Consider the following 205,049-nt stretch of genomic DNA (forward strand, 5'->3'; position numbering starts at 1 on the left):
ACAAATACCAAATAACCTATCAATTTTATTCACACAAACTAACAAAGATGCAGGGAATCCAATTAGACGTACGACAGGCATTTTTAAATGCATTTACATTCAGCTTTAGGTGTATAGGTGTTTTGGGTACTTATATTTGATCGTGGATACGCCTACTGTTCTGAGATTTTACCTCAAAATAAACAGAAGCGTTGTGCGCATTATCCCCCATTCTTCCATTGAAAAGGAGCAGGCTGGTTCTTTCATATCAATTGATGCAAGGTTTGTCTTCCCTCTCCCCTGCCCTGAACCAAAGGAGATACGTTGAGGGGGAAACAGAGGTTTAGTGAACTTTTCTACTTCCTCAGTGCCACTACTATATCTGAGTACATTAGCTCTAGCTGTTTTATTCTTAATTTTTAAAAGTTAAATACTCACTACAAAAAAAAATAAATTATAAACAAGAAAAAAAGAAATGCTAAAAACCTGTAACCCAGCCTCAGAGGAAAAAAACACTGAAAATTTTGGGGTAACTTACTATAAGTGTACATGTATGTATTAAAATTAACACATACACACACACACACACACACACGGTGAATATAATTACACTAACATGCTGATTTTTTTCCCTCACTTAGCAATTTTGAGCATCTTTTCATATCAAATATTCTTTCCTATTATTGCAATTTAAATCCAATTTAAATTGCATATTTTAAGCTTCCTTGAAAATAAAGCAGATGTTCCAGTTTAGAATCGTTGTAAACCATATTATTTTTCAGGTCTAGTTCACTTATTTGTATACATTGATTGAAACCACAATTCACATGCCATGCTATTCACCAATTTAAAGTGTACAATTTAATGATTTTTAGCACATTCACAAAACTGTGGAAACATTACTACAATATTTTAAATATTTTGATCACCACCAAAAGAAACTCTATACCCATTAGCAGTAACTCCTCATTTCCCCCAACCTTCCCACAAAGCCCTCAATAACCACTAGTCCACTATTTTGTCTCTATAGATTTGCCTCTTCTGACACTTCACATGAATGGGATCATACAATATGAGCCTCTTGTGACTGGCTTCTGTGAGTTAGCATAATGTTGTCAAGGTTCATTCATGTTGTAGCACGTATAAATCCTTCATTCCTGTTTATGGCTGAATAATATTCCATTGTATGGATATATCAAATTCTGCTTATCTATGCATTTGTTGACAGGCACTCGAATTGTTAACACTTTTTGGCTATTAGCAATAATGCTGTTATGAACATTCATGTACAAGTTTTTGTGTAGACATGTTTTCTTTTTTTTCTTTTTTTTTTTTTTTTTTGCGACGGAGTCTTGCTTTGTCGCCCAGGCTGGAGTGCAGCGGCGCAATCTTGGCTCACTGCAAGCTCTGCCTCCCGGGTTCACGCCATTCTCCTGCCTCAGCCTCCCAAGTAGCTGGGACTACAGGCGTCTGCCACAGCGCCCAGCTAATTTTTTGTATTTTTAGTAGAGACGGGGTTTCACCATGGTCTCAATCTCCTGACCTGATGATCTGCCTGCCTCGGCCTCCCAATGTGCTGGGATTACAGGTGTGAGCCACCACGTCCAGCCCTGTGTAGATATGTTTTCATTTCTTCTGAGTATATACCTAAGAGTGTAATTCCTGGGTCACAAGGTAACTCTGTGTTTAACATTTTAATGAATCATCAAAATGTTTTCCATAGTAACTATACCATTTTACTTTGCCAAGAGCAGTGTAGAAGGGTTCCACTTTCTCCACATCCTTGCCTAATATTTTTCATCTTGTTGATTATAGTCATCCTAGTAAACCATTTTGCATATAGTATGAGTTAGGGATTCAACTTCATTCTTTTGCATGTAGATATCTGATTGTCCCAGTACTGAAGGCTATTATTTTCCCCCTTTGAATTATCTTGATACCATTGTCAAAATCAATGACCATAAATGTGAGTTTATTTATAGACTCCATTTTGTTACATTGATCCATATGATAGGCTGAATATTGGCCCCTCAATTATGTCTACTTCCAAGTTCCCAGAAATTATGAATATGTTACCTTGTATGGCAAAAGAGACTTTGCAAATGTGGGTAAGAATCTTAAGATGGGGAGATATTCCATAATTATCCAATAGGCCCAATGAAATTATAAGAATTCCTATAACAGAGAGGCAATAAGATCATACTCAGTAGGAGATTTAATGATAGAAGTAAGAGTTTGGAGTAATGCAAGGAAGGGGCCATGAGTTGGAAATAGTGGCAGTCTCTAGAAACCAAAAAATGTGAGGAAATGGAATGTCTACTCTGTTCTTTCAGAAGAAACTAGCCCTGGCAACACCTTGACTTTAGTCCACTGAAATTGATTTTGAACTTCTGACCTCCAGAAGAAGAAAATAATAAATTTGTTATTTTAAGCCACCAAATTTGTGGTGCTTTGTTACCACAGCAACAGGAAACTAATATAATCTACATGTCTAGCCTTATGCCAGTACTATACTCTCTTGATTACACTAGCATTGCTATAAGTTTTGATGTCAGAAAACATAAGTCCTCCAACTTCCTTCTTCTTAAGTATTGTTTTGGCTATTCTGGCAAACCATAGTATGTTAATGGATTTATATTCTATTGTTTGTTACCATAATTTATTTGAATGATTCTTATTGTTGGATATTTGGGTTGTTTGGAAATATTTTGCTATTATAATGACTGCAATAAATATCCTCCAAGATATTTTTTGTACTTTTATAATTATTGCCTTGATTTTTATGTCAAAAGGAGTACATTTTTGAAGTTTTTGGTATGGCCTCAATGATCTCCAGAACTTTATACTCCAACCAACAGTATATGAGAGTGCTCATTTTCCTACACTCTCATCAACCCTGTTATCAAATTATAGACAAATTTCACATTAAATTATACATTTAGATGTGAAAGATAAAACTATAAAGTTAGTATAAAAATTTAAGAGAATATCTTTATGACCTAGAAGCAGTGAAGTACTTCTTAAATAAAACTTTAAAGACACAGACTATAAAAGCAAAAACTAATGAATTTAATAAATTCCAATTGAGAGCTTCTATTCAACAAAGTATAAGAAAAACACAGACAAAGTTAATTGACATGTGACAGATTAGGAAACATTATTTGTAATGTCTAAAACTGACAATGAATTAACATCTGGAAAACTCAAGAAAAGCCTTCAAATTAACAGCCCTGGTAGAAAATTAGGCAAAGCCTGTGAGCTGACAATTTACAAAAAGAGAAACCCAAAATTCTGAAAGGCCTATCAAGATGTATTCTAAAATGCAATAAGGGGATATCATTTAAAACAGATTGCATTTTACTTATGTTAAACTAGCAAAACTTATAAAGGAGGATAATGCAAATAATTGACAAGAATTACAGTACAGAAATCTATATGCACTACTGGTGGGAGTGTAGATTTGTGCAGCCAATCTGGAGACAAATTGGCGGTGTCTAGACAAATCAGAGATATGAATACCCCAACATCATGGTATTATGTTCCTGTACATAAATCCCAAGTAAGTTATCACACCACTCCATAAGGGTACTGATAAGAAGGCATTATTTGTGGAAACAAGGTGATTTAGGCAACCTGGATGTCATTTACTAGGAAAGTAGTTAGGAAAAAAATGTGGTAAATGCACACCAGGCAGCAGTTAGGAGCACTAGACTGGATATGTCTAAGGCAATAAAAATGTATCTTAAAATTATGGCACTGATTTTAAAACTTAAGAAAAACAATGAGATATATAATACCATCCCATTCTTATAAATTAAAATATATGCCAGCTAAACAGAGTGGAGAGTTCAGAAAGAAATCCACATGTACAGAGCCAATTGATTTTTGAGAAAAGTGGCAAGGTAATACTAGGATCAAAAGAAAGACTTATCAATTAATAATTCTGGGAAAATTCCAAATCCATATAAAATTAAAAACTTCAACTATTACCTCATTTCATATACAAAAATTATTAAAGATATATGATAGTCTAAAACATAAATGCTAAAACTATAAAGCTTTTATAAACTTGATTAATGTTCTAAAAGTGGTATGTGTTGGCCCTCTCAGAGGCATGGACAATTCAAAAACATTTCAGAGAGAAAGCTAAGCTTAGCACAACTTAAACACTAATGATGGAGTAATAGTTTTCTATTGCTGTGTTCTGTAAGTTAGAAGTATAAGCTGGCTCAAGTGAGAGCTTAGCTTAAGATCTCACAAGGTTGAAGTCAAGATGTAAGCCTACTGGGCTCCTGCCTGGAGGCCCTAGAAAATAATCCACTTTTAGGCTCATTAAGATTGTTGGCAGAATTAAATTTCCGGCTAGCTGTTAGCCAGGGGTAGCTCTGAGCTCCCAAAGACCAATCTTCAGTCCTTTCACATGGCCCCCTCCATCTTCAAAGTCACATATGCTTTACCAAATCCTTCAGGTACTTTGCGTGTCTCCGACTTCTCCTTCTGCTATCAGCTGTAGAGAGCTCTCTGCATCTAAAGAACACACCTGATTGTGTCGGCCCACATAGATATTCTCTATATCATAACATCAACTAACGTGGAATTATGGCCCAGAAAATTAGGCCAGGACCTGTGTGTTAACCCTAAAAAGGGTTACTGCCTGCTAAATAGGATCCAGAGTCTGCTAACATACTTTACAAAATGTCCAGAATACACATAAAAACCGCCTTTCATATCAAGATGCAGGAAAATCACAATTGTAATAAACAGAGATAGTAAAGGAGAGTCAACTTTGAAATATCAGATGTCCAAATGATCTGCAAGGATATTAAAGCAACCATCATAAAAATGTTTCAATAATCAATTACAAATTACCTCAAAAATTAAAAAACTGGAAACCTCAGCAAAATGTAGAAGTTGTTTTTTTAAAAGAAGAAAATGGAAATTATAAAACTGTAAAAACAATAGCCAAATTTGGAAAAATCTCTGCATGGGCTCAATATTATAGTGTAGCTAAGCAAGGATACAATCAATGAACTTAAAGAGAGTTCAGGACAAATCTACTTAAGTGTTGGGGGAAAGGCTTTTGGGGTGCCTGTATAAACTGGCCATAAAAATATGGGACAATAAGTTGTGGAAAGCCACAAGAGGCCTCTGAGGAGGAAAGCCTCCTAATTGCCATCATGTTTCCATGGTCAGAGTGAGACCTGCTCTCTTATCTGTAAACACTGTGTTCAAGGAGAAAGACACTCCTTTAAAGCATTGGAATGTGGACAAATATGCAGGCTCCTAGGCAAGCCCGCTCCCACCAGCTACTCTCTGATAAGTTAAAGATATACTGTTTGAACACAAAGAAGATTCACTTAAACCACCACTGCTATAAATTACGCATATGACACACTGCCTCCCTTTCACTGTCTTGCCCTGAACATCTGCTTCTTAAATCTAAGTAATTGTACTGAATAAATAATGTGGAGACCAGAGCTCTGAGCCTTTTGCAGCCTCCATTTTACAATTGGCCCCCTGGCCCCCACTCTTTATGTACTCTTAACCTGTCTCTTCTCATTCCTTCATCGCCACCGGACTTTGGGTACCCTACGGGTGGTGTTGAGGCTGGTCCCAACACTTAAGAACAGAGAAAAAGATAATAAAGACTAATAAAAATGAAAGAGACTAAAGAACCTGTAAGACAATAAAATAGATGCAACATTTATATCATCAGTGTCCCAGAGGGAGAAGAAAAAGAAACTAGGGGCAAAGAAATTATGCTGAAATTTTTCAGTTTTGGCAAAAGACACAAACTTAAAGACTCAAAAAGTTTAATAAACCCCAAGTAGTATAAACACAAATAAATGCATACCAAAACACATGATAAGTATGCTTCTGAAAAGTCAAAAAAAAATCTTGAAAGCACTCAGTGGAAAATGACACATTACCTATTTGAATTTGAATGAGTATCAATTTCTGATCTGAAATCATGGAGGTCTGAGGGATGTGGCACATTTTTCAAGTGCTGAAGAAGAAAGAAGAAACTATCAACCACAAATTATATGTTCAGTGAAACCAATCTTTAGGAGTGAAAGGGAAATGAAACATTTTCAGACAAAGAATAATGAAAATAATTTGTTGCCAACAGACTTATCTTTAATGAGTGGCTTTAAAAATTCTTCAAAAAGAGGCAAATAATAAAAGAAAAAATCTTGGAGCATTGGATAGGAAGATGGAATGAGCAGAGGTATAAATATAAATTGTCTAAATGCACCAATCAAAAGACAGAAATTGACAGAGACATTAAAAAAATATGACTCAGCCATATGGGTGGCACATGTCTACAGTTCCAGCTACTCAGGAGGCTGAAGCAGAGTGGTCACTTGAGCCCAGGATTTTGAGACCAGCCTGGGCAAAAAAGCAATTCTCTACCTCCAAAATAAATAAATAAATAAATAATTTTAAATGAACATAAGTGGGATGAAAGCAAAAGGATAGAAATAGAAAAATATACATTATGCAATCATTAATAGTAAAACAAGCAAAACACAGAAGTAGCTATATTAATATCAAATAAAGTCAACATAAGAGCAAAGAAAATTACTAAAAACAAAGAGGGACATAACAAACATAAAAGGATCAATCTACCAGGGAATTATAATGACCCTAAATGGGTACACACTAAATAACAGCATTTCAAAATACATGAAGCTAAATCTGACAGCACTGAAAGAATAAATAGGCAAATCCAAAATTATAGGTGGGAATTTCAACACTGCCCTGTCAGCAACTGATAGAAATACTAGATATAATATTAGCAATACAGAAGATATGAATAACACAATCAACCTACAGGAGAGAATCGGTATATATACAATGCTCCCCCACCCGCCCCCCAACAGCAGAATACACTTTTTTTTCAAGAGCCACATAAGATTCACAAATACAGACCATATCCTAGGCCATAAAAGAAACTTCAACATAATGAAAAGAACTGAAATTATAGTGTGTTCTCTGACAATAATGGAATCAAACTAGAAATCAATATCGGAAAGATGAAATGAAAATATCTAAACACATGAAACTTAAACAACTAACTTTTAAATAAGCCATGGGTTCAAAAGGAAGCCTCAAAGGAAATTAAAGAAAACATTGAACTGAATAAAAATGAGAATAGGACATGTCAATTTTGTGAAATGAAGCTAAAGCAATACTGAGAAAGAAATTTAGAGCAGTTAATGCTCACATTAGAATGACAGAAGGGAGGGAGAAAAGTGTTGAAAAACTATTGAGTACTATGTTCACTAATTGGGTGATGAGCTCAATAGAAGCCCAAACCCCAGCATTACATAATATACCAGTGTAACAAACCTGCACATGTACCCCCGAACCTAAAATTTTTTTTAATGCTCATTGTATTTTTAAATACCTCATTAATTACTTGTGAAGGACATTGGCAAAACATACCATGAAAATGGAGAGTTATAGGACAATCGGTAAATCAGAACCAAATGAACACTGATTGGATATTTGATGGTATTTTGGAATCATTTTCAATTTTTTTACAATTTCAACTTTTATTTCAGATTCAGGGGGTACATATGCAGGTTTGTTACATGGGTATATTATGTGATACTGAGGTTTGGAATGCAAATGATCCCACCACCCAGGTAGTGAGCATAGTACCCAACAGGTGGTTTTTCAACCCTTACCCCCTTACTCACCCTCTAGTAGTTCTCATTACCTATTATTGCCATCTTTGTCCATGAGTACCCAATGTTTAGCTCCCCCTTATAAGTGAGAACATGCGGTATTTGGTTTTCTTTTTCTGCATTAGTTCACTTAGAATAATGGCCTTCAGCTATATCCATGTTGTTGCAAAGAACATGATTTCATTCTTTTTATGGCTGTGTAGTATTCCATGGTGTATATGTACTACATTTTCTTTATTCGATCCATTGTTGATAGACACTTAGGTTGATTTCATATCTTTGCTACTGTAAATAATGCTGCAATGAACATGCAAGTGCATGTGTCTTTTTGGTAGAAAGATTTATTTCTTTTGGATATATATCCAGTATCAGGATTGCTGGGTCAAATGGTAGTTCTGAGTTCCTTGAGAAATCTCCACACTGCTTTCCACAGTGGCTGAACCAACTTACATTCCCACCAACAGTATATAAGTGTCTCCTTTTCTCTGTAGCCTCGCCAGTATGTGTTGGTTTTTGACTTTTTAATAATGGTCACTCTGACTGGTGTGAGATGGTATCTCACTGTGGGTTTGATTTGTATTTCTTTGATGATTAATGATGTTGAGCATTTTTTCATATGTTTGTCAGCTGCTAATATGTCTTCTTTTGAGAAGTGTCTGTCCATGCCTTTTGCCCACTTTTTAATAGGGTTATTTGGTTTTTGCTTGTTGAGTTGTTTAAGTTTCTTATAGATTCTGGATAACCTTACTTGAATGCATAGTCTGTGAATATTTTCTCCCATTCTGTAGATTGTCTGTTTACTCTGTTGATAGTTTCCTTTTGCTGTGAAGAAGTGGATTGCTCCTGCAGGACCTTGGGAGACAGCATTAAACAGCCAAAACTAAGGACCCTCATAGTGACCATTTCACTGTCCTGCCTCCTCCACCAGAGCAGGTGCTGGTATCCACGGCTGAGAGACCTGAAGACAATTCACATCAAAGGACTCTGTGCAGACAATCCCCAGACCCAGCCCAAAGCCTGGTAGCCCTGCTGGGTAGCTAGATCTAAAAGAGAAATAACAATCGCTACAGTTCAGCTATCAGGAAGCCACATCCCAGGCAAAAGGGGGAGTGTACTACATCAAGGGAACACTCCATGGGACAAAAGAATCTGAACAGCAGCCTTGAGCCCCAGATCTTCCCACTGACATAGCCTACCCAAATGAGAAGAAACCAGAAAAACAATTCTGGAAATATGACAAAATGAGGTTCCTTAACAACCCCAAATAATCACACTAGCTCACCAACAATGGATCCAAACCAAGAAGAAATCCCTGATTTACCTGAAAAAGAATTCAGAATGTTGATTATTAAGCTAATGAAGAAGGCATCAGAGAAATGAGAAAAAGGCACAAACAATTTAAGGAAATTAAAAAATGATACAAGGTATGAGGGGAGAAATCTTCAGTGAAATAGATAGCATAAATAAAAAACAATCACAACTTCAGGAAATAAAGAACACACTTAGAAAAATGCAAAATGTACTATAAAATCTCAGCAACAGAATTGAACAAGCAGAAGAAAGAACTTCAGAGTTCAAAGACAAGATTTTCAAATTAACTTAATCCAACAAAGACAAAGAAAAAAGACCAAAAAAAACTGAACAAAGCCTCCAAGAAGTTTGGGATTATGTTAAACAACCAAACCTAAGAATAATTGGTATTCCTAAAGAAAATAAGTCTAAAGTTTAGAAAACATATTTGGGAGAATAATCAAAGAGAAACTTCCCTGGCCTTGCTAGAGACCTAGACATCCAAATACAAGAAGCTCAAAAAACACCTGGGAAATTCATTGCCAAAAGGTCATTGCCTAGGCACATTGTCATCATGTTATCTAACGTCAAGATGAAGGAAAGAATATTAAGACCTGTGAGGCAAAAGAACCAGGTAACCTATAAAGGAAAATCTATCAGGTTAACAGAAGATTTCTCAGCAGAAACCCTACAAGCTAGAAGGGATTATGGCCCTATCTTTAGCCTCCTTAAACAAAACAATTATCAGTGAAGAGTTTTGTATCCAGCAAAACTAAGCTTCATTAATGAAGGAAAGATTTAGTCTATTTCAGACAAACAAATGCTGAGAGAATTTGCCACTACGAAGTCAGCACTACAAGACTGCTAAAAGGAGCTCTCGATCTTGAAACAAATCCTGAAAACACACAAAAAACAGAACCTCTTTAAAGCATAAATCTTACAGGACCTACAAAGCAAAAATACAGAAAAAAAACAAGGTACACAGGCAACAAATAGCACAATGAATAGAATAGTACCTCATATCTCAATACAAGCATTGAATGTAAATGGCCTAAATGCTCCACTTAAAAGATACAGAATTGCAGAATGGATGAGAATTCACCAACCACATATATTCTGCCTTCAAGAGACTCACCTAACACATAAGGACTCACATAAACTTAAGGTAAAGGGGTGACAAAAGACATTCCAGGCAAATGGACACCAGAAACGAGAAGGAGTAGCATTCTTATATTAGACAAAACAAACTTTAAAGGAACAGCAATTAAAAAAGAAAAACAGAGGCATTATATAATGATAAAAGACTTTATCCAACATGAAAATATCGCAATTCTAGGCCAGGCGCAGTGGCTCACGCTTGCAATCCCAACACTTTGGGAGGCTGAGGCAGGCAGATCATGAGGTCAGCAGATGGAGACCAACCTGGCTAACATGGTGAAACCCCATCTCTACTAAAAATACGAAAAATTAGCTGGGCATGGTGGTGGGCACCTGTAGTCCCAGCTACTTGGGAGGCTGAGGCAGAAGAATGGCGTGAACCTGGGAGGCGGAGCTGGCAGTGAGCCAAGATCGTGCCACTGCACTCCAGCCTGGGTGACAGTGTGAGACTCCATCTCAAAAAAATAATAATAATAATAATATATATATATATCACAATTCTAAATATATATGCACCTAACACTGGAGCTCTCAAATTTATAAAACAATTACTACTAGACCTAAGAAATGAGATAAATAGCAACACAATAACAGTGAGATACTTCAATACTCCACTGAGAGCACTAGACAGGTCATCAAGACAGAAAGTCAACAAAGAAACAATGGATTTAAAGTACACCCTGGAGGGGGTGGAGCCGAGATGGCTGAATAGGAACAGCTACAGTCTACAGCTCCCAGTGTGAGTGACGCAGAAGATGGGTGATTTCTGCATTTCCAACTGAGGTACTGGGTACATCTCACTGGTGAGTGTCAGATAGTGGGTGCAGGACAGTGGGTGCAGCACACCGAGTGTGAGCCGAAGCAGGGAGAGGCATCACCTCACCCGGGAAGTGCAAGGAGTAAGGGAATTCCCTTTCCTAGTGAAAGAAAGGGGTGACAGACGGCACCTGGAAAATCAGGTCACTCCCACCCTAATACTGCACTTTTCCAATGGTCTTAGCAAATGGCACACCAGGAAATTATATCCTGCGCCTGGCTCAGAGGGTCCTATGCCCATGGAGCCTCGCTCATTGCTAGCACAGCAGTCTGAGATCAAACTGCAAGACAGCAGTGAGGCTGGGGGAGGGGCGCCCACCATTGCTGAGGCTTGAGTAGGTAAACAAAGCAGGCGGGAAGCTCGATCTGGGTGGAACCCAGATCAAGGAGGCCTGCCTGCCTCTGTAGACTCCACCTCTGAGGGCAGGGCATAGCCAAACAAAAGGCAGCAGAAACCTCTGCAGACTTAAATGTCCCTGTCTGACAGCTTTGAAGAGAGTAGTGGTTCTCCCAGCATGCAGCTTGAGATCTGAGAACAGACAGACTGCCTCCTCAAGTGGGTCCCTGACCTCCAAGTAGCCTAACTGGGAGGCACCCCCCAGTAGGAGCAGACTGACACCTCACACGGCTGGTACTCTTCTGAGACAAAACTTCCAGAGGAATGATCAGGCAGCAACATTTGCTGTTCACCAATATCCACTGTTCTGCAGTCTCCACTGCTGATACCCAGGCAAACAGGGTCTGGAGTGGACCTCCAGCAAACTCCAACAGACATGCAGCTGAGGGTCCTGACTGTTAGAAGGAAAACTAACAAACAGAAAGGACATCCACACCAAAACCCCATCTGTACATCACCATCATCAAAGACCAAAGGTACATAAAACCACAAAGATGGGGAAAAAACAGAGCAGAAAAACTGGAAACTCTAAAAAGCAGAGCGCCTCTCCTCCTCCAAAGGAATGCAGCTCCTCACCAGCAATGGAACAAAGCTGGATGGAGAATGACTTTGACGAGTTGAGAGAAGGCTTCAGATGATCAAACTACTCTGAGCTAAAGGAGGAAGTTCGAACCCATGGCAAAGAAGTTAAAAACCTTGAAAAAAAATTAGGCAAATGGCTAACTAGAATAACCAATGCAGAGAAGTCCTTAAAAGACCTGATGGAGCTGAAAACCATGGCATGAGAACTACGTGACGAATGCACAAGCCTCACTAGTCGATTTGATCAACTGGAAGAAAGGGTACCAGTGATGGAAGACCAAGTGAATGAAATGAAGCAAGAAGAGAAGTTTAGAGAAAGAAGAATAAAAAGAAACAAACAAAGCCTCCAAGAAATATGGGACTATGTGAAAAGACCAAATCTACATCTGATTGGTGTACCTGAAAGTGACAGGGAGAATGGAAACAAGATGGAAAACACTCTGCAGGATATTATACAGGAGAACTTCCCCAATCTAGCAAGGCAGGCCAACATTCAAATTTAGGAAATACAGAGAACGCCACAAAGACACTCCTCGAGAAGAGCAACTCCAAGACACATAATTGTCAGATTCACCAAAGTTGAAATGAAAGAAAAAATGTTAAGGGCAGCCAGAGAGAAAGGTCAGGTTACCCACAAAGGGATGCCCATCAGACTAACAGCGGATCTCTCGGCAGAAACTCTACAAGCCAGAAGAGAGTGGGGGCCAATATTCAACATTCTTAAAGAAAAGAATTTTCAACCCAGAATTTCATATCCAGCCAAACTAAGCTTCATAAGTGAAGAAGAAATAAAATACTTTACAGACAAGCAAATGCTGAGAGATTTTGTCACAACCAGGCCTATCCTAAAAGAGCTCCTGAAGGAAGCACTAAACATAGAAAGGAACAACCAGTACCAGCCACTGCAAAAACATGCCAAATTGTAAAGACCATCGAGGCTGGGAAGAAACTGCATCAACTAACGAGCAAAATAACCAGCTAACATTGTAATGACAGGATCAAATTCACACATAACAATATTAACCTTAAATGTAAATGGGCTGAATGTGCCAATTAAAAGACACAGACCAGCAAATTGGATAAAGAGTCAAGACCCATCAGTGTGCTGTATTCAGGAAACTCATCTCATGTGCAGAGACACACATAGGCTCAAAATAAAGGGATGGAGGAAGATCTACCAAGCAAATGGAAAACACAAAAAGGCAGGGGTTGCAATCCTAGTCTCTGATAAAACAGACTTTAAACCAACAAAGATCAAAAGAGACAAAGAAGGTCATTACATAGTGGTAAAGGGATCAATTCAACAAGAAGAACTAACTATCCTAAATATATATGCACCCAATACAGGAGCACCCAGATTCACAAAGCAAGTCCTTAGAGATCTACGAAGAGACTTAGACTCCCACACAATAATGATGGGAGACTTTAACACCATACTGTCAACATTAGACAGATCAACGAGACAGAAAGTTAACAAGGATATCCAGGAATTGAACTCAGCTCTGCACCAAGCAGACCTAATAGACATCTACAGAACTCTCCACCCCAAATCAACAGAATATACATTCTTCTCAGCACCACACCACACCTATTCCAAAACTGACCACATAGTTGGAAGTAAAGCACTCCTCAGCAAATGTAACAGAACAGAAATTATAATAAACTGTCTCTCAGACCACAGTGCAATCAAACTAGAACTCAGGATTAAGAAACTCACTCAAAACTGCTCAACTACATGGAAACTGAACAACCTGCTCCTGAATGACTACTGGGTACATAACTAAATGAAGGCAGAAATAAAGATGTTCTTTGAAACCAATGAGAACAAAGACACAACATACCAGAATCTCTGGGACACATTCAAAGCAGTGTGTAGAGGAAAATTTATAGCACTAAATGCCCACAAGAGAAAGCAGGAAAGATCTAAAATTGACACCCTAACATCACAATTAAAAGAACTAGAGAAGCAAGGGCAAACATATTCAAAAGCTAGCAGAAGGCAAGAAATAACTAAGATCACAGCAGAACTGAAGGAAATAGAAACACAAAAAACCCTTCAAAAAATCAATGAATCCAGGAGCTGGTTTTTTGAAAAGATCAATAAAATTGATAGACCGCTAGCAAGACTAATAAAGAAGAAAAGAGAGCAGAATCAAATAGATGCAATAAAAAATGACAAAGGGGATATCACCACCGATCCCATGGAAATACAAACTACCATCAGAGAATACTATAAACACCTCTATGCAAATAAACTAGAAAATCTGGAAGAAATGGATAAATTCCTTGATACATACACCCTCCCAAGACTAAACCAGGAAGAAGTTGAATCTCTGAATAGACCAATAACAGGATCTGAAATTGAGGCAATAATTAATAGCTTACCAACCAAAAAAAGTCCAGGACCAGATGGATTCACAGCCGAATTCTACCAGATGTACAAGGAGGAGATGGTATCATTCCTTCTGAAAGTATTCCAATCAATAGAAAAAGAAGGAATCCTCCCTAACTCATTTTATGAGGCCAGCATCATCCTGATACCAAAGCCTGGCAGAGACACAACAAAAAAAGAGAATTTTAGACCAATATCCCTGATGAACATCAATGCAAAAATCTTCAATAAAATACTGGCAAACCAAATCCAGCAGCACATCAAAAAGCTTATCCACCATGATCAAGTGGGCTTGATCCCTGGGATGCAAGGCTGGTTCAACATACCCAAATCAATAAACATAATCCAGCATATAAACAGAACCAAAGACAAAAACCACATGATTATCTCAATAGATGCAGAAAAGGCCTTTGACAAAATTCAACAACCCTTCATGCTAAAAACTCTCAATAAATTAGGTATTGATGGGACATATCTCAAAATCATAAGAGCTATCTATGACAAACCCACAGCCAATATCATACTGAATGGGCAAAAACTGGAAGCATTTCCTTTGAAAACTGGCACAAGACAGGGATGCCCTCTCTCACCACTCCTATTCAACATAGTGTTGGAAGTTCTGGCCAGGGCAATCAGGCAGGAGAAGGAAATAAAGGGTATTCAATTAGGAAAGAGGAAGTCAAATTGTCCCTGTTTGCAGATGACATGACTGTATATTTAGAAAACCCCATCGTCTCAGCCCAAAATCTCCTTAAGCTGATAAGCAACTTCAGCAAAGTCTCAGGATACAAAATCAATGTGCAAAAATCACAAGCAGTCTTATACACCAATAGCAGACAAACAGAGAGCCAAATCATGAGTGAACTCCCATTCACAATTGCTTCAAAGAGAATAAAATACCTAGGAATCCAACTTACAAGGGATGTGAAGGACCTCTTCAAGGAGAACTACAAACCACTGCTCAATGAAATAAAAGATAATACAAACAAATGGAAGAACATTCTATGCTCATGGGTAGGAAGAATCAATATTGTGAAAATGGCCATACTGCCCAAGGTAATTTGTAGATTCAATGCCGTCCCCATCAAGCTACCAATGACTTTCTTCACAAAATTGGAAAAAGCTACTTTAAAGTTCATATGGAACCAAAAAAGAGCCTGAGTTGCCAAGACAATCCTAAGCCAAAAGAACAAAGCTGGAGGCATCATGCTACCTGACTTCAAGCTATACTACAAGGCTACAGTAACCAAAACAGCATGGTACTGGTACAAAAACAGAGATATAGACCAATGGAACAGAACAGAGCCCTCAGAAATAATGCCACATATCTACAAGTATCTGATCTTTGACAAACCTGACAAAAACAAGAAATGGGGAAAGGATTCCCTATTTAATAAACGGTGCTGGGAAAACTGGCTAGCCATGTGTAGAAAGCTGAAACTGGATCCCTTCCTTACACCTTATACACCTTATACAAAAATTAATTCAAGATGGATTAAACACTTAAATGTTAGACCTAAAACCATAAAAAGCCTAGAAGAAAACCTAGGCAATACCATTCAGGACATAGGCATGAGCAAGGACTTCATGTCAAAAACACCAAAAGCAATGGCAACAAAAGCCAAAATTGACAAATGGGATCTAATTAAACTAAAGAGCTTCTGCACAGCAAAAGAAACTACCATCAGAGTGAACAGGCAACCTACAGAATGGGAGAAAATTTTTGCAATCTACTCATCTGACAAAGGGCTAATATCCAGAATCTACAATGAACTCAAACAAATTTACAGAAGAAAACAAACAACCCCATCAAAAAGTGGGCGAAGGACATGAACAGACACTTCTCAAAAGAAGACATTCATGCATCCAACAGACACATGAAAAAATGCTCATCATCACTGGCCATCAGAGAAATGCAAATCAAAACTACAATGAGATACCATCGCACACCAGTTAGAGTGGCGATCATCAAAAAGTCAGGAAACAACAGGTGCTGGAGAGGATGTGGAGAAATAGGAGCACTTTTACACTGTTGGTGGGACTGTAAACTAGTTCAACCATTGTGGAAGTCAGTGTGGCGGTTCCTCAGGGATCTAGAACTAGAAATACCATCTGACCCAGCCATCTCATTATTGGGTATATACCCAAAGGATTATAAATCATGCTGCTATAAAGACACATGCACACTTATGTTTATTGAGGCACTATTCACAATAGCAAAGACTTGGAACCAAGCCAAATGTCCAACAATGATAGACTGGATTAAGAAAATGTGGCACGTATACACCATGGAATACTATGCAGCCATAAAAAAGATGAGTCCATGTCCTTTCTAGGGACATGGATGAAGCTGGAAACCATCATTCTTAGCAAACTATCGCAAGGACAAAAAACCAAACACTGCATGTTCTCACTCTTAGGTGGGAATTGAACAATGAGAACACATGGACACAGGAAGGGGAACATCATACACCGGGGTCTGTTGTGGGGTGGGGGGAGAGGGGAGGGATAGCATTAGGAGATATACCTAATTCTAAATGACGAGTTAATGGGTATAGCACACCAACATGGCACATGTATACATGTGTAACAAACCTGCACGTTGTGCACATGTACCCTAAAACTCAAAGTATAATAATAAAAAAAGATCATTCTAAAATTTATACAAGCCCTTAGAACAGTTAAAAATATCTCACCAAAAGAAGAATGAAGTTGGAGGAATCACTCTACCTAATATAAAGTCTTACTACATAGCTACAGTAATTATGACAATGTTATATTGGCAGACGGATGAATACATCAATGGCGCAAAAAATAGATAGAGAAACCGGAAGTAGACCCAAAACAATATGGTTAACTGACTTACGAAAAAATTTCAGAAGCCATTCAATGGAGGAAGGATAGGGTGGTATTTTTGTTTTTTGTTTTAACAAATTGTGCTGGATAAATTGGACATACCTATGAAAAAAAAAAAAAGAAATGAAGTTTGACCTAAACATCATACTTTACACAAATATTAACTCAAAATGGAGCACGGGCATAAATCTAAAACTTCAAACTGTAAAACATTTAGAAAAAAAATAGGAAAAAAATCATCAGGATCTAGTGTTAGTGGAAGAGTTCTAAATGTGATCCATAAAACAAAAACAAATAAACTGGACTACATCAAAACCAAAAAATTCTACTCTGTGAAGGACCTAATTAAGAGGACAAAAGACAAGCTACAGGCTGGAGATAATATATTTAATCCACGTATCTATGAAAAGACTCATATCTAGAATATATAAACAACCTTAAGAATCTGACAGTAAAAAAAAAAAAAATCAAATCAACTAACTGGACCACTCATACATTGCTGATGGAAATGTAAAGTGGTACAGCCATTTTGGCAAACATCGGTGCTCTCTGACAAAGACACGATGGGTCCCACTGATGAATTGTGCTGCCACAGTAAATGTAGCCACTGTGCCTATCTCCATTCTGAAGATGTGTCACTTCCTGTTTCAGACTCAAATCAGCCACAGTGGCAGAAGCCCGTGAAATCAGAGGTGAAATTTAATAATGACACTGCCCATTCTCTTCACTTGTCCAAAGAGGCCATTGGAAATAGTCCAAAGACCCATTGAGGGAGATGGACATTATTTCCCAGAAGTAAATACAGCTCAGCTTGTACTTTGGTACAACTAATCGACCTTACCACTTTCACAATCTGCTAGCAAAGGTTATGCAGCGCGTGAACATGATCATGGCAGAATCACCAGGCCTCATCACCATCTGCCTTTTAGGATATCTACTCAGTGCTGAATGTACAGGTTTGTTTCCTTTTTTAAAATACATTGAGTATGCTTGCCTTTTAGATATAGAAATATCTGATTCTGTCTTCTTCGCTAAATTTTGATTACATGATTTGACAGCAATATTGAAGAGTCTAACAGCCAGCATGCAGTTGGTAAGTACTGGTTCTTTGTTAGCTAGGTTTTCTTCTTCTTCATTTTTAAAACTAAATAGATCGACAATGCTTATGATGCATTTATGTTTAATAAACACTGTTCAATTTATGATTTGGCCATGTAATTCCTGTTAGAAAACATTCATCTCCTTAGTTTAAAAAAATTAAAAGTGGGAAAACAAAGAAATAGCAGAATATAGTGAAAAAAAATTAACCACATTATTTTTGTTTGGACTTACCACTTTGAAATCAAAATGGGAAACAAAAGCACAAACAATGGTCTTATTTACACAAAAAGTCTGATTTTAAGATATATGACATTTCAAGGTTTTAGAAGTATGTAATGAGGTATGTCTCTAATTTTTTAAATTATAAATCTTCAATTTAAAGTTTTAGTTAAAACATAAAGATTAACTTTTCATTAGCAAGCTGTTAGTTATCACCAAAGCTTTTCATGGATTAGGAAAAAATCACTTTGTCTCTATGCCAGACATCTTGGAGTTAATATTTGGAGAAACACAATACTCAGTTGAGTTCCCTAGGGGACAAAAGCAAGCTTAAGAATTGACATAAAGAGTAGGAAGTTAGCTAATGCAACATATATCACTTTGTTTTTTCACAACTACACTGACTTTATATATTCCCCAGAGGAAGACATACAGGGAAGAAATTATCCCATTTGGACAAACAGCATGTTCTCACAGGAAGCGTTTATCACACTTACTTGTCAACCTTCTAGAATCAAATCTAGTAGCTGACAGTACCAGGATCAGGGGTGCCAACCCTAAGCACCCCCAGAAAGCTGACTGGCCCTGTGGTTCCCACTCCAGACATGATGTCAGCTGTGAAATCAGACTGAAATGCTGAAATAATGATAAAAAAAAATACAGAGGTTAAACTAGCAAAGTGAGTAAAGTCAAGGGATAAAGAAAATTTGTTGGAAAACTCACAAAGCAGGACATAAAGCAAGGCCATTAGACATATCTCATTAGTGTGACATCTGGGAGGACAAAGGATCCAAACCTTTTCTTCTATATAAGTGGTGAGATGATGAAGGTTGTAAGAGGGCTTCTGCCCCCTTGAAGACTTCAGATGCTGGGAAAAGGATAGATAAGAATAAAGATGAACCAGGCTTTTGGAGCCTGGGAAATAATGACTAGCGATAAACCTGAAGGGAAGTTAAATATATGATCCCCAGATAATACTAAGGAGAAAGGCAATGTGATTCTGCAGCCATTGTAGCCAGAGATAATAAGCCCTTGAGGAAGGGGCCAGGGGAATTTTTCTAAGGATGGACAGTATTAATGCGGCACTCTTTTCTGCTATTAAACTCTCATTGGCTTCTAAAAGGAGTTTCTGTGAGTGATTTGCTGAGATGTTGCATTTTCATGGCTGCTGCCTTTAGGTATTATTGCAACAGTTTGGAATTTTGAAATTAAAACAGTTCTGTAAAACCAGTTTAGTTTTGTAAAGTGTATGCATCAAAGATGTCCTTCATTCATTCAAACATTACTGAGTTACAACTACGGTGCCAGGTACTGTGTCAGGGTACTAGGGGTATGGGGATAAACCAGACTCCCTCTTTGATCTAAAGCACCATGAGGCCAGGTGACAGGTTTCAATATAATGTGATAAAATGTGCACCAGGTACTAAGGGATCATAGAGAAAGGAACACATTAAATGGGGAAACAATTGATAGAGAGATAATATTTTCATCTGGGTCTTAAAAGAATGAGTAGGCGTTCTCTCTCTTTAAATGTCTGATATAAGGGCGTTTTATGCAAAGAGGATCACTCATGTGCAAAGACTCAGATTTGCAAGAACGTGAGGTATTTCAGGAGTTTTGTGTGGTTCCATATGGACTATGACAAGTGAGGCAGGTAAACTAGGCAGAGCTGGTCATCAGATAATGAAGTCATTAACCTAAGGAGATTGGACAATAAAATGCAATATGGAGGTATCAAAGTATAAACATAAGGAGTACCACTGATGGCTGATTTAGGATGCCCAGTCTGGCAACACTCTAATGAGATGATAGTGGGGGAGGGGGCCATACCAAGACTAGGAGAGAGCAATCTTGAGACTATTGCAATTATCTACGGGAGACATAAAGGCTAGAACCTGAACAGTAGCAGTACAAAAAAAAGAGAGGAGTTCAAATGATGTTAAGGAAGTAGAAGTGGTATGACTTAACCATCTGGGTATGGAAGGGGAAATGGCTAGAGTCTTGGGGACTTTGTGTTTGATGTCATTATGGGCCACAGCATAAAGTCTAAGAGAACTGGCTCTTTAGTCTGACTGCCAGAGTCTGAATCCTGGGCCTGATGTTTTAGTATGTTACCTTGGGCAAAGCCCTTAGCCTCTATGAATCTGTTTTCCTCATTTACAAAAATAAGATGACAGTGCCTATCTCGTGAGACTTTTGTGAGGATGAAGTGAGACAATGGATGCAAAGTTACTGAGCACAGTGTCCAACGCAGCAGAAGCATTACATATACATCAGCTATTACTGGCTACATTATGATATACAGTTAGGGAGTTGGAAAGATAATCTGAAATTCAGGAGACATATCTGACTATAGATGAGTATTTGGAACTCATTGTTCTGTAAACAGTAGCTACAGCCACGTGTGTGGGCATCTAGAGAGTGAGCATGGATATTGTGATGCCTAGTACAGTGCCTGGCAGTAGTGGTTGTATGCTCAGTAAATTTTGTTGATAGGGTCAGGGCCGGACTAGACTGTGGTAAGCAAGGCCTGTAGGGCATAAATATACTTATACGCCCCGAGAAGTGAGGACCTCTTAAATATTGTGCCCTACATGCCTTGTTTGGTTCACTCTTGTCCCAGCCCTGGTAAGTATATATAAAGTGAAAAAGGAAAAAGCTGAGGCTGGAGCCTGGGAGAACCCTGGACATTTAAGGGCCATGGAGAGGAACAGGAGTTAATCAATTCAAGTGCTGGATGGACAACAGGAGTTAGAGCAAAGAGGGGAATCAGAATAGAGTGATTATTATAAAAAGAGTTTCCTAAAAAAGGAGAGATCAACAATGAGAAATTATTTAGAGCAGCCAGTAAATACATAAACTCAAAATTATTCTTTAGGTCATTCCTGATCATGACAATAGTCATTTCATTATATAAATGTGATTAAGGAAGGAAAAGAGCTACGCAAAAGTTATTAAAGAGCTAAAGAGAATTGAAACATTTAAAACAGAAGAAGGTAGGGCCAACATGAAAGGAGTAGGGAGAAAAAGAGATAACCAGCTTATTGTTTCACTGATCCTGTCAACACCTGTGAGGTAGATATTCTTATTATACTACTGTTAAACCTATTTTACATTTGACAAAGTTAAGGTTCAGAGCTTATGTGACTTGTCCAAGGTCACAGGTCTAGAGGAGGCAGATACTTGATTCAAACCTATTTCTGTCTGATCTGATTCTAAAGTCTGTTTTTTCACTCAACCACACTGTACAGTCAGCTCTCCCTGTGAGTTCCATAGCCACAGATTCAACTAACTGCAGATCAAAAATATTCAAGAAAAAAATGGATGGTTGCATCTCTACTGAACATGTACAGACTTTTTTATCTTTCATTATTCCCTAAACAATACAGCATAACAACTATTTACATAGCATTTACATTGTATTAGCTATTAAGAGAAACCTAGAGATGATTTAAAGTATAAAGGAGGATGTGTTTAGGTTATATGCAAATAGTAAGCCATTTTTGTATCGGAGACTTGAGCATCCACAGATCTTGATATTTGCAGGGGGTCTTGCCACCAATTTTCCATGGATACTGAGGAACGACTGTAAATGCATGCAGGTATGGATGCTATTTAGGAGTGTCCAGGGCCAAGTAAATGAGTTGCTGAGCAGACAGGTGGGTGGAGGCTGTGAGGCATCAATATGTGGTGGCATCCATCTGCATTTTGGTGATTTTTTCCTTCACAGTCCTTGGCTGTCTGGGAAGAGAAGGATGAAGGCAGATGGCTGCTCTGATTTAGGGGCTAGGATTGCAGGGTAGGCACAGCATTGCAAAGGAGTGAAGGAAATTGGGAAATTTGGCAAATGAAGAGTTGAAGAGAGGCCTGGCATGGTGGCTCACACCTATAATCCCAGCACTTTGAGAGGCCCAGGCAGGCAGATCACTTGAGGTCAGGAGTTCGACACCAGCCTGGCCAACAAGGTGAAATGGTGAAACCCCGGCTTTACTAAAAATACAAAAATTAGTTGGGCATGGTGGTGGGCGTCTGTAATCCCAGCTACTTGGGAGGCTGAGGCAGGAGAATAGCTTGAACCTATGAAATGGAGGTTGCAGTGAGCTGAGATCACACCACTGCACTCCAGCCTGGGCGACAGAGCAAGACTCTGTCAAAAAAAAAAAAAAAAAAAGAGTTGAAGAGAAAAAGTCTAGGCTAAATTCAAAGAAAAAAAGTGAGCCCAAAAAGAACTTGCAGAGCAAGGGAAAAGCAGGGATGTCAAGGGACTAGAACACTCCATAAAGTGAACAGCTGCAATGAAAATAAGGGAAGAAAGTTTAGTTCATCTCCGTTCCTTTCCTTTCCTTTTTACTTTCCTTCCTCTTCCTTTTTGGAGTTAATCAGGAAGTAGTCCCAAATACCCCAGAAAGTTCATCTTATAAGCCCTTGGTCCTCTTGAGATGGTATCAGATATATTGGTAGACCCTTGAAGAAAGGAAGAACTCCAGGCAACTTCTTGAGTCCCTGTTATTAATTTTATACATACATACACATATATGTATATACATGAAAACACACAAACACATGTGTGTGTATACAGCCATGCATTCCTTAACAATGGGGATATATTCTGAGAAATGTGTCATTAAGCAATTTCATCGTTGTGCGAACATAATAGAGTGTACTTACCTAAACCTAAATGGTATAGCTTACTACATACTCAGATTGTATTGATGTGGCTTATTGCTCCTAGGCTCCTGGGCTGCAAACCTGTACAGCACGTGACTGTACTGAACACTGTAGGCAATGGTAACAGTAGTATTTGTGTATCTAAACATATAAAAGGTACAGTGAAAATACAGTATTATAACCTTATGGGACCACTGTCGTATAATGTGGTCCATCATTGACCACAATGTCATTGTGCAACAAATTATTATCTCATATATATACATGATATGATATATATGTGTGTGTATATATATATGTATATACAGATATGTGTATATATATGTGTGTGTGTATATATGTATATACATATATGTGTATATATATGTGTGTGTATATATATATATATATACACACAGAGAGAGAGAGAGAGAGAGAGGAGAGGAGATGAAGGAGGGAAGGAAGGAAAAAGATAATTCAGATAGAGACATCAATCCTCCAGAGTTCAGGAGTGTCTCTACAGACTAGGTAGATGTAGCTTAAAAAAACCATATCCTGAACTCTAGAGAGATGCTTAAATCACTGCAATTCCTATAACACTTGCCAACCAAAGGTGCTGTTGATCTGAAATTGCTTTTTTAAATTAATGCAGTGATTTTTCTTTAACATCTAGTGACAGACACTGGGGTCACATTTGCAGCTGGACCATAAATAGGCTTCTGTTCTTCAGGAGACATTTGTTCAAAGTCATTTGGGCAACCATATTCTGAAAACAGCCCAGCCAGGGTGATGGATCACCTTGCAAGGATCCACAATGAGCTATTTTCAAGTGATGACAAAGTGTGAAGTTAACTGCTCATTTGAGAACTTTCTTTTTCATCCAAAGTAAATTCAAATATGATTAGAAATCTGACCTTTTATTACTAGAACTCTCCTGACTAAAAGTAAAATTGAATTTTAATTCCTAAATCTCCATGTATATACAATACTGTGGGAACATCACAGATTTTGTCTCCATGCCCTAAAGAGAAATTGGCTTTCGGATTATTTGGATTAAAAACAAAGACTTTCTTAAGAGATGTAAAATTTTCATGATGTTTTCTTTTTTGCTAAAACTAAAGAATTATTCTTTTACATTTCAGTGTTTCTTGATCATGAAAATGCCAACAAAATTCTGAATCGGCCAAAGAGGTATAATTCAGGTAAATTGGAAGAGTTTGTTCAAGGGAACCTTGAGAGAGAATGTATGGAAGAAAAGTGTAGTTTTGAAGAAGCACGAGAAGTTTTTGAAAACACTGAAAGAACAGTGAGTATTTCCATATAATACCCTTCAGATGCAGAGCATAGAATAGAAAATCTTTAAAAAGACACTTCTCTTTAAAATTTTAAAGCATCCATATATATTTATGTATTTTAAATGTTATAAAAGATAACATTTAAAATGTTATAAAAAGATAACATTATAAAATCAATACCAAAACACTTTAAATATTACCATTAATTTGTCTTCTTTTATTCTTTATAGACTGAATTTTGGAAGCAGTATGTTGGTAAGCAATTCATTTCATCCTCTAGCTAATATATGAAACATTTGAGAATTATGTGGGTTTTTTCTCTGCATAAATAGATAATATATTAAACTTTGTCAAAAGGACTCAGAAAGATCAGTCCAACCCTCTAACCCATATTGAATGGTGATATACTACAGGGTTATGCCAGTGTGGGAACTATTGCTGGTAAATAAGTTTAATCCTCCCTAGGGCTTCACAAAGAACATTGATCCACCCCAGGAAGGTGGAAGGAAGAAACTGAAATGATTGTGTCTTAGGACCTAATGAAAGTTTGCATTCCTCAGTAAAATCAGAGAATGCTGACTGACTTAAATGTTTATAGCTTCAAAGTCCTCCTCATTATCATGGCCCACAAGCCCTTCCATGATTATTCTTCCCCACCCTCCCCATTACCCTTCTTGCCTCCTCTGCTACTTCTCTCCTCGCACACTGGGCTCCAGCCACCCTGGCCTTCCTGTCACTTCTTGCACACTCTAGGAATGCTCCCACTTTAGAGGATTTATCTGGCTGTTTCTCTTATTTGGCTGTTCCCAACTTCCTGTGGGCTGGCTCCCTCACCTCCTTCAGGTCTTTGCCCAAATGTTACCATCTTAATGAGGCCTACCTTCACCATCTATTAATATTTCAACCTGCCCCAGTAGCCTTACCACTCTAGACACCTGTACAGAACCCCACTCTACTTTTTAACAGAGCTTTTCACCATCTAATGTATCATATAATTTCTTACTCATACTATTTATCATTTATTTTTTCCTACTCCACTAAAATGCAAGTTTCATGTTGGCAGGGATATTCAATTGTTTTGTTTACTGATATATTCCTAGCACCTAGAACAGTATCTGGAAAAGAGGTATTCAGTAAATATTTATCAAATGAATTGACCAAAAGAAGGAAAACTCAAAACTTTAATGACAACTAACTTTAAAGCTACAATAACTTAAAATTCAGCAGTAGGATTTTGAGGGAGGGTAAGTTTCAAAGATTGACTTACCTAAGACTATCTGCATAAATAAAAAGAAATTAATCCAGACAACAAATTCACCAACTTCCATCAGTTGGAAATCCAATTCTATTTTCTACAGTTTATGTTCTGGAGACACTACTGGGCACTCTTTTACTGTCATAACTCATAACTCCTCCACTTTTGTTTTTAAATCATGAGAGAAAAAGAGTTGACTCTGTTATATTGTTTTATCTACCTTTCCTTGATCTTAGAAATGAATACTACCATACCAACTTCTACTGAGGTGCCCCCTAAAGTTAGTCCAAATAGGTCTTTGTAATCTCCATTCCTGCAGAATTGAGAACTTTGAATCACATGATTTATTTCTAAAAGTAAATCCATGCCTATTTTCCCCACCAAAAAATTCCCGACTATTAAACTCCTACAATCCCTTCATTGCTCACTCCCCACCCCCAGGATCATATTTTAAAGTTGGGCCCTTGCCTTTTGGGTCACATAGGTACACTGTTTGCTATACCACAGGTATAGCTATCTGGAAAATATGGAGGGCATTACTCTGTTACTACTGCTTCGTCAACCAAAAAATAAAACAACAAAAACAAGAACAAAAAAGAAACAAACTCCCTGCCTCTTTTCACTTGCAGATGAGATTCCTAACCACTACAAAATTAGCCTATGTTTCTTCTTGCACATAGTAAAAACCCAAGCTTCTCACTGCTGTGCTATTCTGTACCATCAACTCATCACATAAAGAGCCTGGTTGAAGAAGAATGATTGTCCAACCACATTACTAGCATCGGTCAAGACTTTCCAGTTTACAAAAGGCCTATCACATTTAACCCTCACATCATCCTTGTGACCAAAGCAATATTAACTCCATTTTACAGGAGAGTAAACTGAAGCTTAGGGAAGTTAAAAGAACTGCCAAAGGTCTCCCAGTTAGGGAGTCATGAAGCCCAGAAGAGAAGCCAAATTCTCTGCTGCTCAACCCCTTGCTTTCACTATTACACCTCATGGCCTTCAAATCTAAATGCAGTTATTCATTAAACAGGAACCTGGTAGTCTTAAACAGGAATCTCTCACTTGGTAAGGTCTTGTCTCTTGTTGTATTTGACCCCAACTGTCTATGGCTTTGCCTGAACCCAAAGTACACACAGCCAAGAAACCAAAGAAGAACCAAATGTGGGATAAAATGACACTCGTTTTAACGACATGTCTCAGCAAATGAGTTCCTGTGTAGCTGGCTGAAAGCCCAGACCCTTTCAGTAAAACGTCCTGAATAATTCACATTTGTTGGTCTATAATATAAAGGGCAAATGCAGCTCATTTCTAGACCAGTTCTGAACATCAATAATAATAAACCAGAGATAACAGATTTTGTTTTCATAGAATTGGAACAAATTAGAGTATCTGTGCAAAAGCATATCAGATCTAGGAGCAGAGGGGACAAGGTCTAATTTTTAAATAAGCAAATTTTCCAGGGAGGGACTATTTATGATAAAGGGATATTAGTCTCTTAGTCAACGGAACCTGGATACACGCTTCTGACAGAGAAGAGGGAGAACAGGCAGGAATCTACATACCAGATGTCAAGGAGATTTGCTTTAAAATATGACTGATAATTAGAAATTTCTCAGTTTCCCCCTTTTCCCTCATTCTTTGATTCTTATTGTTATCTTTATCTCTTACTCCTTTGTTTCTCATATATTGAGTCTTACAGATCAAGCTCCCATTTTTTTCTTCAGGGGTATTTTTCTAGTTCAAAGTGCCTACCATCTCCCTTCTGGTTCTATTCATCCTTCTCTCCCAAAGCTCCTTTAGAAGTATGGATTAAGGCAGAGCACTAAGAAACCAGACTTAAAGATTCCCTTCTCATTCTGACTTTTCTCCTTTCACCTATTCCTTCCTCCTGTTTTCTTACCATCAGTGTCTTCAAAGGCTTTCAAGTACACGGTAAATGCAGAAACTTCAAGAAAGGCAGAATGGAAACATAACCAATGCATACATAAATAAAGCACACTGTAGAATCTTTTTAAATTCTGTATGATATATCGAATGCTGTCTCTCACATTACCTAGACCATTTGAAACCGAATTTGTAAAACATAGTAACAGATGCTTCTGACATGTTTTCTATTGTCTTGAACCATTACTGCATATGATACATCAAAGTTAAGTGACAATACAAGAAAGCAGATTCATTTGCTCCCTGCCTAGGCCGTCAGTTCCTAAAGTGGAAACGCCATATATTATCTAGCTCAGTTTGCTCTACAAGACCTGCAATAGAGCCTTGTGTGACATAGAGATAATATTTGTTGAAGCAATTAAATTTGACTTGGAATTAACTCTGCCATCATTCTATAAGGAAGGATTGAAAATCCTTCTCACCCTGTGCTGATAGAGTACATTTCTACACAAAAACGTCCTTCTCCCTCTTCCCTTGGATTGCATAAACTATGTACATGCCTTCCTCAGGGCACTTTTCTAGGACGGTGTCAGCCTAAGGATCTTTGTTTGGGTGGCTTTTAGAAACTCAGGAAGACAGGAGCATCATATGCCTATAGGCAGCTGGCTTCCAGGTCAGCAGTTTTGCTCCAACCCTAAAATCAGACTCCCATCCCAATGAGTATCTACAGGGGAGGACTGGGCATTCTAAGCAGTTTATGTGCCAATTCAATTTCTTAACCTATCTCAAAGATGGAGATCAGTGTGAGTCCAACCCATGTTTAAATGGCGGCAGTTGCAAGGATGACATTAATTCCTATGAATGTTGGTGTCCATTTGGATTTGAAGGAAAGAACTGTGAATTAGGTAAGTAACTATTTTTTGAATACTCATGGTTCAAAGTTTCCCTCTGAAACAAGTTGAAACTGGAAAATGCAATATTGGTGTATTGTAATTTTTCTTAAAAACTTACTTTTGACGCTTATAAACATTTCATTTGTAGTTATAGTTTTCAGGATATGAGTTCAAGAAGCTACATTAAAATCAATAACAATATTTGGTAACTAATATTAAGTAATAATGATGTTCCACTCACTTATTAATCTTTAATACAACCATATGTGGTTAGTACTATCATTATGTCCATTCTATGCAGATGAGAAAACTGCAACTCCAACAGCCAAAAATTACAGAGGCATAAATGGTTTAGACAGGACTTAAATTTCAGTGTGACCAAAACCCATGCTTCTAACTACTATATTCAAAACTCGGAGAAAACTGAACCCAGAAAATTGAAATCATGACTAAATTGCTATCAACATAGGTAGTGAAAGTCAATTAAGTACAGAACTGGAGTATGACTGGCCAATTATCCCATATAATGGGAATTCTCCACATGTACAAACCACTTCATATGCTAAATTTGTTGACAAAATTCAAAGCTCATTCCTGAATTTGACTATATTGATTACATCAAAAATGTTACATAGCAAACTTAGGATCCTTGTGTACCTTTTCTTCTCAAAGCCTAGATTATTTCTTTTTCCAAGGTTTCAGTAATTGGAGCAGTAAACCCCAGTGTCCTTTACCTACTTGTTTATTACCTCCAGATGCAATATTACTGGTACTGTGATTGAGAAATGCACACAGTGCTAATGAGGAATTCACTTTCTACTCTGACACTCCAGAAAAATAGAGATGCAATCCTAAGGAAGAATTTAACACCACAGGCTACATGACTAAGGATAAAGAGTAGAAAATTAGCAGGACTCTATTAAGGCATTATAGCAATCCACCTGACAAATGAAAAAGGCATGAAATGAAATGAAATGTAGCAGCTGCACTTGTCCTGTTGAGAAAGGAAAAAAGTCACCTGTAATGTTGTTCAGAAATCCTTTCACTGCTAAAAAGAAATTCATTGACCGTCTTCCTTTAGGCTCGAAAATTTCTTAGAAGGTAAAAAAAGGAAAAGGTGACAGGGCAAAGACATTTGAAAAGAAAGAAAAGAGTGAATGAACTTGCACACCTGACTTGGACGCCCATTCCCTTAGGTTTCCATTGTGGGGACAAACTAATGCCTGGGTTACCTTTCTTGAGAGTGTGTTAATTGATTCAATATCTCTGAAGTGCTACTTTCATCTGAAAGGTTATAATTTGAAATTCAGAATTACCTGGATAAAATTGATCTTGCTATTATGGAAACCTCTAGAAATCCTTGGAGTAGTTACTCATTATCAGCTTAAATAATATAGCCGTTGGAGCTGAGGGAATGAGTAACTCAATTAGTCTCAGTTACAACCGAAGGGCACATTGTTGTAAACTATAATTGAAAACATAAATATCTTTACCTAGTTTAAAAATAAGATGCTTTAAAAGGAGGAAGGGAATAGCCCTGAGGAATGTAAATATAAGCACAAAACTTCTACAACAGAGTTTACTACATGTGTGGCTATGTTCCACACAGCAAAAATGCTAAGTCTACAACTGACACAACTTGGATACTCTCATGTTCCCACATTTTGGTTTGGTCAGGGCTGTGCAGTTGTACTGCAGCCACCACCACTCCTGGCCTCTACGGTATATTGATCTGACCCACCAATCTGATCAAGGTTTAGAAAAATATTTTCAGCCCAGTTAGCTCACAAACAAAATGAGAATTCCCACAAATTGCTCTTTATCTCAGACAATAGAGGAAAGCTACAGCAAAAGCATAAACAAATTACCATTTAAGTTTGTTGCTTCAAATTAAAGACTAATTTCAACAGCCACTAGATAGCACAGTTTATGGGGCATCTCGGCCCCAAGTCTTTTGTCTTATAAGGTCTTGAAAAAAAGAAAGGAGATTTTCATCAATAAGAGTTTTTTGTTATCTTTTTCCCTTGTTCATCAGGCCCTTCACTGTGAGAGAGAGGTGTAAACATTCAGGGCATGCATTCTAGTTAAAGAATATTAATTGGCTATTGGGTCCCTTTGGTTAGAATAAAGACCTCTGTATGATGTCCCTAGCTGTACATCAAATCCAAATATCTCTCAGATAAATGAAGGTCTGTTAGAATTTGGTCATTCCTGTCTCTTCTAAAGAGTAACAGAGGCATTTTCCCACAGTAAAGTAGAATGGAAAGAAATAAAATCACAAGCATATAAACACCTTTTTCAATTTTTCCAGCATGTCACAGACACTACTGTCTTATTTACTACATATTTCTGAGGAGTAAAAAAAGGAAATAAGTTGAGTTTAGCTGAAGCACAGCATATTTTGTGGTAAACTTGTTAAATAAAACATCTTTTGTCCAAGCTTTGGTTGTCACACAAGTGGATATATCAGGAAATATAAAGGCAGAATAAAATAAAGCAGAACATGCTAACATTTGTAGTAGGCATGAAGGGAATTAGAAAGTGTTTGTGTTAACATGGAGGGAGAGAAACAGATGCTTTGAGATGTTCTTCAACAGATATTCTAGGCACTGAGACCCCCTTCAGGACAAGAGAGAGCCGATATCCACCACAGTACCTAACATATAAATGCTCAGTAGTTGATAAATGAGTCCCATTCTAACTGTTCCTTAGCTCTGCTCTATGGAACTCTCCCCTGGAATTCCTTGTGCCATCATTTTATTTCTGGAATCTTCAGCCTTTTAGCTGAGGGCAAAAGATTGCTGATTAGGAAGCAATATTTCCCACCTCCTGCGCACCACAAGCCAAAGATCAACAGCAGCAGCAACAACATACTGGGCCCTAAAGGGCAATGACAAATGTGGAGAATGATACAGAGGTTTGGTTACTTCTTAGCCAATGACACAGAATCACAATTGAGAAAACACAGAGTTTATTCATTCCCATTGTGCATGCCCTGGACAAACCAAGCTGCACCTTTCGTAACTTATCACAATCTCATATTGACGGAACACTTTCTACAGGTAATGTTTGATTTGGCTGAACACTTTAGCATTGCTTCGTAGCAACAAAATGATAGCTAGTAACAAAAAAAGATCCAGGGATATTACCACTGTTAGTGAGGAGAAAGGCCTTTAAATTAATTAATTAATTAATAGGACCAAGTGCCATCTTTTTGGATCATGGCCTTAGTGCATTATTGGTAGCAAAGGTTAAAGCTCAAGCTGGTTCCTTTGTCCGCCTGGCAACAGTTGATTTGCCTCCCTTTATTTCCTGAAGTATCAGTAAGGACTAAGAGCTAATTATTACATTTGGCTATGCTAGCATATGTAAAATAGAGTTTAAAAGTTTAGATTCGTCACTCAAAAATTCATATTCTCCAAAACCATACAGTCACTCTGTTAGCCTGTGTTCCCCCAGAAAAAAGTCACAAGCTTATTTATTAACATGTGTAATCCCAGGGGGCAAGAAAAAGGCACTGAAGAGTGAGGCAGAAAGGAAAAGAAAGCCAATAAGAGGATGAGTTATCAAACTACTCGTTTCTAACAGCAACTGATTGCTTAACTTCTTGGGACTGTCTCCAATAAGTCAAATTGGCCTCAGGTTAGTCCACCTGAGTGGGAAGAAGAGGTGAAAGAATTTGTCAGTATCTGTCTCTCACTGGTTAGAAGTTCGACTTATGGGGAATTAACTCCCTCACATTTCCTAGTTGGATATGCTTGGGTACCCAGAGGGTCATATGGCATCCATGCCTCAGCATTAACAGGGAAGCTTCAAGGCAAAAGACACATAGTGCAGCTATGAGCCAAGGCAATTCAAGGATACACCCATAGGAGGCTGGTTGACATCCGCCCAGAGCTAATCACCACCATGCTGGAAAAAGACACAGGTGAAGCTGAGAAGAATGAAGGTGGTGCATAGGAGGTATCTAATACAGTCACTCATTTTCAAACTTTCCATGTTATGATTGCACTGACCACTGAGGATTTCTATTGAAAGTTTTACTGTTGTCAAACATGTACATAAGGGGAAAGGTGTCTTACATTGTTTATGTTCCTGTGCTGCTCTAGAAACAGAAATAGGCTCAAGAGCAGAGCCTGTTTTTCTTAATTCAGCAGGTCTAAGCTAACAAGTCCTGAAACATGCTACTTCTTGTTATTGGTATTGCATAGGAGAAACAAAGGGAAAGCACAGTAATTAGAAAACACAAAACAAGATGGCAGGAATAAACCAAATATATCAGGAAACACAATTATTGTGAATTGGGGTTAAACTAATCTATTAATAATGACAACTTTCAGCTTGGAGTTAAAAATTTAATTGTATACTGTTAACAAAAGTGATACGTAAAATAAAATTACACTGGGAGGCTAAAATGAAGGGATGTGAAAAGAACTATCAGGTAAAAACTAACAAAAAGAAACTAGCAAAGCAATCTTAATGTCAGACAAAATAGAATCCAAGAGGAAAGTCATTTCAAAAGACAAGAGTTTTTTTATTAATAAGGGGAATTGCATAGGAGAGTAAAGAAAATGTGGGCCACTGGAATGCTTAGCACTAATGACATATTGGTCTTTGGTCTTCAGTTACCTTACAGGACCCTATTTCATTCTCTTATGTTTGATATGTAACCACCTCAGCCAGCTTCAAGTTGCTTTTTGGCTCTAATGGACTTCCTAGCACTATGATTTCTTTTTTTTTTAAATGTTTTATTTTAGGTTTAGGGGTACATGTGAAGGTTTGTTACATAGATAAACATGTGTCACAGGGGTTTGTTGTACATATTATTACATGATGCAGACATCAAGCTCAGTACCAAATAGTGATCTTTTCTGCTCCTCTGCCTCATCCCACCCTCCCCCCTCCCCCCTCAAGTAGACCCCAGTATCTGTTGTTTCCGTCTTTGTGTTTATAAGTTCTTATCACTTAGCTCCCACTTACCAGTGAGAACATGCAGTATTTGATTTTTGTTCTTACGCTAGTTTGCTAAGGATGATAGCCTCCAGCTCCATTCATATTCCCACAAAAGACATAATCTCGTTCTTTTCTATGGCTGCATAATATTCCATGGTATATACGAACCACATTTTCTTTATCCAGTCTGTCATTGATGGGCATTTAGATTGATTCCATGTCTGCTATTCTAACACTGTAATTTCTTTTTTTTTTATTGATAACTTTGATTTTATTTTTGCACTTAATCTATATTTGACAATTTACAATATTGGCTTATTTAGGTTGGCCTAATTCTTATTAATGACAGCATAGTATTCCATTAAATGGATATATAGTAATTTACTTAGCCAGATCCCTACTGATAGTTCTTACTTTTTTTCTCTAGATTTTTGTGATTACAAATAAACTGCAATAAACCCTATAAAATACTTTGGTATATTTGTGCACAAAATTTCTAGAGACAGAGTTGCTGGATCAGTGATGGAAGACTGATGTGTCTTTAAAATTTTGACAGATCGATGTTGTTTGGCACTATTCTGTCTCATCAACTTGGTATGAGACTGAGTTTCTCCATGCTTTGACAACACTTTCCTTACCTGTTTGAGGAAAAAATGGCATTTCCCTGTTGTATTAGTTTACTTTTCTTTACTACTTAGTAAATTGAAAACTTTTTTCTATATATTTAATAAGCCATTTGAACTTTCTCTCTTGTAAATTGCCTGTTAATATCCCTCTGCATTTTTTTCTGGGGTTTTTTCACCTTTATTGATTAGCAAATATTCCAATCAATATATTATGAAATGTAGTCTTTTCTAGGACATATTTTGTACAAACAGCATTTTCCTTTTGTCTCCTAATTTTAATTTTTATAGTGTTTTGTCATATAGAATTAATTTTTTTATATTCTGATTGGCCAATCTTTTATTTTATAGGCTCTGGGTATTAATTATTGTAAGGAGATTATCTAATATGATACTTAAACAAAAGGTCACAAAGTATTTTCAATGAATGTTCTCATTAGGTAGGTGGCATTATGGGTCCTGAAAATGACCAATAAGGCAGATGACTTAGGTAGACTGTATAGTGAAGTCTAGTCTCAAGGAATGGCATAAAATGTTGAATTTTACAATTTTTTTTTTCTTTTTATTATTATTATTATTATTATTATTATTATACTTTAGGCTCTATGGTACATGTGCGCAACGTGCAGGTAAGTTACATATGTATACATGTGCCATGCTGGTGCGCTGCACCCACCAACTCGTCATCTAGCATTAGGTACATCTCCCAATGCTATCCCTCCCTGCTCCCCCCACCCCACAACAGTCCCTGAAGTGTGATGTTCCCCTTCCTGTGTCCATGTGTTCTCATTGTTCAATTCCCACCTATGAGTGAGAATATGCGGTGTTTGGTTTTTTGTTCTTGCGATAGTTTACTGAGAATGATGATTTCCAATTTCATCCATGTCCCTACAAAGGACATGAACTCAACATTTTTTATGGCTGCATAGTATTCCATGGTGTATATGTGCCACATTTTCTTAATCCAGTCTATCATTGTTGGACATTTGGGTTGGTTCCAAGTCTTTGCTATTGTGAATAATGCTGCAATAAACATATGTGTGCATGTGTCTTTATAGCAGCATGATTTATAGTCCTTTGGGTATATACCCAGTAATGGGATGTCTGGGTCAAATGGTATTTCTAGTTCTAGATCCCTGAGGAATCGCCACACTGACTTCCACAAGGGTTGAACTAGTTTACAGTCCCACCAACAGTGTAAAAGTGTTCCTATTTCTCCACATCCTCTCCAGCACCTGTTGTTTCCTGACTTTTTAATGATTGCCATTCTAACTGGTGTGAGATGGTATCTCATTGTGGTTTTGATTTGCATTTCTCTGATGGCCAGTGATGGTGAGCATTTTTTCATGTGTTTTTTGGCTGCATAAATGTCTTCTTTTGAGAAGTGTCTGTTCATGTCCTTCACCCACTTTTTGATGGGGTTGTTTGTTTTTTTCTTGTAAATTTGTTGGAGTTCATTGTAGATTCTGGATATCAGCCCTTTGTCAGATGAGTAGGTTGTGAAAATTTTCTCCCATTTTGTAGGTTGCCTGTTCACTCTGATGGTAGTTTCCTTTGCTGTGCAGAAGCTCTTTAGTTTAATTAGATCCCATTTGTCAATTTTGGCTTTTGTTGCCATTGCTTTTGGTGTTTTCGACATGAAGTCCTTCCCCATGCCTATGTCCTGAATGGTAATGCCTAGGTTTTCTTCTAGGGTTTTTATGGTTTTAGGTCTAACATTTAAGTCTTTAATCCATCTTGAATTGATTTTTGTATAAGGTGTAAGGAAGGGATCCAGTTTCAGCTTTCTGCATATGGCTAGCCAGTTTTCCCAGCACAATTTATTAAATAGGGAATCCTTTCCCCATTGCTTATTTTTCTCAGGTTTGTCAAAGATCAGATAGTTGTAGATATGTGGCATTATTTCTGAGGGCTCTGTTCTGTTCCATTGATCTATATCTCTGTTTTGGTACCAGTACCATGCTGTTTTGGTTACTGTAGCCTTGTAGTATAGTTTGAAGTCAGGTAGTGTGATGCCTCCAGCTTTGTTCTTTTGGCTTAGGATTGACTTGGCGATGTGGGCTCTTTTTTGGTTCCATATGAACTTTAAAGTAGTTTTTTCCAATTCTCTGAAGAAAGTCATTGGTAACTTGACGGGGATGGCATTGAATCTGTAAATTACCTTGGGAAGGATGGCCATTTTCATGATATTGATTCTTCCTACCCATGAGCATGGAATGTTCTTCCATTTGTTTGTATCCTCTTTTATTTCCTTGAGCAGTGGTTTGTAGTTCTCCTTGAAGAGGTCCTTCACATCCCTTGTAAGTTGGATTCCTAGGTATTTTATTCTCTTTGAAGCAATTGTGAATGGGAGTTCACTCATGATTTGGCTCTCTGTTTGTCTGTTATTGATGTATAAGAATGCTTGTGATTTTTGTACATTGATTTTGTATCCTGAGACTTTGCTGAAGTTGCTTATCAGCTTAAGGAGATTTTGGGCTGAGACAATGGGGTTTTCTAGATATACTATCATGTCATCTGCAAACAGGGACAATTTGACTTCCTCTTTTCCTAATTGAATACCCTTGATTTCCTTCTCTTGCCTAATTGCCCTGGCCAGAACTTCCAACACCATCTTGAATAGAAGTGGTGAGAGAGGGCATCCCTGTCTTGTGCCAGTTTTCAAAGGGAATGCTTCCAGTTTTTGCCCATTCAGTATGATATTGGCTGTGGGTTTGTCATAAATAGCTCTTATTATTTTGAGATACATCCCATCAATACCTAATTTATTGAGAGTTTTTAGCATGAAGGGTTGTTGAATTTTGTCAAAGGCCTTTTCTGCATCTATTGAGATAATCATGTGGTTTTTGTCTTTGGTTCTGTTTATATGCTGGATTACATTTATTGATTTGCGTATATTGAACCAGCCTTGCATCCCAGGAATGAAGCCCACTTGATCATGGTGGATAAGCTTTTTGACGTGCTGCTGGATTCTGTTTGCCAGTATTTTATTGAGGATTTTTGCATCAATGTTCATCAAGGATATTGGTCTAAAATTCTCTTTTTTGGTTGTGTCTCTGCCCGGCTTTGGTATCAGGATGATGCTGGCCTCATAAAATGAGTTAGGGAGGATTCCCTCTTTTTCTATTGATTGGAATAGTTTCAGAAGGAATGGTACCAGCTCCTCCTTGTACCTCTGGTAGAATTCGGCTGTGAACCCATCTGGTCCTGGACTTTTATTGGTTGGTAAGCTATTGATTATTGCCACAATTTCAGCTCCTGTTATTGGTCTATTCAGAGATTCAACTTCTTCCTGGTTTAGTCTTGGGAGGGTGTATGTGTTGAGGAATTTATCCATTTCTTCTAGATTTTCTAGTTTATTTGCATAGAGGTGTTTGTAATATTCTCTGATGGTAGTTTGTATTTCTGTGGGATTGGTGGTGATATCCCCTTTAACATTTTTTATTGCATCTATTTGATTCTTCTCTCTTTTTCTCTTTATTAATCTTGCTAGCGGTCTATCAATTTTGTTGATCCTTTCAAAAAACCAGCTCCTGGATTCATTTATTTTTTGAAGGGTTTTTTGTGTCTCTATTTCCTTCAGTTCTGCTCTGATTTTAGTTATTTCTTGCCTTCTGCTAGCTTTTGAATGTGTTTGCTCTTGCTTTTCTAGTTCTTTTAATTGTGATATTAGGGTGTCAATTTTGGATCTTTCCTGCTTTCTCTTGTGGGCATTTAGTGCTATAAATTTCCCTCTACACACTGCTTTGAATGCATCCCAGAGATTCTGGTATGTTGTGTCTTGGTTCTCGTTGGTTTCAAAGAACATCTTTATTTCTGCCTTCATTTCGTTATGTACCCAGTAGTCATTCAGGAGCAGGTTGTTCAGTTTCCATGTAGTTGAGCGGTTTTGAGTGAGATTCTTAATCCTGAGTTCTAGCTTGATTGCACTGTGATCTGAGAGATAGTTTGTTATAATTTCTGTTCTTTTACATTTATTGAGGAGAGCTTTATTTCCAAGTATATGGTCAATTTTGGAATAGGTGTGGTGTGGTGCTGAAAAAAACGTATATTCTGTTGATTTGGGGTGGAAAGTTCTGTAGATGTCTATTAGGTCTGCTTGGTGCAGAGCTGAGTTCAATTCCTTGGTATCCTTGTTGACTTTCTGTCTCGTTGATCTGTCTAATGTTGACAGTGGGGTGTTAAAGTCTCCCATTATTAATGTGTGGGAGTCTAAGTCTCTTTGTAGGTCACTCAGGACTTGCTTTATGAATCTGGGTGCTCCTGTATTGGGTGCATATATATTTAGGATAGTTAGCTCTTCTTGTTGAATTAATCCCTTTACCATTATGTAATGGCCTTCTTTGTCTCTTTTGATCTTTGTTGGTTTAAAGTCTGTTTTATCAGAGACTAGGATTGCAACCCCTGCCTTTTTTTGTTTTCCATTTGCTTGGTAGATCTTCCTCCATCCTTTTATTTTGAGCCTATGTGTGTCTCTGCACGTGAGATGGGTTTTCTGAATACAGCACACTGATGGGTCTTGAGTCTTTATCCAATTTGCCAGTCTGTGTCTTTTAATTGGAGCATTTAGTCCATTTACATTTAAAGTTAATATTGTTATGTGTGAATCTGATCCTGTCATTATGATGTTAGCTGGTTATTTTGCTCGTTAGTTGATGCAGTCTCTTCCTAGTCTCGATGGTCTTTACATTTCGGTATGATTTTGCAGTGGCTGGTACCGGTTGTGCCTTTCCATGTTTAGCGCTTCCTTCAGGAGCTCTTTTAGGGCAGGCCTGGTGGTGACAAAATCTCTCAGCATTTGCTTGTCTGTAAAGTATTTTATTTCTCCTTCACTTATGAAGCTTAGTTTGGCAGGATATGAAATTCTGGGTTGAAAATTCTTTTCTTTAAGAATGTTGAATATTGGCCCCCACTCTCTTCTGGCTTGTAGGGTTTCTGCCGAGAGATCCGCTGTTAGTCTGTTGGGCTTCCCTTTGATGGTAACCCGACCTTTCTCTCTTGCTGCCCTTAACATTTTTTCCTTCATTTCAACTTTGGTGAATCTGACAATTATGTGTCTTGGAGTTGCTCTTCTCGAGGAGTATCTTTGTGGCGTTCTCTGTATTTCCTGAATCTGAATGTTGGCCTGCCTTGCTAGATTGGGGAAGTTCTCCTGGATAATATCCTGCAGAGTGTTTTCCAACTTGGTTCCATTCTACGTACACCAATCAGACGTAAATTTGGTCTTTTCACATAGTCCCACATTTCTTGGAGGCTTTGCTCGTTTCTTTTTATTCTTTTTTCTCTAAACTTCCCTTCTCGCTTCATTTCATTCATTTCATCTTCCAGGGCTGATACCCTTTCTTCCATTTGATCGCATCGGCTCCTGAGGCTTCTGCATTCTTCACGTAGTTCTCGAGCCTTGGTTTTCAGCTCCATCAGCTCCTTTAAGCACTTCTCTGTATTGGTTATTCTAGTTATACATTCTTCTCAATTTTTTTCAAAGTTTTCAACTTCTTTGCCTTTGGTTTGAATATCCTCCCGTAGCTCGGAGTAATTTGATCGTCTGAAGCCTTCTTCTCTCAGCTCGTCAAAGTCATTCTCCGTCCAGCTTTGTTCCGTTGCTGGTGAGGAACTGCGTTCTTTTGGAGGAGGAGAGGTACTCTGCTTTTTAGCGTTTCCAGTTTTTCTGCTCTGTTTTTTCCCCATCTTTGTGGTTTTATCTACTTTTGGTCTTTGATGATGGTGATGTACAGATGGGTTTTTGGTGTGGGTGTCCTTTCTGTTAGTTTTCCTTCTAACAGACAGGACCCTCAGCTGCAGGTCTGTTGGAGTACCTGGCCGGCCGTGTGAGGTGTCAGTCTGCCCCTGCTGGGGGGTGCCTCCCAGTTAGGCTGCTCGGGGGTCAGGGGTCAGGGACCCACTTGAGGAGGCAGTCAGCCCGTTCTCAGATCTCCAGTTGCGTGCTGGGAGAACCACTGCTCTCCTCAAAGCTGTCAGACAGGGACATTTAAGTCTGCAGAGGTTACTGCTGTCTTTTTGTTTGTCTGTGCCCTGCCCCCAGAGGTGGAGCCTACAGAGGCAGGCAGGCCTCCTTGAGCTGTGGTGGGCTCCACCCAGTTCAAGCTTCCAGGCTGCTTTGTTTACCTAAGCTAGCCTGGGCAATGGCGGGCGCCCCTCCCCCAGCCTGGCTGCCGACTTGCTGTTTGATCTCAGACTGCTGTGCTAGCAATCAGCGAGACTCCGTAAGCGTAGGACCCTCTGAGCCAGGTGCGGGCTATACTCTCCTGGGGCACCGTTTCCTAAGCCCGTCGGAAAAGCACAGTATTTGAGTGGGAGTGGCACCCCTGGAAAGGGAACTCCCTGACCCCTTGCGCTTCCCGAGTGAGGCAATGCCTCGCCCCTGCTTCGGCTGGCGCACGGTGCACTCACCCACTGACCTGCGCCCACTGTCTGGCACTCCCTAGTGAGATGAACACGGTACCTCAGATGGAAATGCAGAAATCACCTGTCTTCTGCGTCGCTCGCGCTGGGAGCTGTAGACTGGAGCTGTGGAGCTGTTCCTATTCGGCCATCTTGGCTCCTCCCCCTGAATTTTACCCTAACACTGTAATTTCTAAAGACTTCCAGACTGTACTTTTATAGGTAAACTGTTAAACAGCCTAGCTCTGGAAGCCAAGCAATTTCCAGAATAACTAACCAATAGAAATTACACTTCAATGCAGAAAGGCAGTATCTACATGAGATTATGGAATTGCTGTTGCTTTTTGTGTTCACTAAAAAAAATAAGTAAAACTGTAACTTTCAGAAAAAATGATGGTACATATAGAAAACCCAAAGCATCTAAACAATTAAAATAAATAAATAAGTATAGAAAGATTACTGGATACAGAGTCAACATACAAATATCAATTGCATGTCTATATGCCAGCAATAATTCAAAAATGATTTTTATAACAGCATTAAAAATTAGACGCTTAGTAATAAATGTGAGAAAGATGTGCAAGAACTCTACATAAAAAATTATGAGACGTTATTGAGAAAAATTAAGGAAAACATAAATAAATGAATGAATAGGCAATGTTTATCAATTAAAGGATACAATATAGTAAATATATGAAATATTTACTAATGGATTCAATGCAATACCAAAGTGCCCAGCAGGCTTTTTTTCGTGGGGGGAGGTCCAGCAGGATTCATAAGCTAATTATAAAATGCATATGGAAATGCAAAGAGCCAAGAATAGCCAAGACAGTTTTGAGGAAGAATAAACTTGTACTACTTACACTACCAGATGTCAAGACTTATTATCGAGTTACATTTATTAAGACAGTGTGGTACTGACACAAGGATAGACAAATAGATCAGTGAAACACAATAGAGTGCTCAGAAGCACACCTGTACATATATAGAGGCTTGATTTATGATAGAGGTGTCAGTGCAGTAGAGAAGGAAATTGTTGGTGTTTTCAATAAAAAGTGATAGGTCAATTAGATATTCATATGGCATGAAGTATGAAACAATAACATTTTATATTCATAACTTGCAGAAAGCAAAAATTTCTTAAAATACAAAAAGTGATCACCATAAAGGAAAAGATTGATAAACTGGACTATATTAAAACTAAGAACTCCTGTTCAGCAAAAGACACTACTTCGACTGAAAAGACAAGTCACAGAGTGAGACAAGATATCTGCAATACAGATACCTAATAACTGAACCCCATACAGTGATGGTGGGAATTTAAGTTCGTACAATCATTTTAGAAAATTGCTTGGCAGTATCTACTAGATCTGAACATGTGATCCAGTAATTACACTCATAATTATAAGCCAGTAAAAAGGCATGTTTATGTCACGAAAAGATATATACAAGAATGTTCATTACGCTATTATACATAAGAGCCAAAAACTGGAAACAAACCAAATATCCATTAACAGTAGAATGAATAAATAAAAGCTGTAATAGTAATACAATGGAATACTACACAGCAATGTAAATGAACTACTGCTGTACAAAACAACATGGATTAATCTCACAGGCAAAATGTTAAATGAAAGACACAGATGAGTACATATTGTCAACTTCTGTTTATAATTCAAGAACTGGCAAGAACTATTTACTGTGTTAGAAGTCCAGGTAATGGTAACCTATAAAAAGGAAAAAGGGTGGAATGATTGGGAGGGGGCATCTTCTGGGGTATTGATAATGTGCTATGTATTGGTCAGTTTAGTGTTTAAATAGGCTCATTTACTTTGTGAAAATTTACACTAAAATTTTGTGTATTTTTTGAATATATGTTATACATTAATAAATAGGGTTTTTTAAACCTGTAGTTCATAATTTAGTGAAAGTAGAATATCCAAACATTTAGTTTTAAACCAATCAGTTATAGTGCTACCATCATTTTTATGCCTTATTGAGAAGTTTATTTTACCTTTCTTTCCACTTTTATTTCAAGGCTCCAAAATTTCTCTCCCCAACGTATATTGGGGGCAACATGAATGACCCCAATGTATATCTGACCCATACATAAGTCAGTAGTTCCATGTACTTTTTAGAAATGCATGTTAAATGATGCTGTTACTGTCTATTTTGCTTCTTTTAGATGTAACATGTAACATTAAGAATGGCAGATGCAAGCAGTTTTGTAAAAATAGTGCTGATAACAAGGTGGTTTGCTCCTGTACTGAGGGATATCGACTTGCAGAAAACCAGAAGTCCTGTGAACCAGCAGGTCATAATCCGAATAAGATTTTTTAAAGAAAATCTGTATCTGAAACTTCAGCATTTTAACAAACCTACATAATTTTAATTCCTACTTGAATCTACTTCCTTTCGAAATCATAGAAAATATCAGTAGCTTGAATTAGACCAATTAATTTTCTAGATTGCATCACCTTTTAAATATAAACTATGTAATCATCTACAACCTGAATTCTTTTCTGTGTCCAATTTGTCCAATTTTTTTCTCTAACATTTATATCACAAAGCAATTAATTTGTGTGATTTCTGCATATGTATTTGTAATTCATCAAGTCAAGTCAATGTAGTAATACTATATCATAAAATATACACAAATAATTGAGTGATAGGCTTCTAGTACATGGACGGTAAGTTTGAAGCATGATTCTATCTGGGCTGGCTAGTTTACTCTGAGAAAGTTATTTTTTATTGTTGAGTCTTAAGCTGAGTTTACACACTTGGTGTCAGAATGATTCCGACAATGAACTGTTTTAAGTTCTGCTAGGTTGATCAGCACAATCTATATGGCTGTGAACAAAACAATGGTTCCCAGTCATACCAACCATGCCACCATTTTAACAGCTGATTAATGTATTCAGAACATCTCCACTCCATGTTCGTATGGCTCTTATCTAAAGATGAAAGCAGTAGACACTTTTATTTTTTGAAAAATTTAGGCTCTGCAGGGTCAATTATATTTGATAAATGAAGGGCTTTTTTGAAGTAAACTAGATATAATTTCTTTTGCATTTCTAAAGCCTGATATCTTATTAATTGGTACATTAAATTGTGTACCATTTCTCTGTAACTGGTTTCAGTACCTATCTCAGCACTATACCAGGCAGAAGAAATTAAAGAAAGAACCAGTGCTGAGACCAGCTTGGTCAGGGAGACCCTAATCCTGCGGCACTAGAGGAATTAAAGACACACACACAGAAATATAGAGTATGGAGTGGGATATCAGGGGTCTCACAGCCTTCAGAGCTGAGAGCCCCGAACAGAGATTTACCCACATATTTATTGACAGCAAGCCAGTCATAAGATTTACTAAAAATATTCCTTATGGGAAATAAAGGGATGGGCCTGGCTAGTTATCTGCAGTAGGAACATGTCCTTAAGGCACAAATTGCTTATGCTATTGTTTGTGGTTTAAGAACACCTTTAAGCGGTTTTCCGCCCTGGGTGGGCCAGGTGTTCCTTGCCCTCATTCTGGTAAACCCACAACCTTCCAGTGTGGGTATCAAGGCCATCACGAGCATGTCACAGTGCTGCAGAGATTTATTTATGGCCAGTTTTGGGGCCAGTTTATGGCCAGATTTGGAGGCCTGTTCCCAACAAACCAGAAGCCAGGAATATATATCCTGCAACTAAAATGAAGAATCTCTAAGGCTTCAGGGCCTGCCCACTTGTCCTTCTGCCTGGTTCTTCACATACCCTGTCTCAAAGCTAGTCTACCTTGAGAGGAGCATGAATATGTGTGTGGGTATGTGTCTGTGTATTTTAACCTTAAAAACCTAACTTCCAGTATAGACAGATGGCATAGTAGCTAAACCCTTACAAGTTCTTCTATGCTATAAAAGAGAAACAGAATTGAGAACCACCTCCAACTATTAAGTGTTATATTTGAATATAGCCTTAGCTTTAGCAGAATAAGTAGGCCAAACTTAAAATAAGCTTTTCTGCCTTTTCAATGATAAAGGTCCTTTTCTGTAGCCATTGTTGATTATGTACATTTATACATAAGTATTTTGAACTAATTTCCTGTTTTCTCAACCACTTGCTGTCTTCATGATACTTTGTCACAGCTGGTTGCTATAGAAATATCTGTTACAAGGAATGTGGCTTGAAGGAAAGTGATAAATGAAAATGAAATGTGAAGTGACTTTGTTTGACTACAGATTCCCATTCTGGTAGTCCCCAGTGTATCAATACATTATTTTTCTTCAGAAAATAAACCAATACAAGGAAAAATGGTGGGCAGGTCCTGGTGAATATGGCTGTGATAATTATATTAGCAATCTCTTTGGCTAATATTTGAAACCCAAATAATTGAATCACAATCATCTCTCCCCAGAAAATATGTAAAATGCACCTTGGAATCTAGAAGGCCTTTTAGTCTGCAAAAGAAACCTTCTTAATCATCAGCAGCAGAAGTCCCATTTACCAAATTGGAAAGTTAAAGTTACAAAGCATCAATCATCAGACTTCCACTCAGGGATGGCAAATGGGAATAAGACTTTTTAGTAAAGAAACTAAACACAAAGTCATTAGACTCTATAAAAGTCTTACCAAATTTGATTCTGGAACACCTATTCTATTTCCGTAAAGATGATGAATTCTGGAGCCAAATGTTCTTTTCATGAAGGATTTGAAAACTGTCCATGAAAATAATGCAATCAACATTTTAGCTTGAGACTCTACTCACTGATTAGATTTTTTTAAATACTGATGGGCCTGCTTCTCAGAAGTGACAAGGATGGGCCTCAATCTCAATTTTTGTAATACATGTTCCATTTGCCAATGAGAAATATCAGGTTACTAATTTTTCTTCTATTTTTCTAGTGCCATTTCCATGTGGAAGAGTTTCTGTTTCACAAACTTCTAAGCTCACCCGTGCTGAGACTGTTTTTCCTGATGTGGACTATGTAAATTCTACTGAAGCTGAAACCATTTTGGATAACATCACTCAAAGCACCCAATCATTTAATGACTTCACTCGGGTTGTTGGTGGAGAAGATGCCAAACCAGGTCAATTCCCTTGGCAGGTACTTTATACTGATGGTGTGTCAAAACTGGAGCTCAGCTGGCAAGACACAGGCCAAGTGGGAGACTGAGGCTATTTTACTAGACAGACCTATTGGGATGTGAGAAGTATTTAGGCAAGTTTCAGCACTAACCAATGTGAGAAAGCCTCCAGAGATGAGCAGCTGGTGAAAGAGAGGCCCAAAACCAGCTACTATACAGGTCAAGAATTTGGCATTAAGGAAATAGCATAGCAAGATTCCAGACAGGCAACTGGTCAACAACATGAAGGTCTGGAAGAAAGGTCACAGGTACTCAGGTTCAGGTCACTACTTCAGCTTCAGCCCTTGCAAAAACTGCTGAGAGTTGGAAAGTCTTTAGGCCAAGAAAAATCGGATTATTTAAAAGGGGATAAAGAAAGGGACTCAAAGAGGAAGGATTAAGGCAAGAACTAGGTTCCAAGAAACAGGGCATGAGAGAGAGTTTTGATCTACAGCTATAGTTCTCGTGGTAGCATCAGAATCACCTGGAAACGTAGAAATGCAAATTCTCCTGCTCTACACTAGACCTACCAAATCAGAATATCTAGGGGGTGGGGCCCAGCAATCTGTGTGCAAACAAGCACTGCAGGTGATTTTGATGCACATTGTAGTTTGAAAACTAGGCCAGGTGCAGTGGCTCATGCTAGTAATCCCAGCACTTTGGGAGACTGAGATGGGAGGATCGCTTAAGCCCAGGAGTTTGAGACCAGCCTGGGCAACATGGCGAAACCCCACCTCTATTAAAAAAATACAAAAATTAGCTAGGTGTGATGGCTCCCACCTGTGCTCCCAGCTATTCAGGAGGCTGAGGTGGGAGAATCACCTGAGCCTGGAAAATCAAGGCTGCAGTGAATTGTGATCACACCACTGCACTTCAGCCTGAGTGACAGAATAAGACCCTATCTCAAAAAACAGAAAAAGAAAAACACTGGCCCAAAGGAAATGAACTTGTTACAGAAGCCGGGGTTCAAAACACCAAATAATGGACTTGTTGTACCTAGTCCTTCCCGGGTGCTCTGCAGACATTTCTCCAAGCGTAGTCTGCAAACAACCTACATATGTAGAATTACCTATGCACATTTTTCATTTAACAACCAAGAGCTACATTTGTAGCAAAATCTGGGTTGTAACTTAGCCTACAGCTGAAGCCTAAGAGATTCCATCTGTGAGAAGGAATAACCCACCTCTTTGGCCCCCCTCCCCAGGCAGGAAGCCAGGATGGTCCTTATATAAAGTTGTGCTGTCCAATAGGTAACCACTAGCCACATGTGGCTATTTAAATTTAAATTAACTACAATTAAGTGAAATTAAAAATTCAATTCCTCAATTGCACCTGCCAAATTTTAAGTGCATAACAACCACATGTGGCTACTAACTACTGTATTGGAGAATGCAAGTGGAGATAGAACACTCTACTACTGCAGAAATTTCTATTGGATAGCACTTATAATAGTTTAGTCTAACTTAAAACTCCCTAGTTACCACAGTCGTGATTTGGTAGTAATTTCATGGATTTCTCTACTGAGGTTCGAATCTCTGCCATTAGAGACAGATAACTTTAAAGACTTTGCAATTATCAAACTGGTGACAATTTAAGCCAGAATCAGGTAGATGTCCTCAGTTTTAACAGCACTGGAATTTTCTGGGACTAGCTGTGTATCTATCCAGGATTCTTGAGAATGCCTGCCATTTTTCAACATAATGGATATAAAGTATTACACATATACCTGGGGATGGGGTGGTAGGTATAATTGCACAAGCATTGTGGAGAATGGTATCAAAGAGTGGCAGAATATCACAATCAAGGTTTTCCCTTTCTTTTACCTTTGCTTTTTAAAAAGACAATATTTGCTGGACCTGATCTTATAACCCATAAATGGGACACTGTATGTTCCTTTTTACCTCCTCTGTTTCTACTTAATTGCACCCTATGAGGGCTGCTTCCCTTACCCACCATAACCCCTTCCTTCACTCATCCATATCTTTACTATTCTTCACAACCCTGTAATATTGACCTTCTTTATGAACCTTTCCTGGAACAATCCCTCTTGAGTGCAAGCACTGTTATTATGCCTTCAATGTATTTAATATCCATATATCTATTCTCTCTAATTTTGTCATTTTGTGTTCTCATGTATTTTCATTCATTATGTATTTTCATTCATTATTCACTTTCCATGGATAACATGGTTACAACAAAAGATCCTACTTTATGACAATTATCTTCCTTGGGTTTGTGGGACATAGAACAGTGCTTAGAGTAGGGGATCCAAGAACCCAGGAGAATATATTAGCTAAGAAGATAACTTCTGTTTTTAAAAGTCCAAGATTCAGGAGATCGAAACCATCCTGGCTAACACAGTGAAACCCCGTCTCTTCTAAAAATACAAAAAATTAGCCAGGCATGGTGGCGGGCGCCTGTAGTCCCAGCCACCCGGGAGGCTGAGGCAGGAGAATGGCGTGAACCCAGGAGGTGGAGCTGGCAGTGAGCCGAGACCACGCCACTGCACTCCAGCCTGGGCGACAGAGCGAGACTCCGTCTCAAAAAAAAAAAAAAAAAAAAAAAACAGAAAGTCCAAGATTTAAAAAAAAAAAAAAAAAGGATGTCTGCTTTGTGAGTTTAGCATTGTCTCCTTGTCATTCCAGAAATGAAATGGCAAATACATTTAAATCAGAACTAAAAAGGGGAACAGGGTATAAAGGCTCAATTTAGTCACATAATTTCTGTTTCTCACCCACCCACTTTAAACCAGATGTTTGCCAATGCGTTAACAATGCAGATGTTTCCTGAAAGAAAGTTTAGTAACTCAAGCAGACACCTTATTTTCTTTTCAAGCAGAAAAGACTATGAGATGGTGGTTGTGGTTGTTCTGGGAGGGAGAAGATATGAATGATACACATCATTTCAAATCACTTCATGACCTTCTCACTGCACACTTACAGTTATTGTACCTGTTGTCTTTTTGCTGTCAAGCCTAGCTAAGATCATTTGGAATGTTCAAGATCACTCATACATGCATGTGCACACATACACGTGCACATATGTTCACTCCCTATTTCATCCACATGAACTAAGATTACTGACGTGTACAGATTCAAAGCACTAACTTTTATTCTTTTCCAAAGGCAAGAAGCTGAGCTACTTTCCAGAATAGTTGTGAAAGACCCTGTCATACTTCTGCATTGTTTCCTCCACACCACCTCCATCCAGTTCCTTATGAATGGTTACTGGTTTTCAAACATATGAGATAAATTGAGTGTATAAAAGTCATTTTTAGACAAAATGAAACAGGAAATGAAAGTAACCAGAATCTGTCCTCATTTGTGGATGGGCCAGCTCCACCATGTCATGGTTAATCTGCAGGGAGGAAATACTAGATTTGATTGCAGATCAGACTGCAGCAAACCTGCTGTGACTAAGGCATCAAGAGAAAGCAAGCAACAGCTGGGGCTTCAGTGGTGAAAACATTATATATCTAGCTTTGAAATATGAAGTACTATTTAGCAATGTCACCTAGAAAAGAGTGTTTCAAAATGCTGATGCTTCATAAGAACCTCTCTCTTCAGAGTTGTTTCTTTTATCTTTCAAATTAGCCAGGGTGGGAAATAAAGTGATCACTTGGTGAAGAAATCTCACAAAGAAGAACATAGAGAGTTCACTTTCATCCGGAGTAATGAACAGATTGAACAAACTAGAAATGTTTAGCCTGTTAAAGAAAAGGTGTAGGTGAGCTGTTTGCAAGAGCCACAAGGGAAAGGGGAAGACAACTTCTTTGTGGACTTAAGGGTGAAAGTTGCAAGCAGGCAAGACGATTCTGACCTCCATTAAGAAAGCCCTTTCCAACCAACAACCACAGGGTTGGTTACGCAGGTTGGGCAGCATTGGGAGCAAATGTTGATTGAACAAATGTTTGTCGGAATTGTTGACTTAAAGAGCTGTTCTGTCACTGGGGACAGCAGCGGCTGGATAGCCCCATTCAGGGAGAGGGCATTTGTTCACCTGGCGAGAGATCAGAGCAGGCTAAGGGACGACTGGGTTCCTGTCCAGCTTTGAGACCCTACAGAGCCATGTTCACCTAGCACGTGTTCCGTCTGCGGTCGCGCTCATTTCTTACCTTATTCCAGGGCTTTCATCTCAGTTTGCCAGGCTGGAGCCAAGGGCCAACGCAGCCGCGCCTTGTTCGCGATGGTAGCTTCCCAGGAGCCCCCTATGGTTCCGGAACGGCGCTGCCGGCCCCATCCTCTTTGCTACCTCCTAAAGCCAAAGGCACTGGCGGGCCAGGCCAGCTTCTAAAGTCGCGCAAGGTTAGAAGGTTCCCGACAGGAACGGCGTGAGGCCAATGGAAGGGGGTACTTCAGTTTCCCTCCAGATGCCCAGCGACGGGCTCAGAGCTCCTTGAGAACTCGGGAAAGGAAGCAGGGTCTCTGAAGAAATACTTCAGGAGTAGAAAGAGGAAGCTAGAGGGTTAAATGCACTACACAGGAACAGAAATGAGTTTTTCTCAGACTAAGTGTATGTCTAGAGGTGTAGTAAACTAAAACAAGTCTTGAATTGCATACCGCTACGTAGGGAAGAAATGAAAACCTTTGAATATTAGTTAAAAAAGGGAAACTGCAACGCCTGTATTACTAGATAGCTTTCATCAACAGCTCAAAAGCGAGAGATTTAAAGAGGCAACACCGTATTTTGGCTTTCTAAAGCTTTAATTTGGTTTGGATCCCATGCCCATGACCCTGCCAGCTGACAATTCTAGGCATGCGCAAACTGGCCCCAAAAATTCCTCCCACATTTCCAAAGAACTATTTGGCCCTTTATGTGAAGCACCTGGTTTTTCCATTTTCTGTTTTACCATAGGCTTCAGTTCGGTGTGGGGCATATTTATTCTACATTTAACAATTTGAAGATCATTCTATTAGATTAAAAAAAAGAATACAATGGAAGCCAAGTGATTAAGCTTTCCTTATGCTTATATTAAGTTGTAGCATATGCATTTACCGATAGTTAACCGTATTAACCTACAGAAAATGTCCAGGGAAACGGTCTATTTCTTATTCTATTTTTGACCTAAAAAAAAATCTTTAAAATGTCTTAGCATTTTCCCCAGTCTCCACTTCCCTCAGCTTTGGCCTGAAGCTATCCTTAAAGGTACCCTGTACAGCTCTTGCCCTGTACAGCTAGCTACAGAGATTCAATCCTTTCTGTTCAATTAGGACACATCTCAGTGGCAGATAACATGCAAAGTTATTATATGTATGAACCAGAACTTGTTTTTCCTTAGGGGCCAGGATGTTACACTAAGGTCTTAAGACTATAGTAATATCTTCACTTGAAAAAGCCCTCTATTATTCCTATCTTAGATGATAAAAATTCAATTAAGAGAAATAAGAACGTGGCATGTGTAATCTCACCTGGCTCAACGAAGCTAGTCTGGACAGACATTTAAACAATTATCCTCTAAGATTATTTGATGAAATGCATTTCAATGACAAGTTAACCATTAAAAACCAAAGTGAGCATCCCGTCTGTTCCCAGCCAAATGACCTAGAGCAAAGGACTAGGCAAACCACATCTGTGGGCATAGCAAGCTGTACATCACAAAAAAATGAATTTGCTTTGTATATGAGTGAGAGCAAACACTCTTTATTGTAAAGCTTGGGTGGGTAAGTAGGGAGAAAAATGGTTTTACTGAAATCACAGGGAACGGTTATGTTGGAGTTAAAGGTCAGGAAGAAAACAAAAGGGTAAGAGCTGTTGTTCTGGGCTGGCATCATCAATGAAGAGCACAAATTCAGATGTGAATGTATATTTTGTAGAAGCATGTGTGTGATTGGTGTGTGTGTACGTGTGAGTCTGAAAGAGGGAAAACAGGCTCCCTTTAGACTATGACTAACAAAAATGTCTGACAGATTATAACTCAGATGCCTTACTCAGAGCATATGCCTTCCCATTTTCCCATTATTCCCCAAAATGATGTCTTTTAAGAACTTGTCCTTGACCGAGCAGACATCTCATACCCCAAATAGCTAATATTTTGATAGCTATGATCCTGAATGGCCAAACATTCCAAAACCAAGTAGTTTGTAATATCTTTAAATGCAAATATATTTTAGGCCTTTTCCTTGGCAAGGTTGTTTGGTCAGGGGTTGGCAAAAATAATGCTCTTCAGGCTTAAAAGAACACAACCATATTTCTTAGCCATCCACCAGAAAGTAGTAGAAGCTCCAGGAAGCAAGTCTTTGTCAGGAGTCAGACTAGCTACATCATAATCTCTCTGCCCAGGGGCTGTGGATGTCATTCACCCTGGCCTAACTAGCCTACTGGGCTGAGAGATGTCCAGTTTCACCCCTAATACACTAACCAGAGGAGAAGCACCGTGCTATCATTGCATGTGAATTCTTAATTCCAATTGCTTAAACAAATATGTTCAGTTGTAACTATCAATACCACTATATAACAGTGTTGGCCAAGTTTTATTGATGCTGAAAATCAATTGGAGTTACAGCCAGACACATGGTCTTATGACCGGCGTACTTACACAGGGCTTTGCACTGAGACAGATCATGCATCTGGGGTTTACTGCTTTGCATTTTTGTTTTGTAACTGAAGTCTGATGAGACAGCCAGAGCATGTGCTACCTAGGGACTTGAATCCCTGCAGCCCCACTTCACTTCTCACCACCTTCCGGGGTGGTTTCTAGACCTCCCACTCCCCTACCACCTGGTGCCTTAGCCAGCCCTGGCTCTCCCTCCAAACACCTGCCCAATGACCACTGCCACCCCATGGTGCCCGGACATACTCTCCCTCCTCATCCCTACCTAGCTACCATTGCCACTCCCCTCTCCCAGTGGGGACATGGGCATAGGAGCAGGGAGAGTTAAGGTTGGTCAGGTGCACGTGCCCTATGCTGTCTTGGAAGGGGGCTTGGCCATGTGGCATCTCTGGACCAAGAATGTGCCACAGCACATTTGGAGGGTGAATGATGGGGGCACACCCCTTGTCCACCTCCATTTCAGGCATGGAACACATCCTGGCATGAAAGTTGCAGTCCCTTGGGAATCACCTCTCCACCTTGATTGCCACAGTAGGCCAGTGACAAGGGAAGATTGACACATCATCCTCTGCTGGGGCCCAGCGTCTTGTGGCTGGCAGGCAGGGGATCCTAAGGACATGTGGGTGTTAAATTGTAGGGTGCACTTCCTGGGCACCTTTGAGGGCCTGCACTGCCCCAGCAAATATCCCCATGCTAGAGGGAGCAAACTATTAAATGGCAAATTTTAAAAATGTAACATGATGGGTTGCAAAAGAGACTACAGAGGAAAGCAAAAAGTTTTGTATTTTAGTATCTTCCATGGCACTTTTCTTCCTAGCTTTTGAACAAGGGGCCCCACATTTTTATTTCTCACTGAGCCCCACAAAGTATGTAGCCATTCCTGCCCGGAGTGAGGACTTTTAAAACATAAAGATTATCAAGTCTTGGAAATTCTGATTCAGTAGATATATAACAGGTCTCAAACTTAATTATGTAAAGAATATTCTGGAGAGCTTCATTTTACCCAGTCCCACCCACCAAATATTCTGATAAATTAAGCTTGGATTAGCCCCCAGATCTGCATTTTATAAGGATCCCCAGATGATTCTACTGCAATTGGTCCACAGACCATGCCTGGACCAAATTTGGGTGCTTACGAGCACAAATTCTGGAGCCGGGCAGACTTGAGTTTGCTTCCTAGCTTTACCAACTGATCTCAGGGGAGTTAATGTTTACCTCTGAACTTTAGTTCATGCATCTATAAATAAATATATTAATATCATGTCATAAGGATATTATGTTGTATTAAATGTCTATAAAACACCACAATGATTAGCCCAAAGTAAACACTCAATAAATGTTCAAAAATTTAGGAAAATTTTTAAGTCTGGATTGTATGCACACTGGTGTTTATTATATTATGTAGTTTTTTCTGTATTTTTACAACATTTCAGAATAAAAAGCAACAGCTAGAAAAAGAGGGAAATGGCCGGGCGCAGTGGCTCATGCCTGTAATCCCAGCACTTTGGGAGGCCAAGGCGGGCAGATCACGAGGTCGAGAGATCGAGACCATCCTGGACAACATGGTGAAACCCCATCTCTACTAAAAATACAAAAATTAACTGGGTGTGGTGGCATGCGCCTGTAGTCCCAGGAGAATTGCTTGAACCTGGGAGGCAGAGGTTGCAGTGAGCCAAGATCTCACCATTGCTCTCCAGCCAGAGCAAGACTCTGTCAAAAAAAAAAAAAAAAAAAAGATAAGAGAGGGAGAGCCAGAGTATGAAAAAGGAAGTCAGAGCCCTTTAATGAGTCAGCTCTGTAGGTCTCCAGGTAGGAGGCTAGTGCTTCAGTGTCTAGGACATAGTAGGTGTTCAGTAAATTAAATTCAGGACAAAAAGAACATGCCCCAAGGACCATCTGATATCCACTTAAAATGATGGACCACGTCCTTTCCCTTGTTTATGAATGGGTTTATGCCTAAGACTGTGTGCACTTTAATACAAGGGCAGTCGTTCAGAACTAGGCAGCGCCTGAAAAGAATTTACCAAATGTTGAGTGTGCCCTCTAGTGTTCACACTTCCCAGCTTTCTTCCTGTAAAGGTGGATCCAGGCACTTGCTTACAACTGGAACTGAAATCCTCCAAGTCGATCTAGGCATTGAGATGGAGAAAATATTCATTGTCGACTGTAATTATGCAATGAATATCCAGTTGAAATAATGGACTTGCCTCTTATCTAATAATACCCAGGCTCGATGCGTCACTCCTTTGTCCACTTTGCCCAAAATTCAAGCACAGCTAAGTTGATATTTTAGGACAAAGGCAGCTTACTATCCAGCCAGAGGGGAGTAGAATATGGTTAAGAGAGAGTGGAAAGAATGAATGAGCCCTGCTATTCCTCACTGCCTGGATGGCTATAAGCACAGCCCTTATGGAGGCCTTAGGTCTTGTTTCATAATATTCCAGTTTGGAAAGGGTTTGAAAAGACCTCCTAGAAAAATCAGTAGTTTTTCTCTGAGTAACATGTAGCAAAAAAATTTCATCATGGAGGTACAGGGAACACCCTAATAACTATTAATCTCAAGAAGTCAAGTCAGTGTGTTTCCTAATGTATCTGCTGTATCCCCATGAATCAAATTTTGCCATCAGAGAAACTGACTCATGGGGAAAAAATCCAAGGACCTCAAATCACCAAAAGAAGCCATTCCTCAGATTTGCCTTAGCTTAAGCTTCCCTGTCTCTCATTGTGTGTTGCTTTCAATGCAGTTACATAAATGGCTTTTTTGTTTATGCACCAAAAACACTAATTCATCTGCAAAGCTCGCATTTCCAGAAACATTCCATTTCTGCCACCACCTGGAAGCCAATATTTTGCCTATTCCTGTAACCAGCACACATATTTATTTTTTTCTAGATCAAATATATTATGCAGTAAGAGCCTTAATTTTGTTTTCACAGGTCGTTTTGAATGGTAGACGTGATGCATTCTGTGGAGGCTCTATCGTTAATGAAAAATGGATTGTAACTGCTGCCCACTGTATTGAAACTGGTGATAAAATTACAGTTGTCGCAGGTAAATAAACAGAAAGAATAATAATCTGCCGCACCACTAGCTCTTTAATGTGGTTGGTACACCATATTTTACTAAGGTCTAATAAAATTGTTGTTGAATAAACTGGGCTAAAGGTAGAAGGGTCATAATTTCAGAACCCACGTTTCACCATCCTCCAAGCATCCGTAGTTCTTTTGATGTACCCATATTATCACTCATTTCAGTGAGGTACAATTAGTTCTTGATGTAGCCATTTCCATACCAGAAAGCCTTCCCAAAAATCAGTGTCATGTCACCGATCCTTTTATCTCTGGTGCTTGGCACAACCTGTAGCAGGTCTTTAGAAAACAAACATTTGAATTAATGGCCAAATGAATTTGTGCTCAAAAAAGGGGTGAGGATACTTGAAATTTGGAAAATCTAGGATAATTCATGACTAGTGGATTCATTATCACCAATGAAAGGCTTATAATAGCATGAGTGAACAGAACCATCTCTATGATAGTCCTGAATGGCTTTTGGGTCTGAAAAATATGCATTGGCTCTCATTACATTTAACCAAAATTATCACAATATAAGAATGAGATCTTTAACATTGCCAATTAGGTCAGTGATCCCAAGTAGACACTTAGAAAATCTGTGTATGTGAAATACTGTTTGTGACTTAAAATGAAATTTATTTTTAATAGGTGAACATAATATTGAGGAGACAGAACATACAGAGCAAAAGCGAAATGTGATTCGAATTATTCCTCACCACAACTACAATGCAGCTATTAATAAGTACAACCATGACATTGCCCTTCTGGAACTGGACGAACCCTTAGTGCTAAACAGCTACGTTACACCTATTTGCATTGCTGACAAGGAATACACGAACATCTTCCTCAAATTTGGATCTGGCTTTGTGAGTGGCTGGGGAAGAGTCTTCAACAAAGGGAGATCAGCTTCAATTCTTCAGTACCTTAGAGTTCCACTTGTTGACCGAGCCACATGTCTTCGATCTACAAAATTCACCATCTATAACAACATGTTCTGTGCTGGCTTCCATGAAGGAGGTAGAGATTCATGTCAAGGAGATAGTGGGGGACCCCACGTTACTGAAGTGGAAGGGACCAGTTTCTTAACTGGAATTATTAGCTGGGGTGAAGAGTGTGCAATGAAAGGCAAATATGGAATATATACCAAGGTATCCCGGTACGTCAACTGGATTAAGGAAAAAACAAAGCTCACTTAATGAAAGATGGATTTCCAAGGTTAATTCATTGGAATTGAAAATTAACAGAGCCTCTCACTAACTAATCACTTTCCCATCTTTTGCTAGATTTGAATATATACATTCTATGATCATTGCTTTTTCTCTTTACAGGGGAGAATTTCATATTTTACCTGAGAAAATTGATTAGAAAATGGAACCACTAGAGGAATATAATGTGGTAGGAAATCACAGCCATTTCTAAGGGCCCAGCCCTTGACAAAATTGTGAAGTTAAATTCTCCACTCTGTCCATCAGATACTATGGTTCTCCACTATGGCAACTAACTCACCCAATTTTCCCTCCTTAGCAGCATTCCATCTTCCCGATCTTCTTTGCTTCTCCAACCAAAACATCAATGTTTATTAGTTCTGTATACAGTACAGGATCTTTGGTCTACTCTACCACAAGGCCAGTACCACACTCATGAAGAAAGAACACAGGAGTAGCTGAGAGGCTAAAACTCATCAAAAACACTACTCCTTTTCCTCTACCCTATTCTCGAATCTTTTACCTTTTCCAAATCCCAATCCCCAAATCAGTTTTTCTCTTTCTTACTCCCTCTCTCCCTTTTACCCTCCACGGTCATTAAAGGAGAGATGGGGAGCATCATTCTGTTATACTTCTGTACACAGTTATACATGTCTATCAAACCCGGACTTGCTTTCATAGTGGAGACTTGCTTTTCAGAACATAGGGATGAAGTAAGGTGCCTGAAAAGTTTGGGGGAAAAGTTTGTTTCAGAGAGTTAAGTTATTTTATATATATAATAGATATATAAAATATATAATATATAATATAATATATAGTGTGTGTGTATATGTGTGTCTGTGTACACACACACATACACACATATAATGGAAGCAATAAGCCATTCTAAGAGCTTGTATGGTTATGGAGGTCTGACTAGGCATGATTCCACGAAGGCAAGATTGGCATGTCATTGTAACTAAAAAAGCTGACATTGACCCAGACATATTGTACTCTTTCTAAAAATAATAATAATAATGCTAACAGAAAGAAGAGAACAGTTCGTTTGCAATCTACAGCTAGTAGAGACTTTGAGGAAGAATTCAACAGTGTGTCTTCAGCAGTGTTCAGAGCCAAGCAAGAAGTTGAAGTTGCCTAGACCAGAGGACATAAGTATCATGTCTCCTTTAACTAGTATACCCCTGAAGTGGAGAAGGGTGCAGCAGGCTCAAAGACATAAGTCATTCCAATCAGCCAACTAAGTTGTCCTTTTCTGGTTTCGTGTTCACCATGGAACATTTTGATTATAGTTAATCCTTCTATCTTGAATCTTCTAGAGAGTTGCTGACCAACCGACATATGTTTCCTTTTGTGAATTAATAAACTGGTGTTGTGGTTCATACGTTGGCTTTTTGTGGATTCCATTGATGTGAATCAGTCACCCTGTATTTGATGATGCGTGGGACTACTCACAAAATCACTCTGACCCCGCCAAGCTGCTGCCTTCCCCTGCCCCCACCTCACCCCCAGCCAGGCCTCACTCTTGCTAATTCCTTTAGTTCTTTTAGTCAATATATTTTTGTCTTCGCATATAAGTATAAATAAACATATTTTTAAATTTCTTGGCTGGGCCCAGTGGCTCACGCCTATAATCCCAGCACTTCGGGAGGCCAAGGTGGGCGGATCACCTGAGGTCAGGAGTTTCAGGCCAACCTGGCCAACATGGTGAAACCCTGTCTCTACTAAAAATAGAACAATTAGCTGGGCGTGGTAACATGCACCTATAATCCCAGCTACTGGGGAGGCTGAGGCAGGAGAATCACTTGAGCCTGGGGAGCAGGGGACGCGGGAGGTTGCAGTGAGCCAAGATCGCACCAGTGCACTCCCCATCCTGGGTGACAGAGTGAGACTCTGTCTCAGAAAGAAAATAAATAAATAAATACATTTCTTGAGGAGTTTCTTGTTAAATCATTCATGGAGAGGTATCCCAAACACTACATTCAACAAAACACTCTGAAAAATGTTTTCAAATGCAATATAACACAGCAGAGATTTGGTGCTCTGTTATCCAGTTTTCATATAAGGCAGTGTGAGCTGTGTCCCAGAGAGGACAGTGGTCTGAATCCACCTGAGGCAGAATTGGGTCTAACTAGCTGTGAGAATGGCCTTCAATAAGTCACTCTCCATTTGGGAATTTGATTTCTCCACTTGTATAATGAGAGTGTTTGACAGGATGCTCTCCAAAATCCCTTGCAATTTTGTTAGTCTGTGATTTCATGTTTTTATTTTTATTCCTTCATTCGACAAATATTCAAGGAGTAATTGCTGTGTGCCAAATACCAACAGTGTTCATTAAATTGTAATTGAGATTTTATATATATATAATGTATAATGTATATAAATTGCTTTGTGAGTGCCTACTACACTGCTAGACAGTAGTTGCTCAATAATTGTTAGCTGAATCAGAATCCATGTTTATCCCAGAGTAGCAATTAGTCTTGCGTTGAGTATCATGAAAGAAGGCCATACTTAAATAAGAATAATGCCTGGGGTTTAGGTTTTATGAACAAATGAAAGGAAATTGGTTCTGCTTTTGTTGACTAAAGGAAGGGAAAAGAGAAGAGACACTATAATTGTCTGCCTCAGATTTAAGGAGGATGCTAATTCATGCATTAAACATGTTACTTCAAATTTGAATGACCAAAGGTCTGTAGCCTCAGCACTTCAAAATTGGTAAAAGTAAGACACTCTGGCCTTGTTTCCATAGAGCCCACCCCTTACAAAGGCACCAATGGGAAACTGGCCTCAGGACTCCTGTGATTGGTCTTCTCTGTGGCAGAGAAAGGAGCTCTTGGACCCATAAATCTCTGAGCCACAGTTCTTTTTGCCATGGGCTCAAAAATGATTGAACTCATCATGAGCCACCTGTGGCATGTTGCCACCACTAAACATGTGGGACCTTTAAGCTCACTAAGAGCCAATGTCTTCAGAGCCAGCCTTGGCTGGATTCTACCTAGGGCATTTGCAGTTGCCATATAAGAATCATTAGTGCTTTCAAAATCACTGTAGCTACTTTGCCTAAATAGACTAAAACATGCTGCCATCATATTGGACGTGACAGATTAAAATAGAACTCTTGCCAAGTGAAGGAAAGTGTGCTAATATAATGCAGTCATTTTAACTTGCTGTTTAAGTATGATTGTTTTTAGTTCTTTTGAATATTATTTGTTTTATACTGACAGGAATGAAGTACTGTCCAATTTTCTCTGCCAAGGGAAAAAGAAAAGGTGTTCTTCCTTACTTACCTGAACCAAAACAGACCAGTTTACAAAATTGCCTAATTATAATTGCTAAACAAGTTCTGAATGCTTACAGTCTAATCCAAGAATGTCAGAGCTGCAAGGGCCCTTAAACACCATCCAATCCACTCCACTTATTTAGCAGATGAGGAGATTGAGGGCAACATAAGGCCAGGCCCAAGATAACACAATGACAGCCAGGACTAGAGCTCAAGTCTCCCACCCTGCACTTTGAAAGAATAATGCTTTCAACTGGAGTACATTAACTCTACTGTCTATATTTTTAGGGCAGCTGGGGCATTCTGCATTGGTGGCAATCCTCTCAACAACCCTGGGACTGAAAACTGCCTGGAATTCTTACTAACAATTCTCTAATTGACCAAAAGGTGACAAAATCAAGGAGACCAATAAAGTAGCTTGGAAAGCAGAGTGGCAGTCAGATAACAAACTGGAGATTCAACCCCTGTCTTATAGCAGGTTCTCAGTAAATACACGTAGGATAAACATGTGGTGCTGGTGTCTGGCGTTTAGCCCAGCTGTGGGCACTGGGCCTTCCAGATGTGACATTTGACTACTATAGCACATTCAACAGTGTCATCTGGCACACAGTTATTCCAGCAACAATTCAACTTTATTCACTGCAACTGTGCCAGGGAAGACGTGCGACACACGGAGACAGCAGGTTACTCCAGAAGCTGTTGTTTGAGGGTTGAAGGCAGGCTTCAAAGGCCCACCGAAGCTGAGATTCTAACAATGCATTGCACCTGCGGATGATTGGGAAACAGACTACAGATGCTGAAAGGCCCGTCTGAGTAAAGCAATCAGGAATCAGAGCTCTTTTTGAATCTGAGGCTTACGCCATCTAAAAAATCTCAGGGTTAAAGCCATAAAAACCAACATGTTCTGTAAACTGTGGAAACTACTGAAAGAATCACAGCAGGCGAAGGACTGTGGGACCCCTGCTCTTTTCAATCAATCCAGGCCCACAAATCACTCTACTCATTTTTTCCTATAGTAGTTTCGAGGCAAATCTTTTTCATCCTGTCTTTGGGGCTATGGACTGCCTTGAGATTTCTGAGTTAATCTCAACTTCTAATACAGGTATCAAAAGGGAAGAAGAGCAGGCAGATCTTTTCTTGCATATGTAGACAAAGAGGCAAAGACTTCTGTCTGGAAGAAGGCAGAGACATTTTCTCCATGCCTTCACAGAACTATTTCAAACTCCTGGCCAGGTCATTCCACTCTAATAGGAGAGCTATCCTTCTATTCTCTTGGTTAAGAGAAAGCTGGAAATAGAAACGGATATTCCAGGCCAGGCACGATGGCTCACGCCTGTAATCCCAACACTTTGGGAGGCCGAGGCGGGCAGATCACTTGAGGTCAGGAGTTCAAGATTAGTCTGGCCAACATGGTGAAACCCATCTTTACTAAAAATACAAAAATTAGCCGAGTGTGGTGGCACACGCTTATAATCCCAGCTACTTGGGAGGCTGAGGCACGCGAATCGCTTGAACCCAGGAGGCAGAAGTTGCAGTGAGCCAAGATCGTGCCATTGCACTCACATCTGGGTGACAGAGCAAGAAAGGAAGAAAGAAAGGAAGAGAGAGAGAAGGAAGGAAGGAAGGAAGGAAGGAAGGACACTAATGATTCCAAAGACTTTCATTCAAACAGTTGTTTCATTGTAATGCTAAATATGAGATACTAATTTATAAAAATTTACCACCATAGTAAATCTCCCTGATACCATCACTCTTAAACCTTTAGAAATGCTACAGTATCTAGCTTCTCTAGATCAACAATCACAAAGAGGCTTAAGTGCTGACCTCATAAAGATAAAGAGTTCCCATGATTTACACATTACGTGCTTTCATGAATATCTACATATAAAAGCCTATTTTCCTCGGACTATATTACAAAAATAAATATGCATTTTCATAAGATTCAAACCCAGCTCTAAATGTAAGAAGACAAATTAAGAATGTAGCAATGTATGAATGAAAAGGAACGAAAAAAGCCATTACTAACCACAACTCTGTGCAAAACTCCCTGTCATCTAAGGCAGGAATAAGATATTTATCTTGAACACATAAGGGAATATATCATAGAAAGGGAGACAGGGAGGTTGAGGCAGGTGAATTGCTTGAGCTCAGAAGTTCAAGAGCAGCCTGGGCAACGTGGCAAAACCCTGTCTCTACAAAAAATACAAAAATTAGCCAGGCATGGTGGCTCATGCCTGTAGTCCCAGCTACTCAGGAGGCTGAGGTGGGAGGATCGCTTGAATCTGGGAGGTTGAGGCAGCAGAGAGCCATGGTTGCACCACTGCACTCTAGCCTGGGTGGCAAAGTGAGACCTTGTCTCAGAAAAAGAAAAAGAAAAAGAAAGGAAGGGAGGGAGGGAGGAAGGAAGGGAAGGAGGGAGATAAGGAGGGAGGGAGGAAGGGAGGAAGGGAAAGGAAGGGAGACAGAAAAATACAAAAAAAAAAAAAAGGCCTCCTGCATTCGCTTTCTTCCTAGGCTATAAGGAAGTGTTATCATTAATTTCTAGGAAATGCAGAAAAGATCAGCCTAGGAAACTGTGGTTATAACCCTGGCCTTTTTATCTCCTGTTTTGTGTTTGTCTTCTCCATAAGCTGTATCTACCCCTCTTGTCTGTGCTTTCTGTCCTCATTTAGGTAGCTATTTTGTTTTTGTACCTTATTTTTATAGATTCAGCTCTTAGCTTTCATTTCAATCTCTTTCTCCCTATAGCTATTACCCAATCAAATAACCTTGTGATAAAGTTTAATATCTGAACAAAACTGCTGTTCTTGGCCACAGGGATTTCGTTTCTCTCAATATGCCTCCCATATTTTAGTTGTCCATGTTCTCTTCCATACACTCTGTTTCTAGTTCTAGATGAACATGCTTAAGATTAGAATCTCCACTTCCTTAGTTCAGAAAATCTAGATTTAAGTAACAGATATGCTAAAAGGACAGGTGCACATTACCTAATAGTGGGATTGTTATAATTCAGAAGCCTTAGTACACTCTAATAAAGAATTTTACTGTACACTTTCTATGTACCTAGCGCTGTATCTGTTTCCTAAGGTGCAATGAATGGTATGCTGGAACTGGCATATACAAACTAATTCTCAAAAAACAGTGTTAAAAGAAAAACTTTAGACAAAATAAATTCAACTGGAGGTCATTATATTAAGTGAAATAAATGAAGCACAGAAAGATAAACATCACATGTTCTAACTTATGTGTGAGATCTAAAGATCAAAATAACTGAATTCATGGACATAGAGCCTAGAAGGATAGTTACCAGAGGCTGGAAAGCGTAGTGGGGGGTTGGAGGGTAAGTGAGGATGGCTAATGAATACAAAAAAATAGAAAGAAAGAATAAGACCTAGTGTCTGATAGCACAACAGGGTGACTATAGTCAATAATAATTTAATTGTACATTTGTAATAACTAAAAGAGTATCATTGGATTGTTTGTAATGCAAAGCATAAATGCTTAAGGTGATGGAGACCCCATCTTCCATGATGTGATTATTACGCATTGCATGCTTGTACCAAAATATCTCATATATTCCATAAATATATACACCTACTATTTACCCACAAAAATTAAAAATAAAAAAGAAAACAAAGAAAAAGATTCAACAGAGTTTATTTGAGCAAAGAATGATTCATGAATTGTGTAGCAGTCAGAATCGGGAGGTTCAGAGAGCTCTGCTGCAGCAGCCTGAGCAGTGAGTTTTTAATGGACTGACAGAGAAGGAAGACAAAATATATTTGATTGGTTAGAGTGGAAATATCCTAGTTAGAAGTGAGTTGCTGATTTCTGATTGATAAAGTCTCTAGTCTCCTTTTACTGTTTACATTGGGCTTCAGTTTGCTTATGTAGGAACTTAAAGGGCTTGAGCGGTCCAAGTCGGGTGTCCAGTGGCTTCCCCCCTCCCCCCGCTTTTTTTTTTGAAATGGAGTCTCACTCTGTTGCCCGGGCTTGAGTCCAGTGGCCCAATCTTGGCTCACTGCAACCTCCACCACCCAGGTTCAAGCGATTCTCCTGCCTCAGCCTCCTGAGTAGCTGGTATTACAGGCGCCTGCTACCACATCCAGCTAATTTTTGTGTTTTTAGTAGACACAGGGTTTTACCATGTTGGCCAGGCTGGTCTCAAACTCCTGACCTCAGGTGATCTGCCTGCCTCAGCCTCTCAAAGTGCTGAGATTACAGGCATGAGCCACTGCGCCAGCCATTTTTTTAACACCAATTTTGCACATCACTTCCTAACTTCCAGTTCTGTGTTCTCATGTTGGTAGCTTGAAATCTGCCATGGTAGGAATCTTTACACCATAGAAATCAACAAGTGGTACAAATAGGGTTTTGGTGTGTCTTTTAAAGAGACTCAGTTGCTTACCATTTGCCAACATACAACTGGACACAATAAAATTGTTTGACTAACAACTCGTCATTTTTGCAGTACAGCTACTCAATTATTGCTATGACTGAGCACTAAATTCACATTGTAAATTAAAATATAAAGGTTGTTTAAGGAAGCAAAATGTTCGTGAAGTAGAAATATTGAGAAAACCAGGCCTTTAAAGATGTTCACAGATGGTAACAGATACTTTATGTTGTAAAATAAAATGTAACATTTCTTAAGTGCAAATATTTCTCCTACAACACATTCACACATTGTAATCCACCAAGGTTTATTTTATGGTATTTTTCTGCTGTGCCAGTATGTCAGTTCGTAGTAATTTGTAATATGCTTATAAAAACTGTGGAAAAGAGTTCTTGACTGCTATTTTTGGTAAGCATGTAAGAACACTAAAACTAAAAAAAAAAAAAATTTCCACAGGGATGTATGGAAGGTAAGTGTGATGCAGTTTCACTACATTTCAATCAGGGGGCGCGACATTTTATTCCACTTTTCCAGTACTGAACTAAAGTGAGCAGAATGTTATACAGTGTAAAATGATTTTGACATTTAAAAATGTATTCAGAATAATGTCTTGAACTCCCAAGTACCAACACCCATCCATTTCTCATCTTTTATTTCTCTCTCTCTCTCTCTCTTCAGAGGTAGCTATCTTTCTTAATTTGGTGTTCATCATTATCTAGCATGTTCATATACTTTAACCCTAAACTATCCATTAAAATATATATTTTGTTTTACATATTTTAAAACGTTATACAAATGCTATCATATTGTTTCTATCCTGCTTTTTTTTTTCCTGTGAGATTCATTTATGGTGATATGGGTAGCTCTAGGTCATTTATTTTAGTTTCTATATCAGTTTTATTGTATGATATTCAATAAACTAGTTATGTAACCTTCTGTTCATGGTAATTCATGTTGTCTCCAAATGTTTTACTCTTCTAAACATTGCTGCTATAAACATTCTGGCACATGTGTGAGCCTTCATGTGGGGTACATCCTTAGGAGTAAAAATGCTAAGCCATGGAGCATTCACTTCAACTGTACTTGGTATTAGCAGATAGCTCACCAAAGTGTTATCAGTGTATGCTCCCAGTAGTAGCATGTACAAGTTCTTGCTTCATGTCCTTCCCGACACTTGGTATTTTTAGAAATATGGGCAGATTTTTGAGCTAATAATATTCATACATAGAATGCCTACTTTTGCATTGAATCCAGGTAATTTGAAACTATTTGTAAATGTATGACTACAGCCCTATGTGCTTCTTGGAGTCAGTAAAGAAATTATTTTAGCCTCTAATATGAGATTACAAAATGTCCATTACGATATTTCTCTTTTAAGTCATTTTTATTATGGTTGTAAAGTTATGGCTCACTTAATTACTCAACATGTTATCATTTGGTTTCTTATAACTTCCCATGTAAAAGAGTGCATTCACTATCAAACTGTGCTATAAACTATCAACTAAGATAACTCAGCCCAAGTCCTTCTCATGCTTTAAATTTTTCTGACTTTCTCTTCTCCACTTCTGCTTCATTATAATTTTTTAAATGTACTTTTTTTTTTTTGAGACAGTGTCTCACTCTGTCACCCAGGCTGGAGTTCAGTGGCATGATCATAGTTCATGGCAGCCTCGATCTCCTGGGTTCAAGCAATCCTCTGCTTCGGCCTCCCAAGTAGCTGAGACTACAGGCATGTGCTACCATGCCTGGTTAATTTTTTTTTTTTTTTTTTTTTTTTTGAAGAGCTGGGGTCTCACTATGTTGCCAGGGCTGGTCTTGAACTCCTTGAACTCTCAAGCTTAAGCAATCCTCCTGCCTTGACCTCTCAAAGTGCTGGGATTACAGGTGTAAGCCATCATACCCGGCCATAATTTTTTCATTTGTTCTCCAGAAAGGTTGTGTTTGGCGCTTATTTTGGAAATAATCCAGTTAGTGAGTCTGACAAATTTTTAGATGAAATTTATCTTTGAAATGGTTTACATTTTGTTTCAGGTGGGTTTAAGGAAAGTTTCATTTCTCTTAAGGAACTTAATCTTCACAAAGTTCAACTTCATTGGCTGTTCTCAGTACACATTATGAGTCCTATTTGATGGACACATGCTTAAAATACCTCCTCAGAATTTAATGTGCTTATTCATCCATGCAAAAAATAAGGTGATCAATGTATAGTGGCAACTAAGCCCTCACCAAATGCAAAGGACAATTTAATACTTAACTATGTCATGAAATTTTTAAAAATGCATTTGGAAGTAAAAAGTAATTTTTTAAAAATCTGGTTGTCACTTTTACTAATGGCCCTTTGAACAGTATAAAGAGTTTAGTTTTTGTCCATAACACTGGTTTCTTCCCTTTTTTTCCCATAAAACCCCTTGCAAACTGACCAGTCGAAATCAATGTGAGGAAGTGTACTGAAATGTAATAAAAATGACTTGTTTTGATATTTTATTGCCTGAGACTTGACTCGTTAAACACCATAGAGTCTGCTGCCCTGCAGGAAGAAGGCTCCTGTGTTCTAATACTTACTAAATAATCAGCATTTTCCTCAGTGAAAGTCTGTTGAGTGAAACCAGGTTGATTTCTGACCAAACCCAAAACAAAATCACTGACCTAATTTCTCTTCAAGTTAAGTATTTCTTCTGCTCTCCTACACTTTCCACAATGTATTATGAAATTTTTCTCTTAAGAGAATGTAATCGCTTTGATGTCAGGGTGGCTTTTATAACAACCATGTATTTTTTTAGATTTTTTTTTTTATTATTATACTTTAAGTTCTGGGATACATGGGCAGAACGTGCAGGTTTGTTACATAGGTATACACGTGCCATGGTGGTTTGCTGCACCCATCAACCCGTCATCTACATTAGGTATTTCTCCTGATGCTATCCCTCCCTTAATCCCCCACCCCCCGACAGGCCCTGGTGTGTGATGTTCCCCTCCCTGTGTTCATGTGTTCTCATTGTTCAACTCCCACTTATGAGTGAGAACATGTTGTGTTTGGTTTTCTGTTCCTGTGTTAGTTTCATGAGAATGATGGTTTCCAGCTTCATTCATGTACCTGCAAAGGACATAAACTCATCCTTTTATATGGCTGCATAGTATTACATGGTGTATATGTGCCACATTTTCTTTATCCAGTCTATCATTGATGGGCATTTGGGTTGGTTCCAAGTCTTTGCTATTGTGAATAGTGCTGCAATAAACGTACGTGTGCATGTGTCTTTATGGTAGAATGATTAAATTCCTTTAGGTATATACCCAGTAATGCGATTGCTGGGTCAAATGTATTTCTGGTTCTAGATCCTTGAGGAATCACCACAGTGTCTTCCACAATGGAACAACCATGTATTTTATATTGTGAGACTCATGTGTAATTTTGGAAATATCACCAATAGCATTTTACTCCTCAAACAACACAGGAATAAAACTTGAATACACATTTTATTTTTCAGGGAGTTCTTTGGAGATGAATTTAATTTGATTAGCTAATTCACTGATAGTGCTGATATAATTTGGATGTTGTTCCTGCCCAAATCTCATGTTGAAATGTAATTCCCAATGTTGGAGGTGGGGCCTGGTGGGAGGTGATTGGATCATGGGGACGAATTTCTTGTGAATGGTTTAGCACCATCCTTTTGGTAGTGTCCCCACGATAGTGGGTGAGTTCTCACAAGATCTGGCCATTTAAAAGTGTGAGGCCCATCCCCCATCGCTCTCCTGCTCCTGCTTTTGCTGTGTGATGTGCAAGCTCCCGCTTGGCCCTCTGCCATGATTGCAAGCTTCCAGAGACCTCCGCAGAAGCATATGCCACTATGCTTCCTCTACAGCCTGCAGAACCGTGAGCCAACTAAACCTCATTTCTTATAAATTACCCAGTCTCACGTATTTCTCTATAGCAATGCAAGAACGGCCTAATACAAGTGTTTTCTCAAAAGACCTCAAAACAAATTTAAAGGCAAAAGAGGTAGTTATCCTGTGATGGGATGCTTATTAAGACATCTAAAACAATCTCAGTGTTCTTTTCTTTTAATGAAAGATTCAGTCAAACCAAGGTTATAGGCTTCTCTCCCCACTCTATATTAAGGCACATGTACTAGCTCCCAAATGGGCTGTGAAAGAGATCATTAGGTCTGGCAATTCCAACTAAAGAGTCCTTTGCAGAAGCAAGTTATAGATCAGAAAACAACTGCAGGTATCTAGGTGCTTTCCAGGATTCCTTGAGCTTCAGTATATGGAAGCAGACTTTTTCAGGGTATGGAAGCATGCACTCATAAACATGGCTATCTAACCTTTGAAACTGCTTTTATTGCTATCTTATAGATTTGAGTAAAGCAACTTTTTGAGCAAAACATTGTACTCTAGCTCTGGTCAGATCTCCCTCTTTCTCTCCTCTCTCTCTCAAAGAGAGAATCATGAAGCAAGGCTGAAGGTAAACATTAATCTAAAAATATTTATGGTGCCTTTAGGAGAGTATCACTGATAAATGAGAGGAAAGTTATTTTCAATGTATAATTGACGTTATACCAAACTGAAGAAAGTATATGAGTGAATTTAAGGTTGAATATTTTCAATGTGGAATATACACAAATGCATTTACATTGTAAGTACATTTACAATGTAATTAAACTTTTGAAGACCTTAAAGGGAAATTGCTGCTATATTTTAGAGTAATACACATTTATAGTCTAATAAAATTAAGACAGTACAGTTACATTTGTAAACATATACAAATACAGCATTCATGTACAGTTATTAAAATATTAAATGACTATAACAGAACTCAGCATTGTTTTAAATGATTAAAATCTCTAGTTTACTACCATGAAATTAAAACACTTTGTGCAGAGGGACATCATTACTCAAGAATTTCATTTCCCTAATTCTGTCTTCTAATCACAGTATTAGCACACAAAATAAATGTATTTTGATTTCACTCTGTTGTTTTTGCAGAAGAATTAAGTGAAATATCAAGCATATGGACACTTTAATGAGTAACTTATAAATCTACCGTTAGGAATTCCAGCAACTGGACATTAGAAGATTTATAATTTGCAAGTACCTTTAGATAAAATACAATTGGTTTGCCATACAGATTGTTCCATCAGATGATACCACTGGCATAATCTATGATCTTGATACAATACATAAAACTATTTGAAAGACAAATTACACGTTATATAGCTATTGTGTTTATTGTTTTTTATTAACCAATCACAGAAAAACATGCACCTAATATGCAACTTGAAAGTCCAACTCACAATTCATGATTCAAAAAGCAGAAGTTTCAAACCATTGTTTTCAGAAGTCCATAATATAAAATACTCCAAACATAAATTCAACATTGCATGCAACAACAGGCCATTTGCTTCAAAAGAAGTGATCACAGTGTTTATATATTTAAAAAAGAGAAATCTATATATGTATTATTTTTAAAAAACTAAGAAGAAATACATCTTCAGAAAATCTTTTCTAGAATAAATTTGTCTAGAAAATTGAAAAGTAATGAAAGACATTGAAAAGCAGAGCTTTATTAAGAAACATCTGTGGTGCAGATATGAATATTTAACTTAAAGCTGTGATGTGTACCTAAACTTCAATGCATAAAATTTAAAGTTTAACATATCAAAACAACAGGATTTTTAGCTTTGGATCATCTTAAAACTATAAGATAGCTCTGACAACCCTAAAGGTCAGTCAGCATGCAAAAGAGATCCTTCAGAACATATCTCTTTGGGGTATTATAATCACATAGATAGCACATAATTAAATAATAGACTATCAATTAACACAGGAGTTTAAAATCTCTGATTCTCTCTCTTCTCTCTTTGAAGTTTTGTTACCGAAAAGTTACCCAAAAAATACAAGTAAAACTTTTTATCTGTAAAAGTTCAAAAGAATTGATTTCAGATTTTCAGGTGAAATCTAAACAGATGTTGTAAAAAACTTTAATTGGCAACAAAATAGCACCGCACTTGTGTGTGGGGGTAATGGAAGATGCAAAGATGCTTCTTGCAAGACTGAGAAGCTGCGAATGACGAAGTTCAACTCCATACTGAGGAAATTTCTGTAGATGTCATGGGCAGTGTAGGATAACCTGACTATGGTACTGTTTACCTGTAACACTTTTAGGAAATATAATATAGTTCGCACCCTCAAAGAAAATATTATTTTTAGAAAGTCTGTTCAATCTCCTTGAATTCAAGGGGAACTTGGTTTCCTTGTGTTACTCAGAACTGCATCTCCAAAATAATTAAGAATGATGTTAACACTCAAATGACTTTTAAAGCCAAAATATTATCTGTGCTGTAACTTCTAAGGCTAAGTGTGAGGATTCACAAGGTCCATCACAAACTCAAGGTGATGTCTTCTGGTTATTAATTTTAATATGAAAGTTCTTCAGTTTCATAATTATTAAAGGAATCTATTTTATAAAAGAGATAGCTTCACTGAAAGCAAAACAAAATATATAAGATTCTCTTCTTCTACAATCAATTTTTATAAATATTGTACTAATTATGCCATATGCATGAAGATAATAGGAAACATGTTAAATGCATAATATCAGAGAGCTCTTTACATTCTATTTGCCAGATTGTATATGAAACTCTCTAACATATTTTTTAAACCTAATGCTGTTGATAGTTGCATAGTCAGTTATAATTTCCTAATCCACTGATGGACACACATCACAATGTATTTTTATAAGCCACAATATACTATTTCACTCTGTGCAATGTAATGAGAGGATAGATCTCAATCAAGACTCACTTGATATTGTAGCATTCAACCAAAATCTACCGTGAAGTATTAATTTGTCATTTCAACCTAAGTCATAAATGCATGTCATTTGAAAGTAATATATTTTAATAATAATCTTAAGTCAGGGGCTTCTAGAGAACACAGGTCAATGGGACCTTGTCCTCTTATCTAGTATCATGCCACACAATAATAAATGCTTAAAATGCTGATGATATAGCAATACATTACATTTCAACCTCCCAATAGCACTGCAAAAAAAGAATATTGAAAAAGTGCACCCACAGTAGAAATAAAGTGGCTAGAAAGGAATAATGTGAGTTTCCCCCCAAATAAAATGTGTTACATTGATAAAGGTATAGGTAAGCCCTTCACTGCCTGAAAAATAAGCACAGACCCAAAGTAGACTGAAATTGTTGTTTTTCCATATACTTTTCAAAGGGTGCTAATAAGCCGTAAATTTACTGGGATTAGTTAACAGTAATAGAATAATTTCAAATTAAAACTAATCAAATATATAATTTTATGTGTCCTGCATTACAATTAGCTGAAAATTAATGTAATTAACTTTGTCCTGAATTAAATGTGAGGAGATCTGGCTCTACTTAAAATGATGATGATAAGTGATGGACAATATACTCTGGGTCTTCTTAATGTTGAGTACAAATGTTTATGTGGAAGTTAGATGAGTACACTTTGTGTTTTCACTTTTGAATCTTGGAGATCTGAGCACAAGAAGTAACTTTTTTCTAGTATATACATTACAGTATTATTTTATGGCTTTATTGGGTTTTTTAAATTGCTTCATAAAAAACAATGTATTTAAAACACTGATTTATATGTCTTGATTCAAACAGTTCTTTGAGCACATATTTTAAGTGACCCATGTTTCTTATTTCTGTTCTCTCTTTCTGTGTCTCTGCCTCTCTCTCTCTCTTCATTGACCATTTAAATAAGCATGAAATAGTTGGCAGAAAGCTGGCTGTATTTATTTTCAAACTTAACAACTCTTCAATGCAATCAGTTAATTTTGATTAATTACAACTATTTGGCTTTTGAAAGTGTTCAAAATGTTACTGTCTTAGATTTTATCCTTTTCTAACATGTATATTTTTTTTTAAGTTGTAAACTGCTCAATTCAGCATGTGTAATGTTTCTTTGTATTTATCTGATACTCTTCTTTTATGGCTACCGCTTTTTGTCTTTTTTTCATAGGTTATTGGGGTAAAGGTGGTATTTGGTTACATGAGTAAATCCTTTAGTGGTGATTTGTGAGATTTTGGTGCATCTATCACCCGAGCAGTATACACTGCACCTTATTTGTAGTATTTTATCCCTTGCCCCCCTCCCACACTTCCCCCGAAGTCCCTAAAGTCCATTGTATCATTCTTATGCCTTTGCGTCCTCATAGATTTTGTCTTGTATAAGAAATTGTTAACTATTCAAAGTCATGACAACATCGTCCTGTTTGTTTTTAGGAGATTTATTATTTTAGCTTTTAGGTTTAGATCTGTGATCCAACTCAAAATAATTTTTGTGTATGAAGTAAGATATAGAGATGGAGGTTCACTTCTTTTTCTATATGGATACCCAGTTGCCAAGCATCATTTGTTAAAACAACCTTCCTTTCCCAGATCAACAAAATTGATAGACCGCTAGCAAGACTAATAAAGAAAAAAAGAGAGAAGAATCAAATAGATGCAATAAAAAATGATAAAGGGGATATCACCACCGATCCCACAGAAATACAAACTACCATCAGAGAATACTACAAACACCTCTACGCAAATAAACTAGAAAATCTAGAAGAAATGGATAAATTCCTCGACACATACATTCTCCCAAGACTAAACCAGGAAGAAGTTGAATCTCTGAATAGACCAACAACAGGAGCTGAAATTGTGGCAATAATCAATAGCTTACCAACCAAAAAGAGTCCAGGACCAGATGGATTCACAGCCAAATTCTACCAGAGGTACAAGGAGGAACTGGTACCATTCCTTCTGAAACTATTCCAATCAATAGAAAAAGAGGGAATCCTCCCTAACTCTTTTTATGAGGCCAGCATCATCCTGATACGAAAGTTGGGCAGAGACACAACCAAAAAAGAGAATTTTAGACCAATATCTTTAATGAACATTGATGCAAAAATCCTCAATAAAATCCTGGCAAACTGAATCCAGCAGCACATCAAAAAACTTATCCACCATGATCAAGTGGGCTTCATCCCTGGGATACAAGGCTGGTTCAATATGCGCAAATCAATAAATGTAATCCAGCATATAAACAGAACCAAAGACAAAAACCACATGATTATCTCAATAGATGCAGAAAAGGCCTTTGACAAAATTCAACAACCCTTCATGCTAAAAACTCTCAATAAATTAGGTATTGATGGGACGTATCTCAAAATAATAAGAGCTATCTATGACAAACCCACAGCCAATATCATACTAAATGGGCAAAACTGGAAGCATTCCCTTTGAAAACTGGCACAAGACAGGGATGCCCTCTCTCACCACTCCTATTCAACATAGTGTTGGAAGTTCTGGCCACGGCAATTAGGCAGGAGAAGGAAATAATGGGTATTCAATTAGGAAAAGAAGAAGTCAAATTGTTCCTGTTTGCAGATGACATGATTGTATATCTAGAAAACCCCATTGTCTCAGCCCAAAATCTCCTTAAGCTGATAAGCAACTTCAGCAAAGTCTCAGGATACAAAATCAATGTACAAAAATCACAAGCATTCTTATACACCAATAACAGAGAGCCAAATCATGAGTGAACTCCCATTCACAATTGCTTCAAAGAGAATAAAATACCTAGGAATCCAACTTACAAGGGATGTGAAGGACCTCTTCAAGGAGAACTACAAACCACTGCTCAAGGAAATAAAAGAGGATACAAACAAATGGAAGAACATTCCATGCTCATGGGTAGGAAGAATCAGTATTGTGAAAATGGCCATACTGCCCAAGGTAATTTACAGATTCAATGCCATCCCCATGAAGCTACCAATGACTTTCTTCACAGAATTGGAAAAAACTACTTTAAAGTTCATATGGAACCAAAAAAGAGCCTGCATCGCCAAGTCAATCCTAAGCCAAAAGAACAAAGCTGGAGGCATCACACTACCTGACTTCAAACTATACTACAAGGCTACAGTAACCAAAACAGCATGGTACTGGTACCAAAACAGAGATACAGATCAATGGAACAGAACAGAGCCCTCAGAAATAACGCCGCATATCTACAACTATCTGATCTTTGACAAACCTAAGAAAAACAAGCAATGGGGAAAAGATTCCCTATTTAATAAATGGTGCTGAGAAAACTGGCTAGCCATATGTAGAAAGCTGAAACTGGATCCCTTCCTTACACCTTATACAAAAATTAATTCAAGATGGATTAAAGACTTAAACGTTAGACCTAAAACCATAAAAAGCCTAGAAGAAAACCTAGGCATTACCATTCAGGACATAGGCATGGGCAAGGACTTCATGTCTAAAACACCAAAAGCAATGGCAACAAAAGCCAAAATTGACAAATGGGATCTAATTAAACTCAAGAGCTTCTGCACAGCAAAAGAAACTACCATCAGAGTGAACAGGCAACCTATAAAATGGGAGAAAATTTTCGCAACCTACTCATCTGACAAAGGGCTAATATCCAGAATCTACAATGAACTCCAACAAATTTACAAGAAAAAAACAAACAACCCCATCAAAAAGTGGGCGAAGGACATGAACAGACACTTCTCAAAAGAAGACATTTATGCAGCCAAAAAACACATGAAAAAATGCTCACCATCACTGGCCATTAGAGAAATGCAAATCAAAACCACAATGAGATACCATCTCACACCAGTTAGAATGGCAATCATTAAAAAGTCAGGAAACAACAGGTGCTGGAGAAGATGTGGAGAAATAGGAACACTTTTACACTGTTGGTGGGACTGTAAACTAGTTCAACCCTTGTGGAAGTCAGTGTGGCGATTCCTGAGGGATCTAGAACTAGAAATACCATTTGACCCAGCCATCCCATTACTGGGTATATACCCAAAGGACTATAAATCTTGCTGCTATAAGGACACATGCACACGTATGTTTATTGTGGCATTATTCACAATAGCAAAGACTTGGAACCAACCCAAATGTTCCACAATGATAGACTGGATTAAGAAAATGCGGCACATATACACCATGGAGTACTACGCAGCCATAAAAAATGATGAGTTCATGTCCTTTGTAGGGACATGGATGAAATTGGAAATCATCATTCTCAGTAAACTAATGCAAGAACAAAAAACCAAACACTGCATGTTCTCACTCATAGGTGGGAATTGAACAATGAGAACACATGGACACAGGAAGGGGAACATCACACTCTGGGGACTGTTGTGGGGTGGGGGGAGTGGGGAGGGATAGCATTGGGAGATATACCTAATGCTAGATGACGAGTTAGTGGGTGCAGTGCACCAGCATGGCACATGTATACATATGTAACTAACCTGCACATTGCGCACATGTACCCTGAAACCTAAAGTATAATAATAATAATAATAATAATAATAATAAAAACAAACAAAACAACCTTCCTTTCCCCATTCAAATGACTTGACCCCTTGATTAAAAATGATTATTTATATGTGGGACTATTTATGAAATCATTATTTTTCTATACTTACACTAACGCCATATTGTATTGATTACTGTAGTTTATAAGGGGTATTGAAATCAGGTGCTTAAGTCCTCCCAATTTTTACGATTCTTCTGTACTAGATCCTTTGCCTTTTTACATATTTTTCAGAATAAACTTGTCTTATAAATTTTCAAAAGGAGTTGCTGAGATTTTGATTTTGATTTCATTGAATCTATAGGACAATTTGGGGATAATGGGTTTCTTAACAAAATTGAGATTCCCAAATCATGCACATGGTATAGCTCTCCGTTTATTAGGTCATCTTAAATATATCTCAGCAATGATCTGTAGTTTTCAGTATAGAAGCCTTGTGATCTGTTATTAGATTTATTTCTATTTATTCTATATCTTATGTTGCTTATATAAATGTTCTTTTGAAATTTTATTTTTAAATTCTTTGTTGCTAGGATATAGAATTATAATTTATTTTTGTAAAGACTGCACATTGTGGCCTTGTAAAATTCACTTATTAGTTCTAGTAGGGACTTGTATGTAAATTCCTTATGGTTTTGTACATATACACGATCTGCTAATCATGACGGTGCGTCTTCTTTTTTAATCTTTTAGTTCTTTAATGTTTTCCTTGTGTTACGGAGCTGACTAGGACTTCCAGTATAATGTTAAATAAAAATGGTCAGTGAATATCCTTGGCTTGTTTCCAATCTTAGGGAGAAAGCTTCCAATATTTCACCATTAAGTATGATGCTAACTGTGGGTTTTCATAATGTGCTTTATTATATTGAAGAAACTCCCTTTATTCCTTGTTTGCTGATAGTTTTTGTCAGAAATGAGTATGAAGTTCTATCGATGGCTTTCTTGTATCTATTGAAATGATTATATAATTTTCTTCCTCATTATGTTAATATGATGAATTACATTGATTTTCAAGTATCTAATACAGGTATTTAAAGCCATACATTTGCCTCCCTCTTTAGCTGCATCCACAAATTTTTTGAAATTTTGAGTTTTCATTTTCATCCAATTTGAAATAGTTCTAATTTCCCTTGTACTTTCTTTGTCTCATGTACTGTATAGATGTGTATTCTTTAATATCAAAATACTTTGGATTTACTGATTTCTAAGATTACATCCTGAGACTATATGATTCCAATCTTTTGAAATTTATGAAGACTTGTTTTATGACACAGAAGGTAGCCTATCTTGGTGAATGTTCCATGTATACTTGAAAATAATGATGCATTCTGCAGTTGTTGGGTGTAGATTTTTAATAACTGTCAAATAGTTCAGGTTGTCTGTATACTAGATTTCAGATTACTAATTAAGTAATTCAATAATTATCTAAATAATTTAACAATTAGTGCAAAAAGCCTTTGAAAGATGACCCATATTAGAGTTCTCAAACAAACAAATGAGAAGTGACTCCATTTGAGCAGTTCCCATGTGACCCAGCATTTCTATTAAGCCTCATTATCCCTAGATTTCATTTTATGTTATAAATAAAATTTGGAACCAAATAAGTTACACCTAGTGTGTTTAAACAGTGTACCATTACCTGGAATTCAAACAAACAAAAGAACAAAACTAGGATTTCAGAGGAAGTGTGTGCATGCAAGAATCATCTTATTTAACAATTAATTGATTTTCCTTTTCTATGCTACCTTTTAACAGACAGCTAAGTGTCACTTAGAGGAAAAAACTACAAGAAAACGGGTTTATATACAGAAATGTTACATACTATGGGTTAAGTTAATAGAAATGAACATCAGATTAGCTCCCAATGCTTCATACTACCTTCACACATAAGTCTTGGGTATAGACACAAGTGTGTTTGTGGATGTGTGTCTGTGTGTGTGTAGCAGAGACCTACCATAAAGAAATAACATGCTCCTAGGACAGTATAGAACTACACACTAGTAAAGTATTCTTGGACAGTAAGGCAGGTAACTTAAAAGCATATCCTCAGTATTTAATTCTGAAGGGTATCTTACAAAACACCATAGTATCTTAAATCTCTTTCAAGACTATCAACTTTATAGGGAAAAGTCTAATGTGCCTTTAAAATTTTCATTCATAAATTTAAAACTATTAAAGAAAAAAAATAAATCCTAGCTAACATAATGTGTTTGCTGCTTTATTTCTAACTGCAGAGAGGTCATTACTCTATGCCAATGTCCTCTTTGGTGAAGCTTTAACATTTTTAGTCTTCAAATTGTGTACAGTTTATTCATATTATACCTGTAACTTTGGCATTCCGAAACCTACGGTCACCAATTAAAATATGTAAACTGTTTCCTAGAATCAGGCCTTCTTTTCTCCTGTTTAGGTTTTTCACCAACCTAAATAATAAATGAATGAGTAGCCAACAATGGTAATACTAAGTGAATTAAAACAAATACATTATGTTGCAGCTCAAACTTTCACAAAGCTATTGCATGTGTTGAAAAACCTTCATGACACTGTGCTTGAGTCCTTTGAGTAATCTACAAAGGACTTTGGTTATTAGAAAAAATTATTACTTTAATGATCCATCATTAACTTTTAACTCTCTGTGTACACTCTTCCACCTAAAGGGTTAGAGTACACAGCCAATGTAGCATTTCAGTTCAAGTTAATGACCCAATGAAGACAGAACTCTTACATTTAAAATTTCCAAAAGAATTATGGAAGTTTCATTCAATCCAAACAATATTTTCTTCCTGCTTTGGGTTCTCTCCTACCTAAACAGTATATTTGGCAGAGCCATCTTCACAATCAGTACTATATAAAGTTAAAGGCATAAGGGTAGAATGAGAAAGTCAATATTTGAACTGATAAACAGAAGTGTAGCTATGTTGTAAAGCAGTAAAGTGTGGTCTCGGGCACACAGTAGGCATTCATTAAATATGTGACTAATGAATGACTTAAATGACCAGATGGAATGTGACCTGTAGCCATTACAAAGCCAGACGTATCAGCTAAAACATCTGAGCCAAAGGTAAACTACAAAAGAACATGCAGACTCATAGCATGTCATTCTTTCAAAGCATTTTTCACTCACCAAAGGTTAATGTTCCTTTCAGTGAGCTTTATAGGCAGTGCTGAAGCAATGAAAATGAAAGCCATTGCTGTGATATTTCTGCTTTTGGAGACTGTATAACAAAGATACAGATAATGCAGAACATTTGATTAGCTATCTATGTGCCCCAGCTGGAGATCATCACAGGCTTTGCAAACACACCTACCATTGACCCTCAGCCTTCCCATGGAGAAGCTGAATGACATCTCCATTTCTAATCAGGAGGTCTTCTGAGCCTCTCTTCCTGCAGTCTGCTAAGGCTCTATATTTGCCTGGAGACTGTAAAGTTGTTTTAAAAAATTATATTACAAACTTGATTGCAAAACCACTTGCATAACTGCCTGCTCTGCAACATGAAGAATTAACTCTTTTCTTCACCGGTAAATGTGGTAGCTGCAGCAGCTTTGCAGGAACAGACAGACATGAAGCAGTATGTGATGGGGAATAAAATAAGGCAAAACAAGTTTATTTAACCTGAAGAATTAATTTTTATTTGAAAAAAAGAATTACAACATGAAATATACAGAAAATAGCAGAGCACAACTAATTTAAGTTACATTAATTATAAGCAGAAATCCAGAAAAAAAGTGTGAAAATATTAATTTTTAAATACAGCTTTTGTAAACTACTCTCCTGAAAATTTTATCTGGGCACACACAGACAGTAGCCCTGAACAAAATTTACTCATGCCCCAAAAAGAATTTCTGGGCTTTGTATTGTTTCACACAGGTTAAAATAATGGGCACAAAAGCTGTGGTTTCAACAAAAGCATATTAAATCATAATGTTGTGCTTTACTTGACCTTAGCCATTTTGCAGCCGTAATTTTAACTTAATTCATTAATAAACTAAATAATCCAAGGCACACCGATTGCATTTGGTTACAAAGTAGAGAAGAAATAATTTTCAAGTCCAAAAGTATTCTGAGATGAGAATCTTTCAAGCACAATATCTGACACATTAAATACATGATTTTAAAAAGACAGCGTACCATAATTAAAAGCTTTATTAAATGAAAGAAAAGAAGTATGTGCTGTGGTTTATTTGCGTGTCCATTAACCTGAAAACAACATCTGCATCATTTGAGCTGAATGTCTTTTGCGCAGTATTTTTCCAAATGGGCTGAGAAGCAGGCAGGAAAGAGCTACTTGCCATTTGACATAGTAGCTTCATCAATATAGGAGAGCCATCTCCGACACGGGTCTCTACAAGGGAAGCAGCACCCATTATTGCTCAGTTTACAACTTGACCAAGTGAAGCCAAAAGAGCAGGTCATTCCAGCTCCTTTTTTCGGCAGGGAAGAAGGGTGTATGGAATACATTGTGTTGCTCTTTTATATGTTTTCCTTAGTAGCACATCTCAGAGAATTATTGGACAAAGAGAGAGAAACTAACAGGCTTTTCTATATTCCCATCCTCTGTGATTAAAGCATTCTTCAATTTTGCATATTTACTTTATCTTCTGATACCATAGCTAGAAAAAAGAATGCCTACTTAAAACTGAGTTCTTTACAATGCCTTCATAGATCATCTACAGCAAACGGTTAAACACAAACTGGCTTCCTCTGACTTTTTGCTCACATTTAACAACTACTCCTATCCATTCCATCCCCAGCTAACATTAATTAAAGAAATTAAACTTCTTTTTATTATTAGTCTAAGCCTGAGATTCCCAAAGTGTGGGAGACAGACTGTTGTGAGTTCCTGAGACCCTTTCAAGGGGTCTGCAAGGTCAACCTACATTAAGACACTATTTGACTTTTTCACTCTCATCCTCTCACAAGTACACAGTGGAGTTATCTAGAGGATACTTGGTGTATGGTAGCACAACAAATTGAATGCAAAAGCGGATATGAGAATTCACCTTTTACTGAGCCAGAAGTTAAAGTGATTTACAAAAGTGTTTCTTTTGTAAGTATTTAAGTATTTATTTAAATCAGTCTTCTCACTGATTTTTATTTTGAAAAATGTAACTTTTTAATAAAAATCTTATTTATATAAACTGACAATGGGTTTATTAATATTTTTAAACAATTATTACATTCAAAATTTTGTATTTCTTTGTTTTATCACATGGTAAATATCAATAGATGTAACCTATATACCATGGAATACTCTGCAGCCATAAAAACAAATACAATCATGTCCTTTGCAGCAAGGTGGATGCAGCTGGAAACCATTATCCTAAGCAAATTAACACAGGAACAGAAAACCAAATACCACATGTTCTTACTTATAAGTGGGAGCTAAGCATTGGGTACATGTGGACACAAAGATGGGCACAATGAACACGGGGGACTACTAGAGGGAGGAAAGAGGGTTGGCAGAAGGGCTGAAAAACTACATGTTGGGTACTATGCTCACTACCTGGGTGACAGGACCATTCATACTCCAAATCTCAGCGTCATGCGGTATTCCCATGTAACAAAACCTTACACATGTACCTCCTGAATCTAAAATAAAAGTTGAAAGTTTTTTTTTAAAGATATAACCTACATAAACAAGAGTTCTTTGGGGTTTTCAATTTTTAAGGATGTAAAAGCTTCTTTCATTAAAAAGTTTGGGAACTGCAGCTATAGACAATTAACTCTGGACAAATATCTTACCAGATCTAAGTCTCAGTTTCCTCCTCTGTAAATTGAAGGTAATAAAGCCCGCTCTTTTTCATACTAATACTGTGAATATTAATTGAGAAATCATTTGGGAAATGGTAAACTATCACACAAATATGTATTATGGTCATCATAGTATTAGGAGAAACAATATCTACTTTTTTAAAGACTGCATTTCAGAGTCAATGCTGTACAGCTTTGTGATTATCCATGCCATTATCCTCCTTTTTTTTTTTTTTTTTTTTTTTTTTGAGACAGAGTTTCACTCTTGTTGCCCAGGCTGGAGTGCAATGGCACGATCTCAGCTCACTGCAACCTGCACCTCCTGGGTTCAAGTGATTCTCCTGCCTCAGCCTCCTGAATAGCTGGGATTATAGGCATGCGCCACCACAACCGCCTAATTTTGTATTTTTAGTAGAGACGAGGTTTACCCTCTTATACTAACAGTAGAACTGCCAAATGTAATTGATTCCTCTGAAGGGCACCAAGGAGCACTCTACCTCCAAGCATCACTCCTACCCTCCAAGCTGGTGACTTTAGAAAAGTAGGGATTTACTCCCAAACAGTCCTACCTCCTCTTTAATAGCCCACTAGTATCCTACCAACTTGCAAACTATTCCTTCTACAAACACTTTGACCTTAAAGCAACCTCCTTTAATTTTACAGGGTGCTCCCCTGCTCTAATATGCTGAGATTTTATGTCATTAGTGCATTTTTGAGAACACACTAAAATATATCCCCCAGATGTTATTAAATAGTTTTTAATGTATAATGCTTATTTCCTTTATTTTCTAATCTGGAATCCAAACTGGTTTTTAAAGTATATTTGAAGCCCCTTTGTTTTCTGATTTTATTTCACATGCCTGGATGGAAAACACAGTGGTGAAGCTCTACTAAAGATAAAACTGGGATTTTAGAGATTTGGAAAGATTGACTATTTATTTCATTAACATCAGTAGAAGCTCTATGTATAGGTCAAACAGGTTCTACTTAAAGATGGAAGTGCTTCCTGATGTTCATAATAAGATTTATTTCAACTATTTTGGCAATGGCATACTCCTAATGGCCTCAAGGATGCTGACAAAAGATTGCCCCTATGTGTTCCATCTGTATTTCGTCAGTAAAACTGCCTCAATAATTTTAATTTAATATATTATTACTAACCATGAGGGGCCTATTTTCTTCTTCATTTTCATCATAAGTAGGGTAGAAATAGTTGCTTGACCATTCCTCAGGTTCTTCAGAGATTTCTGCAGATTGTGATGCCTCAGTCCAAACTATAAGAAAAGTGTGGAATGTGGCAGTTACTTGATGGTGCTAATTTACCACAAGGTGAGAAGTAAAACTAGCTGTAATGCTTTAAAAAGTTCAATTTTAAAAAATGGATTAACCAACCTAATGTAAGCAGCAAATTAACAGATCTCATCCTGGCCACACTAAACTATTCATGCAACCTTGGAAAAGTCATTGTCACCTTTTTCTAACTTGGTTTCCTCACCTGTCAAATGAAGGCATTAGTACTATGTTCTCTCCTTACTTCTTTGGGGGCCACAGCATAGATGACCTGAGGGAAGTGACCTTTAATCGGATAACTGTAAACTCAACAAGGCTATCATTACCTTTTTCTCCTCAACCAGTAGAGAACTCTTCCATATTAAGGATCATCATATTAAAGTGTTGAGTATCAGGCACTCTGTTAGGCATTTCTCCAAAGAAGTCTATGCTGTTGATCCTAGAGTTGTTTAGGTGATCCTCATGTATGCTTCTACAGCACTTTGTACTTGCCTGCTGTAACACTCACCAAATTTACTTTTAATTGCTTGTTTAACTATCTTTCTAGTCTCCTAGGTTCATGAGGATGGCAGCTGAGTGTATCCTAATTATACTATATGCCTAGCACTTTGCATAACTCCTGGAATGCAGATCATGCTATGTCAATATTTGTTGAATTAAATAAAGTATTTAAAATCACTTCAAGTAAAACCATTCACAGAGGAAGAATAAATATTCCAGCTGTTAATGACTCTTCTCTATTCATTAAACCAAGGGTAAGTGAAATGCACATTCCTTGAAGCCAGTATATATGTTTTATTCATCACTATATCCTTTATAGCAGGGGTTCCCAAACTTGACCATGCATCAGAATCACAGAGAGAGCCTGTTAAAACTCAAGTGGCTAGGCCTTGTTCCCAGAGTTTCTGATCCAGAAGGTCTGAATAGAGCAAGAGAATTTGTCTTCTGTAAAAGTTCCCAGGTGATGTTGATGCTACTGGTCCAGGGACCACACTTTGACAACCAATACTGTCTAGTGCCCATCAGAGTGTCCTGCATATGCAAGACATGAGAGCCTTATAAAAATGGGTTAACTGTATTTTGTTTATACAAAAATACCAAGTGGGTAGATTTCCAAATTAATAATACAAGGTAAAAATTTGCACACCCATGAATCTCGTCTTAAGATGACCATGACACATACCTGTATTTGCTTCTGCCTGAACTGACGCAATTGCCTCACAGACCTCCACCATAGTGCTGGTGTGTTCCAATTCAGTTTCCTCAGTACTTATAAAAGCTCCCTGTTGCTTTCTGAAATAGTGATGTATAAAACTAAGTGAGCTTTTGTACAGTCTAAAAGTAAAAAGAAATTTAAAGTGGTATTTCTTCCATTGATACCAAGTGTTCAGAACATGCTGAGAATCCATCCAAACAGCCAATACTCCCTATTTAAATCTGTGTGGCAATAGGTTATAATATACAAAAGCTTAAATCTCAGATCCAAGCCAGCAGGTTCTCTATTATGTAAGGAGAAAAACTACTCCCTTCTAGACCCAAAGTAGGTGTATTGTATACAATCCCCGTTGCTCTGTGGACTTATAACATAAATGAATTAGGTAAGTTGTTGTATATGAATGAAGATGAAACCTTCAACTGATTCATATTGTTGAGTATGTACCAGCTACTATTAAGTCAATTACTGCATAAAACCTAAAGATGTTACTCCTATAATGTACGATAAAAGATTGAGTTTTTTGAACTCTGAAAGATAAAGACTTTCTCTGTAACTTTTAAATGGTTCTCCTAAATCTCCACGTGAACCACCATATGTTTCATCTGATTTTAGCTACCTCAGAAAGATGACATGCAGCGAAGGAAAAAACAGTATTTCTGATAAGTCATTCAATGATCACCACAGCATGCAGATGCTGCGTGGTGAATCTCTGTGCCAGGCCTTCAGAATCAATGAGAGAATTCTTTCTGCATATATGCAAATGTTCAGCGAGAACTCCACCTTTTGGAATTTCTAGAGGCAGAATACAATGACTACATCTCTAAACCCATACCAGTGTGCTGTCACACAGGACTGCCAGCTTCCTTAATGACTCCTGGTTGTGTCCAGCCTCAGTTCCCTCCCAGGATCCATAGCTTCTCTCTATGTAGAGAGAGGCCAAATCACCAGCAAGAGGTCCCCATCAAGGGACTGTAAAACTGTGAGCCAGTTCTTCATTTGCTCTATTCCCATATTCTTACAACCCTATTTTTCCAATCAGATCAAAGGTGACCAAAAATACTTTGAAAAAAAAAAAAGCTTATGAGCACAGCCTCCTTTCCTGTCAGCCTACATGTAATTCTTCCAATGATATATTAAAAATAAAGCATTTTCAATCATGTTTAGAAATCAAACCAAGGGATAACTATTAAGAACTATCAGCCTCCAGTATAAGGCTGGACCTGAGAAAATGATATGTTTATGGAATTTGATGAGTTATTGCTAAATTGGTGGATGGTTCTTGTCTGAGATACTTTAATTACATTGTTTCATGTTACATACAGAAAACAAAAGATTGCAGGAGTGATATTTCTTAAAGAATGATCACTTACTCATCATTCTGCTGAAAAGAAATCTGAATCTTATCCCGTTCTGTTAATTGATCCTGTTGCTTTCTTTTTTTAACTGAGAAATAAAACAAAGCATATTATCATTCAGAAGTCACACTTCTTCCTTGAAGGCCAATGACTTTCACACACACACACACACACACACACGCATCCCTGCCATTAGACTTAACCTTCACAGACTTGAAATAATCAGAGGGAAGGCCAGTCTCAAGTTTGAATTTGGAAAGGTCTGAACCATATAATATTTTATTCAAGAAGTTCAAGTTTAGAAGTAGAACTGGCTCCCATTCCATCATTATAGAGCAATGATTACTCGAGATATTAAGCAGAGTCACCTCATGGAAAGGACTGGGAATTACCACAATCAGTTCACTGTGTTGCTTCTCAACTGCTTCTTAAGCAGAAGGGTTCATTTTCTAGTGTAAAGTTCATTCTTCAAAATAGTTTAAACAACCCTCTGAATCTCAATCTCCTACTAATTAAATTAACAAATCTTCTCATTGTAATAGCATAAAGTAAATATCAGCCCCATTCTCTGGAAAAATAATTTAAAAATCTGAGTCAATAAGCTGTTACTATACTTCTGGTTCTGAAGAATGCATGCTTGAATTTACCTGTCAAAAGTTCCTGCTGCTTCAACAAAATATTTCTTATTTCTTTTAGCCACGTCATCTTCACATCTACATTAGAAGCCTAAAGATTAAAAAACAAGCGGGAGGGAGGTGGTACACATTTCCTTTTAAAAAGGATGTACTATAATAAAACAAATGTAATTGTATACATAAAATATGATCTACTCCCTATAACACCATACTCAAATCTTAACTGTTTGATTGTTAAAATTTTTATGAAGCAAATAATTCGCTATTTGCGAATTATTAGATGTATTAGATGAAATAATACAGTCAGAACCATTTTTGCTGTAATCCCAGGACTTTGGGAGGCCAAGGTGGGCAGATCTCTTGAGCCCAGAAGTTTGAGACCAGCCTGGGGAACGTTAGGGAAACCCCATCTCTACAAATAATGATAATAATAATAATAATAATAATAATAATAATTAGCCAGGTGTGGTGGCATGTGCCTGTAGTCCCAGCTACTTGAGATGGTGAGGTGGGAGAATCGCTTGAGCCTGGGAGGCAGAGGTTGAAGTGAGCTGAGATCACACCACTGCACACCAGCCCGAGCAACAGGGTGAGACACTGTCTCAAAAAAAAAAAAAATCCATTTTGAAATTGCCCTTAAATAATGGTATAATAATGCTTGGATGAAACTGTGAAATATAATTTCACTTATTTTGTCTTTACAGGAGGATTCTTTTTAAAATATAATATTTTGATGTTTAATTTTAGTAAAATAAAACAAACTCTACTATTTCTGAAAAGGCCATCTATTGCAGAATAACCTTGGTGACTGATGGTAACATGAAAGCCTCCTTAAATATCCTCCCATCACTTACAAGATGTTTGTTAAATGATACCAAATATTATATCTTAAGCAAGCCAAGAAAACATATTTTTATAGATTGTAGTCACCTAGTAAAGAATTACAACAAACAAAAAACACTGACCATTTTTAACAGATAACAGCACATTGACAAGTCCAGATACAAATATTTATTGCAATGACAACATCCTCTTGAAATGTTCTGATTCCTCTTCCCTTCCCTGAAACATGTTGGACCCTATACAACTGGCCAGGGCTTTAACCATGTTCTTTAGAAGCAGAAAGCAAGTCTGAACTGTCACATCCCCATGTCTCATAATCAGGTACCCCTAGAATGCTTAGCATAAGAGGAACTCAGAACTATTATAATTCCATAACTTGGAAATTTGATGGGGACAGAGAAGTACCTGCCAAGCTGTCAGCTCTAGTTGATAAGTCTCCTATGTAGTTGTGAAAACTTGAAGCCCTAGAGAACACCACAGGCATATCTCAATGTAACTACTAGAAAACATTTAAATACATCACAAAGAATATTCAAATAATATTTAACTGACCTACATGAAAGGAGTGGAAATTTTCAAATGCGACCAAAATTACTTTTGTTTATAAATTTGGGCTTTTGTATTTCAGTGCAGGTTTGGGTTTCTAGAAGAATTTTTAAATGACCAACCTGGACAATATAAACTTCTTCCTTTTCACCATACCAGATTTCAAACTTGCGGTTATCACCTTTTACATATTCAGTGATTCCAACTTCATCCATCTACAATAAATAAGTCAAAATTTTCATGAGCATTTTATTTTGAATATGAAATTACATTAAATCTACCCTATCATATTCTAAATGAAGCAGAATTTCTCTTGGGCAGAAAAATACATGTTATGTTAAATGAATATGAAATGATAATTACAATCATAGATGAGAGTATTTAAATGTTTTCATTGAACTATGCACTTTACAGTTCAGATTGCACGCTTCATTTCAGTGGTTGACACAAATGTTATAAATCTGAACATCCAAGTAGCCCATCTAAGATCTAATTATGTTATAAATTAATAGTACACTATTAAAACAAAACATTGGGTCAAACACAGAAGTAATTAAACATCAATACAGAAATGCCACTGAAAATTAATTTAAATGGTTATTTAGAATAATCATTTGACAGATCATTTAATCTTATAAATTATAATTTATTTTGATAGAAGCCCTACAAGTTATAAACATCTAATTTATGGGACAGGAGAGAACCAGCCAGGTACACAACGATCTCTCTATTTTCCACCAATCCCTTGGCCTTTCTTAAAAAAAAACAAATAATATGTAATGGGACATTGTTGTCTTTTTGTACCCAGTGAAACTTCTGTACACAATATCTCTTCCTTACCACAGTTTTTTCTTTTCCTCAACGTGATTGTGCAAGTCATAAACTCTTCCATTTTCTTTCATCGTTTTCTGCTAATAGCTTGGCTAATTGCATTTTGGGCAATCTCACTCCTTTGCACAAACATTCTTTTAGTTCCTTTCTGCCTTCCTCTTTTCTTTCAATTCTTAACCTAATTATCTAAAGGAGTATCTCACTCTCTGTTCTAGTTATGAGCCCCCCAAATGGCCCTTATTAGAGCTGATAAGCATTAAAGATAGTGCTAGGGAGATCGCCATACCAAGGAGAAGAAAAGCACTTATGCTTAGAAATGTAATTTAACATAACATATTAATGAAAGAACCTGTAACATCCACCCTGAACGTAGTAAGAAGTTATTTTCACAATGTCCCAAACTATCTTTATATTCTCACTCCATCATTCCAACTAACCTACTTCTGCTCGAATATCACAATTTAAAATGAATAGTAGTGTCATATTCAATATTTTTAAAAATTAATTTTGTTTCATTACATGGTTTTGTCTTAATAACATGATAAGCTGGAAGGCCCACAGGCTTTGAAGTTAGAGAGGTCTGGATTGGAATACATCTCTACCATTCACTAGCTATGTGTCTTGGTGCAAGTTGCTTAACTTTTCTAAACTTCGGTTTCCTCAACTATAAAATGGAAAGAACATCTATTTCATAGGGTTGATATAAGGACTACATAGCGTGGAGTAAATGCTTAGATCCTATAATGAGCTTTTTAAAATATGAGTTTGCTTTCTACTCTTTCCCCTATTTAAATTGCAATTGTTTTGTTTTGTTTTATTGCAAACATATAGTATATCATTATCGATTAAGTGAACTTTTCTGAGTTGCCCTGGAAATCTAACCATTATGTGTTGCACATAGTAAGGACTATGTGCAGTTTGTTAAATTTTTAAAAATCAATGATAATAAACACATGAACTAAGGAATCTGAAGGACTCAAATCTCCCCATCTGGTCAACTTTGACTTTAGATAGGGCCTTTCCTTGCATATAAGCGGCCAACTTAAAACATAACATATAAATAATTAGAAAGTACATGGTCAGGCCATGGGATTCCAGCTTTGTATGGTGCAGTCAAAACAAGAGTTCATTTAAAGTAAGAGACATAGACAAAGGCAACAACAGACACTGGGGACTACCAGAGGAGGGATGGAGGGAGAGGGACAAGGGTTGGAAAACTAACTCTTGGGGACAATGCTCAGTACCTGGGTGATGGGATATTTGTACCCCAAACCTCAACATCATGCAATACAGCCAGGTAACAAACCTGCAGATGTATCCCCTGAATCTAAAATAAAAGTTAAAAAAAAAAGTGAGAGAGAAGGTTCAGCAGTAGAATATCTGCAATGATCCTCTCTGCCAAGAGTAAGACTTTGAAACTAATAACCCAAATTGTTAAATAACACACTGACTAGCAATGCAAGCAATTGCTCAATGCTGGAATCTCATGATAAGCAGGCAAGCAGAAGTGAGCATAGTGAACCCTAAGAAATATCCTAATTTTTAGTGGTATCACCATTTTCCAAGGGATCCTGGTCTAAAGCCTTGTAGGCATCACTGGCTAATATATTTTATTAAGGATACTCGGCATTACTGGGGAACCAAAGAAGAATCAGAAAGATTTTCTCCCTTCAATGTCAGGTATTATTTAATTTTTGTAGCTAGTAAGTCATCAAGCCCATCTGTCTACCTTCTATTGAAATGTTTCTTGAATCTATCCCACCTTCTCTGTTTCCATGGTACCTATTGCAGTTTCAGTTTTCATGACTTAATCACCTAATATCCCCCTTACTTTAATGTACTCAAGAAACATTTTGTTGGCATTTCCATCATTGTAACAAATTACAGGTAAAATAGAAAATTAATATGAAATAGAAATACTATATTAGGTAGAAATTAGGTCACCTCACGATAAAATGTACATCAAATGGATTTGGGTCAAATATGCCTATGAAGGTAAAGTACCTTTCCAAGGAATAGGTATACAGACAGCAAGAGATTTGAACCCTCTCTGACATAGATTACAAATTCATGGTTCTCAATCAATGTTTATTAATTACTTAGAAGGCCCTTTGAGATTTGGGGGCTTAGAGGTGGACTGCTAAAATCAAAGGAGCAACTGGCCCTTTGTGATGAAAACAAGAGTTTTAAAGAAGCTGCTGTGGGTTCAGAGTGAAGCAGGGAAAATACACGATAGGAAGAACTACTTCTTTTTGACCCGACCCTGGGCAGGAACCTTGTTGGGAACAACTAGGGGCTGCTGATCCTATGGGAAGAATCAAAAGCAAGGCCTGCTTATAGGTAGTCTCCTAATACAAATACCTCATGCCTATCTCAAAACATATTGCCTGTCCTCTTTATAACTGCTACTGAAAATTTCATCAATTGTCAAATATACTGGTGATGAGAACTATGAAAGAACATGCTCATGAAAAGTAACTAATGTGATAGTGGTTGGGGAATTAAGGACAATCGTTTTCTCTGTTTTTGAAATTTTCTGTGACAAATGTTATATTGGTTTTAGAATTTAAAATTCAAAAGATGAAATGCATTAGATGTAAAAAAATTCAAATTTGTCAATTACGGGTCTCATGTGAATTGGAAGTTCTTCTTCTCTATTGGAGAAACCAGCTGTAAGTATCATTGGGTTGTCAATAACTTCCCCAAACAATACTGTTCTCATTTTAATAACAAACTAATATTAGGACAAAATGCGGATTTTGTTTATAGGAGAGAATAAAGTAATTCTGAAAGATGGAACAGGACAGATATGGAAAGGATTCAGCTATAGGTAGCTTTGAACACCCAGGAAGGGTGGAGCTAGGGAATGGAGGAGTAACACAGAAAGGAAGGTGGGGACATGCTAAACACAAAAGTTATCCATTTTTAAATTGCATTGAGGAAAAGGAGGAAACTCTTTCCTCCCTGTCTCTCCTGTAGCATAAGGCTCCTTTCTAACAAGACCAAGAACTCCACCCAGTGTCACTCGAAAGAGAGTGCTTATGAGGAGGCTGGGACACTCCTTATAATTTCAAACTGTGCTCTTCAGGATGCTAGGGAGCCCCCTTGGGGAATACCTAGAATTGTAGTGAGAAGAAAGGGAAGAATCAAAGCTCTGAATTCCCTCACCTTCACTTCAAGCAGAGAAGTTATGATTCATCTGACTTCTACATAAGACTTAAGATTTTTTTAAAAAAATACAAAGATGTGTAGCGAAAGTATAAAACCTACTCATTTGAAACAAAAAAAAATGTACAAACTGGGAGACACACACACAAAAAAAACAATACTACATTACCCGATACAAATTGTCTTACTTTCCAACAGTGTTTAAAACTGTATGATGGGTATCTATCAGAGCCTTCTCCACTTTCAACACGCCTTTTGCAAAAAACAATGGCTTTTTCATACAAGAAAAGGTGTCGCTGCATTGGTTTGAATCTAGCCAAATCCTTCATTTTTGTAGCACCTTTCTTGTGTCCTATCCAAACACTGAATCCACCTTGCACTATCATCTTGCCCAGTTCATTTAAGTTTCCCTAGAATGGAAAATCAAAACCCATTAGTAGAAAGCAAAGCTACATTCAGCTCTCTGACATCAACATGTTAGGGTTTAGCTTGAGCTACTAAAACCCTGAAGAATAATTTATGTTTTTTAAAAACTTAACTTTGTATGTTAAAACATGGCATGCAGCACATAAGTACAAAATTACTGTGGGGGTGGGGGACAAGAGAAACTTCCTTTTCTCTGGCTTCATATCATCTGGAGGTATTTCAGCTAGGGTAAGTCTCCCCATCTCTTCTTCAATCCTGATTGGTGCATGATATATACCAGTTCAAGTTTTCCCACTGGGTGGAGCTAACCTGTTAAAAGGCTACACAAGTGCTAAAGATTTGATTCTTTTCTTTCCTATCTATTCCTATCTATAGGGGCAAGCAGCAATTATGGAACAATACGTCTTCTTAGCTGACTCAAACATTCCTTAAGCAGGATCTCCCAGGTCTGGGATTGGGGGAAGACTGTTGGGGACAAGGGGGATCCCATAAATCCATTTGGCTGCTGATCTGAAGCCAATTCTCCACTTAGCATTATCAGTAGTAACATCAACATTTTGATCTCCATGTATCTGATTCTTATATGTTATTTCTCAATTGGTTCCCGGAAGGGAAAAGGGATGTTGAGATGCTGACCCTCTAAAATTCCAACAATTATTAAAATGTGCTTACAATATAGCCATTTATTGCAATCTGATGCATAGAATCATTAACTGACTTCAGTAAATCCAGCATTGCATCGAGTGCCTTCTTTAACAGAGCAGATCCTTCACAGTCTTTGCTATATTTTAATAGCTCCTGTAATTAGAAATCAGGAATTAATATTAGGCAGATATTAATATCTGGTTGAAATGAATAAGTTTTTGGCTAACATGCTTTCAAGCTGGAATCCAAATATAATGTCACATTTTGGAGTAATTCCTTTTACATGCTCTTTGCTGCAGTAATATTTTTAATGGCTGTCAAAATAGAGGAAGTAGAATAGTGACTGAATAGTATAAAACAAAGGACATTTAATGCTTCTGGAGTTGAAGTATAATAGCTATTAAGACACATCAGAGATCAATTTTTAAAGCCATTACACGTAGGGTTCTTTTGTCCTCTACATACAGTAATTTGTTTTAGCCATGATGCACTCATAATGCATATAGCACAGAATATTATGAAAATTCACTTTAAAACAAGCCGTATTGTATTTATACTTAACACAAGATTCTTTTTTTTTTTTTTAGGGTACAACATTTTAATATATTAACCATTTGAAAAAATTCCGGTTCCTTTTAATCTCTGGTATACTCTCACCATTCAAACTGGACTAGAGGTATCAATTTCCTCTGGAAGGAATATTACAGCAGAGAAAACAAATAAGAAACCAGTTCTCAAGTTTGAGGTTCAAAATGGGCTCTTGAGCCTCTTTACTATTTGACAGAAGAAGATTTGACTGCAAAAGCGTGAATTTTGAATATGAAAATCTAAGATTCTAGAGGACTCGCGGCATAAGTTTTTCCATTAATGTACTAGATTATGTGTAATGCAGGTGGATATCAATGCATGATTTTCCTGTTGGAGACGAGCTATGGATCCTATAGGTTAAGAGCTGGAAGGGGCTATGGTTTAAATGTGTTCCCTACCCTATGTTCATTGCAGCATCATTCACAATAGCCGAAATATGGAAACAACCCAAATACCCATCGACAGATGAATGGATACAGAAAGTGCAATATAAACAAACAATGGAATATTATTCAGCCCCCAAAAATACAAGGAAATCCTGCCTTTTTTTTTCTTCTTCTTCTTCTTCTTCTTATTATTATTATTATTATTATACTTTAGGCTCTACGGTACATGTGCGCAACGTGCAGGTAAGTTACGTATGTATACATGTGCCATGCTGGTGCGCTGCACCCACCAACACGTCATCTAGCATTAGGTATATCTCCCAATGCTATCCCTCCCCCCTCTCCCCACCCCACAACAGTCCCCGAAGTGTGATGTTCCCCTTCCTGTGTCCATGTGATCTCATTGTTCAATTCCCACCTATGAGTGAGAATATGCGGTGTTTGGTTTTTTGTTCTTGCGATAGTTTACTGAGAATGATGATTTCCAATTTCATCCATGTCCCTACAAAGGACATGAACTCATCATTTTTTATGGCTGCATAGTATTCCATGGACTTAACACAAGATTCTAGCAATCCTTTCGCATTATACTAGGGGAGTGCCATTTGCATTTTTCACTAGGAAGGCCCCTATGAAATGCAGCCTCAAAACTATAAGAAATATTTGCTTTGTTTAGTTCTTCTTACAAATATTTAAAGTTCTTCAGTAAAACATTGTGCGGAAATCAACACAACTTGTATGAAAAATTAAATAGCTAAGACCCCAGATATTCTGAGCCTGATATCTATGCCTATGGCATTTGTAGCCACAGTGAATTGATGGAGCACACTGCAAAATCTGCCAAATCCAGCCTTTCCAGTCATTGAGCCTACCTATTTCTAGTGCTTCCTAGTAAACTATATCCTTTTTAATGGCTCTGCCATATCTGACTCAAAAAGTAAAGAAACAAACAAATGCTTCATATAATTACCTTCAACAGTAACTGATATTTAGTGATTCGTTGCACTGGTTTGAGTAAATAGGAATCCAGTCTAAGTCTGTGTTTTAACTTCCTTTGACATTCCTGTCATTAAAAGATAAATATCAATAAAATTAAATTAAGACATGTACCTGTGAAAATGCCAAGTGTTCATTGATTAAACCTAATGCCCCAATGTTTCTTACATCTCAAAGAATATTTATTGGAAAAATCACTGTTATAGTACAGAAATTATAAGACACAATATATCTGAAAAACTACCATAAACACTATTTCAGGATTGGAGAGGTAAACAATTTCAACATTTCAAAGATTTAAAAGTTTTGAAATATAAATTCATATTGATGTAGAATGCTTAAAAGGTGTGAAAGCAGGGAATGACTATAGATTAACATGATTAAAACATTCTTTAATATATTCAAGAAAATTCACAAAAGACCAAGCTCTACAAGCCAAGGCTCAGAAAAGAAATTGGTTGTGCTGAATACAAATCAGACTGGATATGAGAACAAAATTTTTAATATAACAAGAAAAAGCCCTCATCAACTGGTGCTATACTTCAGTAATTGGCCCATTGCCACTATAAATATAAGGGTCATGACGTTGGGTTCTGGGAACACTGTAGGGTCCCATAGTTAGGGCAAGATGCAGATATTTAGGATAAAATGTGCACAGAGAAAGTACAGGACACAAAGGGATTGGGGAAAAATACGCCTGAATAAGAACCATGGCTCTCCTCTGAATATGGGTAAAATCCAACATACAATCTAATTCAAATGAGAGTTAAAGATGGAGGACTGCTATTAGGTTGGTGCAAAAGTGATTGCGGTTTTTGCCATTACTTTCAGTGGCAAAAACCGCAGTAACTTTTGCACCAACTTGATACATGCATTTAGATCTCCTCACTCATGACAATCAACTAAAATGATGGAAAAGTTATTTTACTAGGCAAAAATCACAAAGTTATGAAGAAGGTGAGCAAGGGGAAAACTTCCGCAAAATTTGGAAACTGGAAACCAAACTTATAAGTGGTCAACAACTGAGCACACTGGACAAAAGTAGATGTCAAGTTGGTGGAGGAAAAAGCCAAGGAACAACTCAATTTATGTTATAAACATCTCCTCCCTGCCCTCCACAAAGTCTCAGGGATTATAGACACCAAGTACCTCTGAAAGTGGGAGGTAAAGGTGAGGTTCAAGAAAGGATGCCTGTTGAAAGTCTTTTCAAGAAGTAATTAGATAATAACAAGTGTTGGTGAGGATATGGAGCAATTAATACCCTCATACACTGCTGTTAGAAATGTAAAATGGTGCAGTAACTTTGGAAAAGAGTCCAGCAGTTTCTCAAAAAGTTAAATGTAGAGTTACCACATGATCCAGCACTTTCACTCCCAGGTATATAGCCAAGAGGAATGAAAACACATGTCTACAGAAAAACTTATACAAAAGCATTCTCAGCAGCATTGTTCATAATAATCAAAAGGTAGAAACAAGCCAAATGTGCATCAATTAATGAATGGATAAATAAAATGCTATACATCCATATAATGGAATATTATTCAACCATAAATAGGAATAAAAAACTAATACATGCTACAACATGGACGAACCACTGAAATATTATGCTAAATGAAAGAAACAAGTCAAACACAAAAGACCACATATTGTATGATTCCATTTATATGAAATGTCCAGAATAGGCAAATCTATTGAAGACAGCAAGTAGATTAGTGATTGCCTAGGGCTGCTTAGATTGGGGAAAAAAGGGAGGGTAACTGCTAAAAGGTACTGGTTTCTTTTTAGTGATAAAAACATGGTTGTACAACCTTGTGAATATAGTAAAACCACTGAATTGTATACTTTAAAAGGGTGAACTGATGGCATTTTAGTTATATCTCAATAAAGCTGTTACAAAAAGAAAATAAATGGCATGAAAATCTAAACAAAAGCAATAAGGCTCTCAGATAACCATACCACTTTGCACAGCTGGGTGCCTTCTCTTCCCTTCCTTTGGCAGAAAAATGGATGTTTATCTAGAAAGAGTAAAACACAGGGTCTATGGACTAAAGGATACAAGGTTCAACTTAGGGCAGAGTACCATATTGAAAAATATTCAAGTACTCTCCATGTTATATCTCAAACAAGTGACCCTCAGCCTTTTCTCCCAACTTGGCTACCACAACACTAGCATCCAGATCATTATACACAAGGTAGCAGTTCAAGGAATCTGACCAGCCTAATATAAATGCTCTAAAGATACAGGTATTTGGGAATCCCTTCAAGCAAATAGCTTGAGACAAATAACTCAACAATGAGGATCATGGTCAATAAACCCACATATGCCCTGGAAACTTCCAATGAGCTTTTTAGTGTTTACTCCTAATGTAAGTGGACAGACAAGTATCACCAGACATTTGAGGAGAGCATCAAAGATGGGTAATAGGAACCAAACAAAGAGAAATAGAAGAAAAAAAGCAACACGAAGACAACAGAAGCTGTGCAGGGAGAAGAAAGCCATTTTTAAAAGAAAAATCTATTATCATCTTTGTATAGATGAATGAAGATACTGAATTCATAAAATGAAAATAGAATTCTATTAAAAGAAACATTGAAAAAGCAGAAAAAGGATGAGGGCTCTTCAAAATTAAAAACACAATGGCAGAAGTGGAAACCTCAATAGAAGGACTAGAAAGTAGAGTAATAAGACAAAGAATGGAAAATAGAAAAGATAAGATAATTAGAGGACCAGTCCAGGATATTCAATATCTGTACAACAGAAATTCCAAAAAGAGAAAATCGAGACAACTGGGTGGAGGAAATCAAAGAAAAACTCCAAGTAAATTTGGACAGGAGGTTCCAAATTCAAAGTTATCACCCTAATACTAGCATAATGGATAAAAATAGTACCAACACTTGAACACTGAAAATAAAATAAGTTTCCATAAGCTTTCAGAGGACAGAAACTAAGTCACCTAAAAAGGAACAAAAATTAAAATGGCATCAGATTTCTGAATAGTAACACTGGAAGCTAGAAGACAATAAAGCAATACCTTCAAAATTCTGAGTATAATTATTTCTTACCTAGAATTCTATACACAGCCAAACTAGCAATGAAGTCTTAGGGTAGAATAAAGATACTTGCAGACACATACACTCTCAAAAACTTTTATGTACTGTGTACACTTTCTCAGGAAAACTACTGGAGGATGTGTTCCACCAAACAAGGGAGGTAAACAAGAAAAATAAAGACATGGCACCTAGGAAGGAGGAGAGCCTATGCAATAGACAGCTGAGGAGAATTCCAAAAATTATGTTCACCAAGACCCCCAAATGACAGCTGTGCAACAGGCCTAGTGAGTCTAGACAAGCAAGACAGAAAACCCCAGGAGATATTTCTTTAATAATATGAAATTCAGAGAAAATAGAATGTGTTTAAATGTAATAAGAAGAGATTTTTGTAACTCCCACATCTGGGAGAGGTTGGGGTAGAATAACAATAAGTATCTAGAAAACTGAGTAAAAAGACCATTGCAAGACAAACACAAGGGAAGGAAAAGCAACCCTATTATACCACATGATTCATCTGAGCAAAGAAATTACGTAGTCTTAATTTAACACTGTATATCAATCTAACCAAAATTACGATATGACTATAGTGGAGATTTTGAACGAAAAGAAGTATATTTGTATATGTGGTAGTTGGGTGGGTGGGGGTGTGTGAAAGAGAGCTAAATCTTCATCTTCCATAGTATAAAGGATAAAGATAAGCATGTCATTTGGAGCTATGGAGGTAAATACCAAAGGACGTAGCTAAAAGTGTTGAAAGTGTTTGCCTCTGGGAAGTTATAAATGTGTTTGTGTGTGTTGGGGGGGAGGGTGGATTTGCTCTTTAACCCATATACGTATATGCACATGTAACGTACTTAAAGTAGAAAATAAATTTATAATTAAGAAATACCCCAATATCTTCCAGAAAGAGTATATCCAATACTTGAATAATTACCGTACCTGGAAAAATGCGCATTCTGAATACTTCCTCCAAATTGTTTCTGATCTGGGCTTATTCTGACAATATTTTGCATACATCTGAAAATCATCCTTCTGTGATAAAAAACAAATTCAAATGTATTACTAATTTGTGAATATGACTTTTGCCATCAAGAAAGGCTAAACAAGAGTGTAACCAAGCATCCTAGGAAATGTGGCCTAAAGGGCCTACTGTACTAGCAGCTGGTCAAAAGCCTTTTTTATATTCCAAGAACAGCATGCCCATTGCATCTGGTGGGAGGACACATAATTATCTAAGTAATATCAGAACTTCCACTTGCCAAGCTTGAGGCTTAGATGGAGCCTTCTCTGTCTGAACTATAAAAACCTACTTTTTGCATAACGATGAACTAATAGGGTGCCAAGAAATATATTCTGTTATTAGTCTCTTGATTCCCTAGTGAATGAACTTGTAGCTGACTTCCAAGTTAGAGCTTACAGTCCTAGGTTCATCACTGGGACTTTATCATTGTAGCATAATCCATTTAGGCACTTACGTAATTCTCTTTCCCTGGTATCCTCTTTCTCTGACCCTCATGATTGGGCTACCTCCTACTCATTATTTAACATTTATCTCATGAGTTATCTCTTCTATACAACCATTGTTTATACCCCCATTCTATGTAAGACGCCCCTCTTCTGGATTTTCCCAGGACCATTTGCATATTTCAAATCTAATGCAACTCATCTTCTACACAATTAATAATTTCCCTGTTTTTATACCTAAATAGATTTGGGCTTGGTATCCACATTATCTGGCACAATGCTTGGTGCATAGTAGGTGACCAGTAAATGGTTGTTGAATAAATAAACAATTCATCAATAAACATTTATTAAACCACAACTGGTTGCTAAGAATGCCGCTAACCTAATGAGAGATACAACAATATATAGGATATGGACTCTCGATCTAAGGGCTTTCCATTAAGTTTGGGAGAAAATTCACGTATACATGTAAAGGTGCACAAGCACAGTAAACATAAAATCTCCAATGAGTAGGATAGACATTATATACTATGGAGTCTAAAGGAAGGATAAACTGCTATTGCTTGAGGAGGTTGGGAAAGAATTTGGTCATAATTTAAATATGTTTAAAGTTAGAACATCTTAGCCGGGCACGGTGGCTCATGCCTGTAATCCCAGCACTTTGGGAGGCTGAGGTGGGCAGATCACGAGGTCAGGAGATCGAGACCATCCTCGCTAACACGGTGAAATCCCATCTCTACTAAAAATACAAAAAATTAGCCAGGCGTGGTGGTGGGCGCCTGTAGTCCCAGCTACTCGGGAGGCTGAGGCAGGAGAATGGTGTGAACCCAGGACGTGGAGGTTGCAGTGAGCCGAGATCGCACCACTGAACTCCAGCCTGGGTGACAGAGTGAGACTGTCTCAAAAAAAAAATTAAAAAATAAAAAAATAAAGTTAGAACACGTTGAGCAAGGTTGACACACAGTTCTTTCTTATCCTTATTCTCTTCTCATTTCGTAAACACTTTCTGGGATAAGACATCTATTTTGAAGCTTTCAACAATCACCTCTATTGAATTAACTCTTAAATCAAGACAAAACTGATCTTTCAGGAAGAAGAGAAACTACATAAGCAGAGAAGCATACACAAAAAATATTCTAAAAGAAAACTAATAGAGGAGAGTATGATCACTAACCTGGGAAGTCAATTGTATTAACCATACTCGGGACACAGAGGAATGGGCCTCCCTAAATGCCTTTGTTGAATGAAAAGAACTGACAGCTCTCTGTTTCTGTGAAGTTCCTGTGATAGATGCCTTGATGGCTGAAAGTCAGACTAGATCCAATTCTAAAACTTTACATGTATTTTAATAAGACAAATAATAAGGTGTTTTTTAGGCAAAAAAAAAAAATTAACCAAGCCCCAGATGGTTTTGTTATGATGATCCCAACTCTTACATCTTCATAGCCAGGATGGTCCCTGGATTACTAGGATTACCCAGGAGTCAGTGTTCAAGAGCTGAGCCACTGAAGCATTTGATACCACAGAACGGAATGGGTATTTTTATGCTCTGGATATCCCAGTGCATCCATTTCTGCAGCAAAACTTGGTTTGGTATTAAATACTTGCTGGAGTAATGTATCTTCTCCAAAAACATAAAGACATAAAGTACCTATCTTGTCTCCAAATCTGTTCTTATAAGTGAGTTGCTATTTTGGTGGTGCATATTTATATATTTTAAAAAATAATTTAACTAACCCTTTCCAGGAAACAAGGTCCCACTCTTTCTGGAGCATGAGCACAATTTTCCAGGCTGCTCAAGAAAATGCTGTGAAAATTTCAGAGAAAAAAAATTACATGATTTTATGTGAAATATAATAAACTCGTAAAGAGAGCACTTTAAATAGTTTTATAAAAAATAAATATTCAATTCAGCAATTACATACTTGTTATGGAATTCATATATTTCTGCCATGTTTCCAAAGAGAATGTCCTTTTTATTTCTCAGGAGAGGTGGCATAAGATCAAACATCTCTGGATTATCCATCTCCGCTCTATAACCCTACCCAAAATAAATACATTCATGCATTTTAAAATAATTACATGCACATTTGGTTGGGCTACTAATGGTGTAGGTACAGCAGAATATTAAGGGATTTGATGGTGAAGTTTTTTGAATTTTATTTCAATTTTAATTCAATTCAAATCTCCTACTTCCCAAAGTTATCCATGACCTTTTTTTTTTTTTTTTTAGAAGGCAGGACAAGGAAAGGAAGTCAAATTTTCCAGTCAAATAGGCAGAATAAAGTAATAGCTCTTTGGCCTTCAGAGTAGCTTGTAGTGTAGGAAACAAGATAGAAACCAAGATAAAAACATAGATTACAGGTCATCAGCTTCTCCTTAAATTGGCAATACGTGTTTAGGTTTTTTCAGACCAAATTAATATCATGACATTTTTGTCAAAAGAATATTTTATCCCATTCTCAGTTTTTTACATCACAATCTCTAAATAGCACCCTGGGAATAATTGCAACAATTGGCTGTATCCCTAAGAGTACATTTTCTCTTCTGTAATAAATTCTGAATCAATCATTCCCATTACTGAGGGAGAGCCTGAATGTGCACGTTTAACCAACATGCTGCATCAAACAATAAAAGAAATGCCCACTGCTGCCATATGACAACCAAGGAAGAAGACGGAAGTAGAAGATTGCCCCTAAACACTTTCTAATGAATGTAGCAAGGTATCATTTGGGAAAAGATAGGGCAAATACAATTTGAGTCGCTTACCAACAAAACAGTATACAGTTCTCGAACATAAACTCTCTCGGTCTGTATCAGTTCATTTAGTACGTGGCTAAAATGAAAAGACCATATTTATCAGTTATTTTATTACTGAGATCTATATTGCAATGTTTCAAGTATTATCATCATGAGAAGGTAAAAATAGCTAATGCATAGGAATTATCAATGGTTTTTGTTTTAGCATCAAAATATGAAACTACTTTTATGGTTCCTAGAATAAAAACTATATATATAGTCTTATGGGTGGTTTTTTATTCATTATATTTATATTCATTTTATATATAACATATATATATATACTGCTTTCTTTCATATATACATATACATACATATATATATATGCTCAAGGGTTACTATTAGCTTTAAAGAACTTTATTTCTAACTCACTGAGATTAGGAATAAATTTACTAAAGACTCACAATAACTATTCCTAAATGTCTGAGGTTTTTATTGTTTTGGGGTAGCACAGTTTATGAACTTTAATACGCTTTTTTTCCCTAAAAAATAAGTATTAGCATTTTAGGCACTATTTTTCCCTTTTCCCAGTAATGTTCTGAAATTTTCTAAAGAAGGCAGTAGATTTTTTTACCCTGGTCTCCCCAAGTGTAGGTCATATTTATATTTCCGTAATGTATATATATATATTTTTTGAGACGGAATCTCACTCTGTCACCCAGGCTTGAGTGCAGTGGGGTAATCTTGGCTCACTGCAACCTCCACCTCCCGGGTTCAAGAGATTCTCCTTCCTTAGCCTCCCTAGTAGCTGGGATTATAGGCGCTCACCACTACACCTGGCTAATTTTTGTATTTTTTGGTAGAGACGGGTTTCACCATGTTTGTCAGGCTGGTCTCGAACTCCTGACCTCAAGTGATCCGCCCACCTGGGCCTCCCAACATGCTGGGATTGCAAGCATGAATAACCACACCCCACCTGTTTCTGTAATAATTTTGTTTACTGTCTCTGGAAAATAAAGTATATTTTCCTTTCAATGTGATTTCCAATTGACATCATATTTAAAACTCATTTCCCTAGTCCCCAGTATAAGTAACCCATTTGATTTAACTTATACATTTGGCCTTTTTTTCTTTTCTTTTTGCATATTAAAGCATTTAACATTTGAGAGTCTTACAGTATATATATGTGTGTGTATATATATGTATCTCATACATACATATGTATACATACAACTTGCTGCAAAATGCTTGCTAATTACAACTGTAATATAAAATTAAAAAGATGAATATTCTTATGTCTAGAATATTAATATACCATTATAACAGTGAACAAAACAATTAACATCTATAAAATAACATCGTATCAATCTGTATAATCCTTTGTAATTTTTGATGTACCACTCTATTCATTTTGTATACCGAAATTTGCTGAGAATAGATCTTAACTGTTCTCACCACAAAAAAAATGGTAACTATGTGAGGTGATAGATGTGTTAACTAACTTGATATGGTAATCATTTCACAATATATACACATATCAAAGCATCACATTGTACACTTTAAATATACATAATTTTGTCAATTATATGTCAACAAAGCTGAATAATTAATAGATAAGCTAATTACCATGATTTGATCATTATACATTGTACACATGTATCAAAATCTCACACTGTATTCCATAAATATGTACAATGATTATGTGTCAATGAAAAATAATAATAAAGCTTTTTTTAAGAATGATAAAAACCTCCATTTTATTTCAGTCTGGGGGAAAAAAAAGAAGATACCAACATTCTGAAAAAGTTTAGTTAATTTTCTTCGAATCACATAAACAGGCCATAGGTTGGCCAGGCCTAAATCCTGGACTTCTGACACCTAAACTAGTGCTCTTTTAATCACACCCAGTAAAACCCCATTCTGTGAATTCAAATTTCTAATCACATTGGCCTTGAACACTGAACCAGACTCCCACAGTTAGATGTGTATGTGAGTTTATATTAATAAATAAAGGATACTTCTTTAAAACATCCAAGCTATTGCCATTGTCCAAACTGGAGGATTGACCAGAACTTCTCTTCTCCTGACAATCATGCACCACTTCAATCTGAAATACAGAAAATAAAAGTTAAATTAGCACCTCTGTAGGTATAATTCTTCTTCAAGGTGATCCAGCTCAAATTAAGTTTATTCTAGGTCCTAACTCTGAAGATAAACTGAAAAATAAAACTATGATTTTTTTCAAAATAACTTTGATACGTACTAGTAAAAAGTGATTTAAGTTGCCTAAGAAAACAGATTTAAGATACTAATTAGAACTTATTTTATGTATTAACTCTTTATTTATTTGGCATTCTTGGAAAATAAGGTTGATTCATAAAAAGTTAATTTTCTAGATAACTAAAGGGTATTCATTGAAGAACCAAACATCTTTTTAACCATAGTGATTTTTGATGGAAACCTTTCTAGAAAATATTACATGCATCCTTGAATTATTTAATCAAAGACACACGACATAACTGATCCTTTTCCTTTTTTTTTCTAAGATCTGGGGCAAGCTAGAAGATCCTTTTCTTAATGATTCGATGGCATCATCATAAGCTTGAATATGATAAAATCTAATGATGTGCTGCAGGGATACCTGCAGAACTCTATTCTTTCTTGAAATAACTGTAACCTGTACATCTCTGTCTCTACTCCCTGCCACATGTTAGTCGCTATAAGTTGCCTCCCTAATTCTAATAAAATTGCCTTATTTTACAGACTCTAAAGGACTTGGACTGGCCTACCGAGTCAACTGCAAAAGATTTGTGATGATTATTTCTTTTAAGAAGCATTTGAAGTGTATTCCTGGTATCCAATCTCAGCTGTATTGGACAGCTGAGCTTGCCAAAAGCCTGACCTCCAAGTACATGTAACATTTCTTTGTGACAACTAGAACCCAAAATGAAGTACAGTATCTATCAGCTAAATATTTCCCCAAAATGTGACCTACTTATTACAAATGAAAGAAACAAACATGTATTACGACTTTCTATATATTAGGCATCCACAGTCCTAGGTGCTTAACACATATTATATTTAATCCAAACAGCATTTAGCAAGCAATGGCATTCTTTTCCTCATTTTAAATATGGGAAAACTGAGGCTCAGAGAGATTTTACAACATGTAATACTACAGAATTTGGCATTCACCCTGTTTCTTTCTTGAAACCAGAGGTTGTGGCTGTACAAAATAATAACCAGGCCTCGTATATCAGTATAGACCATTCACTAGGCGCTATTAATTATATTAAAACTTAGAGCATTATCATATGCCACACATGTTCAAAGTGCTTCACAAATATTAGATTATTTTATCTTTAACTCCATGATGACAGTATTCTATTTTTATGCTCATTTTATATATGGAAACTGAGTTCCAGAGAACTTACCCAAGTTTATATGGCCAGTAAGTGATGGAACTGGGATTATAAGCCAGGAAGTCTAGTTTCACAATTTGTACCACTATGCTATATTGCCCCTTAAAAATATGTTCTCATCTTTATTTACCACAAAAAACACACGAAGAAAATGTGGGGTCTTGGGGACTGGGAGCAGTGGCTCATGCCTGTAATCCCAACACTTTGGGAGACCAAGGCAGGAGGATCACCTGAGGCCAGGAGTTTAAGATCAGCCTTGGCAACATAGCAAGACCCTGTCTATCAAAAAAAGTGTTAAAAATATTAGCCTGGCATAATGGCCCATGCCTGTAGTCTAAGATACTCAGGAGCCTGGGGTGGTAGGATTTCTTGAGCCCAGGAGTTTGAGGCTGCAGTGAGCTATGATCGCACCACTGTAGTCCAGCCTAGGCAACAGAGCGAGACCCTGTCTCAAAAAAAAAAAAAAAAAGAGAGGAAAGAAAATGTGGGATGTTGTAGCTATGATGAGTCTACTTCTTTACAGATATCAGATTATCATGGAAAACTGAGAAGAACAGAATCTTGTATCTAACAATAAGTAAGTAGATTGGGCACAGTGATGCACACCTGCAGTCCCAGCTACTCAGGAGGCTGAAGTGGAAGGGTGGCATGAGCCCAGGAATTAGAGGAAGCAGTGAGCTATGGTCACCCCTGTGAATGGCCACTGCACTCCAGCCTTGGCAACATAGTGAGACCCTGTCTCTAAAAAAATTTAAAAACAACAACAAAAAAGAATGGATATCTTTTTAGAGCTAAGAGTTAGCCTCTGCATGGTCCATTAGAACCTGTCCTGTGTGCTTCATACTTGTAGAACTGGAATGCTCATGAAAGAAAGTTTATTCTGCACAAAGGTGCAACGCTTATTCACGATTATTGAAGTGATGGTGGGTGGTGATAAAAAGAAGCTGGAACATATACAAGATGTTCTACAGAAATGATTCTAACCTTGAGCCAGGACTTGAGCAACAGCTCATACTGAGAAACCGGCATATCTGGGGATATGCCAGTAATGCAGTGAAACACAATGCAGCAGCAGCTTTTTTTCTTTTAAATAGTCTTTCAAAGACACAATATTTGTCCAGTGAATGAAAAATATGGTTTAAGGCTCATACCAACTCTGCAACTAAAGCAATAAAGTCAATTTTGAATTAATTAATGATATTTACTTTTAAGTTGCTCTGATTTTGTCTCCAAGTCTTCTTCCCTGGTAGAGAAATGTGAAAGAAGAATTTCAAACCAGAATTAAAGTCAGCACTTTTAATAGAAATACATATATATTTATTAAATAACTTGAGTTAATATTCCAATATGGTTATATTAGTATTTTAAAATCACACTACAGAAGATAATGTTTGGTTGGACTTACTCACATGATTTCAGCTTCTTATTGAGCATGATTTTGCTATGTATTCACCCATTCTCTCATTCATCAAACATTCACTTACTTGCCAAGCATTGAGGTAGGTGTTAGTGCTCATAATTATTTGCAGATTTAGTATTCATTCTGACACAAAAACATTTAATCAAATTGTAGCTCATTGATTAACTCAATCAAAAAGAATTTTGAAAAAAATCTAAGTTTAATCTACTAATTAGAGTGTCTACACTTATTTGGCACTTTCTACATATTGAGCACTGTTCTAAGAGCTATGCATATATCTCTTTTTTAATACTCAAAATCATCCTAAGAGGTAGGTAACAACTTCTATCCCTATCTTCTAGATAAGGAACTAAGGTTAATATCTTGTCCAAGAAGGAGAGGTGGTATTCAAATTCATATAATCTACTCTCAGAATGTTTCTAACCACCATATAAACATTTCCAAAGCATGATAAAATGTTAAACGTGTCATCAAAATTCAAAGCTTTCATCTTTATTTTTTAAATGTTTAGTTTAAAAAGGGTGAGCCACTGTATTACTAAGCGAAGAATCCAGATGTTCCTACAAAGCCAAAGGCATGGTCCAACCAAAGACTAGATTGTTTAGATCCTAATTCTCAGGGCTGCTGAAAAGGCCATTACTCACACAGGCTGCATAAGACTCCTCTCTCCACGAAAGGAACAAACCTTTTGTCCTTCCCTTCTCAGCAGGAGCCAGTGACAGGCACACTCAGGAAAATGAAGGGCTGCTATGTTCTCTAGACTCCATACTTCACTTTCACTTATTAAAATATATCTTCTATCTAAACTTCAAGTTTATATCATCATATATGTAAATATATATTAAACTTAGTGGGAATTATACAAAATTAATTTCTCAATGAATACTAATATGCTCCACTTCAAAGAAACCTGTTCTACAGAGATCCAAACTCATTTCTAAAGGTAACTTAAGAGGCAATTATTAGTTTTGCCAATTAATTATTTGCAAATACATTAAGAGATACAAAATAAATATATGCACAACTTATGAGAAACACATCTTATTCTTCAAAGCAAGGTAGATGTATTCATTTTTAACAATATAAATACATGCAAAATGATTGAGCACCTACACCATATGCTAAGCTCTGTGTTTGGGGATACAAAGATGAACTGCACACAGTTTCTGCCCTTACAGAGCTTAGTTTAGCAAGAGAGACAGAAAACAGGCAATTCCACTAAAGCCAAGAAGAAATTTGGGGGTACTTGTTATCACACAGCATGAACACCTAAGTAAACAGGGGTGCAGGGAAGGAGGAGATCTGGGGAGGAAAAGCTTACCTGAAGGAAGTGGCCTAGAAATAGGAAATCTGATGGAGGAGTAGAAGCTAACATGTGGGAAAGGGAGAGGAAAGGAAATAGTGTTCTAGAGAGAGAACAGCGTGTGTAATGTCCACAAAGTAAGACACCTAAGAAAGGGAAGAAAAAGTGGGCAGGGTAAGTGGAAGAGACAGAAAGACTGTCACAGTTGCCAAGGCCAGGATGGTGTTAGCTCGGATTAGGAAAGTGGCAGTAAGGATAGCAGTGGGGATGAAAAAAAAAAGTGAATGGATTCGAGAGAGATACTTAGTAGGCACAAATCCACAGGATATAGAATTTTTGACCAATTAGAGGTAGGGCATAAGTGAGGAGGAATCAAGGTCCCAGGCTGGGGCAACTGGGGAAATCATAGTGCCATTCACCAAGATGAAGAGTAGAAAGATTGCAGGAGAGATGAGTTAATCTGAGGTATGTTGAGTCTGAGTTGCCTATGGGAAATTCAAAAAGGCAAATTATAAACAGAGGTCCAAAGCTTAGAAGAAAGGTCTAGGCTAAAGATCCAGATTTAGGAGCTCAAGTCACATTTTACATTTTATTCCTTGCTGTCAATATCTCCCATTCTCAATAACTACACTCTATATTCAATGTTAATTCTACAAATATTTATTACATCTTGCTAAGTGTCAGGCCCTGTGCTAGGTGCAGAATTATATTTGATGCAAAAAGAAAAAAAAAACTAAAATAAAAGCAAAGAACAAAAAAACAGTTTGACTCATTTTTATGAGAAATTAATACTTACGTTTTGAGTTGACCAAATTTTATATATTGGGCTTAGCAATTAAAAGTCTTAAGAAATTGTTTGGAATGGATTGTTATAATCCCTATTACTCACAGAGCAATTAGGTAAAATGAACAAGGTTTGTAGCATAAATAATGTTTTGATTTAATTTACAAAGCATGATGTATAATAGATAAAAACATTTATCCATCCATGTCACTTATTTATTAAGCTGCCTTCAGCCTCATAAATACATTAGGCAGTCTCGAACTGAAGCAAATCCAAGCTACGCCTAACAAAAAGTTGGATCATGAAGTATCTTAAACAAAAGAAAGCCTGATTCATTTTAGCATCGCCAATTGTTTTTCTTTATTCTTTTTGGGGAGTCACTTTATGAAAGACATTGAGTTTAGAAGCATAATCTACATTTTATATAGTCATTTTCCAACGTAAGCATAATACAAAGAGAATAATGGATGGTTATTATGAAAAACAGGAAAAAGTTGCTTGCAGGTAGAATGCAAGAATGAACTGCTCCTGTTTTTAGATGCCAAACTGGTTTTTCACATGTACACAAACTCAGAAAAATGTATTGGCAAAAGTAATATAATAAAGATGGGTACCTTGTGAAAAAAGTTTACATGCTTGAAAGAAAGAGTATCCAACTCCCACTGCAGAAGGAAATTGTAACGCCATTAAATAAGAATATCAGAAATGAAACAATACAAAATAAAATATGCTAATGAGTGACTAATGACTTGCATGGATCTGTAACAGTCTCCTCAAAACTCCGTTCCTCAACCCAAGGTGTACCACTTTAAGAACCTCTAGGAGGAGTTGAGATTTTAGAGGACAATTAAGCAAGCAGCTTTAACCAGAGGAAAGGACTAGTCCAGTTTATCAAGTATTTTTTTATAGTCTTCAATTTTTTTCATCCTATCTTTACAATAACCTGTTGGAGTCAGTAGGTATTATCGTCCTTATTGTCCAGGTAAGGAAATTGAGGCTAAAGAGGCTAAGTGAACCATTCAAGGACACACAGCCAGCACATGGAGCCAGAAATCTAACTGAGATCTGTCTTCTGCTCAAGAATATCAACCTATTTCAGTTTTATTCTCATAGCTATCGGGTTTTATCCCCTTATTGTTTTTTATTTTGTTATCTTTACTCTTTTTCCAGTAGTTTTAATATTCCTTGTATCTTTGCTATATCTTTGATATTGTATTTAAGACATTGCTTATAGTTTTATTTGTAAATATATTTATATATTTCATAAGTATTAAACATGTAACTTTCATAATCTTAGCCTAGTTACCTGCTTTCATCACCTTTTGAAATTCTGATCCATGCTAGATATAAGCTATTATTTTTATGCTCATTTTCCTTGGCTCAAGCCTTCTCTGAATTCCAAAGCAGTTCTCCTACACTAATGAAGCTTCTGATTCTATTTAGATCAGACAGACCAAATTTACTCCCATCTTCACCCATTCTACTTACTTAGGGCCCTAAAGACCAAATTACTCTCCTCTAAGAAGCCCCAAAGGCAGCTCAAGGGAACCCCTGAGCCACCCATATCCAGAGTAGTTCAACACATTATAAGGATAATTATTATTTCCATAGAACTTAGAAAGGAAATAGATCTTACATGGATAAAACTAGGAGATTAAAACTAGAAAATGAACTCTGTAATAGTAAATTACCAACAGAATTATTCTATTTAACAGCATTTATTTAGAAAAGGCAATCCATTTTATTATCTAAGCCATTCACTTACTAGAAGCTTATAAGAACCAAGTCATATTTCACCACTATGCAATATATTCATGTAACAAAACTGTATGTACTTGTACTCCCAAATTTATACAAATAAAAAGGAACCAAATCATTGCTTATCTAGAGTAGCAGTAAATATGTGTGTGTGTGTGTGTGTGTGTGTGTGTGCATGCACACGTGTATACTAGCTTCATATACTTTCCTTCACCTGCTGAAAAAAAATGCAAGTTTGATGCTGGTAAAATTTTCATACTCATTTTCAAGGCTGGAGTACTCAGTACTGAGATGTTCACAATTCCTTGTACTGTACTATATTACTACTATGTTTTAGTACTGTACAATAACCTCAATCTGACTCTTGCCTTGCACAATATAAATATGACCAAAGATGCTAAAGTGAAATTTTCATCTATCAGCATTGAAGAATAAACTCAGTATTTACATCAAGAGTAACAATATAAACAATAACAAGAAAAAAAGAGACAGAGAAAGTAAGACATTTTACCTTGTTTAGATGAAAAAAATGGTGCTCCAGATGTGACCAAATTTTCAGGTGTGGGTACCACAAATTGGATTGGCCTCACATGCTTATCTGCCAGGTTCCTGAAACCAGCCTGCTGGTTCTCAAATATACTTCGAATGTTTTCAAGCTTGAGTTGTATAGTCTTCATTTGAACCTGCAAGTTGTATAAGAATTATAGGAAATATTTTCTGAAATGAGGTCATTACAAACCCCATTACATTTCTCAGACTCAGATGGTCAAAAAAATAATTTAGAGTTTAAAATATAACTACAAGACATTTAGAAAAATAACAAGACAGATTAATGTATTATGTTCACATGGATATAAAACCAAAATCTCAACCAAAACAACCTGAGGGAAAAAATTACCAAGAAGCAGTCATGAAATTGGTCACTGCATAGAGTGATTTGCCCTTCATTTGTTCATTGGCTGAATCGGATAATGGCTGGGAAAGAAGGCATATTGCTCTTTCCTGTTTAGCATAAGAAAGCCACCAAGTTATAAAAACAATCAAATGAATAACATCGGTATAATATTTTGTTACATTTTACCCTGTAGGACACTCTTGTTATAGTCTTCTATGTTGCAGCAGGCTCCTCAGAGCCACCAATAGATAATGCACCTTTGTACCTCTCCTAGATGCTTTGAGGCAGCTAGAGCTAAGCTTGGTTGTTTCCAGAGAATCACTTGGCTATTGCCATGACTACATTTCCGACTTCCTGGGGCATCCCCTAGGATATTCCGCTAAGCATGGATCTAGATACTGCTCCAATCTTAGAGTCAACTACACATTTTAGCAGCAAATAGCATCACAAATGCTCTTATCTACAATGTGGAAAATCCTTCATGTCATTTCCAAGGGGGCAGTACTGAACTAACCTATAGCTCTCCACCCTGTTAACACCAACTTCTGCCTGCTCCTCCTTCTCCAAGAAGACCCAAATCCTATCTTTATGCTTTCATTCTCAAACTGAGTAGGAAAGCAACATCATCCACAGAGCATCTGCTGATGGTCACTGCAGCACAAAGGAAAGATGTTTGGGGTAAAGTGCTCTTGACATGGACCCAACATTCTATTACAGAAGAGCTTTGGGCGTTTCTCCAGTGATACACAACAAAATATGTGTGAGAACACCTAGCACATAAAAGAGTTTTAAAATAATGGATTTGGAGCTCAAAAAGGAAATTATTCTTCATTATATAGCAAACATATGCCTTTGAATTATTTGATGCTTGACAGTGGCACTACTATCACCTCTAAGAGGACAATGTAAGTGCAATTTGACCTAACGTCAGCTGTGAGGTAGTAAAACTCCTCCTATCCACAGTACTGCAATTATAATTTTCTTTAAATATTTATTCGAAAATAAAAAAGTCTCTACCTTAAGCTCAGGAGATAATATTACATCAAATTCATACTGCAGTGTTTCAGGTTCATAATTTATAAAGGGTAGAGCCATTTCAAGAAAATTTTCAATGTCTTGGAGGGCTTTCTGAGCATCTTCTTTAGACTGAAACTTATCTATTTCCTGATTAGCTAGAAGACATTCCCCTTCATCACAGCATTGACGAGCCTGGTAAGAAAATCAAGAAGAAAAAAAAACATGAATTAATAAAGAGAAAACATATTTCTCCAATAAGTGAGTGGTTCTCAGCCTCTGGCTTCTGTGAGTCAGAAATGATTTCAGAGCTGTTAAAAGAAAATAAAGATATCTGGGTTCTGCCCCCAGAAATTCTGATTCAGTAGCTCTGGGCCATAAGTTGGGCATTTATACTTTTACAGAGCTCCACAGATATTGCTGACACACAGCCAAGGTTGGGAAACACTGCATTTATTTCACAACAACTAATTTATTCTGCAGCAGGAGTCCGACCATTTTCTCAACACTAACACTTTAGTTGCATGTTACTTTTCCAAAATCAGTAACTGAAATATGAAATTCTTAGAAAAATATAAAGTGTAATACAAATGCTTAATGATGGCTAAGGAGAAGAATAAAGTTTCCTTCCCAAAGAATGAGATGTAAAGATTAAAATGTTTATGTTCAGATATAATGTCTGTAAGTGATACCCCTATTTTATATTCCACTGCCAACACCAGGTCCATATGGCGACCTGTCAATTCATTGCCTAATCGTGAAAAGGGTCAAACCCACAAGCCATGGAGGAATATTTTCCAGTCACTGTTTAATATTTTATTTCTGTGCTATGAAATGTGAAAGGAGTTTCAGGCTTTAGCAAAATGCCCCCCAGGCTTTTAAAAATGTTCCAAGTACAAACCATCAACAGTGGAGGCTTCAGAGATGTACCCAAAATACAAAGGAAGCCATTACTCCACAATCTCAATATTTAGAACAAAGGGCAAAATTTGAACTGTATTGGATCTTTCATGAATAGTTCATTGGTAGATGGATGAAAAAATCATAATCAAACTCAGTCCTTCAGACTTCTTACAAATTTAATTCCAAAGCTATACCAGTCCCTGACCATATAACCTCTGAGAAGATAAAAAGTATTCCATGCAGCAGAAGGGCAAGGTGCTTCAGGCTAGCAGGACCTGGAAAAAAATGTGTGTTCCTTTTCAGAAATGGATCATTTCCCATTACACTACCTGCTGTAGGAGTTTATGCATTTTGAAGGTCCTGCTGAGTTGTATCCGTTTTGCTTTTATCTCATTAACCAAAATATCAGAAAGGTAACGTAGCTCATTGCACCTCTGGCAGATTAAATCAAGTGCATAATGGTGATTTGCTGCAAGCTTGTGTCCATGTAATATCACAAACTGGGCCTTTGATAATAGCTCCTGATTGTAACAAAGAAAAAAAAATAATGAATACATGACCTCTGTTCCTATAGAGTAAAAAAGAAGAAAATAATTAAGAAGCAAAATGTTTGAGCAAGAAGGATACATTGCCAAAAAATACAATTTGATGTCTACTTAAGGCTGCAAAAAAAAAAAAAACTCACAGTTATAATACTTAGCTGCAGCAGTGATGTCATTAGAAGCTCATGCGTTTCTGGTTATAGAAACTGAAAATTTCACATCACACCCAGAATGTGGATGAGATTTTTTCTCCTAATATGTATGGATTTAGAATAGAACCACCTATATTAAATGAGGTATACACACCAGCCAAATGTATTTCATATCATCTCAGCCTTAGAAATCTCATCAGAGTTGTCATGTACCTGGACTACTTCACATACCTGAAGTCACAGGGTTTCTATGTCAAAAAATGACCTTTAGTGGCCTTGCCTCCACTCTGTCAACTACTCACTCCCCCCAGTGTAGAGACTCGAACATAGTAGGGGTTCAAGAAATGTTTGTCAAAATAAAATAAATAAAACTGAAACCCAGAATGAGGAAATGACTGGCCTCTCTATCTAGTGGGAAAACCAGGTTTAAAATGGAGAGCTGTTGTCTAATGGGTATACAGTTTCAATTTTATAAGATGAAAAAGTTCTGGAGCTGTTGCACAACAATGCAAATTTACTTATCACTACTGAACTGAACACTTAAAAATGATTAAGATGGCAAATTTCATGTTATGTGTTTTTACCACAATTAGAAACGAAAAATTATTAAATGGAAAAAAATTAAGTCTCCCTTAGTTTCCAAACCAGTTTGCCTCCTCTTTCTACTATACCATAGGGATATGTAAATTGTCCCATGATCACACAGATCTACAAGCATAATTCCAGAACTAGCTATCATAACTGTTGCTTCTTCAGTATTTGTTTTCACATACTCATGGTTCACCCATAAATCTGTTTGTATGCTGAGAATTCATCTTAAAAAGCGTGGCCTTGCTCTCACATAAAAAGCATGGCCTTGCTCTCACATAAAAGCTAAGAGTTTTTTAAGTATTAAAGCCATTAGTCCAAACTTTAAGACTAGCAGGGATAATGAAAACTGCCCCTTTTGAGTGGTTACTATATAGCCCAGTGTTGTGCCAGGTGCTTTATATACATCTAAATGAATATTCACAATTGCTCTGCAAAGTAGGTCATTTTATCCCCAGTTTACAGATGAAGACACTGAGGATTAGAAATCAATTTACTCAAGGTCACAGATAGTAAGAATAAGTAGAAACGTCTATGTGAGTCTCCATTTGGTTAAACTGCATATATCCTAAAGTGGGCATTTAAGGAATTATGGTCTTGTATGTTCCCGTCATTTCCAAGCACCATATATCATTCTTGATACACATTTTTCTAGCTTCTCCAAAATAATTTATGCCCTTGTTCTTATTGGTGGGCTTGAAACAGTTCACGCCATTGTCTCAGTGACCTCCTTTTACAGCTAACTACATGATATATCTGTAGTGTCACCTCTGGCCTGCATTGAACAAAACAGAATATAGACCAATATAATTGTGCCTAATATACAGAATGTTGTTGGGAGGAAGGCAAGGGATAAAAGACTACAAATAGGGTACAGTGTATACTGCTCGGGTGATGGGTGCACCAAAATCTCACAAATCACCACTAAAGAACTTACTCATGTAACCAAATACCACCTATACCCTAGTAACTTATGGAAAAATAAAAATAAAGAGATTAATAATAAGGGTTTATACTACCCACTCCCGCCAAAACATGACTATTATACTGTACAATATAGCAAACATCTAAAACACAATCTTACCTGAGAATTTTCATCTAAGTTTTCCAATTTTTTTATTTTTTGTTTTACTTGAGCTATAGTCCCTGTTACATCAGCCAGTTCTGCTTGTTGGTTTAATAGAAATTCAACTTCAGTCACAAGCTAAAAATAGGAAACAAAGAGGTTTTAAAAACATAAAAATTATTCCCTTACGATCAAGTTTTATACAAAATGCTTTTAAACAAAAATATCGACATGGAGAAATTACACATATAAAGAATATTTGGTTATTTTATTCACAGAAATAGCTATAATCTGTTAAAATTTAACCTCATAGATATCAATGTGTACTCATGATGTATAAAAGATCACCATGTACATGTGTAGGTTTGTATATGAGGACATGTATTTGCATAAATGTATACGTGTGAAGTATGTATAGGTATATATACATTTGTGTGTGTGTGTGTGTGCGTGTATATATATATATATATATAATATATATATATATATAGCAAATATCTAAAACAAAATCTTACCTGAGAATTTTCATTTAAGTGTTTTTTTCATCATTCCCCAGCTCTCTGGTGAATTATTCTAAAAGCAAAAGCCCTCCGGAAGCAATAAGCATATCTCCCACCCAGACCTTCGTCTTTAATACCATTTCCCAGAAAAAGAAACCAGGGCTCCTCAAGGAAATAACTGATTCCAGGGTTGAGGCAGAATAGGTACAAGATGAACTTGGAATATATTTTTATGCCAGAAAGTAAGAAAGTGATTTATTTAAATGTTGGAACATGTCACAAGGACACAGCAGCAATTTGAAACACCAAAATAGTCAAGAACACTAATAAATTATAAACCATCAAAAAACTAGGAATCAGAAAAGAAGTCAAACCATCTTTCTTTGCTGACAACATGATTCTATACCTAGAAAACACTAAAGACTACCAAAAGGCTCCTAGAATTGATAAACAACTTCAGGAAAGTTTTACGATACAAAATCAATGCACAAAAATCAGTAGCATTTCTATACACCAATAATGTTCATGCTGAAAGCCAAATCAAGAATGCAATTTCATTTACAATGACCACAAAAAGAATAAAATACCTAGTAATACATGTAGCCCAAGGAGGAGAAAAATCTCTATAAGGAGACCTACAAACACTGCTGAAATAAATCATACATGACACAAACAAATGGAAAAAACATTCCATGCTCATAGATTTGAAGAATCACTATCATTCAAATGGCCATACTGTCCAAAACAATCTGCCGATTAAATGCTATTCCTATCAAACTACCAACAGCCTTTTTCACAGAAGTAGAAAAACTATTCTAAAATTCATGTGGAACCACAAAAGAGCTCAAATAGCCAAAGCAATCATAAGCAAAAAGAACAAAGCCAGAAATAACATATTACCCAACATCAAACTATACCAAAGCAACATAGTCCTGGTACAAAAAGACACTTAGACAAATGGAACAGAATAGAGAACCCAGAGATAAAGCCACGCACCTACAACCATCAGATCTTTTACGAAATCAACGAAAATAATCAAGAGGAAAGGACTCCCTATTCAACAAATGGTGCTGAGATAGCTGGCTAATCATATAAAGAAGAGTGAAACTGGACCCCTACCTTTCACCATATATAACAATTAACTAAGGATGGATTAAAGATCTAAATGCAAGACCTCAATATACAAGAATCTTGGGAGAAAAGCTAGGAAACACCAATCTGGACATTGGTCTTGGGAAAGAATTTATGACTAAAATTTCAAAAGCAATTTCAACAAATACAAAAATTGATACATGGGACCTAATTAAACTAAAGAGCTTCTGCATAACCAAAGAAGCTATCAACAGAGTAAACAGAGAACCTACAGAATGGGAGAAAATATTCACAAACTATGCATCTGACAAAAATCTAATATCCAGAATCTGTAAGGAACTTAAACAATTCAACAAGCAAAAAACTAATAACTCCATTAAAAAGTGAGCAGAGACATGAACAGATACTTCTCAAAAGGAGACACACAAATTGCCAACAAACATGAGAAAATGCTCAATATCACTAATCATCAGAGAAATTCAAATCAAATGAGATACCATCTCACATCAGTCAGAATGGCTATTATTACAGAGACAAAAAGGAACAGATGCTAGTGAGGCTATGGAGAGAAGGGAACGCTGATATACTGTTGGTGAGAAAGTAAATTAGTTCAGCCACTGTGGAAGGCATCCTGAATATTTAAGAACTTAAGACAGAACTACCATTTGACCCAGCAATCCCATTACTGAGTATATACCCAATGGAAAATAAATCATTCTATCAAAAAGACAATGCAATTGTATGTTCACTGCAGCACTATTCACAATAGCAAAGACTTGGAATCAACCCAGGTGCCCATCAGTGATGGACCAGATAAAGAAAATGTGGCACAAATACATCATGGAATACTATGCAGCCATAAAAAAAACAAAATCATGTCTTTTGCAGCAACACGATGCAGCTGGAGGCCATTATCCTAAGCAAACTAACACGGAAACTGAAAACCAAACACAGTATGTTGTCACTTATAAGTGGAAGTTAAGCATTGGTTACACGTAGACATAAAGATAGAACAATAAATGCTGGAGACTACTAAAAGGGGGAAAAGGAGGAATGCAAGGGCTTAAAAACTAACTATTGGATATTATGCTCACTACCTGAGTAACGGCATCATTCACACCTCAAATCTCAGCATCACACAGTATACCCACGTAACAAACGTATATGTGTATGCCCTGAATCTAAAATAAAAGTTGAAAGTTTTAAAAACCAATGAGTAAAAAATCTTTGAATCAAATAAAGAAATAAATGGAGAGAAGGGAAGGCTCTTGCTTCAGTAGAATGCCTAGTGTGGACTGATAAATGTGGACTGGACATGGGGGTTGAAAATAATCATTATTTTGCAACCATCACAGCAAAGATTTGTCCAGGCAAACATCATCAGTTGATGCTAAATTTACGGGGAAATTTTGATGAGAAGCAGGATATTTGCATAACCTTAAATTTTCTCCCCACACATTTCCTACTAGTTAGAAGGGGAGTAAAATAGCTTTACAGTGGAGAAATTCAACAACACCCTGAATAGGTAATCAGAATCCACATCAACAATAAGAGGGAGGTAGGCATCATTCACCCGCAGATATGATTCCTTAAGAAGGACACTTCACTAATGTGGTATTCTAGCTGGTCATATACACTAAATAGAATCATGAGAAGATGTCCAACAAACTCCAAATGAAGAAAAATGTATTTAAAAAGGGACTATGGCTGGGCATGAGTCCTTATAGCTCATGCCTGGAATCCCAGCACTTTGGGAGGCTGAGGCAGGAGGATTGTTTGAGCCTAGGAGTTGCAGACCAGCCTGGGCAACACAGTGAGACCCCATCCCTACAAAAATTAAAAAGTTAGCCAGGCATGGTGGTGCATACCTGTAGTCCCAGCTACTTGGGAGGCTGAGGGGGGAGGATGGCTTAAGCCCAGGAGTTTAAGGCTACAGTAGCTATGATTGTGTCACTGTACTCCGGCCTGGGAGACAGAACTGTCTCAAAAAAAAAAAAAAAGGACTATATTCTTCAAAATGTCAGAGTCATAAAAGACAAAGAAAGGCTGTGGAAATGTTCTACATTCAAGGGCACTTAAGACACAAGACAACTTAATGCAAGACTGGACCCTATATAGGATCCAATTCTGAAGGAAAAATAAATGCTATAAAAGACTTGACTGAGTCAACTGACAAAATTGAAATACCAATGGTAGATAATATAAAAGTATTGCATTGTTAAATGTACTGAATCTGATAACTGTACTATGGTTATATAACAGAATATCCCTATTACTAGAAATAATGGAAGTATTTGGGGGAAAGGGCCATCATGTGTGCAACTTACACTCAAATGGGTCAGAAAATATATTATTTGTCAGATCAGAAAAAAATATTATCTGTATATATATGAGGGAGGGAATAAAAATAATAAAGCAAATGGAGTAAAATCTTATCATTAAGTTAATCTGGGAAGAAGGTATATGGGTATTTTTATTTTTCTTATATTTGCAATTTTTCTGTAACTTTATGTTTCTACCTGTTTTTTTAAAAAGTCATGTTTCTAGACATACAGAACTTGTCGACATGTCTCTATGAGATACACCATGTCAGTGAGATTATAATCTAAGACAAACAACAATATTGATTAAAGACAGGAATTAATGACTTGGGGAAACAGAACATAACTACAGGACAAGAATTTGGTATGGATGCAAATTAATATGTAAGTATAAGCATAATGGGTATGTTCAGGAAAAGTGCTATTTTCTATGTATTCAGTTGGAGAGGAGGGAGAAACACAAATACCTAGAAGGACCAAGAGCAACCTGACCTATTCTTTCTTTAGGGAAGGTTTCATGCAGAACATTTCAAAAGATGTTTGAATCAAAGGAGAGAAAACGCTAGTGGTAAATGAGCCCTGTGTCCAGAGTACAGTGCTCCTCCCAAACTTAACTCTGATGAGCAAGTGAAATACAAAGCAAGTAAGCCATTCATGGGCAGAAAACAAGCTGGGCACATGCAAGAGCAACAAGTGAGTTTTCCTTGGATCCTCTGGTGAAGTATATACTGTGAGAGAGACTGTGAGAAGGTTGAACAAGACCGCAAAAGGAAAAGAAACTAAATCTATGCATCTTGACCATATATGATGGATTTTCCGGGAAGGTCCAACTGGAATGTGTTTTTAATTATTTATTAAACTTATTTAATTTCATCTCTCAGGCTTTTCACAGGAATAAACTCCTGGATCAGAAATAAAAGCTTGTTAGGTCATATTAAATATGGTCAGCATAGGTACATGGGATTTAAAAACCAAGAAGGAAGTTGGTATTATTCCCTTGGAAAGCTACCTCATAACCTTGAATACCTTTAGATCTAAGATAAATTTGAATAACAAACCTCAAAGTAAAGAGTAACTTTGTCCCTGTCATACATATTGGCAGTTTGATACTTTTTCAAAGGAAATGAGTAAGCTGAAAAAGTAGAAGTCTCAGAATTTTAGTAGAGGTTTTCTTCAGTCTAAGCCAAGGTTCATTTACATTTGCGTCCTGTTTTTTTCTTTGTAGGTATAAATGGGCATCTTGCAAGACAGGATTTCTCATGATTAAGGAGTAAAAACCTCTGGTGTAATGAAAAAAGGTGTACAAAGAAATGTTTTAACTGACCTGTTGAAAATCCTGCTCAAACTTCCATAGTTGCAGATACTGCTCCATTTTTAATTGATGTTTTTCCCAAAATCCATCAAAAGCTGTTTCCATATCACGTACTTGAGTCAGCAACCTTAAGAAAGAAAACTCCAATAAATTCCTAAAAGCAACTATCTGTTTTGTAAGTATGTAAATAAGCATGGTCTGGACATTAAGAATTATAGGCAAAGTCATAGCCCATGACACTTGGTTCTACCTATAGAGAAAACCAATGTCCACAGAATCTCTTCTACAAGCAAAATCATCTCTGTAGGACAACCTAGAAATAAGTTCTCAGATTTCCAGAGGTCCAGGAATACTTTAACACTTAACATATTGCAGCAAAAATGTATAATTGCCTTTCAAAAATATAAAATAAGTAACTCTAAACCAAAAAGAGAGTACTCACTTATTAATAGTTTGCCAGTCACCACTTATTTGCTGATGACATTCTAGTCTTGAACTGACAGCTCCTTCAGTGTCAGGCACTTCCAGATTTGTTAGCAGAATTTTTCCTTCTTTGGTTACAGCTGTAATATCATTCTGTCCAAAGACACAAAAGGAGTATCAGCTAATTAGTAATCTAACCTGAATGATGTGATGGGAAGGGAGCATACAACTATGGCATGAAGAATAGAAACAGTTAATTCTAGAATGGCCTTTGCTTTCATAGCTCTCTGAAAATTCACAAAATTTCAAAATCTCAATGCCACAAAATCTAAAAGCTGTGAAGATCCAAGAAGCCCTTGCCTTAGAGATGAATGTTGCAATTAATGTTTTTATAAGATCATCATGGGCAGAAGTACCATGTGCTCTATTTGTAGCCTCCTTCTCTAACTGGTAGAAAGTTCCAATCCAGTCCATCCTATTCTGCTAATATTTTATTTACTTTTATTTACTTTTTTAGAGATGGGATCTTGCTGTGTTGCCCAGGCCGGACACAAACTCCTGGGCTCAAGCAATTCTCCTGCCTCAGGCTCCCGCGTAGCAGGGACAACAAATATGTACCACTGCACCTGGCACTGTTCTGCTAACACTTTTAATGAGCTCAAATAAAGCAGTAGTAGCACAATAAAAACCATCACAGTAGAAAGCATACAATTGCAAATAATACTTAATGCATATTCAGATACAGTTAAATGCCTTTGCTACTAATCCTTAATTGTTACCAATCACTCCCTGCCTTAAGTCTTATTTTACTTCACATTTAGGTTTAATTAACTCATCAAGAAGTATATGCCTCTATTCAGAAGGGCTTATCCTCAGTGGGTGGTGTAACAATATAGACCTTTCTCAGACATCTAAGAGTGATTTAAGATTTCTTTCAGGTGGTCCAAGAGTCCCTTGAAATTGTAAGCAAAAGTTTTGGTGTACATTTATTCTGAGGACAGATTCCATGACACCATCACCAATATGGGTAATAATATCAACATTAAAAGCCAATATTTATGAAGTACCAACTATGTACCGAACATTGTTATACATAGATCACTTTCTTTGCCTCATTTCATCTTCACAACAATCCTACCAGGTATGATGCATCATCATCATCATCAACCTCACTGTAAAGATAGAGAAACTGCAACTCAGAAAAGGTAAGCAAATTGCCTGACAACATGCAGTTTGTGAAAAACAGAGCTTTCTGTCCTTGGACAGAGCTTTGTTTTTAGATTGTGATTCAAAAAGTCAGTTTCTTGCAAATCAAACCACAATGAGATACCATCTCACACCAGTCAAAATGGCTATTATTAAAAAGACAAAAAATAACAGACGCTGGCGAGGCTACAGAGAAAAGGGAACACTGACACATACTTGTTGGGGACGTAAATTAGTTCAGTCACTATGGAAAGCAGTCTGGAGATTTCTCAAAGAGCTTAAAACAGAATACCATTCAACCCAGCATTCCCATTACTGGGTTTATACCCAAAGGAAAATAAATTGTTCTACCAAAAGACACATGCACTCATATGTCATTGCAGCACTATTCACAATAGTAGAAACATGGAATCAACCTAGGTGCCCAACAATGGTGGACTGTGTAAAGAAAATGTGGTACATATACACCATGGAATACTATACAGTCATAAAAAAGAACGAGATCATGTCCTCTGCAGCAACATGGATCCAGCTGTAGGCCATTATCCTAAGCAAATTAATGCAAGAACAGGAAAGCAAATACTGCATGTTCTCACAAGTGGGAGCTAAACATTAGGTACACATGGACATAAAGATGGGAACAATAGACAGTGGGGACTACTAGAGGAAGGAGGGTGGGAGGAGGGAGAGTGTTGAAAAACTACCTATCTGGTACTGTGCTCACTACCTGGGTGACAAGATCATTCATACACCAAACCTCAGCATCCCACAATTTATCCACGTAACAAACCTGCACATGTACCCTCTGGACCTAAAATAAAAGTTGGAAAAAAATTCAGTTTATCTTTTTAATTTAAACACATATCTCTATATACAGCTTTAATCTTCTAATGCACACAGTATGTCTATTATCAGGTGAAAGAGACGAGTTATATGAATGCCCAGTGCTTGTTCAGATTATTCTTAAACTTTCTGAAGAAAGTGGATCCAAAAAATACTTGCTGATTATCTGAATTGCACTTCAGAATCCTTCACAAAACAACACTCCACAAAGACCTGGGTAGGAGAGCACAAACAATTTGCAACCCCTGGTCTCCTGTAGGAAACATCAAGACCTAGTATTCTGCAGAGAAGAGAACTTACAATCAATTGAGCAATGTTAGCTTTGGTCACAAGGCTAGCTCACAGCAGAGATGGGACTAGAAACTCGGCCTCCTGACTCCTCATCAAAAATAAAAAATACAGCCATGCATCACTTAATGCTGGGGATATGTTCTAAGAAATGCATTGTTAGGTGATTTCATCATTTTGTGAACATCACAGAGTGCATTTACACAAACCTAGATGGATAGCCTACTGGACACCTAGGCTACAGGGTATAGCCTATTGCTCCTAAGCTACAAACCTGTACAGCATGTTACTGTACTGTATACTGTACACACAGTATACAGTTGTAACACAACGGTATACATTTGTGTATCTAAACATATCTAAACATATCTAAACATAGAAAAGGTACAGTAAAAATATGGTATAATCTTATGGGACTACTGTCATATATGTGGTTCGTCATTGATCAAAACAACCTTATGCAGTACATGACTGCACATAGTAAAACAAAAGACTATATTTCTTTTTCTGAAGCATTTATAAGATGTTTTTAAATAACTTCTCAAATTAATGCACCATTTACGGAGGGGACTCTTAGGTCTAACACATCCAGGACAGTCTTCTCTTATAAAGTATAATTTTTTTAGTTTTTAAATATATTACATAAATGTCTTTTATCTCCCCTTATGCAAAGTCAGTGTAAAATGGAGATAATAAACACCTCTCTAGATAAAGACCATGGAAATCTTTTGTTTGTCAACTCTATCAGACATACCTTCAACAGATGATACCTTTCAGCACGAACTGCCAGAATTTCTTCTATTGAGGGAATATCATCTGGTAGTTCTGCCTCAGCCAGTTCAGTTCCAAAGGACTGTAACATCTGAGCCATTTCTTTCACTGTGAGGGCAAAATTTTCTATCGCCTGCAAAGAGCCGGTGATTAATTATATGGTAACTCTGTGAACATATCAAAAACTGGATCAGTAAATGTATTTGTTTTTATTGGGGGTATAACAGCAAACACATATACTATGAACTCTCCTCTGCTAGAGAAATAAGGCATTGCTCTTGGCAATCAACTGCAACTCTTCATCTAAAGCTCTAAGAAACTGAAGGAAGATTAACAGTCTTCCTGAATATCTTTTATCCAAATTTCTTGACTTATTTCTTGGACACTAATGAAAACTATTTCTTAAAGATGCCATGTATTGAGTAGTTTGTTTTATTTTCTTGAAAATTACAATGTTTTCCTTATTCTATAAACTCTTCAACTGGCAAAATTGCCTTATAATAACTTTACTTCTGAAGAGAGATGAGAACAGTAAAGTCACTTTATATTTGTTTATTATCATTTGTGAATAAGCATTAGCATTCCAAACAAGGTGATAATTGAAGGAAATGGGGGAAAAACTAGTCACAACAACTCATTTCAGGTACTATAGAATATTTGGAATGGTGGCCCCAAAGCCTTTGTTGCCATAAAATGGCAAGTAAGGTTTTGTTGTTTATTTTGTTTCTAAAATCAATTACTCTGAGAAAGAAGGGCAAAATGTAGAGACCATATGACCATCTGTTAACCATGCATATCAAAATATTTGCTTGTTTATTTATAGCATTACAGGTTATTAAAGGCTAGGCATTGCTAATTTTGGCAATACATCTTCATGTGAATGAATGAATTGTTGAATGAATGCATTGTTAAATGAATTAATGAATGAAATGTTGAGTGAAGAACAAGTATGAGGAAAATGAAATCCTAATTTAATGGGACATCATTAATTTCTTCAGAAGGTTTCCCCTATCTCTGGGATTAGAAGTCAAGATACTTATATACCACAGACATACTTGGGAGGTGCAGGGCCCTTGCCTATTTGTACATTTCTAAAACAGAAGTACACTCTTTGCTACAAATCTAAATGCCTCAGAAACATCACTAGAATAATGAGATTAATAATACTACTTACACTTATTGACGGTTTGCCATATGCTAGGCACTGTGTAAAACATTTTACTTTTGCTATATCATTTAGTCTTTTTAAGATCCCTATGAGGTAGGTATTATTAGTCCCATTTTACAGTTAGGAAAACTAAGACTCAGAGAGGTTATGTATATTGTCCAAGGTCATACAACTGAAAATCAGCAGGACCAGGATTTGAATCCAAACCCTTCGTTTCTTCAAGTTACTACATAGCCACAGGAGGGGATGGGCAGAGTACGATCTCCTTATTCCCTAGGATTCTCCTTCAATTGCCATCCTCAGTGACTGCTCATCATTTCTAGATATTGCCTATGGAAGAAAACCAAGATGTTGAATTTATATGTATGTGAAAAGTGAGGGCCCAGAAAGCTGGGGTTTTTTGTTTTGTTTTGTTTTGTTTTGTTTTTTCAAATAGGAAAGAATTCTAGAACTAGATTTAAAGGCTAACATGAAGAACTATAGGCTCTACAGTAAGGGCAAAGACAACATACATTTCTGAAGATGATCCATTCACTGTGGCAGTACTGCAAGGTGCCGCCTAACTCAGGGGTTAATTGCTTGTCATCAATGTATGTCAGCAAATCACTAACTGAGCTCAGCATAACAACCTATATAAATAAGCAAAAAAGATACTGTTAACTGCCCTTCATGCCATCCCTCCATTAAACTGTAAAATGAACTTTGGCATACATTTAGCAGAAAGTTACCTCTGATAAATGGTTTTAACAGTTCTCTCCTGTACATGCCCCCATACATGTATGCACTACCTTCTTCAGATAATAACAGTTTTTATTTACAAAACATTTTCTGTAAAGCTAAATCAATCTCCACAGAAACCAAAACGCCTAATTTTCCTCCATCTAAAAGTTTGCATTGTTAATGGTCCAGCTTCTAAAAGAATGCTATGCTCACAACAAAGAAAAGGACTTTATGTAGTAAGTTATAATTTATCAGGAGGGGCTGACCTTTTCAAAAGTATCAAAATTTATGAGCACCCTATTCCTAACCTTAAAAACATACAAAAATATTTTTAAAAAGTCATGGTACTCTGGACTAGCTCAGGATGTAAGTTCATGGGAGTTCAAATACATAAAACATACACTCAATTTTACTAAAAATAAAATTTCCTGCTTATATACACATACACACACATACATATACACACATGCACAAATACATATATACACATATATAACATATATGACATATATTTTTTGAAAAAGTAATTGCTTTGTTATAAATTGATGAATCGATTTCTTTTTTAAATGGTAGAAGTGAAAGACTTTTGGGCATTTCAAATGTATACTTTTAAAAGACAAATTTTAATTTTTTTCTTTTAAATGATACATGGGCACATGTAAAATATAAGCAGCATGGTACAAGTCTTCATGAGAATTAGAGGAACAAAACATTTAAATAATATACTCTTACTGGTAATTTAAGCATAAAATCCTCCTGACTAAATCGAAATCCAATGTCTGTGAACGTTCGTTGAAGAAAGCTGGTAGGACGTAAAACCAAAACCAAGTGCAAGTTCCCAGGGAAGGAAGCCTGTAGAAAGAAACAACAAAAGAAATTGAAAAAAAAATTGTCAACACACACTCAACTGAGCACATATCAGAAAATATGTAACTGAAAGAAACAAACTTTAAATTCATAAAAGCCAGTAAAAGGCCAACACTTTACAAATGGATATTGATAAAATCTAAAAACATGCAAATAGAAAGAAAAATAATGTAAGGCTTCAGGTCAGATCCTTGCAACACTTCTGGTATGGAATTTTCTCACACTAAAGAAGTAGATCCCACGTTACGAAGAAATAGACTCTAAATCTTTATTTTAGAGTTATTTGAACTCAAATTGCACTTATTTCCTATAAAAACAAATAGAATTAGGTGGCAGTTTCCTAGGATAATCCTAAAAGTCAAAGGGTTTTTGTCTGTGTATTTACACTAAACAATGAAAGAAAACTTTATTATGGGATTATATTTTTATTTTAATCCAATCAATATTTACTGAACATCTTCTATGTGTCTACTTCATGTATTTAAATGAATGATTATCAAGCTCTGTTAGGCATTGAATGTTCACAAATTAAGAAAATACAATCTCTACCCAACAGTTCAACTGCAGAGTCCATTACTAATCAGCAATTCTTTAACTAAGTTGATAAGTAATCAAAGGAATTAGAATAATATACAAGGGGAAATGACAGCACAAACTCTCTGAGACATAGGAAGGTCAAAAAGATCTTGAAGCATAACGAGGAGTTAACTGGATCAGAATGTTGTTCTAGTTCACCAAAGTTTCCCCAGCTTCTAGAACTTGCTGGCACATAGTATACAGTCAAAAATAATTGCTACACTAAAGAATTCAAAAGACAAAGAAGGAGGACACATTGCAAAATCAGTGGAGAATGGAGTAACATAGCCCAATTTTAATAACAAATCACCACGTACTAAATGCTTACTCTGTGCAAAGCATTTTGCCAATATTATCATAAATTCTTTTCATAATAATTCTACGAAGGAGTTAGGTTACTCACTTTTACAAATAAAGAAAGTGAGACTCAGAGAGTTTAAGTATACCTTCCCCCAGCTGGCAAAGCCTTGATTTGCCCCTAAGTCTGTGCTCTTAATCACTAAACTACTCCACCTCCTGAAAAGGCCCTAGTCAAGAGAGCTAGATGAAATGACGCTGGGGGACAATGGGAGATGGTGTTGGGAAAATTGGCCAGAACCACATCAGAAAGGATCATGGGTTTTTTTTCCTGGAGGTAAGGGGAGTCTCTAAAAGGTTTTGAGCATCAGAACAACATGGTCAAATTTGCATTTTAGAAAGATCACTTTGGCTTTGGGAAGAACTGGATTTGAACAAGAGTAGAAGCAGACAGATGAGCTAGGAGGCTGGTACAGTAATCCAAGCCAGGAATGATGAGTTTCTGAACTAAAGTAATGATACTAGGAATAAGAGTAGAATTTAGGAGGCACAGTCAGCAAGACATAACTACTTGATGTACTTGCTGAGAAAGGAGGTACTAGGAGGATCAAACTCCAGATTTGGGGCTCGAGTAACTGGTTGAATAGTACAACCTTCACTGAGATGGGAAACACAAGAGAAACAGGTTTTAAGAAGGGGAACAAGATTCTGATCTCCATTCATATACATGTTAGGTTGGAAAGGTCAGCAGGACATCCAGATGATGTCCTTCGGACAGCTGTTTGTACAACTAAGAAGGGAAAGAAGTCTAGGCTAAAAGTGCAGAATCAGGAGCCATCAGCCTCAAGATGGCAGATTAGAGCATAATAGAGCAAAATATATGAAAAATGTTCCAACTGCAATTATATTTCAGGCATATTACAATACTAGTAATTAAAACTATAAACTAAGAATAAGATACTGCGGGGCAAGGAGTTTATGGGAACTCTCTGTACTTCCTGTTAAATTTTGTTGTGAACTTAAAACTGCTCTAAAAAATAAAGTCTATTTTAAAATCAAAGAAAAAAGTAACTTCCACCAGGGTATAAAACATAGACTCTTTGGGAAATGATGCTCAAAACTGGGGATTTTCCTAATTCAATTTGAGATGGTGATAAAACATAAAATGTTAAGTGGCAATGAGAACTAGAGTAAATGAAAGAGAAATGAGCGTGATATGCACAAATAAGTAAATTAAAAGAGCATAAAATTAAATCAATAAATTAAACAATGATTATCAATGTACATAAATTGGGATGGCTGTCCAACTCATAATTCCCCCAGGAGGCCATGACTGTTACTCTCTCCCTTCATCTGAGAAACTACTTCCCCTTCTATTATTCTACACATTGGTTCCAAATGAGAACTCTTATTTTCCTACCTGGCCCTGCCCTTCCAACACCCAATGATTAATAGTGATTAGAAGTATGATTAGGGCCAGACATGGTGATTCATGCCTGTAATCCCAACAGTTTAGGAGACCGAGGATGGAGGATCACTTGAGGCCAGGAGTTCCAGAACAGCCTGGACAACATAGTGAGACCCCATCTCTACAAAAAATTTAAAAATTATCCAGTCATAGTGGCATGCGCCTATGGTTCCAGTTTACTTAGGAGGCTGAGGGGGGAGGATCACTTGAGCCCAGGAAGTTGAGCCTGCAGTGAGCCATGATGGTGCTACTGCACTCCAGTCTGGGCGACAGAGTGAGACCTCATCTTTTTAAAAAAGAAAAAGAAAAAAGATAAGCATGAACATTTGATGTAAGCGGGGCCAAAGAAGTCCTGCCCTAGAATTTTCAAATGAATACTGAATGAAGGAAACTTTGAGGATGCCATTTAAAAGCAGCAAATTGCCAAGAGCCCTGCTGCTGGAGAAACATTGAAAAGAATAAAGTTAACATGTATACAGAAACAGAGAGAGACAGAGAAACAGAGAGTTCCAATGGTAATATATATCCTACCTTCTATTATGTACATAATGTATATTTTATTTTATGTTAAGTATAATGTGTATTTTCCAACTGGGCACGGTGGCTCACACCTGTAATCCCAGCACTTTGGGAAGCTGAGGTGGGAGGATTATTTGAGGCCAGGAGTTCAAGACCAGCCTGGCCAACATGGTGAAAACCTGTTTCTACTAAAAATACAAAAAATTAGCCAGGTGTGTTGGCACATGCCTGTGGTCCCCGCTACTGGGGAGGCTGAAGCATGAGAATCACTTGAACCCAGGAGGTGGAGGCTGCAGTGATCTGAGATTGTGCCACTGCACTCCAGCCTGGGCAACAGGGTGAGACTCTGCCAAAAAAAAAAAAAAAAAACATGTTTTCCAGTTATTACAGGAATTAAAAGAAATAACGAATATAAAGGCACTTTTAAATTTTTTATTTTAGGTTTGGGGGTACATGCAAAGGTTACATAGATAAACACGTGTCACGGTGGGGGTTGTTGTACATATTATTACTTCACCTAGGTATTAAGCTCAGTACCCAATAGTGATCTTTTCTGCTCCTCTCCCTCCTCCCACCCTCCACTCTGAAGTAGACCCCAGTGTCTGTTGTTTCCTTCTTTGTGTTCATAACTTCTTATTTAGCTCCCACTTATAAGTGAGAACATGCAGTATTTAAGGAACTTAAACAAATTTACAAGAGAAAAACAAACAACCCCATTAAAAAGTGGGCAAAGGACATGAAAAGGCACTTTTTAAACTCTAAAATATTAATAAGATAGTTTTAAAATTTTGCCTTGGATTCTTGGACGTCAGGACAAGCAGGTTTGGGTAGAAAACTTTAGGGATATGGATAAAGGCTTGCTTAAGGGAAGAATCTGACAGGGACTTGTGGGAACTTTTGGCCTATTTTTAAGTGGAAAGCACAGATTCTATTTTTACTCCCTTAATTTTAGGAGTTAAGCCTTTCCTTTTTCTTCACCTGGGTAAATTCCCATTATATTATTATACTCACCTGCCTTGAACCTGTTTATTTTTTCACTTTTAAATGAAATTGAAAGCACCCTACTTTTGCCAACATTTAAAGCAAAATTACTTTTATTCTTTCATGGATTCTAAGTTGATCTGGTTTCATCTTTCTCTCTCTGACTTCCCTTAATCTCATATTCTCTTGTATCTAGAATTATCTGGATACAAGAACCTGGGGCTGACTTCAAGCCAGGGATACTCACCCATTTCCAAAATTACGTGTGAGGGAGGAGGGGATGGGAGGATACCATGGGAATAGAGAGAGCTATGTAGCAACTCTCTGCCTGAGGTAAGGCCCTGCTCTCTACTCTGCCATTCCTAGGAGAGCAAGGCCGTACCAGCAGCCAGGTCCAGAGACAGCTGATCACATAGCAGGGAACAAAGTAGAAAGAAAGGAGAGAGAAGGAAAATCACTGTCTGCAAGATGAGTGGGGAAGTGATTTTAAGCAGGGGTAGGGGTATTCAGCTGCTCATAAGCTAGGGATTTTATGTTGGATGTTTATTAAACCTGTTATTGCTCTATTTAATAAAGTGGATTATCCCAAACATTGACAGCTATATAAATTGCTTCTAAGGATAATTCTATATGCTAGTCAGTTCATTCTTAAGTAAAACCTTCTGATTATCTTAGCATACATTCTCATTCCTTAATTCCTTCAAAATATTTAGTAATTCACTTGTCACAAAAAGCCCAGGAAAACTTGGGCTTTTAAAGAAAATGTACTATCAAAGGATGAAAACTTCATTTATTGACTACATAATTACATTTACAATATTTTTTGTTATAGTTCATAGTACAATTTTATAATCTTTTTTGCATATCTTCCTAGAGCACATGGATTCTGTTAACCCAATAGTTACTCCCAATTTTAGTTAGCCATTTGGGAGACTAAATAACTTGTAGGCAATAGCTACACAACTGCTAAGCAATCAGAGCAATCAGGTGGCACTCAAACAATTCATTTGATTTGTCAGTTATTTTTCTAGAAAACTAAATCATATAGTTCAGACCAGGTGTATTGTTTTTATCCCTCATGCCCACATGTGAATAAGACATACCTGAATTTTTAAACCCACTCCCATTTACTTAACCCAGACCATAATAGGTGCCTACCAAACTGTCATACTTTAAAAGTATGACATTTATGACTACTTTTTATAGCTTCTCTTTAGCAAAAAAAAATACATATATTTATGTATATTTATATATTCAGGACCTCTCAAAGCTTTAAGGTAGGGAAAGGAGATTGGATAGTTGGACAGGGGTGGAAATGTCATTTATTGAATGCGTATTACTAGAATTATGCCCATAAAGAGCACTATTATGACATTGTGCTAAGTATCTACATGCAGTAGGTTCTATTTTTGTCCTCATTTCACAACTGGAGAAACTGAGTGCCATTATCCTCAAAGATGTCTACATCCTAATCCCTGAAACCTAGTAATATGTTATCTTATATGGTAAGAGACTTTATAAGTGTGATTAAGGATCTTGATATGGGGAGATTATCTGGGATTATCATGGTGGAACTGATGTAATCATTAGGAAAAGAGGGAGGCAGGAGAGTCAGAGAAGAAGATGTGATGGCAGAGGTCAAAGTGATGCAGGGGTATAAAACCAAGGAATGTGGACAATCTCTGCAAGCTAGAAAAGTCAAAGAAACAGATTCTTCTCTAGAGACTCCAGAAGGAACACAGCTCTGCTGACCTTTGATTTTTAGCCCAATTGGGTAATCTTGGACTTCTGACCTCCAGAACCGTAATGATACATTTTCACTGTTTTAAGCCACTAAGTTTGTAGTAATCTGTTACAGCAGCAATAGGGAACTAATACATTGAGGTTTTGTGAGGTCAGGCAATTTTTCAAGACCTTCTAGCACGTAAGTAGCAGAATTAAAACCCCGGTTCACCTGCCTGTATAACTAGACTCAGTCAACAAGAGGAATTTGGAGAAGTTATAGCAGGGATGACACAAGAATCAGGTTGGTTGAGAATCTAAACCTGAGACCTAAAGCAAAGGTGACAAAGTTGAATGCCTACCATGTGTTAGGCAGATAATGTAAATGTGAAGTAGGCTTAATTAATGAACAGTCTAAATTAGGTGGAAAATAGCAATTCATACTCCTCCTATATGATGAGGAGCAACAGGAAGTGGTGGGGACCATGGTGAACTGGAGAACATTCAAAGCAGAGGGCACTCATAAGTCAGTTCACTCATAAATCAGTTCCAGCTACATGTTGTCATGTGGCAAGGTGGGCCCAGCATTGCCAACTCTTTGGTTTCTCAAGAGAAGACAGAAATCCAGATTGTCATGCAAAGCCCAGATGTTTAAAGATGGAAAACAAATTGAAAGTTTGTTAAAATGCTGCATACTCTAAACAAAACGCATCTGTGCACTGACAATTTGCAACCTGTGAACCAAAAACCTTCATAGATCTGAACATCGATCAATATCAATAATATGGACACGTCCTTATCTGTGATTGCCGGCTATGAGAATCTAGAGAGGACAGAACACTCTTGAGCAATTTTAACCTGACAAGCCATATACATTTAAGATTAGTTTGTATGTATCTATGTGGATATACATATAGGTATATATAGAGAGTACTTTTTCTCTATATACCAATATTTGTAACAACTGAAAGTCTCAAGATAATCCATTTTAAAGCTAGTATTTAAATGAACAATCAAACAGCATAGGGTATCAGATGCACATATCAAAGCAAATATAGTTCAAGACCAGTGAACTTTCCCATTTTGGTTTGGGAATATTATATTTCTAAATTCTTGGGTATGCTGCTTTAAGAACCTCTAATCTGTATGGTTATATAAACATGAAAAAGCACAATTTCTTTTTCCCCAAAATAAAAACTGAGATTTTGAAAGTATAGTTCATTTTTGAGAACTTGTCAAAAAAGCAAAGGGATTTGGGCAAAGGTTAGTCTTATTTCAATGTGTTTTTGCTTTTTTAAAAAAATAGTTTGCACGAGAGAGGAAACAGCATTGGTTTTAGCTTCTCGGAGACATCTTTCTGGAGTTCCAGCATGTGACTGCTTAAAGACATCTCAGTAAGAGTGAACCAGCTGCCTATCACAGAGGACTCGGAGTCATGTGTCCAATCACTGTACGTGGTCCCACCCTAGCCCTCAGCAGCAGCTCTTACAGGCTCTTCAAGGTAACGAGCACAAAATAAGCTCCCTCTCATCCTTGCCTCCCAGATTTACTCCCTTTTACTCACACGTACTTCCAGATTGCCTAGTTCTATGATCTTACAGCAGTAACAACAACAATAACAACAAGAGCAGGCGTAAACCAAATACATCATTTCACTACCGAAGTCTAGAAATTAACCTTGTTTAATACTCTTGTGTGTGCTCTCTAAGGGAGGCAATTCATCACCCCATGCACACTTTTCAGTTATTCTAGTTATTATTTCTAGAATGTTTAAAGTAACTTATAAAACATAAAAGTTTGGTTACTTACTATAAAAATAATTTATTTTCCTATAGCTTTTCTTTTTTAATCTTTAGGGTAAAGAAAGGCAATAACAATAAGAGAGACCCTTGACTAAAAGCCATTATGTATGTGTCAGACTTCTTATATATATATTATCTTATTTAGCCTTCAAAACATTGCAGTAAACTGGATATTATTCCCTTTTTACAGAGGAGCAAACTGAAGCACAGTTGGTAAGCAGAGGTAGTACGGCCTATCTGGATCCTAAGGGCAAACTCTTTCTAGACACTTAACACCTCATAGACTGAATGCACACTCAGATTTACTGTTTGCCATTCAGGGATGATTTGACCTTGATGTTTCCAAAATGGGACAAATAACATTTGAAACAAGTTGCTGGAAACAATTTAGCATATACAGTCCACAGAAAGGAAAGTATTATAATTTACTATCAGACAAATGTTGAGATGCTGACAGGCACTTGACTTTCATAAGGTCTGAACCATTTCTGCAGAATATGTTGGGAAAAAAATCTCATTACCTCAAGCTATAGAGAATAGTTTGCAACAGTATGAGCCACTTCCACACTCTTCCCCCATATCCCCACCTTAAAAAGTACAGACAGTATGAGTTGCCAAGCAACTTGTCAAGTGACCTCAGGAGGATAGCCCAAAGCAATACTCCTCCCTTGTGGTTTGCCCTTTTCGTCAAATATATATCTATTCTCCTCCCCTCTCTCTCACTCAGCTACAGTCATTGAAATTTCTACCAAGTAACTAGTTCAAACACTTTTTGGACTTCAAGTGGCATTGGACCATCCTTTTAGATGTTACCTATCCACAGCCTCCAGAATCAGCCCAATTCGAGACCCTTCAAGGTGAAACCATTTTTTTACTAGCTAAGGTTCAAATTCTTTACTCTGGCCAAGTCCTATCCATATAAGCAAAACATATGTGTCTTCTACTATAGTTCTAGGCTTCAGAATTAATCCAATTAATCCCACTCATATCTGTTCCTACGTATCACTTAATTCATTTATGAGAAAAAAAAACATAGGGAAGAATCAAGGAAAGGTAACAGCAACATATGCTCTTACTTAACACCCAAACATATGCCATCTCCTGTATAAGGCCTTCTCCACCAGCCAGAATTTCTTTTCAAAATAGTCATTTACGAACATGTCTTACCCTTTCTACTAGATTGAGAGTTCCTTCAGCCCAGTAGCCATTCCATATTTACCTTTGTAACTTACATTGTATATATCACAGTGCTAGATATGTCTATTCAGTGAGTACCCCTGTGCTGTATTTATTGTGTGTATATTAATGCATGTGTATAGACATAAAACTAAGTTCAGCACTGAGAATATATATATATATATAATTAGGAACTTTCTGAAAGCTTAGGTTACCTTTGATAACAAAAGTGCTAATATCAGTTGCTTACAATACTGCAAAGTACATACACAAACATTTCTTGTGCACCATAAATCGTCTGTTAAAAGTCTGAATCTATATTCTCATAATATAAAAACATGTATAGAACCAAAGATATAATCTTGTCAAAATAAAACCAACTATAGTTTTTAAAATAGCAGTCTATGCTAAGAGCTTTATTAGAAAACAAATCATTTACACACCTACTGATGTTCACTGTCATTCAACAATAATAAAAGTCTTACTTTCCTTATCATAATTTTAATTCAAACTGTCATTTTTTTCCTATGGTCAATTTTTACCTTACCTTCTTATTTGTGTGTGTGTGTGTGTTATCTCGATATTTTTAGTGAGCAAGTTTATATTTTAAACCATAACATCAATAACACTATATTAATCTTTGAAAGAAAAAGAGTGGCATTTAAAGCCTTTTTGATGATTGGTTTTTTATTAAATTAGCTAGTGTTATTTCAACATTTCTCCAAAATACATCTAAAGATCCCATTAGAAATTTGCTGGGAATTTACTATATGAATAAAAGAATGAAGGGAAAATTTAGGCAAAAGACTGCATGAAATGTACTTGAGAGGAGAGACTTCCAAATTCTAGTCTATATTGAAAAGTGAGTTACTGTCTTTTTCCCTAAAAGAAAAAGGTTGTCAGCAGGTGACAATTTTGTACCTATGAAGTTTCAGTTCGGAAAAGAATTGAAACCATAAGGATTTCAAATCATTACAGATTTTAAATTTTTTCACTTATACGGTAACACCCAGGAAAGGCTGCATTTTTAAGTGATGATGGAATCACCTCCAGACCTATCCATGGCAATATACTCTACTTGATCATGTTGAAAGAAAGGATGAATCCTTTTGTTAGATATTGTTGTAAGTCATGATTTAAAGCTATGCTGTCCAATGATTCAAAATTGTTCATACAGTCTTAAACGAATAACATGACTCAGGTGCTCATTCATAAACTTGATGACATTTAGATTTTGAAATTATATTCTACCCCTCAATTGCCTGAAAATTACCCTATGTCAATATCACAGTAATCGCATCAATGCAATCCATGCAAATATAAGTCTCCATTCTCTCCATCTGTCCTTAAAAACCCTACTCGGCAGTTTGTGCTATAGCACCATGCTGCAGCATCCCAGCACTTGAACTTGGGAATAGGCTTTCCAGGAGTGCAGACAGAGCCCTTACCGCATTCCTTCTGAACCTCATCTTGCCTCTCGGGGGATTTGCTTCTGCCATTTCGCCTAGACACAATTACACTCTTCTTTTCCAATTGTCAATGCAACATTGATGAAATACGAGCTGCTTCTTGGGTAGTATTTAAAAACGGCAGCCAAAAATCTCTATCAAACAAAGCTGCCGTAGCTGCTTCCATTAGCACAGTGGCAGCAATGCTGGGGAGAAAAAAAAAAACCACTATCCCTGATTAGTCAGCTGACAGATCCTTCCCTTCTGCTCCTTGCAATTCAGAGTTAACACATTCCTCCAATTACTTAGCCTGATTGAACCTTGTGGATTAGCTTGTGCTGGACTGCTCAAGAAGGTCAGGCATGTCCTAAGAGTAGAAGGAGGAGGGAAAAAAAACCAGCTCTCTTCCTAGGAGCAGGCTTGATGGGACTGGCTTTCTCCTCTGCGCAGTTTGATTTTTAAGGTGGAATGCTAAGAATCTTTGTGAAGGTAGTATTAACTCATGCTTTTTACTCTCGTCCTAACCTGGTATGTGACTTAAATTTCAATTCTGTTTTGTTTTCTCTGTTATTATATTCTGGGTTTAAGCCTTGTGAAAGGCTATAGTTTGCAAAATTTTGTCCTGGTAATAATCTAGAGAGAATAGAACATGCAAACTTTCTAAGACGGATACAATTCTCTCCCAAATTAACCTTTCCCCAAAATGTATAACTAAAATCAAGTCTCCTCTCATTAATTATGAAATACAACCTAAATGCTTTTATTTGTTTTGAAATCTACAAATAAAGGTATTCAAATTGAATTGTATGATTATTTCGCAGACACTTGTTTGAAATAATACACCACAGGCAACTATACCTAGCTACACAATGGTAGATTTCACTAGAAATCCTTCCTGAATGCCAACTTTTGCACTTGAAATTAGCTTGCATTCAATATTTACCTTTATTTCAAACAGTAACCAACAGTTGTTAATGGTTGAGATGTAATTAATGTGCTCTTGAGTATGAGTATAGAAACTATACCACAAGCAAAAACATTTAACATGTTAAAAAAGAAACACCTAAAACAACCTATAGCCAGTTACATGTGGTCAGAATCTGTACCCCTCCCTTGCCCAGCACGATCAATTTGGCAGTTATGAAAATACAGGGACCCTGGGATCCAAGTTCTTTACTGAGCATAGGTCATAATTCTCCACTGAGAAAGCAGCCCTGGGAATACAGAAAGAGGAGTATCACTCCCCAGTAAACAAGTAATTACCCTCTGTTGACTTCAAAATGACAGGATCATGACCTAATCTTATATTTCTCTTTTATGAAAAATAGAACCTCTGTTACAAGCCACCTATTTTGAATAATAAAAATAAAACTCTACCAAAAAAACTAACATCAGGTGCCAAACCAGTCACAAAATGAAAATTAATTTAATCAGGCGGGTGCAGGGCTGGCCGAAAGAAAAAAACCTGGGTGATAAAAAATGTTCTAATGCAACAAGTGCTCTATTTAGTATAAGAGAAGCAATTATTAGCATAAACCAAGGTCTACTCAGCAAGCCCAAGGACCAATCCTAAAAGACCAGAGCAAGGGAAATAGCTTTTACTTTATTTAGCCCCACTGATAAGGCTCAATTTTATATGGAGGACAGATCTAATCTCTCAAAAGAAATTTTACCTTATTCTAAATAACATTGAATTTATTTGTCTATTTGTAAGCCAGTTGGAAAATGATAGAAACCATCACCAACTGGAATTCTTGACATTTCAATTCTTGCTCTGGCTTTTTTGGTTACTTGGCTATTTGAGCTTGGATTCACCACATAACCATTCCAAAGTACACATATCAATGTGATTTCATCATCTATAAGGCAATTATAGTGATACCTACCTGCAGTACTTAATTAGGAAATGAAGAGAATCAACAATACTTAATAAATGTGAATGCTTTTGAGAAAGCACTAATATGCTATAGAAAGTCAAGTTTTTTTCTATTTTATTTTAGTAATTTGAGTATATCTAAGGTTAACTCTTCTCTCCACTGCTAATGATTAAACACCTCTGTTAAATAAACAGGAAAACACTTTTTGCTTGTTTGTCCAAAATGAGGAATAATTCATACTGAGTATTAAAAGAATAATGATCTTACTCATTTTACCTTGCGGGTGCTAGAACATTGGCTTGGAAGTCCAACAACCTAGATTTTTGTTTTGCCTTTGTAACTAAATCAAGTTCTTGTGGTGGGCGTGACCTCCTCAGTCAGTCAGGAGACAAAGTAAGAATTTCAGATGGCTGGCAATGTTGGAATCTCAAAGAAAAAACAATATTGATTCCCAGCTATTCTAGTCTGACAGAGGAAGTTGGCCACATGGCACTTCCACAGAGAGCCCCAATCTTGCCAGCTCAGAAGGAGTCTGGGGGTCCCTCATCTCCCTCCTCGTCTATGAAAGTGAAGTGTCAAACAATTTTGTGATATCCTTGTGAGTCTAAAAGTGTAAAAGATTATCTTAGTCATGGGCAGAATTGTACCTCTCGTTGTTTTAATTAAAGAAAATGTTTCTCTCTCTGGGTCTTGGGAAGCTGGGGACTAGATACCAGTAGGGAAGTTATATATCATTTTATATGTGACTCATCTCCCTACCCTATCCTAGGGTAAAACAAGTCTAGAAAGTTGTACACTGAAATGTTAAAACTGCTTATTTTAAATTGACAAATGGGATCTCATTAAACTCAAGAGCTTCTGCACAGCAAAAGAAACTACCATCAGAGTGAACAGGCAACCTACAAAATGGGAGAAAATTTTCGCAACCTACTCATCTGACAAAGGGCTAATATCCAGAATCTACAATGAACTCAAACAAATTTACAAGAAAAAAACAAACAACCCCATCAAAAAGTGGGTGAAGGACATGAACAGACACTTCTCAAAAGAAGACATTTATGCAGCCAAAAAGCACATGAAAAAATGCTCACTATCACTGGCCATCAGAGAAATGCAAATCAAAACCACAGTGAGATACCATCTCACACCCATTAGAATGGTGATCATTAAAAAATCAGGAAACAACAGGTGCTGGAGAGGATGTGGAGAAATAGGAATGCTTTTACACTGTTGGTGGGACTGTAAACTAGTTCAACCATTGTGGAAATCAGTGTGGCGATTCCTCAGGGATCTAGAACTAGAAATACCATTTGACCCAGCCATCCCATTACTGGGTATATACCCAAAGGACTATAAATCATGCTGCTATAAAGACACATGCACACGTATGTTTGTTGCGGCATTATTCACAATAGCAAAGACTTGGAACCAAGCCAAATGTCCAACAATGATAGACTGGATTAAGAAAATGTGGCACATATACACCATGGAATACTATGCAGCCATAAAAAATGATGAGTTCATGTCCTTTGTAGGGACATGGATGAAACTGGAAATCATCATTCTCAGTAAACTAATGCAAGAACAAAAAACCAAACACCGCATATTCTCACTCATAGGTGGGAAGTGAACAATGAGAACACATGGACACAGGAAGGGGAACATCACACTCTGGGGACTGTTGTGGAGTGGGGGGAGTGGGGAGGGATAGCATTGGGAGATATACCTAAAGTACAATAATAATAAAAATAAATAAAAATGAAATTCAGTAAAAAAAAAAACTGCTTATTTTGGGGTGGTTGGATTACTATTGTTTTAAACTTTCTTCTTTATACTTTTTCACATACAATGAGTATGCAACACCGCTATTTCCACTAAAATAAATAAATAAGTAATTTAAAAAGTTTCCATAAAAACTTGGCTTGTTCTGAAAGGCACATAGAACCATGAATCTCTTCTCACTCATAACTGGAGCCACAAACTACTCACTCATTCTTACTAGGTTTTATTTTGGGTAGAGTTATTTATCTCAGTCTCTGCTACAACCTCTCCTTCTACTTTCCCTCCTCACATTCCATCAACTTTTACTGTCTCCATCAATACCAAAGTAATCTATACCTCCCAAAACAGAAAGTATAATATAAAACAAAAATAAAAAGTTACTGTATAATGAATAGATACTTAACCGAGATTTTTTGGAGAGAGATTTTGAGAGAAGACCATGTATCCAATCTTCGATCCAGAATAATGGTAAACCGGGAGTCCGATCCATTTTGCCTGAACGATAAGAAGAAATAAGAACTTTTTCTTAATAATAATGCAAATTTGTTATATATGTCTTCGTTCTATTTCTGATTATTTCCTCTACATTTGATGTCTTGACTGAAGACAGATTTGGAATTGGAAAGCTATCACAAAGTCCTATCTTAGAAAACTAATCTGAATACATATTCCCTTACTCACTATTTAAAATTTATTTTGCAGCATTAATGTCAATCTTTTAAATAGGAAAGTGATAGTATAATGAAGATAGGTCATTAAAATTGATTTGGAATACTGTAATCTTGGGTGTGGGAAAACTCAAAAGATAACTGTCCTTCATGATATCAGATTTAACTTTCCATGCAATCCATCATGAGTCAATGATCCATTCACTCATTCAAAATCACACTGCTAAATCTATTTTTCTAACTCTAGTCTGCTCCTGAGGAAATGCAGTTTAATGGAAAATATAACTTCTATTTGCCCTAAAAAGATCACTTTCAAGCTTCAATAGGTACATTGTAAGTTTCATTTTCTGAGATTTGATTTTTGTTCATGAGACTTTGAATTTTATCATCCTAGATTTGTGTCCTCTTGTTCTTCAGGGTTAGTAACTAGAAAATTCTTCCTTTGAAAATTTTATCTTTAACACACATAAAATCTCTAAGAAACCTTTTTAAACTTTCCATTTTAAAGCATTCTAGTTCCAAATAATTTTTAATATCAAGACATTCCTCCTAGTATCTCCCAGTACCACTATTGAATCTACTTAAGATTCAGTCTTCTTGTGTTATATTCAGAAGAAATGAAAAATGTCTGTACTCACTCTTGGCTGGTAATATTTCCTTTTAAGCAAATTAAAGCATATATGTATGACCATCATTCTCAAGCTATGTTCTTTTTCATGGGAACAAATACTCCTAGATCCCCAATTTTATTTTCATAGATTCTCAGTATAATTTTTGTAACAATTTAAGTAGCTGCCAGCTTCTCCTTCTAAGTTGTACTTCTTATCTACTCTGAAGTTAAGTCAGTTGGTTATTCACCATGATAATAATAGCTATATTAAGCCATTTTCATGTTATGACATTCAGATGGATATCTGATATAAAGCGAATTGAAAAAACGTAATACTATACCTTGCAATAGATGTCAGGTAAGTAAGTACTTTTGCTATTACTTCCTCTGGTATACATCTAAAATTACAGTTTTCTGGAAACGTAATGATCCAAGCATTGTCCTTTCCCCGGCCACCTACAATAATAGAAAAATAATCAACTGAATTAAAAATGTATATAACAACGCAGCAAGGAAGAGGATTTTAGATTTGAATACTGTTTTGTGGCAACACAACTTTTTTACAAAGATGATGATCTCCACATAAAACCAAAATGGCCCCAAGTTTCTGACACTTTAAGTTTAAAAGGTGGCAGAGTAATTTCTCAATAAAAAAAAGAAAACGAAAGAGAGTAAAATGAATGAATATAGTCAGAAGAAAATATCATGAAATGCATATAATAAATACAGTGGAAAACAGCTGATTCCCCCATCTGGACAACCAAGGGGTTGGGAAATAACTGTTTCTATACCAACGAGCCTAAATTCAAAATGAGTGAATGATGGCTTGACAGCAAGTGGAAAATTTGATATAATCGATCTCTTAGTGTCATGGTGAGCAGGAAAAGATACAGAGCACCCTATAGGAAATAGATGATGGTCTAATGTGTTTATGGAAGAAACAACAAAAGTAATGATGGCAGGAATGACATAGGAATTTTATTAATGCAAAGAAAGATCACAAATTATCTGTGGGTCAAAATTCAATGTTCAGCCTGGGTAGGGGTCCAGGCAGAGGTGTAGGGTTGTGGAAGCTCCCCGCAGACCCATGCAGCCATTAACCTGGAGCAGTTGCATCCAGCAGTATCTTGACCAAGTGGGTGACCTTGACCCCTGGAAAGCATGGATCCCAGTGCTCATAGGTGAGGCTGCCCTAAGCCCATTTCCATAGGAACCAGGAATAGTGGTAACTGTCATAGGGGTTCTTGGTGAGGGAATGATTGCACCGGCTCTGGGCTTTCGTTTTGGTTTCTCCCCCTGTTTCTCCACCCAGCCCAATAGCCCTCTATGCAGCCTGAAGGATGAGAAATATTGAAAACGAAAGCCACCTAAGTGCAGAGATGAGCCTTACATGTGTTTAAGGTTCACATCTGCAGCCAGGCTAGCACCTACACAGAGAGGGAATGCTCAATAAATATTAAGGGCCAAATAGAATTTGAAGAATTATTTTAGGAGGAAAGTTGCAAGGTGGCCTTTTAATTTAGCTCACTAATAGAAATTTTTTTAGTTCAGTTGTAATTTTTATTTGGCTGAATTTAAGTGAATAAAGATGTAAAAATATTTTTAATTCAATCTGCAATAAAAATATGACAATAGAAAAGGATATAGGCCAGGCACAGTGGCTCATGCCTGTAACCCCAGCGCTTTGGGAGGCCGAGGCCAGAGGATCACTTGAGGTCAGGAGTACAAGACCAGCCTGGCCAACATGTTGAAACCCTGTCTCTACCAAAAATACAAAAATTAGCTGGGTGTGGTGGCGCATGCCTGTAATCCCAGCTACTCCAGAGGCTGAGGCAGGAGAATCGCTTGAACCTCGGAGGCAGAGGTTGTGGTGAGGCAAGATCACGCCACTGCACTCCAGTCTGGGCAACAGAGCAAGACCCCGTCTCCCCACCCCCCCAAAAAAAGAAAAAGAAAAGGATATAAAATGGAATCATAACAATACTCAACACAAAAGAAGACAGAAATGGAGGAAGACAAAGAACACATGGGACAAATGGAAAAATCTACCATCTCACTATTTGTATTTTGCTTATTATATGATAGTAAGATGGTAGATTTAAATCCATCCATATGAATAATCACATAAAATGTCAATGATCTAGGCACTGCAATTGAAAGTCAAAGATCATCAAACTGGATAAAAAGAAAGACCGAATTATATGCTGCCCACAAGAAACACACGTTTTAAATATAAAAGTACAAATTATTAAAAGCAAAGGATAGAAAAAGATACACCATGACAGTGCTAATCAAAACAAAGCTGTCTAATATTTGACAAAGTAGATTTCAGAGTCAAAAATATTACCAGATATTAAAATGATCATTTGATCATGATAAAGTGGTCAATTCATCAATGGGACATAATCTTAAATGCTTAAGCACCTAATAACAGAGCTTCAAAATACACAAAGCAAAAATTGATAGAGCAGGAAGAAGAAATAGACAAATTCACAATTTTAGTCAGAAATTTCACCACCCATCTCTCAATAATCGATAGAACAAGTAGACAAAGAATTTGCAAGGATATTGTATACCTGAACAACAGTCTCAACCAACATGTCCTAATTGACATTTCTAGAACACTCCATCCAACAAAAGCAGAATACACTTTCTTCTCTAGTGCACATGGAAAAAGATCAAATTAATTATTTGCCTCAGTATTTACCAAGGGAAACTTGAGAGACAGTATTCATTCCCAAATTATTTTTTAATCAAACTAGTCCAAAGTATTAAATCAAAGGGTTATTAATCTTCATTGTATGATATTCTAGAATTAGAGTAGAGTGAAAATAATCATTGAGAATAATGGCATCCACTGAAGAGTTTTTAAGAAACTCAAAGGAGAAACTGTACAATTCTGAACCAAGAGATTTAGTGAAACTTTAAACAAAGGCCCTCTATAGATAGAGTATGGTATAGAACTAGTAATATAAATGATATGCAATATATAATGTAATAACTATCTTAAATATAACTACATACTTGCCAAGCAAGCTGGTGAGCACTGTAGTTAAGGACAGAACCATCTAGCACTTAGGCAAACTATACTTATCAAAGGAAAAGTGGCAAGGCTCCTATAAGAGTAAATTATCATTGACTAATCTATAAATGATTATTACCACTGAACACCTACAAGTACTGTCCTAGGAGTAAACTTGTGAGAAGAGATCAAAAGAGATATTTATATTCCAAATCAGGAAGTTTTAATTATTTTTTTTTACCATTGGGAACCCTTTCTTCAAAGGAAGCTATAGGTAGAAGCATTTTTGAAAGAGCGAGACTCTGTCTCAAAATATAAAAAATACAAAAATTTTTAAAAATAAAATAAAATAAAAAAATTAAAATTAAAATTAAAAAAATAAAAATAAAACAAATACAAAATGCAGTTAAGGAAGGAAAGGTGTAGAGAGGGGTCTGGATGGGTGCAGCAAGCCCTGAGGATGGTTCTATTTAGAACACGGTTTGGAAAACACAGATAATCTTAAGTAAAACCTCCAAAACTTAAAAGTGAACGTAACATACTGCTAAATTTACTGACACTCACACATTTATGCCACTTATAAAATAAAACATAAAGCCATATTAATTAAGTCATCATTAATTCACAGTTACCACTAATTAGAATCATTTTTAATTAAGCTTTATCTAGGTGTAATTATAATCATTTAAAAGCAGAGGCCAGGCTGGGTGCGATGGCTCATGCCTGTAATCACAGCACTTTGAGAAGCCAGGATGGGAGGATCGCTTGAGGCCAGGAGTTCAAGATCAGCCTAGGCAACATAGCAAAACCCTTTTGCTACAAAAATATAAAAATTAGCTAGGCGTGGTGGCACATTCCTATAGTTCCAGTGACTCAGGAGGCTGAGGTGGAAGGATCACTTGAACCAAGGAGCTTAAGGTTACATTGAGCTATGATCATACCACTGCACTGGAGCCTGGGCAAAAGAGCAAGAAGTTGTCTTTAAAAATAATAATAATGATAATAAAAGCAGAGGCCAGATTGAAGTGTCTAATTAGGATCACTTATAAAGTAAAAGCTTGTTTAGTAAACTGAGCATGTAGGTGTCATTTTTCAGAGAATTAATTAAACTATTTAGAAGGAATAAGATAGTTTCTTGTACTCTCAATACCTAAGAAGCACTCATCTTTATAAAAACAATGTATTAATACATACCAGTAAGTTTTCTTTATCTGTTTAATATGATAAATATAATATTTAATGATATAATTCGAATTACTCTAATACCTGAAAGTAATTTGCTTGTTTTTAAGCAAAAGTTTCCCCAAAGTCTGACCAGAAGCTAAAGGGGCAGGATGGTTTACCATAGTTATGTCTCTAAAAATGTGTAATGCTATTTAGTGGCATTATTCACAATAGCCAAACGGTAGAAGCAACCAAAGTATCTATCAATGGATGAACAGATAAACAAAGTGTGGAATATACACAAAATGGAATATTATTCAGCCTTAAAAAGGAAGTTCTGACACATGCTACAACATCGATGAAACTTGAAGACCTTATGCTAAGTGAAATAAGCCAGTCACAAAAAGACATATACAATATGATTCATTTACATCAGGTACCTAGGATAGTCAAATTCATAGAGAAAGAAAGTAAAATTCTGGTTGACAGGGGCTAGAGAGAGGAAGGAATGAAACGGGGAGTAATTGTTTAATGGATATAGAGTTTCAATTTTGCAAGACCTGAAACTCTGGAGATGGTGGTGGCAATGGTGGCACAAAAATGTAAACATACTTAATGCCGCTGAACTGTACTCTTAAAAATGGTTAAAATGATAAGTTGTATGTTAAATTTATTTTACCATAATTGCTAAAAATTATATACAAGTGTATATACATATTTGAGAAAAATCAACTTTCTTTATAATGTGTAAATGAAATCCTAAAAAAAAATACTTAGTGCATGCTGATTATTTAGTGCAACTTGCAAGCATTTGTAATACACATTTGAGTAATCAAAGAAGCTACCTCAGCTGCTCCCCTCCCACCCAGCCTGCAACCACCTAGGAGACATATTTGACTTTCAACTATCATAGATTTCTGAAGACTCATCTGAAAGTCAAATGTATAAGAGTGGTAAGGTCGGTTTTACTCATATATCTAAAATGCTTAAAACCTCCAATTATTCTCTAAATGTCCATTTGTTTAGCAACTAGGTGCACAATGTATAAATGTTTATTGAAATAGTGCTTCTCAAATGAATATATATAATAGCTCTATATATATAGAGAGAGCTATTTATATAATAGGTACCAAACTAACTGCTAATCAAGTCATATATCTATCTGGACTATATATAAGAAAGTTTGCTTACCAGACAAGAAGGCGATGTCTTGCATTAAGAAATGACTGATGTCCTTTATACGGAGGAGCAGATCGTTTTCTATGACAAACAAGAAAATAGAAGAAATGACATACATGTTAAGGTACAGCCTTACATGACTTTAGACACATGATTTCTCACTGTGTCTAAAATTATTCTGGGAGCCCCACAGGTCTGTGTCCACAGACACTGACGATCCCTTTCCTCCTCTCAACTACATGGCAAAGAAATCACACTCGAAAATATCACTGAATAAGTAGAACCAGTGACCTACTTCTCAGAATCTATGCCCAAAACATAAACTACTCTCACTCACCAGAAAGCCAAGGACAAAGGCACAAACTCCAGGACATTCGGATTTATTTGAAGGGTAGATGGTCATGGGGAGACACTGTAGCAGATTGTCTTCTACTTCTGATAATGCCTTTCATTCTACAAAGCTTTATTAGCAATTACAAAGTGCTTTCTGGATTTTTTAATCTTATTGAATCCTTAAAAAATCTCTAAGGTAGGTACTGTTATCCCATTTTACAAGTGGTTAACCATATAGGCTTCTTAGTCTAGATAGACGTGGATTCAAATCCAGCTTGTTGCATTTACTGGCCATGCAAACATGGGCAAGTTAGTCAGCGTCTCTAAACCTTAGTTTCCTCAGCTATAAATTGGGCATAATGATATCTACCTCACAAGGTACCATGCAAACTAAATGAGAAATACCTGGCATAATGGTAAGTGTTCAATAAAAAGTAGCATATTAACTCATTTTTTATCATTACAGATGGAACAATGTCCATGCATTGTTCAATGTGCTTTGATTGTCCCAGATCTTAAGTGTTAACTTACAATGTTCAACTCTAGTGAACTCTATAGGGGTCAAAAATCAAAGTACACTACCTGCCTCTGGTCCATGAACAAGGAAAACTTTTTAAAAGGAAACGGGTCATCAAACTAGGCCATTTTGGCTTGTCGGCTTTAATGCCTGTGGTTTCACATCTCTTACTGAAGCCATATTTTTCACCTGCTCTCTGATACAAAGTGCCTTCAAAGTCCTGGTCTCTGGTGGTGTCAGGCTGATGATGCATTACCCTTCTCAGTGCTCCTCAAATCACACTACATGGATGTGGTTTATAAAGGACAATCCTCAAGGGAATTAAAAAAAAGACAAGTTCTCAATGGCTCCACAATAGACAGTGGAATAGGTTATCTGTTATAGACACCCCCCGACACATAAATTGAAACATAAAGCAATTTTAATTGACGTTTATTTTCATCAGACACATGCCATTACAAATATCTAATTTGTCAAGACATAAAGTCATTTCTTAAAAATGTCTTGTATTTCTCTGATGGCCAGTATTGATGCATAGTATTCCATGGTGTATATGTGCCACATTTTAGGGACATGGATGAAATTGGAAATCATCACTCTCAGTAAACTATCGCAAGGACAAAAAACCAAACACCGCATATTCTCACTCATAGGTGGGAATTGAACAATGAGAACACATGGACACAGGGTGGGGAACATCACACTTCGGGGACTGTTGTGGGTGGGGGGAAGGGGGGAGGGATAGCATTGGGAGATATACCTAATGCTAGATGACGAGTTGGTGGGTGCAGCACACCAGCATGGCACATGTATACATACGTAACTTACCTGCACATTGTGCACATGTACCATAAAACCTAAAGTATAATAATAATAATAATAATAATAATAAAAGAAAAAAAAAAGTCTTGTAATTTTATATATTTAGACTCGATATATTTCAGACCAAGGCATGCACATTTACACTCGCAGTTATTGTTTCCGTGCTAGATGTTTAATGAGATAGAAGAATGTCTTTATAACAGCTACAAACATGTATCACATATTGACATTTTCAGGCATGGAGCCGTGGAAGAAGGGTGAGAATGAGGGTAATGCAAAAAATACAAGAACACTCTCTCCCCTCAGGAGCCTGCAAAAGTGGCGATAGTTAAAACATGTTCTATTTTTTAAATGAGAAAGCATCAGACATAAAAATATTCCTACATAATAGGAGACCCAAATTTCTCCCTTGCTTTGATCAGTAGGAACAAGTACAAAGACAAATGGATGCATTTTATGTCAGGTGGCAGATCTGGAAGTATTAATACGAACAACTTGATTCCTCTGATACCACTCAGATTCTTGCATAGCTATGGAAACTATGTCCACTTACTCTACAATTTAAGCACTCGTGTAATGAGAGAGGCCTCAGGACACAAAATAAAAGTCTGTGGGCTGGGAGTGGGAGCACCAGGGCCTAGTGTGGGCTTGACCACTTAGCTGCTCTGTAATTTTCAACAAGTCACTCCCCACCCCTCACCTCATTACCTCCATTTTATTTTATATTTCTTATTGAGGTAAAATATGCATATAAAACTTACCACTTTAAGTGTACAGTTCAGTGATAATAAATATATTTACATTCTTTTTTCCCCTTCATCCCCTCCCCTCTACCCTTCCCAGCCTCTGGTAACCACCAATCTACTCTCTATCTTCATGAGATCCATTTTTTTAGCTCTCACATATTAGTGAGAACATGCAGTATTTGTGTTTCTGTGTTTGGCTTACTTCACTTAACATAATTGCCACCAGTTCCATTCATTTGGCTGCAAATAAGAGGATTTCATTCTGTTTTATGTATGAATAACATTCCATGGTGTACATATACCATATTTTCTTTATCCATTCATCTGTTGAATGGCACTTAGGTTGAGTCCATATTTTGGCTATTGTAAATAGTGCTGCAATAAACATGGGAGTGTAAATATCTCTTCAATATATTGACTTTCTTTCTTTTGAATATATACCCAGAGTGGAATTGTTGGATTCTATGGTAGTTCTATTTTTCGTTTTTTGCAAAACCTCCATACTGTTCTTCATAGTGGCTGTACTAGTTTACTTTCCCACCAACAGTGTGCAAGAATTCCCCTTTCTCCACACCCTCACCAGCACTCTTATTGCCTGTCTTTTTGATACAAGCCATTTTAACTGGGGTGAGATATGTCATTGTAGTTTTGATTTCCATTTTTCTGATGATTAGTGATGTTGAACATTTTTTCATATACCTGTTGGTCATTTTTATGTCTTCTTTTGAGAAATGTCTATTCAGATCTTTTGCCCATTTTATAAATTGAATTATTTGGGTCCTTTGCTATTGAGTTGTTTGAGCTCCTTATATTTTCTGGCTATTAATCCCTTGTCAAATGGATAGTTTGCAAATATTTTCTTTCATTCTGTGAATTGTCTCCTCACTTTGTTGATTGTTTCCTTTGCTATGCAGAAGCTTTTTAGCTTGATGTGATCCCATTTGTCTATTTTTGCTGTGGTTGCCTATGCTTTTGAGGTTTTGCACAAAAAACTCTGCCCAGACCAATGTTCTGGAAAGTTTCCCCAACATTTTCATCTAGTAGTTTCATAGTTTCAGGTCTTCAATTTAAGTCTTTAATCCATTTTGATTTGATTTTTGTGTATGGTGAGAGATAGGGATCTAGTTTCATTCTTCCACATACAGTTATCCAGTTTTTCCAGCATCATTTATTGAAAATATTTCCTTTCCCCATTGTAGATTCTTATCACTTTTGTCGAATATGACTTGGCTGTAAATGTATGGATTTACATCTGGGTTCTCTGTTCTGTTCCATTGGTCTATGTGTCCGTTTTATGCCAGTATCATGCTGTTATGGTTAATACAGCTTTGTAGCAAGTTTTGAAGTTACATAGTATAATGCCTGCAGCTTTGTTCTTTTTGGTCAGGACTGCTTTGGCCATTTCAGGTCTTTTGTGGTTCTATATACGTTATTAGAATTTTTTACTATTTATCTGAAGCATGCCCTGGAATTTGATAGAGATTGCATCAAATCTGTAAATTTCTGTGGGTAGTATTGTCATTTTAACAATATTAATTCTTCCAATCCATGAGCATGAAATATCTTTCCAATTTTTTGTGTCCTCTTCTATTTCTTTCATCAAATTTCATAGTTTTCCTTATATAGATCTTTCACTTTTTGGTTAGATTGATTCCTAGGTATTTTATATTTTTGTAGCTATTGTAAATATGATCAGATTGCTTTCTTGATTTCTTTTACAGATTGTTTGCTGTTGGTGTATATAAATGCTACTGACTTTGGACGTTGATTTTGTATTCTGCACCTTTACTGAATTTGTTTATCAGTTCTAACAGTTTTTTATTATTATTATTATACTTTAAGTTCTAGGGTACATGTGCACAACGTGCAGGTTTGTTACATATGTATACATGTGCCACGTTGGTGTGCTGCACCTATTAACTCGTCATTTACATTAAGTATATCTCTTAATGCTATCCCTCCCCCCTCCCCCTTTCCCCCACCCCACAACAGACCCCCGTGTGTGATGTTCCCCTTACTGTATCCAAGTGTTCTCATAGAGTTCTAACAGTTTTTTGATGGAGTCTTTAGGTTTTTCTGGGTACAAGATCATGTCATCTACAAACAAAACTAATAAGGCTTCTTTCTTTCCAGTATGGATGGCTTTATTTCTTTCTCTTGTCTAGTTGCTCTGGCCAGGACTTCCAGTGTTGTGCTGAATAAAAGTGGCAAAAGTGGGCATCCTTGTCTTACTCCAGTTCTTGGATGAAAGGCCTTCAATTTTTCCATATTCAGTACAATATTAGCTGTGGTCATTACTCCCACTTTAGAAATGAGGGCAATACAGTAAATGCTGGTTTTTTTGTTTGTTTGTTTGTTTTGTTTTTGTTTTTGTTTTGAGACGGAGTCTCGCTCTGTCACCCAGGCTGAAGTGCAGTGGCGCGATCTCGGCTCACTGCAAGCTCTGCCTCCTGGGTGGACGCCATTCTCCTGCCTCAGCCTCCCGAGTAGCTGGGACTACAGGTGCCCGCCACCACGCCCGGCTAATTTTTTGTGTTTTTAGTAGAGACGAGGTTTCACCATGTTAGCCAGGATGATCTCGATCTCCTGACCTCGTGATCTGCCCGCCTCGGCCTCCCAAAGTGCTGGGATTACAGGCATGAGCCACCACACCCGGTCAGTAAATGCTTTTTAAGGTACCTTACATTCTATGAGATCCAACAACATGTAAAATCCATAGATGTAAAAACAGACTGATGTTTTCTATCATAAAATGTAGCCCACAACTGTGCCAATAAAATAACATTTCCACACTAATGAAAAAGGATGAAATCACGGTTACAAGAGAAAATATTACCACTTTAATAAATGATCAAGTTCTGGGTTGGAAACAGACTGAAGGGGAAGGAGATAACACAGGAAAGACAACAGAAGACACACAGTTATCAATTGAGCAGCTGCAAGGGACGAGGTAAGATTGTTGCTGAGAACAAAGAGAAACAGAAAATACTGACTTTAGATAAAGTTGTGACACTGAGTTACACCCAGCTTTGTAGCTGGCTCTCTTGAATTTCCACACAGACTTTTTCCTGAAATATAAAAGTGAGAACAAATAATTTATACTGTTCCTATTGCTGACCTTTTAAATGCATTCACTTAGAGCATGAGAAATAAAAAGCCTAGATCACCAAACCTGGATCAAGTCCACATTACAGCATGTTCCTTGTTGACTAGGATTTACGTTTGATAGGAAGGTTGTCAAGCTGTCCTATGTAGAAAACTCAACTACTCACAAATAAAAAGGATTCATTCTCCTTACATTGGACTCGTTGCTAAGCCCAAAAAAGAGCTGACTTAGAAGCCAAATAAAGGGCTGTAACTCAACAGGTAATCTGACAAACACCCTTACAAACACCCTAATGGAGCAAATCTTCATTTTAAGACTTCTGCTGAAAATCCATGTGCTTGTACAATCAAACACAATCACATACAAATTGAAATCAAGTCAAAAAAAGCATTTCCAATTAATTCATTCCTACATATGATCAAAAAGCAAAAGAGTCAAGCAAACACATCACTAATATTTATTTTATTATTTAAAAGGTAGTTGTGCCAATGAGGATACAAACTTAGAAATCCAAATATGAATTTTTAAAGTTCTAAAATGTGTGGAAATAAATAATTGATTTAGAAAGGCTCACATAGAGAAGGAAGGTATACCCATCCAATCAGTAGCTCTAGTCTGGCTGTGTCACTTGTAAAAATGCAGAACATGGATCACCTCAATACAGCATGTGCTTTAAAGCTTTTAAAGATTTATTTTGCATTCATTCACTTTTTAAACAAGTATTTATTGAGTGTCTACTATATGCCAGATTCTGTTCTAAGCTGTGTTTGGACAGATATTCTGAAAAAAAGTAAAAGTTCACAATCAAGTAAGTTTGTGAAATATTAGGGGTTAAACACACTGCAATATTTCCTAGTAAATACACATGTACACGTTGTGACTCCTTGGGTATGGGCTATGTATGCAGTATTTCTCAAACCTATTGATCAGGTTTGGTCAGTCAGTTTATTGGTCGGTTGGTTGTTGGTTGGTTGGTTTTTCCCCTCAGAGAGAGACAGAAGACAAACAGAAATCAAGAGAGAGAGCTATAAAGACTCCATATGAAGAAGCACTTTGTTCTAAAGTCAGAACTATCGGTAAATGAAATGACTTTCATGGAAGATAGACAATCCCTTTCCTATCATTAATAGCATTCAAACAAAGGCCAAGCTGCTCTGTGGTAAAGATAAGAAAGGAAAATCAAGCATACAGTTGATTGGAATAGATTATCTTTTAGAATAAGATTTAATGGTATATTCTCAGCAACAGTAAGTGATTCTAGGAAAATAAAGCAAAAAAAATCTATATACTCATGAGTTTGGGAGGGGTCAGTAAGGGAGGCAGGAGGAACTTAGTTTTTATGTTCCAAATTTCAAATTAATAGAATTCTGAGTCATATTCATTTGTTTTGGGATTTGTTTATATTTTTTACCTTAAGAATATGTAAAAGTTCATCTTCAATGTCCAAGAGTCCTCTATAAGAAGGAAGAGATTGGGGACTTAAGTGAATATTGTTCCTTCAGTAAATTAAATTGGATTAAGCAATGTGGTTTTTTTTCCCCGTAATGAAATATTTCCTTGTGAAATTATTTTCAGCATGGAAATCAGTGTGTGGAGATATGTTGTTAAATTCTCCAGAAAGATTATAGAAAATCTATGTAACATCCTATTGTCTCATTATGCGACAACACAGAAATTAAGTTCACAAATATAAAATAAAAATTTCCTGACAAGCAATTATTAACAAGGAAACTTTCTTTGCTAACAGTTCAAGAAACTTGAAATTTAAGATACATTACCAGTAGTTACAAATAGAGGGTCAAAATTCTTTAAGCCTACCCTGTCAGAGTGAAGCCTCTGCTAAAAAAAGATGTGCTTTTTTTTGTTTTTGTTTTTTGTTTTTGCTTTTTTTTTGAGACAAGGTCTCACTCTGTTGCCCAGGCTGGAGTGCAGTGGTGGGATCTTGGCTCATTGCAACCTCCCATCTCCTGGGCTTAAGCCATGCTCCAACCTCAGCCTCCCAAGTAACTGGGACTACAGGCGCACACCACTATGCCCAGCTAATTTTTCTATTTTTTGTAGAGACGGAGGGGGGGTCTCCCTATGTTGTCCAGGCTGGTCTCGAACTCTGGGCTCAAGTGATCCTCCCACCTTGACCTCCCAAAGTGTTGGGATTACAGGCGTGAACCACCAGGCCCGGTCAAATGATCTTTTAAGAACTACTTCGGGCCGGATGCGGTGGCTCACGCCTGTAATCCCAGCACTTTGGGAGGCCAAGGCAGGCGGATCACAAGGTCAAGAGATGGAGACCATCCTGGCCAACATGGTGAAACCCTGTCTCTCCTAAAAATACAAAAATTAGCTGGGCATGTGGCATGTGCCTGTAGTCCCAGCTACTCAGGAGGCTGGGGCAGGAGAATTGCTTAAACCTGGGAGGCGGAGGTTGCAGTGAGCTGAGATCGTGCCACTGCACTCCAGCCTGGTGACAGAGCAAGACTCCGTCTAAAAAAAATAATAAAAAATTTAAAAATTTAAAAAAAAAACTATTTCTCTGAGAGTCTTTGCCTTCATGACTTGAGTACATATCACCATTCCAGGAATTTAAACTATACTAAGTTTATTAGTTATTCTTATGGGGCTAATGATAGTTTAAAAATTAAGTAAATTGGTATCTATAAGCTTTCCCATTTTATAGAAAACATTTTTTACTTCAGATCCCAGAGTGTAACAGCAATAATTCCAACACTTGAGCTTTATTTCACAGCGACACTCTCTCATGTCCATTTATCCAACCTCTCTGGGGTTTCTATTCATATACAATAGAAGAATATGAGTTCTGAACCAGGCTGCACACATGTGCCATGTCATCCAAGCACTACAGAGCCGTAGCAAATAAACTACTTAAAAGAGGAACTGCCTCTATTCTCACACGGTTTCCTAAAAATAAGTAAGAGGTAAAAACAGAGCACAAACAAATAAAAATAGAAAGGGAAATGTCAGCCAGAAAGATAGTCTCTTCCATGGCAATAAACTCATTGCCACCACCAATATGAAAACAGACTGAGAAAGTGTAGTAAATGAACAATAGCTACCATTTGCTGAGCAACTAGTATTAACCAGGCACTACACAAGGCACTTTATATGCAGTTTCTCTGGTCCTAACAACAATCCTCCAATGTTGATATTAAAACACTTATCTTGCAGATGAGTTAACAGGCTCAGGGAGGCTACCTTTCATACTTCATTCATTCATGCCATTCATACATACCATTCATTTAAACTTCTCTTATTCATTTGAAAGACTCATACTGAACAAATGCCAGGTGCCAGGCACTGTTCAGACGCAAAGTAGAATCTAGTAGGAGATTCAGCAAAGCTTTTACCATGTCATCTATCTAGTTCCCTAACCTTCAGATAGGTCATCTAAAATCTGTACTCAGAAGGTTATACCCAAATAGCTCTAATGCAAATTACTAACTAGATATGACTCCATAACCTCCCATTTTCTTCCAGGATGGGTTTCATCCCAAACCATGTCAAGAATGTTTATAAACAATCTTTTGAAAGAAACTCCATTATTTTTACAGCCTGAAATTCTCAACAATGATGCTTACTTTTAGCAATGATTTCTTTGAAAGTTCCCTATTTCTGATGTGCAGGACAGATAAAATTAGGTTTTGTTTGAGTCCTAAATCCTGTGCAAGGCAGATGGGATTCTATGTGTGTATTTTTTTCCTTTCAATCTGAACATCGATACTCTATACCATCTGTAAATAGTAATGACTTAGCACATGCAATAAACTGAAGTGTTGTCTTGACAAATGTTATGCTTTAATAAAAGAGTAATTCTGAAACCATCACAAAATGAATTCCCATTGGACTACAGTAAAACAATCTATGCAGTGCTTTGTTCTGCAACAAAGGTACAATATAAAAGACATGCATAATTCTGTGCTAACAAAATAAAACCAAGATTCATATTAAATCCTTTTCCTGCTAACACCTACTGGAGCCTCCTTCCAATCCATTGTGTAATTCAATTCAACAAATATCCACTGGATTCTCATTTGCTCCTCTCTGCTAGGTGCTGTGGCCCACGGGAATATAAACAGAGTTCCTCACCTCACAAAGCATAAAAGTTAAGAGAAGATAGAAATATATACAAACTACTGGCCATAATATAAGGCAGGGTATAGTACATGCTAGAATAGAAATATGCAATATAAAGTATGGAGAGAGGAGAAATGATTACATCTAAATTGAGGATGAGAGAAAAGGGAAGGTTTAATAGATAATGAGACATGTAAGCTGAGCCTTCAAAATTGATTAGGATTCAAATACATGGACAGGGGAGTAGAGAATGTCATCCCAAGTGAAAGAAACAAGGCATCAATATAGGAGTAGGTGAAAGAATCAGGGACTTTATAGGGACTGATATGGTTTGAGTATAGAGATAGGATGATCTAGTTAAATCTAGAAAGCAAGACCAGAAGCAGAGAGTGTAGGATCTTGCATGCTGACAGAGGAGGAAAACAGGCTTCCTGAAAGCCTCTGATTCAGCATCACTGACTTAACACAAAGATGTTGTCCAGGCAGTCAACGCCTACAACAGAATGGCAGGGATATAAGAACTGGTGGCTTCTACAGTGAATTAGCTACCAACTTTTGATATAACCTCAGGCAATTCACTGAAGATTCCCTATGACTCAGGTTTTGTACAAGCACGTATATAACAAAATGTGTGGGAAGGAGAAGGAGAAAGGAAAAGTAGGAGGAAGGCTCTCTCTTATCAGTTATAAAACTCCAAACAAAACTTGTCCTGAATACTATTCTAAGATGCTAAGTACTATTCTATTCAAATGTTAACATTTCTGAAATCTGGAGGTATCTTAGATCTGAATGCCATCATCACATTTGATTCTGTTTTTCATTTTTCTGTCCAAAACCCTATATTAAGTACCTTAGAGCCAAGCAAATACAACTATAAAAAAAGAAAAAGAAAATTCAAAAATTAAATTCCAGTCTTTTTATAATCAACATATGTATGACACATATGTATATAAATGTATTTGTTGTAATAATATTAGCCATGAGTTCAACTATGTTTGAGTCATGTGAGTCCACCTCATAAACCATCTTACCTGGGATAGTCTTGGGGAACCCACTGCTCATAGTCACTTCCCCAAAGGAAAAAGTAAAACTATCTCTATTTATAAATGATGTGATCTTGTACATAAAAAACACTAAGGAATTTACACACAGACAGACAGACAGACACACAAAAGCTGTTACAACTAACATTCAGCAAGGGTGCAGGATACAAGGTCAAGATAGAAGAATCAATTTTATTTCTATTGCACAAAGCATAAATGTAAAACATACTCTTAAAACTATAAAATATTATTGAAAGAAATTAAATATCTAAGAAATTGAAAGCCAATCCATGTTCATATCTTGGAATACAATACTATTAAAGTAGCAATACTCCCTAAATTGATATACAGATTGAAAAGAACCCCTATAAAAATTTTAGCTTGCTTTTTTCTTACAGAAATTAACAGGTGGAACCTAAAACTCATATGGAAATACAAGGCAGTCAAATTAACCAAAACAGTCTTGAAACAAAAGGATAAAGTTAGAGAACTCACAGTTCCCGATTTCAAAGCTTAGTACAAAGCTATAATAAAAAAGACAGTGTGGTACTGACATAAGGATAGACATAAAGATCAATGGAATGGAATGGAGAGTCCAAAAAAATAGCCCATATATTGAGGGTCAGTTGATTTTTTTGTACAAATTAGTGGGGTACATGTAAAATTTTGTTACATGTATATAATGTATAGGGATCAAAATGGTATTTAAGGTGTCCCAAGTACCCAAGTGCTTGGGTACCCAGGTACAATACATTTCTGTTAACTATAGTCACCTTACTCTACTACGAAATATTGAGTTTATTCCTTCTAATTGTATGTACCCTTTAACCCACTTCTCTTCACCCTCCCCCTTCTCCAAATTCACCCTTTCGGTCTCTGTTATCTGTCTTTTCATGGTCTACTTCCATGTGATGAATTTTTTAGCTCTCACATTTAAGTAACAATATGCAATATTTACCTTTAAACCTCGTTTATTTCACTTAAAATAATGACCTACAGTTTCATCCATGTTGCTGCAAATGACATGATTTCATTTTTAATGACCAAATATTATTCCATTGTGTATATATGCCACATTTTCTTTATCCATTCATCTGTTGAAGGACACTTAGGTTGATTCCATATTTTTCTATTGTGAATAATGCTGCAATAAACAGGTGAGTGCAAGTATCCCTTTCATATACTGATTTCTTTTCCTTTGGGTAGATACCCAGTAGCAGGATTGCTGGATGAAATGGTAATTGTATTTTTAGTTTTTTGAGAAATCTCCATGGTATTTTCCATAGTGACTGTACTAGTTTACATTTCTACCCGCAGTATATAAGAATTCCCTTTAAATACTTGTTAAATACTTGTTTTGTGGCATAAAATGTGGTCTATTCTGAAGAATGTTCCATGTGTAGATGAAAAGAATATATATCCTGCAGTTAAGGAATAGAATCTTCTGTAAGTGTCTGTTAGGTCCATTCAGTCTAATGTACACACTTTTTCATTATTTTTTAACTTTTATTCTAGGTTTGGAGGTACATGTGAAGGTTTGTTACATAGATAAACATGTGTCACAGGGGTTTGTTGTACATATTATTTAATCACCCAGGTTTTAAGCCCAATAGCCAATAGTTTGTTTGTTTGTTTTTTTTTTTTGGCTCCTCTTCCTCTTCCCATCCTCCCACTCAAGTTGACCCCAATGTCTGTTGTTTCCTTCTTTGTGTTCATAAGTTCTTATCATTTAGCTCCCACTAATTTACAGTTTAAATCGAATGTTTCTTTGTTGATTTTCTGGCTAGGTGATCTGTCTAATGCTGAGAGTGGGGTGTTGAATGCCCCACTATTATTGTATTGCAGTCTATATCTCTCTTTAGATCTAGTAATATTGGCTTTATGGTTCTGGGTGCTTTAGTGTTGGGTAAATATATATTTAGAATTGTTATATCCACTTGCTGGATTGACCCATTAATTATATATATAATGATCTCCTTTCTCTTTCTCCAGTTTTTGTTTTGTTTTGTTTTGTTTTGTTTTTTTACTGTTTGTTTTTTTGGGTGTTTTTTTGTTTGTTTGTTTTTTGTTTTTTGGTTTTTTTTTTTTTGAGACAGAGTCTCTGTCACCCAGGCTGGAGTGCAGTGGCGCGATTTTGGCTCACTGCAACCTCCGCCTCCCAGGTTCAAGCAATTCTCCGGCCTTAGCCTCCCAAGTAGCTGGGACTACAGGCACAAGCCCCCATGCCCGGCTAATTTTTGCATTTTTAGTAGAGACAGGGTTTTGCCATATTGGCCAGGGTGGTCTCGAACTCCTGACCTCAAGTAATCTGCCTGCCTCGGCCTCCCAAAGTGCTAGGATTACAGGCGTTGAGCCACCGTGCCCAGCCTTTTTTAAAACAAAACAAAACAAAACAAAACAAAACAAAACAAAAAACGTTTTGATGTAAAATCTGCTTTATCTGATATATGTACAGCTATTCCTGGTCACCTTTGGTTTCCATTTGCATGGAATATATTTTGTCCATTCCTTTACATTCAGTCTATGTGTTTCTTTACTGGTAAGGTGAAGCCATACAGGCTTCTGTCCTTCCATTCACTTAAGGCCCAAGGGATCTTTAATCAGCTTGTGGTGAATGTTGCCATGCCTGGGAATCACCCTCCAGGGCAGCAGGTTTCCCTCTGGCCCAGGGCATGTCCAGAAATGCCCTCCCAGAGGCAAGGCCTGGAATCAGGGACCGCATGAGCCCTCTTGGTGCTCTGTCCCACTGTGGCTGAGCTAGTACCTAAAGTGGAAGACAGTAAAGTCCCCTTTACTTTTCCCTCTGCTTTTCTCAAGCAGTAGTCTCTCCCCATAGCCATCACAGCTGAAAAATGTGTTGGGTCTCACTTGAAGCCATCACATCTCAGAGTTTCACCCAAGGCCCATGGCATACTACCTGGGTATCACAGCTGGTTATTCAGGGCCCAAGGTCTCTTTAGTCAGAAAGTGATGGATCCTACCTGGATAGGCTTTTCCCCTTCAAGGCAGTGGGTTCCCTTATGGTCCAAGGTGTGTCTAGAAATGCCATATGGGAGCTAGGGCCTGGAATGGGGGCCTCATGACTCTGATTGGTGGCTTATCCTTCTGTGGCTGAGCTGTTACCCAAGATACAAGACAAAAGTCATCTTTACTCTTCCCTCTCCTTTCCTCAAGTGGAAGGAAGAGGTCTCTTTTGGAGCTGCAAGCTGTGTTGCCTGGGGTTGTGAGAGAGGTGGCACAAGCACTCCCTTAGCTTCCCTGGCTGGTGTCTCAGTAAAGTCACATGTTCCCCAAGTCCACTGGCTCTGAACCCACCTCCACACTAGGACTTGCAGTCCTTGTGGCCTAGACTGCTTTTCAAGGTTATTGAGGGTCCCAGAGCACTTCACCCCATGGCAGCGAGCTTGCTGGAACTCAAGTTCCTACTGCAGATATGGGTTATTCCCCTCTGGCTGAAGCTGGTCTGAATGCTCCCTTTGTGGGTGGGCATCAGCTGAGTTCAGCCCAGTTTTGCTTTCCACTGTGACTAGGGCAGCACTGAGTTCAATGCAAAGTCCCACAATTTCTGTGCTCTCCCTCTCCCAAGTGTACAGATTTCTCCATGCTGCAGAGATGTGGCTACGGCAGGACAGTGGGGGAGGGATGGCATTGGCAATTCAAACTGTCTTTCCTACCCTCTTCAGCGCCTCTTTCAGTGATATGAAGTTTAAACCTGGTATTATGAATGCTCACCTGATTTTTGGTTCTTATGAGGTGCTTTTATTATGTAGATAGTTGTTGAATTTGGTGTTCCTGCAGGGGGTATGATTGGTGGGGCCTTCTATTCTGCCATCCTGCTCTGCTCCTCAGATTCGTATCTGTTTCTCTTTCTCCTTTGTGTGTTTGCTTTATCAGTGAGTTACATGTTTTCATGTGTTTTTATAAGGGTATTATAATCCTTTCCTTTTGATTTTTATGAGTACATGGTAAGTGTGTGTGTTTATATATATATATACACAAACCATATATATACGTATATTTATATATATACATATATATACACGCTCACATACACACACACAAAAGGCACATGAGATATTTTGATACAGGCATACAATGTGAAATAAGCACATTATGGAGAAAGGAGTGTGTATCCCCTCAAGCATTTATCCTTATTATTACAAATAATCCAATTACATTCTTCAAGTTATTTAAAAATATACAATTAAGTTATTATTGACTATAGTCACTCTATTGTGCTATCAAATAGTAGGTCTTATTCATTCTTTCTTTTTTTTTTTTTTTGTACACATTAACCATCCCCACCTCTCCCCCAACACCCCATGTTTTTCCCAGCCTCTGGTAACCATCCTTCTACTCTCTATGCTTATGAGTTCAATTATGGTAGTAAATGTATGTCCAGTAAATGTGTGTCCAGGTTTAGGACTCCCTTGAGCATTTCTTTTAGGGCCAGTCTGGTGGTAGTGAATTTCCTCAGCATTTGCTTGTTTAAAAAATACTTTATTTCTCCTTCATTTATGAAGGATAGTTTTCTGGATATAGTATTCTTGGCTGATATTTTTTTTCTTTCAGCATTTACATGTATCATCCCATTCTCTATTGGCCTCTAAAGTTTCTGCTGAGAAATCTGCTGTTAGTCTGATGGAGTTTCTTTTACAGGTGACTAGACACTTTTCTTTTGCTGTGGTTAGAATTCACTCCTTATCTTTGACTTAAGAAAGTCAGAATATAATGTGCCCTGAAGAAGACCTTTTGCATTATATCCTCCTGGGGATCATTGAGACTCCTGCATCTGAATACCTAAAATCTCTTGCTAGGGTTGGAAAATTTTCATCTATTATTTCTTTAAATAGATTTTCTAATCTCTTCATTTTCTCTTTGCCCTCAGGGATACTGATTCAGTAGCTTTATTTTGTCCCAAATGTCACAAAAAATTGCTTGTTCTTTTTTTATCCTAATCTCTTTATTTTCTCTATCTGGGTTATTTCAAAAGACCTGTCTTCATGTTCTATGATTCTTTCTTCTGCCTGATCTAGTGTATTATTGATGCTTTCAAACGTATTTTGTATTTCTTTCAAGTAATTCTTGAGTTCTAGAATTTCTATTTGGTTCTCTTTTAAAATATCCATTTCTTTGGTAAATTTCTCATTCATACCCTGATTGTTTTTCTGACTTCTTTGTATTATTTTTCAGAATTCTCCTGTATCTCACTGAGCTTCTTTAAAATCAATATTTTGAATTCTTTTTTTTTTTTTTTTTGACAGGTTCTTGCTCTGTTGCCCAGACAGAACTACAGGCATGTGCCACCATGCTTGGCTTATTTTAATTTTTTTTAAGAGATAGGGTCTCACTATGTTGCTCAGTTTAGTCCCAGTCATCAGGGTTCAAGTGATCCTCCTGCCTTGGCCTCCCAAAGCACTAGCATTACAGGCATGAGCCAGCATGCCCAAGCGGTATGCATTGATGTAGGTGGTGGCTGCAATGTGCTGGCCAAGCCAGTCTTCAGGCCTTCAGGTAGCATTTGCAGGTAGGTGTCAGCTGAGGTGGTAGTAGCCAGGAGTTTAGGTCTTACCTCCAGCCCCCAGGAGGGCTGAACATTCGTTCAGGTGCCCAAAGTGGTGAATTGGGTTCAATCCTCTTTATTTCAGGCTATGTGCTCTGTCTCAGGGGGTGTGGGCAGGCTTATGCTCAGATCTCCAATGGTGAGAGCAGGCACTGCTTGTGGTGGGTAGGATCTGGGTGATCTTCAGGTTTTGGACAGTGTTTGGGGAAAGGGTGGTAGCAGCCATGCTAAGGCCCTGTCACTGGAGAGGGTGGGGCTGTTGGTCGCCACAGTCTGAGCTGGTGGGTGGTGAGCACATGTAACTCTCACACTCTGATCCCAGTGGGGCACACTCCCCAGCTCTAGCAGTGGTAGCACACTGCTTGGGCATGCTGGCTCATGCCTGTAATGCTAGTGCTTTGGGAGGCCAAGGCAGGAGGATCACTTGAACCCTGATGACTGGGACTAACCTGAGCAACATAGTGGTAGCCCATTTTTAGCTTGTGCCTCAGCCCCAGCTGTAGGAGCCCCATGACTCAGTTGCAGCCACAACTCATGCTTCACTCACGTCCCAGCTCAGTCCCAGTGGTCCTCACTTTCTAGCACCGGCAGCTGCAACCCATGCACTTGCTTCTCAGCTCCAGCTGCATAAGTTAATTCCCAGCTTACTCCCAGTCTCTGAGCATGCCTATCTTTGTGCCCCAGGGTAGTGTACACTGACAGCAGTGTTGGCAGTTACCAGCAGGCTGATTCCCCAGTTTCCAGCAGCAATAACACCTCAGTCCCAACACCTCTGGGTCCCAGGATAGTGTGCAGTCTGTTAAAGGCTAAGACTGCAAATAGTGTCTTGATGTAGCCACTCAAGACTCAGAACAGGTGTGGGTCCTAGTGCTAGTTCCTTCCCTGTAGCAGTTCCATCTCACGGTCTCCTGGTAACTCCTTATGTTTGTTTCAGGCTTTGAGAAGATAGAGGGCCTCTTCCATGGCCAGGATTGCATGATTCCAGTGTGGGGATGTGAGTCACTGAAAGTCTCTCACTTAACCTTTCCCTGTGTTGGGAAGTCACTCCCAGCTCCCTGCCAATCCCGGCCAAGCAGGCTGCCTCTCTTCCTTCTCTTTCCTTGATTTTGGTGTTTCTTGTCACTCTTCTGTTGAAGTTCAGTGTTCTTTCTTGGATAATGTATCCAAAATGTGTGATTGTCTATACACTATTCTGGTTTTTCTAAGTGGAGGGGGCAAGTATGAGACATTTCTATTCAGCCATCATGATGCCTCTCTCAAATGACTTTTGACAAGAACAAATAAATTCACTGGGGAAAAGAACAGTATTTTCAAGAAACAGTGATGAAATAATAGGATATCTACATATGTCATATATATATGTATGTATATATAAATTAACGAAAAGTAGATCAAACACCAAAATGTAACAGCTAAAACAGTCAAAATATTAAATTATAGAAGTAAATCTTTATGACCTTGCATTTGGCAAAACCTTCCTATTTATACATTACATCAAAAGTACAAATGTTTAAAATTATATAAATTGGGCTTCATCAAAATTAAAACTTTGTGCTTCAAAAGATACTAAGAAAGTGAAAAGATGATGTACAGAATAAGAGGATATATTTGCAAATCGTATATCTGATAAGAGACATGTATCTAGAATATAAAGAACACTTATAAATCAATAACGAAAAGACACAGAATTGAGTTAAAATGGGCAAAATATTTGAATAGACATATCTCCAAAGAAGATATACAAGTGGTCCATGAGCGCATGCAAGGATGCTCAACATCATTTAGTCATTATGAAAATGTATATGGAAACCACAATGATACCACATCACTCCCAAGAGGAGGTCTATAACAAAAAGATGGACAAGAACAAGTGTTGATTAGTACGTGGACAAATTGGAACCCTCATACATGTAAATGTAAAATGTTATTATAAAATGTAAAATGGTTCATCCCCTACAAGATAGAGTTTTGCAATTCCTCAAAAGGTTACACATAGATTTACCATATGTCCCAGCAATTCTACTTCTAGATATACAGCAAAGAAAAATGAAAACATATTTCTACGCAAAAACTTATACACAAATGTTAATAGCCACATTATTCATAAAACCCCAAAGGTGGAAATAACTCAAATATCCATTAACTGTAGAATGGATAAACAAAAGCAGCATATTCATACAGTGGAAAATTATTTGGCAATAAAAAGAAATGAAGGACTAATACATCCTACAACATGGATGAATCTTGAAAAAAATACGCTAAGTGAAAGAAGCCAGACACAAAAGACCAAATATTGTGTTATTTCATTTCTATGAAATGTTTAGAATAAGCATAGAGAGAAAGATAGAAAGTAGATTAGGGATTGCCTAGGGCTAGGGGAATCAGGGAGCTTTGGAAATGATAACTAAAAGGTACAGGGTTTGTTTGGGGAGTAACAAAATGTTCTAAAATTGATTGCAGTGATGGTTATATACACCTCTGTGGATATGCTAAAAACGTTTAATTTAAATGGGTAAATTGTATTGTACGTGTATTATATCCCCACTAAGCCATTACCAAAAAACTCAAGGAAAAATTTAGTATTTATAAGAAAAAATTCATTTGAACGATGAATGTACTTTTTTCCACTTATCTTTTCAAAAGGATTTAATTATTTAAAAAAGAGGTATGAAAGAGAAAAATACCAAAAACATAAGAAGTCGGCTACACTTTTGGAAATGTATGCTAGGGAAAAAAGACTGCAATGACATCATAGCACCAATATGTTATATTTGGGGATTATTATCTTATACACATTTAATTCTTTTTTTTATTATACTTCAAGATCTAGGGCACATGTGCACAATGTGCAGGTTTGTTACATAGGTATACATGTGCCATGTTGGTTTGCTGCACTCATTAACTCGTCATTTACATTAGGTATTTCTCCTAATGCTATCCCTCCCTCCTCCACCCACCCCACCACAGGCCCCGGGGTGTGATGTTCCCCGCCCTGTGTCCAAGTGTTGTCATTGTTCAATTCCCACCTATGAGTCAGAAAAGGCGGTGTTTGGTTTTCTGTCCTTGTGATAGTTTGCTCAGAATGATGATTTCCAGCTGCATCCATGTCCCTGCACAAGACATGAACTCATCCTTTTTTGTGGCTGCATAGTATTCCATGGTGTATATGTGCCACATTTTCTTAATCCAGTCTATCATTGTTGGACATTTGGCTTGGTTCCAAGTTATTGCTATTGTGAATAGTGCCGCAATAAACATACGTATGCATGTGTCTTTATAGTAGCATGATTTATAATCCTTTGGGTATATACCCAATAATGGGATTGCTGGGTCAAATGGTATTTCTAGTTCTAGATCCTTGAGGAATTGCGACACTGTCTTCCACAATGGTTGAACTAGTTTACACTCCCACCAACAGTGTAAAAGCATTCCTATTTCTCCACATACTCTCCAGCATCTGTTGTTTCCTGACTTTTTAATGATCACCATTCTAATGGGTGTGAGATGGTATCTCACTGTGGTTTTGATTTGCATTTCTCTGATGGCCAGTGATGATGAGCATTTTTTCATGTGTCTGTTGGATGCATAAATGTCCTCTTTTGAGAAGTGTCTGTTCATATCCTTTGCCCACTTTTTGATGGGGTTCTTTGGTTTTTCCTTGTAAATTTAAGTTGTTTGTAGATTCTGGATATTAGCCCTTTGCCAGATGGGTAGATTGCAAAATTTTTCTCCCATTCTGTAGGTTGCCTGTTCACTCTGATGGTAGTTTATTTTGCTGTGCAGAAGCTCTTTAGTTTAATTAGATCCCATTTGTCTATTTTTGCTTTTGTTGCCGTTGCTTTTGGTGTTTTAGTCATGAAGTCCTTGCCCATGCCTATGTCCTCAATGGTATTGCCTAGGTTTTCTTCTAGGGTTTTTATGGTTTTAGGTCTAATATTTAAGTCTTTAATCCATCTTGAGTTAATTTTTGTATAAGGTGTAAGGAAGAGATCCAGTTTCAGTTTTCTACATATGGCTAGCTAGTTTTCCCAGCACCATTTATTAAATAGGGAATCCTTTCCCCATTTCTTGTTTTTCTCAGGTTTGTCAAAGATCAGATGGTTGTAGATGTCTGGTGTTATTTCTGAGGCCTCTGTTCTGTTCCATTGGTCTATATATCTGTTTTGGTACCAGTACTATGCTGTTTTGGTTACTTTAGCCTTGTAGTATAGTTTGAAGACAGGTAGCATGATGCCTCCAGCTTTGTTCTTTTGGATTAGGATTGACTTGGCAATGTGGGCTCTTTTTTGGTTCCATATGAACTTTAAAGTAGTTTTTTCCAATTCTGTGAAGAAAGTCATTGGTAGCTTGATGGGGATGGCACTGAATCTATAAATTACCTTGGGCAGCATGGCCATTTTCACAATATTGATTCTTCCTATCCATGAGCTTGGAATGTTCTTCCATTTGTTTGTGTCCTCTTTTATTTCGTTGAGCAGTGGTTTGTAGTTCTCCTTGAAGAGGTCCTTCACATCACTTGTAAGTTGGATTCCTAGGTATTTTATTCTCTTTGTAGCAATTGTGAATGGGAGTTCACTCATCATTTGGCTCTGTTTGTCTGTTATTAGTGTATAGGAATCCTTGTGATTTTTGCACATTGATTTTGTATCCTAAGACTTTGCTGAAGTTGCTTCTCAGCTTAAGGAGATTTTGTGCTGAGACGATGGGGTTTTCTAAATATACAATCATGTCATCTGCAAACAGGAACAATTTGACTTCCTCTTTTCCTAACTGAATACCCTTTATTTCTTTCTCTTGCCTGATTGCCCTGGCCAGAACTTCCAACACTATCTTGAATAGGAGTGGTGAGAGAGGGCATCCCTGTCTTGTGCCAGTTTTCAAAGGAAATGCTTCCAGTCTTTGCCCATTCAGTATGATATTGGCTGTGAGTTTATCAAAAATAGCTCTTATTATTTTGAGATACGTTCCATCAATACCTAGTTTACTGAGAGTTTTTAGCATGAAGCACTGTTGAATTTTGTCGAAGGCCTTTTCTGCATCTACTGAGATAATCATGTGGTTTTTGTCGTTGGTCCTGTTTATGTGATGGATTATGTTTATTGATTTGCATATGTTGAACCAGTCTTGCATCCCAGGGATGAAGCCGACTTGATCATGGTGGACAAGCTTTTTGATGTGCCGCTGGATTCGGTGTGCCAGTATTTTATTGAGGATATTCACATTGATATTCATCAGGGATATTAGCCTAAAATTCTCTTTTTTTGTTGTGTCTCTGCCAGGCTTTGGTATCAGGATGATGCTGGCCTCATAAAATGAGTTAGGGAGGATTCCCTCTTTTTCTATTGATTGGAATAGTTTCTGAAGGAATAGTACCAGCTCCTCCTTGGGACTCTGGTAGAATTCGGCTGTGAATCCGTCTGGTCCTGGACTCTTTTTTGTTGGTAGGCTACTAATTATTGCCTCAATTTCAGAGCCTGTTATTGGTCTATTCGGAGATTCAAATTCTTCCTGGTTTAGTCTGGGGAGGGTGTATGTGTGCAGGAATTTATCCATTTCTTCTAGATTTTCTAGTTTATTTGCATAGAGGTGTTTACAGTATTTTCTGATGGTAGTTTGTATTTCTGTAGGATCGGTGATGATATCCCCTTTATCGTTTTTTATTGTGTCTATTTGATTCTTCTCTCTTTTCTTCCTTATTAGTCTTGCTAGCGGTCTATCAATTTTGTTGACCTTTCAAAAAACCAGCTCCTGGATTCATTGATTTTTTGAAGGATTTTTTGTGTCTCTATCTCCTTCAGTTCTGCTCTGATCTTACTTATTGTCTTCTGCTAGCTTTTGAATTTGTTTGCTTTTGCTTCTCTAGTTCTTTTAATTGTGATGTTAGGCTGTCGATTTTAGATCTTTCCTGCTTTCTCTTGTTGGCATTTAGTGCTATAAATTTCCCTCTACACACTGCTTTAAATGTGTCCCAGAGATTCCGGTACATTGTGTCTTGGTTCTCGTTGGTTTCAAAGAACATCTTTATTTCTGCCTTCATTTCATCATTTACTCAGTGGTCATCCAGGAGCAAGTTGTTCAGTTTCCATGTAGTTGTGCGGTTTTGAGTGAGTTTCTTAATCCTGAGTTCTAATTTGATTGCACTGTGGTCTGAGAGACAGTTTGTTGTGGTTTCTGTTCTTTTACATTTGCTGAGGAGAGCTTTACTTCCAACTATGTGGTCAATTTTGAAATAAGTGTGATGTGGTGCTGCGAAGAATGTACATTCTGTTGATTTGGGGTGGAGAGTTCTGTAGATGTCTATTAGGTCTGCTTGCTGTAGAGCTAAGTTCAAGTCCTGGATATCATTGTTAACCTTCTGTCATGTTGATCTGTCTAATATTGACAGTGGGGTGTTAAAGTCTCCCATTATTATTGTGTGGGAATCTAAGGGTCTTTGTAGGTCACTCAGGACTTGCTTTATGAATCTGGGTGCTCCTGTATTGGGTGCATATATTTTTAGGATAGTTAGCTCTTCTTGTTGAATTGATCCCTTTACCATTATGTAATGGCCTTCTTTGTCTCTTTTGATCTTTGCTGGTTTAAAGTCTCTTTTATCAGAGACTAGGATTGCAACCCCTGCTTTTTTTTTTTTTCCTTTCCATTTTCTTGGTAGATCTTCCTCCATCCCTTTATTTTGAGCCTATGTGTGTCTCTGCACGTGAGATGGGTCTCCTGAATACAGCACACTGATGGGTCTTGAATCTTTGTCCAGTTTGCCTGTCTGTGTCTTTTAATTGGAGCATTTAGCCCATTTACATTTAAGATTAATATTGTTATGTGTGAATTTGATCCTGTCATTATGATGTTAGCTGGTTATTTTGTCCATTAATTGATGCAGTTTCTTCCTAGCATCGATGGTCTTTACAATTTGGCATGTTTTTTGCAGTGGTTGATACTGGTTGTTCCTTTCCATGTTTAGTGCTTCCTTTAAGAGCTCTTGTAAGGCAGGCCTGGTGGTGACAAAATCTCTCAGCATTTGCTTATCTGTAAAGGATTTTATTTATTTTTTTTTTTTAAAGTATCAGTTTTTGTCTATTGGGTTTTCCTTTTTTTTTTTTTCCTTTTATTATTATTATTATTATTATTATTATACTTTAGGTTTTATGGTACATGTGCGCAATGTGCAGGTAAGTTACATATGTATACATGTGCCATGCTGGTGCGCTGCACCCACCAACTCGTCATCTCGCATTAGGTATATCTCCCAATGCTATCCCTCCCCCCTCCCCCCACCCCACAACAGTCCCCAGAGTGTGATGTTCCCCTTCCTGTGTCCATGTGTTCTCATTGTTCAATTCCCACCTATGAGTGAGAATATGCAGTGTTTGGTTTTTTGTTCTTGCGATAGTTTACTGAGAATGATGATTTCCAATTTCATCCATGTCCCTACAAAGGACATGAACTCATCATTTTTTATGGCTGCATAGTATTCCATGGTGTATATGTGCCACATTTTCTTAATCCAGTCTATCATTGTTGGACATTTGGGTTGGTTCCAAGTCTTTGCTATTGTGAATAATGCGGCAATAAACATACGTGTGCATGTGTCTTTATAGCAGCATGATTTATAGTCCTTTGGGTATATACCCAGTAATGGGATGGCTGGGTCGAATGGAATTTGTAGTTCTAGATCCCTGAGGAATCGCCACACTGACTTCCACAAGGGTTGAACTAGTTGTAAAGGATTTTATTTCTCCTTCACTTATGAAGCTTAGTTTGGCTGGATATGAAATTCTGGGTTGAAAATTATTTTCTTTAAGAGTGTTGAATATTGGCCCCAAGTCTCCTCTGGCTTGTAGAGTTTCTGCCGAGAGATCCGCTATTAGTCTGATGAGCTTCCCTTTGTGGGTAACCCAACCTTTCTCTCTGGCTGCTCTTAATATTTTTTCCTTCATGTCAACCTTGGTGAATCTGACAATTATGTGTCTTGGGATGGCTCTTCTTGAGGATTATCTTTGTGGTGTTCTCTGTATTTCCTGAATTTGAATGTTGGCCTGCCTTGCTAGGTTGTGGAAGTCCTCCTGGATAACATCGTGAAGAGTGTTTTCCAACTTGGTTCTTTCTCCCTGTCACTTTCAGGTACAACAATCAAACGTAGATTTGGTCTTTTCACATAGTCCCATATTTCTTGGAGGCTTTGTTTGTTTGTTTTTACTCTTTTTTTCTCTAAACTTCTCTTCTCGCTTGGTTTCATTAATTTCATCTTCAATCACCGATACCCTTTCTTCCACATGATCGAATCAGCTATTGAAGCTTCTGCATGTGTCATGTAGTTCTTGTGCCATGGTTTTCAGCTCATCAGGTCACTTTTTATTCTAGTTAGCCATTCCTCTAATCTTTTTTCAAGGTTTTTAGCTTCCTTGCTATGGGTTCAAACATCCTCCTTTAGCTCGGAGAAGTTTGTTATTACCGACCTTCTGAAGCCTACTTCTGTCAGCTCATCAAAGTCATTCTCTGTCCAGCTTTGTTCCATTGCTGGTGAGGAGATGCAATCCTTTGGAGGAGAAAAGGCTCTGTGGTTTTTAGAATTTTCAGCATTTCTGCTCTGGTTTCTCCCCATCTTTGTGGTTTTATCTACCTTTAGTCTTTAATGTTGGTGACCTACATATGGCGTTTTGCTGTGGATGTCCTTTTCATTGATGTTGACGCTATTCCTTTCTGTTTGTTAGTTTTCCTTCTAAGAGTCAGGTCCCTCAGCTGCAGGTCTGTTGGAGTTTGCTGGAGGTCCACTCCAGACTGTTTGCCTGGGTATCACCAGCGGAGGCTGCAGAACAGCATATATTGCAGAACAGCAAATATCGATGCCTGATCCTTCCTCTGGAAGCTTCGTCCCAGAGGGGCACCTGCCTGTATGAGGTGTCAGTCGGCCCTTACTGGGAGGTGTCTCCCAGTTAGGCTACATGGAGGTCAGGGACCCACTTGAGGAGGCAGTCTGTCTGTTCTCTGAGCTCAAACACCATGCTGGGAGAACCACTGCTCTCTTCAGAGCTGTCAGACAGGGACGTTTAAGTCTGCAGAAGTTTCTGCTGCCTTTTGTTCAGCTATGCCCTGCCCCCAGAGGTGGAGACTACAGAGGCAGCAGGCCTTGCTGAGTGCAGTGAGCTCCGCCCAGTTTGAGCTTTCCCAGCTGCTTTGTTTACCTATACAAGCCTCAGCAATGGCGGACCCCCCTCCCCCTGCTAGGCTGCTGCCTGACAGGTCGATCTCAAACTGCTGTGTTAGCAGTAAGCAAGGCTCTGTGGGCTTGGGATCTGCCGAGCCAGGTGCGAGATATAATCTCCTGGTGTGCCGTTTGCTAAGACCATTGGAAAAGCACAGTATTTGGGCGGGAGTGTCCTATTTTTCCAGGTGCCATCTGTCACGGCTTCCCTTGGCTAGGAAAGGGAAATCCCCTGACCCCTTGTGCTTCCTGGGTGAGGCAACGCCCTGCCCTGCTTTGGCTCGCCCTCCATGGGCTGCACCCACTGTCCAACCAGTCCCAGTGAGATGAACCAGGTACCTCAGTTGGAAATGCAGAAATCACCCATATTCTGTGTCGATCACGCTGAGAGCTGCAGACTGGAGCTGTTCCTATTTGGCCATCTTGGAAAAGAAAAAAATTCTTATTTTTCTGAACAAATAAGCATTTCCTATAGAGGTCATATAGCATACTCCTTATGAGTTCTCACTCCAGAAACAGATTGACTGGGTTCAAATTCCAGCTGTACCACTTGGTAGTTATGTGACCTTGGGCAAGCTACTTAAGATCTGTGTCTGTTTCTTTTATTGGTAAAGTGGAAAAAATGGCAGCACCTATTTCACAGGGTTATTGTAATAAATAAGTTTTTCATACATGCAAAGCACTTACCTTAGTGTATGGTAAGTGCTCAATAAATGTTGGCCATTGTTATAAAGAAAAAATGACATTACAATTTCAAAGGTTTCATGTAAAAGTTAGCATTCTTGCAGTCACAGACAATGCTTGTTACAGAGGGTAGCTAGTCAGACATGAGCAGGGCAGGAGAGGGACACCTTCCCCACCAGGAATGTCAGGCAACCAACAGGTGATGATCAGGCAGTTATGAAACTGTCTCTCTAAAATAATAATTGGTCACAGCCAGTGCCAAGGAAAGGCCACCTCCCAATAAACAGAAACATCTGAAACTGGTGATCAGCAGCTCCTGATAAGATCTCAGGAGTTGGGTAAGTGGGCTCATGCATGCACATTAAGAGGAAAAGTGGTGGAGTTTAACTGGTATTATGACCTTCTAGGACATTTGACTGGTAAGGGAAGAATGCCTCAAGTAAGGATGCATACAATTTCAGTAAACACACTGTGCATGCTCCCCTCCCAAGTGCTAGCAAGCCACTGCATGTGTGAACAGCCCACCTCAAGGGAAGAATCAGGGGAGAAGAAACATAAGATCCCAGCAGCATCCCAACATATAAAACCCCAAGACCAAAGGTCAAACCATACACTTGATCTCTCAAGTCGCCCACCTGACCCTCTTCCAAGTGTACTTTACTTCCTTTCATTCTTGCTCTAAAGCTTTCTAATAAACTTTCACTCCTGCTCTAAAACTTGCCTCGGTCTCTTCTTCTGCCTTATGCCCCTCAGTTGAATTCTTTTAATGAGGAGGCAAGAATTGAGGTTGCTGCAGACCATACGAATACGCCACAGGTAACATGCTGAGTTTATTAGCACTACAGTTCTGCAAAGATTTTAATTCTGCATCACCTTCCCCAAACAATCACAAAGGACCCCAGAGCCAGAACACCACTCCCATCTTTTCCCCCTTTAAGCCATCTGTGGATAGGGTAATGGGTTATGTTTCCTGATCCATATCTCACGTCTTGTGTACAAGAAAAACTCTTACATTAGATATCATATTTGAATCTAAACATTGAACTTCTAAGTTTGAAAAACATAGCTCTCCTTATTGGTCATATGGGTAACTAAAAATCCTGAAAACCCTTCTAGTACAAAATACAAAAACATGGTGGGAAAAATAAAATTAAATCCTTTTCAGCCAGGCACGATGGCTCACACCTGTAATCCCAGCACTTTGGGAGGCCAAGGCATGCAGATTCACTTGAGGTCAGGAGTTCGAGGGCAGCTGGGCCAACACAGTGAAACTCCGTCTCTACGAAAAATACAAAAATTAGCCAAGTGTGGTGGCAGGCGCCTGTAGTCCCAGCTACTGGGTAGGCTGAGGTGGAAGGATCTCTTGAGCCCAGGAGGTCGAGGCTGCAGTGAGCTGTGATTGCACCACTGCACTACAGCCTGGGTGACAGAGCAAGACCCTGTCTCAAAAAACAATCTTTTTTAATGCATCACTGAGCTGGCTGGAAAGACAAGCAAATCCTCAGAGGCCAAAATCATTACTTAGGTGAATATCTTGTGGGAGAAGCCAACAAATAATAGCAGTTACCCCTGGTATATCTAACAATTTCCACCTTCACGCTAACGGTCATGCATTGGTGAGGATTCAAATCTTACACTGTTGGGAATCAGATCAGAGAAAATATAGTATGATATCTGTGTAACCTATGGGTAGGATAGAATTTTTAAAGCAAGATGGAAGTAGCAGAAAGCATAAAATAAAAAAATTGATTAATTATGCTACATTAAAATTTTTCTTTTCTTTCCTCAAAATACATGATAAAGAAAGTGATGAGACAGTCCAAAACCTGACTGAAGATAATTTTAACACATGTAATGACAAAGAATTAGTAATTAATATCAAGGATATATAAAAGATTATGTCAATAATAAGAAAAAGACAACCCCATAAATACATGAAAAATAAAACACAAGCAGGCATTTTACAGAAGAGGAAATAAGAATGGCCAATGAACACTTGAACAGATGCTCCACTGCATTTTTAGTGTGTGAAATGTAAATTTCAAGGAGAGTAGGATAACCTTTTATACTCACCACTTAAGCAACTTTTTAAAAAAAATCTAACAATAGCAAGCACTTATATGTGCAACAACATTATTACAGATGTGTTTTGGTTTTGGATTTTGCTCTTATCACAGGTTTACTTTTCATTTTTCACAAAACATCCATTTTGAAGGACCACCTTAAAATTATTTTAGTCATAACTGAAAGAAAACATCCCAAACAGAATTTTACCCCTCTAGAGCTGAAGGGTAAATATGAATGACTTGACACAAACAATCTAAAATGGAGAAACAAAATCAGTTAGATGTGGCAACAAAGATCAAAGGAACTCTGAGATCACATTAAAGACATGTACAATGTCAAGCCAAACTTCCAGTGTTTGCCTGAGCGCCTACTATGCATTCAATGTCATTTTACCACGTGCTTACACAGCACATAATAATGAATAGTGTCCACATCTGAAAAAAACATGCACAGATCTGGCTGTTCTCAGATGCTCAGACTTTTAAGTGTGTTTTAAAGGAAGGAACCACAGGATTATCTTACCCTCAGTAGCACAAAGTGGAATTCTAAGGAAGATGTGAAATGTAAGAAAGGAATGAGAGGATGGAAGGAAAGAATAGGAATACAAAACAGGAATCCACAATTCCACACAACTTTAACTTTTTTTTCCATGTGTTTTTCAGCCACTCTAATCATTCATGAATTTGTTCTTTCAACAAACCTTTGTTAGGCTCCTATCTTATATCAGGCCCTGTGCAGCACTGGGGATAGATACAGAAACCAGTTAGACACTGGTCTGGATCTCCTGGGACTCTGCATCTAGAAGCAGGAAGCAGTGAAAGCCCAGAGTGATAAGTGTTACAATAGTATTGAGCCCAGGATGCCAAGAGCACACAGTGAAAGGACATCTAGCACTAAACTGATAAAATAGATCATATATTAAAAAAATGAAAAAAAAAGGTTTTATACTTAACCTACGCCAAGTACCTCCTGGGACGCTTTCAGCACATAATATTGAGTCAGGACCTGAAAGTCCTTCCACCTCAGGACTTTCAGGTCCTGACTCAATATTATATTAAGGTTACAATATAACCTTAAGTATATTAATAATTAAGACCTGTTTCCAAGGACGAGAGCAGTATGATAGTGAGCTCCCTCATCTTTTCAAACATGCCTTTTCATAGACCAGACATGTTTGTATGTGCTGCAAATAAAGGGAAGCCATTCATTTCTGTAATTTTTGTAAACATCAATATTTACACATATATGTGTATTCATATAGTGTGCAGACATGAAAATATTAAGTGTTTAAAATGGAGGGTTTTAAAACTTTAATCTCCATCTTTATTTATTTATTTTTTATTATTTTATTTATTTATTTTTAGAGACAGGGTCTCACTCTGTCACCCAAGCTGGAGTGCAGTGGTGCAATCATAGCTTCATGCAGCCTCAAACTCCTGGGCTCAAGCGATCTTCCTGCCTAAGCCTCCTGAGTAGCTAGGACTACAGGCAAGTGCCACCACATCCGGCTAATTGTGTGGGTTTTTAAAAATTTTTTGTAGTCATGAAAATAACTGCCTTTGAGAATTAGATTCCTTGGATAATTTGCAAAGCACAGTTAAAAAGAAATCTCTTCATCCCACATTTTGAATATGCCAGAGTATTCCTTAACAACAGAAATGTGGGGAAAAGGCATCTGAAAGGGCATTACTTTATTCACCCAAATAATCACCATTCAGTTCCTGCAGTGTAAATGAGTAGGGGCATGTTTGAACATGAGCTTAAAGAAACACTAGTCCCTGACCACTATAGCCACAGCCACTACTAAATATTTCCAAACACACTATCTTAGCAATAGGTAAATATTTACATTAACCCCTATTTAATTTTTTATTATGGCATCAGACCTTTTGAGAGCAGCTATTTAAAGCACAGGCTATAAAAAGAGACAAGATGACCCACTAATATCAGAACTCACAATATCCATGTAGACATGACTAAATGCCAGATCTCCTACTCTGTAGCTATTCACCTCTTCTTGGGTTCATAAAATCTAATTTTGAAATGTACAGCATCTGTAATGGTAAATCCAATTAAAATGACTTATTTTAGTTTGTAATGCATGCAGAAGAACACACAATATCTGTTCATGGTCCTTTGAATATGTTAATGAAGAAAGTAAACCTGACCCTCTTTTGTAAACTGACAAGTGCAAAATTACAAATAAAAACAGGGCCACTGCTTTTTGCTCTATGGCTAATCCTGTGATCTAGCCTGCAATTGCAAACTCAAAGATGTCCCCAAATATGCATATTCCTTCTAATTGCCACCAAAGAGTCTCAGAATACATATACGTAATCACACAATTTCGGTTAAAATAGAGAAAATGTTATTTAAAATAACTCTCAAAGGTTATTCTTCTCATCACAGTGTATATGCAACAGCTAATGCTTCCACTTAACAATGGTACAAGAGTACAAATGAAGACTTGATGACCAGAGAACTCTCAGCATCCTTGAATGTAAAGAATACTCCTGGCTGATAGCAGCGGCTGATGCTGACCTAGCCAAGGTATTTATGAAAGGGCAGCTCAACCTTTACCACACCCTCCAGCCACAAAGTTATGCAAAATTCATATTCCAGTAGCATCTACAGGGTCTACTATAAGCCCATTAAGACAAAACTGGGCAAATGCTTTATGCTGAAAAGATACAGTAGCCTCTTTGTGCTCTATGAAAGGGAAATTTTAAAATATCTTAGCATCATGATTTTATATTATATACTTTACTTTTCCTCTTGCATTATTTTATGTGTATCAAAATTTTCATAATGAAGTAATTTTTAAATACACACATTCCAATACAAGTCTTAGATCAACATATGGTGTATGATCCCAGTTTGGTAAAATATCTAGATATATGTGGATTTTTTATTGTTGCTCTCATCATTAGAAATAAGTTCCCTGAAGGCAGAGATTTATTTACTTGTTCACCATAATATCTCAATAGTGTTGAGCACACTGGAGGTGATCAATAAATGTTTGAATTGAATTGATATATCTATATTCATAGAAAACCTCCTATGTCCTCACACACAAACTATTAGCAGTGTTTACCACCAAGGAGCAGGACTGCGCTAGGCACATGGATGACTTTCATTTATTAGTTTATGGGCATTTGTTTTGTTTAGATATTTTACAAAGATCACATATACATAATTTAATTATAAGAATAGAAGATGAGGAAATAAAAGATACTTCCCTACCAAAAACAGAAAACAAAAACAGGAAAAAGAAGACTCAAAGGCACTAGGAAATGACAGGAGTAAGAAGGGAGAAATAAGGGGAAGAACCGAGAAAAGAGAGGGATGAAAGAGAGAGGGCATGAAAAATGCATGAGAAAAAATGAGAAACAGCTGGTGGGAAGTGACAGTGAGAAGACCTCCACCCACGGGCTTAGTGTCCCAGGTTGCTGCCCCTTGACTGTATCTCTTGCAGGTGTTTAATTAAGAGCATGTCTGTGGAAACCTTTTCCTTCAGCCTTCCTTCAGATTAAAAACCGCTCAGTAGAGATGGCAGGTTTTCCCTGTACAGCAGCAGGAGCTGACATTGTCTTGGGAACCTCCCTAATAATCACAGCTGAATGAATTTATTATTCAGAAATCCAAAACATGTAGGTAAATTTTGAGAGGAACTGAATCAGTCTGTAAAGAAGAACTACATACGTGGTGATTTACAATATGTAAAAATAGAAATAAGTAAATATTTTTCCTGCTTAAAGCATCAGCAAATGCACTGTAGATCTGGTCCAAGTCCATTTATCGAGCCACTGCAATCTATTTTCCTAAAAAATATCTCCTGCCACAGGGAGGATAACTACACACTTGATTGACAAATCGTCTTGTCCAGCATGAAAAAGCCTTTGCCGATTCCTGGCAGTGTGGTATCCAAACACATGCCTCTCATTTCTTCTGTTATCCCACCCCAGTCCTACACAGACGTGCCTGCCAAATGCTGAATCACAAACACAAAGGCGATTGAGTTAGTGATGATGTTGTTGTTTTCATTTGTATTATTGTTTTCCCTTGGGAGAGATCAGGTTGATACCTTCTTGCCTTTTAAGACTTCAGCACAGTGTCTAGAATAATTCTCATACTAGGAATGAATACGTTGCAAACTTTCTCCTTTTTTTTTGAGGTAGGGTCTCACTCTGTCACCCACGCTGGAGTGCAGTGGCGAGATTACAGCTCACTGCAGTCTTGACATCCTGGGCTTAAGTGATCCTCCCACCTCAGCTTCCTGAGTAGCTGGGACTACAGGAGTGTGCCACCATGCTCAGCTAATTTTTAAAAATGTATTTTGTAGATATGAGGTCTCACTATGTTGCCCAGGCTGGTCTTAAAATCTTGGGCTCAAGCAATCCTCCCACCTAGGCCTCCAAAAGTGCTGGGATTACAGGCGAGAGCCACTGTGCCCAGCCACAAATTTTGTAAATTCATGACAAACTAAAGATGAATAACTATCCAACGTGAGCACTGAAGGGCAGAATGCCAATATCCATTATAGTAAATAATTCCAAATATGTTAAATGTGAATGGTCCATAGTTTGGGAAACCTCAACTTGTGCCACTATAAAAATGAGGTTAAGGTACTTCCTAAATTCATCTACAGATTCAATGCCATCCCTAGCAACATCCCAGATGGCTTTCTGCACAGAAATTTTCAAGCTAGTCTTAAAATTCATATGGATATGCAAGGGACCTGGAATAGCCAAAGCAATCTTGAAAAAGAAAAACAAATTTGGAAAGTTTATATTTTCTAATTTCAAAATTAGTACAAAGCTACAGTAATAAAGATAGGTATTATGATAGACTTGTAGATACATCAGTGGGAAATAACTGAAAGTCCAGAAATAGATCTTTGTACCAAAGGTTAATTTATTTTCAGCCAGGGCACCAAGACATTTCGATGGGGAAAGGATATTCTTTTCAATAAATGATGCTGGGAAACCTGGATGTGCACACGGAAAAGAATGAAGCTGAATCTTTGCCGCACACTATACACAAAAATCAACTCAAAATGGATCAAAGATCTAAGTATAAGAAGTAAAACTATAAAACTCTTAAACAAACACATAGTTGTAGTTTATTATGACCTTGGATTAGGCAATGTTTTCTTATATTTGACATCCAAAGTACAAGCAATAGAAGAAAAAAATAGATACATTCGACCTTCTCAAAGTTAAAAATATTTGCGCTTCAAGGAAACCACGAAGTACGTAAAAAGACAACCCACAGAGTGGGAGAAAATATTTGCAAATTGAATGTCTGATAAAGATCTCCAATCCAGAGTATATAGAGAACTCTTAAAACTCAACAGTAAAAGAGGAAATGCCCAATCTTAAATCAGGCAAAGAAGCCGTGTAGACATTTATCCAAAGAAGATATATAAATGGCCAATAAGCACATGAAAAGGTGCTCAACATCACTAGTCATTCAGGAAATGTAAATCAAAACTACAATAAAAAACTATTTCACACCCACTAGGATGGCTGGGAAATAAAGAGAGATTAACAAGTACTAGGAAGAATGTAGAGAAATTATAACCCTCATATGTTGATGGTGGGAATGTAAAAGGGTGCAGCTGCTTTGAAAAACAGTCTGGGATTTCCTCAACGATGAAACATACAGTTACTCTAGGACCTAGCAATTTCCACACCTAGATATATACCACAGGGAAATGAAAACATATGTCCACATGAAAACTTGTATAAGAATGTTCATAACAACATTATTCATAATAACCAAAAGGTGGAAACCACACAAATGCCTATCATTTTTATTGGATAATTAAAATGTGGCATATCTATGCACTGCAATAAGATGCAGCCACTTTAAGAAGGATACAACGACAACATGAATGGACACTGAAAACATTATGCTCAGTGAAAGAAGCCAGTCACAAGAGATAACATATTGTATGATTCTATGTATATGAAATGTCCAGAATAGGCACATCTATAGAAATAGAAAGTAGACTAGTGACTGCCAGGGGCTGAGGAGAAAGGTGGTTGGGAGAAAATGGAGAGTGACTGCTAATGAGTATGGGGTTTCTTTTTGGGGTGATGGGAATATTTTAAACCTAGATTGTGGTAAAGGTTGCACAACTCTGTGATTATACTAAAAACCATTGAATTGCATACTTTAAGTAGGTTGATTGTATGTGAATTATAGCTCTATGAAAGCTATTTTTAAAAATAGGCTCTCATATATGACAAACACATAGCCAAGATCACACTGAATGAGGAAAAGTTGACAACATTACCCTTAAGAACTAGAATAAGACAAGGATGTCCACTCTTACCACTCCTATTCAACATAGTACTAGAAACCCTAGCCAAAACAATAAAACAAGACAAAGAAATAGAAGATATCTAAATTGGAAAAGAGGAAGTCAAATTATCTCTGTTTGCCGATGACATGATCATAAGGGAGGAGACCACCCCTCATATTGTCTTATGCCCAATTTCTGCCTCCAAAGAAAGAATAAGTAAAAACTAAAAGGCAGAAAAGAAATCCACAAGCTGACAGCCCAGCACCACACCCTGGGCCTGGTGGTTAAAGATCGACCCCTGACCTAACCAGTTATGTTATCTATAGATTACAGACATTGTATAGAAAAGCACTGTGAAAATCCCTGTCCTATTCTGTTCCGTTCTAATTACCAGTGCATGCAGCCCCCAGTCACGTGCCCTCTGCTTGCTCAATCGATCATGACCCTCTCAAGCGGACCCCCTTAGAGTTGTCAGCCCTTAAAAGGGACAGGAATTGCTCACTCAGGGAGCTCAGCTCTTGAGATAGGAGTCTTGCCCATGCTCCCAGTCGAATAAACTGCTTCCTTCTTTAACTCGGTGTCTGAGGGGTTTTGTCTGTGGCTTGTCCTGCTACAATTATACACCTAGAAAACCCTAAAGACTCCTCCAAAATGGACTCCTCCCTAATTCATTTTATGAGGCTAGCATCATCCTTACACCAAAACCTGACAGAGACACAATTTTAAAACTTCAGGGCAATATTACTGATAAACATAGATGCAAAAATACTCAACAAAATGCTAGCAAACAGAATCCAGCAGTATATGGATCCACCATGATGAAGTAGGCTTTATCCCTGGGATGCAAGTTTGGTTCAAGACATGCAAATCAATAAATGCGATTCATCACATAAATGGAACTAAAAACAAAAACCACATGATTATCTCAATAGATGCAGAAAAGGCTTTTGACAAAATTCAACACCACTTCATGTTAAAAGAAAAAAAAACTCTCGATAAGCTAGGTATTGATGGAACGTACCTCAAAATAATAAGAGCCATCTATGACAAACCCACAGCCGACATCACACTGAATGGACAAAAGCTGGAAGTACTCCCCTTGAAAACTGGCACAAGACAAAGATGTTCTTTCACCACTCTTATTCAAGATAGTATTGGAAGTCCTGGCCAGAGCAATCAGGCAAGAGAAAAAAAATAAAGGACATCCCAATAGGAAGAGAGGAAGTCAAATTATCCCTGTTTGCAGATGACATGATTCTATATTAAAAATACAAAAATTAGCTGGGTGTGGTGGTGCACACCTGTAATCCCAGCTACTTGGGAGGCTGAGGTGAGAGAATCATTTGAGCCTGGGAGGCGGAGGTTGCAGTGAGCTGAGATTGTACCACTGCATGCCAGCTTGGGTGATAGAGTGAGACTCTATCTTGGAAAAAAAAAAGTTAACAGGTCTCAAAGAGCCAAACTTCTGATACTCATAATTTTTCCCCATAAACCTACACCTCCTGCAGGCATCTCCATCTCCACTGATGAAAATTTCTGCCATCCACTTGCTAAGGCCAAATATGTTAGCATTATCCTTAACTCCTCTTTCTCTCATACTCCATATCCAAACCATTAGCAAATCCTTCCGACTCTATCTTCAAAATATATCCAGAATCTATCTGATCACTCTTACCACCTCCACAAATTACCTCTCTGGTTCAAGTTGCCATCATTAATGCTAATAGCCTCTTAATTGGTTTCACTGCTTCCATCTTTGTCCGACCTTCATCCTATTCTCTACACAGCATCCAGAGGGATTCTGTTAACACAGAAGTGACTCCTTTGCTCAAAACCTTCCAATGGCTCATCATCTGACTCAGGGTAAAAGCCTAAATTCTTACCAAGCCCTATGTGATCCAGACTTTATTACATCTATGGCTTCATCTCATGCAGGCTTGCATGCACACACACAACACACACACACATATGCAAACACTCACTCTGCTTCAGCCATACCGGTCTCTTTCTTGTTCCTTGAACTTGTCAGCACACTCTTGTCTCAAGGCCTTTCCACTGACTGCCCCCTCTTCCTGAAACACTCTCCTCCAGTTACCTCTGCTAGTTCACTTCCTACCTCCTTCAGGATTTGCTCAATGGCATCTTCCCAGTGCTGAAAGTAACAAGAAGTCACTCAGATTCTTACATCTGCCATAAACATACAATGAGGGGAAGTCTGGGTGAAAAAATAAATGTAACTGCTGTGACACTGGCCTCTGGCCAGGAGCTAACTGTCTCTGGAACAAGACCTCGAAGCAACAGAAAGAGGCACTGGCCTTGTCAGCCATCAGATAGAAGGCATCTCTCCTCACGGGATTGGCCTCTGCTTCTGTCCTAGAGTAGGTAAGGTGCAGGTTGTTTATTGAGCCTTCAGAGGATGCTTGCTTAAGAAGATGCTGAGCAGAGACAGAGACATTTGCTTTCAAACCTGGGGGCAAATTTTAAGAATGAAGTGCCTTCTGGTGCCAAGCACAGGCATGTCTGAGAAATGCAGTGGATAAAACGCATGTGGAATTGCTGATAGATTCTGAACACACTTGTTTGTTTTACAAGGAAGTAAAATATTACAATTTCACATGTTATTATACTTATTTTACTGATAACTTATTTAACTGCATCAACCCTCCAAAACACACAAAGGAACTAGAAAGAAAGAAAAGAAAAAGATGTTTTGCAATTGGAATAGATATCACAGAGTCCATATACTAAAGCTCATATACATTAGTTGAGGTAGACTCTCCACAGGCCTACTCATGGTCTATTATAATTTTCACACAATTTGAACAAGCTTGATTATCTTGTTCCCTAGTTCGTAACACTCAGAGAAGGCAAAGGAGGAGGGGGCATGGAGAATTAGGCAATAACAACTGGCCAGTAGAAACAGTTAAATTAACAGCTGCAAAAAATATCAGCTAACAGAGAGGAAATCTATGGGAAAGTTAGAGGGTAAAAGTCAGGCATTGAAAATTAAAAAGCAGAACAATCTGTGCCCATTTAGTATAGGGACAAACAGCCCTCCACGGTTTAGGAGCCCCAAGGCAGCACTGAATACAGCACATTGAAAGAACTAATGCTATTATAAGGACAATCTTAACCCATCAAAAAAGGATGCAATTATTTCCAGGTTCAGGGGTCAGGAAGGTAAATAGTATTTTTGAAAAGCTTCTCATCCAAAATGGATACATATTTTAAGGGGAAAAAGTCAGGCACTAAAAGTGTTGAACCTCAGTTACCCAGAAAAATCAGTTACGTGGAACACTCACAGTATCGTGTGGCCTAATAGATGACCCATCATCATTGAAATAAATCTTCATGCCATACTGGAATGCACACTGAATAAATTTTGTTGTGATTTACATATCTCCCTGAGCTATACTCTGATGAGTAAAATTTGCAGTGAACAGGTTTTCACAACTAGTTATGTAAGTTATCTGAGGTTACATTAGATCAGAATAGCTTACATTCTTTCCTCCTGTGATGAATACAAGACGTTTCTTTTTTTCATTTTTTTTCATCATCAGGTAAAGAAATGTGTGAGGGAAAATATAAAGAACAGGTTTGAAAGGTAATTTTATAATGTGTGCCTACTTCTGTACTAGACTTGCTGAGTTATCAATATAGCCCATGGAGAAGTAGATTTAAGGAAAGAACTTCAGTGCCAGGAGATGTCTAATGAACCCTATAGATGATGAGAAAAAGAAATAACATTTACTTCTTCCCAGCTGCAGACCCATTGGTCAGCTCTACCTGAATGTTCCACAGACACCACATACCCAAAATTGAAAATCAAGCTACCTCTTCCTCTTCCATTCCCTGTGTTAATGGTATCTCTTTCCATTCAGTCACCCTAACCAGAAACCTGAAATTAACCTAGTCTCCTCCCTGTCCCTCGAACACCACGACTAGTCACCAAGTCAAATCAATTTACCCTCTTAATTCCTCTCAGACCTCTCCCCTCCTCCCCATCCCCAGAAGTGACAGTCCATGCCTCTATCCACTCAGAGCCAGCTTACTTTAACTGTGTTCTAACTAGTCATTTTATCTCCAGTCTTCTTCCTCTCCACTGCATAAGCCACACACTGAATCCTCCATACAACTTGAATGATCTTTGTGAAAGCAAAAAGTTCCACCATTCATAGCTGCTGTTGACCACTGTGCATACTGTGCACTGTACAGCCATAGTAAGGGCATCATTCCTGGTGTGGTCTGTGTCAGTGGAGGCCCTAGGGGTTTTGCAGTGCACAACCTGTTCAATCATATGCAGCAGCTTTCTCTATTGCCCTGCTTACAACACTCCAATGGCTTCCGATTGCTCTGGAAATAAAGTAAAACCACTCAACATGCTTTACGAGGCCCCTCCTACCTCTCCAAATCTCTCTCTCTCTTTTACCCCCCATATTTTACACTCCAGTCACTTAAAAGGAATTTACAATTCCCCAAACCTACTCTGCTCTCCTCTCTCTGCTTGTCTTTGCATATCTTATTTCCTTGCCTGGAATACCATTCACCCACCTACCCCTACCACGTTCAATCCCCACCCGCTGTCCAGCTGGACATTTGTGTGCATCTCTCAAGATTCAACTCATGCATCACTCTCTCCATCAAGTCTTCCCCTAACTCCCTAAGTGAAGTCAATCGTTTTCTCTTCTGGTTGCCCCAGGGAAGATTCTGCACACACATATGTCATTAGCTTATTACACTGTAGCATAATTTCTGGGCCTGAGCAATCCATAAATGGTCATTTTTGACGTGATTGTTCAGAAAGTTATTTACCACAATGAAAAACTTTGTAAACATATTTTAATATATAAATAGCTTCGAAGTATATGAAATCCATTTTACATTTAAAATTGTTGTACTATAGTGTGTACTCTAATCACATGGCTACAAATCCTTTCCAGGGCAAATGCTGAAAATGTACAAAAGTATTGCAAGCCCAGGTAAAAACACAGCACAGCAACTGGTGTCATTTAGGTGTTATGACACGTTGTAATGCCACAGGAATGGGGACCTGTCAACATGTAGCAGCCTTCAAAAGTGTGAACAGATGAAACATCACACAACTCTAGAAATAAGAGAAATCACTAGCAGCAAAAATGTCAACTTACATTTCATAGCATAACTAATTTAACCTTTGTGATTAAGCATGCATTCCTCCAAAGGAGTTTTTTTTTTTTTTTTTTTTTTTTTTAGCTCCCAGGATGATGCAGAAGTAAATGAGAACAAAACGCAAAGTACTTTCCACTGTACTGCATGGAATGTTTCAGCAAGATTTTTTTTGTAGTCTCCAAAAACTATTTAAATTGCTCTTAAGACCTGAATTAGTTTGTGCCCCATCACCACATTGCCCTTAATGATTTATTACATCTAGAAAATAATACTGACCAGCTCAAAACAAAACAAGCAAGACCAAAGGGTTCTGTGTGATGAAGATGCACAGACTACAGCCTTGAATTAATTCCTCTGGTCTGACTGAAGATGTTTGCATGGCCTCCTTTAGATTTGTGGATAGCACTGAATAGGGAGGTATATTTGGAACATGTGTTGTGGCTATTTGATTTGTGGGAAATTGCCACCAAGTCTATTTTTTGAATACCAAAACTTCCACTGCAAGGCTTAGAACCTAGTAAGTCAAAACTACCTTGGGTGCACAGGAAAGTGCGCACATCAATTGCAGCACCTTGCAGACTTCTCTGAAAAGCTCTGGCTGAACTTCAGGTCTCAGAGCTGCACTCTGTTCTGAGGCAGCCCCAGTGCCCCAGTCAGAATGGCCCCATAGGAACGCAGCCCCACAGCCTGCAGCATCCTCCCTGCTGCATCAACCCCAAAGCTGCGCAACTTCAGCTTGCTAAATGTGAGTGTATCACGACTGGCAAGTGACGAAGTCCATGTTACCCCACTTACTCCCCTTAATCAAACCATGGCAGCGGCCGTAAAGACTTTGTGAGCTACTTGTCTTTGCTTTTGTTTGTCCTTCCAGACAAACAAGAGCTTTTGCCTTTGTAGGGAAGCAAGCAGCTCATGGACCAAGATGAAAAGATGCGCTTTCCTGGGTGCAAAGCCCAAGTCAGTGGCAGCAGCTGTTTCCCTACAACTCATCCCCCACCTGCCCTGCCACGGCCCTGCTGCTGGTTTCCGAACGAACCCGAGTGCCTTTTTGACTTGGTTTCCTCCACATGCGTTATGGGAAAAACAAAAACAAAAAAAAAATGCTTTTTCAACTTCAGGGAATATTACAAGGGAAGTGCACTCCTCAAAGAGGCTGGGTTCTGGTGTGTGAGATGCAGTGTGGGAAGATACGCTCTATTCCCACTTCTCCGGGGACGCACCAAAGTGGGTGAGAAGGGGATAGGAGACCTGAACCAGCAATGGCAGAGACAGTTTCATACTGCTTCCTGCACTTTCCCACGGTCCTTCTGCGGGACCAGAGCTCCTGATCTCACCTCCTGCGAGCTGAGACCAGAGCTGCACACCTGCAGCGCGGCAGCTGGCCGGAGGTACAGAGAACGGATGACCCAGCGAGTTCGTGGCTGAGAGCGCCACTGCAGCAGGAAAGTGTGTGTGTGCGCGGCGGGCGGGCGGGGTGGCGGAGTTGTATAGACTGGAAAATAAAGTGCGCGCGGGGAGGGGTGTGGACTGGAAAATAAAGAAAAGCCGGGCGGGCTGGGGAGGCAGCGGGTGAGAAGAAGGGCAAGCCAGCCGGAGGCCGCCGGGAAGGAGATGAGAGGAGGGGACTTACCTGCCACGAAGACTGCTTGCAGGAGGCAGAGGTAGTTCTTCCCGTACTTCTCGGCAATCCTCACGCGCTGCAGGGCCATGGCCATGTCCACCTGCAGAGGGATTGCCTGGGCTATCGGCATGAAAGTGCAGCCATCTGGGTTCTGGGGCAGGCCTGGGATCCCGCCGCAGGACACTGAGGTCCACGGCGCCGAAGCGGCAGCTTGGGGCATGTGCCTGGCCGCCCGCCTTGGTGAATCCAGGTGGGGCCGGGCCCCTGCCGCTGCCATCCTCACGCTGGAGTCCCGGGCAGGGCCGCTACTCCAGCCAGCAGCTGCCCAGCTCTGACCCGCGCGCCGCCGCTGGGCATTCAGGCACTGCCGGAGGGGTACAGCCCCGGCCCCGCTCAGCCCAGCTGCGCCGCGGCCGCCAGTCCTCCGGAGCCTCCCTAGCAGGGACAGAGGCGCAGAGGCCCGAGAGCTCCGCGCGCGCGGAGTCCGGGAACTTGTTAGGAGTTTGGGGCTCTGGCGGAGCGCTCTGGCCCCCGCCGCTGCGAGGGCAACTCTCCCTGGGTGCGCACACCCACGCCCCCGCTTAGCCACCGGTGGATGAAAGGAGGCGGGGGCTCTGGAGGAGGGACGCAAGGAGCCAAAAGAGAGAATTTCTGCAGAGATTCCCATTTTCGAGGGACGAAAGGCCAGCCTAGGCTAGCACCTGTGGTGGGAGGAGACAGCCCAGCCTCGCAGTCTCATGGCAACTCATGCAAGTCTTGGCGGTTCCTTAGCATCCTGGCCAGTATCCACCTGGGCAAAGACTCCGCGCAAGGGAGTTACACTGTGTGAGCACATGCAGGTGGCCCTGTCAGGGCTGCTGTCTTTGCCCGAAGAGGATACTAGCCCTGAATAGTCTGAAAGGCCCTGTGCTGAAGCCGAAATATGTCCTCCGGGGATGCAAACAAACACACAGACATACTCTGATCTCAGTCTTTGGATATGCCAAGTCCCACGCCCTTCAGGTCCCAAACGCCAAGCCTCCTGTATAGACACTTGAGCTGCCATCTGCCCTGGGCATGGGAGACTTGACACGCTTTAGAGAGGACACGAGAAAACGGAAAGGCAAGAGGAGGCAACCCGTTTAAGAAGCCAAATGGAAAATGAAAGGAGCTAGAGCTCCTTCCTTGCCCTGAACCCAGAGCCCTCAGGGACTGGGCCGAGGGAAGATGGAGCTCCGCAGTGCCTGGAAGGAAAGGGGTATGCAGGACCTAAGGGAGCCCTGCTTGTGAAGCAGTAGCCGGCTGAGGAGAGGCCAGGGGTGTTAGCATTTAAAAAAAAATGTGTGTCTGAAGCTGAGCTAATGCCATAGGGATTCGCCCCAATTTTGCTCTAATGCTTAGAAGTCCTGATGTGAATTGCAAATGCCACATGCCACTTTTTTCTTTAATACTTATCCTTTTCAAAATTTTCTGGCAGGAGAGTGGATTAATATTATACAGGCCAATCATTCCAAGTAGATCTCTTATGAGGAATCACCAATGTATACCCAAGGAAAGTGAGGGTAGGCAAGTGTAAAAGGCAGAGTGAGTAGGGGAGGAACACACACACACACACACACACACACACACACTTCCCCCCTACAAGCACACACCTCTTCCCCTAGCCTTGCTTTTTCAACTTCTTGGAGTTGATTTATATATTTTTATCTGAATGTGTAAGCTATTTGAATGTGTTAACTCAACCAGGCAGAATGTTTGCCAGCCTCTCTCTTGAATATGTGCACAGGGTAGAGGAGCAAATAGTTAAAATTTCCACACTACTGTGGGTAGGATGACATTAAGAATTCTACTACTGTGGCAGTTGTTGTAAAATAAGTTAAAAATAAATAAGACACAAATGAGGGGTAGTCTACAAAAGTACTGAATAACAACCTAGGAAGACAGTTTTAAAATCTAGCAATGGGAAAGAGTTTCCACAGCATAATTTAAAAATATGAGATTGATCTGCATATGGACAGATGCCCTGCTATGTTGTCAAGTGTAAAAAAGTAAGGTGCAAAACAATATTTATGGTTTGATCCCTTATTTTAAACACTATACATGTGTATGGGGATAGAAAATGGTTGTGAAGGATACAAACTGCTAACAGTGTTGATCTCTGTAAAGTGAAATTGGAAAGCACTCGGTTATAGGAGAAATCTCATGTTTTTTGCTTAATAAGTAATTATGTTAAACTTTTTACAGTGAGCAACTGTTAGTTTTGTAACTCCATTTTTTAAAAAAGAAGGAAATAAATGGAAAAATAACTTTAGGTTTAGAAAGCTATTAGAAACTTAACAATATGAAAGAATGTTTTCTACGTATGTGAAAAATATAAAAATCGAAAAGGAAAAAATTTAAACTTCTGTATAATTAAAAACATAAACAAAAGTCATATCACAAATGGGAGGTTATTTACAAAGAAATAAGGTAACCAAAAAAATAATATCCTTCAAGGGATCGAGAATAGCCAAAACAATCTTGAAAAAAAAAACAAAGAGGACTCATACTTCCTGATTTCAAACCTTACTACAAAGCTGCAATAATCAAATCAGTGTGATACTAATATAAGGATAGCCTTATAGATCAATAGAATAGAACTGCGAATCCAGAGAAAACCCTTGCATCTAAGGTAAATTATTTTTGACCATGGTGCCAAGACAATTCAATGGAGAAAGAATAGTCTTTTCAACAAATTGTGAACCTTAAAATGTACATACCCTTTAACTTGAGGATCTCTCCTACAGAAATAATCAGAGATTTTTGACAAAAGTTTGTATGCAAAGCATTATTAATTATAGCCCCAAATTGGAAGCAACCCACATGTCAAACAATAGCAGATAATAAATTATGATACATCCATAAATGGATATCCATAAATCCATTATCCATAACGGATTTTATGGATTTTTTATCCATAAATGCATAAAATGGATTGTTAAGCATATCAGTTATCAAAAATGGCATTCCTTGTAGTGATGGAACTGTTCTGTATTTGATTCTATCAGTGCCAATATTCTGCTTGTGATATTGTACTATAGTTTTGCAAGATGTTACCATTGGGGGAAACTTGGTAAAGCGTATACAGGATCTCTCTGTATTATTTCTTTTTTTTTTTTTTTTTATTGAGTTGGAGTCTGCTCTTCACCCAGGCTGGAGTGCAGTGGCACGATCTCAGCTCACTGCAACCTCTGCCTCCTGGGTTCAAGCAATTCTGCTGCCTCAGCCTCCTGAGTAGCTGGAATTACAGGCACGTGCCACCACACCAGCTAATTTTTGTATTTTTAGTAGAGATGGGGTTTTGCCATGTTGGCCAAGCTGGTCTCGAACTCCTGACCTAAGGTGATCCGCCCGCCTTGGCCTCCCAAAGTGCTGGGATTACAGGCGTGAGCCATCGCGCCCAGCCTCTGCGTATTATTTCTTACAGCTGCTTATGAATCTAGAATTATCTTTAAAAGTCTAATTTTTAAAATGAAATTATTGAAGGATTTTTAAGAACATGAGAAAATGATCATGACCTTATGTTGATTGATTTATCTGCATGTAAGATGAATATGCAGTACAATTTCAACTACATGCCATCTATAAGCATTGAAAGAGTGCTGGAAGAAACATTGAGTGGATGGATAGATGATAGCCAAATATGAGAGAGGGAGAGAAAGCCTAAGCTCACATGGGCGCCTTCTGTGTCATCCATAAAATCATTAATTATGCAGTCATTGAAAATAATTACCTCAAAAAAAAAAAAGAAAATAATTACCTCTTCTCTGAAGTTTTGCTAGACTCCCTGAACAAAACACCTTCTTTCATGCCCGTTCGTCCTACCTTTCTCAAGCTGATTCTTATCATGTGTTGCAATTGTTTGCAGGTCTATCATTCAGAAATATTCTGAGGCCCTTGATGCCAGGAGAAATGTCTTATTAAGCACTGTCTTCCAGGGCTTGGCATATAGTGGGCCCTCAAAATGTGGGTTACCTGAATGGGTGAATAAAGTAACAATGAGTGAACATCAGTCTTAATTTTACTGCCGACGCTTATTGGAAACAACACTAAACTCAGGGTTTTTCGGGTCTGAAGAAAAAGATGCATAGCTGTAACTCAGTCTTTAATTTGCATAGCACATTCAGATTCATCTACACTACTCTATAATGCAGTCTTTGGGGCCTTACAATGTAACTAACTCTTTTGGAAATAAGGCCCTTTGGTATTATTTCATTAATGCCCTTGGATGGAGTCTAAGGATAAACCAGCCTTATACCAAATTCCTCTCTCTAATGTGATGTGGTAAGGTGTTACACCATTTGCCTAAATCTTACCACTCCTGAGTAGGACACAGGGAATTTGAGTAACAGGGAATGCCCTCCCTCCCTTCCTTCCCTCCCTCCCTCCCTCCCTTCCTTCCTTTTTCTTTCTTTTCTTTCTTTCCTTCCTTCCTTTCTTTGTTTTTCTTTCTTTTCTTTCTTTCTTTCCTTCCTTCTTTCTTTCTCTTCTCTCCTCTCTTCTCCTCTCCTCTCCTCTCCTCTCATCTCCTCTTATTTTCTTTTTGTTTGAGACAGAGTCTTTTGTTTTTGTTTGAGACAGAGTCTTGCTCTGTCACACAGGCTGGAGTGCAGTGGCACAATCTCAGCTCACTGCAACCTCCACCACCCGGGCTCAAGCGATTCTCATGCCTCAGCCTCCCAAGTAGGTGAGATTACAGTTGCATGCCACCACGCCTGGTGAATTTTTCTTTTTTTTTTTTTTTAGTAGAGATGGGGTTTCGCCATGTTGGCCAGGCTAGTCTCCAACTCCTGTCCTCAAGTGATCTACCCACCTTGGCCTGGAATATTATTTCATTATAGTAAATTAGGCATAGGTTTTGAGAAACCAGAACCTCTGAAATGCTGAAAATGGAGGTAGGCAATAAAAGTAAAAATATCCTTACTACCTTTGATTTTGAGAGGTTCTACAGAATTCAGGAAGTCTATTGACATGTGAGGGGGTTACCAAATGAAAACTCCTCATTTATAGAATAAGGATAATAGCAACCTCACAATTTATATAAATTACTTATGATTATATAAAGGACTATATCAAGTTTCAAACATTAGGTTCTTTGCCATGTATGCAGGGGACATTGGTAGTTTTTGCCTGCCTAGTTGGCATCTATGTACTTCAACATTCCTATGGAGAGTCTCCCTATTCCATTCTAAATCCATGTGACACAGATGAGACTTCCAGCAAACCCCTGCTTCAGGGCAGGAGGGTAGTCCAGGCCAAATAAATGAGTGTATTCTGTCCCCATGGCCACTGTGATAAGTTTGAAGCAATGATACACAATCCCAGTAATTTCTGGAACCAATGAAAGGTAGAGATTATCTTCACTGAATTGTTAGTTACAAAGATGAGGTAAACCTAAGGCTGCAAAGACAGGCTGCCTGAAAATGAAACCAATATCATGAAAACAGGGCTGATACATATAAAGAGACAGATTCCTAATGATATTATTTGAATGTCTGGATCCAGCCATGACTGAAGAAATATCCACCCACTAGATTTTTCAGTTACATGGATCAATAAATTTTCTTTTGTGCTTAAACTAGCTTACAGTTGGGGTTCTATCATTTGCAACCAAAAAAATCGAAACTAATACGTTATGACTAATACATTATAATCTAACTCCAGATTGGCATCATGGAGTCTTCTTAGATATACGTAAAAATCCTGAAAAGTATGTTAAATGCAAGGGAGTCACTTTGACACCCTCAGCTAAGTAAGCCCAAAGAGATTGGTCAATGAATTGACCTGAATCCAGGCCCTGACATTGACTTAATGTTTACCCCTTCTCAGGAAATTCCTCAGAAATTTTATTCTTATATGTTTTCATTTATAGATCTCCAATTTGTTGCCACTTTAAAGGCCAAAACTTTCCTTTCTGAAGAAAATATTGTTTCAGAGGTAAATATGATTTCTGTTGTGCTTTAAAAGAAGTAGCCCCTTTAAAACTTGCTCCGGGTCAGACGTGGTGGCTCACGCCTGTAATCCCAGTACTTTGGAAGGTCAAGGTAGGAGGATCACTTGAGCCCAGAAGTTCAACACCAGCCTGAGCAACAAAGGGAGACCCTGTCTCTATAAAAAAATACAAAAATTAGCCGGGTGTAGTGGTGCATCCCTGTAGTCCCAGCTACTCTGGGGTCTGAAGTGGGAGGCTCACCTGAGCCTGGTTGGAGGTCAGGGATTGAGGCTGCAGTGAGCCACGATTGTGCCACTGCACTCTAGCCTTGGTGACAAAGCGAGACCCTGTCTCAAAATAAAAATAAAAATAAAAATCCTTGCTCTGTTCTGATGGCCAAAGGCTGTGTAAAAAGTTTAAGAATATTTCCAATGCAATTATATTTGTAGTAGAGCAAACAACTACTTCTGTAAATGAAATGCTTTGAGTACTTGCTCAAACGATGATGATATATTGGAAATGTAAATGTTAACTGCTTGGCGCAAAATTAGAGTCAGGAGTAGGAGTTTGGAATCATAACTTCCCAACTCTTTCTTTAATTTTTAGCTAGAACTGCCTCTTTCCACATTAGGCATGATGAGTTTAGGCTCAATGAAATGGAAATAGCTTGTTTCTTTCTGAATTTCTGTGCCACCCAATCAAATATTTACTGACATGAATTGGGACTCAAGACTGCCCTCTGAAAAGATGACCAAGTTAAACAGCTAGATGACCAAGTTAAACAGCTTGTCCTAACAAAACTAGTTTTACCAGACTGATTATATAGGTCACATGAAGATAAAAGTATAGGTAATAGACTCATGCCAAGGTCCATAATTGTACATATGACCTGGTTATTTCTCAAAAATATATATTCTTAGGCAATGATGACCAATAAGAAATGTACAAAGAGGACTTAGTATGTAAGACATGTTGTTTAGTTCAAATAAGGACAAATTTAAAGAATCAAGTCTTTACATGATGAGCAGTTTACCATCTTAATTTGATATACAGTTGCTGTTACTACTACTAATTACAAAATTAATAATAAGTATACCATCTTCATTTGCATAATGTTTGTAATCACTTTTTCATCTGTCATCTCATTTGATCCTCCCAACACATGTACAAGGAAGGCCCAGTTTATTTATTGCCACCTTCCAGGTGAGGACACTGAGGTTTTGAAGAGCTGAGTTGCCCAAGTTTGTGCTGTTTGTCCAAAGCATAACTAGATCTAGACTGTAAGTTGTCTGACTCTAATCCTAGCATTTCTGAAATGAAAACAACCATACCAATGAATTATAATTTTGCAGATCTGTAGCTTGATAACATTACACCAGAACAAAATTCTGTAATTCTCAGTCTTCCTCTGTCTTGAAGGAATCTTAGTGCTTAGAAAGCTTATAAAGTCTAGTCTCCCAATCCATGAAGAGATTCACCTCTTAGCAATTACTGTATCAATTTTAAGGATTCCAGTATTCCAGAATATCATATTTTTTATTTTAACAGCATTATTGAGATAGAATGCACATGCCATACAATTCTCCCATTTAAAGTGCACAATTCAATGGTTTTAATATATTCACAGAGATGTACAACCATCACAATCTAATTTTAGAACATCTCATCATCCCCAAAAGAAACCTGTACCCTTTAGCTGTCAGCTGTCACTTCCTAAGGCCCCACATCACCACCAGCCCTAGGAAGCCACTAATCTATTTTCTGTCTCAATGGATCTACCTGTTCTGGACACTTCATGTAAATGGAATCCTGCAATATGTAGCTTTTACATTTGGATTCTTTCACTTAGCATGTTCTCCAGGTTTAACCATGCTGTAGCATGTATCAGTATTTCATTCCTTTTTAAGGCTGAATAATACTTCATTGTATGGCTAGACCACATTTTGTTTATTCATTCATCAGTTGATAGATACCATGTTTTTTAAATATAGAAATATTGAAACCCTGATATTTTAAAACTAACAAAATATTTTTTCTCCTAAGAACATTGTCATTTTTATCTGAAATCTAATCTTTGGATGTGCACAGAGAATATCCTGTTTTAAAATTTCAAGCTAGAGATACACTCATTTTGAAAGTATTCTCAGGACAAACTTTCCAAGACCTCTTATTGTTGTTGAACTAGCTAGTTCTGGGTTACTTGTGTGGTCGAGCATCTTTTTCTGTTTCCTAGTCATTTATCTGTTCTTTCAGAGTCTGTTTGTGTCCTTGGTCTTCTTTCAGAGGACCCTGATGGAATAAACTTAGAATAGGGTGTGGGCATTAAAATGGGGGCATGAGAACAAAGTTGTGATGGAGGATGATGACAGGAGAGAAATAGGTGCTGGGAGATTCTTAGGCCCAATTTCCAATTTTCCCTTTAACCTGACCACTTCCTTTTCTCTGGTTTAGGTTCCTTCTGCTTCCTTCCTCCTCTTCTATCCAAGCCAGATTTCTTTTCTTAGGAGCCTACTCCTCCTGTGATAATTTGTTCGACCCAGAATCTTCATTCTCAATCATCCTGTCTGGAGGCACTCAACCCAGAAGGACAGAACAGCCTCATCTGAGCCTCCCCCAGGAGGAACAGCACGTTATAATATTGGGAAGAAGATGATAACTGTACCTCCATTTTAATAGAATATTGATATTTTGGCATGACTTGAAATACTCTTGTAGTTGGAGGAGAGTTTCACCACCACTACCCATATTCAGACCAAGCCATGGATCCAGGGACCTTGGGGGTCCACTGAAACCCAGAGGTCTATAGCATTTGGGCTACATCTCAGTCACTGGCTCTGTGGCTGTTGCTATTGCAGACCCCTCCCAGGCCACTGTGGTTCTTCGGGATGCAAAGAAAGACACTTCCTTCCTTACCTTCCCCTCAATGTTTAAAGGCTGTTTCATGCAATAATTAGTCTGTGTAGTTTGAAATGGCAGATTAAACACACTATTTCCACTATTTTTGGAAGGCCAAAAGTAGATAAAGTCATGAGTAAATGTTCAGGGAACCCCAGCTTAGGATGAGGTGGGAGATAGGCTCACAGAAAGGAATATGGACCAAAGGGAAGCCTTGCGATTTGGAGACACCAGGTGCTGTGAAGGGTAGGAGTGAGGCTCATGCCTAAAAACAGTGACATTCATTAAAAGACTCTAATATGGGAAAAGTCCCTCCTGCCTCCCCAGATCCACCCATTATCGAAGGACAGCACCCACACATAGCACAACCCCTCCTCCCAAGGGAATAGAGACTTTTCTGGGGAAATTGAAGGCCCTCTGGAGGGAAAAACTTCCCAATCTGGTATTTAGGGGTTTCCCATTATAAGATTCTATACCTCCTCTTGGTCACCCTAAAGCAATGATTTCCAGTTGGCAATCTTCTCCTATAAATTCTCTCATTAGTTTTTCTGGATCTCACCTTTAAATATGAACAGGCAGGCTAAGATAACCAAATGTTTGAGGTAAGTCACTGTGATGGTTACTTTTACGTGTCAACTTGGCTAGGCTATAATTAATCAATCAAACACTAATCTGGGTGTGGCTGTAAGGTTTCTGTAGATATGATTAACTCCCACAATCAGTTGACTTTAAACAAAGGAGATTATCCGTGAAAACCGTAGCTCATTCAGTCAGTTGGAAGGTCTTAACAGCAAAACTAAAATTTCCCTGAAGGAGAAGAAATTCTGCCTCAAGTCTGAAGTGTCAACTCTGCCTGAGAATTTCCAGCCTGCTGGCCTGCTTTATATATTTCAAACTTGCCTAGCCAGCACCCCATGATCCTGAAAATCAATTCCTTGAAATAACCACCTACCTACTACAAAAACACCCTTTCTCTGTCTCTATCTTTCTCTGCCTCTGTGTGTCTCACTCTGTCAATAGATTATACATGCATGTATATAATGTATATAAGACACAATTTAAAAATACACATATAATACACAAATGTAAAGCACACACATAAGATTCTGCATATACATGTACAAATTTTACTAGTTCTTGTTTCTCGGGTAGAACCCCAACAGACAGAAGTCACCAAATGCAAAAGAAGACCAGGACAAACAGTGAAAATGATCTGGGCCCTGCCTGCTTTGTCAAACTTAACCTTGTACACTTTGCTCCAACCGCTCTGGCCTTCTTGGTGTTCCTGGAACACAGAGTGCTTGTTCTTTTCTCAGAGTCTATCACCCCTGGGGCTGCCTCCCACTGCAATGGTTTACCTGGCCTGCTATCCAGATTGTATTCAGGTCTCTGTTCAAGTACTATCACAGCAGAGACATCGTCCCAGCCTACTCTTCAAAACAGACATCCCCCTACTTCCATATGCTCCATCCACTGAATTTTGTTCGTTCATAGCAATGACAATTTCCTTAAATAATATATTTATTTGTATATTTACTAGTTTTTTCTCTGACAAGAAAAAAATGTCTACAACAGGAACCCTTTACGTCTTTTTTTCCCTACATGTCAGACGGGTAATGTGCCAATGTTGTAACAAGTTTTGAGGGAGGCACATCTCACACATGTACATGAAAACCCAATCATCATGCTTATGAACTAAAGAAGGATCTATTCGTGTCTTATTCACTATTGTGTCCCCATCACCTAACTGTGCCTGGTCCTTTAAGAGTTGAAGAGATGATGTATGGAAGGAATGATAAATGGAAAAAAATATCTGAAAGAAACAGACGTAGTTCAGGGAACAGTGAACTTTAAAAACAATGCTAATTGATTACAAACTGAAAGATTCAAATCATTATTATAATCCATAAACAATAATGGAATACTGTGAACAAAGAACAATTGGAGAAAAAGAAAGAGAGCTTTCAGACCTAAAAAAGATTGGTGAAACTTTAAAATTTCCACAGAAGAGTCCTAAGCTACCAACACAATGTCACTGAATGCAAAATTGGGAAGGGAAGTGCAGAGTTGGCCCTCACTAGCTGGTTCGAGCCAATATCAGCACAACACTGATAGATAGGTGCAGGTAGCTGATGTGGTAGACACTGTAATGTGCCCTTCAGATCTTCCCTCAGGAATGAAGGACTTACTACCCCATCTGTTGAGAAGGCTGCCAGATAAGTCTTTGGCTCTCAGCCTTATTCTGGGATTGCCTCAGCTGAAAAGAGCTACCTAGCCAAGGTCATAGCCCCTTCCAAAGGCATCCCACATTAAATGACTGAACAACTTGGGGTATCAGGGGCCAGTTCCCTGGTCCCAAATGGGGACCACTCCGGCAAATTATCCAATCTTCAGAACTTCTTGTAAGGTTGCATGAGCCTTCTGTCACGAAGCCTTCTTCCTTCTCTTCCCTACTCTTCTGCATGTGTTAATCCCAGTAATGTGCCCTAATACACCTTCTGTATCTATTTTCTTTTCTAAGTCATGAATTGAAGTCATTAGATGATAGTGATCAGGAGAAGAGAGAGGAGTTGAGTGTAGGAAATTTGAGGATACAAGGGAAGGGTGAAATTGTTATTTTAGAGTGAGAAATTGAGTTTCTAGCAAAGTATAGTGAAATTGTCTCAGTGTTGAGTGAGAAAAAAAATAAGAGACATGAAGAATAAATTCAGGAGGTCCAATATCCCACAGGAATCCAAGAGAGAAAAAGAACAGAGAAAATAGGAAAGGATAGGCTGGGCACGGTGGCTCATGCCCGTAATCCCAGCAATTTGGCAGGCTGAGGAGGGGTGTCACCTGAGGTCAGGAGTTCAAGACCAGCCTAGCCAATGTGGTGAAACCCCATCTCTACAAAAATACAAAAATTAGCTGGGCATGATGGTGGGTGCCTGTAATACCAGCTACCTGGGAGGCTGAGGCAGGAGAATTGCTTAAACCCAGGAGGTGGAGGTTGCAGTGAGCCAAGATTGTGCCGTTGCACTCCAGCCTGGGTGACAGAGCGAGACTCTGTCAAAACAAACAAACAAAACAACAAACAAACAAACAACAAAAAACACACACAAGGGAAAATGGGGAAGGATATTTCAAAGAAATAATAGAAGAAATAGAAAAAAAATTTCCAGAACTGAAGAACAAGAATATTTGTATTAAAAGGGCCTATCAAATGCAAAATGAGATTATTTGAAAATAACCACACTGTTATACATCCTTATGAATTTTAAAGTACACCACAGACATGAAAGAGAACTTAAATATTTATAGCTGGAAAGAAGAAAATCTCTTACAGAGGATCAATAGGCACAGAGAAAGCTTTCAGTAACTTCCAACATCCCTTCATGATAAAACCCCTCAACAGACTAGGCATCAAAAAAACATACGTCAAAATAACAACAGCCATTTATGACAAACCCACAGTAAACATCATATCGAATGGGCAAAATTTGGAACCATTCACCTTGAGAGCCAGAACAAGATAAGGATGCCCTCTCTCCACTCCTATTCAACATAGTACTGGAAGTCCTAGCCAGAGCAATCAGGCAAGAGAAAGAAATAAAAAGCATCCACGTATGAAAAGAAGTCACACAATCTCTTTTCCTTGATGATATGAATCTATACTTAGAAAATTTTAAAGATGCTGCCAAAAGGCTCCTAGAAATTGCCTTGTGAACTTGCATATGATTGGCTTATAAATTTGGACAGCTTAAGTAAAGTTGCAGGATACAAAATTAATGTACAAAAATCAGTACCATTTCTATGCATCAACAACATCCAGGCTGAGAGTGAAATCAAGAACACAGTCCCCAAAATCTCACAAATCACCACTAAAGAACTCACTCTTGTAACCAAACACCACCTGTTCCCCAATAAGCTGTGGAAATGAAAAATTAAACAAAAATAAAGAACACAATCCCACTTACAACAGCCACAAAGAAAATGAAATACCTAGAAATACACCTAACCAAGGAGGTGAAAAATCTCTACAAGGAGAACTACAAAACACTGCTGAAAGAAATCAGGAATGACACAAATAAATGGAAAAACATTCCATGTTCGTGGATTGGAAGAATCAATATCATAAAAATGGCGATACTGCCCAAAGCAATTTACAGATTCAGTGCTATTCCTATCAAACTGCTAATGGCATTCTTCACAGAATTAGAAAAAAGAAACTATTATAAAATTCACATGAAACCAAAAAATAGCCCAAATAACCAAAGCAATCCGAAGCAAAAAGAACAAAGATGGAGGCATCACACTACCCAACTTCAAACTATACTATAAAGCCACAGTAAACAAAACAACTTGGGTGGCCGGGCACAGTGGTTCACATCTGTAATCCCAGCACTTTGGGAGGCTGAGGTGGGCAGATCACTTGAGGTCAGGAGTTTGAGACCAGCCTGGCCAACATGGTGAAACCCCATCTCTACTAAAGCATACACAAATCAGCCAGGCGTGGTGGCGGGCACCTGTAATTCCAGCTACTGGGAAGGCTGAGGCAGGATAATTGCTTGAAGCCAGGGGCATAGGTTGCAGTGAGCTGAGATCATGCCATTGCACTCCAGCCTGGGCGACAGAGTGAGACTCAGTCTCAAAAACAAACAAACAAATAAAGATAGCTTGGTAGTGGTACAAAAACAGATACATAGACCAATGGAACAGAATAGAGAACTCAGAAATAAAGCTGCACAGCTACAACCATCTGATCTTTGACAAGGCCAACCAAAACAAGCAATGGGAAAACAATTCCATATTCAGTAAATGGTGCTGAGATAACTGGCTAGCCATATGTAGAAGATTGAAGCTGGACCCCTACCTTTCTCCATATGCAAAAATTAACTAAAAGTGGATTAAAGATTTTAATGTAAGATCTCAAACTATAGAAATCCTGGAAGAAAACCTAGGAAATACTCTTTTCGACATTGGCCTTGGTAAAGAATTTTTGGCTAAGTCCCTAAAAGCAATTGCAATAAAACCAGAAATAGACAAGTGGGACCTCACTAAACTAAAGAGCTTCTGTACAGCAAAAGAAACTATCAGCAGAGCAAACAGACAACCTACAGAATGGGAGAAGATATTTGCAAACTATGTATCTGACAAAGGTCTAATACTCAGAATCTATAGGGAACTTAAATAAATTAACAAGTAAAAACCAAATAACACCATTAAAAAGTGAGCAAATGACATGAACAGACACTTTTCGAAAGAAGACATACAAATGGCCGACAAATATATGAAACAATACTCAGCATCACTAATCATCAGAGAAATGCAAATCAAAACCACAATGAGATACCATCTCACACCAGTCAGAATGGCTATTACTAAAAAGTCAAAAAACAACAGATGCTGGCTGGCAAGGCAGCAGAGAAAAGCAAACACTTATACACTGTTGGTGGAAATGTAAATTAGTCCAGCTGCTGTGGAAAGCAGTCTGGAGACTTCTGAAAGAACTTAAAACAATTCTACCACTGGACACAGCAATCCCATTACTGGGTTATGTACCCAAAAGAAATTATTCTACCAAAAAGACACATGCACTTGTATGTTCATCACTGCACTGTTCACAATAGCAAAGACATGGAATCAACCCAGGTTCCCATCAGTGGTAAATGGGATAAAGAAAATGTGCTACATATACACTATGGAATACTAGGCAGCCATAAAAAAGAATGAAATCATTCTTTGCAGCAACATGCACAGAGCTGGAGGCCATAATTCTAAGCCAGTTAGTGCAGGAACAGAAAACCAAATACCACGTGTTCTCATTTATGAAGGGAGCTAAGCATTGAGCACACATGGACATTAATATGGGAACAATAGATATTGTGGACTACTAGAGGGTGCAGGGAGGTGGGGAGGATTAAAAAAAAAACGACTATTGGGTACTATGCTCACTACCAGGATGACAGGATCTGTACCTTAAACCTCAGCATCATGTAATATTCCCATATAACAAATCTGCACATGGACCCCCTTATCTAAAATTAAAGTTGAAAAAAAATGAAACAAAATGACATTGAACTTCTCAATAGCAACACTGGATTCTACAAACTAATGGAAAAATAAATACAAAATCAGGGGGGAAAAGGTTTTTCAGCTTGGAATTTTATACTGCGTCAGGCTCTCAAACAAAAATAAAGGTTGTCTAAGACATTATCAGACATAATAATAATTATTATTATTAATAAAAGTTTATAACCCATATAAAGAAGTTAGTAGAGAATGTATTCCCCCCAAATATGATGAAGTAAATCAATGAAGAGCAAGACAATGAATCTAGGAAATAATGATCCGATATAGGAGCACAGACAAAGGGAATTTCAGAAAGAGATGTGCAGCTAGCCTGCAGAGTAACCAGCTCAGATGAAAAAAGGAGGATGGAGGGCTCTGGGAGAGAGCTGCCCCCATCCCTTTCTACCTCTTTCTCACCAAGTTTGGTGAGTTTTCATTAGGATCTTTTTGGGCCCCTCGAGCAACTTTCAAGAACCTTGCATAGCACAGAAAAAAAGGGTTGGAGTTTCCAATCCTTTCATTCTGAGAAGACCTCTAGGTTCTTCATATAAACAGTCCCACTCCTTCCCCAGAAACTTTCTACCTCCACAAATAAATACTGTAGAGCAAGAATAAAATGTGGTTTTGCCTCATTAGAGACCCTGCTTTAAAAAATGTGAGAAACATCACCATATTCTTTTGGAAGATTGCCCTCAAGACCTCCCATTTTTCTTTGCTCTCCAAGTCTACATCCCCCCGGCTACCTTCTGGGGACCAAGGTAGTTCTTCTTGGTCTGGAAAATTTGCGTGCTTAAAAAGAACTGGACACAAATAATGGAACGGTCTTTCACCCACTGAAAATAAATAATCTGCTGTCCAAATTTATAAGCCAATCATATGGAAGTTCACAAGGCAATTTCTCAAGTCCTAATCACTAGAGGGCTCAGAGACTGAGGCCCATACATTGCATAGGAACCACACCAAGGTACAGCCAACCCGTGAAGCCCAGGTGCACACCAGATTTGTTATACTAATAGTTCCAGGTTTACAGTGGTGAAGTTCTAATCCAGAGTTGAGAAATTCCCACCTGCCTTTACTTGGGAATCCTAATTATTTTAGAAGAAACTGAACAGTAGACAAAGAACTGTCAGAGAAACCCAAAGCAGGTTATTGCAGTCTGTATGGACGGATACACCTTTACAAGAACTGCACTGTGTCCTGCAAATCATTGGTCCTAGAAATGGGGGATTCTGGGGAAAAGGGGAAACTACTACAAGAATGAAAATGACTGGCTATGGGGGATGCTATCTATAAAAATATTCCAAGACTGACCCACTCATTGCCCCAATCCATTTCTTATATTACTCTAAGGTAAAGAAATCCTTACCACAAATGTTTGTCCTTAAGACTGTCGCAGCTCATTCTGTTTCCTCGGCCAAAAGAAAGTACAATACTCTCTGCCTGCTCCAAGAACAAAAGCCTTCTTGCTCTTAACATGAAAAAAAGTTTCAAAGCCAATCTGATGTCAGCAACTGAAAGTGTAGAGAAGCCTTGACTTGAAGTAGAACCCAGAAATAAAATTATAAATCATACACTGTATCACAGTAGAGGAAGGAGACCTAATTTTTTTTTTATTTACAAGGACAAATCTGGAGAAACAGAACGCCCACTCAAGAGTTAGCCCGACAGTTGAAAACAAAATACTTTTGCACAAAATGCAGAAGAAGCTGGGCATATCTTTTTTTGTACATGACAAATAAAAATTGTATGGTGTACAATATGATTTCTGATGTATGTATACATCCTGGAATGGCTAGATCAAGCTAATTAATACTTTCTTTACCTCACATATGTATCCTTTTTGTGGTGGGAACATGTAAAATCTACTCTCTTAGCAGTTTTCAAGTACACAATATATTGTTATTAACT

General features: G+C 37.7%; 2 protein-coding genes and 1 non-coding gene across 10 annotated transcripts; 1 reads left to right on the forward strand and 2 right to left on the reverse strand.

Moving 5' to 3' along the window:
- Nucleotides 1–18,002: 18,002 nt before the first annotated feature.
- Nucleotides 18,003–57,755, forward strand: F9 (coagulation factor IX). The gene is made up of 8 exons (XM_054473213.1): nucleotides 18,003–18,120; nucleotides 24,274–24,437; nucleotides 24,657–24,681; nucleotides 28,363–28,476; nucleotides 42,628–42,756; nucleotides 45,327–45,529; nucleotides 55,035–55,149; nucleotides 55,818–57,755. Exons 1-8 carry the CDS (start codon nucleotides 18,033–18,035, stop codon nucleotides 56,363–56,365), a joined length of 1,386 nt encoding a protein of 461 aa, XP_054329188.1. The 5' UTR covers nucleotides 18,003–18,032; the 3' UTR covers nucleotides 56,366–57,755.
- A 21,265-nt stretch (nucleotides 57,756–79,020) lies between these two features.
- Nucleotides 79,021–204,552, reverse strand: MCF2 (MCF.2 cell line derived transforming sequence). 8 transcript variants are annotated; one of them, XM_054471506.2, is made up of 30 exons: nucleotides 188,255–188,317; nucleotides 172,755–172,837; nucleotides 147,010–147,078; nucleotides 141,974–142,088; nucleotides 140,759–140,849; nucleotides 126,572–126,691; nucleotides 125,632–125,748; nucleotides 123,935–124,084; nucleotides 120,863–120,996; nucleotides 120,433–120,547; nucleotides 115,214–115,333; nucleotides 113,177–113,368; nucleotides 111,948–112,139; nucleotides 110,547–110,718; nucleotides 108,892–108,939; nucleotides 105,976–106,013; nucleotides 103,367–103,455; nucleotides 101,379–101,445; nucleotides 100,535–100,650; nucleotides 100,347–100,416; nucleotides 98,085–98,177; nucleotides 94,069–94,161; nucleotides 92,152–92,277; nucleotides 91,242–91,463; nucleotides 87,177–87,269; nucleotides 85,678–85,756; nucleotides 85,046–85,118; nucleotides 83,643–83,752; nucleotides 82,331–82,443; nucleotides 79,021–79,760 (listed from the first exon to the last, which is right to left on the reverse strand). In XM_054471506.2, exons 3-30 carry the CDS (start codon nucleotides 147,032–147,034, stop codon nucleotides 79,728–79,730), a joined length of 3,006 nt encoding a protein of 1,001 aa, XP_054327481.1. In that variant the 5' UTR covers nucleotides 147,035–147,078; nucleotides 172,755–172,837; nucleotides 188,255–188,317; the 3' UTR covers nucleotides 79,021–79,727. The 8 variants fall into 8 exon arrangements, with proteins under 8 accessions (XP_054327481.1, XP_054327482.1, XP_054327478.1 ...); XM_054471507.2 differs by lacking the exons at nucleotides 172,755–172,837; nucleotides 188,255–188,317 and adding an exon at nucleotides 204,508–204,552; XM_054471503.2 differs by lacking the exon at nucleotides 172,755–172,837 and having other exon boundaries at nucleotides 188,255–188,715.
- LOC129025573 (small nucleolar RNA U13) lies at nucleotides 198,694–198,797 on the reverse strand. Its single transcript, XR_008497318.1, has one exon. It is a non-coding gene; the product is annotated as a small nucleolar RNA U13 (small nucleolar RNA).
- Nucleotides 204,553–205,049: the final 497 nt, after the last annotated feature.

This window comes from Pongo pygmaeus, chromosome X (assembly GCF_028885625.2).
Source record: "Pongo pygmaeus isolate AG05252 chromosome X, NHGRI_mPonPyg2-v2.0_pri, whole genome shotgun sequence".
NCBI lineage: Eukaryota > Metazoa > Chordata > Mammalia > Primates > Hominidae > Pongo > Pongo pygmaeus.

Excerpts from the sequence above, each read along its gene's own strand:
- MCF2 (XM_054471503.2), bottom strand. The coding sequence starts at position 188,522 with ATGGCAGCGGCAGGGGCCCGGCCCCACCTGGATTCACCAAGGCGGGCG. Across the intron at positions 94,162-98,084 it reads CAGAATGCGCATTTTTCCAG|GAATGTCAAAGGAAGTTAAA; the intron begins GTACGGTAATTA and ends TTTTAATGACAG. Across the intron at positions 85,119-85,677 it reads GCAGCAGGAACTTTTGACAG|TTAAAAAAAGAAAGCAACAG; the intron begins GTAAATTCAAGC and ends TTTATTTCTCAG.
- F9 (XM_054473213.1), top strand. The coding sequence starts at position 18,033 with ATGCAGCGCGTGAACATGATCATGGCAGAATCACCAGGCCTCATCACC. Across the intron at positions 28,477-42,627 it reads AGGAAAGAACTGTGAATTAG|ATGTAACATGTAACATTAAG; the intron begins GTAAGTAACTAT and ends TGCTTCTTTTAG. Across the intron at positions 42,757-45,326 it reads GAAGTCCTGTGAACCAGCAG|TGCCATTTCCATGTGGAAGA; the intron begins GTCATAATCCGA and ends CTATTTTTCTAG.